Source organism: Populus nigra, chromosome 8 (genome assembly GCF_951802175.1).
Source record: "Populus nigra chromosome 8, ddPopNigr1.1, whole genome shotgun sequence".
Lineage (NCBI taxonomy): Eukaryota > Viridiplantae > Streptophyta > Magnoliopsida > Malpighiales > Salicaceae > Populus > Populus nigra.
The window spans coordinates 18,219,343-18,500,915 of record NC_084859.1 but is presented as its reverse complement, the minus strand read 5'-3'; the positions used below and the strand labels follow the sequence as shown (position 1 = coordinate 18,500,915).

General features: G+C 33.9%; 30 protein-coding genes, 4 long non-coding RNA genes, 2 other non-coding genes and 1 pseudogene across 57 annotated transcripts; 18 read left to right on the top strand and 19 right to left on the bottom strand.

The window, feature by feature from the left end:
- Positions 1 to 8,463: 8,463 nt before the first annotated feature.
- Positions 8,464 to 10,545, bottom strand: LOC133701811 (GATA transcription factor 1). Its single transcript, XM_062125916.1, has 2 exons — positions 10,176 to 10,545; positions 8,464 to 9,542 (listed from the first exon to the last, which is right to left on the bottom strand). The coding sequence occupies exons 1-2, from the start codon at positions 10,365 to 10,367 to the stop codon at positions 8,958 to 8,960; spliced, it is 777 nt and encodes a 258-aa protein (XP_061981900.1). The 5' UTR covers positions 10,368 to 10,545; the 3' UTR covers positions 8,464 to 8,957.
- A 5,021-nt stretch (positions 10,546 to 15,566) lies between these two features.
- Positions 15,567 to 22,408, top strand: LOC133702286 (protein PAM71-homolog, chloroplastic-like). Of its 2 annotated transcripts, none has more exons than XM_062126600.1 (10): positions 15,567 to 15,872; positions 17,360 to 17,516; positions 18,277 to 18,367; positions 19,911 to 19,958; positions 20,716 to 20,812; positions 20,918 to 21,075; positions 21,269 to 21,334; positions 21,717 to 21,767; positions 21,860 to 21,964; positions 22,056 to 22,408. In XM_062126600.1, exons 1-10 carry the CDS (start codon positions 15,749 to 15,751, stop codon positions 22,119 to 22,121), a joined length of 963 nt encoding a protein of 320 aa, XP_061982584.1. In that variant the 5' UTR covers positions 15,567 to 15,748; the 3' UTR covers positions 22,122 to 22,408. The 2 variants fall into 2 exon arrangements, with proteins under 2 accessions (XP_061982584.1, XP_061982583.1); XM_062126599.1 differs by having other exon boundaries at positions 18,184 to 18,367.
- A 4,116-nt stretch (positions 22,409 to 26,524) lies between these two features.
- On the top strand, positions 26,525 to 28,398 carry LOC133700828 (hydroxyethylthiazole kinase). 2 transcript variants are annotated; one of them, XM_062124519.1, is made up of 3 exons: positions 26,525 to 27,221; positions 27,419 to 27,835; positions 27,955 to 28,398. In XM_062124519.1, exons 1-2 carry the CDS (start codon positions 26,769 to 26,771, stop codon positions 27,806 to 27,808), a joined length of 843 nt encoding a protein of 280 aa, XP_061980503.1. In that variant the 5' UTR covers positions 26,525 to 26,768; the 3' UTR covers positions 27,809 to 27,835; positions 27,955 to 28,398. The 2 variants fall into 2 exon arrangements, with proteins under 2 accessions (XP_061980503.1, XP_061980502.1); XM_062124518.1 differs by having other exon boundaries at positions 27,419 to 28,398.
- Positions 28,399 to 28,497: 99 nt separating this feature from the next.
- LOC133700829 (dirigent protein 16) lies at positions 28,498 to 29,603 on the bottom strand. Its single transcript, XM_062124520.1, has one exon. It carries the CDS (start codon positions 29,413 to 29,415, stop codon positions 28,657 to 28,659), a length of 759 nt encoding a protein of 252 aa, XP_061980504.1. The 5' UTR covers positions 29,416 to 29,603; the 3' UTR covers positions 28,498 to 28,656.
- Positions 29,604 to 31,518: 1,915 nt separating this feature from the next.
- Positions 31,519 to 39,116, bottom strand: LOC133701417 (uncharacterized). Of its 2 annotated transcripts, XM_062125327.1 has the most exons (15): positions 38,838 to 39,116; positions 38,622 to 38,736; positions 38,248 to 38,524; positions 37,330 to 37,565; positions 36,542 to 36,618; positions 36,019 to 36,178; positions 35,726 to 35,750; positions 35,220 to 35,309; positions 34,662 to 34,833; positions 33,705 to 33,778; positions 33,395 to 33,461; positions 32,588 to 32,659; positions 32,173 to 32,306; positions 32,010 to 32,083; positions 31,519 to 31,811 (listed from the first exon to the last, which is right to left on the bottom strand). In XM_062125327.1, exons 4-15 carry the CDS (start codon positions 37,562 to 37,564, stop codon positions 31,717 to 31,719), a joined length of 1,275 nt encoding a protein of 424 aa, XP_061981311.1. In that variant the 5' UTR covers position 37,565; positions 38,248 to 38,524; positions 38,622 to 38,736; positions 38,838 to 39,116; the 3' UTR covers positions 31,519 to 31,716. The 2 variants fall into 2 exon arrangements, with proteins under 2 accessions (XP_061981311.1, XP_061981310.1); XM_062125326.1 differs by having other exon boundaries at positions 38,248 to 38,736.
- Positions 39,117 to 42,017: 2,901 nt separating this feature from the next.
- TRNAT-UGU (transfer RNA threonine (anticodon UGU)) lies at positions 42,018 to 42,089 on the bottom strand. The gene has a single exon. It is a non-coding gene; the product is annotated as a tRNA-Thr (tRNA).
- Positions 42,090 to 45,059: 2,970 nt separating this feature from the next.
- On the top strand, positions 45,060 to 49,187 carry LOC133700763 (PHD finger protein ING1). The gene is made up of 7 exons (XM_062124420.1): positions 45,060 to 45,215; positions 45,341 to 45,412; positions 46,088 to 46,275; positions 47,465 to 47,528; positions 47,682 to 47,784; positions 48,604 to 48,775; positions 48,858 to 49,187. Exons 1-7 carry the CDS (start codon positions 45,185 to 45,187, stop codon positions 48,966 to 48,968), a joined length of 741 nt encoding a protein of 246 aa, XP_061980404.1. The 5' UTR covers positions 45,060 to 45,184; the 3' UTR covers positions 48,969 to 49,187.
- Positions 49,188 to 51,565: 2,378 nt separating this feature from the next.
- On the bottom strand, positions 51,566 to 56,406 carry LOC133702360 (chaperonin CPN60-2, mitochondrial-like). Its single transcript, XM_062126697.1, has 16 exons — positions 56,080 to 56,406; positions 55,801 to 55,825; positions 55,542 to 55,673; positions 55,003 to 55,162; positions 54,516 to 54,787; positions 54,219 to 54,323; positions 53,989 to 54,075; positions 53,722 to 53,892; positions 53,570 to 53,638; positions 53,279 to 53,356; positions 53,100 to 53,195; positions 52,832 to 52,931; positions 52,646 to 52,749; positions 52,336 to 52,441; positions 52,154 to 52,232; positions 51,566 to 52,015 (listed from the first exon to the last, which is right to left on the bottom strand). The coding sequence occupies exons 1-16, from the start codon at positions 56,115 to 56,117 to the stop codon at positions 51,913 to 51,915; spliced, it is 1,725 nt and encodes a 574-aa protein (XP_061982681.1). The 5' UTR covers positions 56,118 to 56,406; the 3' UTR covers positions 51,566 to 51,912.
- Positions 56,407 to 57,439: 1,033 nt separating this feature from the next.
- Positions 57,440 to 60,676, top strand: LOC133700512 (NADH dehydrogenase [ubiquinone] 1 alpha subcomplex subunit 13-A-like). 2 transcript variants are annotated; one of them, XM_062124063.1, is made up of 3 exons: positions 57,440 to 57,758; positions 60,005 to 60,106; positions 60,207 to 60,676. In XM_062124063.1, the coding sequence occupies exons 1-3, from the start codon at positions 57,544 to 57,546 to the stop codon at positions 60,349 to 60,351; spliced, it is 462 nt and encodes a 153-aa protein (XP_061980047.1). In that variant the 5' UTR covers positions 57,440 to 57,543; the 3' UTR covers positions 60,352 to 60,676. The 2 variants fall into 2 exon arrangements, with proteins under 2 accessions (XP_061980047.1, XP_061980048.1); XM_062124064.1 differs by having other exon boundaries at positions 57,447 to 57,758; positions 60,035 to 60,106.
- A 1,737-nt stretch (positions 60,677 to 62,413) lies between these two features.
- LOC133702131 (uncharacterized) lies at positions 62,414 to 68,059 on the bottom strand. 3 transcript variants are annotated; one of them, XM_062126356.1, is made up of 8 exons: positions 67,736 to 68,059; positions 66,496 to 66,749; positions 65,534 to 65,652; positions 65,193 to 65,289; positions 64,870 to 65,069; positions 64,548 to 64,767; positions 63,506 to 63,843; positions 62,414 to 62,930 (listed from the first exon to the last, which is right to left on the bottom strand). In XM_062126356.1, exons 2-8 carry the CDS (start codon positions 66,650 to 66,652, stop codon positions 62,712 to 62,714), a joined length of 1,350 nt encoding a protein of 449 aa, XP_061982340.1. In that variant the 5' UTR covers positions 66,653 to 66,749; positions 67,736 to 68,059; the 3' UTR covers positions 62,414 to 62,711. The 3 variants fall into 3 exon arrangements, with proteins under 3 accessions (XP_061982340.1, XP_061982339.1, XP_061982342.1); XM_062126355.1 differs by having other exon boundaries at positions 64,548 to 65,069; XM_062126358.1 differs by lacking the exon at positions 67,736 to 68,059 and adding an exon at positions 66,035 to 66,286 and having other exon boundaries at positions 64,548 to 65,069; positions 66,496 to 66,634.
- Positions 68,060 to 74,205: 6,146 nt separating this feature from the next.
- LOC133701264 (cytochrome P450 78A4-like) lies at positions 74,206 to 77,068 on the bottom strand. The gene is made up of 2 exons (XM_062125123.1): positions 76,012 to 77,068; positions 74,206 to 75,060 (listed from the first exon to the last, which is right to left on the bottom strand). The coding sequence occupies exons 1-2, from the start codon at positions 76,957 to 76,959 to the stop codon at positions 74,449 to 74,451; spliced, it is 1,560 nt and encodes a 519-aa protein (XP_061981107.1). The 5' UTR covers positions 76,960 to 77,068; the 3' UTR covers positions 74,206 to 74,448.
- Positions 77,069 to 88,998: 11,930 nt separating this feature from the next.
- LOC133701230 (mitochondrial import receptor subunit TOM20-like) lies at positions 88,999 to 93,359 on the bottom strand. Its single transcript, XM_062125072.1, has 6 exons — positions 93,107 to 93,359; positions 92,705 to 92,783; positions 92,447 to 92,613; positions 92,285 to 92,332; positions 91,309 to 91,395; positions 88,999 to 89,327 (listed from the first exon to the last, which is right to left on the bottom strand). The coding sequence occupies exons 1-6, from the start codon at positions 93,203 to 93,205 to the stop codon at positions 89,205 to 89,207; spliced, it is 603 nt and encodes a 200-aa protein (XP_061981056.1). The 5' UTR covers positions 93,206 to 93,359; the 3' UTR covers positions 88,999 to 89,204.
- A 4,917-nt stretch (positions 93,360 to 98,276) lies between these two features.
- Positions 98,277 to 102,779, bottom strand: LOC133700651 (65-kDa microtubule-associated protein 8-like). Of its 2 annotated transcripts, none has more exons than XM_062124243.1 (11): positions 102,415 to 102,779; positions 101,815 to 102,018; positions 101,234 to 101,491; positions 100,927 to 101,139; positions 100,411 to 100,566; positions 100,178 to 100,337; positions 99,934 to 100,085; positions 99,757 to 99,844; positions 99,295 to 99,368; positions 99,029 to 99,103; positions 98,277 to 98,853 (listed from the first exon to the last, which is right to left on the bottom strand). In XM_062124243.1, exons 1-11 carry the CDS (start codon positions 102,490 to 102,492, stop codon positions 98,533 to 98,535), a joined length of 1,779 nt encoding a protein of 592 aa, XP_061980227.1. In that variant the 5' UTR covers positions 102,493 to 102,779; the 3' UTR covers positions 98,277 to 98,532. The 2 variants fall into 2 exon arrangements, with proteins under 2 accessions (XP_061980227.1, XP_061980228.1); XM_062124244.1 differs by having other exon boundaries at positions 101,815 to 102,044; positions 102,415 to 102,778.
- Positions 98,751 to 101,909, top strand: LOC133700652 (uncharacterized). Its single transcript, XR_009843455.1, has 2 exons — positions 98,751 to 98,886; positions 101,423 to 101,909. It is a non-coding gene; the product is annotated as an uncharacterized LOC133700652 (long non-coding RNA).
- A 1,064-nt stretch (positions 102,780 to 103,843) lies between the features above and the next one.
- Positions 103,844 to 103,946, top strand: LOC133702456 (U6 spliceosomal RNA). The gene has a single exon (XR_009843746.1). It is a non-coding gene; the product is annotated as a U6 spliceosomal RNA (small nuclear RNA).
- On the top strand, positions 103,859 to 104,759 carry LOC133700688 (uncharacterized). The gene is made up of 2 exons (XR_009843466.1): positions 103,859 to 104,019; positions 104,206 to 104,759. It is a non-coding gene; the product is annotated as an uncharacterized LOC133700688 (long non-coding RNA).
- Positions 104,760 to 109,874: 5,115 nt separating this feature from the next.
- Positions 109,875 to 115,967, top strand: LOC133701414 (meiosis-specific protein ASY1). The gene is made up of 22 exons (XM_062125322.1): positions 109,875 to 109,956; positions 110,098 to 110,154; positions 110,639 to 110,735; positions 110,839 to 110,907; positions 111,014 to 111,106; positions 111,274 to 111,400; positions 111,502 to 111,571; positions 111,721 to 111,762; positions 112,144 to 112,272; positions 112,369 to 112,482; positions 112,624 to 112,666; positions 112,776 to 112,817; positions 113,543 to 113,667; positions 113,803 to 113,815; positions 113,927 to 114,003; positions 114,091 to 114,174; positions 114,595 to 114,745; positions 114,837 to 114,913; positions 114,994 to 115,051; positions 115,154 to 115,320; positions 115,428 to 115,565; positions 115,682 to 115,967. The coding sequence occupies exons 1-22, from the start codon at positions 109,954 to 109,956 to the stop codon at positions 115,733 to 115,735; spliced, it is 1,830 nt and encodes a 609-aa protein (XP_061981306.1). The 5' UTR covers positions 109,875 to 109,953; the 3' UTR covers positions 115,736 to 115,967.
- A 4,392-nt stretch (positions 115,968 to 120,359) lies between these two features.
- On the top strand, positions 120,360 to 121,440 carry LOC133701537 (REF/SRPP-like protein At1g67360). The gene is made up of 2 exons (XM_062125473.1): positions 120,360 to 120,692; positions 120,775 to 121,440. The coding sequence occupies exons 1-2, from the start codon at positions 120,447 to 120,449 to the stop codon at positions 121,222 to 121,224; spliced, it is 696 nt and encodes a 231-aa protein (XP_061981457.1). The 5' UTR covers positions 120,360 to 120,446; the 3' UTR covers positions 121,225 to 121,440.
- Positions 121,441 to 122,131: 691 nt separating this feature from the next.
- LOC133701538 (uncharacterized) lies at positions 122,132 to 124,425 on the bottom strand. 3 transcript variants are annotated; one of them, XR_009843589.1, is made up of 4 exons: positions 124,278 to 124,425; positions 123,749 to 124,061; positions 123,106 to 123,167; positions 122,132 to 122,355 (listed from the first exon to the last, which is right to left on the bottom strand). XR_009843589.1 is itself a non-coding variant. In XM_062125474.1 (3 exons), exon 2 carries the CDS (start codon positions 124,037 to 124,039, stop codon positions 123,764 to 123,766), a length of 276 nt encoding a protein of 91 aa, XP_061981458.1. In that variant the 5' UTR covers positions 124,040 to 124,061; positions 124,278 to 124,425; the 3' UTR covers positions 122,132 to 122,355; positions 123,749 to 123,763. The 3 variants fall into 3 exon arrangements, 2 of the variants coding, with proteins under 2 accessions (XP_061981458.1, XP_061981459.1); XM_062125474.1 differs by lacking the exon at positions 123,106 to 123,167; XM_062125475.1 differs by lacking the exon at positions 123,106 to 123,167 and having other exon boundaries at positions 123,749 to 124,057; positions 124,278 to 124,424.
- A 6,661-nt stretch (positions 124,426 to 131,086) lies between these two features.
- Positions 131,087 to 131,938, bottom strand: LOC133701497 (two-component response regulator ARR22-like). Its single transcript, XM_062125429.1, has 2 exons — positions 131,782 to 131,938; positions 131,087 to 131,451 (listed from the first exon to the last, which is right to left on the bottom strand). The coding sequence occupies exons 1-2, from the start codon at positions 131,923 to 131,925 to the stop codon at positions 131,323 to 131,325; spliced, it is 273 nt and encodes a 90-aa protein (XP_061981413.1). The 5' UTR covers positions 131,926 to 131,938; the 3' UTR covers positions 131,087 to 131,322.
- Positions 131,939 to 137,823: 5,885 nt separating this feature from the next.
- LOC133701498 (uncharacterized) lies at positions 137,824 to 139,988 on the top strand. Of its 2 annotated transcripts, XR_009843587.1 has the most exons (3): positions 137,824 to 138,531; positions 138,731 to 139,484; positions 139,611 to 139,988. It is a non-coding gene; the product is annotated as an uncharacterized LOC133701498 (long non-coding RNA). The 2 variants fall into 2 exon arrangements; XR_009843586.1 differs by having other exon boundaries at positions 137,824 to 139,484.
- Positions 139,989 to 140,654: 666 nt separating this feature from the next.
- On the bottom strand, positions 140,655 to 142,504 carry LOC133701989 (uncharacterized). The gene is made up of 4 exons (XM_062126176.1): positions 141,993 to 142,504; positions 141,463 to 141,906; positions 141,166 to 141,376; positions 140,655 to 140,783 (listed from the first exon to the last, which is right to left on the bottom strand). Exons 1-4 carry the CDS (start codon positions 142,502 to 142,504, stop codon positions 140,655 to 140,657), a joined length of 1,296 nt encoding a protein of 431 aa, XP_061982160.1.
- A 5,167-nt stretch (positions 142,505 to 147,671) lies between these two features.
- Positions 147,672 to 150,864, top strand: LOC133700830 (4-coumarate--CoA ligase-like 1; annotated as a pseudogene).
- A 3,363-nt stretch (positions 150,865 to 154,227) lies between these two features.
- On the top strand, positions 154,228 to 161,159 carry LOC133701335 (squamosa promoter-binding-like protein 2). 4 transcript variants are annotated; one of them, XM_062125214.1, is made up of 7 exons: positions 154,228 to 154,376; positions 155,714 to 155,846; positions 156,024 to 156,780; positions 156,986 to 157,125; positions 157,860 to 158,114; positions 159,941 to 160,350; positions 160,771 to 161,159. In XM_062125214.1, the coding sequence occupies exons 3-6, from the start codon at positions 156,083 to 156,085 to the stop codon at positions 160,303 to 160,305; spliced, it is 1,458 nt and encodes a 485-aa protein (XP_061981198.1). In that variant the 5' UTR covers positions 154,228 to 154,376; positions 155,714 to 155,846; positions 156,024 to 156,082; the 3' UTR covers positions 160,306 to 160,350; positions 160,771 to 161,159. The 4 variants fall into 4 exon arrangements, with proteins under 4 accessions (XP_061981198.1, XP_061981199.1, XP_061981197.1 ...); XM_062125215.1 differs by lacking the exon at positions 155,714 to 155,846 and having other exon boundaries at positions 154,235 to 154,376; XM_062125213.1 differs by lacking the exon at positions 154,228 to 154,376 and having other exon boundaries at positions 155,043 to 155,846.
- Positions 161,160 to 161,844: 685 nt separating this feature from the next.
- Positions 161,845 to 166,700, bottom strand: LOC133700642 (ranBP2-type zinc finger protein At1g67325-like). Of its 2 annotated transcripts, none has more exons than XM_062124227.1 (10): positions 166,569 to 166,700; positions 166,265 to 166,310; positions 165,990 to 166,105; positions 165,406 to 165,676; positions 164,968 to 165,038; positions 164,512 to 164,560; positions 164,313 to 164,422; positions 164,001 to 164,025; positions 163,774 to 163,925; positions 161,845 to 162,584 (listed from the first exon to the last, which is right to left on the bottom strand). In XM_062124227.1, exons 1-10 carry the CDS (start codon positions 166,575 to 166,577, stop codon positions 162,531 to 162,533), a joined length of 903 nt encoding a protein of 300 aa, XP_061980211.1. In that variant the 5' UTR covers positions 166,578 to 166,700; the 3' UTR covers positions 161,845 to 162,530. The 2 variants fall into 2 exon arrangements, with proteins under 2 accessions (XP_061980211.1, XP_061980212.1); XM_062124228.1 differs by lacking the exon at positions 161,845 to 162,584 and adding an exon at positions 163,207 to 163,531 and having other exon boundaries at positions 166,569 to 166,699.
- A 5,413-nt stretch (positions 166,701 to 172,113) lies between these two features.
- On the bottom strand, positions 172,114 to 174,233 carry LOC133701211 (non-specific lipid transfer protein GPI-anchored 1-like). Its single transcript, XM_062125049.1, has 2 exons — positions 173,805 to 174,233; positions 172,114 to 172,551 (listed from the first exon to the last, which is right to left on the bottom strand). Exons 1-2 carry the CDS (start codon positions 174,151 to 174,153, stop codon positions 172,319 to 172,321), a joined length of 582 nt encoding a protein of 193 aa, XP_061981033.1. The 5' UTR covers positions 174,154 to 174,233; the 3' UTR covers positions 172,114 to 172,318.
- A 7,112-nt stretch (positions 174,234 to 181,345) lies between these two features.
- Positions 181,346 to 182,501, top strand: LOC133700758 (arabinogalactan O-methyltransferase 1-like). The gene has a single exon (XM_062124413.1). It carries the CDS (start codon positions 181,528 to 181,530, stop codon positions 182,380 to 182,382), a length of 855 nt encoding a protein of 284 aa, XP_061980397.1. The 5' UTR covers positions 181,346 to 181,527; the 3' UTR covers positions 182,383 to 182,501.
- A 12,953-nt stretch (positions 182,502 to 195,454) lies between these two features.
- LOC133700715 (uncharacterized) lies at positions 195,455 to 198,536 on the bottom strand. Of its 4 annotated transcripts, XM_062124351.1 has the most exons (5): positions 198,382 to 198,536; positions 198,227 to 198,267; positions 196,840 to 196,907; positions 196,630 to 196,722; positions 195,455 to 196,520 (listed from the first exon to the last, which is right to left on the bottom strand). In XM_062124351.1, the coding sequence occupies exons 3-5, from the start codon at positions 196,882 to 196,884 to the stop codon at positions 195,582 to 195,584; spliced, it is 1,077 nt and encodes a 358-aa protein (XP_061980335.1). In that variant the 5' UTR covers positions 196,885 to 196,907; positions 198,227 to 198,267; positions 198,382 to 198,536; the 3' UTR covers positions 195,455 to 195,581. The 4 variants fall into 4 exon arrangements, with proteins under 4 accessions (XP_061980335.1, XP_061980334.1, XP_061980332.1 ...); XM_062124350.1 differs by having other exon boundaries at positions 198,227 to 198,536; XM_062124348.1 differs by lacking the exon at positions 196,840 to 196,907.
- Positions 198,537 to 198,806: 270 nt separating this feature from the next.
- On the bottom strand, positions 198,807 to 202,478 carry LOC133700716 (uncharacterized). Of its 2 annotated transcripts, XM_062124354.1 has the most exons (5): positions 202,080 to 202,478; positions 201,717 to 201,820; positions 201,378 to 201,491; positions 199,224 to 199,307; positions 198,807 to 199,023 (listed from the first exon to the last, which is right to left on the bottom strand). In XM_062124354.1, exons 1-5 carry the CDS (start codon positions 202,357 to 202,359, stop codon positions 198,967 to 198,969), a joined length of 639 nt encoding a protein of 212 aa, XP_061980338.1. In that variant the 5' UTR covers positions 202,360 to 202,478; the 3' UTR covers positions 198,807 to 198,966. The 2 variants fall into 2 exon arrangements, with proteins under 2 accessions (XP_061980338.1, XP_061980337.1); XM_062124353.1 differs by lacking the exon at positions 198,807 to 199,023 and having other exon boundaries at positions 199,032 to 199,307.
- Positions 202,479 to 203,140: 662 nt separating this feature from the next.
- LOC133700890 (alpha-ketoglutarate-dependent dioxygenase alkB) lies at positions 203,141 to 206,608 on the top strand. The gene is made up of 7 exons (XM_062124618.1): positions 203,141 to 203,343; positions 203,435 to 203,586; positions 203,766 to 204,124; positions 204,937 to 205,075; positions 205,406 to 205,472; positions 205,567 to 205,688; positions 206,095 to 206,608. Exons 1-7 carry the CDS (start codon positions 203,243 to 203,245, stop codon positions 206,226 to 206,228), a joined length of 1,074 nt encoding a protein of 357 aa, XP_061980602.1. The 5' UTR covers positions 203,141 to 203,242; the 3' UTR covers positions 206,229 to 206,608.
- A 4,584-nt stretch (positions 206,609 to 211,192) lies between these two features.
- On the top strand, positions 211,193 to 211,919 carry LOC133701130 (uncharacterized). The gene has a single exon (XM_062124945.1). The coding sequence runs from the start codon at positions 211,344 to 211,346 to the stop codon at positions 211,632 to 211,634; it is 291 nt and encodes a 96-aa protein (XP_061980929.1). The 5' UTR covers positions 211,193 to 211,343; the 3' UTR covers positions 211,635 to 211,919.
- Positions 211,920 to 214,264: 2,345 nt separating this feature from the next.
- On the top strand, positions 214,265 to 215,509 carry LOC133702078 (uncharacterized). The gene is made up of 2 exons (XR_009843653.1): positions 214,265 to 214,521; positions 215,234 to 215,509. It is a non-coding gene; the product is annotated as an uncharacterized LOC133702078 (long non-coding RNA).
- Positions 215,510 to 218,792: 3,283 nt separating this feature from the next.
- LOC133702077 (chlorophyll a-b binding protein 7, chloroplastic-like) lies at positions 218,793 to 220,497 on the bottom strand. Of its 2 annotated transcripts, none has more exons than XM_062126268.1 (5): positions 220,334 to 220,497; positions 219,888 to 220,070; positions 219,739 to 219,776; positions 219,133 to 219,647; positions 218,793 to 219,027 (listed from the first exon to the last, which is right to left on the bottom strand). In XM_062126268.1, exons 1-5 carry the CDS (start codon positions 220,387 to 220,389, stop codon positions 219,010 to 219,012), a joined length of 810 nt encoding a protein of 269 aa, XP_061982252.1. In that variant the 5' UTR covers positions 220,390 to 220,497; the 3' UTR covers positions 218,793 to 219,009. The 2 variants fall into 2 exon arrangements, with proteins under 2 accessions (XP_061982252.1, XP_061982253.1); XM_062126269.1 differs by having other exon boundaries at positions 219,888 to 220,077; positions 220,341 to 220,496.
- A 27,099-nt stretch (positions 220,498 to 247,596) lies between these two features.
- On the top strand, positions 247,597 to 249,647 carry LOC133702418 (F-box protein At1g67340-like). Its single transcript, XM_062126770.1, has 3 exons — positions 247,597 to 248,021; positions 248,200 to 248,362; positions 248,466 to 249,647. Exons 1-3 carry the CDS (start codon positions 247,738 to 247,740, stop codon positions 249,228 to 249,230), a joined length of 1,212 nt encoding a protein of 403 aa, XP_061982754.1. The 5' UTR covers positions 247,597 to 247,737; the 3' UTR covers positions 249,231 to 249,647.
- Positions 249,648 to 259,912: 10,265 nt separating this feature from the next.
- LOC133701844 (F-box only protein 6-like) lies at positions 259,913 to 264,930 on the top strand. Its single transcript, XM_062125975.1, has 2 exons — positions 259,913 to 260,277; positions 263,444 to 264,930. Exons 1-2 carry the CDS (start codon positions 260,123 to 260,125, stop codon positions 264,687 to 264,689), a joined length of 1,401 nt encoding a protein of 466 aa, XP_061981959.1. The 5' UTR covers positions 259,913 to 260,122; the 3' UTR covers positions 264,690 to 264,930.
- Positions 264,931 to 265,755: 825 nt separating this feature from the next.
- LOC133701843 (J protein JJJ2-like) lies at positions 265,756 to 269,967 on the bottom strand. Of its 3 annotated transcripts, none has more exons than XM_062125974.1 (4): positions 269,796 to 269,967; positions 267,243 to 269,609; positions 266,602 to 266,758; positions 265,756 to 266,003 (listed from the first exon to the last, which is right to left on the bottom strand). In XM_062125974.1, exon 2 carries the CDS (start codon positions 269,571 to 269,573, stop codon positions 267,282 to 267,284), a length of 2,292 nt encoding a protein of 763 aa, XP_061981958.1. In that variant the 5' UTR covers positions 269,574 to 269,609; positions 269,796 to 269,967; the 3' UTR covers positions 265,756 to 266,003; positions 266,602 to 266,758; positions 267,243 to 267,281. The 3 variants fall into 3 exon arrangements, with proteins under 3 accessions (XP_061981958.1, XP_061981956.1, XP_061981957.1); XM_062125972.1 differs by having other exon boundaries at positions 267,243 to 269,673; positions 269,796 to 269,966; XM_062125973.1 differs by having other exon boundaries at positions 265,756 to 266,000; positions 267,243 to 269,673; positions 269,796 to 269,966.
- Positions 269,968 to 273,072: 3,105 nt separating this feature from the next.
- On the bottom strand, positions 273,073 to 274,293 carry LOC133700999 (uncharacterized). The gene is made up of 3 exons (XM_062124750.1): positions 274,113 to 274,293; positions 273,750 to 273,906; positions 273,073 to 273,304 (listed from the first exon to the last, which is right to left on the bottom strand). Exons 1-3 carry the CDS (start codon positions 274,113 to 274,115, stop codon positions 273,258 to 273,260), a joined length of 207 nt encoding a protein of 68 aa, XP_061980734.1. The 5' UTR covers positions 274,116 to 274,293; the 3' UTR covers positions 273,073 to 273,257.
- Between the last annotated feature and the right edge of the window lie 7,280 nt (positions 274,294 to 281,573).

Sequence of the window (281,573 nt, the reverse complement as noted above, 5' to 3'; positions counted from 1 at the left end):
AGTCTGCATGACGTCCACTACATGCACGTGATGGTTGTTGACACCGAGAACTCTTGGACGAGCAAGAAGAAGAGCCAGCTCATATAATTAAGATTTACTCTTTATTATTTTATTATTAATGATCATCTTAAAAATATCACAACTCGGTTAAAACTTAAAACTCGAAACTTAAATTTTAAACTAGATCAAATTTTAAAATTATGATATATCTACACGACAATCCCTTGAAAAAAAGGCCAAAGAAGAGAAACAGTAGGCAGAAGAAATCAAGGCTTGGGCTCAAGAGAAAAAAATGGTATTTCTCATATTTTTATTAATTTTTATAAAATTTATTTATCAATATAACACGCAAAAGACTCATGTCTAAGTTCCCTGTTAAAAATAATAATTCAAATCCCAAATAAAAACCACTTCTCTTAATAATAGAAAAGAAATTAATACCATATTTCCCTACACTTTTATTGGCCACAAGAAGATCGCGACTCCAAATGGGGTCCTTAACTTGTGGTCCGTGGGACCTTTGCAACACATGTGAATTAGAAGAGGCCATATGGATTAGGCCTAACTTATTGAGAAAAAAGCCCGTACTGCATTTAATAAATAAAGATATTTTTTCTTGTATTTTGACACATGACCGAAAACAAAATTAATAATAATTATATCTTTCCTTAGTGTTTTTTACTAATAAAATATTATTAATTACTCCATATATATATATATATATAAATCATAAAATTTCTTGTCTCGTAAAATTTAATGGGAGTCAGGAGTCAGGACTACTTTCATACAAAGTTAGGAAAAACATATTAGGAATGGACCGTGGTACTATTGTTAGGTATGGTGTGACAGCTCTCAATTAATTATTCTTAATTTGTTAGGTCTTTGTTGGGTTAATTATAGTTTTCTCAATTAATTCTTGGTCAGAAAATCCTGTAGATATATTTCTCCCAGTTCTTTCTTTCTCGACCATTATTTTACGTTGCAACTTTGTATTTCTGCCCCAACTGTGAAGGTTCACAAGCCATTCCTTATTGGTTGAAGTTTTGAGTTATTTTTTCTTGCCTTCTCAGTGGAATGAGATATCCCTGTAGTCAAGAATGTTTCTTTTCGGTGTTTGAATCAATCAAAGTAAAAAAAATATTTGGTTATATAAAAAACATAATTTATTTTTGGTGGGGACTACTATAATCCACGTTTGAAACATGATTTTTCCGAAGCAGTTCCAAGCTGCTTTTCTTCAAACAGTGTTTTGATGAATAGTACAATTTACTTACACTATTCACGTGAATAATTTTTTTTAGTATGTTAATTTTTTTAACAGTTTTATTTAAATAAAACTAGTTTAGAGTGAATTAAATTCACTCGTATTGTGATGTAAACAATATTTTTTTCCCAAAAAACTAGTGTAGAGTGAATTAAATACACTCGCACTGTAATATCAATTTTATTCCTGATAATATTTTATCTAATTTTATTACACGCTCAAAAAATTATGGAAACTGTAGTTCTTATCATATGAATTTTGTACGTAATTAAATTATAGATGGTTTAATAAAATAATAAAAAATATTTTATATAAAGTATTATTTATTTCATGATGTAATAGTAGTAATTAATTCTACAATATTTAAATTTAAAACCATCAATATATATATATATATATATATATATATAACCTCAATTCAAAAGGCATTATTAACCAAACATATATAAATACCATATTAATCTCAATTAAAAGCATTTTTTATAAAATAATTTTTTTTAAACTATAATTATAAAAACTACCACAATACCAAACACTATTAAAACGGTTTGACCAAAAAAGGGGTAGACTCTTGTTTGCCATATATGAACAGTCATTCTTAATAGTTAAACCATGAAAAAAAAAAAACTCTTAAACTCAGGTCCGCCAGCAATTATACAGTTGTTTATGTCTATAGATTGTAGTATATATGTATATAGTTATTCCTAGAAAATCACCTATGGCTCTAGCTCAAAACACGCTTAACTTCGAAGTTATAAAAAAGATTTTATAGATATACCTATAGTCAACTTTGATTTCTCATTTGAAGTTGTCACTTATTCTTATCACATCTAGATTTAAATTTAATATTTCTCAAATTATCCAACTATATATAGAAGTTGCTTGTAAATTAAAGACAGGGCTAGATTAGTGTGCAAACGTACGGTTAATTTAAGCCTTGTAGGTAGGGGTGAGAAAGAAACCAAGAAAATCAAAAAAACTAAATCATAAAAAAAAAACTGATTAAATTAATTAAAATTTTAAAAAAACCAACCGGTTCGGTTCGATTTCGGTTTTTAACTAGTAATAAAAATTTTGGTTTGGTTATTTTTTATATAAAAACCGAATCAAACTGAAAATGATCACCCCTACTTATAAGTAGATGCCTGTTTGAGTTTATTATTAGTTAAAAACATGTATTGAGTTGTTTGTCAATGTAATATATTTTAGCTAGAAAAAATATTTTGATTTTTTTAAAAAAAATCATACGGTTGTTGGAGAGAGATATATATATATTTAACTCTTTAACCCGTGTATTAAGGATATTTTATTAAATTTAAATGAAAAGTCGATTACAATAAACTTTTTCTCTTTAATTAGTTATGGAATTCTCATTATTAATTTTGTATCTCAAAATAATAAATTAATTTGTATATTTAAAATGATAGTTAAATAAAGTTTGGTCACTGTCTCAAAGACAGAAATAATAGAAATAAAAAGAATATTTTTCTATATTTTTTATTTGAAATAAAAAAAATTCCACAAAACTTTATAAAAATAAATTGATTTTATAACTAAACATAATGTTTTTTTTTCCGTGTATTAAAATGATGGCCAGCACTATCTTTCTGTTTTTCATTCGTTGGAGTGTGTGTGGCGTGGGCTTCTATCTACTATTTTATAACATCAACAAGAAATAAAATAGAACGAGATGACATGTTCGCGCGCTGCTGCGGGCTTATAAAATAAATATATTTGATAGTGTTATAATTGTGAACCAACGCTAGATAAGTAATAGAAATTAAAGGTATGATGGAGCAAATATTTCATGACGAAAAAAAAGTTGTGTTGGCGATCCAAAACTTAGAGACTGAACAAAATGATTTATTGCAATTTACAGTGTTTTGTGATGAAAGATAAAGTGCTTTCGCCACATGATTTAGCTTTTAAGTTCATAAAAAGAAAAAAAAATTATAAAGCTAAATTCTCTACCAACTTAATATTAAAAAAAACCAACAAAGATAATTTTAGAAGGAAAAAAACCCATGAGAAAAAACGGTGTAGCAATTGACAATGTTTTGTGAGGAAAACTATAACACTTTTCCTAATAAAATAAAATAAAAAACATTTAGAGAAATATTGTAACAATCTACAGTGTTTTGTGAGAAAAACTACAACGCTTTCCTCATATGATTTAGTTTTATTGTAATTATAATTCTTAACCAACTCAATATTAAAAAAAAACCGACAAAGATAATTTTGGAAAAAATCATAAAAAAATCACATGGGAAAACACTGCAACAATTCACAGTGTTTTAAAGAAGAAAAATTACAAAGTTAAATTCTTAATCAGCTTAATATTAAAAAAAAATCGATAGAGATAATTTTAAAAAAAAAATAACAAAACAAACACAAAAAAAAAATCATGTTGGAAACACTGTAGCAATTCACAGTGTTTTGTGATGAAAGCTACAGTGCTTCCCCACATGATTTAGCCTTATTTGTAATGACTTGTAATTGTAATTCACAAACAACTCAATATCAAAAAAAATAAAATTAAAAAGGATAATTTAAAAAAAATTATAAAAAAATCCGTATGGGAAAAAACACTATAGCAATGGACATTAATTTTAAAAAAAAGTTATAGTGTTTTCCTCACATATTGTAACTGTAATTTTTAACCAGCTCAATATTAAAAAATAAAATAAAATAAAGATAATTTTGAAGGAAAAAAAAACAATGCGGAGAAACACTGTAGCAATCAACAATGTTTTAAAGAAAAAATTACAAAACCAAATTCTCAATCAGCTCAATATTAAAAAAAATCGAAAAATATAATTTTGAAAAATAAAGAAATAAAATAGAAAAACTAAGTGAAAAAACATCGCAGCAATCCACAGTATTTTTTTTTTAAAATTACAAAGCAAAAATTTTAATTAGGTTAATATTTAAAAGGTAAAATCAACAAAAATAATTTTGAAAAAAAAATAAATGAAAAAAAGGAAAAATAAGAAAGTTGAAAAAAATAATTTTGCAAAAAAACAAAAAAAAAGAAAAAAAAAAGAAAAAAGGGAAAGTTAGCACGAAAAAAAAAGAAAAAAAAAGGGAGAAGAATCACTATGGATTACTGTTGTAATCCACAGTGTTTTGTGTGTGGAGGAACAGTAAATCCTCCACACAGTTTAGTTATATGTATAATAGAGAGCCCTGCCCAGCTCTTACGCCTTAAGAAATACCCAAAAAATGTTAGTAAATTAAAGGGTAGGAAAAAAGATGGCCATTCAATTTTGCCAAGTACTTGTACAGTTTAAGATACAGTGGTGTTTGTAAAGGTAGTTTGATTGTATTTTTAAAAAAAAAATTGATTTTTTTATCTTAAATTAATTATATTATTTTGATGTATTAATATTATAAATAAATTTTTAAAAATAAAAATATTTTTAAAAATAATCTCTATCATATTTTTCTAGTAAAATTATAAAATTATGGTTATGCACAGGAGAGTATACACTGCAAAAATGAAAGCATTAGCAAAAACTTTGAATAAATAGATTAACTATTTTTTTTATTGTATGATAAATAATAGATACTAATATAGATATCCACAACCCATTTGATAATTTAAAAATATCCAAAATTTTTATATAATAGATAATAAATAGAATATAAATATTAAAAAATCCTACCCGGTAATACCCATTTCAATCCCTGCCTCCGCACCTGCTTTTCTTTGCAACAAGAATTGTCGGGTGTGTTTGGTGTTGCGGTAGCTGTTGTGGTTGTGATTCGAAAAAAAATATTTTATAAAAAATATTTTTAGTTGATGTTGATTTGAAAAAATATATGTTTGGTTAAAACTGTAGTTGAAATTGAGGTTGAGCAAAAAATAGTTTAATGTGTTTGGTTTAAAAAATGCTTTTCAAATTAAGGTTATAAAATAATTAAAAAACGTGTGTGTGTGTGTGTATATATATATATATTGATAGCTTTTAATTTAAATATTATAGATTTAATTATTGCTATCATGTCATGAAATAAATAATACTTTATATAAAATATTTTATATTGTTTCATTGAACTATCTACAATTCCATCATTTATGAAATACATCCGACAAGAACTACAGTTTTCATAAATTTCTTAAGAGCGCAACAACATCAGGAAAAATATAATCAGGAACAAAATTGGAATTGCAATCAAATTCTGCAAATACTAAGTCATCAAGAGATCTCCGTCTAATTTATGTAGTATTATTGAATAATATTTAACACTAGTTTTTTTAAATAAAACATAATTAAAAATAAAAAATAATAATTTTTTATTTTACTACATCAGATCTGATTCAATACATTTTTTATTTTAAATTGATCTGATCCAGTCAAAACAGTAAAGGCCTGGTCCACTATTCATACGACTTATCCACGCAAAAACTACAGCTCATCCGTGGACCCTACCAGTAAAAAAAATGTGTTTTTAGCAATACCAAACGATAATATTTATGGTTGCGGGTTAATCACAACACCAACCGGTCACTAGACTCTCATTTCCTCTCCTTATTATGGTTCGTAGCTTAATAACCGTTCATCTCGATCATCAGTGCAAGCACAACCCATTTGCATTTTTCATCAAGTACTGGACTGAATCCAATGGTCATGGACTGTTCACTTTTCTGTTGAACCCATGTTCAAATCTTGTGGATTTGAACTCCTCTATCTCCATGAGAGAAATGGGGCGGTTATTGTTTTACACCTTCGATGTTATGCTGTTGCAGATGAAGTTTCAAATTTGAAAACTCAGAGAGCCAAGAGAAGAGAAGACGAGAGTAAAAGAAAAGAGAGAGAGAAAAGAGAGGAAAAGGAAAAAAAGTAGAAAGGTTTTTTTCTTTTACAATTGACTCCGTCTGGTCTGAATTGAATCTAATCATATCACTCAAAAATTTTAAAATCTAAACAGATTGAATAAGAACTCAAATTAAAATTTTCATCAGTTCAACCAGAAACTCGAGTCAATCTCTAAGTTTTGAATTTTCCGGATCTTGCCTTGCAGGGATAGATCGTGTCACGTTACAACTTGTGATGGGAATCGACACTAGAGATTGGACAGGAGCACAACACTATAGATGAATAGCGAACCCAACAAGAATTCCTTGCTAACTTTGTTGAAAATTCATGCCGAAAGCCCAGCATAAATAAATGGATGACAAACACAGCGAAGGACAGGCCAACAAGGCTCCCATTTGTGGCGAATCATCCAATATTTGCTTTGTGAATTGCGACAGTTGTCTCCAATCAAATCAAAACTACTCCCAACTTCCACAGGCAGCAGCATACTCCCACGTTGAGGAAAAAGGGGAACACTTTATACTGACGTTAGTGTGTGTCAAAGGCAAACCCCATCTGAAAAGGACCTGGCTTTTCCTAGTTGGAAGGAAAGGAGCCCGAGTCACCTCACAAGGCCTGCATTTCTGGCAGGAAGCTTTGTGAATGCAAAAGATTCCTTTGATCACTTCATGCAAAAGAGAAGGGGCTATGTCTACGAGGCATACGTGCCTGGTCTAAACTACAAGACCCGGAACTTCTTTCTTCCTTTTGATGTATATTACTCAACATAACAAAGGATTAACGAATAAATAACAAAACCTTGTAGTGCTTTTTTCCCCTTCTTACAGGTTACCAGAGACAGGTCCTCTTGATTTCCCTCTGACACCTTAGCTCTCACTGTGAATTTGTCAATGAAACTGATATCTGCAGAGCATGATGCAAACAAGATACCCTGTAATATACAGGGATGAACTGATTGTTAAACCAAATGCAATTATCTTCATCAGTCTGATGAGTGGAGTTTTGGGGACGAGTCCATCTCATTATCATACTCAATCCAACCTCTTCAGAATGGTTTGTTTGGAAATCCTCGGAGTCTTGGATTGGTTTTGGTTCCAAAATTTAAGAATTGTTATAGATAGATGGATTCTAATTTCCAAGTAACTGTGTCATCAAAATCCTGCTCTTATGTTTTGTATTTCAGATGGAGTTTTCGACAAAAGTTTCTTTACCTCTTCGGTTTTCTGCAGTGGCTAGCCAGTGTCCATCATCAATCATTGTGTTAACCTTTTAGCACCAATTATTTTAGTCCTTCCTCACAATCACTAGCCAAAACCAGCGCATTCATACAGTACCCCCCATGTGGCATCTTTCAATCCAACTACATGCCAAAGGTTCATTGTCCCCTCGTTAAATTATAGGTGCAGTCCCTCCCTTACCACACATGACGACATAAGTTAAGGAAGATTAGTGCTTAAGTCAAGTTCATTAATTGAACATTGACACTTAATTAGTCACCTTTGAGAGTAATCTGTTCGCTATTCTAAATCCAATATATTTTCAGCGACAAAATTGATGTACTCAATGCCATAACTACCGCAAACGTCTTAAACCAATCAAACCCATGTGAACATGCCGATTTGAATTATTGCCTTGCTAAAATCATTGAATCGGTGATTTTTATAACATTCCAAGTTGCCCTCACAAATTGTTAATCAAACAGGAATGGCAGATTTGATTGAACAATTGCCTTCATCAGTTGTCAAAGGTTGGCCCAGATCACCCTTGTTTCTGCTCTCAAAATAGACCCTTGCCCATCATCTGGCATTGCACATGCCATATCAAATATACTATTTATATAGATTTGAATCATCTTAATCAGGGAGGAAGAACAAGATTAGAGTTGTTTTCATTTTTATTTTGTTTTAACACTAAATCTAAATCTCATTCAATTATTCATCCTTGTCATGTTGGAAGTATCCCAACCCGTCAGCCTGCCAAGTTCTTGATTCCTGCAGTTAAGCCCTTGTATGATGCGTCCAAGTCTTAAATAGACTGACGCCTAGCATTTCCAGCCTTAAATGGCCATCAGAGCCATTTACTTGCAAACAAAAACTCCAAAGCAACGGCTTTTTAGCAGACCAGCAATGAGCTTACAACACATAGAATGCTTTCCATAACCTAGAAATCATAACATAAAACGAACTAAAGCAGGGATCTGTTAATGCTTCTCCTCAACTGATATCTGAAACCATGATAGATTCGGTGATCTCCGATCGCCTGAAAAGCACATTCTGTGGAGCTGCTACTTCTTATTTAACAGTTCTTTTAAACTGAACATTTGCATACATGTAGCGATCTAAGTTAAGGAAACAATTAAAAACATCATCTGAACAAGAATTTCACAAGGAAGAACAAGACAACAAAATTTGCCATGTGGACAAACAAAACTTACAATACACTTGTCTGTGTTTAGGAAATTCATGGAGGGTTTTCTCCAAGCAGCCAATTTGGATTGTGTAACAGCTCATAAAATTGCCCTCATCCATCAGAAATTAGTTAGTTCAAAGTGATAAAGCACAACCTCAACCAAAAATTATAACCAAAACCGACCCAGCACACCGAATTACCCCCAAGCCTCATCTTCTCCTATCCAAGCAATGGAACAAAGAATTAAGATACGAGAAAAACCAAATATAGCACTACCTTGCTTTCTATTTCTAAAACACAACCAAGCACACTAAAAGTCAAAATTCCCCTAGTAAATTTCCTTCAAAACAAAGCATCATCACTAATCACCTATCCCATTACATCAAATCCCCTACTCCCTAACTATGCTAGTAGTAAAATGACTCCAAAAAAGAAAAGAAAAAAAAGTACTAATAACCACCACCCTACCCTTTATCCATTGGCTTCACAACAAGTGACCCCATCATCTGCTTCTGCTTCCTCATCTCCACAACCTTCCGATGTGAATTCGAGTGCAATTTGCTGGAGAATGTCGGACTATTCGCAGGCCGATACTCAGGCACCAACCTACCAGACTTGTATCGCACCCCGCAAGCATTACACAACGTTTTAGGCCCATCTGGACCTGCCCGCCATTGCGGGGTCTTTTCAACACCACAATGCTGACATTTTCTCCCCATTTTTGCTACTGACACAGCTGGTTTTCTCCTTGTAGAATTTTCCCGACTCCACCAGCGCTCTTGCTCTCGGATTTCTCGAGGGCGCCTGTGGTTACGCTTGCTGCGAGCCTTGACAGGCACGCGAAGGCTACAGTAACTCATAATAATGCTACTATTGCTGCTATTCCCACTGATGCTAGTGCTGCTAGTGGTACTGTTTTCAAGAACGGAGACTGGGCTGTGGTGCTTGGGAATGCTCCCTGGCTCCTCGGAGAGAATGCCGAAGCAGGTTTCCACTTCTGGGAAAGCATCTTTATTTGATAACCATTCCAGTTCTTCCTCTGCAGATTCCTGAGATACCAAAAAAGGGAACAATTGATCAGCAACTCAAAAGTCAAAACCTTCAATTTTTTTCTCAATGAGTCTGAGTTAACTCGAGGGTCAACACTCGAGAACTCAGAATAATGTTTGGACATGGTAGGGTAATTTAAAGGATGTCGGGGGCAGTATTGTCTTTTTAACATGAGCATGAGATGAAATCCTGGAAGTGACAAGGACAATTTATTGGGTCCAACTACACCCTCGTGAAAGACAGCTCACGACGACAAAGACTATACGTTCTTTGAATTAAATGTCCAAAACACCCCCCTTGAAACTGCCGTCCTCTTCGGAGGGGTTGTGACCATGTGGTCAAAATTGTCCTTTGCAAAAATTAAAAATTCAATTTGTACCGTTATTCAAGGCCATCCAATTTGACTCAGCTGAGTCACCATCATGCCGAGTCAGTTAAACTCGGCCGCTAACCCCGGACAGAGTCGCCGAGTCGGCGAATAACAGACGCTAAACCAGGCCGGGTCAGGCACAAAAAGGCCAAAAAAACACAGAGCCAAACCGAGTCAGGCCTAAAAGAGGGCAAATACCACCAAAGGCAGCGACTTCCGGACTTAAAAACCCATAAAAGGAACACCCAGATAAGAAACTTACAGGTGGCAAAGCATGTTCCAAAACGTTGAAAGAAGCCGAGGCAAGGGCATTAGGGTTAAGGGAAGGAAGTCCCTTTCTGGGTTTTTTGTTGTTGTTCTGGTGTTCTTCGTCATCATCTTCCTCTCCTATATCAGAACCGAAGTCCAAAAGGTCATCAACCATGAAACCAGCAGCCGTGTCTAGAGACTCCATTTCTTTGAAGAAGAAGAAGAAACCCACAAGGGTTGTTTATTTGGTGGTTTATTTTCTAGAGAGAGAGAGAGGTTTTGGTGTTTTGAAGGTAAGAGAGAGCATTTCACCTTTTTCTTTCGGCTATATTATCTCACGATGGACTCGAGGGTTTTTCCTCTCTTTTTTTTTCCTTTCTTTCTTTTTTTAGTGGGAACGAGGGGGTGTGGATTTTTTTGGTATTTATTATTTCCATTATTAATATAAATTTAGTTGATTTTATACGTCTAGTGGGTAGGGCAAGTATCCCATGTAATACTGTTCATTCATGGGTGATAAATAAATTCTCCACGCCCGTTTTCTTCAACGGACCCTTTAAAAAAGAGCACTCCACTCCACTACTTGGCATAAAACGGCATGCTCCACTTTTTGTCTCGTGGATTAGTAGGTGTGATTGAGCCAATTTATACTTGATGGCACTAAATCAAACATCATGATTGGTGATTAGCATGATCTTTTGGATTTTCCTGGGTTTTCTTTTTATATGAATAGTAATTAAGAAAGATTTTAATCTTTAAACTCTCAATGTGTTCTTGGGAACGTATTCTTAGTGCAGTGGATTTATGTTTTGATTTACAGATTTTTTTTTTTGATTTACGTGGGGTGTTCGGGTCAGCTTGCGCGCACCACGACTATTCCCCACGGTCCACTTGACATCCTGCAAACCCAGGAGCAGGTAAGACACCTCGGGGGTGACAGGCGTGCACATAGAGGGTCGAACTCGAGACAGGAACGGAACAAGTCACACGATTGACCACTGCAGCTAGACCCTCAAGTGCAAATAAACTTTTATATATATATAAGATTTAATGTCCATTAATAAAATAAATAGATAAAATATGCAATTATTTTAATGTCCATTAATAGTCAAAATAAAGGACCAAGTACACAAGTGAACAATTCATAGATCATTTGTTGTCATCACGATGATAAAGTTGGAAAGTACTATAATCTCCCTGAGGCCAGCATGACAAAATTATTACCACCATCCTCCCTGTATTTTCCAGAATTTTAATGCTTTCCATATTCGATTTTCAACGCCGGCATAAACGCAAATAAGGCAGAGCGGGAGGGCGTTATGGTAATAAAAGATGCGTTACGAAGAGATAAGTAGATACGATTTGTATTCAGTGGTAGTAGAAGAAAAGGAAGGGGCGGGCCGCTTACGCAACGGGCAGCCCTAAAAACGGAACGGTCAACACAATGCGTGAAATGCATACCTCCCAATAAGGTCCACCACCCACGTCACCAGACCAATGGCATGCTGACACGTAGAGACGGGGGGGGGCAATCCCCCAAGCTTTTGACCTCCCTGACACCGCACGTGGCGGCGATGATCTTGTGAGAGCTGCACCAATCACCGGTATTTTAACGAGGTACCAGTAGTTGAATGGGGTGACTGATCTAATTATAAAATAGTGTAGGAATAAAAAAAAAAAGTATTTTCAGATTAAGTGTAATTGGTCCAATTTGGTGCCCTTTGATTGATTTATTTTCTGGGGACCCTTCTGCATGTGCATAGAGGGGGTCCACCAACTGCACGTTACCCCTCTGGGATGATGGCTGGTGGGTAAGAGAGTAGTAGGGGGTGCCGGGTGCGTTGTCTTCTTCTTTCATGAACGTGAGAGTCACGTGCTATTGATGAGAATTATTGTAAAGCGATACCAAAAAGATTCAATGAATTGCCTTCGCCTCTCTCCCTCTTTTTTTTGGTGTGTGTGTGTGTTTAGAATAAGAAAATTGAGATTATTAAAACCCCCTGTGGCTTTAGTCTAATGATCTTTGCATGGTTAGGTTAGATTAGATGTTCTACGAACGTAGGTAATCAGCTAGCATAGAATTATTAAAAAAAATAATATAAATTATGTTTCAGACTTATCTGATAATTTAAAATTTTTAACTTTAAATTTCTAGATTTTTTTTTAATTTTACATGGTATTATATTGTTTATTAAACAGTGCTGAATTTCAAATCTCATTGTTTTGATTTTATTTAATAAAATTAAATATAAAATAGTATGAGCTTATACTGGTTTCAATCTTAAATAATTTTTACTTGAAAAAACATATTAAAAAAATATTATTTTTAAATTTTACCTGACAACTTAAATTTTTAAGTTGAGTTAATTTGACAACTTTCATAAAAAATAAATTTTATAATTAAATATAATATATCTAGTTTGATATTAGTAATTATTACATGAATCTGATTTAATTGACAAGATGAATTAAAGTCTAACATTTCATTAAGGCCCCGTTTGTTTGCAGGAAAGTAGTTTCCTTTTGGAAAGTGAATTCCGGGGAAAGTGAATTCCGGGAAAGTGAATTCCGGGAAAGTATTTTCCGATGTTTGGTAGTGTAATGAAAAATAAGTTGGAAAACACTTTCCAGTGTTTGGTTATGTTATGGAAAATGAGCTGGAAAATAACTTATTAATGTTTTATTTTTTCAAGTTTATTAAAATAATAAGGAACAAATCTTACAAATTAAAAAGTTGAATGAGAATGAAATTGAAAAAAATATAATTTCATAAATTATCTCAAAAAAAATAAATAATAATCAAAATAATAGAGATCAAATCTAAAAAATTAAAAAAAATAAAAGGTGAAGAAATTAAAATAATAATAATTAACATTTCATAAATTATTTCAAATAAAATAAGTAAAAATCAAAAGAATGAGGACCAAATTTGATAGATAAAAAATTTCAATAAAAAAATGATAAGGAAAAAGCAAATAGCAATTATAAAAATAAGGACTAAAATTAATATAAAAATTAAATTTTAAGAGATGAAATTGAAAAATAAATATTCAAAACAAATTGTATATAGCAATCAAAAGTTTGAGGATCAAATTTGATATAATCAGCAAATAATGATGAATTTTTTTTTTTATAATATATATTCATACATAGCTTATTTTATAAAATATAACTATACATGTCATATCATATTATATAGAAATAAGCTTGCGAAATATTTTTCAAGTAAAACCTATTACTATATTTTTTTCAATTTTAAAAGCTTAAAATAAGTTTTTTTTTAATTTATCCATATGTAACAAATATAATTAAATACTAATCATGAATTAATCAAAACAAAATAAAACAAGTACATCTACAAATATAGCAAAATAAAATAATAATTGTGGCAAAAAAATGTGTACAATGAAAGAAAAGGAAAGTGTTTTCCGGTTCTTATCAAAAGGAAAACACTTTCCTTTGTTGAAGTTGTGTTTCCTTTGTTGACCGGAATTAAGTTTCCGTTGACTAGTTTTCCATGTTGTTGCCAAACATGGGAAAACAAGGAAAGTGAATTCCAGGAATTCACTTTCCTGCAATCAAACATGGCCTAAATTTGTTTACATCATTTCGATGATTAACATGCTATTAAATATTTTATTTTATAACCATGATTGTGCTATAAAACGTGTAAAGAATCATATTTTAATATACAATATATTAAATTGATGATCTAGATAAACTTGATTATTTGTAATAATTTTACCAGTTGGTCATAATCTTAGATGTCGAGCTAGAGTTGTGATTATGATTTCTTTAAGAGAGAGTTTTGCCACCAAATGACACGTGTTGGTTAACCATTGTTTTTTAATCTAAAGAAAAGAAATATCTCGATATTAAATCTCTATTCCAACATTTTTAATAATATATTCTCCACTCCAACACAACGCGTCGAGAAAAATAACAAATATCTTTGAATGTTAGGCGTAAAATCTAAATCTAAAAAATCAAGGAATTAGGCAAGCTTTACTAATCACTATCACCGAGACTAGTCTCGTTAACTTTCATGCCTCGAAACCAAGATCATCCTGCAAGAAGGCAATAGATTGATGCTGAAAAAACAACCAGAAATCAAGATGGTAGGTCCATTTCGGCCTATCTTCATAGCTACTAGCATGCAGCCAAATGGACCTGGACACCACACACAAGGCAAAAGATCTATAATTGTCGAGGCCCATGCACCACTTTCCTAAATTCCTCCTTCTCCTTCACATTATAACGACACCGAACTATGCTACAAGTTAAAATAAATAATACTTAAACTTGAACGGTATAATTTAACTGATCAAATTTTAAGTTTATTTTTTAAAAATTATCAACTCGAGTTCTATAAATCTCAAAATCACTGAAAGTTTACATGGTTATTAACTTGAAGTCTCATGAGATTAGTCGAGGTGTGCGCAAATTATTCAAGACTCTCGCATCATTTTAAAAAAAAATACATGTTTTCTATTTATAAAATATACAGATTCCAAAAACTATCCAAAAAAAAATATATTTATTTCACATCCATATCTCAATCTCTTAACCAAATAATTTTTATTCTCTCTATATCGATCTTTCATGTTCTAAAACAGTAAATGTTATCGAAAAGAATTGACCGAAACTCTCCTCCTGACTCTTGATGTCATCCTCTGGACCCTTCACCTGTCTTCCTCTTCCCCGCTCGGATCCTTGTGTTAAAATAATTGAAGAGAACATTATACAGTGCACGTGTTCCTCACGTGTTTCCTAGCGAGCTCTAATTTCTCCGAGCCTATCGTGATAAAATATGCTATAGATCCACAATAGTCGAAGCCCAGTCACATGGTCTTGATTTATGCTTTTTCGTGCTCAGAAATTAATTAGTAATATATTATTAATTACTTATTGGAACTCACTTAAAAAATATATAATTAAAAAAGATAAATTTTAAGTAAAAATATTTTAATCATCACAAAAACTTTCATATCTTCGTCATCCCGTATTCAAATTCAATTTTTTATTTATTGCAACTAAACTAATCAAGGAGGAATTTTTTTGATTATTATTTAAAAATATTTTGATCCTGATTCATATACGAACAGGAGGGAAAAGATCACATTATACTTGACCTAACCGTCCATGATTTAAATTCATTACAGTCAACATATTCTATACAAATTAAAATTAATCAAAATTAAATTAGAGAATGGGCCTCCCTCAAATGAGCTAGAACTAGAAAAGACTGGACAAGAAGGCCCATGACATTTAAACTCCTTAACAATTTTCCTTTCAAGAAAAAGAACAGAGAAGGGTCTAGGGAGAAAAGGCCCGGATGTCGAACGTCGTCGTTCCTGATGACAGTTGCGTTTTATCTTATTGTACACGTGGCAGCCAGCAGCAACTCCACAGAGAAAACGAAATAAGCAGACCACACTGAGAACACCGATAGAAGGAAAAGAAGTAGTTTCCCATTTGTAAATCAACCAGTCTTCATTCAAGAAGCAGTGAGTAGTTCATTCGTTCAAGACTATAGGGGCTGAAATGAATTTGTGAAATATTTTTTTGAAGAGAAAGGCGTAAAAGATGAAGGGGCTGACTCTTCCAAAAACACCACTAACTTCAAGTAGCTGCAGCAGCGCAAAGCCTCCATTACTGCCTCTGGTTCCATTTTTTGCTGGGATTTCTAGAAAAGCCATTACATATTCATGTAAGTTCTTTTGTTTTGTTCACTTTGATTTCCTTTTGTGTTAAAAAAAAATTTATTCTTTGTCCAGAGGAAATGATAAAGCTACTTACTTGACTGGTATTTCATTTCCTTTTCATCTGTATGTTGAATTTCGGCTGCTTGCTGTGCTAAATGGTTAAGTTAGTATAGGTGGGAGACCGACCTCAGAGTGAAATTTTAGTTGAGCTTATCTGGGTTAAGAAACAAAAATTAGCTTAGATCGAGTCAAGTTTTTGTTAGGATGAGGTGGAGAATTTGAGCTTATTTTGAGGATACTGGTTTATTCTGTTGTTATTATTGTTGTTTGTTTTTTTCTTCTTGCTGGGATTAAAAGGTGGAATTATATATGGTGGGGCATAAAGGGTGTGGAGTTGCAATTGCCATCGATCATGATTTGACGGTTTTGTTCAAGTGAATGGATGAAAAAAAATGTAATGAGTCCAAATATAGTGAGGGGCATTCTTGTGTTGTCAGAATATGGTACTCGTTCTAGCACAACACCAGCAGTAATCGCTTTTACAATCAATGTTTAAAAATCATTCCTAGGATTCTAGAAGGATTTCTTCTTGGTTAAAGTTCAGATATACACCATGAACTATAAACCTTCAATTTCCATGGCTGATTGATTGGATGGTGGATGTCTTTTCAGGGATCATAGATGTGATTTCTTTTACTATTGTATGCTGTTTAGTTAGTTTAGACGAGTGTTCATTGTATTCTAGCATTCCAGATAAAATAAATGGGTTTTGGGTGAATGGAAAACTAGTAAATTTTGGATGTTAAAATGATGAAATAGAAAAAACGAACAACACTTAAACTATTGCGTGGCATGTGGATGGTTTGTCTTTGGAGGGTAGTTACCATGCATGGTAGCTGTACTGACCAGTTTGGGTATTGTTTAGGGATGGATTTTTAAATATATTGAAGTAGGATATCTGCTGGAAATTCATTATGAGCCCAACAATTTAGTGGCTTAAATCTATATACTCCCCTTTTCTTTCCATCTTCATTATGGAGACTAGAGAGGGCCTGAGCACAGAGTTATACCTAGTAACTTGGCCTGATGTGATCCTTAATTCTTTATTAAACCCTATTATAACATGAATGTGCTGTAATGTTTCGTCTCCTGTGCATGGTGTGCTATCAAGTAAGACCCTCCAACTTCTGCAGTCGGGCAGAAATAAAATTCAGGTATAATTATGGGGGCTATTGAGTGTCATCCCTTTGGGTTCTAAAGTAGTTCATGGATAAACTTTCTTTGTTGATATTTGTACTACTAAAAAATGACATGCACCTAGCAAATAGATTTTTATATTTGTTGATGCTTAACGTAGACAAAAAGAAAAGGGGAGTACATAGATTTAATAATAAGATGCCTCTAGTAAATATATTTATGTTCTATGTATTTACATCATGTCTATTGTCAGTGGTCGTGGTGTTCATTTAGTGGGTAACATGTTCTTTAATAGTAAGATGCAGAGAGATCTCAAAATTGAACAGAGTCGACGCATTTAGAGCACAAGCATCCAATGTTACTATAGGATCTGGGGGCTATGAAGGTGAGGAGGAACAGGACAACAAGAAAAGTTTTGGCGGTGGTCCACCTGGTGACAACTTACCTGAAATGTAAGTGATATGAAATACTGATTCTTATAAAACTACAATGTGGTAAACATTTGTGTTGTTTAAGCTTTTATGATGCACTATGATTCCTCTCTTTGATGCATCAAGTTCTATGGCACTGCAAGCTTCAAATAGTCATGTATGGTGTGCGATTTCATATTTAGCAACATTTGTATGCATAATTGGAAGAAAAATCCTCGAGTGTTTTTATTACTTAGTTACTCTTTCAGAAAGTGGAGCTGGCAACCTTTTTCAGTTGAAGAAGTTATCTAAATCTTATTTAAGTAGCTTTTCTTTCTGTACTGTATGATTCCAACCCCACTTTCCCCCTCGTTGGAAGCTAGAAGCAGCCTTTCACTGTCAGAATTATGAAAAAAAGATTTCTGCACCTCCTCTATTATCCTTTATGAAAATTACATGATGTGGACATCAATGAGGAATTATATCTTTTTGGGGATAGACTACTTCGCTGTTTTGAGTATTCATTTGATTTCAAACCCGAACTTGTTTTTGGTCCAATAACCCTCAACATTGAAAAGACTGTTTCTAAATTTGTTTATCATTGATGATCTTAAACATCTAATCAGTACACCTGAACTCTAAATTGCCAGGGGCCTAGGATGGACAACGTTTAAGTCAGATGTCACTCATATTTGTTTCGTATTTGCAGTATAAAACCACCCAGCAAAATTCCTTATCCTCTATCTATAGCTATCGTGCTACTTGGATGTGCTTTGATATTTTCACTTATTGCTTTTGTGAGAGGTGGACCTTCATCAATTTTAGCAGCAATCGCAAAGTCAGGATTAGCTGCTGCATTCACATTAATATTTGTTTCTGAAATCGGGGACAAGGTAACCAGTTTACAGTTATAACTTTTTTCTTGAATTTCCAACTACTTCTATGTCCTTGAAACTTTGTATGATATTGTTCTTTGATTTACTCAGTTCAGTTCTTATCTCCTTTATTGAAGTTCTGCATGCAACGCCTAGACAGCTTGACATTTTTCAATGTATCCATCTAACCTTTTGCTCTTAGCAGAAGTTTGTCAAAGAAGGTTCTTTCTTATTCAAATCTTTCCCTAAAGGAAAAGGTAAGGAGAAGAAATACAAGAGAAAAAAATGTAGAGAACATGGAGGGTATAACAACTTCCCTGGGAAATGAAAACATGAAGTATGACCTAAAGCATACAATCCAATTGCTCAAATTTCTTGTCAACTGAAGAAAATTAATTACATTATTTTTTTAATATACTAAAGGCTTCAGTTGCTCACTTTTTCATGATTTTGCTGACCAAATAACAACCACTACTATCTCAAGACTTTTTCCTCTATTATCTGCTCTTCCAACATTTGAGGAAAACATCTTACTACTGTTTATAATTCATTTGAGAATAAGTCAGCTATTTTGTGATTTTCACCACAAAGTTAAAGTAACCAAACTTTTGGAGCCTCCCGAACTATATATAGAGGAAATAATTTTTTATCATATCAGTTTTCCAAAATTAAGGGCAAAGGAAAGCCAACCGCAATTTGGTTGCAACTGCAGGCAAACTTGAACAAATGATAAATAAAGCGTACATGCTGGATGCCTTTTGGCAGTCAGGGAGGCAGCCTGTGGCTGCTTTTAAAATTGTGTAACATATCTGTGCAACAATTACATTTGAATTCTCAAAAAAAAAAAAAAAAAGAGTGAAACTGATTGCCCAAAAATAAAAAAGGATACTTCACCCTTTGTTGAAATAATTGATGTTTAACCTTGCACGTGTTCATGTTTGTGGCACTCCAAGCTTTCATGCCCTTTTGCATTTTCTGCATCCCAGCAGCCAGGCTTGATAACTGTTATTCATGATGACCTCATTGGCTCCTGCTGGTGAGATAGATTTATTGGACTTGATCTTCTAGTCTCCTTGAGTAATGAGTACAACAGATATATCCAGAGACTGACAGGAAGTGTGAATATGTTTGCTTGTAACTTGTTCTTTCTTCGCTCTCAGTGTTTTTTTTTTTTATGGCTTCACACATAACAAATGAATGGTAGAAATCTTATTCTAAGGGAACCTTTTGTTTTTCTAATTTAATTGAGGGCATCATTCAAACATAAGCAGAATGGTGATCAGGAGGAGCACAAACTGATGAGAAAGATTCATGTAGCTAATGTATGAAAAATAAAGGCAGTACAGCTTAGGGCTGAGTCCGATTGGGATATGTTTTACGCATTTGAGGATTTTGTTTCTTACATGTGAACCCATTTGCTTGCTGCAGTCAACTATTAGTTGCAAACAGAATGAAATTCTTGAAAGATCAATAGTCATCACTTAGTATGGTTACCACATTCTATCTTACTTGTACCTCCAAATTTCTGGAGCCTGAAATTAACTTTCTCTTGTATTGACAGACATTTTTTATTGCTGCACTCTTGGCCATGCAATATGAGAAAGGACTGGTATGTTTCTCACAAGCATTCACCCCATTCTTACTTCAGCATTGCTTACTGTTGAGTTATTAAACTTATTGATTATGTCATGTTATTCAATGTTTGTTCTGATTCAATTTTCTTAAAGGAGGTCATAAATATGACAGTTTTATTCCCTAGGCGTGAATAAAAATCTGAAAATCCTGAGAAGTTGTCAACTTACTCCCAAAAGAAGAAGACAAATGAGATAGTAATAAGTGGCACTGATTGTCATTGCCATTCATTTCTAATCAGAAAATACTAGTGGTCACCCCTCCTTGAATTGCAGAAAGGTGACTCCAGAACTCATTTATTATAGATTTGACTTAGTATGTCACTGTTGTCACCAGAAAGCTTCTCATGGATGTGTTTTTGTGAGGCAGGGTGCAAAGGGACTGATTAAAAGCAATGAAATAGATCAATCCTAAACATATCTGAAACAATCACATTATAGTTTTTTTTATTCAATCTAGTTATCTTTCAGTATCTTTTGGATTGGAAATCAGAATCTTCTTGTTTATCTGTTGCCTTAGTTTTGCTATGAATAAACAGCATAAATTGAGTGTATTTGTATACAGTTTCAACATGAAACGATGAATCTGAAGCACTTAGCAACCATCATTAAGTTAAGATTGCTGGTTGTTTATTGCAGATGTGTATTATAGTATCTAGATATGATGATCTCAAATCAATTAATGCTTACTTTTTTTACTAAATTTTTCTTTCAATGCCTTGAATCATTTACCAGGTTCTTCTGGGGTCAATGGGTGCTCTTTCACTTATGACAATCTTGTCAGTTGTAATTGGACGAATCTTTCATTCAGTACCTGCTCAGTTCCAAACAAGTAAGCTGTAGTCTTGGTAACTGCCAACTAACTGACTTGCTTGTGTTCTTTATTAATGACTTTAGTGAAATAGAAACATCTCTTATCTTGTTAGCTTGTGAACAGCCCTGCCAATTGGAGAATATGCAGCAGTAACACTTCTCATGTTCTTCGGGCTAAAATCAATAAAAGATGCATGGGATCTTCCAACAAATGATGTTAAGACTGGCGACAAAAGCAGTCCAGAACTTGATGAATACTCGGAAGCTGAGAAGCTTGTGAAGGTAATCTTGTAACCTGGAAGCCTGAGCTTTTGAGGAACATATTCAGTTCATTCTTTCCGAGTGAGTTGCAAAAGGAAAATGAATGGCGTATACTTGTCTGATGATTTTAGGAGACTTTGTTTTGTGTTGGAATTTGTTTCATTGGGTGTTTCCCAAAAATTCATGGCAGCAGATACTTTCTTGACGTCTACAGGTCTCAAAACTGCTCACAAATCCATTTGAGATTGTGTGGAAGTCATTCAGCCTTGTATTCTTTGCGGTAAGCATCCATACTTCCATCTTTTTTTTTTAGTTTAATGGTAAGAAACTTTTTCCCCATATGGTCTCACTTAAAGGGCCCTTGATAGGGGGGATTTTGACATGGTCCTCTGTGTGGTTTTTGCTTGAATTCTTGGCTCCCAAAGCTCCAGTATGTTCTCTTGTAGTTTTAAGCTCAAGACTTCACCTCTGCACCAAGCAGTTGCACCTTGAAATTGTCATTAAAATTGTAGCATAAACAATTGGATACAGTTGCAGATTTTCATAGTTCGTGCACAGTTATTCCTTGTAATAGCTGGCAACTTCACTGTGAGACAGAATGTTAAAAGGTGTTGTTTTATGAACCAAAGTGTTCAATTTCACCATATCCTAATTGGTTCTAGGAATGGGGAGATCGCTCGATGCTTGCAACAATTGCTCTCGGAGCTGCGCAGGTGCAATTTCATGAACTGTTGATCATATGATGAGTCTCTTCACAATCGAGAATCAATCACAGTATTGCTTCTCCCCTTTGCCTTTTCTGCAGTCTCCATGGGGCGTGGCAACAGGAGCCATTGCTGGACACCTGGTTGCAACATCCATTGCGATTCTAGGAGGAGCCTTTCTTGCAAACTACATTTCAGAAAAGCTGGTAAGAGCCGCAACCATGCATTTATAGGTTATCATAAAATATTGCTACTGATATTCTGTATTCTACGCAATTCACTCTGCCTTCAAACCAGGTTGGCTACTTGGGTGGAGTGCTGTTTCTTGTTTTTGCTGTTGCCACTTTTTTTGGCTTCTTCTAATGAGTTCATTGGAATCAAGAGAAACAGTTTTCAGGCAGCCATACTGCCTGCGGATGTTGGACAGCATTAGTTTCTAGGGAAAAGATAGGTGACGAAAAGGAGCAAAATATGTGCCACGCAGCTCTATGACAGAGGTTCATACCAAGACCCCAACTTAGGTCAAGTGTACTTCATGTTGTAATACTTGAGAATTCAGTTGAAACTTGGAAGGGCGAATCTGTGTATTTTTCACTGGATGCAGAATTAAATCCTCTCTCATGAGTAAGAAACTGACACTTTCGCTAGTATGCTCTATTTTGCTGGTTGGTCATCACAAGCTAGTCCCACGATTCAAAAGTATCCGTACGTACCTCGTTACTGTTCCTCTTGACATCTTACAACAAATGAACAAACGCCTCAAGTCATAGCATGTAAAGGAGAAAAGGCCAGCAGATTATTGCAAAACTATGTTCAATGGATTCTGACTGTAGATGCGGCGTGGCTAGTTGTCATTTTTTCTGGGATAAAAGATGATATAGCTTCATTAAGATCTCTCATAGCCAGTAAGAAAATGGCTATACAGAGAGAAAGAAAGAAAAAGGTACTTTACAAACTAAATAGTAATAAACAAAACAATATCATAACAAAAACCAAACATTGAAATTAAAAAACAAACTAAAACCAAGCTTTTCTGAGTACTACTTTGTCAAAATGATCTGCGACATAATTCTTCATTCTAAGAATACGAGTAAAGTTCACAATAGAAAAGATATTACAAGAATTTCAAATATTATTGAATTCACCTTGTAAGCGTCATGATGTCATGGTATTGTGGTTCTTGATCCATGTAATGACATTAAATGAATTAGACTCCACAATCTAATTTCTATCAAGTGCATAGGAACAATCAATACTTACTTTTCTAATTGGTAAAATCTCAACCACATTTGATTTTTTTATACTTGTAGAATAAGAGAAGACACAAAGAAAATTTCCTTCATGATCTCTCTTAGAACCCTAACAATGGCGCCAAAGGGATCTAGTTTACCATTTGAAGAACCATCCAAATTCCATTTTAACATCCTTACCGGAGGTGGTATCTAAGTCAAATTACTTCAAATTCTGGTCGTGTTGATCCACATAAGAAGCTCATCAGGTACTGGTCTAAGCAAATCTATTCTAGTATAGAAAAAACTTTCACAACCACATTTTGCTTAAGTTACAACGTACTTTATAGAAAATGGAACGATAGATATCATCCTAATAAAAACTATCTCATTAAAAACCAAATTATTTCAAGCATTCTAGAGACCAGACAATACCATATAGAAGAACAACAACCACACTTTTCATTGCATATAACCCATTATCATTTCACGTCACTGTAGGAAGAGAGAGTGCATCTAAATTCTCTAGAAAAATCCGTTGTTGACCTAAACATGGTGACAAAAAAACATTTTTGCAGCAAAAAAATGATTTATTTTTTCGCAGCAAACCTCTTCTCTAAAGAAAAAATTTTGTGGGTAATTTATTTAAAATAGCCGGCCAAAGATTAAAATGTATCTTGGGAGAGCAAAAGAGGACCAGATATCTGATTAAAATGGTTTATCAATATCTGGCGAAAGAATTGTCTCTAGAATGGAAAAGCCTTTGGGATCTGACTTCCAAATCTTTCTATCCTTGACTTGTAGAAAATTAGAAATCTTAGATATAAAGCATCTGCAATAATTCCCTTTCTTTAATTCCCTTTCCTTGACCATTTTCCAATCCCAAAGTCTCCTTCGCCATGTTAACTTTCATTTTCATTTGATGCCATTAATTCCATGTTCTAGCTCAATATATATCTGATACAGTAATATATATCATTATGATTCTCCTGAACAACGTAAAAACTATGATAATTGTTCTTAATGACTATATCTCCTAATCGTTTTGAAGTCCCGGACGGATCTAGGGAGTTTTAGTATTTTTTCTAACAACCACTAAAATTGCATCTTACGAGGCAAATGAGCAAAATCTTAAAGAAACAAAGAAATCAGGAAACAATCAGATCTGATTTCTCCATATATTACAATTTATTAAAAAACAAGAAATCAGGAAACAATCAGATTGCACAATCGACAATATTCGTGTAAAGAAAAAATAAAGAATCAAAACCCTAATTTATAATTCGAACCCCTCGCACAAATCAAAAACCTAAATCTACAGTTTTCAAGAAGACATATATATTGCATGAAAAACACGTACAAAGAGGGATACACACACAAATACATTAAAACCTAACAGGCCATCTTTGGTGTATAGATGGTTGGTACTGTGCCATAACAAGCAACTGAACGATCAAAACAGCCACAAACCACGGTGACACTCTCTCGAAGGACAAGTAGGGTTTGGTCATCATTCGCTTCCCAAACAAGCCTTTGAATGAAGATAAACATTGTATGATAAACAGCATGGTTATAGGCGTGGCAGGAAGCACCCACTGGAACGTCATCCGATATTCTGGACCTTCAGCCTCAAAGGAATGCATAGATGTCACAAGAAGAAAGATTATGGCAAAGAGAAAGAGAAGAGCTTTGTATGGAAGAGGGTCTAGAGAAAGCATCTCTAGGGCACAAGAGAGCTTGCTTCTTCTATTTCTGTATTGCATCGCTAGCTAGCTATACGATCAATCAATGACTTTTGCTTGATCTTCTTCTTGTCTTGAAAGGATCAACCAAACTAAGCACTGGGCTGGTTATCTTTTTATGACGTTGAGAGAGATTAAAGATTTGCAAAATGTGTCGGCAATTTACAGGGAAGTGAAGATTTGAGATTTCTCGGTAAGTATATCGGACTAAATATTTGTATGAAACCCTAGAATATCTCAGATTCCCTGAAGAATAACGGGTTTTAAATATCCGTGTCGTCTTTACGCTGTTCTTGTTTCGAAAAATAACTGGGAGAAAGTGGGATTTTTTCCCTGTAAATCTGGATGAAATAACCAAAATAAAGCTGTTAGAGAGATCAACTGTTTTGATTGAGAAGAGGAAATCTTCTCTAATCTTCAGTTACACAATCACAATCAGAAGAGGAAATCTCTCTCTAACAAAAGCCAAGAGTTTAAATTAAATAATTTTCCCCTAAGAGAAGTGAAAAAAGAAACAAAGAAAAAATAGGCTCCATTAATATTTACAATTTAAATATTTCACGTAATTAATTTTAAACAAAACAATATTTTTCAAGTTTTTTGTTTTTTCCATGAATCTACAAGCCTCTATTTTCGGCCAAGATTTTTCAAGATTTTTTTGCTTGAGCGTGTGTATTTATTTATTTATTTATTTATTTATTTGAGTGTCTGTACGTACTTTCAAAAACTTATCAATTAAGTGTTTTTAATCTTAAAAGCTAAAAAGTATTCACGTAGCATAATTTAAAATAATTTATGTTTTGACACCCTTTGCTGTTATTTTAATTTAAATAAAATCTTAAAATACTTTGCTATTTCAACTTTTAATTTTAATTAATTTGGTCTGGTCTAAGATTGCACAGTTTATATATATTTGTTAAAAATCAATAGAGCTCAATAACAAAATTTTAAAAGTACAAACACTCAAAATAAAATAAAAATAAAATAAAGGACACACTCTCAAATATTTAGCATTCAGAAGTTGCTTCTTATATTATAGTTGTAATTTATGTCTACGTGTCTTCATGGTATTGGATCTTTTTCTTTGACAGGTCAATATATGTTCGTTATTTTAATATTTTTTGATGGTGATGAAGATAATTAGCCTTAGAAGACATGCTGGAAAAACAATCGATCTAAGAGCTTGAAAAAGAAAGACAATTTAGATTATATTAGTCAATGTGTAGTCAATTATATACGGGTCTTCCCCCTCTCTTCCTCATGCTCTTCCTTTCTTTTTTTTTCTTTTTTTTCTTTTTTTTGTTGTTTGAGATTTTTTTTTTATTATTATTTGCTTTTCAAAACCCTCTTTTTCTTCTCACAAGACATAGAATTAAAGTTTAAGTAATTGCTTATAACCAAACCACTATTAATTTTTTAACCTTTACAGATCCACATAGAGATAAGATCTCAAGTCTACTATAAAAAGTATTTGAATCTCATCCGAGTTTACCCGGATTATGGGTCAACTTGCTAGGTCAACCAGATTTGACCGGATCGTTGCACCAGTTAGTTTTTTAATAAACCTGGATTGATCTAGTCACCAGATTGATCGGATTCAGGATTGATTTAGTCATTAGATTGACCGGATTCTGGATCGATCCACCGGACCGATCCGAGTTTAATAATTATGGATAAAAATAATAATAGAAGGATTTGATTTGGGGGGGTTCAAATTTAGGATTACAAGAAGTTGAGGGATCCAATACCACATGACTTAAAATTCAAGGGGAGGTTGCACTTTTTTAGCCTGGGGCTGATTTGCAGAACATATTATTCTTCGAAGTTCGAACCACCCAATCTTTGGTACATCTGCAACAGCTGGCCACTGGTTACCTGAACCCGAACTCTTTCACCTGCAACTCCCTCCCTGTCTCCTCGGCCATCCAGGAAAAACCATAACCAGCAGAAGCAGCGACACCTCCAAAACAAATAACAATCCACCTAGAAATATACAGCCTTTTTTGACGCACAGAGAGAAAGAAGCATAATAGAAATCCATGGAACCCAGCAACCTCAACAAAGAACAAGACCAGAACTCGTGGGCCCTTAATGCTTGGACCCTTCTCTCCAAACTCCGTGACCAATCTCCACTCATACAGTGCATCACCAATTTTGTTTCAATGGACCTTATGGCCAACACTCTCTTATCTGCTGGTGCATCACCAGCCATGATACACTCTATAGAAGAAATTCAAGACTTCACTCCCCATATCCACGCGCTTTGTATTAACGTGGGTACACTCTCTCCTGCCTGGTTACCGGCCATGAGGGAAGCTTCTCTGGTAGCTAATAAAGCAGGGAAGCCTTGGATTCTTGACCCTGTTGCTGCCGGAGCTTCTCGTTTCCGGTTGAAGGCTTGTTTGGAGCTTGTGGGGTTGAAGCCCAGTGTTATTAGAGGAAATGGGTCCGAGATTATTGCTCTTTCTAAGGCTTCTTTAGGAGCCACTAAGGTATTGGATTTTTCCTTAAGGTGAATTTATAAAAGACCAATTCAATTCAGCACCATTGTGAAAATTGCAAAACTTGAATTGCCTTGCTTGAAATTGTTTTTTCTTGGATGAATACAACATGAGAGTCTTCAATTTTGTGTCAATTTCTTTTGCGTTTTATGTTAATTTCAACTTCATGATTGAGTTTCATTTTCAAGGGTGTAGATAGCTCTCATGAGTCGATGGATGCAATGGAAGCAGCAAAGTCCTTGGCTCAGTCAAGTGGGGCCATAGTTGCTGTCTCAGGCGCTGTTGATATCATTACAGATGGCCACCGAGTTGTTGGTGTTCATAATGGAGTCTCCATGATGCAAAAGATCACAGCAACAGGATGTGCTGTCACTGCCCTTATTGCTGCATTCGTTGCTGTCGATCCATTGCATGCTTTGGAAGCAACAGCTTCAGCATTGTCCATATTTGGCATTGCTGGGGAGATGGGAATGGACATGGCCAAAGGTCCCGCTTCATTGAGAATGCACTTGATCGATTCCCTGTATAATCTTGATCAAGCTGCTGTATCTTCTCGCTTAAAGGTTTCCAGTCTATGATGACACTGGAGGAGTTCTATAAAGATGGTATGTCAAACAATAAAACAATCTGTTTGAGATTTTGAGCTGTATTAGTGCTCATAGATTAGTGATACAATAACTGGCCGACCTTTACAACTTTAACCGCAATAAATGTTTTGTATCAGGCAATGATCTGGTAACTGATTCACAGTTTTTTAGAAAAATGGGCTGCTGTCATCTTGTGTAGATTCCGAATTGCTGCGTGGGATGGTTTGTCTTCCTTCCCTCCCTCGTGGGAGAGGAATGCTAATTTTCTGTTTAAAACTTATACAGTGACGATCCTTGTCTGCTACAATTGTTCATAAAGAACTTATTAAATTCATGGAGAACATAAGCTGATTTGGTGCCTCTTAGTGTGAAATCTGGCAAATTACCATTACTCTTTTCTAAGGCGTTCATTCAGTAAAGAAATTTCCCTTTTTATTTTTGTCATCTCAAACACGAGCTTGGTGTTTCAGAAAAGCATGAATTTTGTAAACTTTTTCTTTGGATTTGTACCTCTAGTTTCCGGGTCGGACTCAGATGTCTCTGTTGAACACAGACTAAAGGGCGTCATTACTGTTGGTTTATGTTCTTGTTTACTTTCTCTTTCCTTTTTTGCAATTTGTTTGGCTTTTCTGGTGATATACGGATTTGAAGTATGAAATCTTTTATATTCATAGGGAAAATCAACCAAGATCATTTAATATTTTCATATTCGACATTTCAGTTGCATTGTCTGATACATCTGACAGTATGAGAGTCTATTAACCAAGAGAAACCACAAACCATGACCACATAAATTTTCACGCCAACAAACAAACATTTAATCCAATTAACTTGTATTCTTAGTATTTCAAATGGACAGAGATCCTCAGTAATGTTTCTGCACCATCCGTGACTGCTTGACCTGATGGGACAAGTCCTCGTACTTCAGCAAACCCGATAGCATTCTTAAACTTGCCCGTTCCTCCAGTCACCGACAAACGTGACATTGCGCTGCCAATCCTGTATATGCCATAAAAGTTTAGGCTATCACCAAATTCTCCCCCTTCAAACATGGCTGTAAATGCCATCATCTGTGTGCTCCCATCTGCAGAACTAGCCACATAAACTCCTTGAGCTTTTCCCAGTTGTTGTGACCCTAACTCAGGGCTGTTGGTCAAAGTGTCATCGATGACAGTGATCGTTCCAAAGCCTAGTCCCAATCCGTCTGGTCCAAGTTGGGTTTGGATCTGACCATTTGTGTTCTGACCATTGGGATGTCCTGCAAAAGTCGTACCAGCCAAGCCAGTACCTAGTGGAATGCCATTGAGACCATTAACAGTTGGAAGGGCACCATTGGCATTGGGGATGGCTACTGCACCTTTTGGAGGAACGAATCCTACTGGCCTTGCAAAGGGTACTTGGCCACTATATATGTTCCCTAGCAAACCAGTGATTGGCCTTGCTGTAGGGTTACTGCCCCCTAGAATGTCATGCATGTACAGCTCAAGAACAGGCTCTCCTCCAGCTGGTACTGGTTCGATGGCAGCCACATATATTGCTGTGTGTAGGGAAGCAATTAGCACTGCAATTAAAAAATATGGAGATGATAGCTTGAACATCTTGTGATTTTTGTATATAAGATTTCTGGAAGTCTGTCAGATGTGGTAGATGGAGGACTCTTGAAGGAGTATGCAACTGGTTTGTAGTATGGAAGTCTGTCAGATGTGGTAGATGGAGGACTCTTGAAGGAGTATGCAACTGGTTTGTAGTTCTTGATGTTTAAATAGAAGGTTATGAAAAAACTGAGATGGCAGTTGTGAGGCTTCAGAGATGTTGAAGTAGTTGGAGTGTGTTAGTTGTGGCCTTATGGGAAGTGGAAGTCATTCTGTTCTAGGTATATCTTCATTTTCTTTAGAAATATAGCTAATACTCAGAAGTGGAGTCCGTACACAATAAGTTCTTCAACATTATGTATCACCAACAAAATCGACCGATCAAATTACGCCCATTTGAAATCGTTAGTCTTTCCCCCTCGACTGATTTAGTTATAGGTAGATAAAGGTGACAAGTAGTTGGTGTTTTGCGAGTTTGTCCCAACTCTGAACTCTCCCTTCAAGGCTCTCATTTCAGGGAAACCATACTGGTTGGCCTCCTATGCTAGTTTGGACCGTGTTTTTGCCAAAGATGAAAAATTTTGCTGCCCTGTTCCCAGATAACATCATGATATTTTAGTGTTTGTTTATATTGTTTGCAACTCTTGGCATTCATTTCAAGTGCAACTGTATAGTGCTCTGTGCATTCTTTTCTGCATTGATCAAAATATTTTGCAAATGATGTAATTACCGAATCCTGTCGCTAGGAAAGCTAAACTGTAAATTTGCTACCTGTCACTCTGAAAAATTCCATGCCCATGTTCGACTGTAAAATAGAATCTTCCCACACAATCTACGATCCGCATCCAAAACTCTATGAGCCATTATCAGGTATTGTCAAACATGTCTGCATAAGATACAATCTTTGGAATTATAAGGTACTGCCTTTTTAGAGTTTTCTGTCATGCTTCACTGTTTACATTGTGGAGTTGGTGCAAACAGGTGATAATTTTTCAGTTGATCCCTCCTAAGATTAGATCTGGAGTGGGTGGTTGTTGAGAAATTTGCTCGAAACACGAGAGAAAAATATTATTATCTTGCAAATGTTATAGCTAACATTCCATGTCAGTGCTGTAATCTGTTTGTTCTTTTAAAGGTCTTTTTCCTCCGGGGGCAATGTTGTAGAGTGATAAAAGGTTCAAGACCATCAACAAACAGAAAGACATCGCTCACCAGCATGTACAATTTTAACAGGAACATGAAAAAAGAGTTGATGAACCTTGGAATATTTGAATGGCTTATCTCCAATTTTAACTGGCACGTTGGAAGGGAAGTTGATGAACCTTAAAATTCTTGATCCAAATATAAAAATCTTATGGCATATGTTCTTTATTATTTGGATTGTGTTGTGAATATTTTTTTTAGCTTTTCTTTTCCTTCAAAATTCCTTTGGCATAAGTTCTTTATTAGTTGGATCTCACAAGAACATTTTTTTTTTTCAGCTTTCTTTTTTCTTTAAAATTCTTCCGGCACAGGTTCCTCGTTAGCTGGATGTTACATGAATATTCTTTAAATACAAATGGCATTCAGGGAGTAGTTGAAAAGCACTGTTATATGGGGATCCACCGGAGATCACATAATCAGAACCTTTCCAGATTGTGATGTTCTCCATTACCACTCCATCTCTATATGCTCTCCTGCTAACTGACTGCTCAATAATCTGTCATGTTACTTCGAGTATGTGGCACTAGCTGACAAAACCAAGACCCTTGAGGGCTTAGCTTGGATAGCGAGTGAGCATGCTCTTCCACATTCAAATATTATCATCCAGAATTCGAATCTTAGAAACGGCTACAAAGAATTTTTTTTGTTTTTGTGAAAGCATCAATTAGATGTCGGTCATGGGATAGGTTGCTTAAAACCCAATTTTTCAACGGAAGTGGAGCTTAATCTCAGTGTGCGAAATATGGCCAAGAATACCTTCACTGTTGGGGAAGAAAAAAAAGGTCATTTGTAAGTCTCCAGATTTGACTTTTGAGATTTCTTGCAGATTTCCATGCATCCAATATTCAATGCCCGATTTGACTTTTGAGACCTTGAGTTCCCAAAGACACGCACGAGATGAGGGAATGCTTATTGCAGGAAAGGAAATGAGGGTTAACTAGATGCAAAAAATGGTACATGATCCATTGATTTTGTGGTTTTTACGTGTTTTTTGGGTTTTGAGCTTAGGACGCCATGAATCTGCCTATAAATAAACGATGAGAGAATAACGAGATAAACCTAAGTGCAAGGGAGATATGCTACAATTTCAACTGCTGAACGAGATCACGGCAAGGCTACATTAACAACTGTCTGTCTAACTGAATCTTCATGATCTATGACTTTGGTCTGTCTTACAGTTGGGGAAATCAACTTCCATACTGCACAAGACAAAGAAAAAAGAACCAAGAAAAACAGAGATTATTTGGGGAAAAAATTATGATTCAAGACCTCTAAAGTTATGGTTCCATTCATGTGGGAACTTAGAAAATTTTTGAGTAGGACTCGACCTAGGGAAAGATAAATTTCCATCACATAATCAATCTGAAGGAAAAACACCGGTGGATAGATTCACTTACAGTATATTGTTGCTGCAAACCACTCATTCACGATTTTCACCCATGTACTTGCCCAGCCAACATCAATGCTCCACCTTGAACGGTTAAAGTGATTTAGGTAAGAAATTCAGTTCATAAAAAATAATGTGATGACTGGAGGAGTTCAGAAATCTAGTTCCCTTACTTTCTTGCTGAGTTGTTCAGGTTCCAACTGATGAATAACATTCCGAAGTACATGGCCCCGAAAGCAAATACAAGGTGGAAAAACCCATAGTCATAAGGGATATCATCATCCTCTTGAACATTATCATTGCGGAACTGAACATGTGAAGAGCAAACTATCTCTTATCAAAATGACAGACATCAGAAGTAATTGTCAACCCCTTGCAGTCATAGCGCAGCATTATTTCATGTTATATTTTTGCTCATGTACTGGTAAATTGCGAAGAAACTAACGAGGATAGGAATTGGTAAATGTGTTTTGATCCATCTCAACCAAATCAATTACTTTTACAGTGTGATTGGGGATTCACTGACTTGAAATGGAATTGAATGATCTAACTTTGCAGTGCTAACTCCAACAGAGGAAAGCAATTTACCTGAAATGATTGTGAATCAATTCCAGTGGAAAATGTGGCCATAACAATGGCACCAATTGCGAACAGGAAACTCTGGAAGAATACAAAATAACACAAACATAAGTGGATCGAAAAATGGAAACAAATAGCTAGGAGGACACAGGAGTTTGAGATGCTGATGCAACAAATCAAAGATATGTAGTACAACACCAACAAAGATAGTAGTGCGAGTTATACATGCATGGTGCGTTTATATCTCTTAAAGAATAGATAAAGAATCAGTTATGAGTTTTCAAAGAATGATAATTATCATGCTCCAATCTAATTTAATTCAGGCCGATGGTGCAATGTCTGCCCCATTGTATTTTATGCATGCAAATGCAAATTTAAATGGTCTTGTTTACAGTTTGCACGTGAGCTTAGTCTTCTGATAGAATTGACTGCAAGAGAACTTTGATTTTGAGGGAGGAGGCTGTATCACTATGATTATAGTGATGCTGAAAATGCCCAGTCCAACATGAATAGTTTTTACCACTGTGCTATTTAGCGAAGAGGCCAATACCCTCCTTTTACATATCTACCTTTTTAGTGATTCTAAATGACAATGAGGTTATATTTAGTTGCCATGCTTAACAAATGATGCCTCAGTGGTGTCCATGATTATCAAGTTAATAGTTGGAGTTGGAACTATTATTTGCAAGTCCACAAAAACAGAGCTGCAGAATCAAGCAACATCAAGTAAAAGCCAAAACATGATTCAGCACAACTGTTCTGGAAACACCAAACAGGAGATATTGAAGAGAAAGCAGAGATATTGTTTGGTCTTACAAGTATGGTGGTCCAGTCACTATTTCCATTTGCTTTTTGTTTGTTGCAATAGTCACTGGCGGGTTCACTGTAAAGCCATGAGGTAATTGCAGAAATTAGTGTCATGTTGCTGGAGAAAATCTTCAAGTTTTGAGTCAGTTAAAAGGGGCCATAACAATAGATGGGAAAATGTGACATCAATCCAAACGTCAGAATTTCGAGTGTGAAAAGAAAAGCAACTAATTAAGATTTTTGAAGGGAAGATGTTTTGAGATTTAAAGGTAAGAACTTCAATCCGTTCCTTTATGGAACATTGGTGCCAATATCCTACCTTCTTATGGCAGACCAACAGAGGAAGACAAGGTATGAAGCCATAATCCCAGAAGATAAAAGGCCTCTATTGACCTGTACAAAATGAAAAAACAACAATCAGCAGATTTTCACATGTAAAACCTGAGCAGAAGACAACTTCTTGACCAGATTCCTGGTACAACACCAAGTCAAATAAAAAAGGAAGCTTATGTATCACAAAAAAAATTTGCAGATTAGTAATTCTATAGCTATGATAGAAAACATTCCAAAGCACACATATTATCATTGACAACCACTGAACTGATCCTCTTTCCAAATCTGAAGTATGTACTCCTTGATGTGAGTTCATTTGTAAAACTGAGGCTTGTTAAACAGATTAAACTAGCTGCCCCTCAATTATGTTTAACAAAGAATAAGAGTCACAGCTTCTGGTGTCAGAAATGCTGCAGGAATGGAACATTTTATCCCGCAATACCTGGGGGAACTTGTTTATGCTTGGCAATGCAGATTTCTAATATGCTTGCACCCATTAAAATTATTAGCTTGGCCAATCCCAAGTGATGGGTAAAGGAAATATCAGATTTTTTTTCTTTTTTTTTCCTGATCGGACAAATTTGAACATCAATTAACTGTCCCTTTGACCATAACGAGGTTTTTGTACCTCAATCAATTTTATCTCATATAACAGTTTGGAAAGTTTAAATGTTGAGTAGTTTACACTGGCACTCTTAATCAATGGGTGAACCTCAGTCAAACTTTATCTCATACAACAGTTTGGAAAATTTAAGAAGTTGGGTACTTTACACTGGCACTCTTAATCAATGGATGGTTTCTCATATCATCCATCTCTTAGTGGCAGGCATGTTAGATTAATTCAAAGAACAGATAAGGTTTCTTGATCATGGAAACTCGTATCTTTAAAATGATTACCCTATGTCCAACTCTTACAAATGTGCAGTCAAATAAAAGGACATACCTTTGAGTGTAAGGACATAGCCATCATCACTATAAGAAGAATGGCAGTCCATGTAATGAAGAATATGTTTAGGGAACATTCAACTTTCCGTCCATAGAAAGCGTACATCACCACAATTCCACAAACAGAAGCAAGATAGAAAATTGTTGACATGAACAATCCAAGGGAGCAACTGCCAAAAAAATTTATCACGGAATTCTCATTTGCTTACATAATAATGGGAACAAAGTTTCACAGTACCATTAAACATGAGAAAAAAAATTCAAATTCTGCATTACACATGCTTTAGGTCATAAGAAACTGAGAATCAGAAAACTGGGATTCGTTGAACTTATCCAGCCTATTAGCCATTGTTCAACTATCAGGGTGTAAATCCAACACCCCACCTCCCTGTCTTTTAGATTCTTTTGCTCAGATACCATAAATCCCAATCGGGATTGGGGCATCCAGCAGCATTCCAATTCTAGATTCATGCTGTAGTCAAAATCCTTAAAAGGTTGATTGTAGATTTTTGTTTCCAAACCATAAAGGCATTTGTAGTGAATGAGAAACATATACCTTTGCTTCTTTTGTTCATCAGGCATCCAGTAATTATTCCACCAGGTGATGAACTCAATTACGCTTACAAGTTGAAGAACAAGAAAAATTCTGCAGCACAACAAAAAAACACCAATTATTACTTGTAATGCGCATTCCAGGTAGCAAATTAAAAGTAGTTTTAGCAATCCCAGTGGTAATTTAAATATAGAACCAGATGGCTCATCGGTTTGAAATAAAATATTCCCCTCACAGAAATCAAGACCTCGTATGTCCACAACAAGAAAATCAGCAAGTTCTTGTTAGCCAGCCACAAATTCAGATTTTTACTTTTGTTATTAGCAGGGAAAGGATGGATTGTTCTAGAGACAAGACAAACTAAAAGAAACGGTACTTGTCTGTCTTAAATGGTACCACATTGTTTATTGTTAGTGAATGATGTGTAAAACTGGAAATTGTCATAGGATGAAATTCTATTTCTATAGATTAGATTGAAATATAAGAACAAGAAAAGATCAGAAGATTACCCAGCACCAACTCTAGCAAATTCTCCTGTAAGAAATAGCAATGAGCTTGTTAAACAATATTACATTTCCTGATGCTAAGCAAGTTGACAATAAACAGAGGCAGTTCAAAATTTGTGAAGGAATAGACAAAAATTCAGCTGTAGCACTATCCCAGCTAATAGAGATTAAAGGGGAAACTTCTTATAAGCAAGTTAGCTTTATTATCAATCATCTGATAGAGTTTTAAACGTAAAATTTGCAAGAAGTGGGCCTAAAATTTGAAGACTCAGAGAACTTTCTCTAGTTAGACATACCATATATTTGAATGTATTTTGAATGGAGGAAGAATGGTACTGCCATTGATACAATCAATAGAACAAGCTTCACTGCCCACCATCCTGAATGCCAGCTACTGCGAGCTTCATATAATTTTCTTGTTTTTATAGTGGTGAAAAACATAACAGAGAAAAATATCTGAGTTCGATGTCAAGGATGCTACGTGAAAAATATAGAAACACCAGAATAGATATCAATAATAGAAGACAGACTGTTTCTGTCTTTGTAGCTACATGCATGTCCATTCCCATAAACATTGCATAAGAGATCCAAGAAGCAACATAAAGATTAAACTGTGCCAGGAAGGGTAAGGAAAGAAAGGCAAAATCTTCCTCCTAAATGAGGAGAAATAAAAAAAATCTAAGTTTAGCCAACATTTCTGCATTATAGAACCAAGTAGCAATATTCTGGCAATTAGGCAATGATATATAATGATGTAAGGCATCGAACATGTGAGAATTCAGAACAATTAAAGTCATTGTTCTGTTAAAACAAAGATACGAAGCATCCTAAACTCACACGAAGAACGCCCAATGTATGACAGCAATCTTGTCCGTCAATTCCACAAGCTTTTATATCTGCAAAAGATATTAACAAGTAAAACAAAGATTCGAGTAATATTTTTTTCGTTTCAGCACAGGTTCTGCAACAAATTCACATCTGTGGCAGAAGCTCAAAAACAAATTTATAGAAAAATACATGAAAAATACCTTTAACTTGGACTTAATGTTGAGTAATAATGAAGTTAAACTAAGATCAAAGAGCTAAAAGATGCAATAGGTAATAGAAAAATATGGAGCACGGTGAAAGCAGAGTGCAGTAACTTATAAATGGCAGTAATCACTTGATATAATTCAAGAAAGCATTACTTTCATATATGCTAATTTTCTCTTTACATTAACTGATCCAGGGATGCATACTACATTCGTAAAGCTAACATGTGATAATTTTTGTTATCACGTAATCTTCCAAATATTCAAGTATAAACTGAGGATGCAGCCTCAAAGTAACTAGTACCAAAAGAGAAACAGCAACCATAGGCCTTCACCAGAAATCTTAACTGGGGTAACTATACAATGCTACTAGTCATTTGAAAGACATTATCAAAAGATTCAAGCTAGTGCGGACACTGACATAATATTATAGATACCAATTGAAGTGATAATATCAATGAATAAATGATGTATCACAACTTTTGCATGATTTATGGCAATCTCAGGGACCAAAAATGATTCATTTAGAAGTAAAAGAATGCTACAAGTCATGGAAAGGGAAGATGATTGACTCACTATAGAAATGAGATAGAACCCTTTGCCCATAATCGCGAAAAAACCAAGCTTTAAGATTTATGATCAAGAAGATGATGCCGTATATATAACGAGCTTGCAGGGTCTTTTTCTTTTCACTTGAATAATCAATCCTCTTTTGCTCAAATCGACTATTCACTTCCCCCTGTGGAACCCCGGAATTGCTTGGTCTTATATCCACTGCCCCAGCTTCAGCTGGTCTAGCATACTGGTCCATTCTGCAATTTCAAGTAATACAGTGTACAAGTTGATTAATTAATTTATCACGGGTGACTTTCAACACTTTCGATGCTAACATTATTATGTTGCATCCAGGAGAAACTAAAAACAAAGAGGAAATCCCAAGTTTTATTTTTTAAAAAATTAAACAAAATCAAGATTTCTTTGCAAATTTGACACATTTCCTGCTTAAAAGACCTGGTATTCTACTAATATTGCACAAACAACCAAGAATGGCAGCTGAAGGCTTTAAGGATCCCTTGAAAAAAATTAAATTAAACTGGTACTAGAGAAATACTGAAATGTATTACTTTGGAGCACTCAAACTCAAAGCTAAGACCTTGCTCCACCAGTGAGCCATATCAAAGCGACGCTATATATTCTATAGTAATACAATTAAATTTTGAATTGTGGATGGGAAATGGCTGATAACTTGATGTATTGATTGTGTTTTCTAGCTGACAACTAACTTATGCACAGAAACATGGAAACCAAAATGCAGGTACATAACACTGGAAAGTAATGAACTCGAAGAAAATTGAGATTCGGAAAACTAAGCAGAGATACAGAAATTGGCTTGTGAGGAACCCAGTAAATGATTAAGCAATGCTGGCCAGTAATAATGTGAGGAAAGAGAGCACAAGCTAAGTGAGAATTCTGACATTCTGAAAAAAATCTAACCTTCCTTGGCACGGAGAATGCAGTTTGGGGTTTGTTGTTCCTCGGCAGAACAAAAGCCACTGAAGCAGTTCCTTCTTCACTTCTTATACAAACTTACAAAAGGGGAAAAGGAAAAAGGAAAAATCTCCATAAGTCACTGCTCTTCAGAAAAGTCTGTGTATTGGTTCACTTTTTATCTACAAGAAAACCCAAAATTAACAGGTTTCTTGGGCTCATAGCCGTTGGATATTTGAACAGTTTGCCTGTGTCCATTTTCACGATGATGTCATGAGAGCCCCTAATCAAACATTACAGAAAGAACATTTATTTAATCACATGCATAGCATTGCACATTTGTTACATGGATTTCTCTTCAATATTTAAGAATAATTTACTCTATCTGATCATCTTTGTCCTTCTTGTCCTTTTTTGACTTTTCGAGGTATGAAGAATCTTCAATGTCACTTTAACCTCTAGCAGTGTCCATACAGCTAAGAAGCGAGAAGAAACCTTGAAGAAACAATGGCATGCATGTTAGGATAATTGGAAAGAAGCAACTAAGAAGGAGGGGAGACCTTTTTTTAATGATTTGGATGAAACTGAAAACTTACTTTTCACAGGGATTAATTCCTTGATGAAAGGAGGTCAATGCTCGATATACGCTACGTATAAGAAAGTCTTATACTACCCAACCTAAGAGAGACTTTCACCGGTTAATTGCAATCTCACGTTAACGGGTGGCGTCCGGTTTCTTTTACCATTCCTACAAGTAAATCTCTCCTGTTATTATGATATTAGCCGATGTATTACGGAGGGTTAACTCAAGAAAATACCGGATTCTGTTCAAATTGGAAATAACAAGTAGCCAATACGAAAGCGAATACACAGGAACAAGACATTCGAGATTGTTTGCAAGAAACTTGAGGTCATTGACAAACAAGAGATGGCCAAGGAAATTATGGCCCATCCCTTTGACATAAAATTTAAACGTCCCTCTCGGTATCTAGCTAGCTCCAGCTGCGTGCTTTCTAGAGGGTCAGGGGAGGGGGCTTTTAATACGCGCTTGTACGACTTCCGCGGACCGTTAAGGCTAGGGACACGGTGCTCGAAGCTATAAATGTTTCTTTAGCAGCGTTTGGATTGTTTTTTGAAAGTATTTTTTATTTATAAATTGCATTGCAATGCACACGGTGGTCAAGTATTGTAATTCCTGCTTTATTTTTTTTTTTTTTTTCGTGTCTTGTTTTCACACTTCTATCTCGGTATTCCACTTCACATTTTTACTAAATTGTTCCTTCTATTTTGCCCTCTAAACTAGTTAGATGCGAAGTATCATGCTGGTAAATCAAGTAGTATCGGTGTCTCTTTTTATACCAGAGGTTTCGAAATCGAACCATTTATTTGAAATTTAAAAAAAAATTGTGAAATGTAACAAGTAATGGGTTTTTATCCTTAAATGAAAATTATTATTAGCATCATATTTTTATTTCAAATGACCCCTTGTCTTCATTATTTTATAAATTATAAAAAACATTATTATTCAACAAAAAAAAATAAATCACACCAAATAATCAAACTATTCCCGTGTATATTATATCCACGATCCCCGCAAACAACAAACACAAACTTATTTTCTCTCTCGTTGCTTATAATTTCTAAATAAAATCTTTTTAGAATTTGTACAAATCTCAACTGGATTGAACTTAAAATTATATACATAAAAAAAAATTTGGGTGTTTCTTAGTAAATTCTTTTTTTATCTTGGTGTTTGTTTGTATCTTCTAGTTATGAAATTACTCTCTTATATTGTTCTTGTTCTTAATAAAATAGAGTATACCTTCTCATTTATTTTCTCAAAATCGAGTATTCAACATTCAAGTTGGTGGGTTTAATGGTTGTTTAGTTATTGTTATTTCATTGTAATTTTGTTTGATTTACTTGATTAAACAAAAAAAAAAGAGTATAAAATTAGGGTTAATATGGAACCTGTAGATCCCTAGGTTATTTCTTGTTCATTCTTCAATGTTCAAAAACTCAAAGGAGTTTAGGAAAGTGGAAAAACAATCTAGATCATTTTCTTGAAAGCCTAAAAAAAAATCAGATTAAAAATTAAAGATATTATTCATGTAACCCTAATTTTATGTTCTTTTATTGTAATATTATTTAGTTAGTGTTTAAATATTCAAGAAACAAAATAACCAACATTATTCTACATCATGGAATTGCTTCATGCGTTTTAAGCAATTGTTTCTCTAAGTATATGTTTTACATCGACCTTTTGTCCACTTGCAAGCAAGTCAATGACATGGACTTGTATGTGTTAGTATAAGGAGTAACAAGGGTAACAAAATAGTTAATAGTGCCTTGATAATGCAAATATTGAATACACATGAAATAGAAGGAGAGGGAAAAATCCATATTTATATTGTTATTGATCCTAATATTGCTCCACTACAAATAAAAAATACTTAAGTGTTATACATGCAAACCAAATGTTGTTGTTAAGTATACATGAATAAAATATTTCATAAACAAAAATGGTGATAGATTTATATTGATGGTTAGGGGAAAAAATTTAGATTTTGATAAAAATAAAAATAATAATAATATTGGTTCAGGTGCTGATAAAGGTAAAGTTGCAATTGCAACTATGGATATTGATAAATATGACAAAAGTTGTGATGTTGATTTTCATGTTGGTGCTAGTAATTCTAGTGAAGGTGTGGATTCAATGTGAGAAAGATCTAAGATGATGATTTTAATGAAGATAATGAGGATTATATTTTTTAAATTAAAAAGGATTTGAATTCTTGAATATAAATAAAGATTAATGGATTGATAATTTTCAAAAAAAAAATATGTTTTGGTCAAACATTAGATAGTGCAACAAGTTTAGAAAATGTACGTAAGCTAAAAAGTGATGAAAATGATCTTGATGTTGAAGGTAGAGAAAAAAATAATGAGGATAAAAATAGCAGTGATGGAAAAAGATATAAAAAAATTATTAATTTTACTATTGACTTTAAGTGCAAGACACACAAGATAAATGTTGATTGATTAATTAAATTTGTTGAATATCAGTTTTTCATTAATGTTCCTCGCTTAATAGATATTCTTAGAGAATATAAAATGAAATATGTATATCATTTGAAAAGATATACTGATAAAAAAATAATTAAAGTTACATATATGAGTGATGATCGTGTTCGACATATATAAAAACACCTCCACTTCAACTCAAAAAAATTATTTGATTCTCTTTTTTTTTTTTGCCTACACAAGTTACTATTAGAATAACATGAAATTTCTCAGTGTGATCATGTTCTTAAGTTTCATTTTTCTCTGCATCTCAACTCCCCCCATGAATTATATATATATATATATATATATATATATATATATATATATATATATATATTGGTTTCGTACAAAGAAGGGTAGCCTATAATTGTTCATTGTCCTATTTTCCTTGCATTTTATGAACATGAACTGCCTTTGTCTTCACGTTATGGCTTGACTCCTTTTTCTCTGGGTTAGTCTTGCTCTCATAATTAAGATCATATGGGATTTAATTAGGTGTGGGAACAGGTAATTATAATTATAATTATAATTATAATTTAGTATGACTATTTGTAAAACTTGTAGAGGATGGAATGTTAGGATAAATGTGGGGAGATGTGGTTCGGTATAGGTTGGCAAGAAGAGAGGAGAATGCCCTAATTAGCTTCTATCGAGTGGGTAAGAACCTTCGCTCAAAACAAAAACAGAAACATGGACTCCTATTACGAAGATGCCCCCACGCAGGATCGAACTACGGACCTTCAGTTTACAAGACTGACGCTCTACCACTGAGCTATAGGGGCAATTTGAAATCCACCTGGAGACAAAAGTATAAATAATGTTTAAGAACGAAGTTTCCTCCTTGCTGTAATAGTAACATCTTCTTATAAAGGAATGCACGAACAGCGGATGGGAAAAGGCTTTTGATGTTTCTATTTTAAAACTCTTTTTTTTTGTAGGAAATGAAAGAGAAACTGCATATGGAGAACTTTTTTCTTTCTTTTTTTTTTTTCTGAGAAAACTTTATTTTTTAAAAAATATATTTTATGGGTTCAGATGAGCGAGTAAAACTTTGATTGTCTCATACTCTTATAAAAAATACACGTTCTAACTTGAATTCAAGACTTGTTGTACAGATTTTAAATTCGTTGTCATCACGCCACATTTCTTGAAGGCTGAATACGTAGAACACTGCTTGATATTTTCATTTCTATATGGAAAGATGATATTTGAAAAAATAATTAACGGATTCACGTTAATTAGAGGATCGAGGTCATTAGAGGATTCACTAATCTGACATCCTCGCGTTTAATACATGCATCTTCCTCCTCGCTATTTTTAAAGGTCTGGTGTTGCTTCAATGCTCAGCATCTACTCCCGTTTAATCTGTATTTCTCCCCTAATCATCATGATTTGGTTCTATAAGAAGTATCCTTGTAAAAATAAAAAAAACAAAATTGAAAGTATTGAAAATGCCCTGGAAGTTCCGAGAAGAAGAAGGAAGAAAAAAAAAACACTACTGGGAACAGTGAAGCCTACACCGTTTTAGTTGGATTCGAATAGAGTCCTCTTGTGTTCCTTAAAACATGGCCTGTTAAGCGTGTCGGATCTTAGACTTTGAATTGGAATCAATAGCAAGGATTGTCATGTAATTTTTTTCATTTTAAAATTGAACTTACGTCGTTTTAGTTATTTATTTATTAAAAGAATCTCAAACTGCATTGAAAAATATCTAGATACAGACTTATTGTCATTGCTTACAAGAATGGAACGATTTATTTGTCCTTCGCATTAAAAAATTTAACACTAGTTGGTAGAGGTATAGAGTCTTTTTATAAAGCCTGTTAGTCATTATTAATTTGATTATAAATAAATAACTCTTTTCTTTTCTTGATTGTGTTGTGAAATTACTAAAATATTATTGAAATAAAAAAAATAGAGTTAGAGGGCAATTAGGTGTTTTTTTATAATGGTTTTTATGTGATTATTAAATCAAATGTTTGACTAAGCATGGAAAATAATAAAAAGCCAAAACGCATAGTCAATGATCAATTTTTTTTTAATTTTATTCTTTAATTTTAATTTTTCATGTGTTGTTTTTTTATTAATTTTGATTCTCATCTTTTTATTTTTCATTTTCTTTCTTAATCTTTTTGTGTTGGTTTTTAATTTCATTCCTTAATTTAAATTTATGATATATTATATTTCTCAACAATTTAATCCTTGATTTTTTTTGTCTTTTTGTTAAAGTTATTTTTTTTTAGTGTCACCCTTCAATCTGAAATTTGTAGTTGCCTTTTAATTTAATTTTTATTTCAATTTTTACCATTATTATTCTAATTACTATTTTGTTGTTTTGAATCTTTTCGTGTAATATATATTTTTTTTTCAATTTCATCATATATTTTTTTTTTCGATTTCGTCATTTAATATTTGATTTGTTTAGAATCTAGTTTCATGATTTTTTTCATGTATGGTACTTTCATTCTAATAACTCGAGTCACGAGTTTGAAAAGTTAATGCAGGTCAATATCCGATTTCATTATTTTTTTTTCAATTTCTTTGTTTGACATTATTTTTTTTAATTAACTTTGTGGTTTTTTTTTATTTGTTTTCTATCAGGTTGTCATGTTCGAATGACATGGACTATAGGTTTTGTGGATTAACTCGGGTTGGATTGCCTTTTATTATCCAGGTCACATATCTATCATGATATCTGAAATTGATTCAAGTTGTTTTTTAATCTTTTTTTAATCTAATTTTTACCTCCAATGAGGCTTTTTTCGTGTTATTGTTTTTTTAAAAGAAAATGTTCCATTTAATATCATTGTGTTATTAAAATAAAATCAACTTATTAGACTCAATTGGGACTGTAACTCGAGTTGTTGGTTTTTTTTTCTTAAAAAAACCTATGCTTGCGACACCTAAACATTATTATTCATAAAAGAGAAAAAAATTCAGATTTGTGGCGTAACTTGCATCCATGTCAAGTACTGTACTATGTACCTTCCCCTCATATCCTGAAGATGTAAAATGAATGCCTTATGGAACTCATGCTCTAACTCATAGTTATTAAACTTAGCTTAGTCTAAAAGGGTTGACCTAATTGATCTACTGATTGAAAACTTGACTTGGACTGAGTTTTTTAAATCAAATAAAAAGCTAAACCAGTCAAACTCAAATGATTTAACATATTAACCTGTGATGCAACTAACTTAATCTACTCATGACTTGCCAATTCAAAACCTGACTTAAGCTGGTTTTTTTTTTAATCAGGTAAAGGGTTAACTTGGTCAAATTTAAATGACCTAATATATAAATTTAAGATGATGTTGATTTAGCCAAACCCAAGCAATACCTGATTATATAAATTCTAAGGATTTTGTTTTTTAAATTTTCATATAAAATAACATTGTTTTAGTGTTTTTTTTAATATCTAAAAAACATCATTTCATTAAAAAAAACAATTTAGTTTTAACCTTTTTTTATTTTTTTATTAAAATGACATTTAAAAAAAGATGTAAAAAGAATTGAAATACTATTTGACTAAGCGGCTGACCGTGTATTCGCCAAAAACTTGATTTTTTTACTTAATATTATATATTTTTTTATATTTTTAAATTATTTTGATGGGTTAATTTTTTAAAAAATTAAAAAAAATATTTTAATAAATTTTTTTTTTTAAAATAACAGAAACGCAGTAACAAGCAATACGTAAACAAGGTTGGGCCTGGTATCATAACCACGCGCCAACATACACGCGTCAACCGCAAATCCAGCCGCTTTGTAATTGGATGCTAAAAACCGAAATCTGTCTCAAAATTTCAGTTTGTATTTAAAATCCAGGGTTTAAAGGCGGGATCCTCGAAAAATCAAAATCCCAGATACAAACCCTAAAATGTCCTCCTTCGTCGATGAATTTCAAGCCAGTAATCCCTTTCTCTCTCTCTATCTCTCTGAATTTAAGGTTATTGTTTCAGTTTCATAATTGTTATGCTTGATTGTTTTTTTTTTGAAGTTATGCCAGTAAACCCTAAAATGATTTGTTGTGCAGATCTGGAAGCGCTTCCCAATATTCTGCAAAAGAAGTACTCATTGTTGCGTGATCTGGACAAAAGTTTGCAGGGTATGCTTCGCGCTAAAAACAACCGTGCTTTGTTGTTTATTAAATCGCTGTTTCTGTCATATCTTCCATCGCTTGTTTTAAGTGTCGATTTAAGATTTGATAAGATACCCTAGATTGATTGAATTGATGAGAACTGCAATAGCTATTTGGGGGTTTTGATTGCTTAGGGGGAGATTAGACTCCTAATTGAGGGAATTTTCTCTTATGCTCGTTCTTATCGTATGGCATTTTGAATCTGTAGGTTAGGGAAACCATAACTTGTAGAGAACTCTAATTATTTTGTTAATTTTACCTGCTAAAGGAAAAATATGTAGGGTTTCGTTTTGTACTTAATCATAATAGGGCTTGAGTGCCAGAAACTCCAAGATAATGGAAAATTCCCCAAAGATCAAAAGGTCACTAGCTTGGAAAAGCTGGCACTAGCTCAAACAAATATAACATGGGTGGCTGTATGGTTCCTTCTTGTTTAGCTGTGCTTTGTGATATTCTCTGTGCTTTCCCTTTTGCCATCTGTTCCCGCTGCCTCCCTTTCTTGGTTGCATGAGCAAACAGAAATCCCTTTCTTGGTTGCATGTTCAAACAGAAAAGTTAATAGATATTCTCTGTCTATAGTTAAACAATCATTGTCTCCTTTAAGCACATTTCTCAAGTGACAGTTTTAATGCATGTGAACAGAGATTCAACGCCAAAATGAACAACGATGCGAACAAGAAATAGAGGACATTAAGCGAGGAGTTAAGGCTGGAAACATTACACCAAATACTTCACTTATCAGATTCTCAGACGAGGCACTTGATGAGCAAAAGCATAGCATCAGGATTGCAGATGAAAAGATGGCATTGGCTGTCCAAGCATATGATTTGGTATGTTGAATCTCGTAACTCAGCTTTATATACATCAATCCTTTCAGGGCATGTGTCTCATCATACCTGATTTATGTGATCAATTCTTGCTCTTTTTATCATCTTATATTCGTAGCTGTTCATTCTCTTTACCATCTTTTGTTGGTGCAATGACCTTTTCTTGTTTCTGGGAATTACCTTACCACTCCATTTTTTTTCCAATTAGAAAAGAAGAAGATATGTACAGAGAACACAACATGCAGACAAATTGACTAGCCTTTAAATGTTCATGCAAAGCTTTCTGTAACTTTTGGTTGGAAAAACCTAGCATCCCACCATTGATAACCATCAGTTTTCCCTAGATTAGCTGCACTCAACAATGGTAATACAAGTTCTTATTAGCTGACTATTTGTACCAAATAGTGAGTAGATGTTATGAGATTTTTTTGAGTTTCAACTTAGTTTGCTGGAAGGGAAAATTGGAGATTAATGGTTCAGAGGTCAAAGCTCAATTGCAAGATTTGCTTGTAATAGAATTATTTTCATTTGTCAAGTGTGGACACATTTTCTGCTTTCTGCCATCAGTGGTCCTCCATTTAGGATGATGAGCTTTCAACTTCAAAAGTCACAGGTTTAAATTTATTAACTACATAAACAGATCCAGTACCTTACCCTCGAACTAAATATTAAGCCCTTTTAATTGGTTAAAGATTGAGTGAAGTGTTTTGTGTGAATGATTTTGTTGCTTGTGGCTATTGATACGTGATTACTGGACCAGTGACAATTTTTCTGCCTTGAATAGCTGTTCATGTCTTTTTGGAGAGGCATCCCTCTTAGATATATAGAAAAGCCAAGTAGTCCATTAATTTGGTCGTGGAAATTGATTCAACTTACTCTGTTTTAATGAAAAGATGTTATTTTGGATATAGTTGGTTTCCTTTTCGTGCCATCCCATTGCTATTGGAATGGGTATTTTAGCATTTATGCTGAAAAGTGGTCCTATTGGTGTAATCATTAATGATTTGGATTATCTTTATGACACTACCACCCTACTATGTGCTTGCACGTAGTGCTTTTAGATAAAGCGTCACTGCCATCTGCGCTATTATAATCATACACCGTGATGCTTCTTGTACCTTTCTGTTTGTATGCAGTACTTTTAGACATAAAATTACTTAATTGACTGCATATTTTATAATTGTTGCCTCAGGTAGATGCACACATTCAACAACTTGATCAATTTCTGAAGTTATGTGACGAAGACAATCGGCGTGGTAATTTGCACACATTTTCAGTCCCCAGGGTTTGTTTTATTCATACTTGATGATGAAAGGATCTACTGAAAGGTTTTGTTTTGCATTTCACAACCATTTTAGTATCTCCATCTTTACTAAATTTTTGTGATCATATGATATAATCTTTGATAGAAAGAGATACTGCTGCTGCTGCTCCGGCATTGCTTGCTTCAAGTCTTGATGGCGGTACAAAGTCTGGAAGGGGTAGTGAGAGTGGTAGAGGAGGGCGTAAAAAGTATCTCTCTTCTAATTATACTTGTTCATCATTTCCTTATTTATCACTTTAAGCACATTAGTTGGTTAAGCTTCTCAACTTCATTTTACTTTCTCTTTGGAAGCTCTGTGTTGAAAACTGAAATGTCTTTGTTTTCAAGGATAGTGAGAGAAATCTTTATACTGAAAATCACGAGTCACAGGATTAGGACTTCTTGCCTTGAAAATAGAAGACACTGATATATAAATAAATATGAGATCAATGATTAGGATATTTTGCCCCAAAAGTAGAAATCTTGCTTTGAAAATGAAATTGCTGACAAAGATGCAGGGATTCCTTCTGTTACGATGATGGGAAACATATTGGGAGCATCAACCCCATGTCAGCCAAGTGACAGGTTTTCTTGCAGGTTACAGGTCTCTGTCAAAGAGCATAAGAGAGTTCTGTCTGTGAGAAACTGCCTAAAGCTAGTATTACTAAACATGAATATAAAAAGGATAGGAATGAAGTAAATTTGTTTAAATTCATGGCTTAGACTGAAATTCCATGGTTTATAATGACAATTTGGCAAATCCAAAACAACAGTGATATACTTCATTTGTCATATAAATGCATTCCAAAGCCTAAACTGTTATCACTGGTGCTGCTTGGAATTTGTTTTCTTTGTACTCAAACAAATCACGAAACATTAAGAAACTTTTTTGGCTTAATCAGATTTCATAGTTTCTTAATTATCCCTTGTTAACTGCACATTTGTGAAATAGTCTGGCATTAGTGTCGCTTGTGTAGGAAACGTTATTTACAATTATTAAATCAAACTTGTTAACTGCACACATGCAGAACACGCCTTGTTGCTGCAGAAGAAGCAACAGAGACAGAGTTGGCAGTGGCGACAACATTTGCAAATACTACCGGTATGCAACTAGATTTGCCAGTGGATCCGAATGAACCGACTTACTGTTTCTGCAATCAAGTTAGCTACGGGGACATGATTGCATGTGACAACCCCGATGTATGTAACCAGATTATTATTTTTTTGCTTTTTTCGAGTCTTATCCCCCAAAACACCTAATCCTCCTTTTTTGAACATGCAGTGCAAGATAGAATGGTTCCATTTTGGTTGTGTTGGATTGAAAGAAAAAGTAAAAGGAAAATGGTATTGCTCTGATTGTGCCCCTTTGAAAAATCGTCGCAGAGGTAGATAATGTGTTGTTAGGTTCATGTATGTGTAAAATTATGGCATGAAATTTGAGATTTTATGGGCTGCCTATTACCTAAATTCTGCTCAGTGCTTGTTTTATGAATCGTTTTGCTTTATGCATATGTACAACCATAACATGCAATTTGAGATTCTATAGCAATCTGTATTGTAAATAAATCCATCTGTGTATTAATTTCAATTTAATAAGATTCTATTTTTCTTATTTTTTATCTTTAAATTTTTATTCTTTTTAATTTTGATTCTAGATGGAACTCGATTTTTTCTAGATTGTTTTGCTTACATTAAATCATCACTTTTTATTCTAAACATAAAATTTGATTATCTTTCGATTTTAGATTCTCTAGGTGGGTGATTAACGATATTGAATGGAGAACGGACAAAAGTATATGATTGAAAATGTTAGATAACATTAAGGTAAAATTAATGAATACCATTGGCTAAGTGCCACATTGATGATGAGCCTATAAACAAGTATAATGACACATTGATCAAAAGAAAAGGAAAATTCTGTACAACCGTGCTGTTAAAAAAATTTGAATTTTTTTTTTAAATTAATTTTTAGTATTTAATATATATATATATATATATATATATTAAAAATAAAAAATATTATAAAAAATTTAACAACTTACGCTTAGATGATACCTTTCTATCAAAAGCCCCGTTGGCTTCTTTCTTTCAAAATGCCATCTGAAAATTAGCTGGTAAGAAGGGTAAGATTCATGTCATGTTTCCTGAACAACGTGAACTCACTCAACCGAGAGCTCGCAGCTACAAAATTGTTACCGGCAACCTTTCGATTTGAACGAGAAGACACAAACATGACAAATTCAGCTTTTTTTTTTTTTTTTAGTTCTTGTTTTCTTATATTTCAGCTTTCTTATCCTCTCACCTCTCTTTCCCCAGATTAAATCCTTGCTCGCTTAAGTCTTTGCTCCTCTTCTCTTTCTTTTTGCCTTGTTTACTTTTTCTTATTTTTTCTTCATTTTCTTGCTTCATTCGAGACCTTGTTGTTCTTGTTTCTTTTCTTGCTTTAACTTCTCTTGAAAAACCACGCATCAACGCCTGACAAAGATCAAACTCAAGTTGATCTTGAAATTGGGAAATCACTTGCAAAAATGTGTCATTGTGGTGCAAACTTGGTTGATAAAGTTAATCTCTTAGAAATCGTGGCTACAAAAATTTACCAGGCAGTAATTGAACCGCTGAAGGGTTTAAAGATGGATCTTCAGCAGTATGCTCCCACATGAACCGATCTTTATCACGAAACGAAGACAAAGAATGACCGTGTGAACGACTGGCTGAGTATGAAGATAACTGATCTTGAAATACAGTCTCTATTTCCAGTACAGCTGAGTCAATGTATTGAAAACCGTGATGGAAAGAGGGGCTTCAATGAGTGAATTATGCAATTTTGAGAGAGAAAAACATACTGATCTTATTCAATTCAATCATATATAAATGCTGTACATAATGTTTACAATGACTGAAAGAGTAAAATAAGGGGTACGTACATGTAAATCAAGTAAAAGCAAATCAATATTCAAAATTACTGCTGTGGTGACCATATAGTTTATCTCCGTTCTTATGATGATCATATATTTTATCTCCGTTTTTATTATTTTTTTGATTATTGAATTTAAATCTCATGTCTTGATTATTGAATTCTCATAAAATTTTATGTTGATTTTCTGTACATATTAATTAATGTTAATTTTGATTTCTTGAGTAAACAACTATTATTTTTAATAACATTTACCATAGAATTAATATTCAAAATCACAGTTGTAATGTAAAATTACGGTGATATTCAAACTATATTATTTTTCAAATACTTTTATTATCTGTGTAACTTTTACTATACTATGTTAAATAGTAAAATACCCGTTTGATGCTGATCATTCAGCTAGTTGATCCTTCAAGAGGAAAGCTGAGGGAAATGAATTTTTTTCTCCCCAGCAGCGATAAATACTGCATAGCAGGGATAGGCGGCAGTTTGATCATAAATTATACCTTTCGTACGTCGGGCTCATCTTTTCGGATGTCATCAAACAAGTGGTAAGATGGACTGCAGGAGAACTCGGTTTCGGCTGTCAAAGAACCATCAATTGGATTTGGGTTTTTCATTAGATTGATTCTGGTCACGTACTTTTCTGTGGGTTTATTTTTTGCTCACTGTTCTTGAACTTGTTCTAGGATTTTGTTTCAAGGATACTAATCCATTTTGTCTAAAAAGATTGATCTGCTAAGGAATTTGATTTTTGCTTATTACAACCAAGCAGCAAAAACCATGCTGCATTCAGCCACCACTTGCTAGGCCAAGTTGTCAGTCAACTGAGGAGGAGTTCAAGGGCGTGGGCAACGCCCACATTGTGAATCTCCCCACGATCTTAACTCATAGAAAATCCTGGCAGTATCATGTATCTGTATTATAGCTGGACTGGCCGGAAGGTGGAGGACTCGATATTTGAATTGAAGGCACTGCTTGGGCTTTCGCCATATTGCCCTCTCATTTTTTCCACAACTGGACGGACAGTTTGCATTGCAAAGCGCAAACAAAACATTTTAACATAAATCAGATTCAAGTAGAAACCCTAATCAAATTGCAGATTATTCTTGGGTTCACGGAGATGGAACAAATGCCTAGAACATGTAGAACAAATACTTCCTACATGCCGAGAAGGCTATAATGACCAAGCTCTTGGTTGCCAAAGATAAGGATGTGCCAGGGGGGAAAAAGAGCCTTACATGCAAGTTTTCCCAAACAATAATCCATTATCCAATTATCAAAAACTACCTACATGCCGAGACTCACTCACTATGATTAGATGATGCCTTTTGATCTTAGGAACAATGAATCGATAAATTGGGTACAAAGGTTCAAATATCTATGTCAGGCAGGTTGGATCAGTCTCTAAAAATCAACCTCAGTAATCCATGCCCATGCCTGGACCCATTGCCGGAGCATCATTTTCATCCTTTGGAAGCTCAGTTATAACAGCCTCAGTTGTTGTCATTAACGAGGAGACACTGAAAGCGCAAAAAAAGAGAGTTAATAAGTGCTACTTGGTAAGAAGATGCAAAAGGTAATAATGAACCCAGCCCCAAAACCCTAAAAACAAGTTATGATTCGAAGAGGGGGCTATTCCCTGAAAAATGCCTTTTTACCTGGCGGCATCGACCAAAGCAGTTCTAATTACTTTCAGCGGGTCAATAATGCCAGCTTTCACCATATCAACATATTCATCTGGTAATACATGAACATACCGGAAAAAAATAGTTAAAAAATCAGTTCCTTCAGTGGATAAAGTAAGCAAGCTTCATAATAATAACAATGATAAATCACTGACCTTTGGCAGCGTCATACCCTAGATCAGGGTTGTCCTGCTCCAATAGCTTACCAACAACAACAGCTCCCTCGACTCCCGCATTAGTAGCAATTGTATGCACAGGGGTCTGACATTGATAGTTCAATTTTGGGATTCAGTGATAACATTATAAAAAGAACACCAAATTCACATGAATGTTGGAATATTTGAAGCTTGGCAATGCACAAAATTATAAAGTGCATGAATCTTCAAACTTGCACCCAGATTCAAGCTTAAAGATTGAATATTCAGGCATACTCATACACATGGACACACATGATGAAGGACAAACCTTCAGGGCATTCTGAATAATTTGAACACCGATCTTCTGGTCAAAGTTGGCAGTTTGCAGCTTATCCAACTCTTTTGATGCATAAAGAAGTGCAGCACCACCTCCTGCCAAAGGAAGTAGCTTGAAGAGGTTGGTGATTTTAATTCAACCATGTACAACATGAGGGAAGATGGATGGAAATGTTACCTGGCACAATACCCTCTTCCACAGCAGCCTTTGTGGCATTTAGGGCATCTGTAACTCTATCTTTCTTCTCACCAACTTCAGCTTCACTAGCTCCTCCAATCTGCAATGACGGCAAAATTTTCACTTAAGTGACCCCAATTTACAACTTTTAAGCAATAGATATTTCTCCAATTGGAAGATGGGGGACTCAGCTAGAATAAATACCCCATATATGTATTTACAAGTCAATAGAAGAAAATATGCAAAGTGTGCAAGACAGTTCACAGACCTTCAGCACAGCAACACCACCAGAAAGCTTTGCCAGTCTTTCATGCAACTTCTCTTTGTCATAGTCAGAAGTACTCGACTCTACTGCAGATCGGATCTGTAATTCCAGCAGTAGACAATAATCATGTTATTCATTCACATTGGAGAATAAACATAATCCAGCAATGAAGCAAAACTGACCTGTTCACATCTTTCTTCAATGGACTTCTTGTCACCAGCACCATCAAGAATAACAGTGTCATCCTTTGATACTGTAACCTATAAGACAAAACCCAACTAGTCAATCATCAAAATACACAACTTTTAACAGGCACCCACCCTTGACCCATTCTAATTCTTTGAAGTCATGCCTTCGCTACTGCCCCTAAGATCTAAATTACAATCCATCATACCCAATCTAGCCCACCCAGCACCCCTAATGCACTGCTTGTGCCCAGTAAACTAACACCAGAGTCAACAATTTGAGCTCACCTTTTTGCAACTGCCAAGCATATCCAAATCCACCTTTTCAAGATTGAGGCCAAGCTCTTCAGTTATAACCTGCAAAACAGAAGAAAAGAACTTGTTCAATGAGACCAGAGAATGTGACAGAGAATTAAATATATGTGCAGAGGCAAACTCACTTCGGCTCCTGTGAGGACAGCAAGATCCTGCAATGTAGCCTTCCTGTTCTCTCCAAAACCAGGGGCCTTAATGGCACAGACCTTGATTCCAGCACGAAGCTTATTTAAAATAAGTGTTGCCAGTGCCTCACTCTCCACATCTTCAGCAACAATCAGCAAGGGCCTTTGTCTCTGAACAAATACAGGAAAATCTAGTTAAGGAAGTGAACAGCATTGTAGTTGTGCTCCAGCTTCCAATAAAAAGTGATTGGTAAACAGAATGTACACCTTTAAAGCCAACTCTAGTACTTTCACCACAGCATGCAAATTTGAGACTTTCTTGTCATGGATCAGAATGAGAGGGTCATCCAATTCCTGTTTGTGCACAGGTATAGAAAATAAACAGGAAACTCAATGGCTGTGGAAGTTGTTATTTCATATTTTGTACTATGCAGTCATGTGGACACAACCTAGGTCTCAAGACATATGTCATGATTGGAATCAGAAGTGAGGCTTACACATTTTTGGGTTTTCTGGTCCGTGATGAAATAAGGGGATATATAGCCCCTGTCAAGCTTCAATCCCTCAACAACTTCCAACTCATTAGATAATGTTTTCCCATCCTGAAACCAGAATAAGACCAAAACAACATTTTGGGAAAAAAATTAAAACATGGGAGAATGATTAATTGAATTAGAAAAGAAAGAGAAAAGTAGCAATCAGTATCCAACTGCATGTGTCAAGAAAAACAGTACTCAATACACTTGACATCCTTTATAACAGGGGATGTATCACCAATCTAATGCACAACTTACTTGAATTGTTATAACTCCCTCTTTCCCAACCTTCTCCATGGCCTTTGCAATCAACTCACCAATTTCTCTCTCCCCATTTGCTGATATTGTACCAACTTGTGCAATTTCTTCGGATGTGCTGATCATTCTTGTTCTGCTTTTCAAATTAGTAACAACTGATTCCACAGCCATGCTGATACCACGTCTTAGGTCCATTGCATTCATTCCTGCTGCAACTGACTTGCACCCTTCAGCAAATATCGCTCGAGTGAGGACCGTAGCACAAGTGGTCCCTGCAAAGACATTGAAAAAGCTCTCATTGCCCAGTGAGACAGAAACATCAAAGAAGCAAAGCTGGGTGGTACCATGTCAAGAAAAAAAAACATAAACACTGGATTTAGAGCCTGTAACATAAAATCCTAACCTAATGATCAGATGCTACTGCAGCATCAAAATTCCAGTGGTTCAAAATACTTAGATAACAACTCTCGAGGGGATGAAACCTTACCATCGCCTGCAGCATCATTTGTGGCATTTGCAACCTGCTTCACGAGGCTAGCACCAACATTCTTGACTTTATCCTTGAACTCAATGCTCTTTGCAACAGTCACACCATCCTTAGTCACTTTGGGGGCACCAAAGCTTTGTTCAATAACCACATTGCGACCCTGCAAATAAAAAATCATCAAGGATAATATCAATAATTTACCGATTAACCCAACGATTCCTTCAGAGTAAAGGTTAAGCAAAAAAAACCAAGTTTCACCAAATGATGTCAAATGCATTAAGATCCATCATACTCAATCAGATGCTGCTACAGGGAAAAAAAACCCACACTTATCTAGGATATCATAGAGACAAGCCTTACTGTTGATGCAATATTCCAATTGCGAACTGAATATGGTTTCAATTGATAACAAGAATCTAATGACACCATATTCAGCTACAAGAAATATTCAAATTTGACTTCTTTTCTTTATTGGAGATTTCATCCACGGGCATCAAACATGAATATAACATGATCGAACAGACAATCAGTCACAATACCTTAGGGCCCATGGTGACTTTGACAGCATCAGCTAGCTCTTCAACACCCTTAAGCATCACAGCACGAGCCTCCACACCGAATCTTATGTCTTTGGCAGCATAGTTTCTGCTCCAACTCAACCTACTTCCAATCTGATATAAACACGGAAAATTCACTTCTTAGAAAGAGTCATTATAATTGCAGCAGCATACACAGGATCAGATCGAATATGATGATGTAAAAACTTGAAACCAAACCAATAGAACCACCAGCACTCACTTGTTTGGTGGTGCTCCTAGCAATCCTGTAAAACCCACAAAAGGCAAAACCCATCAATGTAAAGCCATAGAAATCACAAGGAAATCCAAATCCAGCTTCAAACAACGTTTTTGATGGATTAGTTTTAGTCAATAAACTGCTACTGTGATAAATAACCACCAAGTTCTATTTTTTTCTCCTTTTGGGTTTTGACATTTTCTCGCCAACGAAACGGAAAGCGAGGAAGATAATGAAAACCCAGATGAGAATAAAGGAAATGAAGGAGAGGGAGGAAAGTACCGAGCCTTGGAAGCGAGGCTAGAAGTGAAGCGGTGCATAGTATCGCCAAGAAGAATTACGAGAGAAGAAACAGAGATAATTTGTGGGATTGTAGAGAAAGTTTGACGAAGTGGTGGAGACAGAGAGATCACGAATGGAGGCCGAGGAAGTGGAGAGCGAGTGCTTTTTGTAGAGAAAGAGAAGGCTCTAGAAGCAGCTTCTGGTTATTGGCAGGGTTTAGGGTTTTGTGTTCATTTCACTGTTAAACGAGGTTTACCGTTGGGTTGGATCCGGCCTGCTTTTGGCAAAATGTTTGTCCCATTTTCACCCTCTAGTCCGTTGCCAAATTACAAATGCTACCTTATCTTGTTCATACGTCGAAAAGATTGGGTTTTCAGGGGGTGACCAAGCCCAAGTATTCCACCGGGATCCGCCCGATAGAGTTTCGAATATAAGTTCTCTTCCCGTAGGGGCCGAGTGGGGTTATGCGGAGGGTGAGGAACATGCAAGGGCAGAAGTGAAAACAAATGAAGGAAATTTGGCCACGAGTGTAATAAATAAACCTCTCATGAGGGCCTAATTGACAGTATCCTAGAAGTAAGAATGAAAATTGATTTTATAAATTTTGAGAAGGTAATGGCTCTTTTGATATTGTTTGTTTTTATGTTTCAAAAGTATTTTTAAAAAAATTAAATTTTTTTTATTTTTTTATTTTAAATTAATTTTTTTTGTGTTTTTAGATCATTTTGATGTGCTGATGTCAAAAATAATTCTTTAAAAATAAAAAAAATATTATTTTGATATATTTTCAAGTAAAAAACATTTTAAAAAACAACTACAACTATAATTTTAAATTTATTAAACTCTTAATTTCAAGCCTTCCCATGTGCACTTAGTTGTAAGATCCGAGCATGTTTATATATATATTTTTGTCATAAGAAAAATATATAAATATTGAATTTAAATCATATTCATGTTATTTAAATAAAAATCAAAATTAAAATCAAGATAACATTACAAAAAGCTATACCAAAAAGTCACCAGGGTATTTTAAAATAAACTCAAAAATTATTTTCATGATTCTATCTCTCTTTTTTTATTTTTCCTAATAGAATAATTATTAGTATTTGTTCCTTAATAAATATAAAATTTATTTCATCCCCGCGACAACTATATTTCATACCACAAATATTTTCGCAATTATAGAATATGTAAATTACTATTCCTTTATCATCGAAAGAATTATTACTCCATTTATTAGCAAAAGAATTGCCAAAAAGAGCACTTGATAACCTAACCCGAGAAAGTGAAATTAGTCACAACAATGGCCACGTGTCTATCCCTAACCGGATCCCCTAACATTCCCACACCACACCCGCGCACACATAACAGCATTTCCCCCCAGCCTCTTCACTATTCATCATGTCTTCCCTTTCCTAAAAATCACAAACAGAGAGAGAAGAAGAAGAGCAACAACAAGAGAAAATGACCGAGGCAGTGATAAGGAACAAGCCAGGAATGGCCAGCGTGAAGGATATGCCGATCCTTCAAGACGGCCCTCCTCCTGGTGGCTTCGCTCCTGTCCGATTCGCTCGTAGGATCCCTAACAAGGGTCCTAGTGCTATGGCCATCTTTCTCGCTGCTTTTGGCGCCTTTTCATATGGAATGTACCAAGTCGGCCAGGGCAACAAGGTCCGCAGGTGAAAAGGGTTCTTTTTTTCTTTAAAGATTTTCGATGTTTTTATGGTCTTGGCATCTGTGTTTTTTTTATTTGAGTTAGAAATTCGAAGGAAATGGATTTTTTTCATGTCAATTGGATTGGATTTTCAAATTGAAGATGTTTAGGAACACTTAATATAGCTCTTTAAAATTATCAAAATTTATGTTTATGTCTGTGATAATTTTTGGCAAGCAGGACTTGTTCGGATTGTGAAATTAACACTAAAATGTGGCTGGTTATTGTGGTTCGTCAGAGTATTAATATTATGAGATTAAAATTTTGCTAGAGTTTTCCTACTTTGATTGCGGTGTTGACTGGTCGCTACTGGGCTTTTGTTGTTTTTAAGGGTGAAAGGTAGAAATTGTGAAGTCTTGCGAGTGGACATAGTTTTTGTAGCTAAATTTTGTATATTTCTGAAATGGACATTAGAAATGTTGAGATTTTAGGAGGGTTTCAAATGCGTGCTTTTGACTGGTAGAGAAGAGAGGTCCATTATTATAAGCACCAAGAGGTACCAAGGAACTGCCAAATTCATTGACTGCACTTCATATTTATAGTTAATAACCTTCGCTAGCAAAATGCTCTCCAGTATGCTACAAATGTATAGCTTTTACTTTTAACAAAAAAATCCTTAGAAGAGTTGAGAGTAGATTCTCCCCCTTGAAATACTCTTTTACAAAGTCTGCACTAAAAGCATAGACATGTATGCATTTACAAGTACAAAAGCCGCAACCTTTCCAGTCAATTATATATAGTTCAATATAGTTAGTAGAGGAGACTTGAAGATCAATGAATGTGTTTTTTAATGAAAAAGTGGGTTTCTGTAGTGAAGTTGGATTTGGTTTATTCAAATACAGGGTGCAGGAGAGGGGTTATCTTTGATTTTCAAGAAAGTGAATTTGGTTAGTAATTTAAATTTATTGGTGATTTGCTGGTCTTTACTTGCTAATGTTTTTCATGGAATAAGCAATTTTGCATATCTGATATAACATGATGGAGATGTCTATTATTTTGAATTGGGAAAGAGCATGTTTGGGATTGGTTGAGTTGGCAGAAGGCAGGTTTTGTGTCATAAAAGCAGGTTTGTGGATGTTATGTTACCTTTTCAGAAACCATGGTTTTGAATTCTCAAGGCATTTACTCTTGGGGCTAACCATAATTTTGAAAAAACAATCTCAAACACACCCTTAAGCTACAAGTAAATTGAGGTTTGTGAGTGACTGTGTAAGAAAAATCTTTCAGTTTTGATGAGGAGATGCTGGTTTGTCATATTTTGAGGAAGTTGTTTGGTGTCATTGTCTTTTAGTATTAGTGAAAAGGTGAAGGATTGTTCCTGTGAAAGAGCTAGTGTGTTGCTTAGGCAGTCAAAGCTGTAAAAAGGTTACTGAAGATTCTTTGACATGGGCTTATAGTAAGTGTTTTCATTGTTATATTTACTATCCTTTTGAAGAATTGGTTGTTTGTATTCAGAATGGGGCTGCAGTGGAGACATTACCTGCAGATTATATTTTTTTCTTTGATGAGAATCAACCTAGGCAGACTATAAGTTTGGAGGAAAGCATTTTTTGAATGGAGTGATTTTAGATTTCAAATTTTATGCAGTTTATCTCCTCATGCTCTACTTCTTAAGGTGTAGAAAAGAGTCCCTTTTTTGGGAAACCACACCTGGTTGATTTGATTGCCCATGAAATTCCTTGGAAGTTGTCATTTTTGTTGGTGTATATCCGAGGTGTCAGTGTCAATGTTTATTTATTTGTTGAACTACATGTATGGATTACTAGGAAATAGTTTCACAAGAGAAGAAGGATTTTGAGGCGTCTTGAGTGCCAAATATAGAAAGTAAGCATCATTTTGAATTCAACATATAATCCCTGCTTCCAGTTCCTAAGTAAAAGTATAATCACAGTTCATGTTATGCATATTGCCAATATACGAGCATAAATCTTAATTTGAGCTGAGGACATGTGAGATATTGGCCATTGAGAAGCTGGATTACTTGTACACTTGACCTTGAAGGTGTTTATATGACAGTCCACCTCATATAAGAAACCTAGATTATTGTTTGCTGTATAAGAGAAGTTTTTAAAATATCGTAAGTTTATACCGATACTGTACTTTTTTAGTGGTTCACGCAGCTGTCTGCTTTATAGCCTTGTATGTAGTAATTGTTGATATAGCTATACTGCCAAAGCAAGTTTCCTTATCAGGGTATGTCATCAACTGTAGATTTGCTCTTAAATCATTTGCATTCTGCAGAGCACTTAAGGAAGAGAAGTATGCTGCACGCAGGGCAATCCTGCCTCTGCTTCAAGCTGAAGAAGATGAAAGGTAGCAAACAGCTCTTTTCCTCCATCACTAGCTAATGTGTTTCCATCTCTTATTGTAAAATATTCAAGTTTTTTTTCCCTCCCTGCTTGCTTTTATTTAGATTTGTCAAGGAGTGGAATAAGTATCTTGAATACGAGGCAGAAGTAATGAAGGATGTTCCTGGTTGGAAAGTTGGTCAAAGCGTCTATAATTCTGGAAAATGGATGCCCCCAGCAACTGGTGAGCTTCGTCCAGAGGTCTGGTGACACCGCTCTGTATCTTGTTATGGTGCATGTCTGGCTGTCAAGTGTCTTCTTGTTTTTTCTTCATCTAAGTGTCCTCTGTCACTTGGTGTTCATGGAATAAAAATTTAGCTTTCAATCTCCTGAGAGATGCACTGCAAATACTGCCTACAGTAATTTTGTTTTCTTTCCTTTTCATTGTATCCTAATTACCCGAAAATTGGGAACATAAAGATTGAAGACCTTTAGCGCTGTTTTCCCATTCAATTTTATGGTAAATTCCAATCTATTGATAATGGTGTGGAAGTAAGGCACCGGAATCAGGGATACTGGGGTGATGATTCGTCAATCCGTTGATTGGTTTCTGTTTGATTTTGTATACGAAAATTTCTTTTTTTGTTTTAGTGACTCTGAATTTGAATCCAATCCTCGCTATTGCGTCGGGGGCTGCTCTTCTTTGGTCTTTCTATATTGGAGCTTTAATTTGTTGCAGGTTTTTATTTCTGCTTGCCTAATCAGACCATATTGACAATGTTTGTAAGATATTCTTAACTTCAATACTTGATTCATCAAGATAATGGGGAGGTTCCCATCAAGAAGTCATCTTTCAGTGTTAGATGTGTGGCACGAAGCGCACAGATCATGGATGAATGGTAGGGAGGGAGACCTCGCCTGAAGCAATTTTATCTCCAAGTAAACATAGTAACATGCTAACACGGGAATTTAAAATCCCCACATGATTTGAAATGTCGAAGATGAAGTGTGATAAAAAAAAAAAAAAAAAAGAAGAAGAAGAAGAAGAAAAAAGGGTGATCGATTGGCCACTAATTTATGTGTCACAATAAATCTGTTAGTTGGAACATTTTATGTTTGCACCGCCATTTATTAGAGCGATGAAGTGCACGTGGTTTAGATATTTTTATTTTTTATAAAAAAATATATTTATTCAAGTTTTTTAATATATTTTTATAGTTTAAAAAATTTAACTTTAAATTTTTATAAATACATATAATTAAATAAATAAAAAACTATATGTATAAATAAATAAAAAAAAAGCTATTAACGATATAAAAAAAACTTGAAAAATTAAGAAACATGTATATATCAAGATATTTAATTTTGAAAGACAAGATATTCACCTAATTATACTTACTAAATTTTTTTATTAAAATAATTTTTTATTTAAGCAAATGATAATAAAAATAGAAAGAACAAAAAATAAAAGGGAAAAAAGCATCATGCAAGGCTACACATATTAGAAATATTATATGAAAATATTTTTTTTTCAAAAATAAAGTTCGTCCATACAAAAAATAAAAAAATATATAAATAAATCAATAAAACTCTTTAAATTTAAATGTATAACTAAAAAAATAATTATCATTTAAAAAAACTCTACAAATAAAATGAAAAAGAGAAAATTTTCTATTTTAAATATAAATTAACAAAATTTAGACAAAAAAATCATTAATTTTTTTTAAAAAAAATATTAGAAAAAAAAATAATCAAGCGTCTGCTAGGACAAGGAAGCCAAGCTAGCATGCTAGTCCACTTTGTTGGGGCTCACACGAGGGCATGCTCTAGCAAGCTTGCACGACTAGACCTGTAATTTTTTTCAACTTATTTTTCTCACAAATTTATAAAAAATAATTTTGAGATTATTACTTAAAATCAAAATTTAAACGCATCCTCTCAGTGGACGATTTAACATTTGATTGTACTCTCATTTGCTTCCAAAATCATAATTGAAAAATATTTACTTTAATATTAAATAAGTGTTTAAAAATATAATGTCAACTATAATTCAAAATATTTTTTATTTAAAAATACATCAAAATAATATTATTTTTTAATTTTAAAAATTATTTTTAACAATTTAAGAACATAAAAAATTAAATTTTAAATAAAAATAATTTTTTTTGAAAAACCCAGCGTTCGCAGACACCCTCTAATATTATATAAGCTTATAGGTTTTTCACACCCTTCTAGTTCCTCTAATCATCAATTGGGATAACCACAGGAGATTATAGCTCTCAACTTATAATAAACTTGAAGGAACAAATTCCATCGCCTTCAAACTGATAACTGGGTGGACAAACTGTTCATGAAGCTTCTTATTTCCAAGTATTGCCTATGGTGCACTGGTCATGCTACAGGTTCCTTCTATGAAAAAGTTTCTTACTCGTACACATGATTTACATCCATAAACACTTTCCTCCCGCTTTATGGTTAGGATCGCACTTCATTTTTAAATCTCACTGTCTTGCCAAGACATTCTCAACAAAAGAGAATGTGGTTTTCTTGACATTTTAATTCTGTAATAAATAAGACAAGGCGGAATTGTTTATGCGTCCCATCTCGAATGCTTCAAATTCACTTTGAAGCTACCTTTCAAAAGGATCTCCTCTATTTGAATTCAACGGAGGGTAAACAGCTGCAGCAATTTTCTGCCGAAGATTGTATTTCTTTGCAATTAGAGGCCTCACATCTTCAACCCCAACCAAGCTCTCCAAAAATGGAAGTAGTGAGAGCAATTCTTTATCTGAACGATCTTCAAACCAGCTCTCAATTGGTATACCATTGTCTACTTGGAAGCCAAATGCCTGAAATGAAAACCATCGGCCTTGTCAGTAATTTAAGCTCCAACAATTTAAAAAAACCTGACCCCTCCTACAAGCCCCAGGTCATTCCGCCCTTTTGCCTTGCCTCAACTCTCTTCCTTACCTTCTGTCCTTAATCCACGAAGCTAAACTATTGCTTTAATCTTGAAAGATATACATGGGTTCTAAAGACAGCGGACACCCACATTCAATGGTTACTTGTGTACAGTACTCAGAGAGAATTTCAAGGTTTCAGACTGTAACTCAAATAGCGTTATTGATCAAACTATTGCATGAATTTTAATTTCAATGGCATCCCCAAAAAAATGCAAGTGTTTAGGCAAATTAACTAAAGATTAGAAATGGTTTTCATACAAAGTAGATATCTTTAATCAATTTTGTGCCATGGATAGAATATAATGCCCGATGCCCCAAACAACCCCACCCCACAACCCCAAAATATTATTGAAAAAGGCAAAGACCAAGAAAACAGATGAAGTAACTGTATCACCAATTAAATTAGGACAAGTGCTAGGTAAATCAGAAAGCACCGAGAGATAAGAATTCTGCAACAGTACCTGGGGAGAGTTGTCAATTATAATAACACGGGCCAAATCACGACCAAGAACTGACAAATCCTTGAGGTAGTTACCCTCGACAAAAACACAGGATTCACGGAAAACACGATGTCGAAATATCCTCCTCTTTGGATCAAGCACATTTAGAAGCTGTTCTGCATAGATACTTTGACTAGCTGTAAATATTATGATCTCAAAAAGACTAGAAACTCTCTCCATGAAATCTCTGAGGTAAGGACGGCACCGGACAAAGACTGTGTGCTCCTGGAGGTTGAAGTTGACAGGAAATGTGAAGTCCGCATCATTACAAGGTTCAAGGGCAGAGTGTACCAGAGTCTCTGAAATTAAAAAAGCAATCAACACTTTCACAAACAGAAACAGATCGAATGCAGGTAGCTCAATGGCCAAATATGCATGTTGCAAAATATTAAATGCAAAACTGCCACTTCATGGAACTAGGCAGCATCAATTCCAATTTTTCTTCTGATTAAACAATCCTACCTTCCACCAATAAGTCAATATGAAAAAGACCAATGTTCACTTCATTATCACAATCAAAATTACATATAGCAGATGACCAGGTACATAGAAATCAAAAAATTACATTTCATGAGTCACTAGTAAGCTATAATAATAATAATAATTAAAAAAAAAACTCAATTTTTTTCACACCACAATTAATGCAACCAGCAAATTAGAATTGCAAATGAAATATTGCAAGGCATTCTTTTTTTAGAAACAAATAATAACATCAAGAAGCTGCAAAAAAGTTTCCAAGAAAAAATAAAAAAAATAAATGAAAGGTCTTTGCAAAATCCCCTCCATGGATGCAACTAAAAACAAAAGATTAAGAGAAAAATTGCCCTGACATGATAAAATGGGTAGAATAACAAGCTTTTTGTGAAACAAATCATTAATAAATACACATAAATCAAAAGAATAGAAAATCCAACACTAAAGTTGGAGACCACATATGATAAACATGTTTGATGGCAACATCATGTACAAAATTAGCATAAAAAAAGTGTCTAAAATTGTGTACCATCCAGGTCCAAAACAAGGGTTGTCGGAGGACAACTCCGAGTCTGTTTAGGTAGCAACATAGGCCGAAAAGTGGGGACTACTGATGACAGCTCTGGCAGGTTCTTTATAAATAGATAAGGGTCAAAGTCATCAAAATCCTCATAATCATCCTCCTCCAAGCAAACATCAGTTGACATAGAATCTTGACCGTGCTCATCAACACATTCCAGTTTGGAGTTCTTCAATGCAAGATATATAGTTGAAACATCAGAAGCAAGACCAACTCCATTTGAAGCTGCAATACTATAAGAATTCACAGTAGTTACATCAGTAGAGAGCACCTGATCACCACAGCGATCCCCATATGAGTTTTTGGCTGATATATTTTTCTCCAATTCCATGTCACTATGACATGTGTTGAGTGAAGTTAATGTGCTCTCATTGTGTTCTCCAAAAGAGGATTTAAAAGTTTCATGTGTAACATGACCATCCAGCATATCATCCCGAGAGTCTCCAGTCCGAAACAGTTTTATCAAGTCGACTAAACAGGAGATTACCAAAAAATAAAAGAGCATCACATGAGAGGGAAAAAATAATGGAACATCAATGAATATATGTACACATATAATACCTTTAAAACAAAAATATCAATTTTGTCACCCACCTCCACCAGAAATTTCTCCTCCAGCAATTTTAGATATGTGAAAAGAAGGAGAAAATATAGTTTGCAACACACATTGAGCAGATCCTTCATCACAACCCTGCAATCCAAAATAGCAAATCATATAACAGAACCTTAATACTTTATCTATTGATTCTTTTTTGTTATTTTTTCACTCTTTTGATATACGCTTCAGATAGCTATTATGTTAAACATGACTAATACAATTTGATGAGAAAATAATAGGAGCATGCCAAATTTTACACATTCATTGCCAGACCCAAAAAAGAATCTAAAGCAGATTGGTCAGAATGGAGCATAGCACACAAAGTTGGTGCGGTTACCTTAGGATCCACCGCATCACACTGGGTGGAAGCATTGGAAGCCTTTTGATGCACATTGTTGTATCTAGTATTCGAATTTGTTGCCGATATAGGCTCCTCATTTTTCTTTGGAAGGGAGCCTGATAAGAGTGTTGGGGATTGAATGCAAACAAAATTAACAAGCTTTAATGGTTCTTGCAATGGCAATAAACAAGAAATTCATTTCTTAATAACACAATGTGTGGTGCTGAGTTCTGTTATATTAGAATTCCCTCCTCGGAGCCTTACATTGAAGCAGCAACAGTGAGGATGAAACTTGATGCTATCAGGAACAGAATCAAGTACATTTAAAAAAAGGAAAGAAAAGAGCACTATAACATTTTCTTAAACAAATCACATCCTTTATCACTAAATTCAATATCCTTGAACCAGTAGAGGTCATTTGTTGAAGCAACAGGAAGTTGAAATGCTAAATTATGACGACAATGCAAGCAACTAAGGAATTAAGCTTAATTCAGGTACCTAAATTCATGCAGGAATCTGCTAATATTGTGGTAAATCACATTTTGCTTCAACAGATCGAATTGCTTGACACTGGTTAGTACTGCACAGGTTTGATGTCAGGCACCAAGAACAGTGTTTTGTGTTGATTTTGAGTGTTAAGTTCAAAACAGGATTCAACATTTCTCCTTCTTTTAGATGAATGGTTTGCATCGGAGGACATCCTTCAGCAGTATACTTGGGTTCCTAGCTCTTCTCGATTTTTCTTTTAAACTAGACGAAGAAAATAAACATTTATACTGAAGGTTTCAAAGGCAAAAACAAAATTGTACAATACTTGCTCCACTGAGCACTGACCCCCCCAGAAAAAAATAATTCAAATCCAACACTCAATTACAATCTACCCAAAAATAAGTTGACAGTGTATTCTGTGCAAGCATGCATGAACTGAAAATATATATATAAAAAAAGTAACAACATACCACATTTTTGCTTTCTGGCTGAAGAAGTAATTAACTCTGAAACTTTCTTTTCAGCAACTTGCAAATTTTCCATCAATTTCTTCTGAGCTCTCGAAATCCTGGGACTTGCAGGCTCTCTTGGAGCATTTCTTCCAGAAATTCTTTTCTTAGTTTGCATTTCCACAGGAAGATTATCGCAATCTTGACTCTATTTCACCCTATGCAGCTCCAGCAGAAAATCCAGAAATTGGAGATACAGTTCTGATTGGAGCACCCTATACTCAGATCAATTGAATACTGTTTAGTTTTTTACATTGAAGTCAACCAGCTCTAACTTGCACAGTATGGTGAAAAAAGAAACAGCAAAAAGAAAGATCAAAATGGATATCCTTAAACATGAAAGAGTTGGTTTTTAACACTATATAAATGTCCTCCAATACAAGTCACAGACCACATTATTGATGGTAAACTGGAAGACTCCCACTACACGAGAAAGAAAACAGTGCAGTCTTCTACACAAGGCATGGACTTCGCAAAAACACATTGGCAACATATTGAAGCAAACATTCGAAATTAGAAAGACTGGTTAAAAGCATAATAGAAAGCCAACATATCCAAACACAGGTCACAGATTAAAGCAAAAACCCATAAAAAATACATTTTTCTAAGCTTCAGACTGCTTAGCAGCAATCAATAGGTACTTGCTCGACTACAACACCTGAAACCAATTGGGTTGGCTACAAAAGATTTAAAAGGACACGTGAACAAATCTTAAATGATTAGCTAATCTAAGAACTCCAAACCTTAGTATGAAGTCAAAATTGGAACCTTAGAATCCCAGACTCTGAAAAAACAGCTAAAGATCACATTCATTATGCACTAAATCTTACACGGACAAGTTAACATTTTGAAATAACCCCTAGAAATTACTGGAAACCTTAGTTTTCAATCAAATTAAAACACATACAGAAATTTTTTTCCCCTAAAAGCCATTTCAAAAAGCGCCCCAAATTGAAATCAAATTCATGCAACTACATAAGCACAAAACCCTAGACGTGCCCCTTCACTTCAAAATCACTAAAACTGAATTCCAGCATGCAAAACTTCATAACCCCATCGCTAAACAAACTAAGCCCGTCAAAAAAAAACCCAGCCATTCACAACATAAAATTCATGAAAATCTTAACTAGCAATACACAGCTAGAACTAAAAAAGGAAGAAATCGAGAGCAGAAAATCAACATTAACAAGAAAAAGATTACCTGGTAAGTTAAAATCGAGTATGAGCAGATCACAAGTGTTGAACTGACACTGATTTTTTATGCTGGAAATCAAAGAATTGAAGGACCCACGGTGAAGTAAATTACCAGTAGGGTGTAAAACCCTAGAGATACACAGCAGAGAGTTAAAGGTGAGAGAAGGAGAGGAATTTGAGTTTGTTTTTAATTTAATTTTTGAAGAAGTTTTTGTTTCCCTCCGACTATGTCAAAAGAGAGGGAAACCATGAGACATTGAAATAACTTTTTTTTGTCTGAAATGAAACTAAGCTACGATAATTTCTCGCCGTTTGTGCGTATATTCATTAGGTATTTATTTAAAAAAAAAAAAAAAACAAATCGAGAGAGAGAGAGAGAGAGAGAAGGAATTTAAACATTGTAATTTGAAGTTTGTGAGAGATTCCTTACTCGCGAGTGCTGATGTAATGGCTGTGAAAAGGAGACACGGGCAAGGGCTTGAGACATGTGCAATTTGTGCAATTGGAACAGCGCGTGCATTTTGTTTTCTAATCTGAGATTAGGAAAGACTTTCTCTTTCTTTTCTGGTTAGACTTTGTTGGAGTTATGACTTATGACTGCGTCGCTGGGGGGATTGAATTTGTTGGAGAGGAATTTTTAATTTATTTATGAGTAAAGAAAGAGGAGGGCGAATCATTATTACTATTTAGTTTTATTGGATTCTGTTTCTGTGCCGTGATGCACTGTAAAGTTGTATAAAAATATGTGTACGTAAAAGAAAAATTATTTTTTATTTAAAAAAATTATTAAAATAATATTTTTTTATTTTTGAAATGTAAAAACAATCTAGATATATAAAAAAATTAATTTTAAATATATATAAAAAAATGTGAAACACGGCTGCCTTCCCGAACTACAACTAAATTTGTGAAGAAGGGTTTCTCTACTTCTTCGATTTGCAAATTTCTACTTAATTTATATGGTATTTACAACTTGTATCTAAAATGAAAACAGTCTTTCAAGGTGTGCCAGATTTTATGAAAAACCAGCATACTTCATTACTGATGTTATGTTTGATGTAGAGATTTTTGAAACCGAAGACGGATTATAGTGTTGAGATTCGTAAGAAAGATGCAAGAACTTTAAAGAATTGTAGTTTATACGGTGGTGGCCCCTAATTTAATTACAAGAAGATCGAGGGGCTGCCTTGCAAACACATTAACGTTCTGAAAGTTTTAGTGTAATCATTGCATTGCCTCGTGTGAAGAATCTTTTGTGAAATTTTGAAACTGAAGCTGATGCCTTTTTTGAGCTCCACCAAAAGAAGCTCCATCAGTCCACCTATCAGTTTGAACTTTGAATCGCGGACTCACACGTGTCGGATGGATCGCAATGCCTCGCATGATCCGGGTTCTTTGTCTACGCAATGGGCTCGTCGAGAAGACATTCACGCCTAGCCTGCTATTTGGTTTCAGCGCAGGCTCAAAGTTAACGACCTCCACTACAGTTTTCACCGAGTCCACAAGTTCGGGTTCGAGAACCAATGGCATAATGGCGTTGCGGGATGACAATTTAACTTGTAAGCTTGTTTGTTTATTTTTATATTTTAAAAAAGAATTAAAAAAATTTAATTTTTTTATTTTAAATTAATATTTTTTTAGTGTTTTCATATCATTTTGATGTGCTGATATAAAAAATAATTTTTAAAAAATAAAAAAAATATTATTTTGATGTATTTTCAAGTAAAAAACGCTTTGAAAAACAACCACTACTACACTTTTAATTACACATTTTATGTAATTCCATGAATTAGATTTTTATTGAATTTCACTGGTTAAAATTATGTTTGTTTTTTTATTTTAAAAATATTTTTTTAAGATTTACTTATCAATAAGCCAAATTCCTGTTTAGTTTTTTAACATCTCCTTTTGAATTGTAATTTTATTTTCAGTATAATGTGTGAGTTTTTTCCTATTATTTGTGAAGGTTTTATATAGTTTTATGTATTTAGACTTCATTTTATGCTGTTATGATTCAAGAATATGGTTCTATAGAGAAGAGTCCAATTCTCATCCCGGTGTTTGGAATAAACCTAGTCTTGTATATTCGACCATATGTAAAAACAACCACAAAATCATCACATGGACTAGGCCTCGACATCAGTATGATCCTTGTTTGTAAGGCAGAGCTTACAAGATAGTGATGGAATATGCTGAATGGTGTGAAGTCAAACACACCCGTATCGGAGCCTCCTGGTATTTTTTTCATGGTGAGAAGTATAAAAGCTGTCCGAGAAGTGTATTATTCCTCTTCAATTCAGGATATTCTAGAGATGATCTTGACTCTGAAGCATTAAATCTTACAAACAATATATCATCTCCGATATCTGTAACTCTACACCACTGTGAACAAGTAATGTCAAGCTTTAAAACATTAAATTACATTGTTTTGTGTACAAACTTCCCTTCGTGCTTAATACTTTTTGAAATGTTTACTTTTCGTTGAACCAACAAAAGCTGGTTAGAAGATTCTACTGTTCAGAGTATAGAATCCGAGGGCCGAGGTTCTCTGGCATTAGGATATGGCGAAGCTTTGCTTTCAGCCTGTGGATGCTGGTGAATGTCAGTAACCCTCATCGATCCATCATAAACCAAGGTTGATTTCTTCTAATCAATCATAAATTTATAAGAGTTTTAAGCAATTTATATCATCCATTTATAATTTAAAATTTTAGTTGAAACTCGTAGCATGGAACAAGTGTTTCTCAGCATACATACAAACTCAACTCGTCATTGTGTTTCTCAGCATGGTTCGGACTTGACAGTCTATGAATTTATCAAGGCACCCAACTTGCCCAACTTGCCAACTTGTCCAGGCACAAATTGCTGTTCATGCATTATAATTCACATGCATAGAAGAAAGGGGACCTTTTTTTTCCTTTTTATTCATAAAAACAATATAATTCGAAGTGCAAAAAGACTTTCAAACTGTGGATACTACGCTGACCAGAATCTTGCTTCAATCCAAAAACAGGAATAAACTGCTGTTCGTTTTATCACCATTGATATTGGAAAGGAAACAAAACTGAATTTAGAGCCCCAAGCAGCCCAGCAAGAAAACACCAACACCCCACTAATTGCTAAACCGGTTTTCTCTAATCTAAATCATCACTTTGTGATTGTGATGGTTACTAAAACTATGTTACATTAATTACGACTCAAAACTTACGTTGTTGCTTTAAAAAGATAAAACATGTACTGTAGTGTTTCTTTTGTGATGAAAAATGAAGTTTTGTTTATCAAAATTTAGCCAATCATGCACCATGGCTTCCTTATTTTATCAACGCAAAACACATATTCATTAATTTATCAGGGCTAGTTTGATAAATCACGTTTACTATAACTTGGGCCATTGAAGTTTGAAAATATAGTTGATGGGATTGCCGACAAAACTTACTAGAAAGGGCTATTCAAGGCTAATAGAGGCTAAGAAGATGGTAATGTCGAGCTATATATCAGCCATAAAACTTACAAAACAAGTTAGCTTGTGGGGGGGGGGGGGGCTTTTAATGCTTTGATTGGTTTTGGTAGAAAAAAAGGGGACGTCTCGTGAACTTGAGGATGTGAGTTTGGTCATGGAGAATATCAAGGCTGAAAGAGGTAGGAAGAAGAAAGAGATTTTTTTTACCCGGTAGAAGATGACTTATCTTGAGATTCAAGATTGTTGATTTAGCCTAGAAGGCTAGAACTCACATGGGTGTGTGTACGAGCATGATGATCACTGTACTTATTATTTATTATTTTGAACTACTTGTGATAAAGACCCACAACGACAATGAACCACTGCAAAGATGGTTATATATATATATATATATATATATATATATATATATATATATATATATATATATATATATATATAAACTAGTTTATACATATATCTTAATTAATCACACGAACAATCATGTAAATCTTTAATAATACTCAAAGAAAAATCGCTCTAGTATTTTATTGTGTGATTTTGTTGGTTCCATGGATTGTATCCTTTGTATATTATTGATGATGGTCACTATACCCATTATTGCATATAATTTGTTTTTGTGTTTTATAAATATTTTTTTTAAAATAAATTTTATTTATTTTTAATTTTTTTGTGTTCTCGTATTATTTTAATATACTAATATAAAAAATAATTTTAAAAAAATTAAAATATCACTACCACACTTTAAAATATATTTGATGATGATCACTGTATCAATCCTTGTAGTGTTCCATGATTTATTTTTGAGTTTTAAAAGTATCTTTAAAAATAATTAATTTTTTTATTTTAAATTATTTTTTTATATGTTTTTAGATTATTTTAATATATTAATAATTTTTTAAAAAATTAAAAAATAATTACTCCCTTCCTTTCAAATATATCTAGAGGTGTGTTTGTGTTTAATTGATGTATATCTTGCTCCCCTCGATTGGTGGGCCTTGTTTGACTAGAGGTTGTGCCATGGGGTGAGCATATATCGTCTGCGGAAGAGGAACTTCAACACTCAATAACCTGTTGGCCCTAAGACATCCCCGAGCCCAAACCGCGTGGTGGCACGCCGGGATTTGTTGGGCCAGTAAGCACACTCGAGCCCGTAGGCTGTGTTGAGGCTAGCTGGGCCAATTTGAGCTTGTGATGGCAGGGTCTCGAGCTGTTTGCTCTCACATGGGTATGTCTAGGGATTCACGGCTGCGCTAAGATCTACTTTAGACACACTGGAAGAACAGGAAAACAAAAGCTAGGCCCATGACCACGATGGAAAGGCACCGAATCCAAAGGTTTTCAGGATTTGAAATATTTCTAGTTTTTTTTTAAGTATTTTTTATTTAAAAATATATTAAAATAATATATTTTAATTTTTTTAAAAATTATTTATTATATCATCAAAATAATTTAAAAATATTTTTAAAAAATTAATTTTAAATAAAATAAATAAATTTAACCGATCTCTGCTTGGGTTGTAATCAAGGTTGTCAAAAATATTTTTTTAACACGACACGAAATATACAGTATAAACTTGGATCGTAAACTCGAATCGTAAAATCATAAGAAAAATATTTTAACTAATTATATATTGACAATTTCAGTTAAGTAGTAAATAATAATATAACACAATTAAAATAAAAGTGAAATAAACAATACAAATATCCAAACACCTTAAAATACATAATTCAAATAAAAATTCATACATGATTTAAATAACTTAAAAATTCGAAAAGAAAAAAAAAGATTGAACAATTATGTTTTACTGATAGAGTTTCAGAACATTTTCTAGAGGACAGGTCTTTAAACACATTGCAGACAACTAGTGAGATGATACAACATTCTAAGGTATATTACCAATTTTTTTAAAAAAAAATTAATAAAGATCAATACAGTGAACCCGTGATAATGAGAACAAAAATGTACAAAATGACATCAATTTAATCTCGTGCCACCTCACCTTCCACCTTTTTATGTTAGTAACAAGTTCTAGAAATAATGTCCAAATATCTCATCAAACAAGACATGTATTTCAAGTTCTCTTTGAGTCTTTGTTGTTTCTCTTTGTAGTTAACAAATGGTTAGTCTAAAACACAGTATTTCTCTCTATATAAGTATTCATATATCTTCTTTTACTCATTTGATTCCTCATCATTTACCTCTTTCTTTCTATGGTTTCGATCAACCGATCATGCTTTCCCGGCCTAAAATACAGTATAAGGTTTTTCTATACTTAAGATCCTCTAATGCTGGTGTTAGTTTGCTAAGATTAAAAATTTGAGATTTGGGCAATGGAGAAAGGGGAGACTAGGGAGTGAAGACTATATAGTGGAGTGTCAGGGGACCTGGACAGGGAAGCAGTAAATTTTTCAACTTTTGCTGGTTAAAACTCGAAATCGGTCAAACTCGTAAAATTGATCTGATTTTACCGATTTTGATCGAGTTTGATCGATTTCGAGTTTTAACCCGATTTGACACGTTATATATATGTTGACTCGTAAAATCGTAAGATTTTAAAAGTCAACTCGCGATTTTAACAACCTTTATTGCAATTACTCTAAATAAACACTTTACGTGAACGAGAAAACATACCGTTTTATAATTTTGAAATTCTATTTTAAGAGTTCTCTTGAGGAGTTGAATGAATCTTCCCTCTAGAAAACGAGTTGAACATTGCTGTGGTTGCATTTTCAGAGGCAGTCTGTGATTGCATTACACAGAAGATAGACCATAAGCACGAGAGAATTTAAAGGTGGGCAAGTTTGCCAGTATCGATTGAAAAATATACTACCAACTACACCTTCAGGAAGCAGCATCTTGAGAGAGCAAACATAATTTTCCATTAGCCTTCTGGTTTTATTAAAAATTATAATAAAACTATTTTTTGATATCTTATTTAATTAAGTTTTTTTAATTCAAATGTTTTTTTTTGGCTGGCAGACATGATCGAGGAGATCATGACTAAGTTTCAACCGTTCTAGAAAGTCGAAACCTGAGACCCGTTTATTAATGCGACGCATCGCTCAAACAAAAGCATTCTTAGTACACATTCTACGTGTGTTTAGTAGCGTGATGCTTCACGCACCAAACACACTGACATCAACAACCACTTTACACAATCTAGAAGAGAGATACATTCTTAATTTACAATTAAACACACCACACGGTTCGCCTGAAAAGGTCCTGCGAAGTTTAATTTCTGATCGAAACCAGTAGCTTCATTGCGTGACTTTGCTCCGTCGTTCAACCACATGACATTCCAGTGGCCTTTTCATTTCGAGAGAGAGCCTTAAACACTCAGAAAGATCCACGGGTTCTGCGGGTAACCATCTGTACTCGTGTAAAAGCCGTGCGAGCCATAGGTGCACCGTGGCTAGCCCAAGTGCCTTGCCTGGACACACCCTGCGCCCTGCTCCAAATGGTGCGAGCCTTAGATCGGAGCCCATAATCAGCACATCCTCTTCAATGAACCGGTCAGGATTGAAGGACCATGGATCCCTCCAAATGGAAGGGTCATGTGTTATGGCCCACATGTTAACCATCACTGTTGTGCCGGCAGGGATGAACGTTTTGTCCACGTGCACATCATGGATGGCTAGGCGGGCCCACGAGAGTAGTGGGCCAGGTGGGTGCAATCTCAGGACTTCTTTGACTATTGCTCGGAGGTAGGGGAGATTAGGGACATCAGAATCTTGCACCTCCCTGTGGCTGCCAATGCACGTGTCAAGCTCCTCCTGGGCCTTTGCTTGGATTTCTGGGTGCACCACCATCCGAGCCATTATCCACTCGAGAAGCAAAGCAACCGTGTCTGTTCCTCGGAATATCATCTCCTGTGTTACATTGTCCCACAACAAAATCATCCCAGTGAGATCCTCTTGGCACATAGAATTAAAAATCTTCTCCATTTGGTCCTTTGTACAGTTAGGATTACAGGTAGAAAGAACAATGAAAAACGTGGAAACCAGCAACCACATGTCAATTGGTAACAAGTGTGGAAAAACGTAGGTAAAATGAGATGATATTTGCCAGATATTTGGATACAGTATAATCTAACAAGTATCTAAATAACTTTTATGAAGCTTGGAGGTGAGCCCTAAGATGACGATGGTTCCTTTCCTTTGGAATCTAGAAAACGTAGCAAAAAGACAAGGAACCTTTTAAAATCCTTAGCTTTTTCAAATATCAACAGAAACTGATCGTTGTAGAACGAAACAAAACACCAACAAAATCTGTATCCAGCAACAATATCTACGTTAAGAATCTGTCAAAAGAGAAGACTGAAAAGGATCTCGTGCAACGAATGACCTTAGCTAGTGGTAATAATTGAGGAATAAAAGAGGTTGCTGCTTATAAAAGATTATGAAAATATATTTCAGATTGGAAAAACAAATTCACCAATAATTAATATATCACTATTGAGAGTAGTGTCTCAACATTTAATATTTACGAAATTTCCCTTGAGTTTTTTATAATTCATAAAATTAAATAAAATCGTCTTCGATAAGTATATTCAAAGAAAATTAAGAGCATAGTTTCTTTCAGATTTAATTACAAAATTAAGATAAATTGTTCTACTATAATCTTCCTCAGATTTTAGATGAGAAACCATCCAATTCTCCCCAGCTTTTAAAGCTTAAACAATAATTTATTTATTTTACATAACACAACTTTATAATTCCCTTTTGCAATATTTGCACTGTAAAATATATTTATTTATTTTGTCAAATATTAGTTTAATTTACTTTTTAAGATTTAGCCAAGAGAAAGGGAGAGTCTTTTACCCATAGAAGAGCCACCATATCTGATTCGTTCAACTGGTCTTCCTCAGGCAAGGATAGCAAAGCACTAAGAAAGTCACTTCCACTCCTTGAGTCTCCAGCTCTTTTTCTTTCCTTCACAATTTGACCCACAACACTATTAACCTTGCCAGCCAACTTACAACACCTTCTCTTCACTCCATGAAAGTCCAAAAACCTTAGTGGAAAATAGTCATCCAAATTAAATTCTGCAATCAAGTCAAATCCTTCTTTAACCATGAACCCTAACTCCTCCCTCTCTATAGAGACATCACTACCAAAAACACTCTCTAATACATTACTTAATGAACCTTTCTGCAATATGTCTCTTAACACAACAACCCGTCTCTCCTTCATCTCCTCTCTCACTTCTGCCACCATTTCATTAACTAAACGTTGCCTAAGTGGCTCTAGAGCAGAGATTTTCCTCGGGGAAAACATGTAATTTGCCGCAATTCTACGCAAGTGTCGCCAATAGTCTCCGGAAGGAGCAAAGCCAATGGCACGCTCAAACATTAACAAACGAGCTGATTCCTTAATAGGACGGTCAGCGAAAGAGCACCCGCATAGGATTTCCCTGGCTGTGTCTGGATGGCTACTAATTATCACACGAGTTGAGCCTAAACTGAATGCCATAAGCTTAGTTGCCCCTAATGAGGCAGCCATGCTAGCTAATTTTCGATGAGCAAGTGAACCCATTTGGGGTAAAGTGCCCAATATAGGCCACCCAATTGGACCACGAAATCTTGAAGGGTTTTGATTGTCGTGATGGTTTCTCCATGCAAAACCTCCAGGGACTAACCAATAGTTTAGAGAGAAAGCAAAGAAAGAGGATAACGAGAATAAAAGGAGAGCAACAGGCCATGGAGTTTGGTGGGTGATGACAGCTAAGCAAAATAGTATGGAAGAAAGGTTTGCTGGTATGGACTTCATATCAGAAACTGTTATCTGGGGAGTGATGATTGGCAAAAAGGGTCTTTCTTTGAAGAAAAGCAATCAGAATTGTCTACAGATGGACTTTTGTCATGGATTGGATCTCATGTGGGTCTATTTATAGCATGTGGAAGGTTTATTCTGGTAAAATTATGTGGCCACCTACTTTGCTGACCTTGTTTGGTGGCCAAGCAAAACTCATCGGTGTAATCTCATTTTCTTCAAAGATTTTATCGGGAAAAAAAAACAGTTAAAGAATCACTGGTAAGATTTTCCTAACCTTAATTTTTTATTCATATTTCATGAGAGTTTCCGTCAAAAATATTTTTTCTCTGACAAAATATCTTAAGAAATAAAAACTTTTCGTCAAGAAAAAACATATATTCAAAAATATTTTTTCATCTGAGATTCCATCATGAATTTATATATCATCTATCCTAAAATTTTATTTTATTGTTAATTTTTTTCTGCATTACATGCATTAATAGAATATTATAATATGTACCACACTGGTCCATATTCACAACCATTTTTAATGTGCCACTCACTTCAAATCAAAACAAATATACAAAATATTAATCATCTAATAGGTCGTTAGTAGTAAGAATTTGGAACTAAAAAATTTATTCTTTATGTGGTCTCAGATTCGAGCCATATGGTTACTAATATGATGGCCACTGGAGGTTTACATGATCGTTAACTTCAGGACCCATGAGATTTAGTCGAGGTGCACACAAACTGGTTCGGACACCCACGTTAATTAAAAAAAATATACAAAATATTCAATCAAAGAATTTAAAAATAAACTATATCCCAAACACATAAAAATATACTTAAAACATATATTTAACAAGGTAGTTACATCCTAATTAAATATTTGACAGGGCTGAAAAACATATTTGCTCCTTACAGTCCTAGAATTGCACCAAATTAATTAGATCTCATATATAATACAATTTGATCACATAAAACATGGAGGAGCTGTAGAGTATGAGGGATAATATGGAGAAAAGCTTACTGTAGCTTTAATGGTAGTTCTCATTTGTTCCACTCGTTGTCGCATAACAGAAAACTCATGAGTGGCCAATAATTCATCACTTTTCCTTTTTATCTGATCAACCAGTTCCCTTAAAATCCCATCCTAAAATATTCATAATAAATTAATTCCTAAACCTAAAATTACCATTCATCTTTCTATTCAAAATACAATTAAGCTTATAATCTCAAGTAATTATTGAAATAACACATGCTATACTCAATTCCCCCCCGGATCCAAACCAACCCCTGGCTTTTCAAATTGGAATCAACAAATCAAAATTCTAACGACATCCTAGCTTCTCTATAACAATAATAATATGCACACAAACACTTATAAGTGTTGGAATTTGTTTTAATAAAATATGATTAATATTCACAATTTAAAGTCAAATTTATAGTGAAGTCCACATTGTTAGGGTTAAAACTTTATTGAAAATAGTTATCCAATAAAAATTCATTAATATGAAATATTAATATGATTAAAAAAATTATGGATGAATAAAAAATTAATATAAAAAAATCTTTGATAGGCATGCTTTTATAAAACTCAAGATTCTCTATCTCGGGTATAAAAAAGTAAAATTTTCTTGTAGTTTATATAGTGAGAAGTTGATGAGTTATAAATAAACCTTAATAAAATAGTATGAGTTAATCTATACTTGCAAGCTTGGCTTGGGCTCGGGCATCAGACACCAGATCAGGTCTTGGGTTTTAGTTTATTTTTTGTTAATATATTTTGGATTTGAATTTGGGTAATTATAGAGTGATTTTTTGGCTCATAAAGAATCGTTTTTGTTAACACATGAATAAAGAGTTTGAACAATCAATCTTTTTTATTTTTCTAATCAGCTTTTCAAAGGAAAAACATATGATTTTAAATCTAAAAACAATTATTTTTTTATTATTTCTTCATTAATTTTGGTTTCAAAATCAACATAAATAAGGATTAAAGGGGAGATGTTCTAAACATTTTTACAATAGTTCTCTAGTCTTCTCTTCTACAACTTTCTAACTTATTTTGCCTACCTTTTACTTCCCTAAAATAGTGTTTAAGTTCCCATCTTGGTAGGTAGTTGTTGGGATTCAATTTCTCATCTTCTTTAACCTTATTTAATAGTGTATCTAAATAAAAAGTTGTTGAAATCCTAGAAAATTAATATCATAATTAATGAGAAGCAATAAAATTTAAAAGACAAATGATTAATCATTAACAACAACAAGTTATTATTATCTTAAACTTACATATGTTTATTTTTAATTATTTTTTTGGCTTTGCATGTAATAATATACTTTTTAGGATCTTCTATGCTTAAACTATAATCTTATGTTGTCTATATAAGTTTAGTATGCAGGCTACGTGACTTTGATCTATTTACTAACTTAACTTGATCACATAAAATTCCATACGATACACCAAAATTAGGGTGACATCTAGTCTAATTTATAGCATAGAAACAACAATAATTTACAAATTAAAATCATAAACACCTAATTATATAAGCCGAACATTGTTTGATCAATTAACCAACAAAAACAAAGGCAAAGCAGGGAGTTTTGCTGCTGCTGTTGTCGCTGCTGCATGACGCCGAGAAGATAAGGAGGAAGAGATGGACTCTTCGAATGGGGTGGGGTTAAGCTGCTGTCTCGGTTTGGTGAAGGAAGGGATAAGATAAATGAAGGCTAGCTATTGGATGCGTGGGGGTTTACTGATTTAACATAACCTCAGAAAATTTAAGTCACAGATTTCAAAAGTTAATTTTGTCAATAACTCCATTGGTGATGAACAATTTTCTGACAGTGAATGAATTAATTACGTAAATACTACCAATTTTGTAGGTAAATTAATGTTATTTTTTATTTTGACAAGCTCAAAAAACTCCCTTGACATGTTGAAAACCAGCTGGAAACACAAGTAATAACTGATATGGACATGCCACCTAGTTAAACTGCTCTTGCTAGCTCTTTCTGTTATAAATTAATTGTTTTAATTTAATTTCAAAGATTTTCGATCTCACCACGATCTCATTAAATTGCTAAATGAATCTGGTGGCAAACCCCTTCTTAAAGCTTTTCAGGCTGTTTATTTAGTACTTTTAATTATCAGATATCATCACATGTTTACAAGTTCAAGAGGATAGAGATGGAACAAGATAAAATAAAAGGACGAAGAAAGTTAATTGTAATATTGCACAGTTAGTGCCCCAAGTTTTGAGGTTTTCTCAATCAAGTCCCCTGAATTTTATTTTATGCAATGCATCACACTGAATCGAATCAATAAAGTGTTTGGGTACTTGTCGAATGATGCCCCATTTGCCAAGAAGTGGCAGCCAGAATGCCATGTGTTAAACTTGATCTTATCTCTACTTGGTTTTTGTTTCCAGGAAGATCCATTTCCAAGTTTTCAACTCATGATATAGGTCAAGGCCAGAATATTTTACGTGGAGAATATATATAAGTAATTAGAGGACGCATACCTAACTTATTTAACTTTGAGCTGTGGTCCTTACACGAGACTAATGAATCTATAGACTTTTCCTTGGACACGATAAAATTTTGGGTTACAGGGTTTAAGAGAAAATAGTTGATTGGTCAGCACTCCATATATACTAATCTCTCTTTTTTTTTTTTCTTTTTTTCTTTTTATGACAATGTCATTAAATTTTGCTAAATAGGTTATTTTTTAAATCTCTCGGTCCAACTCTTTATTTGGCTTAAACTTTAAATTAAATTGTATGAGAGTTGTTCTAATACGAAACAATTAACTTTATAGATACGAAGACAACGTACTTGTATGACCTATAAAAACATTGTTTAGCTTTCAACAAAATTTCAACGTGACAAGTTGTTTTAACTATTAAGACATTAGATCGATCCCGGTTAACTTGCGTCCCGAGGCATAAACTCTACTAGTTTTAATAACTTTGTTTTTTTAAAACAAAATTTATTTAATTATATGATAAAAATATATATGTTCGCAAAATCAAGCACTAACATAATGTCAAGATATTTGTTTAAGACCATAATAACACTACAATAAGCAAACCATAATAAATCATGAAGCCTATTTTTTAATAATTAAATATTGAAGAATGAAGTGAATTGGGCCATGGACTCCACTAAAATTAATAACTTAATAACACTACAGTAAGCTATTCTTTATTTATCCATACGGTAACAAAATTAAACATCAACCCATACCGGGATATTTGTCAAGAAACTGATAACCTCTTAGAAGAAAAATGAAACAAATTATGAAACTCAAAACCACTCTCAATGTCGAAGAATGATATATAAAACAAAAAATAATTTAAAAAAGTTATCATGTCAAACCCGCAAATTGAAACAACCTGAGTTACCTCGCCAAACCCGTAAAATGATTCATGGACTCCATGGAGGTTGATAACATGGTTTTAAAAATTATTTTTTTAACTGTATGATTAAAAAAAACGATCATAAAATTGAGTTCAATTAAACAAAAAACAAAAGATTACTCTGCTAAACCCGTAAACCAAGTTAAACCTAGTTACCTCGCCAAACCTGCAAATCAGGTCATGGTCTCCATGAAGTTTAATAGTATGATTTTTTATGAAATCATTTCTATTTAACTATATGTTAAAAAAATAGATACTCATAAAATTAATCATAAACCCAAAGTTAAGATGTTTATTTAAAATTGTAATAACTCTATAGAAAACAAAACAAAATAAAAAGAACTCTCGATGGTCAAAATTAAAAAATATATATATTTTTAAAATAAAAATCTAATTTATTAGAGAAAAAGCTGGAAAAAAATAAATATACAGGCCTGCCCCTGTCAGCCCCCCGATTAAATGTCCTGACTAAAAATGATGAGGGAATTGAACTTTCAGAGGCACTGATAAAGTTGACATAATTAAGAACTCTCGATGGTGTACGGAAACCTATATTTTATCTCATGTATTGAACTGGAACGACCGAGGGGAGTGCTAATTCGCAGACAAGATATTATTGCTTCCGAGGATGAAATAAGTCGGGTAGTGTTACTGTACGCGCTCGCTCGTGTTCCTAGAAATTCATGCCAGACACGTTCATCATTCTAAGAACCTAATAATTGCATGCAAAATCCAAGGTGCGAGAAAAAGGTATGCATGCACAATGTAAAAAATAAAAACTTATTTCATCCTAGGAAGCAGAATCCAATTATTAAATAAATTTCAAGATTCGTGATGTATAACTTGAAATATTGACAAAAATCATCGATAAAATCACCATTTATAAACCCATCAGTAAAAATTATGCTGATGAACTAAATATACAAATGTTGATGAAATATTTCATCTAAAAATTAAAAAATTATACATATATGAAAAAAAAAATATAATAATTCTTGCTTGATACGTAACTGTGTATATTTTTTACATGATTTTATCTATGAATCTCGTGTTTATCGACTTTGTTTATAGATAATATAATAAAGCATGTCTATCTAGGTTTATATACATATATATATATATATATATATAGACAAGATCTTTACTCCATCTAATTAATCCCTTTAAGTATTAGAAAAATATTAATCCTTGACATTTTTTGCATGCAACGGTAAAAGATGATCATTTTGCCATTATTGTCTTATTTCAATGAACAAAATGGTCTTTATTGCAAAATTTTCTAGCATGCATGCCAATAACACCTTCTCATGTTCTAATTTTACAAAAAAAGAAAAAAAATGTTTATCGAGATATATAGAACAATAAAATAAGATATAATTAATTGTTTCATGACGTAGAGTGGTGACTACTAGACTCACCTAAGAGTCTCTTCTTACCATATTTGTTCATTAATTATTCGATTTCCATATGCACGACCTTTCCTTTGAACAACGTCCCGTTAGTTGCCGACAGGAGCAGAGAAGATCATGTGAAGGCAGGAAAAGTCCTCTACACAAGATATTTTCTGAATCCATCTCGAAAAGAAAAATAAATAAATAATTAAAGAGAGAATCATTGAGGGGTAGGAATTCCAGTATAGTTTGTCATTTTTCAGTAATGGTGCCACCACTTGAAAGTAATCCTCTACACTGCGACCGACAACCTGTTTAACATTGGGGATTAATCGTATTTTTAAAATTTTATTTTTTTTAGTTTGAAATGATTTTTAAATATTTTTAACGTATTGATATAAAAATAAATTTTTAAAAATAAAAATATGTTATTTTAATATAATTTCAACATCTACATATTAATAAACGTTCCTGGCGGCAAGAAAATGACAACCATTCAGGCGTCCTACCTCCATTTATACATCTAGGATCCCCAACCCCGTCGTTCCGATTATTTTTTCATTCCTTGACAGGAGGCTAGCTATAGCTTCCAACACATTTGGGTTGTGTAGGAAATTTTCTTGTATATATATATATATATATATATATATATATATATATATATATATCTTATACGTAACATATCTCTGTCAAATTAAGAGCCATCCAATAAATAAAAAGATTTAAGGATTCGTAATTATTTGTTTTTTAAATCGTAAAAAGCCAATAATTCGATTGTCAAAATGTTTAAAAACTAAATATAGTAATTCTAAAAAACAAAGTAAAAATCCAACAATTTATTGTCAAAATTTTTAATGCCATCACAGTGGCTTTTGGTGGCTTTAAAATAAATAAATAAATAAGCAAAAATAAAAACCCCAAACGATGCTTAGCGAGTTTATTCGAAAATTTAACGTTTGTGAACTAAAATAAAAAACTGCTAGTTTCTTAAATGGACGCCACAACACAAATCTTCGAACAGGACAGATTCTGTGAAGAACTTCGAGGTGGCCGACGCAACCATTCTTTTCACCTAAAATATTTGACATCCACAGGGGACAGGCATAAAGGCAATGCTTCTGTTTTGGGTATCACCCACGTATGCCAAAATCATTACCTTCTTTCCAAATTATTCCTCACCTACTCCAAATTTCGAAATGGAGCTTTGGTCGTCCTTTCTGACCAACCACGGTTACTAAACTCATTTTAGCTTGGTTTATGAGTTAACTCGATATCTTATGATGAACCAAATATCCACATCCACATCCACATTCACATTATCTTATTAATTCAAAACCCGACTCAGATGGAATTTTATACTGAACTAGTTGAAAGTTGATTTTAACAACCCGGTAAATCAATCCATAACCTGAACAAAACTTGAATATGACTTGGTTTGATTTAAAAAAAAAATTCAAAACAATGTAATTTTAATTTTTAAAAAAGAAAATCTTGAATCAACAATAACAATATTTTAGATTTACCCGCAACCATGCCTTTTTTCCCTTCATGTGGCCATTCACTTCTCTGAAAGAGGATTGGGATTACTGGTAAAAAATGTCGGCCAAAATTACTACAAATATACACCGCTACAAATCATCTGCACAGCTCAGAGCTATGATTCACAGATCAAGCTAACCAGACCAACTAGTCATGTACACGAGTAACATACATAAAGGATCCCGAGAACCAACCAAGAGCCAACCCATACAGATGCTGTCTGAATTATTAACTGCATGTCCCTACTGCTTCTGCAATAAGACAACGATCCGCTGTAGTTGACCTATGAAGAAATTATCGAATTAAATAGTAACCTATGGATGCCCTACCACCAACAAAGATTGGATAAAATAGTCGGTGAGGAAAGGGCCAAAAGACGGGGCAGTCCAGAATAATCCAATGCCTCGCAGATTTGGCCAAACAACATTGAGAGAAAGCTCTGTATGGTTTGGTCCCAGCTAGTTTTAAAACTTAACGGGAGATGAATTGCAGGCACAATACAAGCAAGAACAACCAATGATCAAGTAAATTGATAAAAAAATAAATGCAAAAGTTGATCAGATTCAAAAATCTTCACACAGTCCTGCTTAATTAAGGTGCAAATATCATCTCCACCTAACTCCTCGCCACTCTTCTAGTCCACAAATCAGTAGTCTTCAGCATGCATACAACCACTCTCTCCCATTATTTTCTTGACAAACCACAATCATGGAGGGATAAACTTATGCCAACAGAAGCATTTCAGAGTGCAAACATCTACTAGTTTCTATGCTTCTCTTCACAAAAAGCATTCATATAACTGCATGTTCTATCCTTCAGAACAAAGCAATGGTATATAGAATATAGTTGGATAGTGAGTGCTCAGCTTTGTTAAAGGAGAGCAGAAGGTAGCAGAAGGTAATAAGAAACACCCCCACTAAGTCCTGTATTGCTTCTCCATCACCTACTGGATGGAAGAACCACAAAAAGGCCAGTTAGGTGTTGCAGAATATAAAATAAGACAAGCTACCATTACATATTTCACCAATAAACCTATAAAAGAGGGTGGAGTCAACAACTCCACAAAAGTAAGGTGTCTTTGCGGCAGAAAATGTCTCTCTCACACCTTCTGGGAGCATCCCTAAAAAGATATCCAAAAATGTTTCTCTCACACCTTCTGGGAGCATCCCTAAAAAGATATCCAATACAGCTAATCAAAGTGGAATGCTTAGTTAACTTCTGATTAATTTAGCATTATCATAGCACTCACTAGCTACCTCGTGAACATAAAAGGCACAAACCCTGATTCTTTCATAGTGAGATTTCTTTCCACTAATAGAAAGGTGTCCAACATGAATCTGCCAGCTTATCCCCACTACATTCCAGTAAGAGAGTGGTGGACCTCAAGCAGCAAGATAATCCTGATTCCACCAAGGAATCATAAAATTAGCATCAAATTCTTAACTATCCATTACAATAGCACCCTAAGGAGATAGAAAGAGGATCCTATTGCTAGCCAAGCCAATACTACAAGCAGTCAAAAGTGATCATCACTATGATACCTGCATAGAATACAAGTAATTGCAACAGCAGCATGCTAAGCTAAACAATAACTAACTGGACCTGCAAGACAAACCAAAACATGGGGTGACATCTTGAAATCCTATATCTCGGCATAAAATTCAAAATCAAGCCAGAATTGTGGTCAGAACTTAAATAACTCAGGTTTTTTATGGACTACAATAAAGAAACGAGGAGCCAAATTATAAGCACATGATGAAACACCAAGCAGCGGGTCAGCCAATAAAATCTGATAAATAATCAGTGAACATAATTTCAATGGTTATTTAAATACTCTAACTTGTAAATTAAATGAGTATTTTTTTACGAAAGAAGAAAGAAGCCATTGCCTACACAATTGGATCCCACTGAGAACAAGGGTGGAAGCCTGATAGGGAAAGATTGAAATAAAATAAGCTATAATTAAATGGCCACGGTTACAAGTTACAACTCTCTCTTCTTTTGGTGGATCATGGAGAACTTCTCAAACAAAAGATGTATTCATAATGAATATAGAGCTAGATACTTAGCCACGTAAAAATTAAAATGGTGGTAAGCAAAATGGTCCAGAGAAAGGGAGAAGTTAAAAGGAAACAAGATTAGACACGATTTTTTGTTACATAAAAATTGTTGATCACATCTACATCCGTACACCAATCATCAGGGCAATTGCATGATACTGCACAGGATATGCATGGTTCAAGCTTTTAATCGAGGGAATAAAAAGAGCAAAGATATAACATTGGGAATCAAAAAGGAATTCCCATGTGCATTATGAAATGTAACAACCAAAAGCACAGAATAATACATGACAAAACAAAACCATTGAAGAATTCTATAACTTATCAGAATCTATCAGATTCAGATTATGTCGCAATGACAACATTTCAAGAAATTGAACAGTATCTAGTAAACAGAGGCTGCTACAAGAATCAGAACAACTTCATCACATGTTATTTATTTTATTATGTGGATGTCCAACTGAAGGTCAAGATAAGCTTTGGTGTGAGGGGAGCAAGGAGCAAGGAGGGAGTACCTGTATTCATATATGTATGTTTCGGCACTATGATGGCCAATTTTTTTTCTTTGTATAAGAGAATATTTCCTCATAGCCATTTGGCTTCCTGATTTTGCACTGTCATTCTGTGTATGCATGCCTCTTACGACAGTCAAAAATCCATTTGTCAAGCCCCAATAGTGTTCACATAAGAATCAAAAGATAAAGAATTAAATCTCTCCTCTTAAACTCTCTGTGATGGGGGAGCGGTTTCCCCCCGACCTATAATATTGAATTTTATTCTCATCGAAGAAAAATGGAACCACTGAATTCTAAATCCGTAAGAGTTCAGGTCCAAGTAATACATGGTTGGAATACACGCATCATGACACCAAACTTAAGACCGACACAATGGAATGAATTTCAAAGACCTTTCTGACGTGGGAAATTTCTTCCTGACATAATAATAATAATAATAATAATAATGTTTATTGTATTATTTTATTAATGGTTAAAATTTTTAAGTTTTGAAGAGTTTAAAAAAAGTGCATGACACAATTTGATAAATCAAGCATAACTTTTAATCTAACCGTTAAATTAAGCTGAAATTTTTACAAAAAATTCTGAAGGCTCTACTTATTAGGTTAAAATTTCATGATGATTGTAGATTGATAAAGCTTTCAAATAAGGTTTGGAAGTTGTTGTGCGGATTATCTTTATTTACCTTATTGTATTTGGATTTTTTTTACTATTTAGCTTAAAACTTTTAATTTATTCAGTATTTTACTATTTATAAATTTTAATGCTAGATGAATTCTATTAATTAGGCAAGTTTAATTAGAAGTCCTTTTCTATAAAAGATTTTATTACTAATATAAATATAAAGAATGCCTAGTTTATTTTAAGAAAATGACTATTATTCAAGCTTTTAATAAAACACTTGAAAATTTTCTCTAAATTTCTCTACAGTTTAGGTTTATAACCTTAGAATTTAAGAATCCTAATTTTTAACTACGTTATACATCGTGTTAATTGATATCAAAGTAGGTTAGCCTCTTTAATAGACGGAGACAATAGCAACTCACTCTATGATGCAGGAGAGGAGGCTCTCTGGGGCACTATGCGAGCTCAAGAGCAGAAACTAGACCGTTTGGAGCAAACCATAGTAGATTTAGCTCGGCTAATGGGTATTGTGCAAAAAGATCATGAAGAGAAAAGGGACTTGCCTGAAATTTTGATGAAATTTTATTCTATGATGGGAGGTTTTCAAAGAAAAAATTTATAAAATGGTAATCAGAGTTAAAAGCTTACCATTATTTCAACAAGGTTTCTTATCATAAAAAAACAGAAGTTGTCGTACACAAACTTTGTTCTTATGGTGCTAGAGAAGAGCAGTTTGAATTTCTAGACTTTAGAACTCATATTAGTATTCCTTTAATTTTATCTTAGCAAAATTTAAGACAATCACTAATTTTGGAGTTTATACAAGATTATGAATAGATTTTACTTTGGGTAGATAAAGAAAATAGATTATTATTATTTTATTAATGGTAAAGATTTTTAGATTTTGAAGAATTTAAAAAGAGTTCAAAACACAATTTGATAAATCAAACATAACTTTTAATCCTACTGTTAGAATAAGCTAAAATTTCTATAAAAAATTCTAAAGGCTCTATTTTTTTATTGAATTAAAATTTCATGATGACAAAGATTGAAAAGGTTTTTAAATAAGACTTAGAAAGTTTCCATGCGAGATTGTTTTTATTTATCTTATTTTATTTGTATTCTTTTTCTTATTTAGCTTAGAACTTTTAATTTAATTAGTATTTCACTATTTAAAAATCTTAATGTTAGATAAATTCTATTAACTAGTTAAGTTTTAATTAGAAATTCTTTTTTATAAAGAATTTTAGTACCAATATAAATATAAATAGGAATGTCTAATTTATTTTAAGAGAAAACCTATTATTTAGACTTTTAATAAAACACTATGGAGTTTTCTCTAAATTTCTCTATAGCTTAGGTCTAGATATATAACCTTGAAGCCTGAGAACCCTAGCATTTAACAATGTTATAAGCCGCATCACTTTCTTACCAGGAGCAGGATGGCTTCATGACATCAAACAACCCGAGCAAATGGACGTAAGAGGGAAACAAGAAAAGCTTGAAAGACTGTCAACAGATGTATATAACTAAAATTTGCAAGAAATGATAATTCTAACCGAATAAGTAATAAAGAAAATGAAAGGTCAAGATCAACATGCGGATAGCATACCACATGTATAACTGGAATATACATGCCTTCCAGTAGGAATATTGTGATCACTAGTTGAACATTCTTGAAAAGATATTGGCATCTTCACTTAATGCTTATATTGGAGGAGGAGGAACATGGGATTTTGCAATCCCCATCCATGCAACGATTCCAACTGCAAGGATAATCCATCCAAATATATCATACTTCAGGTCACTGTTTGCCTTCTTCTTGGAGCCCTGAAACAGGATTGACAAAGAAATGTCTGATGATGCTTTAAAAAATATATAGTAATCGTGTGAGATGGTATAAAATGTGCGTGAATCCATATTAACTCATGGCCAACCATCACTTCCAGAACCAAACACTCACAAAAATATCTTACTTAAGCTGCATTACAAACTATGGATTTGATGTGCTTCTGTAAATTTTTAGGGAATTGGCATGTCAAGAACCTCATGTCACATCAAACTAGTGGCATCCATCACAACAAGAAATCACATGGAGCTTTAACTAGAATAAAGAGAATAGTTTAGGCTCAATTTTTTTACTATTTTGTGAAGTTAGGCAATAGGAAACGCTTACATCAGGTTTTACTTATCCAAAGGACTTAAATAAACTTGATTGACCAACCTAGCATTGGATAAGTGAAATCAGATACATTCCACCATAAGCGTAAGTTAAGCGTGCAAGGAAAGAACCCATGAGCTACAAATATATGCATGAATAGCATGTACATAACAGCATGCATGGTGTAGAGCCAATTTGGAGTCCGTGCATTAGAGTCGATTCATTAAAATTGTTTCAACAATCCATATGTACAATGGCAGCAGTTGTACATCAGGGCCACAATCTACATCGCACCATTCCATTGAGGGCAAGCAGGACATAATTGTTGTAAACCATAAAGTAGTGGATATGGTGTGCACATAAATATCTTGTGTTACATTCTATATCACGTGATTTGGAAGAATAAGAGAAAAGAAAGAGAATATGAAGGAAAACACTCCAGCTGAAACTAGAGGACTCTTTATCATCTACTTTAAATTAATTTGCAAGAAAAATGCTGACTGAACTCAGATTACAGCACATTGGAGACTTTAATTCAAATGTGGAAACTCGCAAATAACAAAACAGGGTTAAAAACTAACAATGCCTCATGCTAATTTGCTAAATACTTCTCTGGAATTCTTTTTCTAAAAAATAAGAAAACAAATGTGGAAAGCAGATAGTAAGGCACCTGAATTTAAAGCACAGAAACTCTTATTAAACAACAAAGTTGACTCTTGCCAATTTTTTGTTAGCTTGAGACTTTGGGGAGAGGGGAAAGGTACAACCAAGGCAGTGTAAGAACACACAGCAGATTCTTCAGATACACATCTAAGTTAACTTTTGCTGATTTTTTGTCATATTTAAGAGGGCTTGCACTCCAGACTTTTTTCTCTCTCTTTTTCTTCTTCTTTTTTTTTTTTTTTTTTGGGGGGGGGGGGAGTTGTTGTACAACCAACAAGGTGATCTAAGAACTAATTTAACTCTATATTCCAAGGATGATTTCTCTGTCATCACCGAGTCTAGGACATTGCTACTACAATTCACTTCACTTTACACCACTGCATGTGGACTAGAATGTAAACATCTCCCTTGGGCTTTCAATCACAAGAATTTCAGCCATTTAATTATATCAATGATTCAAATTGTCTCAGTTATTTGGTTACTTTCCTATTTCAGCCTGGTCACGAACCCCCATCAGAAATCATAAGGTGCTACACAACATTTTAAGACACCAAACTCTGGATGATCAAGCTCTGAACTGTTCTTATGGGTTTCTTTAGCTGATATGTAGAGATATTGGAAGGCTTTGCATTAATTTCAATCAGGATGCAGCACTTTTAGTGTTCTTTCTTCTGCTTCTAGATTTTTTTTCATCCTAAAGTGAGAAAACTCCTTGGTTTTCAATTTGAATTCCCAATATTTTCCAACAGTTCTCTTTTATTTGAAAAAGAAACTAACTCCAAGTCACAGTATAGTACGAGGAAAAGCCCATACATGATGAAATTTTAAGCTGCAATAAAAAAAAAATCCTTTAACTGTTTTCCTTTTTTTTTCAAAAAAGGAGAGAGAGGAAGGAGGAAAACACATTTTTTTTTCAAGAACAGGAAGAAGCAAGCAACCATTTACTTGGGTGAACTTCGAAAAAAATGAGCTGCCTAAATTCCTCACCTTTGCATTTGAAGAAGGAGAAGATTCACCACCCATGGTCTGTTGACTGCTTGAATGCTTATGGATCTCCATATGCAATTCTGGTGCCTGAGAAAATATCGTCAACAACATTTAAAAAATAGTACCGATACATGATCAAAAGTGGAGTTCATTTGATCAGGATAGACAGAAGTAGTTTCAAAAAAGCTAAAGCTTGATTTGCAATGTTCATTCAGAACATCAAGCACAGAATAACAAGGAAAATATTGAAGATTTGGAGAAGCTGTGATGATGATAATCAATATAATATCTTTGTGGTTTGATTATTTGATTATTCCATTGGAACAAACACCTCAAATTGAAAAATGTGTGAACATAAGATGTATGTTCTGCTTTTCAACAATAGAAAAATGAGTGATTTCTACCTTGTTAGTAGATAGAGGACTATATCAGCATAATTAGTAAAACTCATACCAGAAATCTAACACGGTGGGCTCAAAACCACCAAATACGCTTAAAGAAACAACAGTTTACACTCAACATTTTTTTATGACAAGGAAGGAAGGTGCAAAGTATACCTTAGCACAAACTTCCAAAGACTATCACTATTTTCATGTAAAAACCAAGTGATTTCTACCCTATTAGTAGATAGAGGGCTGTATCAGCATAATTAGTAAAACTCATAGCAGAAATCTAACAGGGTGGGCTCAAAACCACCAAATACGCTTAAAGAAACAACAGTTTACACTCAACATTTTTTTATGAGAAGGAAAGAAGGTGCAAATTATACCTTAGAACATACTTCCAAAGACTGACACTACTTTCATGTAAAAACCAAGTGATTTCTACCTTATTAGTAGATAGAGGGCTATATCAGCATAATTAGTAAAATTCATACCAGAAATCTAACAGGGTAGGCTCAAAACCACCAAATACGCTGAAAGAAACAACAGTTCACACTCAACTTTTTTTATGAGAAGGAAGGTGCAAAGTATACCTTAGCACAAACTTCCAAAGACTTGTGGTAAAGCTCGTTAGTCGAGTCCTGTATCGAAAATCAAAATTGAAAAGTTATAACTTACATCTTAGTGAAGACTACTAGAAACTAATATGCTTAAACATGTCCTGTGAATCAAAGCCCAAAAAACTCCAAAATTACCTCATCAACCGCTTGTTGGAAGTAATCAGCTGCCTTGTCAAAATAATTTTTTGCCTCAGAAAGATCGGGAGTCAGAAATGCATAAGAAGTGTTGGCATTTCCTAGTGACCACATTGCATTGGCTGTTGGATTTAACATCATTGCCTCTTCCAACTTCGAAATAGCCTCTGTAAAATTACGACACCGCCCCAATAACATAAAGCCCAGAAAATTTGCTAAATTATGAATTGGTGATTATAACAACAGAAACTACAGTACCATTTATCATCTTCTTTGCCTCTGCCACGGTTTGAAATTGTGATAGTTCGAGCAATGCCTCGCCCCACTTAGTCAAGTTCTGCAAAGCATACCCTCCTTTTTTAATGCTAACAAATCACTAGTCATAATGATAATACATCAATGGTGAGCAAAAAGAAAATTAAAGTGATAACCAGCATATAATTTGTTTACTTCAAAAACTAAGCAACATGTTTGTATATATGTATGTAGGACAAGGTGGGAGATTTGTATTTGATCTAACGCACATACACAAGTAATAATCAAGTGAAAGACAATTCTATTCCAAAAACAAAAAAAGCAGGATTGACGATGGGAAAAAAACAGGAACTAACAGGAGATTAAACGAAACAACACGTCGTGCAACGAATATATAGTACTCACGTCGGCATCAAGAGGGTCTTTAGCGTAGGTAGCTTCGGCGGATTTTCGAGTGTGCTCGAACCTTAATAGACGATCAAAGTCATCTTGAGAGAACTCCATTGTTGCTGACTTGCTGTCCGTTTCCTAGTTCTGTCGAGATCTAAGAGGGGTGTAGCTAGGGTTTAATGAGAAAATGAAGGAGAGGGTTTAAGAAGTAACGGTCTTCATAAGACCGTCTGTTACCGAGACTTTTTGTCCGGCACGTGGTAAATACATCGTCGTCGCATGTTGAGACACCGAATCCTACGGAAGTTACGTGCCGTTTGTATAATTTGTTAAAAATTATGAAGAGGAAACTTGGATTAAATTGAAACTGACTAAGAAGTTAAAAAATTAGATTGAATCCACCTTCTATGGTTGTGTCTTTGGCTGATAGAGTGATTTACACGAGTTTTCTTGCAAAAACTGTTGGAAATAACATTAGTATTTTGATGAATTTCTCAAAGCTGTATTCATTAATTCAGCATTCTTACACAAACTCTTACAGTTTTGAATACATTGTCCTGGAGATTACACTTTTAACTATCTAACCAGGAATTTAACTATCTTTATAATAAACAAATTTAGCAAATTTTTTTTATTTAACAAATTTTTCATTAAATTAATATTTTTAAACACTCGGCTTAACAACACCAATAATGCATTGTTTGAAAACATACTATAAAAATATATATATTAAAAGAAAAAAACAGGCAATATAATATTGGGCTTGGTAAGTCAGGCCCATTGCTCAGCCCAATAAAGCAACAACTCATGCATGAGCCTGCAAGGCTAGGCCTAGGCGTGAGCTTTTATTTAAAAAAAAAAATGAAGAGGACGAATGACATGTCATCCACCTCAGTTATTTAAAAAAAAATGTGTCGAGTGTCTGTGTCAGCAGACAACGCATCACATGAGAAACCTAGAATACAGCTAAATATAGTGGCCGAAAAAATATGGTTCTTTGTTTTTTCGATGAAAAATCTTATTTTTAACCCATTGTTGACCTAAAACATCTAAAAAAGACCATAGAGACCTTATTAAACCAATTCATAGCCATAAAAAAGCCAAAAAAACCATTTCAAAACCCGAAATCCATCATAAACAAAAATTCTTCTTGAGCTTATATATGTTGTTTTAGGTGTTTGAAGGGTGAAAAAAACACCTAAACATAACCCCCTTATTATATAAAATTTTTTTAGACAAAAATCAATCGTTTTGATTATCAAAATCTTTTCTAGTGACAACTTTTTTTCTCTGAATCAGAATTCGGTGACTCTTTCTCTCCTTCCAACATAAAAAGACAGCAAAAAAAAAAAAATTGAAGCTAGGCATCAAAATATATTGTCTTCAAATTTAAAAAATTAATCACCTAATATTTTAAAAACATGAGAATTAAAATAAATATTTTAATAAAATTTTCAACACACCTTCTATGTTATCTAAAATTTTCACTTTGATTATTTAACTTTCAATCCAACCGTCTCTCCAAAAACAAATATACAAATGGAGGCTAATTTGGATTCAAAATAATTAAAGTATGTAAAGTAAAAATTTAAGAATTAAAATAAAAAATACAAAAAAATACAATACTCTAATTCACAGAATTGTATATTAATTCCAGCACAGTAAAAAACTGATACGTGCCTTTCTCGGCTGGTACGATTTTGATATTTCTATTATTTATACACAATCAATTATTTAATTACATTGTTGTCGTTTTTCTATATTTGCATGTATTGTTCTTACTGTGTTTAAACGTTAATAGTAATAGACCTGTATCCATGAAAAATGCTTAAGCCAAAATTTTAAAATTTTTGTAGCATTTTATTTATTTTCCAAACAAGCACTAATGTTTTATTTTATATTGATTAAAACTGAATTTATAAATTTTATATCTTGAAAATAAAATCAAAGGGTAATAAAATTTTAAAAAATATAAAATATTTTGAAACTAAATTATTAATTACTCTCGATTTTTTAAAAAAGAAATAATAATATTATTGGTCATTATTAAAAAAATACTTTGAATTTTTATTACACGTCAGGGTATCATTGGCCATGCCTTAAATGCATCGACACATAAACAACTCACATACATAGTGTTATGGGTCATGCTTTAAATACCCTGACACGTAAACATGTCAGGGTATCTTAACCATGAAACGCATTTAGAACCGAATCATATAGATAGATTATTCGGCACCTAGAGATATCAAGACTCTAGAGAGAAATTCTTCAATTAACAGAAACTTAAAAAAGTATAAAGTAGCAGTGAATCTTTTGCCCATCTTTTTTTAATTTTCAATTTTTTTAATTATATTATCTTATAGTTTAATTCCTTGAAATTAAAATAAGAGAAAATATATGGCTCATCATAAATTTACGATAAATTTTATTGTAATCTAAAAAATTATTTTATTAATTTTCAGTATTTGAGTTAAAAAAGGTAAAGAAAAAATTGCATAAAAATAGCGAAAGAAAATAAAATAAATGATTGTTGCTATAACAAAAAAAAATAAAAATATTTAGTGTTAGCGAGTTCCATTCAACAAGAAGATTTAAATGATAGTTTTTTTTAAAACCCCAATACAACCATTCAGGCTTACGCGCTTAGCCTAGTTTTTTTTTTAAAAAAATCAACATTGGGTTTTTGATAAATTTTTATTTTTTTTTATTTTATCATTCAATGTTTGATAAATTTTGAATAGTCTTTATTTTTTATCATACAGTTAAAAAAAATATTGAACCCATTTGAATCTATAAATTAGATTATGAACTTCACAAATTAACTGAAATTTACTAGAATCAATCAAATATATCATAATCTCAATGTTTAAAAAAGATGTCAGCCTTATTTTTTTTAAAAATCAAACTAACTTTTAATAATTGTCTAGATTACCTTTAAACTTATACATATAACACCCCTGATTTTTTACATATAATGTAGACAATATATTACACACCATACATGAAAATGGGATCATTTTTTTTTAATAACATTATTTACATCAACAAGTATTAATCCGTGTATTACAATAAACTTTCAAATTTAATTCTAAGTCCATTGTTATTTCCTTTCCTTGTCACCATTTGCTATTTAACTTATTTTTAACACTTTTCTTTCAACAGTCTAAATTTATTTGGTATTAAAAGAAAAAACAAATCAATACAACATAGTTTTATCTCGCGAGTGCTTTACTTGATTGCATCCACAATGCTACTACATTTTTTATTATATAATTTATCACCATGCATAACATCCATGTCATGTTTCATATTATATTTAAATTAAACTAATGAATTTACTAAATTCTTAGCATAATTTCCTCCATACAAAACTCTATCCAAAATTTATCTTGCTATATCTTGTATAAAACACATTCTAAAAATCATCACACAGATGCATCGGACATACCTCAAGTTTCGTTTATTCAATTACCTGTATCCTTTCACTTCTTAATTCATAACCACTGTATAACACTTTCATGCACCGAATCCTCACAATACACACACAACGTATACACATGTAGTTAATAATTAATATATACCTCACAAAAGCTATGTAATGGTAACAATTTAATTATAATTTATTTACTATTTTGCCATTGATAAGCACGTATGTTATTTTATATATTTTTTCCTTGCCATATAACCTTTCAAAACTTCAAACAACTATGAATTAGTGACTTATTTATTTTATTTTTATTTATTTTCTATAATCAAAGTTTATTATTGCTTGATAAAACTCATGTGTGTGTCACTGAAGGATATGTTGTTATTTTTTCCTATTAATATTTATTTATATTCATTCAAAAGCTTTTCAATAATTTTTTAAGATTTTAGTTCGAGGATTCGATAAGAACTCGAGTCAAATTTAATGATAATATAAAAAAAAAGTACTATAACTTAAATAAATATTTGTTATTTTACATTCAAAACAATTTTAATCCAACCGCCTGTACTATCATGACATTTACGACATAAAGAAAATCTTGAAGAAGAGGGAATGAAATGTGAAAAGTTAGAGAAGATGAACTGGATTTGAAAAAAAATGAAATATGAGGAATCAGATCAAATATTTCCATGCCATTTGAAAATAAACACGTGGTTTTTTAAATTTTAATTTTAATCCCTAATCTCTTGAATTTTAGTTTTAAGAGTAATATTACATTGTTTTTTATAAAACTGGTCTTGTATTCAACACTGGAACATTCAATGAGAAATTGAACACAGAAAAAAAAACACAAACCAAAATAGATACAGATAAATAAAATCATGTCAACATGAATGTAATTAAAAATAAATAAAGCTCATTGATCAAAATAAAAAGAGATCAAAATTCAAGGATAAAGATAAAAAATTTGGTCCCGGAGTTCTCGCCCTCTTTTTATTTTTTTGCTTATATATCTATAGATATATATATATATATATATATATATATATATATATATGTATGTGTGTGTGTATATATATATATATATGTATATGTATGTATGAAGTATCTGTCTCTCTCACGTTCAAGCGCGTGCAGTGTTTCCCGCCAACGGGAATGGAGCTTTAGGAAAACCCCCAAATTCCCGTCAATCAAAACCCTATAAAATACACCCCCCCCCTCCCATTTCTTTCAATTCTCCGATCAAACGTTCAAACCCTACAATCCACACACTTCCAATTCCCATCTCCCAATAGAATTCACCTTCTCAGAACAACACAGAAGCAACAACAACAACCAGACCCGAATTTCCAGCAGGTCGGATCAAGAGAATCTCGACAAAGACATCAACAAGGTCAAGCCAGATGCTCTTTTCATCGTCTCCAGCTCCACCGAGTTGTTTCTCCGAGAAATCAGCTGAAACTGCAATCTAGAACAGCTGAAGCTAAAGACTGAAACTCGACCACGTTTGAATCGATGTTAAAAGGCACCACCCTCTTAGAATCTCTTCCTCCGCCAATTCAATCACCGGAGAAGTCTGCGAGTGACAAAACTAGTGCTCGTACCTTGGCAGATAAACCAGCCCCGGCTGGCACTCGCCGGATCGATCATTTCGTCACCAAGGCGGCAAATATTCAAGTTTTATAAAGTAAGTGATTTTGTTAATTTATTTTAGAACTTCACTAGAAATTATTACGTTTCAAACTTCCAGTAGAATAGGAGAATCAAAGCTTCTTGAATTCAAAACATAACTGTACATACTTTTAAATATCAATTTATTCGATACAGTAAACAATAACTTAAATGTGCAACGGAAGGACATAGATAGAGATACACAAGGGTATTTTCTGACGCAAATAGGTAAATTATTGTTCTGCAGAAGAAGAAAAATACTATTATGTTTAGTTTAATATCTTGTGATATGTGGGGTTTTTGTGGTTACGTGTGAAGATTTGAATATCTGAATGGGAATTTAGGGAGATAACGGCCCAGAAAAGGATGAGACGACGGAAGCTGCTTCATCTCGAAGATGAGAAGTGAGGTCAGGTCGAGGAAACATCCTCTGTCCTTGCATCTTCCTTCCTTCCTTTATGTAAGATATTCCTTGATTTGCAGAATTGACGCTGTTGGTTCCCAACTGTTGGAGACAAAGTGAAAGCCTTCTGTTTAAAGGGGTTGCATTGCTCAAGCTTCCATTTAAGCTCCTGTTTGAAAGACGTCGACTGCTGGTGTCTGGCCTTGACCCAACCACATTTTCTTGCCCAGCAACTACATAGCTTGGGACCTTCTTTTCCTGTGAGGCAATGGCCAGCTCACCACACATTAGGTAACGAAAATAAAGTCATTCTTGAACGTGGGATTTATTTTATGCTAACAAAAAGATTAACATTACGGAAAATAGAAGGGAAACATTATTAACGTATAGATAATATCAAAATCTACGCCTGTATAGTGTTGGATGAACTAACCCTTTGTCTTTGCTTCTCCTCTTCCCTCTCCTGCCTTGACATGTTATATTCTTCTAGCATTTCCATCAGAGGTACCTAGATAATAATGCGTGCAAATGTTTATTTGATTTGCAAGGAAACTCATAATTTATCGAGAAATGCTGCAATGCCCAACAAGAAATTCTTCTTTTACATTTGATGAATACACTATGTGTAGGTTCATACATGCTGATAAAATTAATATTTTACCAATATGTAGTCACAACTGAAGCAAATAAATTACTTACCCCATCATACAAGAATATTTTGTTTCTTTCCTCTTCCCAACTCTTAGTCTTTGCTACAAGCAATGCCACTAGAACTGCGCAACCAGTTTCACACTATACATAAATATCACTGGCATGTATTAAAGCAATAAGATTTTCAAAACGCAAGGTCAGCTGTCTACATGGCTGGAAGATGGAATCAGGCTTTTCATCCTGCAATCACTTTTTTATATAGGTCTCTTCACCAACCACCCCTTGACTCAATTACTAGTTAGTATCTCATTTTATTGACTAATGCGAACCTTCACTTCTTTACCTATTGAAAATGACTATTTTGGCTCCGGGATCTTAGTCTTAATGGTGATGACCAGGGTGCATTTTCTGGTTAGTTTGTGGTTGCAGAGGCTTCGATCTGGCATGTTAGCATGTCTATTGCTGTTTCAGGATTCTTTGCAAACCAACCAACCAACTTCCTAATCTTACCTGGGATTTTGTTGACTATTATTCGGGCACGTTCTGCACGTCTCAGATTCTTGTGAGCACCTCTGCGAACTGAATATCGATTTTCATCCTGACAACATGCATGAAAATATGAATCATCATGCAAAAACTAAAAGGCCAGGAGCCAACAAATCATGCAGATCAATGGGTCATACTAACCATGCTATATTCTTCTAACCAACGCTCTTCATCATGTGCTAGCATCCACCTTTCAACCTTTTCCATTATAGCCTTCCTGCTAGTGGCTTCTTCTCTTGCTGCTGATATCTGCTCATCCAAACTCATGAGGAGATCGGCATGGTCAATCTCCCCTTTTTTAGTTTTCAGTCAGTGTGGCTGATACTAGTTTAAACATGAATTAGATCAGGAAACTGATATGAAAGACAAATTCAGTCAATCTTACCTGAATTTATAAGATTGATTATATTTTCCATCCCTGGCTGTGAAGGAATCTCCATGTGTGATTTATTGCATATTTGATCTAACTCACTCTGTTTCTTGAAGAAAAGCTCTTTCATCTTGCTTGCTTTTAGCTGATCCAGTCTCTTGACTTCAGCTTCAGCCTTGAAACGATTCAAATAACTATTATGTCTGAGTTTTTTTCTGATAATTTCTCACCGTTAATCATATACTAACCTGCTGGATTATATTTAGAGTAAGGCTTCCATGATCTGATACTTCAGCTGATGTGAGAGATAATAAGGCTGTGACATTGGAGAATGAGTGACGATCTTTATACGGTGTGTCCATGAGATTCCACAAGTTTGTTAGTGCTTTTCCAAGCTGATGAAGCTGCCAAATTCAGAAACGTTATACAGTGCCAGTTCTTTATTGTTAGTACTGTTTCTTATATCAATGGAAATAAAATGGTGGAAGCAGGAACAACTTTGATGACCCGTATTGTTTTATTTATATGTGATTTAGAGCACTCGAACTGTTTAATATATGTAGGATTGAATCAAACTAATCGGTTAACTTTCATCATTCATTTCTCTGGTTACTGCCATCTGTTGTATCTCCAACTTATATCCGCATGACACTATGATGCCATTTCAAATGTGTATTTTTTCTGTAGACAAGATGCTAGATTCCGTTACCGAGGTTTGCATAGTAGGAGCCAGAAGTTACCACAACATTGATAGTAAAATTTACCTTCTCAAGCTGCGTTTGTTTTTCTGCTTTGAGAGATTCCACAGTGCTGTTGAGTTTAGCCAGAATACTATCACTTATATTTTTTGATATTCCACACAATTCATTCAAAGTTGGATGCACCTTTGTTATGATCATGGAGGATTCCATTCCTAATGTTGAGGACAAATCATGAATTGTGTCGATGTATGTGTCCACTAGCTGGAGCCTGTCATTCTTCAATTCAGTGAAAGAGGAAGATAAGTGAAGTCCCCTTTCCACATGAGAGAATAAATTTCCATGAGATGATTTGTGAAATTGGTACTTTTACCTTCTCATCGCACAGTCTTTGTAGCTCAATCTGATATTCCTCAAGTTTCTTTAATGAAAGATCATTCTCATTCACAATGACATTTGTTATTGAGTCATCGTATACTGATTGACCTGCAATTTCAGCAGAAATTTTTTGAATTTGGCCTTGCACGGATCTAAATTGATTCATTCTCTCTTCTTTTCTCAGACGCATCTCCCGGAGAGCTGGGGTGATTGCATCTAGCTGCTCCTTCAGCGTTCCTGACATTTTTTCTGGCTGTAGAGACAACAAGATAGTCAGCGCATAAAATTCAATGAGAACATTATGCGCATCCAACAATGCCATCATCAATATGGAATTTGCTCAATAAACAAACGTAGATATCCCTGGCCGGTTCATCGCCATGTAGAGTGGCAATGAGTCAAGTAATCAATCATTCTGAAGTAATTTATGCTAAATGTGTGTTGCTAATTACTGAATGGTTTAAAATTCTCAATTTGTATCCTTACCATGCACTGGTGTTCTATATTATACTGTACTTTTAGCTCATAAACATGCAATTTTAAATGCTCAAATAAGTGAATTGGATGAAAAAGTACCCGTCCTGGAAGTGATCGTTCACCAAGGGACAAAAGAAGATGGGTGAATTCAGCTTCGGATTCTGCCAGCTCTTGATGCAGGCGAGCTCTTGATATGTTTGCACTGTCAACTTTTCTCCGATAAACCTCTAAACATTCTTGTTCTAAATCATGCAGAACCTTCTCTCTTTCAAACTGATCTTTCCCAACTTCATCCCAGATCATCTGTTTCACATCATTGTTTATTTAAACTGGAAATGTGACATGTTTATTATAAAACAAGACATCAAGACGTTAGGAACATGATATAATGATATTTTTATTATTATTAACTTCCAAATTAAAGAAATGCGACATAAAAAAAATATACGATAAAAGATAGTAAATGAAAATGCTTTAGGAGTTAGATTAAGGTTTTTAAGAAAACGGGATAATGATAAAATGCCTTCAAATGTAAAAGAACATGGTGTTTAAAAAACAATCTCTTGCATGCTAGATAAACAAGGGTATTTTTCGAACAAAAAATGAATTCTGTACTCTTTTATGTAACTTCAAAGAAAAAAGCACCGCTGTTATTCGTGGATAAATTACTATTAATTTCCAAGAGGTAGTCAGTCTTGCCTGCAATTCCTGAAGCAGATACCCACATGACGTTTCTAGTAACGCAGAGCTTCGCATTCCAATTTGGAACGAACCCATCTGACGGCCTCTAAGATATCGATATTGCCTTGCCGCAACTCAGGAATATTTGGATTGCTAAAATGTGGAAGTGCTGTGAGAGGTTCTTGGACTGCTAAACTCTGGTAGCATTCTGTTTTGAGTTACTTGAAAATCAACCAAGTACTGAGAGGGAATGGAAAAGATAGAGAATGATGGCTGGGAACTGTGGTGCGTGTATTTGCTTAAAAGGTAAGACTGCAGAAGTAGGTGACGCTGAAGCTTTGGGTTATATCTCTCCTGCACTCTTATTTAAATTTAAGGTGGTAAAAATTTCTCATGATTAAGACATAAAGTTGGAGTTTCTTGTTCAGGGACACACATGACTTCTATTTAGCAGCAGTTAACCGAACCTTTCCCTTTTATCTCTCTGTTTTTGTTTTGTTGGTGAACTTGATTCATAAGCAACCTGTGCCAAATGAAAACAACAACAGCTTGTGTCCTTTGTTAAGTTCTGGAACAAGCAAGTCTTCCAGAGAAAACCACGATCAAGATCATTATCTGCTAACCTGTCAGCTCATTTTCAGCTTCTATCTTCTGGATGCTAAATATTATTTTAATATATTTATAAATAAAAAATATTTTAAAAAGTATTTTTATTGAGAAGTAATTCCTTTCTCGACGGCTCTGGATGCTAATGGATGGATTATCATTAAATTTCATTACGGTACAGATGATGCAATAATGCTTTTGAGTTGTAATAGCACTTGACATCTTAATCATCCCATCCATGACGGGTACTGAATCATTGTCAACACAACACTCCACCTAGTTCACCTTTTTTGACACATTTTTTTTTCTTTTGAAGTTGTATTCGAAAAAGAAAAACATGGTAAGCAGTCTTTTTCTAGTCACAAGCCCGATGAACAATTTTTTTTTATAAAAAAACTTGTGAGGTGGGAGTGAGAGAAGAGAGGGATATAGAAAGATAAGATAACATAATTTGGAGAGAAAAAACCACAAACAAGGAACAGGAACTTGGTTTTGATTATTATTCATTACAGTATAGTTTCAACGAGGCTGTGCATGTGAAAGAAAAAGAAAGGGCAAAGAAGAGAACGTGGGCGACAGAAGAGAGACTTGCAACTTAAGAATATTTATTAGACTTCACTACTGACTCCAAGTACTGAAATACCGACTTCAGTTGATTAAATTTGGGCTCCAGGAGTCAGGCTGTTATTATGACCCGCACTTACAAAGCCCATCTGTGTAGAAGACTGATGACGTGCAAAACTAGACGCGTGACGTTAATAGTTGGAATGGAACTAAACCCACATCGCATAGTTGCAAAGAAAAGTCATTGTATAAATAACACGCAAGCGAACCAGCTCTGGTCTCTTCGGAGACATCTGATAAAATTGGAACGATACAGAGAAGATTAGCATGGCCCCTGCGCAAGGATGACACGCACAAATCGAGAAATGGTCCAAATTTTTTTTCTTCCGGTGCTTCCTTCATCATCTTCTTGTTTCTCTTTTGACGTGGGGGATTCACCGCATTGAACAGCAGGTCAGTTTCAATCTCGCTGTGTTTTTCGTTAGGCAGACAGAGACATGGCATTGCCAGCTTCGTTAGTTTCTGAATTTCGCTTCTTAAAATACATGCATATAGTTTGAAATAAGCAGCCAAACTTGTGACATGCATGCATGTTCCTATTATTTTTGTGATTCCTTAAAACACAATCTAGTTTTTTAGGCTTGACTTAAAATGGTCAGTTCCAACCGATGCCAAAAAAATCTCTTAGAGTCAATTCGTCGAACACCTTGATTGTGTATTCAATGAGACCGGCCCTGACGTAGTCAGAGAGGTGTGATGGGTTGAATGGTAACTTCAAGGGTTAGTCAATGCAAGGATACAGATGGAAAGCTAGCTTGTTCAAAGCTGTACAGACAGATTGCCAAGTGAAGCTAAAAATAGAGCAGTAGTGGTGATGGAGATACGAGAAAGAGGGGAAGGAAACTATGCGAATTGATTAATGGCATTTTTAGCCATAACCTGGCTTTATCTCAGCAAACAACACAAGGACTCTCAGTTTAAACACACATGGCTTGCCATTGAGCAACCTATATAGTATCAGTAGATGGTTATGAAGGCGTTGATTGCAGAGATCCTTGCTCTAGCTTTTTGGAGAGAGTTTCCTGTATTTTTGAGATCATCATATTTACAGCTAGCCAAAGGATGTTATCAGAGCAGCTTCTTAATGCCGATATATATATTCAAAATGGAATATAGTTTCGCCATTGCGTTCACCGTGACTTCTGTTTATATCTTGAGTGGAATTACCTCGAGGACTTTTCTGGTCACGCTCGTGATTTGGCATTATTAATTATAGCTACTGGCTATCCACCGGCACCGCCGCTGCTGCTTGTCCCTTGCGGTGATTTATGTTTTGCATGGCTGGGGTTATGAAATTGATTTGGTGGCATTGCATCCTTTTGTCTGTTGTCTAGTTTATTGTTCGACTCTGCACTTGCATTTTGGGATGGGATGTCAGTCATATGCTCCAGTGTTATAGCAGTCCGACCATAAACTCACCGATGACATGCTGACAAAAGTTCTTACTGAAACAAAAACCATCAGATCTGAATATCGTTCTTCATAATATGGAATGAAAAATTTAAAAGGGAAAGAAAGATGTGCTAATGATTCTCTTGATTATATAGAAAAAAGAAGATAGATTTGGGTTACCCATGATGTGTACACCCAATCCATATTAATATTAATTATATTAATTAATAAGGAAAAAAATAAAAGTTTAATTGTCTCTTCAAAAAAAGAATGTAGAAAAGGAAAGAGAAGAGGAGACCATCAAACAAAATTCTTCGTCAATTCTTCGGACAGTGAATAAAAAATATGAACTTTTTATTATTTAATGTGATTATGCTTGGATGATATAATTATTCTGGGACATGTTTCTTTTGTTTCCTCTCTGCTGTTTTTTTTTTCCCAAGAGATTCGTAGCTAGTCTAGCTATATCCATGCAGTAGAAAAATATCCCAATGCTCTTGATCAACTGGCATATAAAGTTTTCATTTCCTTGAATATCATCATCTGCCAAACCTTTGGTTACTCCGCTTTTGATAGTTGGGAACATGGCAGCATTCTCAACGGAGGTATGGGCAAGCCCTAGAACATGTCCCAAGTTCATGCAATCCAACTCATGATCCCATGCATGTCATAGGCTCCCTTTACTGGACCATATCTGACCATTTTTCTTCAGAATCATAAAACATATTTCCTTTTGGTGGTGGATTTGCATAAGCCAGTGTACCTCCAGGCCCATCCAAATCTTTATTTCCCCGATCCTCACTTGCAAAACCAACTTTGATGTCCGCAACAGAAAGGTTTTCATCGACGAAATTATACGCAAAAGGTGCTACACCACTCCATGACAGGAAAGCAGATTCTACAAGAGGGTCGATTACATCTCTTCGGGTACCATGTTGAAGTCCTCAGTTAAGTACTTTCTTGGATAATGGCCATCTGGGTGTTCCATTAAAGAATGCGTACGTACTCAATAATATTGTTTCTACTTGCAGCATTCATTCTGGTTTTACCGTCTATGATATCCGGCACCCCGCATCGTGGCATCGTCATCCGCGCCACTGTTTCAGGGTCTAAGACTCCGGAAGGCTTTAAGTTGAAATTGAGCTGGTAGATTTTGATGGCAGTCTCAATGTGTTAAGGTATTTTTACTGTTAACAACATGCCGATGGTCTAAGTATCCAAAACGATGAAGGTATTTTTTGAGGTCATGGATACCTTTCATCCTCTCACCTTTTTTACATCCTTGAAGATGCTTGATAAAGTGAAATGGTGATTGTTTTTGGACACCTGCGTGGGCCAAAATTGAATGGAATAGGTAAGGGAGGAGGAGCAGCAGGAGAGAAACGAATGCAGTGAAAGAAAAGGTCTCGAATGCCATGACAAGAAGTGTGGAATATGTGGTGTGTGTGTTTGTATGAGAAGATCGTTTATAAATCTAAAAAAAAAATACTACCTTTAAAAAGAGAGGAAATAAATCTCCTTTGTAATAAAAATAGGACATGTTAATAATAAGAAAGGAAATAAATCTCCTTTGTAATAAAAATGTTCATGATAAAACCATATCTTGAAAAAGTTTATGGAAATCAAGTGGTAATTGGACCTCTGGAAAATAATTTTTTTGAAAAGTTATTTTCAAGAGAAGTAATTTCTTAAAAATTAAATTATTTTTTGATATTTTATAATGTCATGGAAAATGAGTTTGAGAATATTTTTCAGTGTTTAACTATGTCATGAAAATAATAAGTTAAAAAATAACTTATTAATGTTTTAGTTTATTAAAAGAATGAAAATCAAATCTAACAAATAAAAAAGTTAAAGAATGATAATTTTTTTTTAAATCTAATTTCATAAGTTATTTCAAATAAAACAAATAGTGATCAAAAGAATAAAGTCAAAATCTAATAGATAAAAAAAGTTAAAAGAAGATGAAATTGGAAAAAATTCAATTTTATATATAAATTATTTCAAATAAAATAAATAAAAAAAATGGAGCTAAATCTAATAGATAAATTTTTTTAATAAAAAATAATAAGAGAAAAATAAATAACAGTAAAAAGAATGAGGACCAAAGTTAATATAAAAATAAAATTAAATTAAATTCTAAATGATAAAATAAAAATAAAAATTAAAAAATTAAAAATATATATATATATATAAAAAAATGAAGATCAAAGTTGATATAATCAACAAATAATAAGATATTTTTGAATTCATTGTAACTTTTAAAAAGTATTTTCTATCCAAAATAAAAATAAAATACTTTCTTGAAAACCATACCAAAATTTTATTTGATTGAAAAGTGTTTTTCATTGATCAACTCTTCTAATAGTAAATAAATATATAAAAAAATTAAAAATAATTTTTAAAAAACCACTTTTATAAATAGGACAATAGTGTCGTCCTAGCTATAAGTTATAAATTGAACCATTAACTAATATATCATGTTACTGGCCATGTTAGCAAATCCAAAAAATCATCAATTATATCCAATTTTACAACTGCTAAAACAGGAAATTAAGTGAAATCAATTACTTTTCTAGAAGCCAGATTAATGTAATCATTTCTTTTTTGATAAATGATTAACATTGATTTTGGTTTAAAATGAATTTATCAATTAACCCTTTTTTTTTCAAAGAAAGTTTCAAACCTAGCTAAAATATAATTAATTCAATTTTTTTCATATTGAAATATTGCCCTCTCATGACAAGGTAAATCAAAATTGATTCACTTAGAAAAGTAAAAAATTAAAAATATAAGTAGGAGATGATATTTTTTTATCTTTTATTTCTCATTTCTATAATAATAATTGGGTGATCATTATGATTAGTTTACTTTTGAAAAATAATATTTATGTTTATATAATTTAGTTATAAGAAAATAAAATAAATTTAATACGAATAAATAATCACTTTAAAGTCATGGGAAACAAACCTTATAATTAAACTCAAAATTTCTTTTCGGTCTATTATTAATTTCCACACCTCAAAAAGTTTCTTTTAATCTTCTCATGTTGATAATGCATTAGGCATTAAATAAATAAGGCAGTGTGCCCAAATAAAGTTAATTAGAAATGACTTAAAAAAAACTAACAACCATTATATATCAAGCATTAAATAAACAAGGTAATGCTACAGATAAAGTTAGAAAGGACTTCAAAACAAAACTAACAATAATTATATTAATTTGGCTTTTTAGGAAATTAATTGCCTCAATTTAATTTCCTAACATAATTGATGATTTTTCGGATTAGCATATATTGATCACATGTCGTATTAATTAATAGTTTAAACTACAAGTTATAGAATAACATTAGTTATAACTTGAGTGGTATCCTATAAGTTACAATTTAAATCACACACACACACACACACACATATATATATATATTATGTCATGTTATCAGTTCATATCATCAAATTAAAAAAATCACCATCTAATTTTCCGTCTAAAAGAAAACAATCACTTTTCAAAAAATTCAAATTAATGTGATTATTTTTTTTTAAAAAGAATTAATACATATCGATATTTGATTCTAAATGAATTTGTTAATTAACTTTTTTTGTAATGTGAATAAATTATAAATACAAGCAAGATGCTATTTTTTTAAAAATCTTTTATGGATTAATAACATGCATATTAATTAATGACACAAGTTGATAGTAGCACCATGCATAAAATTTCTCATGAAACGATAAATAGTGGCATCTTACAAGTTATAACTTAATTTATTCATTAACTAATATGCTATGTCATCAGCCCATGCTAGTAAATCCAGAAAATAATTAATTATGTCTAACTTTCTATCTAATACAATATTATTACAGGAAATTAAATCAAATAATTACTTTTCTAAAAATCCAAATTAATATAATTAAATTGATTCATTTTAAAAAAGTAAGAAGTTAGCAATACAAGTAGGAGATGAATTTTTTTTCATTTCTATAGTAATAATTGGGTGATCGTGATGATTAATATACTTTTAAAAAATAATATTTATAGTTATACAATTAATGATAGATTTGATTGTATATTAATTCATTAAAGTACATGTATTGTTCATGCTAGTTGCAATGACAAGGATCGTATATAAAACAGATACACGTGCAACACAGCCTAATACATATCCTGTTAAACATACCAAGTGCATGGTGATTAAGAAATGCAACAAACTTATCTGACTACGTTTAAATTTATTAAATTTGATGGAGCAATCAAGTTAAACAAATTTCGTGGATTGTTAGATGAGTGAGCACTAAATGGATTTTACATGGGACTTTACTTATTCGATAACGAGTCAATTTTATATACATGACAGTTTATTGAAGTTTTTTAGATTTAGGCTGTGGTAGATATTATTTTTAATTGTAAATATATTTAAATAATATATATAAATTTATTTAACGAATAAAAAAAATTCAAAAATTTATAAAACGGCGGTTAGATTCATGGCACTGTACATATTTGCAATCCTTGTCAAATTGTACGTACCTCTAGGCACCGGCGTAAAGCGCAAGACGCGCTCGCGGTTACAAATGGGGTCCACTTTAGCTTTTCCGTTTGATTTCTTGTTACCACTCTTCTTGCATAGCCAGTCTTAAGCAGACCGTCTCCCCAGATTACCCCTACATTTTCAACAAATTAACAAAATATGTCCCTCCGTTCACGTCATTCGCATGCCTGATGCCACCAAGTTAACCACAGGTTGCATCTACCCCCAACCACGGTTAAATTTCATACCGTTCTTTTTTTTTTAAACGGCAAGGGGTACCCCTTTAAATAAAATCTCTCCCTGGCGCCACTATCTACCATTTTCTTCACTTAGTTTCAAATTTCAAAAACCAACCGCCTTAAGCCCCCTCTCTAGCTCTCTCAGTTTTCTCCAGAAACTCAACAACAATGGTGATCATTGAAGAAAAAAAATCTTAAAACCCTGCTTCAACTCTTTCATTTTCGAGATTTCTTGTTTCTCTAATTCACTTTATCGTTCGTTTTGTTCTTAAATGCGAGAATGATTAATATTTCCGTTTCGTGTTCGATCAGGTTGTTGCACAGAAAGTGAAAGAAGCGCAGATCACCGAGCAAGATTCTCTTCTTCTGGTACACATATATGATATATCAACGATTTCACAATGCGAGTTTCACTTTTTGAGCTGTTGTTTTCTTATCAAATTTTCAGTAGAGTGTACTTGTTTGTTGTTTATTCTTCTAAATTCATGATTATTTAGTGTGATTAGCCCGTCTAAAGAAAGTTTCGTGAAGCTTTTTTGTTCGTATTTGAAGGTGCTGTTTGGATAAAATTTGAAAAATCTCTTTCCCGATTTATTTCTCTGTTTGATCAAGTCGATCAGGTTAGAAAAACCTTTATGTTTCTCAAATATGAGTCATAGATGAAACTCTGAGCTCGATTTTGGCTTAACACAGCAAATCATCACGAGATCTCACAATTATTTGACGACGCGTTGAGTAATTGATGATCATTAGCCGCGAAATCACTCATGTACCATATGCTAATTGTTTTTGTTAACGAAAAGTTGATCTAATGTTATCTGATGGTTTCGTTTCTTTATTTGTTGTGGTATAGACAAGGAACCTGCTTCGTATTGCTATATTCAATATCAGTTACATTAGAGGCTTGTTTCCAGAGAAGTATTTCAATGATAAGTCTGTCCCTGCTTTAGGTAATCTCCTTCTCCTGCTCAGATCCTTTTCTTTTCTAATTTTGCTTTTAAATATGAAATATGATATGGTGAATTTCTCTGAAATTATGAAATCACTAAGCAGAGATGAAGATTAAGAAGTTGATGCCCATGGATGCTGAGTCTCGTAGACTGATTGATTGGATGGAGAAAGGCATGTTGTTTTTTTATCTTTAAATTATTCGCTGTTTTTTTATTGATTTGTTTCTTTATCTTGTAAATTTTTTTACTATAGTGCTCCTTTTCTTTTTATTTTTTAGGTGTCTATGATGCATTACAGAAAAAATACCTAAAGACACTTCTATTCTGTGTGTGCGAGACTATAGAGGGCCCGATGATCGAGGAGTACACATGTAAGTGAGGTTTTTTTATTCATGATACTGTACATGTGGAAAGTCTTGAATGGGAGGGAAGCACGCAATAACTGATTGTTGATGCTCTTCAATTGACTGTTTTTTCTTTTCTTTTTATACTTTGAACGTATTGTTGGGGGATTTCAATGGTGTCTCTTTTTCTGCAGTTTCCTTCAGTTATTCTGATTCTGAGAGTCAAGAGGTTTCAATGAATATCAATCGCACTGGAAACAAGAAACAAGGAGGAACATTCAAGTATAACTCCACAAATGAAATTACTCCCAATCAGATGAGGTGATTGAAGTGAAATCTCTTCTTAATTCTGAATCTCTTTCCGTCAATGTGTGAAAACTTATGAGTTCTTAAGAAAATGACGGGACATTTATAAAATGCAGAAGTTCTGCTTGTAAAATGGTCCGAACACTGGTTCAGTTGATGAGAACTCTGGATAAGATGCCTGAAGAGGTAAAATCCTTCAGCAACCATATATAAGTATTTGTTTTTTATGAGTTGTAGCAAGCTGGTCACCTTTTTCAATGTGCAAGTGCCTAGACGATGACTGGCTACAGTAGTAGTATATTAACTGCAAGATGATTATCTGTTTTCTGTTTCAGCGGGCTATATTGATGAAGCTCGTCTACTATGATGATGTGACGGTATGCCTTTACCTGCATTCTAAGATTTGGTTTTAATCAGTTAACACTTTTGAGCCAGGATTGTGCCTTCACGACGTGTTCATCTAATTTCTTAGTTTACTAAATGGGGAATTAGAGATGTATGAGATTGTGGTTTCTCTTCCACATATTGAAGTTCGTTTGTTTCAGACTGCTGCTTTGGTGATTAGATATGTTTGTGGAAACAGCTTTAGCATCTATAAGTTTTACAATGCATGTGAATTCGTTTGAATAAATTGTCAAATGGCATTTAATATTTGATGAAGGACTTATAGAGAGCTTTGCAGAATATTTTTCACCTCCCAAATTATGAATGTGAACACAAGGAAAGAGTGTTTTAATACAAATTGTATGACTTCGCAGCCAGCAGATTATGAGCCTCCATTCTTCAGGGGCTGCACAGAAGAAGAAGCCCATAATGCATGGACTAAGCATCCTTTGCAAATGGAGGTTGGCAATGTCAACAGCAAGCATTTTGTATTAGCACTCAAGGTAAGGGACCAAACTTACGTGTTTTCCTGTGACCAGAAATTCCAAGCCATGGTTCATATTTGATGCCGACTTTTGTTTGAATGGTAACATGTACAGGTGAAGAGTGTGCTTGATCCATGCGAGGATGAAAATGATGATATGGAGGATGATGAAGTGAGCTTAGGTGCTGATTCTGTAGAAAGGGATGGTTATTCTGAATCTGGCACTGAGGTAAATTTACAATACTCTTTAATTTTATGTTTTAATTGCCACTCTATGGTTCCAGTGAGCTTAGTTGACGGAAATGATAGCTAAGTGACCTTAAATGACTGGCTATCTACACAACTGTTACAAACTTGTTATAAATTCCAGGTTAACCAATCACAAGAAGACCAATACATAGTTGCACCAGTAGGTAATTACATGAACTCCTTTTGGCCATCGTTTCATTTCCATCCATTCTATTACCGGTAATTGTCTTTGGTTATTTTGATGCTATAAATAATCAGTGCTTATCTTGACAGACAAGCAACGTCCAGAGGAAGACTGTGGCCTGGTTGATGAAGGTAAAAGTTTCAATTTAAGTATAAGATGGCTGAACTTCTTAGGATATTTGGATCGACTGCCTTAATACAATTCACCACTGTCATCCGCTTGGCTCTTTACATTAGATTTAGCAATAACGATATCTCAAAATATACCATCTTATTCCCACTCAAAGCTGTGGTTTAATATAAGCAGGCCGTGCTAGTTTTTTCACAATATCATCATCAATGTCACAGTCCTTACCATTTGATACGTCGGATTTTACGATGATTAATATATGTAATGGATTAAGATTTCCAAGCATTACCGTACGTGTTTATGCTTTCATTAGATTAGATAAGCATATTGTCTCACTTGAGTGCGAGTTTGTCGATTAGCAACTCTACTCTGAGATGGAAAATGCTTCATTTGACTCAATGGAGTCCAAGGTGGGTATAGTCATATTGAAGCAACGTCCAGAGGAAGACAGTGGCCTGGTTGACGAAGGTAAAAGTTTCAATTTAAATATAAGACCTTAGAACCGTATTCACCTTGTAATGGGACTTGAGAAACAAATACGAAATTTTCAAGGTCAAAAAATGAAAAATTGGGCAAATGATATTTAAGTTAGCTTTTTAACATTTTTACTTCTTTTCCTTCTCTCCTTTTCAGAAGTAATTTATGGGTTTACAACTTTACATGGCCATTGGAGTCATCACTGGGTTAGGGCTGCCTTTTACTAATGTGCTGTTGTATGTTTGTGTAGATGATACACAGGACCAAGTGGAAGATGAACAACAATTGGCCAGGGTGAAAGACTGGATTATAAGCCACCATCTTGATACCATTGAACTTACTGACGTTCTCTCTAATTTTCCAGATATCTCAGTGGTAAGGGCTGCTTCTTCTTCTTTTTTTTTCCTTCAAATTTCTCAATTTGAACAAAGCAGGAAAAAGATTTAAGTGCAAATGGCAAACGAATTCAATTTTTAGAACCGACAGTTTATTTCTGTTTTGCTAATGCAGGTTTTGATTGAAGGTAACTCAACTTTCTAATTAAAGTTAAAAGAGGAAAGGGTATTACTGCGTCTTTTGGTTTTCTTCAATCAAGTTTTTAGTCTGTTTTGATTCTTCTTTAATTGGATTTCAGAAATTATGGGCAAACTCATTGAGGAAGGTGTTTTATCGAAAATTGGAACAGATACTTACAGCAAAATCAAGCAGAAGGTTCTATTTTTCTTGCTAGTTAAAATTCTGTTACTTGGCTACTTGTTAAGTTTGGCGCATGCTTCTTATCTTTTTGTGACATGTCAGGCCTTCGAGTATGAGTTCACTGCGGTGAAAGAGGAAATTGATGGAGACAAAGCTCCTCAGGCTGAAGATCGCATGTACATGAAGGTGAACTTTCTTCTGTATCAGATTCTTTGGATCTATTAAGACCCTGCATTGATTGGTATTTACCGTATCAAAGCAATTCCTGTATTGATTGACTTTAAATGTTGTCTAGAGCAATTCGTGTGCTGTTTGACTTAAATGTTGTCTTGAGCAATTCGTGTATTGATTGACTTTAAATGTTGTCTTGAGAATTGGAGCTATGCTAACAGACCAGCTATCAGTTGAAGCCCAGAAATTTGTGTGCATGAGAAAACTGAGATGATTTGGTTCAACTCTATTTTTATTGCTTGTGTATGAACAGCAAGATTGGCGAAGAGTATTTATAAAATGATTAGCCATCTTTGTATCTTAAGATTAATCAGCACGATCTTAGATTTAAACTTGTCCACATTACATGTCCTCATTTGACTTCTCCGATTTCAGGCTTTGTATCATGTGCTTCCAATGGAATACGTGACAATTTCAAAGCTACAGAACAAGCTAGCCGGAGAAGCCAATCAGAGTACTGCGCGCAAATTACTTGAAAAAATGATCCGAGACGGGTATGTTGAAGCCAAAGGAAACCGAGGGCTAGGTGCGCGTTTTCGAACAAAAGCTATTTCTGTTTATAGTTTGAGGACCAAATTATTGCTGATGTACTTGCCATTCATCCTGTGTTGTTATAGGCAAGCGTGTCATTCATTCCAGCCTAACTGAAACGAAGCTTATGGAAGTCAGGAGAGCCTTGGGCAATGATGCTATGGTGATTTTTGTGATCATTATTTAACCGCTGCCTCTGATTTAGATTTAAAGTTCTTTTCTTAACTCGTTTGTGTTGAGCAGGACATTGATACTAATCAACCATATAAAAAATCCAACCATCCAGAATCCCAGAAAATGGGTACCTATTCAAACTTCTCCGAGAATCTTAGTTTTGGTTCTTTTATTTATACTCCGTCTGAATACTAGGAACTGCTACCATAAATGTTTCTTTAACTATCAGGGAATGACTACAAGGATGGCTCAACATGTGGTGTTCTCCACTCCATCGGTTCAGATCTTACACGCATGGTGATCAGATCAGAAATGAATCAGAATGGATCAGCTAGGTGTGATCAGACTATCTCAAAGACAAGGGACCATGGAAACACTCCTACAAGCAGGGCTGAGGTTAGTTGAGATGTGGAGTTTCTCCTCTGTGCATATCAACAAATCGCAGCAGTACGTAGTTCCGTTCCATAGCTGACTAACGATGACTTATTTTTGTAATTGTGCAGCCTGTTGCTTCAAGAGAGAGTTTTTTTCCAGGAAAGGAGAATGTCAGAGCAAATGGAAACACAAATTACCTTGACGAGGCAGATACAGTTATCTGCAGCAGATCCTCTCAAGATAAGCGGTCCAGAAAGACGAGCACGGTATGCTTCAACTTCCTCACCACGATCTCGTTGTAGCTCTTACCTGCATGGAACAATCCTATTGAAACCACCGAACTTGTTTTACCGATACAATGGGACTTGTATATTTTTTGCAGGTCAAGGAGCCTATTGTTCAGTGCACGAAGCGCCAGAAATCTCAAGTTGTCTGAAAGGCTTCGAGAGTTTGGAGTCACCAAATTTACTCTCCACTCCTTCAGAATAGTAGTAACTTTTTCTCAAGGCCACAGCACAAATGATGAAAACAACAACTTACAGTTTACATATATCTCTATAATGTTTAATATGATAACGGTGGATGCTTTTGCCCGTTACATTTGTACTTTACGGGCTTATAAAATAATGAATGAACAATATACTTCCTGGTGGATGCTTTTGCCCACACACCTCGTGAGCTTTTGTGCTGCTTTTTTTTTATTCTTCGCAGCATAACCACAGCTGACAGCTCTGATCATCTTGTCAACTGCCCAAAGAGCTTCGGTAGTTCACGTGTAATGTAGGGGCGGTCAATTGTTGGCCAATGCATTTTGCTGCACTTTTCCTAGTGCTAGAGTGTGTTTCGTTGCTCATACAGGGTTCCCTGTAAGTATGGTAAACCGAGCTAATTAGGGAATTCAATTTACTCTACAATGCAAATTTTGTACAATTGGGTCTATGAACTAGAAAAGTTTCTCTTCAAAACAAATATAATAATATACGGTCACTTTTGTTATTTGTCTACTAATTAATGGAGCAGTGCTGCGGATAAAAAATGCAAGAGTTAAAAGGAGTTAAAATGTCAACGTCATGTCGGCCAAATTCATACCATTTGGCTTTTGCAACAAGAAAATATGTGGGATGGCTCACCTCCAACGACAACAATGATGATGACCATGGCGTTTGCAATATTTTGGCCTATTAGGAAGATTCTAGTCGTGGTATGACTTGGTAAGACTCGCAAATGGTTGCATAAACTTCAACGCTATTTTTGTCGGAAAGGGTGAGCAAGGAGGGAGGGTTTGGGTGTTGATAGGGTTGGATTTAGGTCCAAAGTCCCGTTAATGAGTCTGGGTCCTGGCTCAAGGACGTAACCACCAGCTCAAACTGAGTAACCTAACCCTTGACAGGTGGTATTTTCCCCCTTTGTGAAAGAAAACAGGCCTAAGGAAATGCCCGCTGGCACCCCGACTGGTCCTCAGTTAGCTGTCGGTAGTTCCAGTACACACATTAAATATAGATACAGTCCTCAAATACATGTCATCCTAAGAATTGATTCAATAGTGGCCCTCAATTATGTTTAACCTACGCCACCCGTAACAATAATACCTTTGAGAGTGGTTGGTTGTCGTTATTTAATACTGTATCCTCCTCGAGTAGTTTGAAATTGTGGGTGGCAAATATATCATTCATTTTGGCCTGGTATAAATACACTCATACGAGATCGATCAAAACTATACAAACATCATTAAATCGAAAAATACGATCATTTCTCTCTCTTTCAAACCCTAAATACTATTATATAACTAAACACACGTCCTCACAAGATATTTTTCTTTAATCTAAACTGAGGTAATTAAGCATTAATTAGTGGATCTCCGAACCAATAAAGAAACTTGTTTTAAAAGTATAGTAGCTACACTAACTCAACTTTACAACCCTTTCAACCCTCTACATCATTTGAAAGACCCTTTATGACAGAAACTTTCAATATTCTTATGAGTGAGTGACGTTGTGTGTGAGATATCTTTGAGCAAAAGAACTAGTTTATAGTGAATTTTATACATGATAATATTTTATCTAATTTTATTACACGCTAAAAGATTATGGAAAGTGTAGTTCTTGTTAGATAAATTTTATACTTAATGGAATTATAAATAGTTTAATAGAACAATAATTTTTTTATATATAAAGTATAATTTATTTCATGATATTACTGCAATAGTTAAATCCATAATATTTAAATTAAAAACCATCAATATTAATTTATATATTTTTAAATTATTTTATAACCTTAATTTCAAAAATATTTTTAACCAAACACATTAAATTATTTTTTCTTTAACCTCAATTTTAACCACAGTTTTAACCAAACACCTATTTTTTCAAACCAACAACTAAAAATACTTTTTATAAAATAATTTTTTTAACCACAATCACAACAGCTACCGCAATGCCAAACACACTCGTAAACATCTCTTGTTTTTTATAAGACTGATAACTAAGAAACTCTTGTGTAAAACAAGTGGTTTCTCTGTTTGCCTTACCTCCCCTGCCTTCTAACTATAAAGACAACTCCTTTTCAGAACAGGGAAGGGTAAAATAATGCATTCAAAGTAGGAGAGAGTGTCACCACTTTAGGGTGCTGCATATTGGGTAGAATAAGAGGTTTCTGAAACCCAAGTTGAATAGGGTCGAGCTTGGAATTAAAAGAATAAGGGATTTTTTTTAACGCGGTTTATTCTGTATTTCTAAAAATTTTAGATTTATTTTGTTTTAAATTAATATTTTTTTAGTATTTTTAAATTGTTTTGATATTTTAATATAAAAAAATATTTTTTAAAAAATTAATAAAAATATTATTTTAATATATTTTTAAATAAAAAATATTTTAAAAAATAACCAGAACCATATCTCCAAACATACCCTATCAATAAACTATCTTGTGACCTTTTTCTTCACGCGTTTAGGTTTGAAAAAACCCACTTCACCTATATAGCTAGACTCAGGTTAATTCCCACTTACATATCATTATAAAGAGTTAAAAGATAATAAATAAATAAATCCAAAAGGAGATAGAATTATAAAGATAATGACATTACCAACTAAACTTATTTCCAGGCTGCACTCCTCGATCGATGAGAAAGATGATCCTATAGATCTCAGTCATCCTTTCTGAAAAAAATTATTTTTTTAAAATTAATATTTTAATATACTGATTTTAAAAATAATTTTTAAAACAGAATTTTTTTTATTAATATAACTTTTTAAATAAAAATTACTTTAAAAAACAACTATATCCATACCCCTCATCATCATGCTTAACTTTTCAAAATTGTGTGATCTTTTCTTCAAGTAGTCCACAATTATGCTTATAGCAACCCATTGTCATTATTGAACTTTTTTTCCCCAGGTAATCCAAAACTATGAGAGGCGAGCATATATATATATATATATATATAAACAAACCTTGAATTCTCTAAGGTAAGATCTTCTTCTTATTATTAAAATCTTAAACACTACTTTATAACTAAACACACACACTCACAAGATCTGTTTTTTCCAATCTACACTGACTTGGATACTAGAGGGTCCCCCAACCTATATAGAAACTTGTTTTTGTAGATTTTGCAGTAGCTCTAATCCAACTTTACCACCCTTTTTAATCCTTTATAGCCTTGGAAGACCTTTCATGACCTAGGTTTTTAGTAATCTCATTAATTAATTAGGTGTATACTTAGTTTGATAATAAGGATATATATATATATATATATATATATATATATATAAAGACCTAATTAAAGAAACGAGGGATCCCTCCAACCCTTTCTCACTTATAATTTTGAATTCTTCTAGTTTAAAAAGATTGACCGCTACCATTTTTTTTTTATATAATCTTTGTAATTTTTAATTTAGATGATTTGTTCTTATACTTCCCATTTCTTTTAGCTAAACAAGTAGATGGATAGTAATTTTTCTTGAACTCTTACCCTATTTTCTTTAATTTTTTTTTTCAATTCATAAATATATAAGTAATTTGTCACTAAGATCGGAGCCAAAAAAAGATTCACTCGAATTTTTCAAAATATAATCCAAAGAATAAAAAAATAATTCGGGTTAGAAAATTTGAAAACAAAAATCGGAAAATTAAAAAAAAGTTATGAATTGATAATATTTTTTAATCTGAATTACGGGAATGCTCACCCCTACCTCCATGCGTGCTTGTTTAGCTAGCTTGGATTTCCAAGTATAGCCTGGTATTTTCTTCTTTCCTCAACGGGGGGAAAATGCCATGGATGGTGTATGAATCAAATCATGATCTTACGTGTAAATTTCTGCTATGCTCAGAACTTGTTTTAGTATTTTTTATTATTTATAAAACTCAAATTAATAATTTTTAAATAATAAATTTAAAATCTGATGAATTAAATTATATTTTTAAATAAATTTTTTTAAAAACTTTTCTCGCTGATCAATGATGAGGCATTATCTCCTGACTATTTATCCTCCGACCACCATATACTGACGATTCTTTATTAACTTAACGCTGTACGCAATTCTAATAGATTTTAGTTCATCAAATTTTTATATTGTGAGAAAGGAGAGGGTCGCCTCTTGGGAAGAGGGATCTATACATTTTATTTCCGTAGATATTCTATGGACCCCTTGAATGTCCAAGAAAAAAAAAAAGAAAATTAATTTGAAACATTTTTTATTTTTTATTTTTCTTAAAATACTTAGTAAATTTGTCGGTCATGGGAACTTGGGAAGTACAAAACAATGTTCCACAACAGCCAACCAAAAAAGGACAGCTAAAGGCGCATTTAGCCAAGCACGAAATTTTATTGCAGCTTCCCAGATATTTCCGCCCTACACCACTCCACCCATAACCACGTGTCCTTCACGAAGCCTCCTCCTAGACCCCACCACGTGACCCCACACATCCGCATCAAATCTGGATCCAAATAAGGGGGACACGTTCTTATACCATCCATCTAGATCTCATTTCAACCGTCAGATCACCCTCACGAATCAGATTCACTCACACACGAATCACACTCCCTTCCTTTCTATATAGATAAACGCAAAACCTGACTCTAAACTCCTACACACTCCAAAATCTGAAGAACCTCAAAGAATCAGAAACAAATAAGGAGACAAATCTTGATGCGGATGATGGAGGTAGAGAGCAGTAAGAAAGATTTAGAGCTGAAACACTTAGGGTTTGTGAGGATAGCTACGATTCAGATTTTGGTTTCCGTTTCCAATCTTTATGATTATGCGAAACGTAACTCCGGGCCTTTGAGATCACCCGTTGGAGCTGTTGAGGGTACTGTTAATGCTGTGGTGAGTCCTGTTTATGATAAACTCAAGGGCGTCCCTGATCATCTTCTTGTCTTTCTTGATCACAAGGTAATCTTTTCATCCCATTTTGATTCATGGTCATCTTTTTTTCTCATTTGATTCTTGAGGTTTTTTCTTTCTATGTCTGCAGGTAGATGGAGCAACAGCCAAGTTTGATAAGCATGCTCCTCCTGTTGCGAAGCAAGTTGTGAGCCAAGCACACTATTTGATTGAGAAAGCTTCAGAAAAGGCGAAAGTACTTGCGAACGAGTTTCAAGCAGGAGGACCACGCGCTGCTTTGCACTATGTAGCTACAGAGTCTAAGCATTTGTTCCTCACTGAATCTGTGAAAGTGTGGGTTAAACTCGACCACTTTCCCTTTTTCCACAAAGTTGCAGGGGTGGCTGTTCCAGCAGCTGCGCATTGGTCAGATAAGTACAACCATTTCGTCAAGGAGATGAACCAGAAGGGCTATACAGTGTTTGGTTACCTGCCAGTGGTTCCGATTGAAGAGATCTCCAAGGCATTCAAGCAAGAAGAGGCAGAGAAGAAAGAAGATGCAACTGCACTTAAAGATTCGAGTTCATCAGACTCTGATTAAAAAAAATGCATTTCGTGCAAGGGCATCCTGAGCCTAGTAGCATGGCTGGTGAAAATCTGATAGGGTTTGTGGGTGTTGGTTGAAACATGAACTGCGTGCTAATATGTAAATCTGATAGGGTTTGAGGGTGTTGGTTGAAATATGAACTGCGTGCTAATATGTAAATTAATTCAGCGGACCCTTTTTCTCATATCAATGGATGTGAGTGTTTTGTAATTCTACCCCGTATCTATTTCGTAGATTACAGCACTGTATTAGATTATGTCGTTAGGATATGCTCCCTTTTATCTAGAATCCTCTGGCCTGATGGGTTGGCTCGTTGGACCCTGTTTCGTTTTGCCATTGTCTTGTTTAAAGCAGTGGGTGCTTGCCTTCCGCCAGATATGGTTCTCGTGCGGGAATAAAGCCTTAAATTGGATGCTGCTTCATGGGTGGTATGCTTTTTCAGTACATCTTACTTTGCGTTATATAACAAGGATAAAGATCCTGTGTGCTTCAGGATTTCAAGTTTACTTCGCTTCTATTTTCATTAGAGAACGCGTAGGTTCCTACTGCTTCAGTTCTCAAAATATTCTGTTCTATCGTGAAGAGATGGCACAGAGCAGGTTTTACAGCATGATGAACAGGCTAATAAACATCTCAGAAATGGTCTTCATGGTTTGAAATCTGAACATTATTAAAAAGAATCACTAGGAGCAGTTGCATCTGTTATTCTTAATTATCTTGCAGTACAAATTCTAACTAGTTACTCTGTCGATGCCATCCCCCACGAAGGAAGAGTAGCAAGATGGCAGGAATATCCAGGAACAATGCCGAGGTATAAGAAGAACAAAAAAAACTTTCCCTGACCCAGTTAAAGAACACCGGTGGGAATTTATTTGTGAGGAAAGAGTAAGAAGAATAGGAGTAATCATGAACATTCAATTCCATAGACGAGTTATATGGGCAATTATTCAAACTCATGAACAAGTCTCGGACATCCAGGGTATTACGAAATCAGCTGACATCCGTACAGTCCACAGAATACATGACTGTGAGACAGGAAAAAGAAAAAGAGCTTAAACATCAATCTCCACACTCGTTTCTCCAAAAAAGCTTTTCTTGTCAGTCTGCTAATGGAAACTGAACTTTCTGCATCAAAGGGGAAAAATTTATGAGTACTGATCGCATGATCAAACAAGTCAGTTATGGTTCTCTATTAGACCTGGAAGGTTTAAAAGAAAAAAGAGTTCTCCACGAGACTCAAATAAAATACGCTTCCACATATATCTTGATATGATGATAAACTAGGTTTCACTTTACAAAGTCTATGCAATAACCCAGAAGATGAAGCTTTGGATGAAGTCGGCACCATACATAATTAGAAGTACAGAAAAAATAACTTTTATTTGCTATGGAAAATACCAAAAATTGGATAACTTCACACACTGTGCACCTTTCCAATCAACCACTAAATCAGTTTCAAGGTTCCAGCACATAATCTATGCTGCTTCATCCCAAATCTGGTGAGATGCAATAAATCTCATAGAAATATTCAAACTATACAAAAACCTAAGAATAAGAAATGTATTATAGACTGCTATTCCACACAAACAAACTCCACTACGAGCAAGCAGTATGGTTACTTTCAACTAAAATTATGACGCTAAACATCAGTTATATTTGAATTGTTGGTTACAATCCTCAAAAGGCAAAGAAGCAATTAAAAAAAAGAGAGAGTTAAACAACTCATTGCAATATTATAATAGACAGGAAGCTTATCCCTTCTAACAAACAGAGATAAAAAGTACATACATGCAAATAGTGAAATCAAATGAAAGAGAATATAGTCTTACGCCATCAAATCCATCACGAGATTAAAATACTACTGCATTTTCTTACATTTTCAATAGCTAAGCCATCATTGCCCCTCCAAGCAATCTTATATTCTCATTGTCAAAACACTGCAATATTAGAATAGACACGAAGCTTATCCCTTCTAACAAACAGAGATAAAAAGTGCATGCATGCAAATAGTGAAATCAAATGAAGGAAAATATAGTCTTACGCCATCAAATCCATCATGAGATTAAAATATTACTGCATTTTTTTACATTTTCAATAGCTAAGCCATCATTGCCCCTCCAAGCAATCTCATATTCTCATTGTCAAAGCAATTGATATATTTATCAAGAGTTACAAAAGTCATTCATTCTAGAGCAAAAAGCTTCTTTGATTGAGTTTAAGTGACAATTTATCTCAAATTGCAGATCTTCTAAGGTAGAGTAAACTAAAAATCACCTTAGTTTCCATGCCCCTGAAAATAAAAGCCTATCGTTGCACGATCATATACTTTGCAACAACCATGTCATTCAATAAAACACTTGACGCCACATGAATCCAAGAAAACATTGGAGCACAAAACCAACAAAACGAAAATACCACAACACCCTCAATCAATAATTCAGCATAACATACTCCTCACCCCACAAATATCAACATAAAACCAATCTAATTTAAACTCAGTAGAACTGGAAAAACAAACCTTGAGTGAATTCATTCACTTGGGGAAGCCATAACTATCTTGAAGGAGGTCATCATAGGGGTCCCTCCGACCAGGAACCTGGCTAATCTTAGCATCCCAAGCAAGCTGCGCATTGTGGCGCTCAAATGTCCAAAACCCATAAGGGCGAAGAGGATAGCTCCACATTTCCTTGGTCTTTTGGCATCGATCCTTAACTGCATATACACGCTCCCTGAACTTCCGGTCCCTCTCCTTTGGATCCTCCATTAACCTCAGAATCAAATTCTCAGCAAATTCCATGATAAACCCCATCTTCTCTTCCTAAAAAACCTAACTTTCAAATCAAAGACGCACAGAATTAAAAAACCCAGTTCATGAATTCCCTCAAAGCAGACCCAAATCAAGTATTCTGGCCAAATTTGGACCTGATAGGTATACAATTTAAGAACCTAGAACTACCAAAATTAACAATCAATTTATAATAATGAAAACGATCTAATAGAACCAAATTAATAATCAACTTATAAAAAGTATTGATGGCAGAGATTACCTGTTCTGCAGGCAGAGATTAGACTCGCGAAGTAACAAACAACGTTTTTGGATTGACTGTTGAGGAGATGAGAGCAGAGCTAAGGAGAAACCAGTTAATGATACCACTTGCTGGAAGATACATTTGGGCCAGGGCCCTTTGAGTCATACGTTGTTAAAGCCCACGACAAGATGATGACATGAGCCCAGGAGAAACAAGGCTGCAATGGTCATCACGCAAATTTTAGGCGAGTCCGTACAAACCCCTGAGCTATTACCCCTTTTTTGTTTTTATTTACACTTGCTGAGCTTTTTCTCCCTCTAATTTCAATGGTCGAATTATTGTTATTTTTTAAGATTTTAGTAGTTGAACTATTACTTATTCAAATTTACATCCTTTCTATTAGACTCGTTAAAAAACACATGAAAATCACTTGCACACAAAAAAATCAAAATAATTGATAAATAAAAAAACATAATTTTTTTTTTGTTAGTAATGCCTGGGATCTCTTCACCTATCATTTCTGTGTTGTTTAGTAGGCTAGACCTTTCCTAATGTATCATAAGGTTATGATCATCAGTATCATTTTCAACAAATGGATAGAAGAAACTCAGATGCCACATTCTCCCATGTTTCCTTCTTTAAATCCCATGGTGAAATTCAAAACAGGAACCGTGCCAATTAGGTGGAACATAGGAGAGCAGGAAGTAGAAGTCTTCTGGTAGCTAGATTCTGATACAGTATTCATCATTACCAGTAAAAGAAAGAAAGAAAAAAGATCATGCATGGCCTAATTTTCTCAGATGTAGATTCCACTCATTTCTGCAATTCTCAAATCTATGCGTGTAATGACTAAACCAACAGAACGACAGCTACCATAAGAGCTTCTAAGAAGTCCTGTCCTCGGCTTCTTTTTTTTTCCCTTCTTGGAGACAAAGCACATTTGCTAAAACAGCACAGACAATTTCCAGTCAAGGTAGCCACCTCTCCTAGATTTCTGATTAGCCAAATCTGTAATAGAAGCTTATCGATCTGTAGCTACTATTGTCTTTATTCTCCCCTGACTGTTTTATTTGGTTCAACAATTCATTTATCCTCCTCCATCTACACGAAAGTAGCATGGACTATTACACCCAAAACTCAAATCATAAAGCTCATGGATAGAGCAGTCCTTTGTCTTCCTGCTGTGGGTAAGTTATTGCCTTCCGGAATAGGAATGAGAGAGTCAATCTTTTCATCAGTCAGTGGCTTTTCAATACAGCCATTTAGGTGGCCTGCTCCAATGAACTCATTTATTTCCTCAGACTCTGACGTATAGGTGAGACCAACAATGTTACTCTCCACACCAAATAAGCTTCGCAGCTGTGTTGTTGCCTATCAGGAAATTATGATTGAAGAAGTAGATGCGAATAAGTAAAAAGAACATGCATGTTCATAGCATAGAAATGAGAAAAAAACTGACAACTTCTATGAAATAATTCTTAAGAGTTAGAATATTAGCAAGCAGGTCGATGTATACATCTTTGAATGTAACCTAAAGAAGCATGAAGAGCAACAGCATCTTCTTCGTTAAGCTCTCTAATCTGAATGAATGCAGATAAGTTTCTGCCCTTTTCATAAGCTGTATCGTATTGTTGTGGTTTGTTCTTTAAGAGATTGCCTTAAGCTACGAAAATATACTCTCTTACGTTGAAGGTCAAAAAACTACACCTCATATCCACTCGTTACATGAGCAGGCATATCCATATCCATAAGAATGAGGTCAAAAGAAGCCCCTTGACTATGAAGATAAATAGCTTTTTCTCCACTTTTGGCCACTTTAACTTCCATCCCAAGGTTATATTCCCTTCCAAACTCGATTATCTGCGTGTTGTTGAATAAGCGATCAGAAGATTCATATTCCACAAGAAGCACAGAGAACTTGTCGCTAGCGGTTGAACTTGAACCCTGTGAGCTGCTCTTGACCTCTTCATGCCCCGGTTTCTTCTCTTTTCGGCTTCTGTGAACATGAAAATGGATATCAATTCTTAGAATTAATTTTACACGATCTTGGAACTTTAAAGTAAGCCATATCTGAAGAGAGCCCACGATATGATCCAAGATTAAAAGCAATATTGGAATTTAATGCAGTTTTCTGGGATCAAAAGAGAACCAGGGTTAATTAAGATGCAAGTTCTACCTTCTACAGTCCAAAAGCGAAAGCATGATAAAAACTACAACACCTACCCCTCTGCGTCTCCTTCACTATCATTCCCCAAACCAAGCACATCTTGCTCCCTTCCAGGAGCAGTAGTTTGATCAAATCCAGTTGCACTATGTTCCTCTTTCATGGTTTCATCAATAACAACGGTCCTTTCTTTCAGCCATTGATTCACATAAGCAATCTTTTTGCGTGCTTCAAGAAGGCTTATTCCACGACCAATGCTCCTCATATTGATCACTAAATCACTGAATAACTTTAAGGATTCTTCTCGGTTTTTCTTCAGTTCTTCGATGCCTTCCGTGAACACAATGGCAGATGCAACCATCTTTCGACCAGTTTCAGTAATGTAATCATTCAGTTCTGCAACGGTACTCTCAAGGTTATAATAAACTTGAGAGGTTTCGTCAGCCATTAACATATGGGTTGAACTTTCTTGGGAGGTTTTTCTAGCTCCTTCCCTTATTATTTGGATTACTTCTCTGCGAGCCTTGGGAGATTCATTCATCCTTTGACTGAAGTTTCCAAGACAAAAACTCAGCTGTTCAAGAATGTGAGAGATTTCATGTTCAATGAGAGTGTGATATATGCCGTCCATTGATGTATGTTTCTTGATTTTCTTGCTTTTGGGAGAGGGGCCGAAATTGGTGAGTTTCCAGGGAGCGCCAAATGAAGAGCAGTTATTTCTGTTAAGGAGAAATGGTTCTTTCACATGCGGGAGAGGTGTTGATTGCTAACTTGCTATTATATAAACGAGGATATATATATATATATATATATATATATATATTACAATTAAATTAAATTAAAATTGAGATGGTAACATACAAAGCCGACCCGTGATTTGCAGCTTACTTGTAATGAATTTAACTATATTTAAAAACTTTATTTTTTAAAAAGATTTTTACTTATTAATATAATAAAAAAATAAACAGTCTTAAAATTAAGCAACAACTAATTAAGATGGGATGTTTGTTCAAAACTATAATAACTAAAAAAAAAACAAATGAAATTAATTAAAAAAACCATAAAAATTCAATTGAAAGAAAATAAAAAGAAATTTTGGCACGAGAAAGAAAAAGATTATAACAATTAATTAAAAAAATAAAATATTAAAATATAAAATTAAAAAAAAAGAATTTGAAAGGTGAAAGTAAAAAATAAAAGATAAAGAGAACAAAATTTTGAGAAATAAAAAAAAATTGAGGTGTTTTACTGTGATTAATTTAAAATTAATAAAAAATTAAAGAAAAAAATTAAAAGAAAAAAATCTGAAAGGTAGAAATTAGAAAAAAAAAATTTGAGAAATAAAAATAAATACTAAAAGATGAATTATGAAGTACCATAATGATTTGTAGTTTTGGTTTTAGGAGGAAGAGTAATTGTTTGTTGGGTTACAGAGAAAAGGAGCGATTATCTCAAAAGTTGTAGGATAATTTATTTTTTTGGTTAAAAATTAATTTTTTTTTTAATATGTTTTAAATTGTTTTAATGCTCTGATTTTAAAAAATAAAAAATATTATTTTAATATAAAAAATATTTTAAAAAACAATAATAAGAATACCGAACAGTCATAATAACGTGGAGACCTGCTTCAAGTCCCGTATCGTAATTTATTAATTAATTCAAGTAGGTCCCTCAGTTATGATAAAAAAAAAAACATGCATTTCTGAAAGAAACTCCACCGCGAAAGACTATCAATGGTTTCGTGTCTGTCCAATTTCATTCGAAGATTATTTAAATTCCCAAACATGTTCTACAAGTTTCGGAGGCAAGAATCATCACCCAGTTCGAGCTACATAAAAAAAAAAAAAAGAAAAAAAAAAGGAAAAATCTTGTGTGCGGGCAACCAGTTTTTTAGATAGACATATAACTAGTTGCGGAGATAGTTCGGAGCATAAAAGTCTTAAGTAAAAAGGTAGTGTGCTCAACCCAATACTACACAGAAACGGTTGAATTAATAAAAAGCATAAAACAATTCAAGATTTCAAGCATAAACATGGAATGGTATTACTGAATAAAAAATAAAATAAATAAAAAATATGCTCCCGAGGAGGCTTGCAATGTGTGATTTAATAATTTAATTTAATTTCATTTCAGGAGGCTTGCAATTTGTACTTTAATAATCCAAGAGGTTTTGGACGGACTAGCATAAATTATAACTCATCTTCCTAATTCCTAACTCCCCCTGCTTTCCTAGATAGAGACCTCTAGACTGAAAGACCTTAAATATATTTATCATTACTAGAAACTAAATAATATAATTATGTAATTTACAGATCTATGTGCTAAAGCCACATTCAGATCTATTAATCATTATGATATTTATAAAGGATAAATTAATCTTTTTAATTATTTCCTACATAGTTAAATAATAAAATATCCTTGAAATCATCATTCTGCCCCTTCAACTCATGCAATCAGTACTATTCCCTTATTGTCACCTATATTTATTATTTTTCTAGCATGAGAATGTTGGCGAATATATCTTACATATCTTACATTATTGATCAAATATAAAAATATAAATTAATATAAAAGAGGTTGAACAGACCACTTATCATAAAGTTTATGTTTTTAAATGAATCTATATTTAATTGTTAAATTATGTAGAAAAAAAATACCTTATTCCTTTTCAAGGATTGGAAATTAGAGTTTGTTTTCGCTCATTTTTTATAATTTATATTACTGGAACCTTATCTATTTAAAATTTTTTTTTTTCATTAGAAAGCATACAAGCTAATATTTATTTTTTAAAAAATTAATTTATATATAAAAAAATAGAGTTAATTATTCAAAATCATTAATTTTAAAAGCTCTAAAAATTAATTAAAATACATGTAAACAACTAATTTACATACTTACCATTAACAAAAAAGAAAAGAAAAATGAGAGAGGGAAGGGTTTAATGTTCCAATTGATGTTCAGTACTCTGCAGCAATCCCGACTATTCTCAAGAATCATGATGCTGTCATGCCGTCGTATACTGGGTCTGGAAAAACGCTTGCGTCTGTACTTCCCATACTGTCTGAAGTTGGAATGACAAAGAAACTGGGAAGAAAACAGAGATAGAGGCAGTCATTTTTGTCCCATTGCTATCTTCTTTATTGAATCCACTCATATCCATATCCTGTCTTTTTATTTTTATTTTTTGATTATTTAAAAACATTATCATCATTGAATACTTTTTTTATATTAGGAAAAAATTTGATAGACCCGCAGCATGTCTTGGCCCACGGATCTAGGACAAACTAAGAAGGATTCTTTGTTTCATTAGGAAGCGGACAAGCTAATGTTAAAGCTGCAAGGGGTTGTTTTGTAGCCCAAACAAAGCAGGCCGAATACGTATACAAGCTAAGAAGGAATCGAGGTTCTCACAAGACTTATGGCTAGGTTATGATCATCAGTATTATTTTCAACAAATGGATAGCAGAAATTTAAATGCTACAGAAGCCTCATTCTCCCATGTTTCCTTCTATGAATCCCATGGTGAATATCAAAACTGGAACCATGCCAATTACGAGGAACATAAGATAGCAAAAACTGTGTTGTTGCCTATCAGGAAATTATGATTGAAGAAGTAGATGTGAATAAGTAAAAAGAACATGCACGTTCATAGCATAGAAATGAGAAAAAAACGGACACCTTCCATGAAATAATTCTTAAGAGTTAGAATATTAGCAAGCAGGTCGATGTATACATCTTTGAATGTAACCTAAAGAAGCATGAAGAGCAACAGCATCTTCTTCGTTAAGCTCTCTAATCTGAATGAATACAGATAAGTTTCTGCAGCTTTCACAATGACACTCGCATACCTACATTTGCTGCCCTTTTAACAAGCTGTATCGTATTATTGTGGTTTATTCATTAAGAGATCGCCTTAAAGCTACACTATTGGAACTCATTAGTAAATTCATCTCACCACAATATTAATAGCAAACCAGATAAACCAGAACTGGGAGTCGTCCTTGTAAGGTGCTTGTGGACTGATCAACATGCCCATCATACATTACATTTGGCCATGTGCCCTGTGCAAGCAAAATGTTTGCAGTCGTCCAGAATCATGGTTAGGGCCATCTGCCTTGTATATTGCCATTAACTTGATATCACTCAATTGTTTCAAATTAAACTCAATACCGGAAAAGATTGATGAGTTTAGAGTTCTTTCAGCCTTTCCCTTATTTAATAAAAAATCATGTTTCCATTGTACTCGTCTAAGCTCTCCTTTCTGTTGTACTAGATGCTTTCGTTATTTGCTAGTTGATCATAGGAGCTTGTTCATGTGAACAGATGATTAATAAATTCTGTCATAGTAGGTGATGCTTTTGTTGACATGATTGTTTGAGATGCCTTGTATAATGTCCCCTCTGTGCATTTGAATTAATTCCAGTTTTTTCGTAACTCTAATTTTCAAAAAAATTAGAACATTACCTGTTTCTTTATAACTCATTAATCTTTGATATTTTGATGGTTTGCTGCCTCATTTTACTGAATGACCTCTCGTGGAGAATTGTGCTGGCCGATGCCTTGCTGACCTTTTCTCAAGGGGGCAAAGACATCTAAAATAACATTGGTAAAAAGAAAAATTCTGTATGTGTTATCAAGTATGCTAACGCTTCGCAAAACGAGGTGTGTAGAAACCTGAAGGCGAACGTGTTAGCAGCCTTTTTATGCTTAAGCTATTGCAAGCAACACTTCCTTATTCAACTTGAAGCGCAGGTATCATTCTTTTTTACAACTTTATCCGTAGAGTTCAACTCTACATCAAAGGACCATGAAAAAAAGACCTAACACAGACCAAGGAGACCCAGAAAGTCTCAAGCTTGTGATCTATCAGTCCTTCTTCGCTTGTTGGAATGCAGTGATCTATGCAAGACTCCGTGGCTTTCGAATGCAGGTGTTGAGGCCAGCGTCGATGAAAGCTTGTTGGTCAGACTCAGAAGTGACACCTACAATTTGACTCTTAACACCCATCTTACGTAACAGCTGTGTTGCCTGACATAATGTATATGATCAGGAGCAGATGTAAATATCATATAAAATGTATATCACGACATTAATTGGCAGTTGAAGTTTTTATGCAGGAAACGAAATTTACAATTTTATGCTTCAAGACTAAACCAAAATGGCTTCAGAATCATGATGGATCAACTTTCAATTTCATTGAGTTCCTTTGTATTTCATCAAGATTTTGCAGACTGACAGTTGTTTCCTTTTCACTATACCAAGTTGGTGGTTCCTAAAAACTATCATTATATTATGATCATAATGTGGATGGGGTTTTTAAAAACATTAATAAGTTGAAGCTGATCAAAAAATATCTACCTGAATTCCAGTCATGATGGGCATTTGATCGTACATAATAATGAGATCAAAAGAAGCCCCAGCAAGATGAAGATAAACAGCTTCTTTCCCATTCTTCGCCTCTTGAAATTCCATTGCACGATGCTTTTCTGTCCCTACTGGCATCGTGTATCTCTGAATGGTGCCTCGAGCATCACGATCATCATCAACAACAAGCACAAAGTAATTATTGTTAGTAAGTGGAGACAAACAATGTCCCACCATATGCAAATGGGAATACCTAATCTTCCACTTGGCACATGGTGGAGGACACAAACGGTGGGCATAAATCAAGGCATGATTTATGCCCCTTCACTCTTAACTTAGTATATACATGTGCTCATTGAAGAGTTGAGGTTGTGGTAGAGAAGAGTGAAAAACACAGAGAGAAAAACCGTGAGAGAGAAAGCTGTAGAGAGAGCTCGAGTGTGTAGAGTTGAGTTGAGAAGAGTTTTCTCCTCCTCTTTGTTTGTATTGTTTCCTTGATTGATTAATACAAACCAGTAGCTCCGTAGAGTAGGCAAGTTGTCGAACCACGTAAATTGATGTGTGTGTTTGAGTTCTGAAATTTCCCAACAACTGGTATCAGAGCTTGTTCTTGAAAAAGGAGGGTGTTTGATCCAAACTCAAAAATCAAAGTTCTCAAAATGTGTTTTTGACATTACCATCTTGTAGGGGAAGACAAGACGAATTCACTATTGAAAACCTGGCGAAGAACCGACGTCCTGCATGCCCGCACGCGCCAACACGCGCCGACGACAGCACTGCCTACGCGCGCCCACGCGCAACACGCTCTCTATGTGTCGTCATCACCCGATTGTCTGCAACTGAACCGGGTTGACCCGCCACGTCATCAGACCAGTCAGCAGACACGTCATCATCTGCCACGCCAGTCTAAAACGTGTGTGCATCTGCCACGTCAGCACTAGTGGGCCCGGTGAAGCTTACGTGTCTGACACGTCATCCTGCCACATCATCGATTTGGGGTTTGATTCAGTGCTTCGTAGAAACTATTTTGGCCTAACACGCGGCTTCATCTGCACCGCCTGTTGACCTAAAACTTTGACTGTTAAAATCTGAGCCATCCGAAGTCTGATTTGGGTGATCTTAGTGTCGTTTCCAATATTTTTGGCCGTTCCGGACACATCTGTAAGGTCAGATTTGACAGATTCAAATCCGAGATGTATTAAAAATGGCAGATGAAATAAAGGCCGCAGGAATTGAAAAATTTGATGGAACAGATTTTGGATATTGGAAAATGCAAATTGAAGACTATTTATATGGGAAGAAACTTCATCTTCCTTTATTGGGGAGCAAACCAGAGAATATGCCAGATGAAGATTGGCAAATTCTTGATAGACAGGTTTTGGGCATTATCCGGCTATCCTTGTCAAGAAGAGTTGCTCACAATGTTACAAAAGAAAAATCCACTGCAAAATTGATGGAAGCCTTGTCTGGGATGTATGAGAAGCCCTCAGCAAATAATAAAGTGCACCTGATGAAGAAGTTGTTTAACTTGAAGATGACAGAAAGCACCTCTGTTACACAGCATCTCAACAACTTCAATACCATCACAAATCAATTGTCATCTGTAGAGATTGAGTTTGATGATGAGATCCGTGCACTCATTTTGCTAGCTTCACTTCCAAGCAGTTGGGAAGGTATGAGGACAGCCGTGAACAACTCAGCTGGAAAATCCAAACTGAAATATGATGACATCCGAGACTTGATTTTAGCTGAAGAAGTGCAAAGGAAAGACTCAGGTGAAAGTTCAAGTTCAGGATCAGCTCTCAACATTAACACTCGAGGGAGGAGACATGATAGAGGTTTATCCAGAGGCAGATCCAAATCAAGATACAGAAGTAAAAGCAAGTTCAGACCCAGAAAGCAGGTTGAATGTTGGAATTGTGGCAAACCTGGTCATTTCATGAGGAATTGCACAAAACCAAAAAAACCTGAAGCTGACTCTGCAAACACTACCACAGATGAGGTGCAAGATGCTTTGATTCTTGCTGTACAAAGTCCAATTGATGATTGGATTCTTGATTCTGGTGCTTCATTCCACTGTACACCACACCATGAGATGATGCAAAACTATGTTGCTGGAGATCACGGTGTAGTCTATCTGGCCGATGGACAACCAATGGAGATTGTGGGTATAGGAGAAGTGCAGATCAATACAATGAATGGATCTACATGGAACTTGCAAAATGTAAGGCATGTTCCTGGACTAAAGAAGAAGTTGATATTAGTCGGACAACTTTATGAGAGTGGTCATTCAATCCTTTTTTCTGGAGGTATGTGGAAGGTATCAAATGGAGCAATGGTTTTGGCTCGTGGAAAGAAAACTGGCACCCTGTATATGACCACAAGATTTGCAGACATTATTGCCTCTACTGAAGCAGAAAATCAAGCACGGCTATGGCACTGTAGACTCGGCCATATGAGTCAAAAGGGGATGAAGATACTTCAGTCGAAGGGAAAACTGCCAGAGCTTAAAAATGTTGATCTAGACATTTGTGAAAGCTGTGTTCTTGGAAAACAAAAGAAGATCAGTTTCTTAAAGGTTGGCAGGACCTTAAGACCAAGAAAGCTAGAATTGGTGCACACAGATTTATGGGGATCGTCTCCAGTAGCATCTCTTGGAGGTTCTCGGTATTACGTGACTTTCATTGATGATTTCAGCAGAAAGGTATGGGTTTACTTTCTGAAAAATAAATCTGATGTGTTTGAAACATTCAAGAAGTGGAAGGCTATGGTTGAGAATGAATCAGGTTTGAAGTTGAAATGCTTAAGATCTGATAATGGAGGAGAATACATTGATGGAGGTTTCAAAGAGTATTGTGCTGTTAATGGTATCAGAATGGAAAAGATCGTTCCAGGCACACCGCAACAGGATGACATTGCTGAACGGATGAACAGGACCATCAATGAACGAGCTAGAAGCATGAGGTTGCATTCTGGGTTACCTCAAACATTTTGGGCCGATGCAGTTCATACTGCAGTTTACTTGATCAATCATGGACCATCAGTTCCTTTGGAGTTCAGATTGCCCGAGGAAGTATGGAGAGGAAAAGAGGTACAACTTTCTCATTTAAAGGTCTTTGGGTGTGTTTTCTATGTGCATATAGATTCTGATGCTCGCAACAAGCTAGATGCCAAATCCAAGAAATGTTTCTTCATTGGCTATGGAGATGAAGAATTTGGATTTCGGTTCTGGGATGATCAGAACAGAAAGATTATCAGAAGCAGGAACGTGATCTTCAATGAGAAAGTTTTGTACAAAGACAGATCAAGTGCAGAAACAAATATGACTGATTCAGATACAAGTCCACAAAAATCTGAATTCATCAAATTAGAAGGGCTTCCCGATGTTACCGAGCAGAACAAAACTCAAGAGTCTTTACAAGAAGATTCAAGAATATTTGTACCCACTACTACACAAGAAGATGCAGAGCCAAGTGAACCAATTGTTTATGTTCGCAGGTCTTCAAGGACTGTAAAGCCCCCACAACGGTTCACACTTCTACTGAATTATATTTTGCTGACAGATGGTGGTGAGCCGCTAAGTTATGAAGAATCCTTACAAGATGGAAACTCAAGCAAGTGGGAGTTAGCCATGAAGGATGAGATGAGTTCGTTGCTGAAGAACAAGACTTGGGAGCTAACCACACTGCCTGAAGGAAAGAAGGCTTTGCAAAACAAGTGGGTTTACAGAGTAAAGACTGAGCATGACGGAAGCAAACGGTTCAAGGCAAGACTTGTTGTAAAAGGGTTTCAACAAAAGAAAGGGATTGACTACTTTGAGATATTTTCTCCAGTTGTGAAGCTCACAACAATCAAAGTTGTTCTGGGGATAGTAGCAGCAGAGAATTTACATCTTGAACAATTAGATGTAAAAACAGCATTTCTTCATGGAGAATTGGAGGAAGACATTTACATGCAACAGCCAGAGGGGTTTGAAATATAAGGAAAGGAGAAACAAGTCTGCAAGCTAAAGAAATGCTTATACGGCTTGAAGCAAGCTCCAAGACAGTGGTACAAGAAGTTTGACAACTTCATGTGTAGTTCGGGATACACAAGATGCCAGGCTGATCATTGTTGCTATGTCAAACATTTTGACAACTCCTATATCATTCTACTATTATATGTGGATGATATGTTGATTGCAGGATCCAACATTGAGAAGATTGACAAGCTGAAACAACAATTATCAAAATAGTTTGAAATGAAGGATATGGGAGCTGCTAAACAAATACTTGGCATGAGAATCATCAGAGATCAAGACAAAGGCATACTAAAGCTTTCATAAACAGAGTATGTCAAGAAGGTTCTCAGCAGGTTTAGTATGGATAATACTAAACCAGTAAGTACACCTTTGGGGAATCATTTCAAGCTCAGCAAAGACCAGTCACCAAAAAACTGAGCTAGAATGTGGATACATGGATAAAATTCCATACGCCTCAGCTATCGGCTCTTTGATGTATGTTATGGTCTGTACCAGACCAGACATTGCCCATACAGTGGGAGTTGTAAGCCGATATATGAGCAATCCTAGAAAGCAGCATTGGGAGGCGGTGAAATGGATCATGAGGTACTTAAAAGGTTCATCAAAGACATGTCTTACCTTCACAGCTGGTGGTCTGAAACTTGAAGGTTTTGTAGACGCTGATCTAGCAGGAGATGTTGATAGCCGAAAGAGCACTACATGATATGTACATACTCTAGGAGGTACTGCTATTTCCTGGAGTTCTACCTTGCAAAAGATTGTCGCTCTTTCAACAACAGAAGCTGAATATGTTGCAGTCTCAGAATCTACAAAAGAGATCGTATGGTTGCAGAGTTTTCTGAAAGAATTGGGCAAGATGAATGGAAAAGGGTACTTTGTATAGCAACAGTCAGAGTGCAATCTTCCTTGCCAAGAATCCAGCACTTCACTCCAAGACTAAGCATATTCAGATCAAATATCACTTCATCCGACAATTGCTAGATGAGGAGCAACTACTGCTAGAAAAGGTCTGCGGAAGCAAGAATCCAGCTGACATGTTAACCAAAGGAGTTACACTTGATAAACTGAAGTTGTGTAAAACTTCAGTTGGCCTTCAAGGATAAAAGATGATTTCATTGTTTGTCTCCAAGTGGGAGATTGTTAGTAAGTGGAGACAAACAATGTCCCACCATATGCAAGTGGGAATACCTAATCTCCCACTTGGCACATGGTGGAGGACACAAACTTAGTATATACATGTGCTCATTGAAGAGCTGAGGTTGTGGCAGAGAAGAGTGAAAAACACAGAGAGAAAAACCGTGAGAGAGAAAGCTGTAGAGAGAGCTTGAGTGTGTAGAGTTGAGTTGAGAAGAGTTTTCTCTTCCTCTTTGTTTGTATTGTTTCCTTGATTGATTAATACAAACCAGTAGCTCCGTGGAGTAAGCAAGTTGCCGAACCACGTAAATTGATGTGTGTGTTTGAGTTCTGAAATTTCCCAACAATTATTGCTGGAAACATAGAAAAGACAGAAAATATTATGACTTTTAATATAATTCAAGGCACACAACCATTATTTAAGAGCAAATACACATGCCCCTGATCATGTTCTCCACTAGTGTCACTACTGATCGGTGCCTTCTGATTCAGCCATTGCTTCACATTAGCAAACTTCCGGCTTCCAGCTTGAATGTTGCTGCTCGTAGCACAGATTCGTGAACAAGAGTTAACCTTAGTTCCCTGGTTTCCCTTTGATCTTTCTTGAGTGCTTCGGTTTCTGACTCAATTGCTTTCTGTAAAACCTGCCTCTTTTGATCAAACTTTGCAATGCACACATCGAGTTTCTTAACAAGATTCTGAATTTCTTGGTCAATTTGAGTGTTATCTTCGTCAGCCATTGATGAAGGAATTAATGGCTTCGTGATTCTGAGAGATAGAGAGAGGGTGAAGAAGACATTTCCACTCCGTCAACAAAAGACAAACATTTCTGAAGTCCATATATAGAGTGCAAAATTTATAAGAAGAATATGTGGAACAAAGTGAACAAGTTAGTTCTTTTCTACTTTGGAAAAAGAAAAAAGAAAAAAGAAAAAAAAACTACCAACAAAAGAAGCTCAAATATGACCCGAAACTAAACAAAAGACGTAGTAAAAATTTTAACGCATACTCTTCTGCATCTCCACCATCTTGCTTCTTGCTAAACAAAGCTTGTTCCTTTCCTTGTTTCGCAGAGTGATCAAGTGCATTCCTATTCTCTTCTTCTGCATCTCCACCTTCTTTCTTCTTACTAGGCAAAGCGTGTTCATTTCCTTGCTCCCCAGGATGATCAGATGCCTTCCTATTGTCTTCTTCTGCTTCTCCGTCATCTTGCTTCTTACTAGGCAAAGCGTGTTCCTTTCGTTGTTCTCCTGGATGATCAGATGCGTTCCTATTGTCTTCTTCTGCATCTCCGCCATCTTGCTTCTTACTAGGCAAAGCTTGTTCCTTTCCTTGTTCCCCAGAATGATCAGATGCCTTCCTATTGTCTTCTTCTGCATCTCCGCCATCTTGCTTCTTACTAGGCAAAGCGTGTTCATTTCCTCGTTCCCCAGGATGATCAGATGCATTCCTATTGTCTTCTTCTGCATCTCCACCATCTTGCTTCTTACTAGGCAAAGCGTGTTCCTTTCCTTGTTCTCCAGAATGATCAGATGCATTCCTATTGTCGTCTTCTTTGTTGGATTCATCAATATCAGTTGTCTTTGATGGTAAAATATTTGGGGAAAACTCATCCAATTCGGATAAGGCCTCTTTAAAAACGAATGAACTTTCCCTGTTATTTTTTATGCAACTAAATTATTTCACTATTAGAAATGTACAATAATGTACAAGATTCAAGAAATCCAAAGAACTACCTGGCCTTTTCCAAGCCTGCACTTACACCAGCCTTGATTCTCTCAATTTCAGCAGACACGCCAAGAACAGTATTCATCAGTTGCTCAAAGCATCCTAGAAGACAAGACATATGGTGGTCTGCAGCCATTGCTTCAGGATCAGAAGGCAAGCACTGAAAGAAATTCAGCGCTTCTCCACTGGCTACTCGAGAGCTGCTTCTTGTTAGATTGGAATCGCTTGAAATCGGCATTGAAACAGGGAGCCCTTTTTTCTCTTGACTATCTTCTTCTGTCTTGAATTCATCCATCTTCTGACTCAGCCATTGCCTTGCTTTATCAATCTTGGCCCTTACTTGTTGATCAAGATTGTTTCTCGCAATAATTGATGCTTCAATTTCTATCTTGAAGGACTTGGCAGCGATGATTTCTTTGGAGCCGCCATCACTCTTTTCTAGTGATTTTGCAATGAAATGATCCAATTCTGAAAATAGCATCGTACTTTCAAGATCAATTTGAGTGTTATCTTTGTGAGCCATTGTTCTTGCTTTGGGAGTGAGAGAGAGGGCTGAATGAGTATTCTATGAGAGAGAAGCGCCAAATTTGTGGCTTACAAAAGCGGTTATTTCTGTTAAGAAGTTGTAGATTATGGACATATATTCTCCTTATGCTTGTATGTGGATAAACATTTTACATTTGATGCAGGAAAAATGCCTCAATCTTGTGGACAACAGATCATCAATGAAGCTGAAGAACATAAATAAGCATTTTATGTGAAGAGGCAACTCAATTGTGAAACCAACAAAGCTCTTTACAGAGAAACAGAGAAGGTAAGATTTCTAAAAGCCTCATTTCCCTATGTCCTCTCACCACACTCTTTCTTATACACACCACTTTCTGATTCTCCATATTCCTTTCAGTTTTATTATGAAAGTGGAATGGATGTGTTTCTGCAGCTATACTATGAAACCAAGAAAATTTCCATAAAGGAGCTGGCAATCATCACTGAGAGCCATTGCGGAAGCAATTCCTCGAGAGGTACAAAATATTGAAAGAAGACAGGGAAGGAAAATGCTGAAAAGGAACTGTATATTTGGGTCAGCGTCGAAATCCTCGGAAACCCGCTGATCTTTTGAGGATCGGAAGACTTCTCTTGAAGTTAAATCACAACATTCCACCTCGCATGCTGGTGATGCTCGGTAGAAAACGTTATATAAAAGAAGGTGGACTGTATAACTTAGTTACTGTTATGTTTTTACAGTTGAAATCGCGTTTTGTGATTTGTAAATTTTGTTTTTTTCTTGTCTAATGAAGAATGAACTCAAGTTAGTTCTCTTCTTTGGCTACATATAAACACCATGGACTCACAAGTCAATAATGTCATGTCAGTTGTAACTTAATAACATCACCATGGCTAGCAAAGTAAATTAGTCACCATGAATTAATAATTTTCAATTCTATATGTAAAACCTCAATATATATTAATAGCAAAACAGATAAACCACCTTTTAAGCCAGAACTATGATAATATACATGGAAAGAAGAAGCACACGACAGAATCATCCTTGGAACATAGAACCAAATATTGGAATAACCCATGGTTAAGTTTTGCAGAGCATAGATCAAATGTGGGACTAATTTAATTTAATTTCAGTAAAAGAATTTAAGCATGCAATGACCAATTAAGAAGCTGAATGATCAACATCAGAACAAAAACGTGAAAACAAGTTCTAACAATTTCTACCATTCCATTCCATTTACTATGCTTTTGCAAGCAACACTTCCATATTCATCTTGAAGCACAGCGATTATTAGTTTTTACAACTATTTTCTCTTTTAGAATCACAAGGTAGTCAGAAACTTTATCCATGGAGTTCATCTCTACACCAAAGGACAAAGGGGGAAAAAAAAAACGAACACAGACCAAGGAGACTCAGATACTCTCAAGCTTGTGATGCATCAGCCCTTCTTTGCTTGTTGGAATTAGGGAATGCAGTGATCTATTCGGTATCCAGTGGCATTTGAAGGCATTCGTCGGCGCCAGCGTCCATAAAAGCTTGTTGGACAGACTCAGAAGCGAAACCTATAATCTGACTCTTAACACCCATCTTACGTAACAGCTGTGTTGCCTGACATATATGTATATGATCAGGGACAGATGTAAATATCATATAAAACGTATATCATGACATTAATTGGCAGTTGAAGTGTTTATACAGGAAACGAAATTTACAATTTTATGCTTCAAGACTAGACCAAAATGGCCTCAGAATCATGATGGATCAACTTTCAATTTCATTGAGTTCCTTTGAATTTCATCAAGATCAAGATCAGATATTGAAGACTTACAGTTGTTTACTTTCCACTCTACCAAGTTAGTGGTTCTTAAAAACTATCACTATATCATGAGTTATCAAGAAAATTTCTTCATTCCAATTTTATCAAAAACCTACAACGGGGTTGAGGTTTTGAAAAACATTAATAAGTTGAAGCTGGTCAAAAGACATATACCTGTATTCCAGTCATGATGGGCATTTGATCGTCCATAATAATGAGATCAAAAGAAGCCCCAGCAAGATGAAGATAAACAGCTTCTTTCCCATTCTTCGCCTCTTGAAATTCCAATGTAAACTGCTTTTCTGTCCCAACTACCATCACGTATCTCCAAATGATGTCTCGAGCATTACGATCATCATGAACAATAAGCACAGAGTAATTATTGCTGGAAACATAGAAAAGACAGAAAATATTATGATCTTTAATATAATTCAAGGTAAACAATCATTGTTTAAGAGCAAATCCACATACCCCTGATCATGGTCTCCACTAGTGTCACCACTGATCAGTGCCTTCTGATTCAGCCATTGCTTCACATTAGCAATCTTCCGGCTTCCAGCTTCAATGTTGCTGCTCGTAGCACCAGATTCGTGAAGAAGATTCAACCTTAGTTCCCTGGTTTCATTTTGATCTTTCTTGAGTGCTTCGATTTCTGACTCAATTGCATTCTCTAAAACCTGCCTCTTTTGATCAATCTTTGCAATGCACTCATCTAGTTTCTTAACTAGATTATGGATTTCTGGATCAATTTGAGTGTAATCTTCGTCAGCCATAGCTTGTTCCCCAGAATGACCAAATGCATTCCCATTGTCTTCTTTCTTGGATTTATCAATATCAGTTGTCTTTGATGGTAAACTTTTTGACAAAAACTTATCCAAATCGGACAAGGCTTCTTTATAAACGAATGAACGTTCCCTGTTATTTTTTTTAATGCAAATTAATTATTGCTCTAGTAAAAATATACAAGATTTTTACAAGATTCAAGAAATACAAGGAACTACCTGGCCTTGTCCAAGCCTTCACGTACAGAAGCCTTGACCCGCTCAATTTCCTCAGGTAAGGGATTCCAAGAACCAGGCAATGTATCCTCCGAAATGCCAAGAGCAGTACTCATCAGTTGCTCAGTGTCTCCTTGAAGACTAGACTTACGGTGGTCTGCAGCCATTGCTTCCGGATCAGAAGGCAAGCACTGAAAGAAATTCAGCTTGGAGTTGCTCGAAATCGGCGATGCAGCAATCAGCCCTATATCCTCATGACTACCTTCTTTTGTCTTGAATTCATCCATCTTCTGATTCAGCCATTGCCTTGCTTTATCAATCTTGGCCCTTACTTGTTGATCAAGATTGTTTCTTGTGATAACTGATGCTTCAATTTCTATCTTGAAGGACTTCGCAGCAATGATTTCTTTGTAGCAGCGATCACTCTTTTCTTGTGATTTTGCAATGAAATGATCCAATTCTGAAAATAGCATCTTACTTTGAAGCTCAATTTGAGTGTTATCTCTGTCAGCCATTGATGTACTGTACTGTTCTTGCTTTTGGGGGGGGGGGGTATTCTATGAGAGAGAAGCGCCAAATTTGTGGTTTGCAAGAGCGGTTATTTCTGTTAAGAAGTTGTGATTTGTCACATACGGGTGATACTGGCAGACAGCCTTTATATAGAAGAGGGCGGACTGAATAACCGAGTAGAATTCTTGAGGCAATTCTAAAATGTATGTTGATAAACATTTTACATTTGATGCAGGAAAAATAGTGTCTTTTCTACATGAGTTCACTTTTTTACTTTTACACAAATATAATTAAATTACTTAAAATGATTATAAACTTGGTTTTTAATAATGTGGTTTTAGAAGATTATATCAACACCTCAAATATTAAATTGTATTTAAATATTATATTTATTTATTAGTCCAAATCAAAAAATACAATTATCACTTGATAAATTCACATCGAACTTTTCACATCACTTGAACATGTTTTCTCTTCAAGATTTGTTTTTGATAACAATACATCATCAATGCCAAGAATTTTTCCCAGACTCTCAAGAATATATAAACAGTATTGCTTTCTCAACAAAGTAAATTTTACAATTGAAAATCTAAGTAATTTTATATAATATTAGATAACAATATTATGAAGATTTGATTGCACAAATATGAGTATAAATAAGGATGGATAATTATAAAGTTGTTTTGCTCTTAAAATAGCTTGTATATGATATATGTTTGGATTTTCTTATAAGATTTACAATTTGACAAATTATATATATATATATATAAGTAGTTGTTTATAGTTGTTATAATTTTATTGGCGACTAAATGGTTAGCCAGTTCAAATTGATCAAACTAATTGTTCGACCGATTCCTGCATAATTTATAGATGTTCATAAAAAATAAATAAGCATTCAACCAATTAATTTGATATACCCAAACAGTCGACTAATTCATGTAAAATTTAGATTTATTAGTTTTAATCCTGAGTGAATTTTTAGAACTGTTTCATTAATCCTTTTAAAATGCATATAAAATGAAGTGTGTATATTCTTTTTAATTTATGATATAAAGTAGAATATAAATATTTACATTTAATATTAAAAAAATACTTAAATTAATTCTTCATCTTGTTTTCTTTTTTAACTTCTATTATGTCTGTGTTGATGTATTCTTTATATAAAAATTATTTAAAATTTATTCTCAAAAAAACATATTATTATTTAATTTTCATGTATTCTTCGTATAAATTTCATCAATGCTTCAAATGGATGGATATGTGGAAATGTTCAAGCGCAGCTATATGTCCTTACCATAAAAAGAGTTTGCATACAATATAGTGTCGAGAGGTTATTGGCCATTGCTTTTCACAGCTGGCTTAAATTAAGGCCAAGTTGGGTAATAATCTAAGGCTCTATTTAAGATTTTAAGAATAAATAAGATATATTTATTAATAATATTTTATAAAATAAAGATTGTTCTCAGTTACTAAATGAAAATTATCCAGGACTCCATTTATAAATACAAATAAAAAATATAAAAAATATTTCTTAAATATTTTAAAATACTTTATTTATAATTTTGTTTAAATTTTCAGTTTTAGTGCCAATTTATTGTCACAGTAAATTTTCCAACAATATTATTTAATCAAGTTAAACGTGGTAGATAGCATAGTGATTTGACAACTCGGCTTTTGCCGAATTTAAAGAAAAACTAGATGTGAGTTAAATAAGTTTGGCTCGGACACCTTTATTAACATCACGAATTAGCAGCGCCACCTTTTAAGTAGCCAAGGAAAAGAAAATATGCAAGAACCAGATATTGGTTAAGTTCATCTCTACATCAAAGGACAAAGGGAAAAAAACGAACACAGACCAAGGAGACCCAGATAATCTCAAGCTTGTGATGCATCAGCCCTTCTTTGCTTGTTGGAATTAGGAGGGAATGCAGTGATCTATGCAGTATCCAGTGGCATTTTAAGGCATTCGTCGGCGCCAGCGTCGATGAAAGCTTGTTGGTCAGACTCAGAAGTGACACCTATAATCGGACTCTTAACACCCATCTTACGTAGCAGCTGTGTTGCCTAACATATATGTATATGATCAGGAACAGATGTAAATATCATATAAAATGTATGTCACGACATTAATTGGCAGTTGAAGTGTTTATCCAGGAAACGAAATTTACAATTTTATGCTTCAAGACTGGACCAAAATGGCCTCAGAATCATGATGGGTCAACTTTCAATTTCAGATTTTGCAGACTGACAGTTATTTCACCAAGTTGGTGATTCTTAAAAACTATCACTATATCATGATTTATCGAGAAAATAAAGAAGAAGCTTTCTTTATTCCAATTTTATCCAAAAAACTACAATGAGATCAAAAGAAACCCCAGCATATGAATATTGTCCATGATAATAATAATTAGTTGAAGCTGATCAAAAAATATATACCTGAATTCCAGTCATGATGGGCATTTGATTGTCCATTATAATGAGATCAAAAGAAGCCCCGGCAAGATGAAGATAAACAGCTTCTTTCCCATTCTTCGCCTCTTGAAATTCCATTGCACGATGCTTTTCTGTCCCAACTGGCATCGTGTATCTCTGAATGGTGTCTCGAGCATTACGATCATCATCAACAATAAGCACAGAGTAACTATTGCTGGAAACATAGAAAAGACTGAAAACATTATGATTTTTAATATAATTCAATGTAAACAATTATTATTTAAGAGCAAATACACATGCCCCTGATCATGGTCTCCACTAGTGTCACCACTGATCAGTGCCTTCTGATTCAGCCATTGCTTCACATTAGCAATCTTCCGGCTTCCAGCTTCAATGTTGCTGCTCGTAGCACCAGATTCGTGAAGAAGATTCAACCGTAGTTCCCTGGTTTCATTTTGATCTTTCTTGAGTGCTTCGGTTTCTGACTCCATTGCGTTCTGTAAAACCTGCCTCTTTTGATCAAACTTTGCAATGCACTCATCTAGTTTCTTAACAAGATTCTGAATTTCTGGATCAATTTGAGCGTTATCTTCGTCAGCCATTGATGAACGAATTAATCTCTTCGTGACTCTGAGAGAGAGAGATTGGGTGAGAAAGACATTTCTACTCTAGCAAAAAAATAAGATAAACATTTCTAAAGTACGTGTATAGAGTGCAAAATTTACAAGAAGAATATGTGGAACATGGTTTCATCTGCTTCAAAGTAAAAAAGTTAGTGCATTTCTACTCTGGAAATAGAAAAAAGAAAAAAAAAATACTAACAAAAGAAGCTCAAATTTGACCCTGAACTAAACAAGAAAACATAGTAAAAATTCTGAGGTACACCGTACTTGTATGGAGCTACCTGGCCTCGTCCAAGCATTCACATACAGCAGCCTTGACTCGCTCAATTTCCTCAGGTAAGGGATTCCAAGGACCAGGCAATGTATCCTCTGAAATGCCAAGAGCAGCATTCATCAGTTGCTTATTGCCTCCTTGAAGACTAGACTTATGGTGGTCAGCGGCCATTGCTTCTGGATCAGAAGGCAAGCACTGGAAGAAATTCAGCTTGGAGTTGCTTGAAATCAGCATTGAAACAATGAACCCTTTATTCTCATGACTATCTTCTTCTATCTTGAATTCATCCATCTTCTGATTCAGCCACTGCCTTGCCTTATCAATCTTGACACTTGCTTCTTGACCAAGATTGTTTCTTGCAATAACTGATGCTTCAACTTCTATCTTGAAGAACTTGGCAGCAGTGATTTCTTTGGAGCTGTAATCACTCTTTTCTTGTGATTTTGCAATGAAATGATCCAATTCTAAAAATAGCATCTTAATTTTAAGTTCAATTTGAGTGTTATCTTTGCCAGCCATTGATGTACTGTACCGTTCTTGCTTTGGGAGCGAGAGAGAGAGAGAGAGCTGAATGAGTATTCTATGAGAGAGAAGCGCCAAAATTGTGGTTTGCAGGAGCGGTTATTTCTGTTAAGAAGTTGTGATTGGACAATTGCGGGTGATACTGGTAGGAAGCCTTTACATAAAAGAGGGTGGACTGAATAACCGAGTAGAATTCTTGAGGCAAATCTAAAATTTTATTTATTTATTTATTTCTACTTGGCCACGAGGAAAGGAAAAACTGGGCTTAAACTGATCTGTAAGGTGAAGTTGATCCAGAGATGTTTGCTTTGCATGCAAAAACATACATAATTATGCTCGAACACACTAATTTTTTTTGTTCTTTCCAGTGTAGTGTTGTAAATTTTAGAACCTAACTTATCCGCGTTATAGATTGCATCAAATTTGGGATTAGTCTTTCCCACAAGAGGTAAGCGCCAAAGGGTTTGTTTTCAAAGGGCTGTTAAGGGGGTCTGCGCAGTTCACACACAGTTGATAAATTAGCCTGATTTTTGTTTGTTATTATTCTTAATGACAATTAACACTGACCTTTTACTGTCAAGATAGTTAATGCTGGGCTTAGGACATCACTGAAGATCAGTTATAGATGTTTGGTAGATTTTTTTCTAGTCATTGCTATAACACTGACCCGTTTCGCTTGGCTTGAGGTCACAAAACTGACCCGTTTCGCTTGATAGATTCGTGAAAGAATTTTGATTTTATCCTTGCAATTTCCTTTCCTTTTCTTTTTTTCATTTCTTTTTTCTCTCAATCTTGTCTTTAATTTTAAGTTTATTTATATATTTTTTTTCAATCAAGTCTCTGTTAACTCTCATATAGTTTAGTTTTTCACTGAGTTAAACAATAGGTACATGAAAACATTTTTTATTCTATCAATTTCTTACTATTTATAAGAAGCAAAAATCAATGTAACTTTACTTGTCTAAATTGATAGAATACACACTTTTTGATTCAATCTCATGTTTTATTCTGTTAAATACAGGAATCAGGTTCTTGAAAATCTGTTTGAATAAGGACAAAGTTTTGAGTTCAAATAATACAGATTCCTACAATGTTCCTTCGTGAAAAATCGGTGCATCCTGAAAGGCTATTGATTGCATATACTGTGATCCCGTCATGACCCAACAAGCACTTGCCAACCTAAGCCCATGTCAGTCTCACACTCTCACCTGTCTCTTAATTACTCTCTGATTCCATGCTGACCACAAAAATTTTTGTACAATTTCACCTTCCTTTAAAGCACAACTTGATTTTTCCCTCCTCCTCTGTCTCCTATCCACCATGGAAACTCTCATTCCATGCTCAGCAGAAGAGGAACATATTTTCCGAAGCCAGCATCCAGCAGTCCCGGTGCCGGACATCACACTCAATGATTTTGTACTCCAAGATGCTGAATTGTATTCTGACAAGGTAGCATTTGTGGAGGCTGTGACAGGAAAGACATACATATGCAGAGGTTGTCAGAGACACTAGGAGGTTTGCTAGGGCCTTAAGGTCTCTTGGCCTGAGAAAAGGACATGTGGTGATTGTAGCTTCTCCCAAATGTTGCTGAATATGGCATTGTAGCACTAGGAATAATGGCTTCTGGTGGTGTGTTTTCCGGTGCTAATCCTGCTGCACATGAATCAGAACTTAAGAAGCAGGTGGAGGCTGCAGATGCTAAGCTTTTTGTCACAAATGACTTTAACTATTGAAAGGTAATTAGTTAGTCTTATGATAATTATTGTAACAATAATTGTTTTATAGTTATTAAACACCGTCCAGGATCAACCCAGCTAAAAAGCCAGGTTTCGAATCACACGAGTTAATTCAAGTTAACCCAGAAAAATTAAAAAAATATTTGAGATTTTAATATTTCACATAAAAAGGTTAAGAAACAATTTATGTATATATAGGCTATGTATATTGTAAATAATAAAGTTTAAGAAATTTTTTCAAAGAGTTTTTTATTTTACATTGAAAAATATATTATTATTTTATTTTTTAAAATTAAAATATTTAAACTAAAAACTTTTTTTATCCCACAATAAAAAAATATTATTTTTTTCTTGTGAACATAAAATATGTGTGGGGGGCAGTGGCGGAGGGAGGGAGGCTGGCAGGGGCCCCAGCCCCTGCCCCTGCAAGGAAATACCCCTCCCTTGTAAATATTTAATAAAAGTAACTGAAATTTTTTCTTGGCCATCCCTAATTTTTTTTTTGTTCCGCCCCTGGTAAGGGGGCTTTCAATTTCACGTTAAAAAAAATACAATTTTCTTGTAATGTTTATATAATAAATTTTGATATAAATTGATAACCAACAAAAAAAAAATGTGGTTGATCTATATATATAAAATTGAGCCAAGCAAAAAAAAAATTCATGTATAGTTTTTTTACTTATTTTGAGGGGCATACATGTTAAAATGTTGATATGTAAAAAAAGGAATTACTGTGTATGTATGTTGAGATGTGGACATGTAAAAAAGAAAAGGGTATCTGCCTTTAGGGGAGAAAAAATTAGTCAAGTTTTACCGGGTCATTCGATTTCTGAATTGACTTAATAGGTTAGATGATTTTTTCCATGCCAATTACAAATCTAGATTTTTCTTTATTCAGACTTGATCAAGGTCTCAAATCACTCACATATTAAATTAACCTGCGAGGCATATTGATAAGTATATTTATAATCAATAATGTCATGGATTTAGTTCAATTTTTAATGATATCTGTTTTATATATATAATAATAAATGTCCGGACAGATTATATGTATACTTTTTTTATTTATTTATGTGGGTGTCCGGATCAGCTTGCGCGTACCACGACTAATCCCACGGCCCACTGAACACTCTGCGAACCCAGTGAACATGTAAGGCACCGCGGGGATGACAGGCATGCATATGAGAGCTCGAACCCAGGAGCAGTGAAAGAAGACAAGTCCCTCTCATCGCTAGGCCAAGACCCTCAGTGCAGATTACATGTATACTTCAAAATACATGTGAAGGGTCTAGGGCTACCTATAATTGTACTGAGTGAGATGTGCATTAGCACTGCCATGAATTGGAATGAACTGCTTGATGCAGCTGACCGTTCTGGCGATATACTTGCTTGTGAGGAAGTCCACCAGAGTGATCTATGTGCACTTCCATTCTCATCAGGCACCACCGGGATGTCAAAGGGTGTGATGTTAACCCATCGGAATCTGGTGGCTAATTTGTGCTCCAGTCTCTTCAGTGTAGACCCAGAAATGGTAGGTCATGTTGCCACACTTTGGCCTCATTCCTTTCTTTCACATGTAGTATCGCTGGAATATGTTGTGCCACCGTAAGGAACAAGGGGAAAGTAGGGTTGATGGGGAGGTTTGAACTCAGGACATTTCTAAATACGTTGATCACACAGGAGGTCAATTTTGCACCAATGTGCCACCAATTGGCCTTAGTTAAGAATCCAATAGTGGAGGAATTTGATCTCAAACTGAAGGCCATTATGACTGCAGAAGCTCCACTTGCCCCAGAGCTGCTCGCTGCCTTTGGAAACAAGTTCCCTGGCGTCCAAGTCCAAGAGGCGAGTATAATTTTGCTCCATTGTTGTGAATTAGACATGATTGTTGAATGATTTATTTCCAAGAAATGCTCTGCCTGTGATTCATTGTTTTCATCTGATCGAATATTCTTTACGAAAACATCATGTTCAAATTAATGTGCTACCAGTCTTGTTTTTGGTCAGGCATATGGACTGACAGAGCACAGCTGCATCACACTCACCCATGGGGATCCTAGTAAAGGCCATGGCATTGCAAAGAAAAACTCAGTAGGATTCCTCCTTCCCCGTTTGGAAATCAAGCTCATCAATCCTGAAACTGGTCGGTCACTGGTGAAATTTGTGTAAGAAGTCAATGCGTTCCGCAAGGTACAAAGATACTAATTATTTATCGACAAAACTCGTAGGAAATTAGAGCTAATGTAACTTCACTGTTAGGGATGATTTAGCTTGACTTTTACTAACTTCAGTAAGGAGGAGACGGGCAGGAGCATTGACACTGATGGATGGCTGCGCACTGGTGACATTGGGTACTTAGACAATGATGGAGATATCTTTATAGTGGATCGTATCAAAGAACTAATCAAGTACAAGGGCTTTCAAGTAAGATCAAACAGCTTGACTTTTCTCTTTTGGACAAACTGTTACGCAAGAATCAATAAAGCAATGCCCACCATGGGGAAATAATGCGAGGGCTTCTTAAAGAAATAATGCGAGGGCTTCAGGGAAATAATGCGAGGGCTTCTAGAGAGAAGATGGGGGACGAACTCGAAAGCTAGCCAATGAAACATAGTCCAAGTGGCACGGCCTTGCTGTCTCCTTTCTTTGATTGACTATGTGGGGATTAATGACTGCGATAAATTATAAGAATATGCGAGCTTTGAATTTTGACTGGCATCTGTTTGGATTTTATTAGTATAATGAAGCCCGCCATCTGTGGGAATATGTTTGTGGGATTTGTGTCCATTGTTACACTTCAAATTATTATTATTATTATTATTATTATTATTATTTCTTTTAGGTAAACGACTTTAAAATTTAGTGCATTCTGTTCCCTCCGGTTGGGCAAAAAAATTGGGTTAATTATAACTTTAAAATGACTCTCAAACGAAGAAGTTTACTCGAGTAAATTTTATTAATTTAAATTAACTAGAGTTAAATTTTAAAATCAATCAAAACCCGAGTCAAGAGTTAAATTAACTCTCTTTTCCAGAAAATCTATTATTTATTATTTTGATGAATTATATGGAATAATTTATAAGCAACTCTATTTGTAGCTTTTTTTTAAGAGCACGTCAATAAAAAACAAGCATAGCTGCTCTCGAAGTCTTGGATTGAGAACTGAGGGTATTTGTTTTTCACTTTATCATGTTGGTTTGAGTTATAGGAGAGGTTAAAAAATAAATATTTTTTTTTGTGAATAATTGACTCAACAAGAAGCCAAAGCATCAATTATTATTCTGTGTACCAAAACCTGTGGGAGAAAAAACTTGAAAACGAAAGGAGTAGTGTCAATTGTGATTTCTAATCTAAAAGCTTTGGTTTCCTCAAATATTTAATTCAATAACCTTGGGAATTTAAGTGACACATGCTGCCGTTCACATGCATGTGTTCATGTGGGTGTGTGTGGCCAATCTGCCAAGAAAATTTGAAGTATGAAAATTATCTGTTGACAATTTTTTATTAAAATAAAATATACAGGGGAGGATTCTCGAGGGTGTTGGGGGCAACAGTAAGAGTGATTTTTTAAAATATTTTCTGTTTTAAAAATGCATAAAAGTAATATTTTTATTATTATTTTTAACAATAGCATATAAAAATATTAATAAAAAAATAATTTAAAATAAAATAAATCAAAATCCCGTGAAATTCCGGTTACACCTGACACAAACAGCCCTGAAATATCCTACCTCCGAACATCTTCATCGGCTGAGCATGGTCAAGTAGCCACGTTCTATTTTATTTTTTTTAAATGAAGAACCAGTAAAAGAGCAAGTAAAAACTAGAAGACATAACCTAGTGACCTCACGTGGATCTCCTGAACTAATCATATGGACGAGATCTTGCATCTTTTAAATACCACACTTTTTTAGATTTAAGTATAAATTAGTTCCTGTGGCCGGTTAAAAATATTTAAATAATCCCTTGACCAAAAAGGCCATCTTACTTATTCAAATTTACCGTCTTCCCTGCATATTTTCTATATTCTATTTCTCTTAAAAATAAATTGAAAAGGAATATGGAATTGATAGAGGGATTGATCTATAAATAGATTGAGAGATCAGGAGTTAAATCTTGATTTTTAAAAAACACAAGGATTAATTGGTTGGTTTGTTGAACTACGAGGACTATGTTATAATTAACTTTATTTTTAATTAACAGTTCTATGCTTTTATATTATTAATCTAGCAAGGTGCGTCCTTTTAATTTTTTTTAATCAGAAAATGAAAGGTGCCAAGTTGGTCGTAAAATTAATAAGTTTATCCTTTTTTTTTTATTTTAAAAAAAGCATTGCCAGCTCTTAATATCATATTGTCAACCAGTCCAACTTGTTTACAATAATGTCACCTCCTATTATTTATTTATTTGACCATCATTTCGGTTGTACTCGAGGAGGAGTAAATTAACAAGAAAAAGCTTAGGAAATAAAGATTTCATAAATTCTTTTTACATGGAGCTGATTTAATAAATAACAGGCAAAGCTTACTGGTGAAGGAACTACCAGGCAAATGGGAGAAATGTGAGCAATAGTGAATGTCTTAACTAACAGAACTTAAATTCGTGAAGAAAATAAATTTACACCCAGTTAAAACCCATCCTGATTTATTATTAAAAAAAAAAATATCCTTTCAAAGCCACTTCATTTTAATTTTAAAAAAATAAATCAAGTTAATCCAAATTAACATATACAGCTCATGTCTCGAGTTTTAAATCATATCACACAGCAAGTTGGATTTAATAACTTTACATTCATGACATGAAGAGCTGTTGATAACAAACAATTCAAATTAATTTATTTTTTTTGTTTTTTTAGTTGAATGCTCTTGTGATCCAATCAGGTGAAATTAGGTTTGAAAATCTTAAATTCTCAATAAATTTTTTTTTTGAATTTTTTAAAAAATTTTAGTTCCTTAATTTAAAAGAACAAAAGGAAATTCATCTGAAAAATAGCAAGGAGAGATAAAGTCACGAGTTTACTCACTTTTCAACAATAAAATTTGTTATTTTTAGTGTCAACAAGTTTTATTTAAAAATAAATGTTTGATAATGATTGTTTTTTTTTTATAAATATTTATGAAAAACAGAAGAATGGATTCTACCTAGATGTTTTTAATTTGATTGATTTTGATTTTTGTTTTAATGACTTTGAGATGATTTGTAAAGGATATAATGGTGTTTTTAGGTGAAAATTACTTGAAAAAATTGAATTTTAAGCTAAAAAATCATCATTTAATTTTTCACCTACCACAATGGTAGCTGAAATTAAAATAATGCTTTATTAATATAAAATTAAATTTTATATAACTCTGTTTATATGAAAAAAAGTTATTCACCCCCTTAAAATAAAAATAAAAAAAACATAAATGCTTTAGTCACATGGGTCTATCTTTTTTTTCAATTTCATTTATTACTGTTGGTTTTTATTGATTCTTTTATTGTTTTTTCATGATCAGTGTTACTAGGTTAGAAATTACCTTGTGTTATCTTGAGTTTTTTTTTGTTTTTTTTTAATTTATTAATTTAATAAAATCATATCAAAAATAAATTTTATATAATTTAATTTATTTATATCTAAAACTTTTAAGCTTGTTGTACTTAAATTTAATAACAATACGTCAAGATTTTATGTAATTATTTTTTTACTTAAAAAAATTAATCCAACGCACATGGCAAACGCAGTGCAGAAAATAACCTTGTTTTTTCTTTATTTTCCACAAAACAGGACTGAAAAAGCAAAAGAAAAGAGCCCCTAGAGAGGGCGTGCCTGTGCAAACTAGTACGTCCCATTTCCACGTGTCGATTATCAACTCCCCCACAAAAATAACAAAACAGGAATCCACCACCCAAAAAAATAAAAGAAAGGAAAAGCAACATTAACACAACTGGGAAGTTTTAGATTTATTTTTTTTAAATTATTAATTTGAATTTTATAGATTTTAAATTAATTGAAAGATTATATAATTATTAATTTTAGAATTTATGAAATTAAGTAATGTATGTATAAATTGACCAAACACCCATACTAATAAAAAAAAAGAAAAAGAAAGGGAAGACTCAGTAATTGCTGCATTTATTCCCTCACACAGTAACAAGAAGTCAAGTGGTGTAATGAAGGCAAGGAAGCAAACTCCTCATTTTCTGCTCCTCACCTCCTCATTTTCTCTCATTAATCACAAACAGCATTAAAAATAAAGTTCTCAGGCAGCTTTTTGACAGAGATCCCTTCTGTTTCTCCCTCCCCTGAAGGGTAAGTAGTAGTGCTAGTAGTTTTTCTTCCTTTCTTTTTTCTTTTTTCTTTTTTCCACTCTTTCAAGTTTCAAATTGAGAAAAAAAAAGGAATGAAAATCTGCAGTATTATTTCCTCTGTGATGCTTTGGGATATCACAATAATAGAAGAGAGACAAAAGGGTTTTTACGGTGATAGCTTCTTCGTAGCTTCATGTCACGTGTCTTCCCTTTATATATGTAAATGGAAATTTATAGTTTGTGGCTTCATGTAGACTAAAGAGCTGTGGGATTTCTAAAAATGAGGAATCCCATTTTCTCAATAGTTAAGAGTGGGGACTTTTCATTCAAAGAAAGTTTTTTTTTTTAAAATAAATTTTACAGAGTGCCTTTTCTTTTGTTTCTACCATTCTTTTATGTCGGCTGTAGCAGTAGTGGTATATTTTTTTTTGGTTCAGTTCTTAAGAGAGTAAGCTACGAGACGATGTGTCGTTTCTTGCCAAAAATAGGAATGATTGAGAGTGGGGGGACCTTTACTCTTTTTTTTTGTTTTGTTTTGCAAGGTACGAAGTTAGTTTGTTTTGTTCTGTGTTTATATTCTGAGTGAATTAGTGGATGTGTTGGGGTGGGGGGGTAAGATTCTTTTAAACACGTTAGGTGACGAGTCGGTATGGTTCTTATTCAGGGGCCTACTTACTGTGATTAGCCCAAACAACTTCAATGTGAATTATTGCTTGCTTTTTGTTGATGGCGAAAAGGTGAAACCAGGTCCATTCAATACAAGTTAGATATAAAGAGACAATTGGGATATATATATATAGAGAGAGAGAGAGAGAGATAGAGAGAGAGAGAGAGAGAGAGAGAGAGATAGAGGGGGGAGGGAGTGAAAGAGGGGGTTTTATGATGAGTGGTAAATTCCTAGAGGAATTTGACCACAAAGTGTTGCAGGATTTTAGGGAGCAATTATTAGGTGTGCTTGGATAAGATGTGATTTTGAGAGAGACAACTTTGTTAGTTAACACTCTGAGAGTTCATGGTTGGGTCTAGGAGAGGTAAATATGGATAAAAGTAGAGGGATTGGATTGTTTTTTGTGTTCAGTTTCTTGATTTGAAGGGAGGGGAGATTTTTGTGTCAGCATCTCGAGGTTAAGAGGTTTCAAGTTGCTGTGCTTGAGATCTGTGAACTGATTGGTGGATGTTTGTGTTTGTAGATTTGGAGATTGATTGATTTCTGCAAGAGAACATACTGGGTTAAAGAGTGACCTTTATTTTAGTGGATACTGCTTTTACTTGGTTTAGTTAAAGTCTATCTGGTGCTTTGTTCGAATTCTCTGAGCTTGAGATTCAGTGCATTTGTAGGCATCAAGAGGAACTATTTTGCAATATTGGGGAAGAAGCAGATCGGATATTGTTCTCGTAAAGGGAATAAAGATTGGCTTTCCTATTTACATAAACATAGATGGCTAGCACTTAGATACATCAAGATTTAAAGGTCAGCTGTGTTCTTCACCTTTTCGGGGTCATGTGCTTTTTATATTATCAATTTTTGCAGAACCTCTTTCCAATTCTGTTCTATATTAGTATCCTGTGAGTTTTGCATGTTTAAATTTGCAATTTGATTCTTTATTTTCCTTAAGTTAGAGAAACGTTGATATCATGATGATTGCAGGATCTGGTTTCTAATCGCTTGTGGATTACATGAAGAAGTACTCTTTTTGAAGTGATTCTATGAGTTCTGTCTCACTGATGGAGTGGAATGGCAAACCCCACTTGCAGTGGGACTGGGAAAACCTGATAATGTTCAATGCAATAACAAATGAAAATTCAAAGCAGTTAAGCCTAACAGATTTGGAAACTGATGGAGAAAAAGGAAATGATTCTGGGTTTTTCTATTCATCTGGGAGTGTAAGCAGAAGCCGTGGATCTATCTCTGACTTAGAACTTGCTTCTTTCTCAAAGAGCTCGAAGTCAGCTTCCACCAATTCTTCATCAGCTGGGGAAGTTAAAACATCCAAATTCACTTTGGAGGCCTCTAAAACAAATCCATCGGATTACAATAAGGAAGAACTTGTGAAGGCTAAGGCAACTGATACTTCTCCCACGCTTGAAGCTTCAGTTGGTTCAGGTGACCAGCTGCTTGGTTTGAAGCTTGGTAAAAGAACTTACTTTGAAGATGCTTGTGCTGGGAGCAATGCTCAGTCTTCATCAATTTCTACGATTCCTGTGCCTTCTTTTACTCCAGCAAAGAAATTGAAGTCCAGTAATCATAGTCAGCGTGCTCCACGCTGTCAAGTAGAAGGCTGTAACCTTGACCTCTCATCAGCTAAAGATTACCATCGTAAACATAGAGTTTGTGAAAGCCATTCAAAGTGCCCAAAGGTCATTGTAGCTGGTTTGGAACGCAGGTTTTGCCAGCAGTGTAGCAGGTAAAGCTTCTAATGAAATGAATGGTTGTTTTTTGGAAGATGACAGTGCATGAGAATGGGTCATCTTCTACTCGTTTTGGTGCCAATTGTTGTTATCTAGGGTGATATATTGATGATGCCTATTTTCCTCAATTAGTAATTATAGTAATGATAATTCCCAGCTCATATAATTGGTGTGACAATGTCTGCATTTTGAATGTCAAAGGTTCCATGGTCTGTCAGAGTTTGATGAAAAGAAGAAAAGCTGCCGCAGGCGACTTTCTGATCACAATGCAAGACGCCGCAAACAGCCAGGATCTGTCCATTTGAATCCTTCAAGACTTTCTTCATCATTATATGGTATTGGTATTGAACTGAGTCTTTGATTATTCTCTTGAAGCTGATTTATAGAATATGCTATTGTCATTCATCTTTGTTTTGGTTGTTTCTCAATCTTCCCATGTACTCTCAAATGAAGCTATATAGATTATGCTATAAATTTCCCTTTGCCTTAATAAGGCTAAACCAAATGGAGGAAAGAGACCCCTTTGGTGAGTTCTGTATGAACTTCACGTCTCAAATTAATTTAACGATCTTTTCCAAATAGAAATTTCCTCTAATCGAGCATTCAAAAGGAAAAGAAGAAGAAGATTTCTTTCTGATTGTAACCTGACACTAGCAAGTTAATGTCCTAATTTATTTGGTTTTGAAATCACTAACAAATAAGCATAGTGTGGTATTATAGTTTCAAAGATTTCTCCCAGCATGTCTAATCTGCTTTTATCATTGGAACTTTCAGTGTGAGTTATGGAGATTTCTATATCTTGTGACCCTGTGATATGCTGTATGTGACAGAATCCATTGTGTCCATTGATTGTTTAATTTTTCTTCATCAATCCCCCAAAAGGCTTTCCCTTAATGAATTCTTGGTTAGCTTTATTTAACAAAATAAACCTGTGGTAGCCCTACATCTTATATGTCCCCTTTACATGTGGGACTAAATATTGTTTAAACTTGGGATACTTAAGTTCATGCAAGTAAATTGGTATTGCATGATAACCATTCATGCAACTTAACATGATCTTTGTTTACCTATGCAGATGAGAGGCAACAGATGAGTCATGTTTGGGACAAGGCACCACTTGTTCATTCCAGGCCCAATGCAAATTTGACATGGGAAAGCACATCCACCTCCAAGTTCACAATAACAAAAGAGTATATAGGAAAGCCTGCAGAAATAGGTGGTAGTGATAGGAGGCTCCACTGGCCTGGCATTGATCTGACAAATAGCATTGCTATTCAGCACCATCATAAGTCTAATGGCTTCTTACCATCCAAGGCCAAGGGCACTGCAGGTGAGGTTCTCAACCAAGGTTTGTTTTGTCTTCATTTTGAGAAACAAGCCTCACAATTATTGCATTGAGTTTCTAAATGTTGATGATTTGGTTAGTGCCATATAAAATTTTTACTTGGATTTCTTAGCAAGGTTTCCTTGATATGTCTAACAAGTAACTATGTGCTCCGGTAGCCAATCATAAAACAAAAAATAATGTAACATTTAACCAAAGATCCAACAAGGGTTTGTTTCATATGAAAAAGACATGAAGAGGAATAAACATCACAGCATGTCTTTGTGAGATTCACCAGGTGAGTCCATTTATAGTGTTGTAAATGGTGGATAATTTGGAAACTTACTGTTTTCTTCATGAAAACATCCAGTTTCACCTGTCTGTAACCCTAAATCATCGCCTTAAAAATTTCTTAATTTTTCAATTTATTCAGTGAGAGTTCAATGTCATCAATACATCTTTGGCATTTGTCATGGGCCTGGAATGTGCTCTTAACCAATGCGATAAGCCATAAGTTGTTGGCTTGTGACTGCAGATTAGAACTAAAAGTAAGGTTGCTAATGCTTCAATCATTGGATATGAAACAAAAATGTGTCCCTCTATGAAATTTCTTCTGAATCAAGAATCAACCTATCAACATCAGCATTTAAAAAGTGATGGAAAATTCGTAGTAAAATTATGAAAATTTTTCTTGAAGGACTTCGGAATATATTAATTGATTCACTTTTGCTTCTTCTTTTTTTTTTGACACACAAGTGCAAGTAAGATATTTAACTGATGGATTCTAGGCACGATGGGCCTTAATTGTAACTGCTGTAAAATAAATAAGTGAATATTAGCCTTGCATAACAAAATTAACACGCAATTAACATGTAATAAACTTGATTAAACATTGTACAACATATGCTGTTATTCAGGTTGCACTATGCTATTTGATTTGAAATGAATATGATTTTTTGATTATATTAATTGATACAATTTGTTACTTTTAACCTCAATGCTGCTAAATTGTATATAATAGCACTGAAGTTTAGGATTTGTTCACTGTCTGTGTCCACTTGGTCATGAGGCTCATTTGCTCTTTGTTTTCCTGCTATATTTATTGTGTAATAGTACTCTTACATAGATCCAAAGCTACATACATCCATTTACATGCAACAAGGATGTACAGGATTGCAGCATAAGCAAAGACTATTGGTTGCTCTGGTGACTTAAAATAATGTGACACACGTGGTTGGAGCCTCATTCAAGAGTCAAAGTACAGTGATATTTCTGAAAATATCAGAAAGTTTTGAAGATAATGGATGATAGTTAGATACACATGATATATATAATTCAGCAGTGCAATCCATGGGGTGCCAAATCTGATATTTGACAGATATACCACTGATTTTGGCCATTATGAATGCAAGTAAATGTGACAAAGCCTGTGGGGTCTTGTAAAAAGGAAGAATTAAATTTTCCTGGTGGTTTACAAAATTGCAAGTTTATTTGAGCATGCCTCTGCTTAATTTTGGAAATTAGAGATGTACAATGCGGTGGTTGAGTGCAAAGTGAACATTTTTCTGTGTTTTTTGCTGATTGGTGCAAGTCAGAGGATCTTAATGACTATAGATGGATCTTAAGAATATGTAGATGGTTAACTATGACTGTTTCTAAAGTCATATGGATGAAATATGATTTTGGAAACATTGCACTTTATGAAGACAGTTAATAGTGCAAATCTTCATGGATAGAGATAAGAACTATTATGCTAGGCCTTTCGTTTTTGTCTGGAGTGATTCTCTTCTTAAAATCGATGCTTAAATTTAATAGGAATGTGAACTTTACAGGTTTGGACTACTCTCTCGTTCCTTCCAAAGTGGAAGCAACGCCAGAATTTCATCGTGCAACACCAGAATTTCATCGTGCTCTCTCTCTTCTGTCAACCGATTCATGGGGTTCATGTGAGCCACAATCTATTTCATTTGAACAGCCCATGCATGCAAATCACACCAGCATGCCTCAGTCGGTGCTACATACTGTACCCCAAAGCTCACCACTTGCTTCATCAGAGTACTGGAGGACTGAGCAACAGTCAAATGACCCTCAAGTGCATACCTTGAGTTCACGCACTGATGGTAGCAATTACCTTCAAGAGTTTCAGCTGTTAAGAACGTCAAACGGGAATGACTTCTATTCCAGTCACATGAACTGACTGCTGAAGTGATTTATCATTTTCATCTTAACAAATTAAGTGAAGGTCAGTATCTGGTTTGACATTTTGCGTAGGTAAATAATGCTTTCATGTGCTCAATTGTAAAACTTTACAGTAATTATGTGGTAGCCAGTCTTCCTTAAAACCCTTAGCACTTGAGGATATGGAAGTTATATTATAGTATCCTGCATTGGTGGAAATTATTTGAAATCATTCAATGTGGTAGTAAAGTCCAGGTGATGTCCTGCATGTTGCAAGCACAGGCTGTAATTACGGGAGAGCTCACGTTCTCTCAAATGAGAGTGTCCAAGTACTTGAAATTTGTCTGCCCTTAAAACTATTAGTGGATTCTGATCGTGGAGGACCGGAGGTCATATGACTCATAGTTATGGTGAAGCTTTCATATCGCTGCAAAAATTCTTCAGTGCCTGTAGTAATCTGACTAGTGTTTTCCATTTTCTTCAGGAACTTGACCATCCTGGCTCATGCTGTAAGGATTCAGATCATGGTGGTTGCGAAGTTCGACGACGTTTCTCCTTAAGTAAACATTTGGAGTGGTTAAGGATAGAACACTGATTTGAAGATCATCGTGATCCGAGTTAATAAAATTTCTAGGAACCTAAAACTTAAATTGCAACCCGCGATTGCCTTGAAGCATTGTTTAAAAATCCCTCGGGATCTAAACTACTGTTTTTTCTTCCATTAATGGACATGGCAAGGCGCCAGTGAGTTTATCTCTTGAGCTGTAAAATGCTGGAAATTGCAAGTACTTAACTGCAGGTATGAATGATCTTTCAGCCCTACATGGCTCTGATGTGAACTATGAACATGAGTGATTCGAAAATTTGTTGTCATCTCTATCTAGTTTATTTACTTCATGCATGTGCTGGCTGCAGACCGATAATTTTTTGGGGGCTCGTGGCAACCTCTCATGGCATTTGACCTTTGGGTTATTCTACCTTTTTGTTCGCATGAAACCTAGGGTGAGCATTTTCGGTTAATTGTTTTTTGAAAAAAAAAAAAGCAATTTTGAATCAAGGTTTAGTTTGGTTTGGTTTAATAAATTTTAGAAGTTTTAAATCAATACCGAACTAGACTGAATTTTTTTGGTCTTCTAATCAGTATTTTTTTTAGTTCAGTTTTTTCAGTTTTTTTTTACCCTAATTAAACCATACTTTCTATTTGCTATTGCAAGTTGCCAACTATTATTCGGTAGATTAAAAGCAACTGGAGTCGCACGTTATTCTAAATTTTGTGTAGAAAAATAATTTTAGAATAGAAATGAAAAATGAAGAATTGTTTTTTGAAATTAATTTTGAAAATTTGTTTTTTACTCTTATGATTTTTTTCATGATGATTTTTTCAAAAAAAAATATCACCATTTGTATTTTATTGTTTATTTTTCAAACAACTTAATAATTAAAAGATTACATCAAGATATTAACTAGTTTAATACAATATTAAATAAATCTCCAATTTAATCACAGAAATATAATGTAGAAAATCTTAAACATGATAACATGATTTTTTTAAAAAAAATACACAAAAATGATATATTTCATTATATTAATATTACAATAACAAAAGAAAAAACAAGAAATTCAACAAGCTAAATCATTAAAAAACAATAATATGAAGAGAGGAAAAAAAGGATCTTGGGCCTTGAGCCTCGACTTGCTTGGGCTCGAGTATAGGCCCCTTTAATTCCTTTTAAGATAAAACACGACGTCATTTGCATGGATGACATGTCATCCATGCATCATCTCTCCTTCGTTACCTGCTGGATTTTAGGCAATCACATCAAATTTTGACGCGCTACGAGGCAATAGAATTGAGCTTCGTCCTGTCCCCAACATCTCGCATTAACTGAGATTTCTCCTTTATTAGATTAGCTTTCTACTCTCACGCAAAATGCTTCATCAGGTGAACTCCATCGTTTTATAGGATTTTACCACCTCTTTCCATTTTAATGTTAAAAGTAATAGCTACCCGTTAGTGGAAACTCAATTTGTGCAAAGCAGGCAACTGCACCACGTAGAATGGAATGCAAAAACAGGTGGTTCTGAGCATCAACTGAGGGAGGGATAATGAAACAGTCAGGTCACTGAGTTTCGGACCGCTGGTGAGGGGTTTGGGAGCCAACTACCACTGGCTGGAGCGCCAATATCCCTCTCCTCAGAAGCAACGTTGAATAACCTTTCTTTTCGGGTCTGAGCTCGAATTCATCATGAACAGTGGACGTGGAAGATAAAGGAACCACGGGAGCTTAGGAAACAATCCTGCAGGTGAACCACATTCCAGAATTCCAACCATTCTAAAATGAGAGCAATCCACTGAACAATAATGACACCGAAAACAGGGTGGAATCATAATTCCACTAAAAAGATGGAATGTGCATCCATCCACACTAAAATGAGATTTACCCACTAAATAGTAATGGCATTAAAATATGGGAAAACAATCCCTCTAAGGTGGTTCAACCGCATGCCAAATCTAAAAACAATCTGTCTCCTCGGACAGAACAAAAGGAGATAAGAATGTCACCACGCACTTCTGAACGAAGAAATTGCAGGCTAATGGGGGGCAAACAAAGTTATGCACCTACTGCTACTGCAAACATATCTTCCATCCACGAACCACAACCAGCTCTAAATTTTTTGCCAGTCGAACAATGGGTGTTAAATAAATAATTAAAAAAAAAAAAGCAGCTACCCAAAACCTTCCCACAGGTTCAAACATGCCAGTCCTGACAGTCCCTACTCTAATTTTACAAATCAAGAGTCCAAACTCCAGACCGAATCACACACAACTAGTAGGGAAAAGAACCTAATTAAGTTGTCAACTAATTTCAATGGCATAGACACAATTTCATCAAATGAGAAAGAAATATGAAGACTGCAGTATTCTAAATTCATGGTATTATCCCACTGGAATAGATGAATGATTCCAAAAGTACAAATGCCTAACTGATAGAAACCATAACCAACCTGTAGAATATCAAACAGATTAATCTGGCAGACACATAATGCATCAAATGATCCATAAAGACCAGTAGACCACAATACCATCGCTGGTAATACAACTTGACAGACATCATGAGAAGGTATGGTTACTTGACAACCGCTGCAACATGAGGACGACAAGACTGACTTTCAGACACCCATATTGAGCAATGCTGGACGACAACTCTGGACCTTCTCAAACCCCAAACATGTCCTAGAACTCACTGGAACAGTAGACAATTGTAAATCAATGGTTGCCATGAGAGAGATAATTGACAATTAGTGAAGTGCATTTCAAGAAGGTAACAGATGAGAAGGAGAGCAGGGAGAAAGAAGGGAGACGGGTCAGCCAAACATCCTTCTCACTAATAGTCATTGAAATTGTGAAGAGTACATATGTGATTAATGAAAATAACAGTTCCATACAAGAAATGGAAATACAATCAAGATGAATCACATGACAAACCTGTTCAACCTCATCTGGTTCTGGAGAAGGGGATTTTGTTGACTCAGAAGGTTTCTCAGCCCCACAATTTTGTCTATTGCACTTAGTCCGGAATGGGTAGTTTATATTGTTGCATTTTTCACACTTCCAGCTTCCCTCCGGCATTTTTTGTTCTAAAAAAGCATGAAGCTCGTCAGTATTATTTCAGAATATGAAGCTCACCATGTGCAGGATTAAAGATGACTTACTGGAATTTTTGTCAGACTTAGCAGCCTGTAATGACAAGAAAATATTGAAAATTAGACAACTTACCAGTATTAAACAAAAGTGGAAACTACAAATTAGGCAGATTACCATTACTGTAAAAAGGTACAAGCTAAACCGATACAGATTCTTGTACAAAAGATATGACTTGAACTTCCAAATAATCATCTAAGCTTATCCAAGTTCGGAGTCCCAAATGGTAAATAGTAGCTCAAAAGAGCCGATTACATGACAGAAAAATGCCAACGAAAAAAATAGAGTGGTTCTTCTATCTTTAAGAAGAAAGTAGCACAAACCTGAGATCCTGGCTTTGGTGTATTGCACTTTCTCATGTTGCAAAAAGTTCTAAAAGAGAAGTTAACGTTCCCACATTTTGGGCATGTCCAGTCATTATCACGCGTCGCATCTAAAGTAGCATTATAAGAAGTAAAGATCAAGGTTAGAGGGTAAATAAGTTTCAAGCTGTTTCCCATACACATCGTATTGATGACAAACCTGAACCCTTCTGAGATTTATCGTCTAGGAAAAAACCTGGCCTCGGCCCCTGGAAGAAATAGAAAACATTTATGAAATCAATTTCATATCCACAAGGGAATATTTCTAGAATCTAAAAACCTAATGAACCATGTATTTATTTCCTTTACTAAAAACAGATAGCTCCATGCATAAACACAAAATGCTCACCGATTGGCAGATAAATAAAGTGACTGTTGTGTACTTAAACATGAACTATCAAGTTGTATAAAAACATAAAAGCAAACTACGAGAAGCCCTTAAAAATACAAAGAAGAGCACATATACATGAGCACTTTTCGCATTTGTGCAAACAGATAGGAGAATGAAGCAAGTACCAATTAAGCATAACGTGAAAGTCACTATTTTAAAGCCCTAGACCTGTCTCATAAATTCCACAACCTATCGGACTAACAGTGAGAATAATTACTAACATACCATAGCTGCAGGGCCCATTGGCATACCCAATCCATACCGGTCCATTAGGGGGGGCATTGCGTACATCCCACCTGCAGAAAATTTAAAGAAAAAAGGTCATTACCTCATAAATGCAACCTTAATCATCCAAAGGACAGACATACATACATAACCTACAATAGAGAGCATGTGGAGAGACCGTTGGTAATAAAGAAACAATAATTAGAAATAGAAGACACCACAACTTCAATATATCAAATATAACGACAGAAGACAATACAGTAGAATACATTAAAAACCAGGAAGGAAAGCAAGGGAACATGAACGAAAAATTGGTAACAAATGGTAAAAACAAAAAATACTAGTATTAAATAGGGAAAGCAGAAGAAACAAAACTACAATCCTAGAACATGATGAGGATTTTTAAGGAAACAAATAAGAGAAAAGACACGAGCATACCATTTCCCATCATAGATCCACCAGAGTAAGGAGGTGGTCCTGACATATGCAACGGTCTATATGGACTGCCACCAGAAAGGCGGCTGCCATAGTTGTAATGATAAGCTGAGCCCCCCGTGAACGGAACGTCATATGGAGGAATAGAGGATCCATTGAAGAGGGAGGGCCCATATGGTGGCATACCCATATACATTGAAGAAGGTGCACCAGAACCTAAATATGGAGCTGATGAGTAACCCTGTGGTGCTTGCAGGGGCTTGGCAGCAGATTTCTGGTGTCCGGGGGGAGCAAATATATTGATTAGAATCCAAAACAAACAGCAGGAAAACTCAAATACCATAACAAAATGAGAGTGTAAAGAGGAAAAGTGAATAACGTAATCCTAAATCAACCCACTTTCAACTAAGTGACTAATGGTCTTGACACTAGCTGCTAGATGCAGACAATCTTCTCTCAGTTTATAAGGTTTGGTTCTTGGAATTACAAGATCCACTTAAATCCAATATCAGAAGAACTGAACATACATTAAACACACCAACATCATTTTATAACAAGGAAAGCAGGTCAGTACAGTTACAACTAACCGAATTATGATCAGCTGGCCTGGGTTGGGTACAATTGCGCATATTACAAGTTGTCCTGAATGAAAAGTTGACATTGCCGCAGCTTGGACAAGTCCAGTCATCCTCCCTGCGACTACCTGCAAGAGAACGCACACAACTTATTTCCAACTTCATGACCAAAAGCAGAACCTATTGAAAATGCATGCAGTATGGCCAATTTAGTATGTATAAGTTCTAAAATCTTTAAAAGACAAAACGCTTATTAGAAAAATAAATATATAAAAAGAATTGCATACCGTCAGTTCTTGCACGCTTCGCTGCTGATGAATTTCTGCTATCCACCTGAAGAATAAATAAACCGATAATAACAGTAAGAAATCCACTTAAAATCTCAAATAAAAAAAATTCAATTCAGCAATTCGTAATATGAACGAAACCCAACTCTTAGCATCCAAAAACTGTTAATTCAATTTCGCAATAATAACAAAAAAACCCGATCCGTTAGGGTTCAGTCCAGAAAGAAAAAATAGGAAAAAAAAAAAAGAGGGCAAGGTTTACAGTTAATGCGTAAATAATTGAAATAATGAAAAGAAGAGGAACCTGAGACATGGCGTGGTTATCGGGTCTTTAGGTTTTTTTCGGATTGGGGAGGTTAAGAGAGACTGCTTTATTTTGCCCAACTATAGAAAGCAGCGGTTTGGGAATTCTTCTTTTTGTATTTTACATTATAATGAACACTTTGGTACCTCTACTTGCGCAAATCTTAACTCTGGTTCCACTCCTTTGATTTTTTCTATTTAAGTGTGTTTTATTTTTCTGACCTTTCCAATTACGGCTGCGTTTGTTTCTAGAAACTGGTTTTTAGAAAATCACTTTTTAAATTTTCCTGTGTTTATTTTTTATTAGAAAAATTGGTTAATGAAAAATAATTTCCGGTCAACAAAAAACACTTTCCAGTCAAAGAAAAATTTGGCTTAGTTTCTAGGAAAGTGTTTTCATTTTATTTTGGACGGAAAACACTTTCCAGAAATTATGAAAAATTTAGAAATATCATATTATTTACTGATTATATCAAATTTAGTTCTCAAACTTTTGATTGCTATATATATTTTGTTTTGAATATTTGTTTTTCAATTTCATCCCTTATAATTTATTTTTTATATTAATTTTGGTCCTTATTTTTATAATTGTTATTTACTTTTCCCTTGTCATTTTTTAATTGAAATTTTTTATCTATCAAATTTCATTCTTATTCTTTTGATTGTTACTTATTTTATTTGAAATAATTTATGAGATGTTAATTATTATTATTTTAATTTCTTCATCTTTCAATTTTTTTATTTTTTGGATTTAATCTTTATTATTTTGATTATTATTTATTTTATTTGAGATAGTTTATGAAGTTATATTTTTTTCAATTTCATTCTCATTCAACTTTTAATTTGTAAGATTTGTTCCTCATTATTTTAATAAACTTGAAAAAATAAAATATTAATAAGTTATTTTCCAGCTCATTTTCCATGACATAATCAAACACTAGAAAGTGTTTTCCAAGTTATTTTTCATTACACTACCAAAAATGAAAAAATAATTCACTTTTCTAAAATTCAATTTCCAAAAGAAAACTATTTTCTAGCAAACAAACGAGGTCTAAATGTGTTTACTTTTCTTTCTATTTAAATGCATACTTACATAGTTAATAAACTCGATCGAGTCCATAAACATTAAAGCTGTTATAATTAATCGCATACAAGCTAAATAATGAAAAGCTTCTTCTTGATGGAGAAAGGTTTGAGATGTTACATGTTGTGTGTTGGTTCCGTATTAGATAATTATAAGGGATATATTTATTTTTATTAACATAAATATATAGGTCAGTTTGCGTGTATCTCGACTAATCTCACGGACTCTGAAATTAACAATCATGTAAGCCTCTAGTGGCTTTAAGGTTTGTGAGACTCAAACTAGTGATTTCTAGAGAGCAAACCTAAAACTTGACCAGTTGAACTACACCTCTCAGGGCTGGAATATATTTATTTATTTAGAATAAGTCATGTGGTGTTTTCAAGTCTGAGAAAAAAGAAGTAACTCATGGACATTTATTTTATATTAATCCTCTAATTAGAATGCTTAATATAGATGAGGATTCTTATCAATTTGACAAAATAGAAGTCACGTGATCTTGCTAAAGCTGAGAAGAATATTAAAAAAAAACTTTGGATAATTCACTTATAAATCAAGAAATCAAGAAGAAAGTACTATCGAAATTTATTTCTAGTATAGACTCTATAGACTAGAAGGTAAAAAAAAATGTCAAAAAGTGGGATGTTTTTCTGGAAAGCAAAGATTTTGAAAGAATTGACATGGATTACCTACCAAATTTAACGATACAAATAAACTTGATGAAACAAGCTATCTTGCGTTTGCACCTTGTGTTGACTGCATGTTTTATAGAAGCAAAAGATCCCTTAGGTCCTCTGATTCTTCATGATGTCGCTGGTTCTCTAGCTAGCTAGCTATCTATTTCTTGGTCAACTCTACTCGTCCACCATTGAACTTGTTTAGTGAGAAGTGTAACATGGAGATTTACGATCCGATGTGTTACCAAGTATTGACGATCCAATACTTTTACGGCATATTTTTATATGATTTTATTAAAAAAATATCGGATGAAGGTATAATTTCTTTTTTAAATAGTAATGACATGGCGTTGTAGTGATAGCCAAACTAATCACGATTAATTAAAAATATGTTTGAGAGTATGTTTGTAGTTGTTTTTTAAAATATTTTTTATTTAAAAATATATTAAATATTTTTCAAAAAAAAAATTATTTTTGATATTAACACATCAAAAAAATCTAAAAATAAAAAAAAATTCAAACTTCTACAAAAATAATTTTAAAACACAAATTAAACCTCAACCCCAAATATATTAAGTATCGCACCAATAAAACCCCACGACCGTTAGGTCAAGCCAACACCAAATCCTATCTTTGAGGCTGGCATTGCGAGACCCATGTTGGGAATTGGCAGATGACGCCAGACCTGATGCTTGGACCTGATAGTATAACAGGCCTAGGCGCAACCTAGGTTCTGACAGGTGTTGTCAAGCCTAGTGGCCTGACCTGATGCACTTCCAGGCTAATATGGTGAGCCTGATACATGTTTCCTGAGAGTATCAATTAGTCAGAGGATTTATACGCATGCTTCGTTCGTATAAATATTTGCACGATAGCCTGTAGTTAATTCTGTAGACTGCAAATATTTAGGGCTTCCGGGGTCGTTTACTTTTATGATAGTAAGCCTGATACATGTTTACTGAATGGAATGGCGCTTTTAGGGCTTCCGTGCTCAGTATGCATGCGAATAGCTCATCTTGAAACTAGTGATCCACGCCATTGAAGGACATCTTTTTGCAATTAATGAATGACCCTTTCTGCATGAATATAGATATAATATTCTGGTGTCAAACACACTATAGGAAAGGTGAACACAGGCCAATTGTCTAACTTTCATTACCACCACCCTATTTTGTTTTGTTTCCTGAAAAATATTTCTCGTGAAATATGTTCTATGCTGGCCCAGATAATTGCAGGTGGAGCTGGAACAGGGAGTTGAAATATAGGCATATTTAAAAACCATGAAAGCCATTCTTCCATGCTAGATGATTTTCGTTTTTGTGAAGAGAGGCAGAAAGTAGTGCAGGTGAGCAGATCGGGGCCGCATGTAAGCGTGTTTCTACTCCAGTGGTTGGAATTAGTGAACAAGATCTTGTTCCATTGTCTAATGACTTGATAAAGAAAATGTCAAAGAGCTTTGCTGAAGCTGTTTTGCTAAAGGAGAACGAAAGAGCTTTGGGAAGTTTTCAACTTGACAGACAATACACCACCCTTCATTATCCTTTTATTTTATTAATTTTTTGTTCATATTCAAATGATTTGGATTGTTTCACAAGATTAATGATACGTCGCAGCAGCTCTATCAATATGACTCACATGGTGTTCTGAGCTGCTAGTTCTGATAGCTATATTTTCTTTGGCTTTGTGGCGGTATGATATTTATTTCATAGGCTTACAAGCTCACATGATCATCGGAAGCAATCGAGGGGTCTTGATTAAGACCATTCTAATTAAGAGAGCATGGAAATCGAGGGGCCTTAAAGTGTGTGTTTTATTTATGCATATAAAATTTTTTTAAATAACTTTTTTTAAAAAAAAATATTAAAATAATTTCTTTTTAATTTTTAACATTAATAAATTAAAATTATCATATAACACCAAAACAAAATTATAACAACCGGTAGAATACAGGTGATCCTAATTACCTCCCCCTTTATGATTTTTTGTTGCTGTCGCTGCCCTATTTTTTGTTTTTTAGTTTAATAAGAAAATTCGGGTCAATTTACGCGTATCTTAATTAATCTCACAAACTTTAAAGTTAACGATCATATAAGCGTTTAATGGTCATCATATAAACAACCACGTGATTCAAATCTGAAATCATAAAAAAAATAAATTTTTTATTCTCAATTTTTTATAACCGGATATCACCTAGATGGTTAGCTGCCTCTGATTTTAACTCTCATTAAAGGTGTTGGTCTTGCATTAATTGGATTTTAGACCAGCAAGCTGCACAGATGAGCGTGGGGATTCTGCGCTTTCTTTTTCCATTGATGTTTGATTTGAAGGGATATTTGAAGGGATCTTTTCTTATTGATACACGTGTCAGCGTATATTCTCAATAATTAATCGGTTGGATGTATATATCATTAATTTTATTTAAGTAAATATATTTAATTTATTAATATAAAATTATTTATTTTTAATATTTATTAAATATTTTATTAAAAAATATTAGCATAAATAATTATAAAATTTTTATAATTATGAGATTTTTATTTCATTAAAGTATTATTTTTAAATATTTCTAATTAATATTATATTAAAACTGACTATTAATTAATTAGAGTTGTTAAAACTTATATATATTATGTTATTTTCTTTATAAAATAAAACATTTTTTTATCATAAATTGAGGTACGATGAATATCTAGAACTAACATGTAAGTGTTTGTTGGATGACATGTACACTAAACTGACCCGTGTAAAAATCTCATGTAGAGATATCACTATGTTATTTTATATAAAGAGTGTTATGTTTTGATCATGCTACACATTATCATAATCAAGGATAACAAATTAACAGATATTAAATATGACATGAATTATATAAATGTATTTAAGTAGTTAAGTAATAATTTATTACTCTAGATGAACTAGAAAAAAATATTTTACATGTTCTCAAATAGTATTAATTGTAAATACTCAAGCAATGTAAAATAAGATTTGAAAAAAAATTAGAGTATAGTATATATTTAAGTAGAGTATAATATATGTAATATTATCTAAGGAGCAAATTGATATTTTTTGGTTTTCAAGTTTTTCTATAAATAAAAAATTATCTTTTATTTTTTTGTAAGAAGAGTACAGTAAAGAATACATTAAAAAAAACCTAGCATTCAATTATATATCATTTCCTCTCCCAACAAAAACTTATAATTTACGTCTAACTCAACTTTAAATTAATTATTCGAAGTCAAAAATCTTCGTATAATTTTTATATAATCCTTAAACAACTATTAATATATAAATCTTAAATTAATAATTATAAATCTATCTAATAAGATGTTTATATAAACGTTACACAACCATAAATCTATTCAATAAGATCCTTGGAACTACTTTACGGTTTCCGTATTGTATACATGCGAAATCCAACAGTTTGAATTGAAAGGATTTGGTGGGCATTCGCTTTTGACCTGACTAGATGAGTTCATTGTCCCTGTTCCTCGTAAGAGCTCGTTTCGTTCTATTCACAATTCCCATTCTGTTGCGCCATCTTTTGAACGAAAAAGTGTTTTAACGAGGAAGCAAGCTTCTAAATTCCAGTAAAGAGACTGTTTGTACTTGATTTTATCATTTTTTCCGGTGAACATGCTTGATTTTCCAAGTCCATATCTTGATGAATTGGATATCTGTTTAATTGAATGCCACGCAACGCGAGCCCATAAGCCAGCTCTGCGGCTTAACAAAGCCATAATCGAGGTCAAACACGCGAGGGACGCCAGCTCATGCACACATTTAGATAGCGAAGCAATATAGTCAGCATCTTGATATTAGAACATTCGAGCTCGGAGATAATAGCCTGATAAGCGAATGTTAGCTTAAGTGCAGGAGACAAGATTACACAACTTGCAAAGAGAGTTGGATTAAATCCTGAAAATTCAAAAGAACAAGTACAAAAGGAACCCAAGCTTCGTTTTCATTGCTTTCATTAGGTGCTGCTGCTGTTCACCCATAAAACTGGAACATGGAGGCCGACCCGGCAGGGGAAGCAAATACGAAGATGGCAGCAACAATCATGAAAAGACCTGCAAGGTGAGGTCTATGCTGGAATCCACTGGAGTCACCTGCTTTCTCTGACTGTGATGTTCCTGTTGATGTTGATGCAGCAGGAGTTGCTGTTGTTGAAGCATTTGTGAAGATGGCAGCGTCTGGAGAGCTAGGAGATATGCCTAGAAGCTCTGTTCATTGACAGGGACGATATGAAGTTAGCAACTCCCTAGAGACCTGTGCACTAGCTACTAGTGCTCCTCCACAATAGGCAAGGATCAACGGCCTTTTATTTTATATCAGATATATTGAAATTTTCAAGTCATATTTGTACAATTTTGCGTAGAAATAAATAAGGATCCTCTAATGCGATTCAAAATTGTATCTATTTATAGTTGAAGTATAGAGCTTAGCTGATGGACTGACCCATCATCATAACTTTTGGTGGACCACCAAGAATTAAACATAGGATATAATACTCTAGATATTACTTTTTAAAATAATTTTTATTTAAAAAAATTATTATTAATATTAATATATTAAAATGACATTAATAAAAAAATAAAACAAAAAAATATTTTTTTAATAAAAAATACTTTAAAAATATAAAAACAAACAATCAATCCAAAAACAAAATTAGGCTGATTGATGCACAACTCCCTCTTTGCATGTGATGCCCATTGGACCAAGAAATTAATAGCATCTTGAACGACCAACTGTGGATCACGAAACGAAACATTAAATTGCACGGGGAGTGTTTAAATAACAATTATTTTTCTTTAAAATATATTAAAATAATATTTTTTATTTTAAAAATTTATTCACATCAAAACAATAAAATATATATAAAAATAATTTTAAACAAAAATAAATATTATTTTCTCCTATAAATTTTTAGAAACAAAGTTTAAACCGCTTTTGTTCCCAAACGAGCCCTAATATAATATCTCTGTTGAGGACACATGTTAGCCGACCCTTAGCAAATTGAGCCAAAATTTAGTTATCGATCAATAATGGTCAAGTATGGATCGTGACCAAATTAGCAGTGAAAGGCATTTCTAATCTGTTTTTGCACACGTGTATGTCTCTGCTAATCGCTTAGTGGATCAAACAAAGACAGCTGGAGCCAAGTTGCATCATATTGGGTTTTCTTTTCTTGCAATATTTTTTTTCTTTTGTTTTCTAGAGCTAACTTTCATGCTCTATAAATTTTTTGATGAATTTTTGCTCGTTTATATATATATATATATATATATATATAAAGGCTATTTTATGGGGTGTTAATCTGTTTTTGCATGCATCTTGGCAGAAAGTAGAACGTTTCTCCAGCCACAAATGCAGCAGCACGATAATAATGGGAACTAAAGCTAAATTACCTCTAAAAAACAACAACAATAATAAAGAGCATGAAATCAATGGCTGGGAGAGAGAGAGAGGTACTCACTAGGGCAGAAACTAAGACTAGCATTCTGCAACTGGCAAGCAGTAGGGAGCTGGAGCAACTTAGCCTCCTGGATACCCAAGTTCTTGATCTGTGCACCACCATTACTTGTTTGTTGCATGATGAAACACAAGCATTTAGGGTCACTTTCTTTAATATTCTGCACTGAAAGGCAACAGTCTTTTGAGGGCGTGTTCGCTTTCCCAGTAGCATAGCTCAGGCAACCCATTACTTTTTGGAAGTCACTGCTACACTCCTCCGTCACACCATCCCCGTTAACAGCCCTAAAAAGAGAAGCACTGGAAGCAAAGAGCAACAAAACACCCAAGAAAAAAAGGGACTGGCTTCTCATCTTTGATAGCTTGGTAAAAACGTAAATTCTTTTGGGCTATGGAGTGATAAAAAACTAAGCCTTCCAAGGCTTTGGTATATAACAATAAGACCAAGAGAGGGGGGCATGGTGACATTTATCAATGGTACTTGTATTATTTAATGTGGCGACATGATTTGTTGGATCTGGGCCGCTGAAGTTCGAGTGGGTCCACAGTTGGTTTGAAATTGACGATGCAGATGGGACTTGCCCATTATGGTAGTTGAGGGGCAATTAAGTTCCTGGATCGGGGCTCGGGGTTGTTGTCAGTTTTGCAGGCGGAGACTACCTTTGCCTTTAGTGAGGTTGAGCTGTAGACACCGACACGTGTCATGAAACTACTATCGTGGCACAGTTGCAACTATTCCATTGCGGCTACTACCCCCACGAATCAGAGCAAAAATAAAATTTAAAGCGCAAAAAAAATAAAAATGATAACGTGTTTTTTAAAAATAAATAGATTTTAATTATAAATTGAATGATGTTTTAATTTAATATTATGATAAAAAAAATATTTGAGAGGTGTTTGAAAGTGTAGTAGCGGTTGCAGTTTAAAGTATTTTTCACTCGAAAATATATAAAAATAATGTTATTTTATTTTTAAAAAACTATTTTTGATATAATAACATCAAAAAAAAAAAATTAGGAAACACGATCTCAACCGCGATCCCAAACATTACCTTGATCTATTTGGGTTAACTTGGGCTGATTTGCGAAACTCGCGGAAATAACCTTGAGAAAAAATAAATTAAACATCTCAATCTCAAAAAATTCAATATTGAAGGCGAAATTAGTAAAAGAACGGCATTTGATTAATAAGACAAAGTGAACTCAAGCCAACAACGTAAACTCATGTCGCAAGTCATGCACGTCATCAAATTTAATAAAAAATTTATCCCAACAATTATTCTCCATTTAATTGTATGGCAATAAGACGCGTGATATTATTTTTAGTATAAAACGATATATTTTTTAAAAAATAAAAAACAATGATAGGCACGTAGATCTGAGATAGAAAAGGTAGATTATTAATAACAAATAGTGAAATTGGATTCTTTTAGATTTAAGTTAAACCCGTGGGCTAGAGCAAAAGGAATTTAAAGTATAAAAAAATATTAATGTATTGGTGATGACTGATGAGCCTTCTAAAAAAATAGATTTTAACCTTAAGTTGAATGATATTTTGATCTAATACTAGGATGGAAAAAATTTAACCCACATTGATTAATTCAGGCTAACATGTGAAACTCAAAAGGATAATCTTAAAAAAAAAAAATTAGAGATCTCGATTGCAAATTAACTCAAAGTTGAAGAGCAAAATCAGTAAAAAATACCAACATTAAATTAAAAAAATAAAGTGAACTCGAGTCGACCAAGCATACTCGCGACACAAGTTTTGCACATCATCAAATCCAATAACTTTTTTGTCCCAAATATTATTTTGCATTTAATTATATGACAATAAAGTGCATGGTAATTTTTTGTTTGAAACAATATATTTTTTAAAAGAAAAAAAATATAATGATAGGCACATGGAGTTAAGATAACAAAGATAGATTATTGACAACAAATGGTTAAGTTGCAATCTTTTAGGTTTGAGTAAAATTTTTAAAAGTAGATCATTGGTATTGACAACATAGTGTTAAATTGCATTTTTTTAAAGTTGAAGCTAAATAAAAAAAAATACATCGTCGATTAAAAAAACATGGTGAAATTGTTTTTTTTTTTAATTGAGGGGTAGAAAAAACACAAACCAATAAAAAATAAAAACAAATAATAGCATGGATGTTATAGATTGACCCATTAAACTTATTACATGAATAAAGGACTCAATTGGGTTCAATGACATGTTTTTTTCAAAAAATAATTTAAACTAAATGTAAAATAACAAAAAAAAAAAAAGCCTAGTCACGATCCTGTGCATTAAAACAAAACAACCCAAACGTGCAGGCCTTCTAGCTTAGCTCGCACATCTGAACATATTTGATTTTTTTAATATTTAAAAGGGTGAATGACCGCCTCATTCATTTATTTTTTTAAAAGATAACAGATTATATGTCATCTGTTTTCTGTATATTATTGGGAGTTCAATTTTCTTCATCTAAAAACTCATTGTTCAACCCATTTATAACCAAAAACATCATATACACCTCAATAAACCTATCCATTACCACAAACAAATCCCAAAAAATAGCTAAAAAAACTAAAATCAACCCCCAACCAAAATTATTGTCGCTGCCATATCTACCTCATTGGGCAAGAAGAAGGGGAAAAAACATGTAGGTCAAACTTCTCTCGTGAAATGGAATCTATCAACAAAAAAATCAATTATTTTTATAATTGAAATCATCAACAATGTCGAATTTCCTTTTCAATTTAAAAAAACTCAGTCGTGCACATAAAAAGTTTGAAGACCAAATGAAAGACTTAATTGATATACTTGTAAATGTGTTCTCTATCTTATTTTCTAATTTCTAAAATTGCATCAAATAAATAAATATTTTCATAAAAACGAATGGTTTAAAACCCAACCGAAGAGAAATTTATCATTTTTCTTAAACGTAATCTTCATAAGAAGAGTAAGGATTTCAAGTCACCTAATTTTCTTGGATTTGCATAGTTGCAATCGCTCTAGTCATTACGGAAGCTTGTCATAAAGATTTCGATTTCATGTTAGCTAATTTTGTTAGCCACAATCGACTCAATTTAAGAAATTAATTGGCTTCGCCGGCGCCTTGAAATGAAAATAAAATACGTTCACGCTCCTCTTAAACAGGGATTTTAAAAGTCAGGAGCAAGGGACGGATTTAACTCCTGTGAAAGAGGCTGGCGGAAGATTATTTGGATGAGGTGGTGGCGTGAAGATGCCACCAACTCAGCTATTTGGGCTTTAAAGAGATGACGAAATTTTGACACAGAATGCAACTCGTGGCATCGAAAGAGGCTCGCTACATGAAGGAGTTTTGAAGGATTTAGGACACGCTTTAGAAATATCGTTCTTTCTAAAAACGATAAGATTCTAATGTTACTGAAGGCCCGTCTTGGCCCAGTATGCTAATGCCCAAGTCACATTTCTTCATTATCTTCCAAGGCCCAAATGACCCAGAGAGAGAGAGAGAGAGAGAGAGAGAGAGAGAGATGTTTATGATTGATGTAGTAACTGATTTGGAAAGTGTTTGTTTACGTGGCTACTTTTATATTTAAAATAGACTATAGAAAAAAACTATTTAGTTAATTACTAAATATAATTTATTATTTATGAAACCTGGTATAATTTACATTCAAAACACAAGTTTATTGAAAGCAGCTTCAAGTTGCTTTTTCTTCTCCTGTCGTCTTCACAGTGGAGAGTGAATCAATTCACTCTCCACTATTTATTTTTGCTAAAGTGAATAGTGAAGAAAATATCTATTGTTCTTGGCTAGACTGGGTCTGATCCAATAAAAAAAATTCAATTATTTTTTTTTATTTTTAATTATGTTTCATTCAAAAAACTAGTATTTAACATTATTTAATAGCACTGCATAAATTAGGAGGAATTTGATTGCAATCCCAATTTTATTCCTAATGATATTTTACTTGATGTTGTTGCATACTCAGGAAACCATGGAAATTGTAGTCTTTGTCGGATGAATTCCATACGTGATGAAATTGCAAATAGTTTAATGGAACAATAAAAAATATTTTATATAAAGTATTATTTATTTCACGATGTAATAGCATTAGTTAAATCTACAATATTTAAATTAAAAACAATCAATATTAATATATATCTTTTTAGTTATTTTATAACCTCAATTTGAAAAACATTCTTAACCAACACACATTAAACTATGTTTTGTTCAACTTTAATTTCAACCACAGTTTTAACCAAACATATATAAATATCGAACCAACCTCAATGAAAATGCTTTTTATAAAATATTTTTTTTCAAACCACAACCACAAAAGCTACCACAATACCAAACATATGCTTATAACTTCTGAATAAAAAAGAAAAAGAAAAATGAAACAATTTTTTAAAAAAGAAGTACATGAGACAAGAAAACGAGACCTGTTGAATATAATTTATCTTGGGAAGAATTATGAGAAAAAAAACTTGGAGAAGCAGTTTGTAAATTATTCATAAAAATTGTACAAATTCCAGGAACATTAGCAAGTCTTTTGGTATTTTATATTGATTCAATATAAATTGTTTTGAGTATAATACAACTTAAAATATCATAGTGATAAAATTATATTTTAGACTTTTTTATTTTAAAAATAAAAGACTCGTGTATTATAAATACTCCATAAATTTTTCATTGAATGAAACGTGTTTACATCAAAATCTATTTTTTTTCATGGCTAAAATTAATGTCAACCAGAACTTTTTCTATCTCTTACAAGTATCAAAGCACTCACTATCTTTTCTTTTAAATCAAAGAATGAAAAATAGAGAGAATGAAGATTTGGATCAAAAATTAATTTTGGATATTTGGAAGGACCAAAAGTTGATCATTTGTAAAGTTAGGGGACCAAAGTGAATGTTTTTGTACATTGTTTGAAACAACCACCTATTTTCTCATTTTGGTCATCTTTCTTTTAATTATGTTATTGCTTAAAAAATCAAAATTAATTCAATTTAGCCATAAAAGAGTCAAATTATCCAAAACAAAAATATATTTACCAGGATAATTTTTTTTAACATAGCGAGTCTGTGAGGAAATAGCAGGCGAAGCACAATGTTTTGGTTTATAACATTTTTTCTACAAGATTTAGATTTTTTTATTAACTATGCAACTTATACTTTACACAGGTTGAATAATTGTTTTTTTTTTCAAAATAAATATGCAAGCTTTCTCAACTTGTTTTTTGATATAAAAAATCATAATCATAAATAGAAAAGCTTATTCATTAATTCTATTAAATAAATCAAGAATAATTTGTTCTAATAAATACAATTTTTTTATTAGTAATAACTAAAGATCAAGCTGAAAAAAATTAAAAATTAAATATAAATAAATATATTTGATCTTGACAAGCCAAGTGTATGTTATGTTGAATAATGTTTTTTATTAGAATCAATTTTTAATTTAAGAAATGAGTATGCTAAGATGGATATATCATAGCACAAGAATGAATAAAAAAACAGCAATTAAATATATTTGATCTTGAGAAGTGACATATTGGTGGTTGAGAGGGGCCTACACTAACATGGGAAAGATCGTGGAAAAAAAAAGAATTTTTGATGATGAAAATAATTGTGGTAGTAAATATATTTTTCTATTCACTGCTGCATTATAATTATCATTTTATCTAATTTATAAAAAATCAAATATTTTGATTTTTTTTAAAGCTCATTAATTATTAAAGAATTCACTCTCAAATTATATATAAGATTTTTTTCAATTTTTTAAGCAAGATAAAATGACCCTCCAATTCAAGGTTTTTAAAACTAGCACACACGAATATTAATGTCTTTTTATTTTTTTAAATGCATTAAAATAACAATTTTACTCTTTAAATAAAAAAAGAAAATCATGCATTCACAGGACTTTTAGTTTTTTCACTCCCTTTTTTATTCTTATTAGATTCAATGATTCATCACGGTGATTTGGTTTTTTAATGATAATTAATTAATATTTAAATAGAAAAACTTCCGTAAATTATACACGGGAGGTTGTTAAATGAATAATAATACCCCTGGAGTAAAATAATAATAATAATACCCCTAGAGTTGGTCTCTGAAAGGAACACTTGAGAAAGAAAATACAGTGGAAAGAATAATTATAACGACAATATATATATATATATATATATATATATATATATATATTATTTTTTGTGGTAGGCATTTGAAACATAGTAGTTGCCGTGCAAGTTCTTAAGCATTAGTGGATTTAATAAGAAATATTTAATAATTGATTAATCAACGCATTTATTCAGGTGCGTTCATAAAATTACAATCCTCAGATCAAAGGAAAAAAAAACAAATCTTAAAATAAAAAATAAACAATACATTTGTTAGAATTTAAGAAAATATGATAATTAAAAAACCAGTGAATTCATAAAATTAAGAAAAACATGTTTTTATTAAATAATAAATAGATACCAATTCTTTATTATAAAATTTAATACTCCTAGATTAGACATTTAAAGTCACAATTTGTAATTGTATTTAATACTCCTAAATAGATACCATAATAAATAGATGATTGACTGTATTTCAATAGACACTTATAGTGTCTTATAAGCTCTATACTCATAAATGACTGCAAATAACAACATGTAAGTTTGATGAACGTGTGTTTATAAAATCAATAGGTAATATCTTTCAATATTTAATAACTAAATTATGATCATAACATTATTTTTAACATGTATTATTTTTGTTTTTAAAATTTTTTAATGTTTTTTTATTGTTTTGATATGCTGATATAAAAAAAATATTTTGATATATTTCTAAATAGAAAATACTTTAAAAAACAATCTATAAGAAAATATTTTGTTTGAAGATATTCTTGAACCTCACAATCACCAAATACTTTATCATAATGATCAATTAAATTACTTTTTAATCAGAATGTAGGTTAATTTAACTGTAGTGGTTGCAATATGTTATCTTAGATTTAATGAAGCATACTTACATTCTAAAAAAGCACATAACTTTTGTGATTATAAATATTATTAAAGTCACAATGTAAATCAACAAATTGTTCTCTGTACCTTTATATTACTAGAATCTCTCTTTTTTTTAAAGCTACTAGCACCATTATCATAGTTACTAGACACTTTATTACACAGTATAGACATTTGAAGAGACATTATAAAGATATACTGATTAAAAATAATTCATAACCTAAATTCTTAATGTAGTACATTCATAGTTCCAGGGTAAACAAGTTTTTTATTTATTTTTAATATATATATATATGAAGTTGCTATAAAGAAAGTTAATTTAAGTTTCTTTAGGAAATGGAAAACTGCATGCTTACCAAGTCAATAGGTGTACATGGAAAATCTTATTGAATCCAATAATAATTCAGCAAAAATTGGAAAAAAAAAAACCAATCAGTAATTTGTTAGAAGCAACACCACAAGACATCCAAAGAGATGATACAATTTACAGACAACGTGTGCACAACTCCTAAGTCCTATACGGGTATTTATGTCCAAAAACAAAACCTTCACTCATTAGCTATTTATGCTCTCTTCCACTCTTCCCCTCATTTCCTATCCCTCTCTATATAACAAACAACAATCTTGCCAGACACAGCTCCTAAACCCAAGCCCAAGACCAAGCAAGATTCTCTCCTCCTTTCTTTCCCTTTTCCCAAGAAACCAATCAGAAATTCTATCAAGAGAGAAAAAGAAATGAAGAGACCCCAATTTACTCCGGAAAAATCCTGTCTACTCGCAGTGGCTTTATCCGGTCTGATCATCGGTGCGTTTCTCTTTTCAAACTTAATCCGGTCGGTTGATAACATCTCTTCCTTCGGCCTCTGCTCCTTGGCTTCGGCCAAAGCCCGCGCCGCCGCGGATTACGACGCTACACCAACTCAACTCCAATCTATCCTTCACTATGCAACGTCAAAGATCGTCCCACAACAATCTTTGGCCGAAATCTCAGTCACTTTCGATGTCCTCAAGACGCGCTCACCTTGTAACTTCCTTGTATTTGGTCTCGGTTTTGATTCTCTCATGTGGACATCATTAAATCCACATGGCACTACTTTATTTCTCGAAGAAGATCCCAAATGGGTTCAGACAATCGTCCGAAAAGCCCCAACGTTAAATGCGCATACGGTTCAGTACCGGACGCAACTACAAGAAGCCAACAACCTCCTGAAAACGTACCGGTCTGAACCGTTGTGTTCGCCAGGTAAAGCGTACTTGCGCGGCAATTACAAGTGCAAGCTAGCACTGACTGGATTGCCCGACGAAGTTTATGATAAGGAATGGGATTTGATAATGATTGATGCGCCAAGAGGGTACTTCCCGGAAGCACCAGGGAGGATGGCGGCGATATTTTCAGCGGTGGTGATGGCCAGGGGGAGGAAAGGATCAGGAGTGACACATGTGTTTTTGCATGATGTGGATCGGAGAGTGGAGAAAATGTTTGCGGAGGAGTTTTTGTGCAGGAAGAATTTGGTTAAGGCTGTTGGGAGGCTATGGCATTTTGAGATACCAGCTGCTAATGTGAGCCAGAGTGGTGGCTGGTTTTGCTAAAATACGCTCTCTTTTTTCGTACTTGTAATTTATGGAATTTTTAAATGATGTACTTCTGATAAGATATACGAGGCACTGAGACGTGACAGAATAAATTTTTATTTTATTTTTGTTTGAAATCTGCGTTTCATAAGAAAAAATATCTTCTTTTGAAATTTGGTTGATGGGACTATGGCATCTTACCCTTTGATGGGATTGAAGGGTGAAAAATTTGAAAATTCAAGTGGAAGCCGAGTTATTTGACTAAGATGGTTTTCTCATTTCTGCCTTTTTCTAGTTTTAAGTGGAGTAAAGCCTGTGGTAATGATTAATTTGAATGGCATATAATAATTGCTTAGTTTGTAAATATATTAAAATAATATTTATATTTAGTATTAGTATATTAAATAATCTAAACATAAAAAATATTGATTTAAATTAAAAGAATAATCTTTTTTAAAATTATTTTTGCACTGTAAAATAAATAAAAATAAACAGTGTCTTAATAGTTACTTGGGTGTGATTACCGCATTTTGCTAAGATGGCAACGTGCAAAATGGAAGGTGAATTATTATTTGCCTGCAGTATTTAGGTAACTTTAACCATCTTTTTGAAGACACCTGTGCAATCTGTGCTGCAGACTCTGCGCAGTGATAAATACACCCTTCGGGGCGTTTCATGCACTTTGGTTCATGTTCTGACTTGTATCACATTTGTTATTGTGAAGGTGATAACTGTTAGTTTTAATTTTTTAAAAAATATATTAAAATAATATTTTTTATTTTTGATATTAGTATATTTAAATAATTTAAATATATAAAAAATTAATTTAAAATAAAATAATTTTATTTTTAAAATGTTTTTAAAATATAAAAACAAACATGCTCCCAAACTCATAAAACTCCAATCCTCTTGTGAACACGGCTACAAGGCAAGGGTCCATGCGTTTTCGAACGGATGAATATATATATATATTTAATATGTGAATTTTTCAATTTTTCCTGTTCGAATATTTAATTTTTTAAGTATATAAATATTTAACCCTGCTATATATTAACGTGACAATTAAATTGACATCTAAATGACATATTAACGTCCCACGACATCCTAACATGTGTGAAGGTATGCGTTACCATTTTTAATTTTTTTTTATATGTTGGAGTGTTTTTATCACAATGTTTTTGAACTTAGTCTATCAAGGACTTACCTGAGATGAATTAAAAAAAAATCAGTTAAAAATTAACCTTGTCAAAATCTTATTTTAATTTTTAAAAATAATATTATTTTAATTTTTTAAATACAAAAAACATTATTTTATATATATTTGATTGTCTGTATTTTTATTTTTTCTATTTAAGTATTATAAAAAAAACCTAAAAAAGGTCAAAATTTCACTATAAACTATGAGGTAAAATACCATGGAATAACACAATGTATTTACGTTTTACTCTTCTTTACACATAACAATTGCCTTGCTAGCTGGGTTAAGCCATCTTTTTCGAGGAATCTAAAGGTCATTTTTAAATTGATTGGATATAATTTAGTAGATTTTTTTTTTCTACACAGTAAAACTACATTATTGTACTTGCAAGCAAGAAAAAAAACCTTTTGTTTGGGGCTATTTTATCTTTTTATTTATTTATTTATTTGCATCAATACCCTTAAAGAGGGGTTTTTCAGTCATTTTCATGTTTTATATACAATAAAATGATAAAATTAACTTTGGAATAAAAAAATCCAGGTCAGGTTTGCGAGGGCGTTTCATCTCTGCAATATGATTTTTTTTTGTAAGTATTAGGTTATATATATAAGTTAACATGGATGTGGGGAATGTATATATTGCGTTGTGGGAGGAGTTTATATATACATTTACATACATCCACGCGCACATCCACGCGCGCACGCGCACATATATAACACTCACACCTGTGTGTAAAAGCATTCATTCATCATCATATCATATCATATCATATCATTTTCTACATAATAAATACTATTTTTTCTTACACATGTAGATAAAAAGATAATAATGTTATTTTTTTTTAAAAAAAATAATATCAACTAATTGATATGATGGACCCTAATGGCGGATTTCTGGGCAGAACTTATTTAACTTTTTCGAGATAAATAGCATTATTCTAGTGCTATTTTAAGATTAAGCTATTATTCATGACGATTAAAAACAGTTAGTGGCAGGCCACTCCTCTCTTAAGGCTCAACAACCATTCCGTAACTGGATATTAGAATTCCCTTCTCAGTAAGTACTGATTAAAAACATCATGTTCTTAATGAGGTCAGCCTGAAGAAGCACAAGCCCGCAAACCATCTTTGAGTGCTCTTAAAGCAATATTTATAATCAATGCTGTAATATTTCTTATTATTCAATACAAAAAAAAATCAAATTTAAAAAGAAAAGTGGTTAGAAAAACCCGAGAATAAAATACTTTTTTAAAATGGACAAACAAAATATCTCAATTCACAAGTTATTAAATACGGAAGCCTGAAATGAGATAAAAAAAATATAAAAAACCAGTTTTGATCAACCCGAGATAGCATAATAAACTTATAATCCAGGTAATAAGGGCCGAGCCAATCCAGAATATCCCGCCAAACTTGTGGTCCAGATTATGAAATTAGAATAACTCAATAAAAAAACTAAAGAGAATTATAAAGACTTTTTTTCTAAAAAAACTTGTGTTAACTTTTTAAATTCATGACCCGGGTCATTAAACCCGGAGCAACCTATCCGAAAAAATCATGAAGTTCAATTTTCAATTAATCAAGTAATGAATGATGAAATTGAAAAAAAAATCAATTATACAAAATAATTAAAAAATAATTAAAGCAATGAGGATCAAAATAAATTTTATATTTGATTGAAAGATGAAATTGAAAATAAAAATCAATGTAGCAAAATAACCTAAAAAAATAAAAAAAATAAGGATTAAAAGTGACATAAAAATAATTTTTTTTTATTGTGTAGGGTGAATTCTTACAAAATAGCCAAAAAAATAATTAAAAATTAAAATAATAAGAACCAAATTAAAAAAATAATATAAAGCAAGTTGGGATGAGAGAATGAAATTGAAAACAAAATAAATTTTTTATAAAAGAGTTAAGAATAAAAATTAGAAATTAAAATAATAAGGACTGCAATTGAAATACCAACAATTAAAAGAATAAAGTTATAATTTTTAGAGGAGAATAAAAAAAATTTACACTCAGGTGAAATTGAAAAAAAAAATAAATTTAATAAAAAAATAAAAAATAAAAAATAACATATAAAATCAAAACAATTTTTTGATTGAACGCGAGAGTGGTACCATTGTTAAAAAGGTTGGTCGTAATTGGTTGCGGTAATTAATATGGCATTGTGGGCAGAAAACCATTGTGTATGCCTGGTAGTGCAACACAATGGTAGGAGGACCAGAAGAAGCAACACGTATGACAGTGAACCCATGAATTACAAAGAAAGATGGTCAAGCAAGGCAAGCAATCTCTAATATTTTTGTATTTGAGTTTAAAAATATTTTTGAAAATAATTAAATTTTTTTATTTTAAATTAATTTTTTCAGGTGTTTTTAGATTATTTTAATATTTGAATGTTAAAAATAAATTTTAAAAATAAAAAAAATATTATTTTAATATATTTTAAAAAACAACGAACAAAGATTGTAGTTGAATCACACCGTACAAAACAAAACGAATCATGATTTGATCACATGCACACCCTTACATCATAGGAATACAAATATACGGAAGAGTGTCTTAAAGGAGAGACATGAGAGAGAGGAAAAGGAAGAGAGAAAATGAGAGAGGGAGAGAGAAGGTGTGAAACACAATATGTAGAGAGAGAGAGAGAGAGAGAGAGAGAGGAGCAGGGAGAGAAAGGAGGTAGAGATAGAGGAGGGACCGAGGGGGAGAGAGAAGAAACAAAAAATTATCGGGGAAGGGGGATGTTGTGGCTATTGCCTGGCCCGAACGGCCAGGTTTTTTTTTTTACCATTTAGACCCAGGCCCAAATAGCTATTTTTTTTTTATCTTCTTACATTTTTTGTGCTCCATCAATTTATATCCGCATGTGAATGAACTATTTCTCCTAGACATAAATAGTTAGGGGTGATAAAGAAAAATGATTAAATAGAAAAAATTAAAAAGATAATTAAAAAAAATTGAAATAAAAAAAAAATTGATTAAACCAATTAGAATATTTAGAAAAAATTTCTGTTTAGTTTGGTTTCGGTTTTTTAAGGCAGAAACCGGTTAATCCAAACCGAACTGAACCAGTTCAAAAAAAATACTATAAACATAAAAAATATTTGCCCACTGCCCAGTAACCATAGCTACCAGCACCCGCCCCCTCTCGCCTCTCCGCCTCTCCCTCTTCCTTTCTCTCTTCTTAAACTTAGAAACACGGTGATCCAAAACAACCAGCCAATCAATTAAAATTTGAAACCAATCAAGCCTTTCAAAAACATATCAATGTTTTTCATAACCTATCCACTATCCAGTTAGCCTTTCCTCTTCATCTACGCAAGATAACATGATACTCCACTACTCCTCTATAGCATTTTAGCATATGCATCTTGTCAACATTCTCTTCTTGTTATTTTTTTCGGCCCCTTCTACAGCAAGACCATAATGATTAATGACCTTTCTTAGTTTCTTCTGGCTTTTTTTTTTAAGGTTGCAGACAAAATACTTGATTTAAAACGAACTGTAGATTTGAGAAGTTATGTTGAATCAGTTCTATAGCAGATTGTTGTTGGTGATGGTGGCACATGTATGTGCTTCTATTTTGGTTAAATCTATGGTGAGTTTTTATGATTTTTAATATTTAAATTTTTTTTTTTATCTAAGTTATGTGTTTCCTGATGATTTTTAATGTTGCTTGGGTTTGGGTTTTGATATTTTTTATATAAAAAAACATGGGTTTTGTTTTTCAGCTTCTAGGTATTCTTTTAAATGTAGAAAATATAAGATTTATCTGTATAAGAAGATTTGGGGTTTTGATTTTAAAAAATCAAGTTTGGATTTTTAGCATTTGGGTATTTGAAAAATATAGGAAAAACCATATTTATTTTGCAATAATTTTAGGGTTTTGATTTATAATATAGTTCTGAATTTGGAATGTTGATTTATTTTTATTTTTTAATTGAAATCAATGTTGTTGATTTTTGGGTTCTAGTTGTCTACACAATACAGGAAAAACAACATTTGTGAAAAGGCATCTTACTAACAAGTTTGAGAAGAAATACAAGCGTATAGATTTTCTTGGTTTTTTAAAATCAAGAACCGAACCAAATTGAAACCGGTCGATTTGATCCGGTTTTAATTTTTTTTAAAATAAAAAAACTGTTTTAATTGTTTTTTATAAGTAAAAATCCAACCGAACCGACTACTAACTAACGAATTCACTTCTCCCCCTCTCAAAAGCAAGAAAATCAAGAAACATACATCAATGAATGACATAGATCAGTCTCAAATTGATCTTAAAATCAATGGCCTACCTGAACAACTGAGTCTTTGTCTTGAAAATATCAGTCGAAGTATCCATGAATCTCCCGGGGCACGCGCGCAGTGAAGTAATTAATGACGGAAGCAGCCAGCAAAACCTCCCAAGAAAGATCAACCCACATGTCAATGGCTGACGAAACCACTCAAGTTTGTCATAACCTTCACCATACCGTTGCAGAACTAAATGATTACATTTCTGAAACTGATCAAAAGATTATTGCATCTGCCAAGGTGTTCACGGAAAGAATCGAAGAACTAAAGAAAAAGCGAGAAGAATCCAAAACGCTATTCAATGAGTTAATGATCAATACGAGGGATGTTTGTTAAGAAAGAAACCTTCTTGAAGTCCTCAGAAAGATTGATTATGTGAATCAATGGCTGAAAGAAAGGACCGTTGTTATTGATGAAACCATGAAAGAAGAGCATAATGCAATTAACTGGATTTGATCAATCTGCTGCTCATGGAAAGGGGCAAGATCTGCCTGGTTTGGGAATGGTAGTGAAGAAGACAGGATTCCTTATTTATGGAGGCTGATTTGTCTCTGATCTGTATCCAGCTATAGTTTCCATGTACGGTGGGTTACCATCATGAAGTGTAGTAGCCGTTGGACTCTCTGAAGTAGCCATTGGCGTGTTTTTTCTACAATATTGGATGTTGGCGATGCGTGATATGATAGAATTAATCTTGTTGTTTTATTTCAGTTTGTTTTGTTTATGTTTTGTTTTAATTCCAGCAGAGTTTAAGAGTAGATGTAACCTTTCATATAGAAGTTATGATTTAGAGGTCATTTAGTGGACGTAACTTTTCATATAGCAGTTATGATTTAGAGGTTAATTAGAGGACGTAACCTTTCGTATTTGCTTCTATATATAATAAGAAAATCAGAAAATGATGCAGTGAGTTAAGCATCACAAAAGGCCTCTGTTCTTTCATTATTTTTTGTCTCTGTGATTGTGTGAGTTTCTCAAATTGTATGACTGGCCGTAAGAAAGAATAACCATCATTTGGTATCAGAGCCAAGGTTGTCAAAGCAATGGCCGGTGTTGAAGGAGATCAATCTACGACGCTTGCAGTCGTCAAACCGACAGCAAGAGGAGCCTCAATCCCGATCCATTATCCAATGTTAAGCGAAATGAACTACGGCATATGGGCTGTCAAGATGAAGATAATCTTGCGTTCGCTAGGAGTATGGTCAGTGATCGAAGGTGCAGACACAGACGACGACAAAGATCAAGGCGCCATGGTAGCCATCTCTCAAGCCGTGCCAGATGACGTGATGATGGCAATCGCGGAGAAGCAGACGGCAAAGGAGGCTTGGGACGCACTCAGGGAGATGCGAATTGGCGAAGATCGTGTCAAGAAGGCACGTGTACAAGTACTGAAACGACAATTGTACAAGGTGCATATGCAAGATTCAGAAACCGTAAATGAGTATTCGATGAAGTTGACTGCCTTGGTTGGTGAGATCCGATCACTTGGCGCGAAACTTGAAGAAAGCGAAGTTGTTGAAAAGCTGTTCAGTTCGATTCCAGATCGATTTCTTCAAATCATTGGGACAATTGAGCAGTTTGAAGATGTAGACACGATGTCGGTTTCAGAAGCAATTGGGCGTTTGAGAACATTTGAAGAGGGATTGAAGGGGCGATCTCATACAGAGAGTACAGGAGAGCAGTTGCTATTCACCCAAGCCGAAAGGGAAGCAAGAACCCCAAAGGCAAAGAAATATGAAAGTTTCAGCAACAACAAAAGAGGAGGACGTCACTAGAGAGGACATGGTAGTGGGCGTGGATATGGTGGAGGTCGAGGAAATGGTGAACGCACTAACGAAGATCGAAAGCCACGAAACTTCGACAAATCCAAGGTTAAGTGTTTCAATTGTAATGAATTTGGACACTTCGCAAAAGATTGTTCCAAGCCAAACCGAAGAGAGAGGGCTAATTTTGTTGCAACATAAACCGATGATGAACCGGCACTACTGATGGCCGAAACTTGTGTCATCAGCCACTCAATACAGAACGAGCATGTGTTACTGCACGAAGACAAGGTGGTGCCAAAGATTAAAGGCACCCGAGAGAAGGCTTGGTATTTAGATACCGGCGCAAGTAACCACATGACCGGATGTATTGAAAAATTTGCTGAAATTGACACGACTATTACAGGGTCAGTCAAATTTGGGGATGGCTCAACTGTAAAAATCCAAGGAAGAGGTTCGGTTTTGCTTGAAGACTTCACAGGTGAACATCGAATACTTACTAATGTCTACTACATCCCAATGTTGAAGAGCAACATAATAAGCCTTGGCCAGTTGGATGAAAACGGATGCAAGGTTGTGATTGTGTGAGTTTCCAAATTGTGTGACTGGCCGTAAGAAAGAATAACCATCATGATAGGTGCTGATTAAGATTGATCAAGATTGCTGACGGGGATGAAGAGGGTGTGATGTTGCTGCTGAGGTTTTGTTTGGTGCTATGGAGCTGCACGGGGATGAAGAAGATGTGATGTTGCTGCTTGCTGCTGCTGTCTCCTGCTGTATTGCTGCTGCTGCTGCTGTATAGTTGCCAATAATAACAAGGTACGTCAACCACTGGCAACAGGTTCTCTGTGCTTCTCGTGCAACATGACACTTTTGATCGCGCACCCAACAAGATGCTGATAATCGAGTTCGGAAGGGTATGTAATTTCAAGAGGCCAAAGATGGAAAACAAGCTATTCTTCTTCATCGTCAAGGGGCTTCTTTTGACCTCATTCTTATGGAGATGGATACAGCTTATAAATCCTGGACAAAACCGATTAACCAATTTAAAAGGATGTTCGAAAAACTTATAAAACCATCATACGATGAATGATACAGCTTGAGGCAATCTCTTAAAGAATAAACCACGATAATACGATACAGCTTATTAAAAGGGCAGCAACTGTAGGTATGTGAGTGTCATTGTGAAAGCTAAGCTGCAGAAGAAACTTATCTGTATACACTCAGATTAGAGAGCTTAACGAAGATGCTGTTTCTCATATGATGGGATTGATCCCCATGAGGAGCATGCATAAACAAGTAGATACAAGACTCCAATACTATATTTGTAAATAAACGAGGAAGAATCAGTGTGTGAACCTCTGTAAATCCAAGACTAAGTAAAAAAAAAAGTCAGCCTTTGAAATCATGCCCTGGAAGCATGCTTCGAGCCATAAATAGAAATTGCCTGTGCTCCTTGTCTGGTTTTGTATTTTCATGCGTTTTTTTTCCTTCTCTCTAGATATGTGTTCGAGCCCTAAATAAGGAAATTATTCAGTTTTTTTATTTTCCTGTAACCGCAGCCCACAGCCACGGGCCTGGAATGACTCTTCAGCCAGTAATCCAAGTTTCATACATGTACTTCCTCTCTTATATAACAGCAAGTTAGCAAACCAATAATACCCGCATGTGAAAGAACCATTTCTCCTTAACAGAAATAACCGCTCTTCATTCTTCGCTCTCAAAAACAAGAAAATCAAGAAGCATATATACATCAATGGATGACATAGATCACACTCTAATTGATCTTGAAATCACTGACCTACTTGAACAACTGAGTCTTTGTCTTGAAAAGATCGGTCGAAGGATCGATGAATCTCCCGAGGCACGCAGTGAAGTGATCCGGGTAATGAGGGAAGCAGCCAGCACAACCTACCAACAAACTTCAACCCATATGTCAATGGCCGAGGAAAACGCTCGAGTTTATCATAAGCTTGAGAAGACCGTTGCAGAACTGAATGGTTACATTTCTGAAAATGATCGAAAGATGATTGCATCTGCCAATGTGTTCGTAGAAGGAATCGAAGAACTGAAGAAAAACCGAGAAGCATCCACAATTCTATTCAATGAGTTGATGATCAATATGAGGGACATTGGTCAAGAAAGAAACCTTCTTGAAGCAAGCGAAAAGATTGCTGATGTAAATCGATGGCTGAAAGAAAGGGCCGTTGTTATTGATGAAACCATGAAAGAGGAACATAGTGGAACTGGATTTGATCAATATGCTGCTCCTGGAAGGGAGCAAGATGTGCTTGGTTTGGGGAATGGTAGTGAAGAAGACACAGAGGGGTAGGTGTTGTAATCTTATCATGCTTTTGCTTAGTTTGGACTGTAGAAGGTAGAACTTGCATCTTATTTGACTCTGTTCTCTTTTGATCCAAGAAACCTGCATTAAATCCCAATATTGCTACTATAGTTTTAGTCTTGGATCATATCGTGGGCTCTCTTCAGATATGGCTTATTTTAAAGTTCCAAGATCGTGTAAAATTAATTCTAAGAATTGATATCCATTTTCATGTTCACAGAAGCCGAAAAGGGAACAAACCGGGGCATGAAGAAGTCAAGAGCAGCCCGCAGGGTTCAAGTTCAACCGCTAGCGACAAGTTCTCTGTGCTTCTTGTGGAATATGACACTTGTGATCGCCTATTCAACAAGACGCAGATAATCGAGTTTGGAAAGGAATATAATATTGGGATGGAAGTTAAAGTGGCCAAAAGTGGAGAAAAAGCTATTCATCTTCATAGTCAAGGGGCTTCTTTTGACCTCATTCTTATGGATATGGATATGCCTGCTCATGTAACGAGTGGATATGAGGTGTAGTTTTTTGACCTTCAACTTAAGAGAGTATATTTTCGTAGCTTAAGGCAATCTCTTAAAGAACAAACCACAACAATACGATACAGCTTATGAAAAGGGCAGAAACTTATCTGCATTCATTCAGATTAGAGAGCTTAACGAAGAAGATGCTGTTGCTCTTCATGCTTTACATTCAAAGATGTATACATCGACCTGCTTGCTAATATTCTAACTCTTTAAGAATTATTTCATGGAAGTTGTCAGTTTTTTCTCATTTCTACGCTATGAACATGCATGTTCTTTTTACTTATTCACATCTACTTCTTCAATCATAATTTCCTGATAGGCAACAACACAGCTGCGAAGCTTATCTGGCGTGCAGAGTAACATTGTTGGCCTCACCTATACGCCAGAGTCTGAGCCAATAAATGAGTTCATTCGAGCAGGCCACCTAAATGGCTGTATTGGAAAGCCACTGACTGATGAAAAGATTGACTCTCTCATTCCTATTCCAAAAGGCAGTAACTGACCCACAGCAGGGAGAGAAAGGACTGCTCGATCCATGAGCTTTATGATTTGAGTTTTGGGTGTAATAGTCCATGCTACTTTCTTCTACAGCCTCTTCCGTGTAGATATAGGAGGATAAATGAATTGTTGAACCAAATAAAACAGTCAGGGGAGAATAAAGATTTGGCTAATCAGAAATCTAGCAGAGTTGGGCTACCTGACTCGAATCAATCACATGTGTAGACACTTAAAGACAGTGGAGCGATTAACATGCTAACTCACGTACAACAGCACATGTCAATTATTTTTTAAAATACTTTTTATTTATTAAAATACTAAAATGACACAAACCCAACTCATTAATTACAAAAGACCAGCTACACAATGACAAAAATACCCTCTGGCTGAAGGGTTAAAAATTTTATCTTCAAGGCCAACTCTGTCTTTTTGCTATGCTTTTCAAAGAGTAATTTTTTTATTCAAAGAGTCATCATGTCCCTAATTTTAAAATGCCAAAATGATTTCATTTCAAAAATAATTCTATCCTCAACCATTCATCAATGACAAATCAAATATTATTCTCTAGTGCGTTGTGTTTAGATGAATAATATTTTCATTTTCTTTTAATAGTGGAAAGGAATTTGTTTTTCAAAGTAACATGGTTTAGCAAAAATATGGTAAATGCAATTTTTTTTAATATCTTAGATTTAAAAAGTAAATAAATATTAATCTTAATATCAATTTATGATAAACAATATTTATTTAAATTTAAAAGAGATGTTAATGATTGATACGTGTTGGACTATGGATCTATTAAGCATAAAAAATGGACATTTCCTGTATAATAAAAACCCGATATACATTTTTAGGTATTAAGCTTGAATAGAATCAAGAGTATGAATTTTATCTCTTCATTGATTTTATTTATTTTAAAATTATGACAACAAGTTTTGTTTTTGAAAAAAAACTTTAATTGGTCATTGGGTCTGGTTATGAAATCCTTCAACACATTTTTCTTTTTGATTTTTTTTTATGTAATAGCCATATTTGTAAATATTTAATTCAATTAAAATATATTTTATTATTATTAACTTGTTCTTGCTAAAGGATTATTTGTTATTACATAATCTGTTTTTTTTAATTTACTATTAGTTAAGTTTGATGATTTTTTTAATTATGTAAAATACAGTTTTAATATTAATAAATATCTAATAAAGATGAATAATAATTAATATTAATTACTCAGAAATGAAAAAAAGAGGATGTCGCTATTACCGCTTCAAAATTTACCTTTTTTCTATATTTCTATTCAACAGGAGAATTGCCCTCAACTAGGCAACTAGACTCCATGTATTATTATAAGATAATTGAGACTATTATTGCTGAAATTAATATACAATGTGCAAAGCCATTAATTAAGAGGGTGTGGCTTGTAGGAGAGAACTTAAAAAACTGCAAACCAGCTTTATCATGAACCATCACCATCTTTTTTAAACTCAAATAAATATTATCTTCATTACAATTTGAGATTAAGATTAATATTTATTTATTTTTAAAATTTAAAATTTTAAATAATTTTTTAAAAAATTAATAAAATTACATTTTTTTTATAGAAGTCATTTGTGACAAGTTAACTATGCTATTTTCTTAATTAAGCTTTGAACTGTGTTATTATTATTATTTTTTAATGTGTTATGTTTGAAACAAAAAACTAGTGAAAAGATTAAGAATGTGTTTGACCGTGTTCTTAAAAAAATTAATTTTTTTTTATTAAAATTTAATATGATTTGTATGTTTTGTTAATTTTTTTTTATTAAAATTTAATATGATTTGTATGTTTTGGATCGTTTTAATGTGCTGATATTAAAAATAATTTTTTAAAAATAAAAAAGAACATTAACATGTATTTTGATATAAAAATTTATTTAAAAAATAACTACTACCGCACTGACAAACACATTTATTAAGAGTCACAGACGAATTTAAGCAAAAAAAATAAATAAATTAGGTTTAACCTATATGCTTGGCTCGAGAATAGATAGAGGCATAGGGCCCTAGCCCCAAGTGTCAGGTTTAACCGCTTACTGGGATCTAAGACATTCATTAATAGACAGGTGGCAGTTACAGTAACTTGCTAAATGATTCACAACAATTTTCCTTGCCTGCATTCATGAATGATGAGCATTCTCTCCTGTCAACTGTCTGACTGCTAAAACTTTGGCATTGTTTTGTTTTGTTTTTTCAGAGAATTTCCCAATTTCTCAGTCAGAGAGCATATAATTTAACCCAGCGAGTAAGTGGAGAAATCAAAAGGTTAGGCTACAGATAAGGGCGTGGACTGCAAATCGACAAAAGCTTACTTCACTTGGGGTAATTTAGTTAGATGACTTGATGTGTGCTTTTGCATCTTATCTTAGCTTGTTTCACCTGCCTTCTTGGACTGGCTACTAGTTACTAGAATGAAGATACATGGAGAAATATTGACTAAGCAAATGCATGTTTTAATTTCTTTTGAGAAAGAGAAAATACAGGAGTGAGGATCATATACCACAAAAATGGCCCCCCTTATTTACATCATCATATTACTTGTTGACAATCCTGAAGAACCTAGTCCAAGGATGTAGAAGTATCAAATGATAATTTTCTAACCAAGAGGCAGGTGATTTTTGATGGCTGGGCATGTGTATTATCAAGTGTACATAACACGAAGTCGGGCCGGTGGAGTGCAAGGGCCAATCTCTCCTCACCGGAAACCAAGCCTGTGGCGTCGAGGAGAACATGCCATGAATTTCTGTGGGCCTCGGATATCCAATGCATAGAATATCTGGTCTCATTGACAATAGCAGGATAAGAGAAAAGGCCCTTTGGGATGTGCTTGCATTTCCTCCTAAAGTATTGGCTAAGTTGTGATCCTTTAATCCTTAGGTCCAACCAAGTTTCTGGCATTGGAATAACCTTTGATTCTTTACTAGTAGCAAATTCACGTATCATGTCATTTTCTTCCTCGATTATTGTCATGTAGTAATTACCTCTGAAGAAAGGGTAGCTCTCTCCAATTATCACCATAGCATCCCTGTAGTTGGGCATGAAAATGACCAAGTAATCAGCTTCGCTTAGGCCACAATGTTTCAGGGCTCTATTTTGCACTTGAATTTCTGGGATTGAGATGAAGTTGCCTTGAAAAGAAGTTTTCTTGTTAAGAATATCTACTAGTCTTGAAGGCTCCAGTTGTGTTTTGTCAAGATCAGATAGGCTGCGAGTGAATTTAGGAGTGGACTCTCTAGCGCCAAAACTCTTGGGGAGACCGCGCTTGCTGTCTGGTGTGGTTTTAGACGATTCCTCATCGATGCAGAGATTGGTAAGATTAAATGTGCTATCTCCATCTGCCACAATACCATTGCAATATTGAGGATACTTTGCAAGAACATACTGCCTCACATATTGCATTTCACTGAGTGTTATTGGTCCGGACCATCTCAGGTCAAGGCCACGGATCGTTGATATGGCTTCGGCTACCAAATGAGCTGGAATTATGGTGTGTGCCTTCTGTTTATGTTAAAAATTACATCAGATCATACACATTTAGCTAGAAACTAATATCAATCACGCTATTTATTTAAGAGAAAAATATAAACAATAGATCACTAGGACTTGCCTTTACAACCATGCTGCTTGGTCTGCTATTCTGTGTTGGTGAATTGGAAACAGAAGCTGAGGGTGAATCTTCAAGTTTTCTTTCTAGCACATCCTGGACAGTCACAAATAATCAGAAACCTCACAACAGGATTGCAAGCAAAGATTTAAATGGGCTAAGAGAAAAAAATATAAATCTTGAACATGAACAGGAAAATATAGCAGTCAGTACCTTGGAATCTACATTTAGCACCAGCTGTTCTACATTAGTCAACATGATTCCTACTGCCTTCCTACAAACTAAGATGGCTGAAGAAAATTGGTGGGCTCTAAATTCAGCAAAGAAGAAAGGAGAAAGAACAAAGTTACAAATCTAGATGTGAAGACCAGACACTACCATATAAACATATTTTGCAGCAGAAATGGGTCAAATTGGTCGAATAAAAAAATTAGAAAGCATTAGGACAAAGGGAGAAAGGTCCACAAGTTACGACAGCAGTTTCACACAAGATGGAGCTATGAAACAGTGACTCGGTAGGTGCAGTTACGAAATATCCACCCAATAATTGAGGGGCTGAGACTTGTTTAATTTCCCCCACTTTTGCCTATCCTACTAGTGGCAGAAAAAGATGAGGAACAATGTGACACCATCTACGTCCATATCATTATCAAATTGCTGATGCTAAATTGCTAATCACCAACATTAATATTTAATCATAAAGGGATGGCGACTGCTTGATCATTTAAAGACGTTAAATATAAATAATCAAGTGTATTTGTGTATTATGGATACGCAATAGAGGTAGAAAAGTGTGGGAATCTTTTTGGAGTGAGAGGGACTGGTCATAGAGTCAATCTAAGACTAATTTGAAAAATGGTATATTGGGTGGGAGATGCTTCTTTGATTACATCCTGTAGGTACCACAACGTTGCATCTTTGAGAATTAAATCATTAAAATATTGATTAGTTCAAATTGTACAACGGACTAATTGGACCAGGAGATTCTTGTCATGGAACCATTACAATTTTGAAATTGGATTACAGCAGCGCAAGCCCTTAACCCTCTTTTCCCTACTTGCACATGTACGTATGTGCAGATGTAATTGTCTCCATTGTTGCATCTATCATTGTTCAAACTAGTATCTAAATGAGAGTGGGTGGGCTATTCCAAACCAATACACATCATTTACTAATGATTAAGAGTAGATAGATTGCATTTTAATTTTTGAACAGCATGGGAGAGAATACTTGCCATCTACATGAAATGAGATAAGATCATATACAAGTCTAGAGGAACTTTATTTAATTAGGTTTAGCCTCTTCTCTGAAGTGCTAGACTGCCTAAAATTGCAAACAACCAGCCGCATGGCAGCACTTAGGTGACTGTAACTGCTCCGTAAGACCAGTCAATACTAAGTTAATGGAAGCTACAGACAACCAGCAATGCTGGCTCCCCAAGGTTATGTATTTGGAGTTTTATTAAAACAGCATCTCCGAGAGTGTTTTGCAAGGACTCGTCTCTAGTCAACATCAAATTATGAGCCCTTAAAAACAAAATCACATCTCTTACTAGTATATGATATCAAACTATGATTGAATCTGATGTCATACTGCATACCTTGACTTGACCACTGTAGTGGAAGCAGTCCCCTGTAAGGCCTGATAAATGGTAGAAGCTTGACTGTAAGAACACTTCTTACTAACAGAGTTGTTCCACTACCACTGGAGATTATGAGACCATACAAACCAACAAGGTCTAAACTGTATAAGCACCTGATATCAGATTGGGACCCATCCACGGAAGTTACAAGCAGGTGCAAAATGGAATATGCCAGTCCTACATTTAGAAGTGGGAATGATCAATATTGCTGCTTTTGTAATGGCAGATCCTTTGGAATGCGAGACAAAAGCATGGATAAAATTACCTAGCACTAGGAGGCAGAAGTAATATAAGGCCACATTCTCTAGACTTCAAAAAACTTAATGAAACATACAGACCCCAATTTCAACATACTCAAAACAGCATGTCCTTCCCTTTAACTAATTTGAAACCACAAAAAGTAAATGAAGAAAGAAATTCATAACATGCTCAATTAATTATTATCCATAGCCAATCTATCTATCGTAGATCAAGCATGAAATTACAAAAGGTGTTTTGCTGCCTATTTTATGAATATCAAATCATTATAATGTACATCTCAGAGAAATAATGAGGAGATCATATTGAATCATGATTTCTTAACTAATAACAGCTGCATTTTTGAGTGAACATAACTGGGAGATGAAGACTGGAAATCTAAAGAGAGTCAAACGTTTGGCCTCACATATCAGCATTCTACAAAAAATAAGAGTTTCATACTACAAAAAGTACTTCATGCGATCATCTCTTCTCATGGCGTTGTATACAGCTTGAACCTGGCAGAAAAGAAGTTTCAAGTCGACAAATAATAACCAGGTGTTATTGACATCATGTGCAAAATAATCAACATATCATTTAATAAGTGTAAATAAATTTAGATATATCAGCCTTTTTTTCCCTTTCCTTTTGCTTTCCAGTAAAAAGCAACAGATGATATTTCATCACTATCTTTTATGTGCTTGAGAGGAAGAAAGACCTGCTCGCTAGATACAACTTGAACAGGACCAATGTTGACTGACACATATTTGCCCCTCGAAGATACTTTCTGCCTCACTTGACCCTGGGAAAATAAGTAGGTTAATGCAATTAGATACTTGTTCGTAGAACAAGCCCTAGGTGGATGGTTTCAATTTGTTATGCAGATTCAGCAGCAAAGAAAAGATTGCCCAAAAATATTCATCATAACGGCAGTTATATTTATTTCTAAAAGGCAACAAGTCTTTCTGGAACAGGAAAGCATTTTGAAACAATCAGCATCAGTTTGATAGGTCAAGTCTCTTAATTTCTTCACACCGCAATCACTGGGAGTACGACACCGTTTGGGAGTGCAATTGGATCGCACTTTTCTAAATTTTTTAAATTTTTTTTTGAAAAAGCTTCAAATTAATATTTTTTTAGGTTTTTTTTATAGTGTTGATGTGCTGATGTCAAAAATTAAAAAAAAAAAAAGCAATTGTGAAAAATTATTATTTTGATGCATTTTCAAGTGAAAAGCACTTTGAAAAGTAACCTTAACCATACTCTCAAATAGGCTCTCAAATAATTTCACCATGTAACAATAAATTTACAGCAATTTCATTCTTTTTTCCTGGACAAAACAGGTTAGACAAATGTGACCTTGAATATAACATCTTGCCATGGAAGAGACCAAGAACCAAAGCATGACAAAAAGATTGACAGATCCATAATAGTAATCTTATTGAGAGATTAAGCTCTTTTCAACCAAGGCTCCTATTGTTCTCTAAAAGTTTAAAGGTGAAGTTAACCATCAGGGTTGCAAGATCAAAGAAGACAAAAATTGTTTTATAGCCATATTTCAAGGCATAATAATGATGACAAATAAAACATGTGGCATTTATTTCACATAGCAATGTCAGAAAAAGTGACAAACTCTTATATTTGCCAGAAGCTTCCAACACCAGCCCTTACAAAATCTTTGACCACTATTCTCTAGCCCCAAATGTGCACGACAACCAGCGCCAATTTGTGTCCAATGGACTGTTTCTCAATCAGGCCTTCCTCATTGCCACTTGTTACAATTAACCAACATGTTAATATGGTCTGCATATTCTAGTCCCCACCATCCTAGGCTTTTATCAATGTGCTTCAAATCCTAGACCCACTCATGCTATATGACAAGAAATGGCCTGATAATGCACCGCCTGCGGAAAAACACAGCTGATGCCAAAAATCTCTTCCATAATCTCAAACTATTTGATGGGCCAATTCACTACTTGCATGCTATCATGAAGGTTGCCATTACAGCAGGATTAGCAGTCATTCCCTCAAAACTGGACTTGGAAAAATAAAGGCAATGACATCATTTACTTACCCATTCTGAAACCTAAACCCATGTTTTCCCTAATCTATTATATCAATTCTTGAAAAACTAAACAAGATAACTTAAGTTGGTATAGATCAAGCATTTTCAGCTTTCAGGTTTCTGCAGAAATTTCCTGTAGAAAACCACAATTAAGTTAACCAATCACTTTCTTTAAATACCTTCCCCTTCTGTCTTACATCAACAAACAATATAAATTAGCAATGCAGTCTACAAAAATTTATACTATCTCTAATTTCTGGACAAAGATGTCATGGCCAGAGATTCTCCACCTAAAATTTTCTTCATCAATCACTAGACCTTGAACTAATTGTGCTAGCTGCAGATGTCAACCATTAATTTCAATCACACAGGAGAAGTTCACAAAATACAGAATGCTGGACCATCTACTCTGGCATGCACAACATGCAGCTCAAAAAAGTTCTACTCATTATTGGCAGATAATAAGCACCTCTGTTCAGTAGCTGTTTTCTAAGAGCATCCATTACATTTCAAATGTTTACAAAATTCTGATGCAGGTTAGATATTGGATGAGATCATTCAAAGTATCTTATGGAAGAAAACTTATTGTGAGGAAGGTTAAATGAATAGCCTGGAAAACCTTAAACAGTAACACTTCAAAAAAGGCTGCAATAAAAAACCCTGTAGGTGATTCTAAAAACAAAGGCATTCAACATCAACATGAAAGGAAATAACACGTCTCCTCACAGTTGAATTCTTTTAATGCACCACTATCTTAAACATCTTTTCTATTACTGAATTGCAGCAGCGCTAAGAAAGGACATATACCTCAGGGATTGGTTGTTGAATTGCAGATTCAACAGCAATAACCATAGCTCGCACAAAATCATCACCTCCTGTACCAATTGCAGTAAATCCTCTAACTGTTGGATACGAGTTTACCTGACAGGTAAGCGATACTATTTCTCAGATGCAAGATTTATAAGGGTTTGATGAACACATAACGATAGTGATTGCAAGATTACAACTTCATAGATTATGCGTAAAATAATAATCCGCATTTAGAATATGAAGACAATAAGGAGTCTATTGCGTCACTAAAAAAAATCAATAAGCTAAATAATAATAAAAGGGGAGTAGAAATGGAGAGAGGCAAAGTAATTGTACCTTCTTATCCAAAGCAAGCCATTCATCAGTGGAATCATCTGCTACCGTACCGCCAATAACAACATTTGTGGTTTGTCCAACCCTCGCTTGTGTCTTTGACACCTCTGCATTCAACATCATCGGCTAAAGCATCTATCATCAATGTATGACGACTGACTACGCTTCTAACAAATCATAACAAAGGAACAAATGGAAGATAGAGAGATACAACAAGAACCAGCCCACGATAAACTTCAATTCAAAAACATAACCAACTCAATTAGATTCGAACTCATTAACTAATTGTCAGACTAATTCCAATTACCACTTGAATTGGTTAACTAAATTAAACCAAGCAAATGGTAAAGAAAAAGTAGTACAAACCAGAAATAGCTTTAAGCACAGCTTCTTGAGGGGGTTCTTGATCCTCGTCGCCTTCATTGTTATAAGAGCTGAAACAATTAACAAGAGCTGGTTTTGTTCTTCCAAAGTAATGAGACTCTGGAGCCCTAATGCTTGTTGTTTTACTGCTTGAAAATCCAACGGTTCTTGCTGGTGAGAAAGAATAGATGATGGCTCGGTTTGGATGGAGAGGTGGTATCATCATCATCATCATCCATGCTTCTGTTGTCAAAACGGAACGCAACACACTCCTGCACACCATTTTTTTTCCTTTTTTAAAGATTACAGAGAACTATTTTGTGTTAGGGAGTATTTATATACCTGTGTTGGTTGAGTTGGGTTGGGTTTTAAGGCTTTTTAACTGTCCATTCAATGAATCAGATTTCTCTCTCTCCACGTGGCTGCTTCTCTCCACGTGGCTGCTTGGATGGAAAAGAGCTGCGATCCGCGGTGCAATCACGTTCTTAAAAAGTTTTAAATTGCTTTTTTATTAAAATTTAATTTGATTTTACGTTTAGAATTATTTTAACATATTAATATTAAAAATAATTTTTAAAAAATAAAAAAATTATTAATATATAATTTAGTATAAAAATTTATTTAAAAAATAACAATTACCACATTATCAAGCACCTTCTAAAATATATAAGTAACTGTTTGGGGAATGATATTTTTAAAATTTTTGATATTTTTTATTTTAAATTAATATTATTTTAATTATTTTAAATTATTTTAATATACTAATATAATATTAGTTTAATATATTTTTAAATAAAAAATAATTTAAAAATAACTATTATTAAAATAATATATTATTAATTATACTTTCACACACCCTTGTAATTATTTATAAATAGTGTATTATCAAATTTTACTTTTTATATATTTTTAAATTTTTAAATATTTTAATATTAAAAATAATTTTAAATAAAAAATATTTTAAAAATAATTATTATTATATTTTAAATATATAATTCAATCATATTTTTTAAAAATTTTAAGTTCTTTAATTTCTTTTAAAATAACTTTTAAAAAAATATATGCTATTGAAAGAAAAGGACTGTAGACAGCAACTCAAAACCTCTGCGCCCAATTCAAAAACCCTAAAAATCATTGAATAATCAATCACTCCTCTCCTCGTCGAAATGTACGGCTCCGATAAAGCCGTTACCGACGACACAGATCGAACGGAATTCAGAAAAACAGAGAAGAAGTACAAACTTTACTACGATCAAAATTCTAAAAGGTATGACCTTATCTTTCCTTTTCTCAAGTAAACGTGCCGTCGTTTGTGTTTTTATCGGTTTAATTAATTAAACATTCTGATTTTTCAACAGGAAAAAGCAACCAAAACAAGTCGACTTATCAGAGGTTTTAGATTTCAAGTCATTTTTGGATTCTTATCATCAAAACGGTGAACTTCCTCCTGAAATTGAGGTTGTTGATTGCCGTTTTGATCGGCCCGTCTTCGGCTTGGAAAGTCGGCCTGGTATCATTTTTGTGTTTTAATTACTTTATGCTCTTTTGTTTAAAGAAAACCTAAATGGCGTGATTATCACTTGATGGAAGTAGTTGCCTGTTTTATTTTTTATTTAGTTTTCTGTATAATTCAAATAAAGATTTATTGAGTTTTAGAGAAGTTTTTATGGAGAAAGATGAATTTTGCAGGTTTTTATTTCATTCCGGGAGCATTGAGTGTTGATGAACAATGCCGATGGATAAGGGAGAGCTTAATGAGCTTCCCTCAGCCTCCTAATAGAACGAATCACAATGCAATCTATGGGCCCATAAGTGACCTGTTTATTGCTGCGAAAGAGAGGAAAGTGTTGGTTGAGGATGAAAATATGCCTGCTAGATCGGACTCTGCGTCAAATGGTTGTGTTGGCAATGGAGATACTCGTAGATGGAGTTTTTGCGAGGAAGATAGTGTTCTGTTAAGAGGGAAGTCTTGTAAGCCTGTTTCAGCTTTCGTCTTATTGCGGAAGTTGCGGTGGAGTACCCTTGGACTGCAATTTGATTGGTCTAAGGTGATTGCAGCTTCAGTGTTTTTCACTTTTGCAATTCCTGTCTACTAGTTCTGTGTTCTTCCATATTGACCTTTCAATGTCATGATACAGTAGGGAAGTACACCTGCTCAAATTTAAGTTTCACTCATTAGTTGTTAGAGCTTGCCCCTTAGGGCCATGCTGATTGACAGCAAGTATAGATCCTTTAACAATTATAAAGCATAGAGTTTTCTTTCTTATGTAGCCTTCTTTCAGATATGTAAGGTTGGCATTGTGACCCTTGGGTTTAGTTATTGTATACCACACCCTATCTATCTGCGTTATGAATGCCATGGGATTTGATCACAGAATATACAATCTGGTATGATACAATCTTTCAATGTACTAACATTGTTATGCCTTGGTTTTCTACATAATGTATAGACACAAGTATGATTGTCTGCAGTAACGATTTAATTTGTTTTTACTCTGAATTTTAAGAGGTTGTGCTTGAAGTTAGCAGTTCAGTTTAAATAGTTTGTCTTGAAACAATTGTCTACTCTTTTTGTGCAAAAAAAAGGTTTTATCAACTTGCTGCTGTTTCAGAACACGGTGCATGGAAGAATATACATCTTCAACCACTTAAATCTTGCTCTGCTCAAATCTGTATCAAGCTGTTTTATGTGACTGGAGAATCAAGATGCCAGCTAGTCCTTCTCTTAGTTTATTTGTCTTCATCAATATTTTGGGCGTGTTGATTATTATACATGCAAACTCTCAACTCAACACTTCTTTTAGAAGTTTCCCTTCTTTATGAATTGGAATGAATTTAAGTCTTTTTGTTTGTGGTGTAGCGTAACTACAATGTATCTCTTCCACATAACAAGATCCCTGATGGACTCTGTCAGTTGGCTAAAAAATTGGCTGCTCCTGCAATGCCTGTGGGAGAAGAATTCCACCCAGAAGCTGCAATAGTAAACTATTTTGCATCAGGTAATTATTAATGGAAAGCTTGTTTATATCTTCCTTTGGTCTATTTCTTGTTTAATATTTATTGGCTTATGAGACCTAGTGCAATTGTAAGGTCGTGCGTTTGATACTAGAAGTTAGCATGTTGAAACTGCAAGACAGCCTCCCTACAGAAATAGGTGCAAAGCTGTGACACCTGACCTTCCCTAGACCCTAGCCATATGAAGAACCTCATGCATCGGGACACTCTTTTTCTTGGAAGTGTAATTAATGCGCACAATATTAGGTTGTTAACATCAGTTCAATTTCTTGGAAGTGTAATTAATGTGCGATATAATTTATGTCACTGATCAGGAGATACACTTGGGGGCCACTTGGATGACATGGAAGCTGACTGGAGTAAACCTATTGTAAGCATGAGGTATCTTGGGAATTCTTTTTTCTATCATATCTCCATGGTTTTCAATCCAAAGAAGAGGTTTTGATTGCTGACTATATCCTTCTTTCCCCCTCAGTTTGGGTTGCAAGGCTATTTTCCTTTTGGGAGGAAAATCTAGAGAAGATCCACCTTTAGCAATGTTTCTCCGAAGTGGTGATGTGGTTCTCATGGCTGGAGAAGCACGAGAATGCTTTCATGGTAATTGAACTATAAGCCTCTGGAATATCTTGAAATAAAGATCTGGATTATCTAAAGAATAAAGTATTCATATTCGTGTTTTGCCTCGAAAGTTTTAACTTAACTGATGATGGGGAAAATTCATTGCAAAGGAAACATTATTTTTTATTTTCATTACGTAGCTGAAAGTGTAGCTCAATCAATAGAACTTCGATGCAAGAAATTCATTTTTCTTGTGAACTGATAAGTAGCTATTCATAACAGATGTAGAATTTTGTTACTTTAGTGTTTGCAGCCAAAATTGGCACATTTGAACTTCCAAATTCCTGTGCTTAGCCTTTTCCTTTGGTGACTTGTGAATTCCTGCAAATTTGTATTTTTTGCATCTTAATACATTTCTTTGACTTCTGATTTCTGGTTATTGCAGGTGTGCCTCGGATCTTCACTGACAAAGAAAATGCTGAAATCACAGCCCTTGAATTGCATTTCTGTGATGAGAATGATATCTTAGAATACATCAGAACCTCGAGAATCAACATTAACATCAGACAAGTGTTTTGAGAGTAATAAATTTTCTCCCATAGATGTGAAACTTAATTTAAAGATTCAATTGGGAATGCTTTCATAGGAGAGATTAAAGGTGACAAGAGGACAGCATGATAGAAGACGTTGAAGATTTTTGTAGAATCATTTCTTTTGGTTCATTTGATGACAGGGGTGGGTATTGAACAGCTCCTCACTCTCTCTCATTCAAAGAAGTATTTGTGGAATCATAATAACGATTTGTAAGGAATCAGTTGAATGTCCAGATGGGATAAGAGAAAATGTTATTGAGAGAAGATACAAAAGAATAGGCTCTGACTACACAAGTGAAATGCTATTGAGTTGAGAGGAATGTAGCATTCAATTTATACTATTAGCAGATTGCTTCAAGAACACAACGATTGTGCTGCATCTTTGTAGTTCCTAGTTTTTTTTGGTGCTTGCTAAATTACCCAAAATTGCCCTGAACTTTGGGTCAAGTTAAATATAATCCCTGAACTTTTCTACCAAAATGTAAGGTTGCAGGTCTGGTCCATCCTGTCAGCATGGGGAGTCCAATGGTTGAGCACCGCAGATTTGACAATGGCCCCGAAACTCCTCATGTGGTGGCAATCAGGTCCTTGATTGTATGGTGGTGCTAGATAAGTTTGATCATTCCATTTTCTGTTTTACTAACTGCTAACCACTGCTCTCTTGAATGTGCCCCTAGTACTGTTAGTAGGGGCTGCAAGATCTATCTCGATCACTGTTATTAAACCCGGTCTGGTTCGGCGAGTCGACTCGGTGGCTGGACCAGTCCGGGTTTAGTAAAAGACTGGCTGTGGCAACAGCCCGGCCAAACCCAGGTGACCCGGGCGAACCCGGAGGAGACCTGGTTTTTTTTTTTTCAAATGTGGAATTTGAAACCCATTGGTATATATACTCTATGTTCCCAAGAAAAAAGTCATGTTTTTTCAATGTGGGATAAAAAACATTTTGGTTTAAATACTTCAACTTAAAAGGATAACATAGTATCTTTTCAATGTGAGATTTGAAACCCTTTCATATATATATTTCATGTTTCTATGAAAAAAGTTATGTTTTTTCGATGTGGGATTTGAAACACATTAGTATATATACTTTATGTTCCCAAGAAAAAAATCATGTTTTTTCAATGTGTGATAAAAAACTTTTTGGTTTAAATACTTCAACTTAAAAGGATAACATAATATCTTTTCAATGGATAACATAATATCTTTTCAATGTGAGATTTGAAGCCTTTTTATATATATACTTTATGTTCCAATGAAAAAAGTTATGTTTTTTCGATGTGGAATTTGAAACCCATTAGTATATATACTCTATGTTTCTAAGAAAAAAATCATGTTTTTTCGATGTGGGATTTGAAATCCTTTTATATATATACTCTATGTTCCCATGAAAAAAATTATGTTTTTTTAATGAGGGATAAAAAACTTTTTAAAATATTCTTTTAAATTTCACAATATATATAATCTATATTTACATGGATTTTTTCATATGAAATATTAAAATTTTAATTTTTTTTAATTTTTCCGTGTTAATATGGGTTAACCCGAGTTGATTCGGATTGACCCATAAAACCCGAGACCCGGCTCCTTGACCGGGTCAACCTCCGAACTGGGTTAATAATTATGATCTCGACAAAAAGTAAAAAAAGAGAGGATGACACGCCTTAATATTAACAAAACGCTAAGAGACATCACCATAACTACCCCTGCAAAACATAAAAACATAATTTATTACAATAGTATTTTATTTTTTCTTTTTATGTATTTTTTTAGGTTTTTTATTTTTTAATTTTACCCTTTATCAATCAATTTTTTAAAAAATTTATCTTTTAATATTAAAATATTTTATAAATTATACTTTGTAATATTTTTTTTATTTTTGTTGGGTTTATATCAGTCTCATTAATTTAGTTTTCTCTCATTAATTTAGTTTTTTCTTTATCAAAACATTAAAGGGTATAGTTTTTTTTCTTAAGCAAAACACTAAAAAGTATGGTTAAATTTCCGGAGTAACACCCATGAAACACTATTTATTAGAATAGTGATGCATTTTTAAAAAAATTTTAATTCTATTCTTCAACAATCTAATTTTTTTAATTTATTTTTAATTTTATTGTTATCCTTCAATATTAGGTTGTTTTAGGAATTTAGCTTTGTATTTTTTTAATTTTTTCTTATGTTGAGTTATATATCGGTGTTTTTTTCTTGATTTCAACCTCTAATATTATACATGTTGGAATTAGAGCTTTATATTTTATTTTTTTTGTAATTTTTCTATAAATTTATCATCATTTCATGTCTAGGTCACAACCTTTTCAAGTTGACTTGATTTTTTTTATCGTTTTTTCTAATTGATTTTTTTTTTATTTCATTATTCAATATTAGGTTGGTTGAGAATGACTATGTTATTTAAAAAAAAAATTTATAGAGTTATCTTGATCTCTTGATTCATGTTGCGGGTTTGACAAGTTAACACAGGTTGACTCTATTTATTTTTTATCCTTTTTCAATTGAATAATTGTTTTTCAATTTCACCCTCCATCAACTTTATCTTCTTCTTTTTTATTTATGGTTTTTTTAATTTTATCATTTAATATTATATTGTTTGAAAATTTTAACATTTAATATTGGATATGTTAAAAATAAAGTTTCATAATTTTTTTTTCAACTTGTTTTATGTAGAATTACCTTAGTTTCATGAATTTAAGTTAATATAAATCGATTTAATATGTTATCATCTCAATATTTAAAAAATAAATATCGGTATCATTCTATGCATTACATTTTAAGCTCATAATTATTATTTTTATATTAAAAAACACATTAGATGTCGGTGTTTGGGTCTTATTATTCAGTTAGTTGTCATTTTTTACATTAAAAAAGGATGGATACCTGCAGGACAACACAGTTCAATGATAAGGTTATATACCAAACTAGGAATGTTTAAAAAAACTAAAAAATCGATTAAACTGAGAAAATTAAAAAAATAATAATTAAAAAAATCAAACCATGAAAAAAAAACCGATTAAACCGATTAAAATTTTAAAAAAACCGACCAGTTCGGTTCGGTTTCGGTTTTTTAAGCTTGGAACCGAAAAAACCAAACCGAAGCGGAAAAAACCGAATAAAAAACCAAAAAACAGAGCCAAACCGGAAAAAAACGGAGCCAAAACCGAAAAACCTGAGCCAAACCGGAAAAAACCGAGTCAAAGCGGTTTGAACCGGTTTTTGCTCTAAAAAACCGAACCGAACCAAAACCGGTCGGTTTGAATCGGTTTCATTTTTTTTAAAAAAAAAAATTCATTTTGGTAACTTGTTTTTGATAAATACTGAACCAAACTGAGAATGAATATCATTATACCAAACCATGCGAGGATGCTCATTCCCATGTACCAAATCAGCTAACATACGCTCCCATATTATGTGAGAATGCACATTGTCACGCAACACTGGGATAATATCTACAATCTATTGGTAGATCGGCCAGTTCGTTCATTCTTCAATTTTGATCTATGAACTGCTCGAACCTCAAAATAAGCTGATAACTGGTAAGATAAAGTAGATTACCTTTATCCGAGGATTCTTATATTTATCCGAGGATTCTTATATTCTCCGTGTTGCTCATCGCGGATCAAATATACTGTTTTTGCCTGGAAGGTTCATGCATAATAAAGCAAGGATTGGACTCGTTCCAAGTCAACAGGAAAAGCGTTCAGTCAGAAGGAAAACATTCAGCAGAGGTATAAAAGTTATTGACTCGCATGTTGCTCTATTCTAACCTTTGAAATGGAGTCAACAGTTGGTATTTAACGGCCACTTATTTGCTAATAAACTATAGACTTCTTTATACACAAGCGTTTTTTCGCAGGGGGCCGATCTTTGCCTTCAATTAACCGATAATAAGAAAGTTTGGCAGTCGATAAGTTTGGAAGTGCATTCAGTGCAAAGAACTTTTATCAGCCTCCCAGTCTATCTCTGTCTAAATGGTTGGTTTGTTTTTGACTGGACAAAAAAAGTTAACCCAATCACTGTTCAAGATATATAGCTGGTGTGAGAGTAAGCAGCAGGATTTTTTTTCTTTTTTATGATGAAAAAAAACCCTATCCACTCCATATGGTGTTTCAGGATTTCAGCAATCTAGATACAAGAAATAGAAAATCCTGAGTTTTAATTTCTTTTGTCTGTTTGGGTGAAGGACAGGACAGTTTTATCATTTATGACAGGACCATCAACACATGGAACATGGATATTTGGATAAAATTAAGGAATGGCATAAGCATAGTTGTTATTGAAAAAGTAATAAAAATGAGAGGTGTTAATCTTTTTATCATCTTGGCATCGAGTTATTTTTCCACAGGACCTTCCCTGCAGTATCTTCACTGTAATAGAGTTTAATTATCAAGTTCAAACCATGGACGAAGAAAGGCATGAAAAAAAAATATTAGCTAGTAATTTGTGAGGCGTAAAGCTTGAGTTATAAATTTATTTGGGTTTATTTAAGGCAATTAAAATCAGTTTTTTTTAAAATAAATTCTATAAAAAAAATGAGTTTTGATAGGGTTGATGATATAACTCCATATTATTATTATTTTTTTACACCCAACTGGCAAGAGGCAAGTCGGCCATGTGACAAATTGAGGTTAATGGTGTGAATTCACACACACTCCCGCCCTCCCTCCTCCCCAAACAAAGGAAGAACTGGACCATCCGGAGAAGTCAGCCGACTGGAACAAGCAAAAAATGTAAACGTGAGCTCACACAAAGATAAAAAAAAAAATACAAACCCCAACCGCAACAACAATATCTACCGACGCCCCCCCAAAAAAAATAAAATAAACATCTTCATTACCCTCCAAAATAAATAACTCAAAGCCACGACCAAACACTCACGCGTCTACGTGTACGTTTCTACTACCACTCTATTTCCTTGTCTTAAAATCACAATAAAACACACCAAAATTTACCCCCCAGAAAACACATATCACAGGAAATCAGCCTCACTTTCTCTCCTCTCTTACTTACAGTCTTGCACGACTCATCTCTCTCTCTCTCTCTCTCTCTCTCTCTCTCTCTCTGCCTTATCGTTTTTGTTCTCTGAAGAATAATGGGACCGATCGTTCTGACCCAGTTGGCCACGGGTCTTAGTGTGCTAGCCGGGGCTGTTCTGGTCAAATCGGTTATGGACCAGAAGCCCATGGCCGGCCCGTTGTGCCCATCTTGCAACGGGACGGGTCGGGTCGCATGTCTTTGTTCTCGTTGGTCCGATGGAGATGCTGGTTGCCGGGCTTGTTCCGGTTCGGGTCGCATGGCTTGTAGTAGCTGCGGAGGGACTGGTACCGGTCGGCCTATTCCGGTTCAAATCTCTATGCGGTCACCGAACCGTCCTCCATCTTGACCTGCTCGAGTATTTATTCCGGGTCTGTTATTGTAGCTAGTATTAATTAATTGTCTCTCTTCTTATATTTTTATGTAAACTTCTTTTCCTTTTTGAATCCTATCCAGTTTGGAAAATTTTTAATTTGTAATATAATATAAGTTGAAGGGACACTTGAATGGAGGAAGGGAGATCAGATGGAACTTGGAAGGTGAGTAGTTTGTAACTTGTAATCACAATATTTAAAATATTGAGTACTGAGATTCTTATAAAAAAATGATAATGGATAAGTTTATACTCGTTGAATTCTTCTTTGCTTACGATGTTAATTTTCAATCAGTAATATTGATTCTATAGCTAGTTTGAGAGATTTTTTTGCATGTGTTCTCTTTAAACGAGTTTAAGAAAATCTTACTTGTGTGTGGATTTTGATTTATTTCGAGAATTTAATGTATTTCAAGCGGATAGGCATGTTCTAATTTATCATATTAACTGACTGATTATGTATGTCTTGGAGTGCATTTTGCTTTCTTTCAGATTGGAAGAAGGTATTTGCTTTCCATGGGATACGGCGGTAAGATTCGAAAAACAGCTTGCCAAATTATTATAAAGTTAATATAACACCATTTTTGGAGCTTTATTAGATAGTTTAATCGTTTTTTCATGAACTGGATGGGCTGTTTCGGCTAATTTGGAGCTGCTTAATGAAAACTAATTTTCAATTTCCTTAATGTTTTCCTTATACTCTTATTAGTTAGAGTTTTTTTTATTATTATTACAAAAAAAAGGCCTCGAACACTCTACTGCTAGTTGAGCTATATCCTCAGTGGCATTGGTTGAAGTTAATGCTTGCATATATATTAGGAAATTATACATGTACCGATCTTCGAATGAAGTTTAATGTGCTTGAACCAAAAGCCTTTGGTGATATAAATATAGTTTTGAAACCTGCTTGATTTGTGTGGTCGACCTGGGACTTGACCAACCGGGGCTGGAGCCGGGCCAAATTAAAGAAAAAATAAGGGAAGGAAAAACCTGGCGATCTAGCAAGATCCATTTAAAATCTGGTTGTGACCCATTAATTTTTTTTTTATTAAAATGATATTATTTGATTTTTAAAAAAATTAACCCGGATAACCTGGTGACCCGATCAAAACTTAAAATCCAAGCCTCAACCAGCAGGCTAGATTTGAAAACTATGGCCATAACAAATAATTAAAACTGATGGGAGAATAGTTGTGTGACATCTATGGCCCTGATAAAAAATAAAAAAAAATTATGTGTGAGGGTAATTCAAATTAGTTTAAGAACATTTTTAAAACATATAAAAATAAATGAGCATAAAAATGCTTGGCATGAATTTAGGTTGTGTACTCGAATCATGCCGGCAGCAATTTTTTTTTCAATCATTAGTTTTTACAAAAAATAAAGAAGGGCCTGGCACTATATTCTTTTTTCAATTTTTTTTTTTTGTTGGCACTTAAAATGTCAGATTCCCACCGGAGCTTCTGAACAAAAAAGATGGTGTTCTAGTCTTATCCAGGATAGGGTAGAAGCTACCGGGCTAGAATCATCATTCTAGTCCATGATCCTTTGCAGAACATGGAAGGTATTTTATGGGCGCTTTTCCTTTAACACTATTTACATTGCGGATATTCTTGGGTTCTCAATAAGCTGATAAATTCATGATTTTGATTAAAAAAAAATTAACGGTAAAAGATATTTTAAAATCAATGGTGAAAATTCAAATTATATGTAATATCTTTTTTCTATTGGCCAAGGAAATTTATTCATGAAAGCAGAGGTTAAAAAGTGGCATATTCTTTATATTAAAAAATTACATATAATGAGAGCAGTTGTTGTTTTGTAGAGTTTTTATTTTTATTTTTATTGTTATTACTACAACTACTATTACTATATACATATTTAAAAAAAAAATGTTACATTACTTGATCTTGGAAATTAAATTTATCATAAAATTTTTAGATAATATTTATAAAAAAATTCCTTAAGATCTTAATATTAATTATTATTTGGACTTAGAGAAGCAGTGTTGAATTTGTTGAGATATTTCTTACCATGTAATAAAAAGAAATGAAATAATCTCAATCTACTCATTTCAAGTACAAAAGGTATTTACATTGTTTTGTTAGGTCATAGATCTAGTCCGATCTAGTAGGTTAACTCGAGACTCAGATAATTTAGGACCTTGGCCGAGTCTGTTTGATTTAAAACCCGAGCCTATAATTACCCCGGAAAAAACCAGTTATTTCGAAATTAGGGTGACCCAGCAAAACTCGATAGAGACCCGTTTTTTATTTTTCAAATATGTTTTTTCTCCTATCTAGAATTTTTTTATTTTTATTTTTCAGTTGGTTACTAACTCATTTTAAAGTTCACTATATAAACACTAGAATAATATTTTATTTTTAGCATTTCAGTATACATACTCTATGTTCATAAGAGAAAAATCATATCTTTCTAATGTGAGATAAATTTTTTTTTTTTTTAAATACTTCAATTTTAAAAATAAAATATTATATCTTAAATGTGGGATGAAATAATTTTTTAAAATTTATTATTTATAGCATGTATAACTTATATCCACATAAATTATTTTTTAGTTTGTTTATATAAAATATAAAATATTTTAATTTTAATTTTTTGAATTAATCCAGAATCAGCTGCGTAACCGGGACCAGTCTTCAAGGCAGGGTTAACCTCCAGGTTCGATAATTATAGCTTTAATTTATATGAAATTACCAAAAACTTCAAAGAAACATACTGAAACCCTACCCAGCAATCTTTTGTCCCTATAAAATGATATGATTAGCGAAGCAAGCAGCCGGCCGTGACCTCCAGAGTTCTCAAACCCTCTTCCATCTACCCCTACAACGATCACTTCCGGGTACGGTGCTATCTACTTTATATTCAACTAGTAGATCTGAGGGGGAAAATGTTTTTGTTTTGGTTTATTCCTCAATCTAATTACATATAATTTGTGAGAATGAAACATTACGAATATTTGGTTTCTTTGTGCAATCAAATGGAATATAGTGTTGGGTAAGAGTCTTAAAAGATTTTAATTCTTTGATGTATGAATATGGTTTGTAAATAAATGGATATTCAAAGAAATTACAGAAAAGAAATTTTGTACTGGAACATGAACAATTAAGCTTTATGATTAAGCTAATAATCATTCTTTGCAAAATCATTAATTATTTTAGCTATAATTACTATAATTAATGGCTTTGCAAAGATAAATTTACTAGCTAAATCTTAAAAGCTTCTGGAGCAATGATATATAAAAGCTTCTGGAGCAATGATATATAGGATGAATACTGAGATTTCTCCAGAAAAATCCACAGATCTAAACAAAACCAGGGGAGCTTTTTTTTTTTTTACTGTGGTTTTTGTATTGGATTTGTATTGTTTTATGTATTTGACAAATTTTAATTCAAAATATTTTTTATATTGATGTTGTAATACTAATATATATGCTACCAGTTAGGTTGTATGGTGGAGAAACACTTAGATTAGTTCTTATCATAAGTTTAAGCCTCTTTATTGTAATATTGGACTCTCAACCTTTGTTCCTTTTAATTTAATCTTCCATTCAGTTTGGTGCTTCAAGCTTGTTGCGGTGAAATTGCACAACTCTCCTAATAGAATAAATACTGAACATCCTGCATTTGTCTACCCTTTTTCTTCTTGAATCAACTTGTAATTAGAAGATCCCAATCATCTTCTCCGAAAGAGAGAGAATAGCGTGAATGCCTTGTGTGATTCTGTATAGGCTAGAGTTAATGCTGCAGCAGCAGCAGCAGCAGTTATGTTTAATCCTTTGGGATGAACTGGATGGGTTGTTTAATGGAACTAATTCTCAATTTCCTTGATGTTTTCCTTATGGTCTCGTTAGTGGAAGTCAATGCTTGCGTGGTAGGAAATTATGTGTGTACGGATATTCGAACGAAGTTTAATGTGCTTGTGTCCTTTGTGGTGTCTGAAGACTCTGAACTGGATGCTTGTCAAGTGGTGCGCTTTGTCGTAAGTCGAGAAGTTCCGAGGGTATAACATGCCTGTTGGCATAGTTTTTAAACCCAACCCGGTGATTGACCCGGTATCATGAACGGGTTATGGGTCAGATGGGTTGACCCGGGTCAGCCCGGGTCAACCCAAAATAAAAAAAAAACTCTGCTTTTTGACAGGTTTCTCTCTTTCCATATTTTCCACTCTCCGTTTGCTATGTATGTGCTGTTCATTGGCGTCAATCTACACATCTGGGCAAAGTAACATAAAAAAAGACTTGTATTTTCCCCTTCGATCCCTCTCTTTCTTCTCCAAATTCTCACTTTATCGCTATCTTATTTTGGGACGACAGAACATGGAGAGAAGAGATCTGGGGAAAGAAAGGTGTTGTTTTTCTGATCTGAAAAAAGATTTCAATTTGAGCAGATCGAGGAATTCCTCCACTCTGTAAGCTTTTTCTTATCTCTTTCTTCCTTTTTTTTTTTCTTTATCAATTTGACTGATTGTTTCCAGTCACTGTCACTTCTTGCTGTTGCTTAACAATGGCTTCACCTGGTAATCCAAATCAACAAGAAGGATGTGGTATATCTCCGCTTCCATCTCTCTTTCTTGCATTGAATCTCCACATCACTAAATCACACTATGTCCATTTGTTTTTGTTTTTAGGTGAGAAGTGCTCTAGAGAGCCTGGTAATCTCACCGAGTGCATGTCTACTAATATTCTTCCATTTATGTTTTTTGTGCTTGCTTATCACTGAATGAGATCTTAATTTGATGTTATTGTGTCTGTGCTTATTTTGCAGCTTGCAAGGCAAGGAGCTCTGACTGTAGAGTTCACTTTAAGGCATTGTGTTTCTGATTTAGATGGGTTTTGTTTTCTATGGCCTTTACTTCTTGTAAAGCAACAAGATTACTCTCTTAAACAAAAATTAAGTTGTTCTTTTTCTATGAGAAAGAGGATTACTCTCTCAAAACCTTAGCACCTCTCTCTAAAGCTTCAGGATCAAACTCAGTAGTGTTGTTTGTGGGTGAACATTCCTAGGAGCTCTAGATTACCCGCCGCCGTTGATTGAGGCAAAGTGGATGGCTGAGATTGTACAAAAGAAGAAGACGAAGAAGATTGAGGGGAAGGAGAAGGGTTTGAAGAAGAGAAAGGAGAGAAACTAAAAGATCCATCAGCAAAAAAAACAAAATTTGATTGAGAAAAGAAAAAGTAGGCTGCTATTGCTGATATTAACCCTCCAATTTCACTTGTTTTTCCCACTTTTTTCTTTTACTGTGTAGAGAAATAAAATGATACAGTGTATAGAGAAACCTTGGGCAAGACAGTTGCCATGGAAGGAGAGACGAAGAGCAAGATAGTTGCCAAAGAAAATAAGGCCGGGTCTCAGCCGGGTTTACCCGGGTCGCCCGGGTTTCACCGGGCCAACTTCTAAGCGGGTTTTTGCCTCCACTCGGACCGGTCCCAGGCCCGGGTCGGCCGGGTCCCGGGTCGACCCGCCGGGCCGGTCCGGGTTTTAAAACACTGCCTGTAGGTAAGAGATACCAGTGGTGATAATTGAATTGCATGCTACAGCATTTACCAAGCAAATGCCTGTAGGTATGTGTTTTAATCCAACCTAAGATTACCATTTCAAATTTAAAGAAAAACCATTGAGAATTAAAGCTCCCTGCTTGAAGCACTATAACTTCCGCCTGTGTAATTGACAAGGACGGTATAATATGATACTCGATCAAGAAGAAGAAATTTATCAATTAAAATAATTTTTAGATAGTTGATTGACAAACGAGAAGATAATAGCTAAAATGACCGTTATTTGGGTTCGGCTTTCCTTTGGGCGAGGCTGGCTACTTTGCCTCTTATACTGATGGAGACACATTGCCCGCTTGCTAAACAACATGTAAAATTTAAGAAATTAAACAAGAAGAAAGGAAGAGGAAATAAAGAAGAACATGAAAAACAAGTTATATACATGAAAGATGAATATGATAACCTGCCAATAGCTGTCATAGATTCAGGAATTCTCCGAGTCATAGAGAAATGAACTTTAGCTGCGATTTCAGAGTCTACGCTCTTAAAATAACAAAAAAATTGGTCTTCATTTAACAAAGATGTTCTATGCTAAGTGATCAACTATCAATTGATTCCCCCAAAATGTGCAAGAATCTCATTCTTTTTACTTTTTTTTATTAACGTGGGTGTCCATGTCAGTTTATGTGTACCTTGACTAATTTTACAGGCTCTAAAGTTAACAATTATATAAGTTTCTAGTAACCCTGAAGTTTGTGAAACTTTAACTAATTACTTTTAAAAAATAAATTTAGGTTTACCAGTTAAACTATATCCGTTAAGAATTTCTTTTCTTTATTTCTAAGGGTCCCGTTTCAACTGGCAATCCCATCTAAAGCGTTAGGTGTCCGTTCGAAATTTATCTGATCTACAACCGAAGGGTTTATACTACGTGATACACTCGAAAGAAAAGAGATCAGACTCGGATTTGAATGTAGACATGGCTTTTTCAAAATGGTTTTTAGAAACAAATGATTTAAATCTACCTCAAGTACATAGCCCTCCATTTATTTTCTCAGTTTAATGTTGTGTTCTGCTTTGACAGCCAAGTGTCGCCTTACTTTTCTGCAGTATTGGCATCTGTTCTGTATTCAATAATTGATTTGAGCTATTGTTAATTTGCATATTCTTAAAATGGATCCTTTACGCTAATTGTTGTTATACTGTACTCGTATTAATTGGTTCGGTGGCGTATGGAGTAAAATGTCATGACACCGCTCGCTGTTTCAAAAATAATTTTAAGTTATAGCTAAATTGATCAGAGTTTACTTTTTAAAGATGATTAGTTTGAGTGTTATAAGCCTTAGAGTTATGAGGGCTTACTTCATTGTTAATTTTAGAATCTTGAGAATCTGTTAAGGTGCACGTAAAGTTCATATACCTATGTTAACCAAAATAAAAATAAAAAATTGATGTATGGGCAGTGAGATACTTGGAGACGAGTTCTGAAGTTTCATGTGGTTCGTAACGGTTGCTTTTCTGGGCAACTTTTGTTACTAGCTCAAATATATCGGTGACATCTAAGTTCAAGGGGTGGTCATGTGGTTATCGGTGACATCTAAGTTCAAGGGGTGGTCATGTGGTTCGTAACGGTTGCTTTTCTGGGCAACTTTTGTTACTAGCTCAAATATATCGGTGACATCTAAGTTCAAGGGGTGGTTTTTGTACATTGCAACAGCACTCTATGAGAAATCGTAGTTATCAGACATTACAAGTTCTAATAATGATACAAAGGCTCTATCGACAAATACATTTCTTTAAGCTCCTTCCTTAGGGAAGCATGCTCGCCAGCGTTTCTCACTTGGGGGTAAAAGCCTGAAACACACCATTTAAAATAGTTAGCTTAATTTAAAACAACTTGTTCTCGCTGCATTATTTACAAATTACTGTTATTGTTTGAAGTTTCAGGGGTGCACTCACAGCAAAAACGGTGGCATGACCAGGATCTGCTAGGTGAGCAAAGAGGTTGTCAATAGGACCGGTGCCAGTGTAAATGTGTTGGAACCAAGCACCCATCACAGCCAACATAGCCAATCTTCCATTCTTGATCTCCTTTGTCCTCAATTCCTTGATCTTCTCAGGAGAGCCACTGCCCCATCCAAGTGGGTCAAACCATAGCCCACCTGGGTAACCAACATCTGTACCAGTGAGTTTGTTGTTAGGGAAGATAGGATCAGTGTTAACGCACCCTGGCTTGAGAATATCAGCCCATCTTCTTCCCTCGGCCCAGCCAATAAAGAATAACTCAACAATGAAGAGTGTGGTGGTGTCAGTGAAGTATTCAACTTCTCCAGCACTGTACCATGACGGGGTGTTTAGGATGCCAATCTTTGTTAGGAATTCTGGGATGAAAATACCAGCAGCACCTAACATTGCCCATCTACAGTGAACAAGTTCTGCTTGCACATTCCATCTTAGAGTTTCAGGATCAGATCCTGTTTCATACAAATTACAACTTGCATAAGTACTTCATGATTGGTTATATTTCGCAAGTGACTAACACCTAACGATTTAACTCTCACTCACCAAGACCTAGAGGATCAAAGCCAAAGTCTCCGGGGAGGCTGCAGTAGAGACATTCAAGCAGAGCTTTAGAACGCTTAGCACAGTAATTGAGTCTTTACATCAATGAAAAGAAAGAGGCTTTGGTGCTAAAGAACAAGTCTTCAACTGACCTGCCATCAAGCCATGGAGGAGGGGTGCTGCCTGGGAACCAGAGGGGTCTATCAGGGTCAGCTGCAACACAAACTGTAACTGATCGAGCTGCGTTTGGTGATGTGTACGTCTTCAGTCTCAATTTCTTCCCCCTAACAAAAGAAGCCTTTGTTGACCCGACAAGGGATCCAGTCTTCTGGGAACTGCAATGTTTTATTTACATAACTCACTTCACTTAAAAAAAAAAAAACCTCATGTTATTTTTCCAAGTCTTTGTTGTTTCATTATAAGCCTTGATTATACAAGTAAGCATCATGTAATTAAGAATTAATCTAGAATGAAGCAGCATGATCAACTTAACTAATATTGAATCACGTCTAATACAAAGTTCAAGTATATGACACACAGCTAACAGTTGTTAATAGCATCATAATAGGTAGTCGTTATAGGATTTGAGAGAACTTGCCTGGAAGAAGAGATGGAAACGGCTGCAATGGCAGAAGAAGCACAAACAGCAGCCATTTTTTTTTGGCCAAAAGACTATCTTCCAATCAGTTTGTGCTGTGTTTGAAAGGCTTATGGAGGTGGGTTGCAAATCTGTTAATGCATGCCGGGGCTTATCTTAAAGGATAGGAGAAATAATGTCTAATTGGCTACTTGATTGCCAGGTGGCATGCAGAATCTGATATGAAGCGCCCCTACCTTCACATCTTTTGCTTACTTTGATGAATCATAAATTGGTGGCTAACATTCTATATATCTGAAAAATCAGTTGCAATTCGGGCCCATGGAATGGGACTGGCAAATAATTTAGAATGAGCTATAGCTCTCATGATAGGCCATAGCGGCATCAATGGTCCGACGAGGAACATTGATTTAGAGGCCTAAGGCCTCAGCCTCCCGTAAATAATCCCATTTGTGATCCCCAAATCTGTCTCTTTGGGCCTTGAGATTGCTTATAGCAGAACTCAATAATTCCAACATAGATTGAAGGAGATCACAAGGTGAATAGGCTGTTTTGTAAAGCTAGAAGTGCCCCCATAATCGAGAATCAACCATCAAGAGCTCCAAAGTTAAAGAAGAATTATTGCCACAGGCGTTGGATGGAACTTGTTTGGAAAAAACTGACGTAGTAATTGTTATTTTTCAAAGTATTTTTTGTTTGAAAATACATTAAAATAATATATTTTTTATTTTTTAAAAATTATTTTTGATGTCAGCATATCAAAATGATTTGAAAACATAAAAAAATATTAATTTAAAAAAATAAAAAAATTCAATTTTTTCAAAAGTATTTTAAAAAACATTTTAAGCCATACAATTAGTTGTTAAATGGTTATAAACCAGGAGAGGAATTGCCCCCTCGAGAGCCCAGACTTTCTCACATTAGCCTGGATGGTTTTGAGCCCAAGCAGCTCATTTTAAGGATGGAAAAGCTTATCTTATTCTTATCAGAAAATAAAATAAAAGAAGAGAGAGAGGCACGCAAAAAATCGAAGTACGAATCTCCTTGATCTTAACCTCACAAAAAAACTACATTTGGTGGTTGGTGGAGAAAGTTACATGATGCCACACAACTTGGTTCCTAGAAAATCATAGCTCATTTGGTATCATAACAATGAAGAAAATAAAGGTCAGGTCCACAACCACACTCGTAGACGCAGTCTTATCCTTTTCTTCCAACTTGTCCTTCCAAGTCTAAAGTGGAAAAATCAAACAATCTGTACTTGTAGCCGTAGAAAAATCAACCAATTTGAAGAAAAACTATAAAGTGAAAATTTCATGAGTAAATCCAGATTCCTGTGTAAATCAGATCAATATTCAAATAAAAAAAAAAACTATATAATACCTGTGATCCAAAATGAATTTACCTGCAAAAGCAAGCCATATCTGTTAACCTTTACCTAATCTTAATTAGGGCTTGAATGATTTTTAATGAATCTACCTGCAAGGGTTCGTGTAACTTTTATAAGGGTGATAATTAGGTTTTCCTGTGATGTTAAAGATGAGGAATATTGGCATAATTACGGAGCTAATCTTCTGTGAATTGCTCTGAAAAATAAAGCACCGACCGGGGGATCCGTTTGGTAGCCTTGTCATGCTTTCATTCAACTTTAAAACCAGGTTTACACATGCTTGACCACCACCACCCACCACCCACCACCCACCACAAAGTGAAATCTGGGCCTTTTAAGGAAGCAAATGGTGGTGGTTAAGAGTATAGATACGCTATCTAATTACAAATAAATGCTTGAGGTCGACCGGCATTATCAAAGCTTATTTGATAGGTGTTTAGCAAAATCACTTGGAAACACACCTTGGATCCCTTACTGTACTTTTCCATGCAGGCATGTGCTAGCTATTAGTACTGTAATTATGTCTTACAAGAATTATAGCAAGAAAACAATCTGCTAATTATGTCTCTTGAGAATTATTATAGCATTTAGCAGCCTTCAAAATTATAACACACAAAATCTCTCCATCCCTTTCTGTTTTTTTTCTTTTTTCTTTTCTTTTTCTTTTTCTTACAGGACACATGAAAGTAGGCTCCATTAGCTTTCTATGATCATTTCATCTTTCAGGTCCCTTTCATGGTACCTTAGTAGCGGAGTCAACAAGCGAAGATGCAGCAGTCCTTGGCATGATTGACTTGTGAGGGAGAGAGAGAACAATGATCCCTGTAGTGAGTTATGTTCTGAAAGGTACTAAATAATGGAACATTTGGTTGTTATAATGACTATAACAACTTTGCCAAACCTCTAAAAAGTACGATTATTGTGTCGGAGTTTTTCCTTCTGTTTTGGCCCCAAAGAAATTATGATGAAATTTATCAGTTTATGCTCACTAGCGAGCTCATCATCACATCTTCACATGCTGGAGTTTCTTAGTGCTCACCAGATTAGAACTTCAAGGAGTAATTGTGGGTTCAATCAACTTCTATTACTGACCAAGTCTACCAATCTCTTTGCTGATCTGAAGAAATGCTAAAATGGGATTGCTGAAATTCTAATCTTCTGTTTTTCTTGAGGGGGAATGGCACTGATTGGCCTGACGAGAGAGCATATGCCATCACCTAATTGCTGAAATGCTTAGCCCAGCTTTTGTAGGGCAGGCTATAATTTTGATAAGTTATTATAGCATCAGCATCACATTTATACACGGTATTGCTTGCTCCTATTTTGCTTTTGGACCTGGATTTTCCTAGCTAATAGAGAGTTTGCTCGCAAGATTAGCAGATTAAGTGAACGGGGTTTCAAAATGGCGACCTACTTGAATCTTCTTTTGTGATCAATGATGCGAACTTTCAATGATAGCCATGGAACAAATCAAGCATCCTGAAAAGCCTATTGCCATAATCACCAAACGATCATCAATGAGGAAATAAGCATGTCAAAAGCTAAGCACATAATCACTGATAAGGAAAACAACATCAACGGGGTCCATGCCCTTGGCGTCTCCTGATCTTTCTACTACCGTTGGATAGCCATTCCGAAGGACTTTAAATTTCGTTTAAACACTAATGGACCTAACATTTTCTCTCCCTTAGGGCCTCATATTTCTTGCAATCAATAAATATATAAACTTGTTCTTACCAAAGTAAAGATGTATACATAGCCAGATATATGATCCGTCATGATGATGAGAATGGTGTCAAGGCCCTTAATGATGAACAAGAATGTGTTTGCCATTATAATTATGTGATCACTGTCGTCAAAAGAAATGTTATTTCCGGCCCGGAGAAAGAAAGACGACCATATTATTACTCGCAATCAAAATCTTAATAATGTTGCACGGTATGGACATTACGGAGACTTGCAAAAAAGCAAACCAAACAATATCTTTTCTTGTAGTTTAAGCAGCCAGCCGCTCCAGATCTAGTTGAAACTTGAAAATCTTAGTCCTATAAATTTTATATGGTTGACATTGATTATCTGGACAAACCCTATCTGAAAGATGTGGCGTAGACTTGAAATATAAAATATAATCATTTTTCCGTTTGTAATCGTTTAATTGTTCATTTATTTTATTTTATTTTGTAAATCAATCCATAAGTAACTTAGCCCTCCTGCATTTTGCCTGAAATCATCACTTCTAAAGCCGGCTTCAGTAGCGTTCTCCTGTGCTCAATTATTATCATCCAGCCTTGATATTTACTTCACCCAACCCAACCCTTTAAATTGTATTCAAGTAGCCCCGCAGACGTCCTCGATTGCAATCCTTGGAAGGCTGTAACGCGAACATATTAATTAGAGTGACTGGCACAGTGACGGATTATCATCGATAATTATTTTACAATCCCCCAGAAGAGTAGCATTTTAATAAGAAGTTGGAACTCAAATCCTTTATCCACAACATATAATCAACAAAGGCTAAAACACGAGAGATTTCTACAGAAGCATGTGACTGGAAACACCGTTTACTGGAATAGTGTTTTCAAGGTTTCGCTTTTCCACTACCCAAAAAAAATATATAAAACTAGCAGTTAGAAGTATTAAAGTATTTTTATAAGGCTAAATAGTTATTAGTAAATTGATTAGGAACAAATAAAATTTTTCACACTTCACTGTCACGGTTAAAACATTAAAATATCCTTGGAAACAAAGAAATAAAAAGTGGTTTTTTACATACTTTCATGGTGGTTTTTTCATAATTATCAGGGTAAATAAGAGACAATTTGATATTTGACTAGATGAAAAATAAACACACACCAAAACAACCACATTCTTTTGGAAACCAAAAATTAAAATCGGCCTCTACGTGCTTTTTATTATTTTTCACATTAGTTTATTTTTATTATTATCAAGTTAGCTAAGGAGTAGTTTAGCATTTGAAAAATTATATATATAAAAAAATGGATGTCGCGTGCATAACGCGCACCCACGTCCTTCGAACAGCACATGCAACACCTCCGTTCAGCCAAAATCTCTCATTCATAATGTCATTGAAAGCACCGATATGTCCTCCTTCTATGGAGGGGACGTATATGGGTTGTGGTTACGTGGTTTATCTTCAATAGAGCTTTTGTTTTTTCTCTTTCTGCTCCTCGAAAATACCAAGTTGGTCCTCTTTAATGTTGGTATTTAAACTTCATTATTTATTATTTTGATTTTTAATTTTTGTTTTTGGCCCTTATGTAAAATTTTTATTTATTTTCAATCTCAATTTATATTATATTATTTTTTCCAATATGATATTTATTCTTTTGATTTCTAATTTTTTTCTTAGCTCTTTGGTAAAAGTTTTATTTGTTTTCATTTTCATCATTCAATCAAAATTTATAGTATATTATTTTTACCAATTTGATCCTTATTCTTTTGAAAAAAAATTTGTTGAAGTTATTTTTCTTCCCAATTTCCACCTTCAAACAAAAATTTATTTTTATTTTTATGTCAATTTTGATCCTCATTCTTTTGATTGTTTTTTTGTCCTTTTTCTAAATTTATTTTTCTTTGCAATTTCACACTTCATTCAAATATAAAATTTATTTTGTATTTCAATTTTGATTCTCATTTTTTTAATTGTTATTTTTTAATCCTTTTGTGCAGTTGTATTTTTTTAAAATTTTTAAATTTTATCTTTTAATATTTGATTGATTGAAAATTGAATTTAATGATTTTTTTCAGATAAGGTGTTTTTAAACATCTGATCACGAGTTTAAAAAATTAATGTGGATTGGCATTTAAAAAAAAATTGTTTTGTAATTTTTTTTCCTATCAGGTTATTTTGATCTTATGATTTGAACTGCAGGTTTTGTGGTCTAAATCGGGTTGACTTAACCCTAATTACTAGGGTTAAATGTTTGTCATGCTAACTCATTTTAAACAAGGTTCTTTTTTAGGTTCTTTTTACCCCCCCAGCCCATTTCCTTCTTATGTATTTAATGGGTTGAGAATTGAGCTACACTTTTTATCCCTTCTTGAGAAATTTTTTCTCAGATTATCATAATCATATTTTTAAAAAAAATTGTTTATGTGTTATTATTGTCTATTTTTTATCATCTAATTAAAATAAAACCAACTTATATAACCTCATTATAAATCAGTTTGCATCGCAAATTTTTTGTCTGTTTTTTAAAAAACATTTGTGGTACCTAAATATCATTTTTTATGCAAAAATCCAGCCCCATTATATAGCGTGACTGCGTGAGTCCACACCAAGTGACTATAAAAAAAAAAACAAAGACAAATTGAAATTAAAGTTACGTAATGATCTGGCTGCTAATATATAATGGGTGTGTATGTTAATTTTATGTTTAAAAAGTGTTTTTGAATTTTTTATTTACTTTTTGTTTCAAATTAATTTTTTTGTTAAGATTTTGAATCGTTTTGATCTGCCGATATCAGAAATAAATTTTAAAAAATATATTATTTTATTTTTTAAAAATAAAAAATACTTTGAAAAACAACTATTATCACAATTTCAAAAACTTTGTAGAACGTATCCTATTGTTTTCAATAACAATATTAATCATGGCAATCTCCATATTAGATACAGCATGATATCACACATGAGTGGAATTATGTACTTACCGTATATAAAGAGTCCTATTTAGCAGATTTAATATAATGACTTTGAGATATAAGTTGCACCTAACGCTAAGTTTATTACGTTTCAACAAATACATCCCTTGTTAGAGTTCGCATCGACATATAATTAATGGGATTTTATCACATAGTGATCACTTTAGTATCTTCTCGTGGTTGAGCTCGCAAAAGTCGAGACATCCTAATTATTTTAGTAATAGTTAATTAGCATATATATTAATTAGACCTTCGGTTTATTAATAATAATCCATTTGATAAGAAAGCAATCGAGCCTAGTTAGACGTCTTTGAGACCTTGAACTTCCATCTAGGGCATGGAAATTCATCAATCAACGTGGGGCTTGCTTCTGAAACATCTTCGGTAAAATATTTCTTTCATCAAGTCGAAATGCCCAATCAATATTAACTAGTAACTTTTGTACCCATTTGCATACAACTCTATACCGACAACATCCTCTCAAGAAATTCAATTAAATCTTGAACCTAACAATGGAGTTAAATTATAGAAAGTGCTGAAAGGTCTGCCATGTCTCAAAGCATCGGATTCTCGATCTCCAAGCTCACAAGATGTGACATTTTATTTGGAAATTATAGAGCATAGAATATGTTGGATGTACCGAGCTAGAAGAAAATATTCCCAAAAAGATTGGGAGTTGTAGATTAGATACCGACCAAACATCATGGTTTTGGTTTTTAATACGAGCAATAATACAACAATTGCTTGCTAAACCACCTAATCCAGACCCTTTCAAATTCCGAGCAGGAGTATAAGCATGCCGGTGTTTTGGACGAACATATTTTGTCATCATGTTTATGCATGTCCGGTCGCAGTCGACCTTAATATTAATATCCTTATTTTAAGTATTATTAGATGATTCAATCACAGTTAGAATTACTATTTTTTAAGTTTCTCATTTCAATGTCAACTAAGAAAACGAAGCGATATTGAGTTAGATTAAACGGAGCTCTCAACGGTGACGTTTAAGTAGTTATTGTCGAGACGCATGCACATACAAGGAACAACACAAGCCGTAAAGGCAGTCTTCTTAAACTTCACCTTCTTTCATAGATAAAGAAGATCTGCCAACATTGTTTATGCAATTTGACGAATGTCAAGGTAACTTATTTTATTTATTTATTTATTTTTCATTGGAGCTTTTATGCTCAGAGTATCTGTCCTTGTTGTGATTGACATTGATTTATGGAGCAAAAGCACCATTTATATAAGAAAAAATTACATCGAAGGCTTTTCTTTTTTAAAAAATAAATAATAAAGAAGAAGATGAGGTTGGCTATATTTAAGAGGCAAATATTCACTTCAACAGCCAGTTCCATCAAGATGAAAATTAAAAAAATTATTTAGATGATGTACTAGTAGTAAGAGTTTGAAACTAAAAGGTTTGTTCTTTCTGTGATCTTAGGTTCGAGTTTTGTGATTGCTCATATGATGGTCATTGAAGGCTTATATGATCGTTAATTTTAGAGCCCATGGAATTAGTCGAGCTATACTTAAACCGGTTCAAACACCTAATTAAACTAAAAAAAATAAAATTAAAAAAAACAAAATTAAGATGTCGTGATTTAGCATGCGATGCACGCATTCTATGGGTGATTAGACATAATACAGTTAAAATATTGATGTAACAATATCAATTTCATATGTTTATGATATGACTCTGTTAAATATAATATGACTCAGTTAAAGCCCCGTTTTTGGACACATCACACAGCCCCGGAAAAAAAAGTACAAAGCTACAAGAAATCTTAGAGATAAGGGTGTGAGAGAATTCAGATAGCTACTAGATGCAAGTCACGCGCTACGTCGTTGTCTGATCTAAATTTCTCTTATTAATAATAAAAAAATGTCGAGGCGATGGCACTGTTTTCAAAGCAGTTAAAAAAATACAAGAAGCAATGGTACTCTTCTTATCCAGATGGTTTTAACAACGCAATGAATCACCGCATGACAACATTTTGATGTTTATATTTAATTTAATAACTTATTTTAATTTAATTTAAAGTAATATTTAAAAAACTAAAAATAAAAATAAAAAAACTCGGGTTAACCCAGGTTATTTTTAAAATTAGTCACAAATCCTATAAAAAAAGCAAGTAAGAAATATAATGGATCTCAATCTCCAAAAATATAAATGTTGAAAGATAAAATTTAAAAATTATGTACTTAAAAAAAACAAAAAAAAAAATCAAACAAATTTTAGATTAATCTTTCAAAACCATAAAATCCTAAATTTAGACTCAATTAAAAAGTTCAATTCTCTTATAGTTTAATGTTAAAGATTAAATCAAAAAAAAAATATATCAATTTAAAATATTTGTCTGGCAAACTCTAGCGAATCTTCTAAACTTGCTAAACTCACAACTCATAAAATTCTAGTTTATGGCTTATTCAAGTAATTTAATTTTTAATCAATTTAAAGTTAAAGGATGAAATTGAAAAAAATATCAATTTAAAAAATTTATTAAAATAAAAATAATAAAATAATGATTAAATCTGATAATAAAAAAACTTTAAAAAATAAAAAAAATAATTACAAAAACTATCTCAAACAAATCAAACAGCTATCATAATATATATATATATATATATATATATATATATATATATATATATATATATATATATATATATATATATATATAATGACACACACACACACACGCTCAAGCTAGTTATCAGGCTTTCTTTTCTTCTTTCCTTTGGCGTATTTATCGCGGTGTTTTCTTTTTATCAGTAATGGGGAAAAAATGTGTTTTTATCAATACCTAGTTTTCGCGGGTTTTTTTTTTCTCATCTCTTTTAGTTAAAAAATTAATTTAATCTAAAACAAGGGAAACTCAATGAATAATTTTATATTATTTTTAATATGTTTTTTAAAATAAAAATTATTTGAATTTAAAACCCTTCTTCATGCTTAATTTGATCAACATAATGGTAGTTAAATTTAAACTGGTGGTGAATGTTTAGTTATTATAATTTTAGAAATAACTCAATTAAAAAACATAAATATTTTTAGATTATTCTATTTTTATATAAAACAATTGACAAAGCACAAATTATTCGTTGAGATTAGGAAATCCAAAAGAGCGAATTGTTTGGCTTAACTAGTAACCAATTTATTTTAGTCCGACACTAGTGGACCGTGACACCTTCCATTAGCAAATAACATTTGATATATGAAAAGGTAAGTGTGTGTGTTCGAGAGAGAGGGAGAGAGAGCCAAAAGCTCAAATATATTCATTTTTGCACCAATCACCCAAGTGCACAACTTACATAAAAATTGTAGAAAAATGTATTTTTATCATAAAAAGAAGAGCTCATTATTAGTTACTCCCTTTACTTTATCACTATTTATCAATTGTTCCTTCTTGTAGAATGAAAAAGCAATCATATACATACTTGTATTTGTGTTTGGAGTACGGTTGTTGTTATTTTTTAAAATATTTTTTATTTAAAAATATATTAAAATAATATTTTTTTATTTTTAAAAAATTATTTTTAATATTATCGCATGAAAATGATCTAAAAACATAAAAAAAATATTAATTTCAAGTAAAAAAAATCAAATTTTTTCAAAATATTTTTAAAACGTAAAAACAAACAGGGAAATTTCTTCTTCAAAAATGCGTTTTTTCTTCATCAAACCATCCCGTCTAATATAATCTTCTTTCTGTTTTCTTTCTATTTTTAAAAATATAAAATGATTAACTGGAAACGAACAAGCAATCATCCAGACTACTAAGATATAAAACATTTAAGAACATATATTGTTTTTAAAACTGCAAGGAGTAATGAATTATTTTCATTAAACTACACGGACTCACCATTAATCAATCCTCTAAACAAACCTAGCAAGGACAACTATTTCGTCCATTCTCAGGACTAAATTGTAAAGAAATTCACGAAAAAAACAATTTTTGATTTCGATCATAGCTGTACCCTCTCCTGGTTGAATATTCTCGAAACTTTCTTCACTTACCACGCAAGTAAAGGGCATTTTATGAATCATGAGCTGTGTCAGACAAGAGGCAAATTCACCTTCCTTTTTGGTTTTGTGTAATTTGAAACACTCGAATGCCCCTCAAGTCACGTCTTCCGTGCATAGCTGTGATTAATTTCCAGGGTGTTTCTTCAAAAATCATCACATGCAACACTCCATCTCAGTGACTACGTACGCTCACACATTTAAATTATCAAGAAATTGCCCTTTTTTATATCTTCCTTTCCCCTTTTCGGGTCCAAAAGGCAAATTATTTAACTAGTTCACCTTGAAGTAGAGTACATTAATTAATTAATTGGCATATAAATATAATTAATTCAAAAATAAACGGGCTATTCATCGCGACCTGTAAGCACATCAGACCACATTAGTAATTAGTGATTCTCAAAAAACAACACATACTTATTATAATTTTTTTGAAAATGTAATTTATGTAATAATCTACAAGACCAGGACCTAATTGTATTTACATCGTTAGAAGGATAAGCATGAGTCGATAATGTACATAAAACCTGTCTTTGACTGAGATATGGCTCCTGTACTTTACTATATTCTAAATACACCCCTCCTTCTAGTTACATATTAATGGAGGTAGTGAAAAGATTTGTTTGAAAAAATTACATGACAGAGAATGTTACATGTCTTGTAAATCACTCAAGCAATTGGGCCAGCACGAGTGCACGCTCACTAGGATTTACACGACACCCGAGGATGGAAAGGCCCTCTCTGAATTAGTTAATTAAATAAATAAAAAACAGAGTTAATTAGAGTGCCAAATGCGTTAAGCAACAGCCTTAGTTCCCTCTCCTTGATCCCATTTATGGTTCGTTACGCTAAATCCTCACAAATCCCCAGCCATTTAATACAGGAGGGGACGAGAACTGCAGAATTTTACGCTACCTAGAGCTGCCATGTTAACTTCTAAACTGAATATTTTCCTTTTATCACGAGCAATTTTAAAAGTACATTTGAAAAAAATAAGATGAGAGGACCAAAGAAAATTGACTTTTTTTTCTTTTATGTAATTTACGCAAGAGAGATTTTCAAATTTATTTATACGCTATTTTTTATAATCAGAGATTTAACTGATCAATTACCCATCATCCGCTGAATACAGATGAAACGACGAGTCATTACACGAGCCTGTCTCCCTACCGCAACCTTAAAATGAATGGACCGGACCGGGTTGCATTTACATGCTCTTCACATGATTGCAGAACTCTCGTGGTTTAAATTTCTTGGCGACCCCTTGATTAGTTTATTCTTGTAATAGAATCTCTTACTATACCGATTAAACATTAGCATATTTACACCGTACACTGCACACAAAAAAAAACATTTTTTTCAACGGAACTTTCCAGTAGAATTAATGACAAAAATCATACTTATCTCGCGAATTAGTAATAAATTTAATTATTTTAGAAAACTAGCGATGGAAATAACTTCGTTGCTAATTTCCGTCAATACTTCAATTTTTCTGATTTTGACACGAGGAAAACTTTAATTTTTTTAGTTTAATATTTTAATTATGACTTTTCCCCTTTACATAAAGGGATTTGGAGCCTGAATAAAGCCGGCCATAGGCTAGGTTTTAAAAATATGCCCATCACAGTTCAAATATGCCTATAAAACCTTCTTGGGTAAGGATTAAGGTTACATGTTGACTTTTTATCTGTGATTTTTCTTCCATTCGTCGCCCAGTCTCTACAATAGTCGCATCACCATTCTCGTGGGTGTGTAGGCCACCGTACCTTATTTTTTCAATCAAATAAGAAACATTCTCGAGCAATGATGCGCTCAACTTTTATGCAAACATGCTGATATTTATGTTCGTTTTTGGATTACCATCCACCTTGCCGCAGTTCGTGAGAACTGATTTAAATTAAATGTTATAAGATTTATTTTAATGGGACGTGATTGATTTAATAGATTTAAAAATAATATGAATAATTGAAAACAATAATATAGTTTGACTTTTAATATAGTATATTGTTCTTATTTTTTTGATTTTTTTTATTATATATATATTTTTTAATTTTAATTTCATAATTCAATACCAGATTTATAAGGAATTAAGCTTTTTTTAAAAAAATATTTTTATTTGAGATCATAATCTAATGATTCAGATGGCAAGTTTGAAGCGTTAATTATCTTGATTTTAGTTTTTTTTTATCTAAATGACTTTTTCTTGGTTCAATTTCATTCGTCAATATTAGGTTGACTGAAAATTAGATTTCGTGATTTGTTTTGATTTGTTTTCTATAAAGTTCTCTTCGTCTCATAACCAGGGTCACAGATTTGGCGGATTAACCCCGGTTAAACCAAGTTATTTTTTCATGTCTTTTTTTATCTTTTTTTTTTCAATCTCATCTTTCATCATTGGGTTAATTAAAAATTGTACTTCATATCTTATTTAAATTTACTTTTTATTGGGCTACCTCGATCTCAAGACCCAGGTTGCTAGTTTTTCATGTTAACTAGGGCTAACTCGGGTTATTTTTTTCTTTTTTTACTTTCATCCTTCAACATTGAGTCAATTGAGAATTAGAACTCGCGACGTGTTTCAGTTTACTTTCTATGAAGTTATCCGAGTCCATGGCTAGAATCATAGGTTTGGTGGATTAACTTAGGTTGTCTCAAAAAAAATTATTCTTTTTTTAATTATTTTTTTTTAATTTCATCTATCAATATTGAATTTACTGGAAACTAAATTTCATAATTTATTTCAATTGGGTTTTTCCCGATCACATGACCCCGATTACAGGTTTGTCAAGTTATCTAGGTTGACTTGTTTATTGGAAATCATGTCCGTGATTTATTTTTATTTTCTTTTAAAAAAGTTATCATAGTCTCATGATCCAACATGTAGATTAGAAGGTTAATATGAGTTAACTAAAATCGATCTAATATGTTGTTTTCTCAATATTTATAAAATAAAATATCATTTTAAATATTTATTTGGAGTAGAAGTGTAGAACTACATTCTTACAGGTTTTTCGGGTTATCTATAGACCCGTCAAATCAACAAGATCATATTGGATCAATCATCTAACAATTTGAAATTCTTTTATATTAAAAAGATATTAGCAACACCAAAATATTCTTATATTTAACTTTTTTTATCCAATACAATGATCTAGTTATAACTAAGTTGTTCTTCGTCCTTATCTTTGTTATGTAAATCATAAGAGTCAATCACGGTGATATACTTGGGCACTTTTTCTTGGGTTACAAGGTACTATCATGGTAACATAAAACTTGATACTATTTTGGCCATATCCTGAATAAATCAATACAATTAATTTAGGATGTGCTGTTGGTATATATTTTGAACTTGCCAAGAAAATCGAAAGATATCTTAATCCACTTAATTACATCCACTTGACTAAATTAAACGTATCCTCTACCGCACGAATCCTATCACGGGTGAGGTGAGAGATGAAAAGGTTTGTAATCCACCCACTCCCCATCTTAAACCTTATCCCCTGACAACCAATATTTTTCCATTCTTTTCTAGAGGAGATTTTTCAATATTTTCTCTTCACCCAATCCTCACCCAAATTTATCAAATCCAAAGGTTTTACAAATCTTTTTTTTTTATATATATATATATATAAAAGAATCCACCATGCGACTGGCGTTACCCGATTGGAACAAGCAGCCGTACTAGAAAAAATCCACCATGGAAGGAAAAAAATCAAAAAACACGACACTCCAAGAGAAAGTGGTTATTGGTGATAGCAATTCATCTCTGTACATCGACGGGGGGTTTTATTTTGAAAAATAATATAGTTTGGTAAAAGTTTAGGTGAAGTGACACAAATTATAAAATTATTTGAAAAATAATTTATTTTCAACATAATCATGATTTTAAATATTGTTTCTGTAATAACTGAGAATATCGTTTGTTTACTTGGAAATCATGTCTTGTGCAAATTAATGAACATGCACGGAAAAAAACATTAAAATGTATGAAGATTCCATCATCAATATATGATATTTAGATCCAGTTATCAGAGAAAAATAAATAAAAAAAAAGAAGATAAAAAAAATAGATCACCAGAGACACATTAAAGCTCTATTTCTTACATATTTGGTATCGTTAAAAATATCTTAACGTGATATTTATAATCGTACCATGAAAAACAACCAAACAAGATCGTAGCTTATTTACGGATTTGTTTTGGATTAATTTTGGGTTAAAGAACTTTAAGATTTGGTTAGCCCCAACAAAACTACTAACCAAATACAATCTTGTTGAAAGTATTTCATGGTGCGGTTAAATATATCTGATCGAGATTTTTTTAATGGTATTGAAAGTCTAAACAACATACTATATTTCTGGTAATCTATTCTTTCTTTTTCTTTTTTTATTTCTCTTTGATACCATATAAGTTGATCTCTATTTTTATTTCTTGACAATTAAATCTTTAAATTTTATATCTTGATTATTGGATCTTAATAAAATTTTATGCAAAATTCTGTACCTATTGATTAATTTTACTTTTAATTTCTTGAGTAAACAATCACTATTCTTAATAATATTTATTATAAAAGTTCTACCACTTTTGTTGAAACTTTATTATTTTTCAAATAATTTTTTAACATTTTCCCAATAGTTTTACCAAAACTCGTTAAAATAGAAAAATACCCATGGAAGGGACATCCATGATGAATGAATTGTAGCTAGCCTCAGCTATTTTTTGTCGTAAAAGCTTCGAAAGTTCACTTACCATGCACGTAAAGGCAAAATGGCAGTACTAGTTTGCTCCTGGAATAGGAGGCAAAAAGCTACTCTTCTTGCTTGCACGGCCAATTAAGCAGTCGAGACCGACGGGATTCGAAAGCTAAAACGCCAAGAAAACCTAAAATCATTTCAAGAAAGCAATCTTTTCAGAAGATGTTTCTGTCTATTTGAAGAATATACATGAACTTCTCCTTGAAATCTTTCACACACAGACAGGCACAGATCAGAGGAAGATATAATTTTACTGTCAATGAACAGTCACGTAAGTGGCAGAGAGATAATATGAACCAAAGCAGAGCGACAAGTTTCGATATCCAATTACAGTGACAGAAAGATACAGCAACGGTGCTTTGAGGTGGCGTGCAGATCAACTCGTACGGAAGTTCCAAAACTGTGAAAGTAAAGTAAGATTCACTTGATTGTAGAGACCGGTCAAACCCCTCTGTCAAAAAAGATTTTTTAGCAGCCAGTATAAGTCACGTGCAATCGAGTAGACCATGTGCATGCCGTGACGTGAACGGCTCAGATTATCCAATGATCTTGGATTTATGACTCTCAACTTGGCTGGGCCAACCCAACACGATCAATCAGAAGACCATAAAACAACTGTTGTCAAAAAATGATCACCCATTTTTAATACTATGTTGGAAGGTTTTTTTCAGTAACACTGTTTAGATAAAAATTTGACAAATTCATATATATTAAAAAATTATTCAAAGACATGATTCCCATTCGCAAAAACACGATTTTAATTAACAATACTTACATAACACAATTGATAATGAGAATTGTGTATTTGATTAGTATAAAAACCTAGTTTTTTTCCTTCTTTCTCGTATAGACAGTGCTCATCTCCCATAAAACCTTAAAAAACCAAGCCTTTTCCACCCCTAAATTGTCAAAAACAACCATCTATCCTCCACCAAAACATAAAAATCTTCTTTCCCTAGTCTCTTCACATCTTTTTAGTGCTTTTTCAATAAAGACCATAAGCACAATCTCCTCCTCCATTCTCCCCATCACGACCACAAGTCGTCAACAAAGCAAGATATATATAAACACTACATTTCTGTTAATTTTATGGATGCCATTGTTAAATTATGAGATTTTTAGTTTTGATTTATTGTTGTTTGTGTGATGTTTGATAATTGAATATTTTATTTTTATTAAGATAATTTAGCGTCTGAGTCAAGCAATTAGTTATGTTTTCAAGCAATTAATGTTTTTCATTGAATCATTAATGTTCAAATTAGATAAATTAAGGTTTGCAAATTTAAAAAATTAGGGTTTGCGAAGTTCGAGATAAATTATCATAATTAAGTATTTTGTTTGATAGGATTTAATTGATGTAATTAAATATATTTTTATGCGATCAATTTTATGGATGTTAAAATAATAGCAAATAAGGTTTGCGTTCAGTTTTGAGATGAATTGTCATAATTGGGTATTTTGTTCGAATTGAGATAGTTGAGCTAATTTAGATTTTAATTTATGCAATTAAGTATGTTTCCATGTATTTGGTGTTATGAATTTCAAAATAATAGCAATTATACATTTGTATTTGTGTATTTGTTATATTTTTATAATTGTCTTAGACTTGTCATATTGAGATTCTAATATCAGAATCATGAACATTCAAATTTATTTTGCACAAACAAGTAGAATTTGAAATCATAAATTTATAAGTGAACATGCAATCAACAACATCATGTTGTTTATAATTACAAAGCAGACATTTATAGGTTAACAGATATAGTGACATTTACAAATGAGCGAAGGTGGTGTATGGTTATGTAGTGTTTAGGGATTGTAGGTTTGTATTTTAAATTTGGGGATTGGATCCAAGAGCCTGGGGTTTAAGGTTAGTAATTACGAGTTTATTTAAGAGATTATGATTTATGGTTAGGCTTATGGGTTTGGGGTTTGGATTGACGAGTTTAGAGTTTATAGTTATTAATAGTTTGGATTTAAAAATATAGGGTTTTAGGTTGGGAATTGGGGTTTTGGATTTAAGACTCTGGAGTTTATGGTTATAAATTATGGGCTTGAAGTTTGGATTTAAGAGTTTGTGGTTTGTTATTAGGGTTAGGGTTTATGGTTAGGGATTAGAGATTAGGATTTTAGAATTTTTATTTCAGGTTAATTTAGGATTAGGGAAGTTTAGGGTTTAAATTTGAGGTTAATTTAGAGTTTTGATTAAGGATGTAAATCTCATTCATGTGTTTTATATAAAGACGTTAAAGAAATTCACGTGTCTATGTAAAAGACATAAATAGATTTCAAGTCTTGAATGAATTTTTGCTAATTTTCTAAAAAATTTCTCCCTCTTGTATTGTTTCGCAAAAACTTTTAGTCAAACATATTAGAAAGGAAAAATACCTATTATTTTTAAAGGTATGGTCAAAAAAAGTGTTTGAGATTTCTAATAGTCATTGCTACATGTAAATTAAATATTCATTAACTTGGAACTTGACCAGACTCTGGTTAAATTGAGATGAATTATCCAAACCTAATTTACTTTTTTAAAAAATTCAAAATAATAATAATTTTAGTTTTTTTTTAATCCTGAAATTACATGGTTCTGGATTAATCCAGTGAACTTGCAACCAAAACTTGGGTTTTAAGCTGCATTTAATAACTTCTCTCATGTTAACTCACAAAAGATTTTCACAATGCAAGCAAAACAAAAGCAAAGCAAGAATCGGCTTGGATCGTGCTCAACCTCACCATCACGTGAGCAAGCATGCAACCCATTTCTCCCATCAACAACAAGAGGGGATGGGAATGTGACGAATCAACGGCAAATGCGTTAAGCAACATCCTCTGCATCGTCTACTGAGATTCTCTGTTTAATCCAGTTAGGTTATAGATCCTTTTAGGAGTTTTTAATGTCGACTCCTTGAAATCCCAACAAAATGGGAATAAGGAATGAGTGATCGACAAAATCTTGCGTTAATTAGGGGATGAGTTTGATGCCACTCTACGTAACCTCTCCCACCTCATCTCCCTGGCTTGTAAAAAACTTTAACCAGGGAAGTTATTCCCATCTCCCTCAAGTTTTAAAATCGACTCAATTCAATCTTACGTGCTTTCGAGATGTACTCCTTGCCTTAAAAAATCAACTGTTTCGTGCACACATGCACCGCTCTAACTCTTCAAACAAGTTTCGCAAATACAACTTACCTCAACCAATTAACATGATTAATTTTAAGCAGGGTAGCTTAACTTATTATATTTTAAATTTGTTTCTTGAAGGTTATCAATTTGAGTGTTATAAACTTTATGATTATTGGAGATTTATATGATCATTAAGTTTAGGGTTTGGATGAATTGATCGAGGTGCGCGTAAACTGTCCAGACAGCGAACACTCATTGTTATATATATAAAAAAAAGCTTGTTCAATGTACTAATTATAATTCAATTGTTACGCGTACATTTCTAATTACTTTTTCTACATCTCCTCAAATAAACAAATTTTACCACCGAACGTATTTTCCGAGACTTGTCCTCAACCATGATTCATAAATGGAGGACTAGAGTGCATGAGTAAGAATCGGAGAAAAATCACACCCGCCAAGGAGGCGGAACCATGGGGAGTGGAGGAAAAGCAACAGAAGTTACAAAACAAGCGGTGAGGGGTGCATGCTGCCTGGCTCCCCTTGTCACCGCACTGTCAAGTTAGTTGACCTTTGCTGTACTCGCTCCACCTCACTCTCATTCTGCCAAGCGTTCGGGTGCCTCATTTGTCTTACGTGGCAGATGGAGGTGTGTGACAAGACAAAAGCCAAAGGGAGCCCATTATCCAGACACGTTTCGAATGAAGAAAAGAGCCACGCCCCGCTCACAGGAAGCAACCAATCACCTGTCCCTGAACATGGTAACAAAAAATGGGACCCTTTTTTTCGTAACAGAAGAAGAAGGGCTTTTAACAGATTCTGTCTTAATTAGAGGCAGTGGTTAGGCTCTTGTGGTTTGAACTTTGAAGTTTAGTGTGGAGCCAAACTTATCTTCCGCCTCTCTCAACAGGCATCTCAACCGTCGGATTTGGATTCCTTTTATGTGTTTTGTCCTTGTCTTGAGTTCTTGATTTTATAGCAAATACTCTCATATGATAAAAGACAATACACGAATAAAATAAACTAGCGAGGATGGTAATTCATTACATTACTGCTGTAAAAAAATTGGGGTCGGACGCCATCTCCACCATGAACAGCAGGTGTGGTTTTTTTCCCCTTATTTTTCCCCTAGTATTCTTTTCGTTTATATTTTTTAAATTTTATTTTTTAATATATATATATATAAATTCAATTTTATTCTTCAATATATATTTAATTTGAATTTTTCTTTCCATATTAATTTGTTTTCAATAAAGTTATTAAAATTTAGGTAAACATTCTAATATTTTATTTATACTTAATTTTACTACCGTTTATTTTTTTAATATTTTTTATAGTATAATTATAAGTAAAAATAGTTTTTGAAAAATAAAATTCTTAAACATGGTAAAGTTTACCATAATAATATTTTAAAGAATCGTATCGTAATTGAGTTTGAACTTTAAATCTAATAATAATAATAAAAAAAAAATCAAGTTTTGTCAAAATCATGTTCTTTTTTTATTTTCCCCTTTCACAGAGAGAGAGAGAGAGAGAGAGAGAGAGAGAGAGAGAGAGAGAGATACGTGTGTGTGTGTGTGTGTGTGTGTGTGTTGATTTAATTTCAGATCGATGCTGTCCGTCTGCACAAGGACGCTTGTCCATTCATATAGATCAGCACTGTTCGGTGAAATTAGAGGTTGCGAATGCTAAGCACCTGTAAAGTGGTTGATACATGTAATGTGCCACGTGGGTGAACAATTGAAATGTACTCCAACAACCATGCAAGAGTGAAAATGAATTAACCACCAAAAACGCCATCAAGGGACTGACAAGAGGGAAAAGGCGAGTAAGGGTTTTGTGTGACACGTGTAGCGTGCATTGAGAGTTTGTTTAGTTGTCTGGTTCTCCTTGTTTTTACATTCAGAAAATTTTGAAAATTTTAGATTTGCTTTATATTATTTTTTAATATCTTTAAATTGTTTTGACGAGTAGATATTTAAAATAAATTTAAAAAATAAAAAATATTTTAATATATTTCAAAATAAAAAAAACACCTTTAAAATTTACCGTTATTATAATCACAGAGACTTCCTCTGTCCTCTTTCCCATGTCCTGGTCATTTTATTTATAAGAGACAGCTATCACATGTACCTGGTGTGGAGGCCTCTTATTTCCTTCGCCTTTTGCATGCAACCTTGTACCTCCTTAACGTGTGAATTGTGATGCATCTAACTATTAAAAAGTATTGAAAATTATGTTAGTAGAAGTTTTTTAAATTTAGAAATATATTAAATAATATTTTTATATTTTTTAAAAATTATTTTTATATCAGCATATAAAAACGATTTAAAAAAAATAAAAAAATAAAAAATAAAAATATTTATTTTAAAAATATTTTTAAAATGTAAAAACAAAACAAAATAACTTTCTCTCTCTTCCGAGTTTGTTTGTCAAACCTTCACAGCCCAGAAAAGGAAACTCTTGGCATAATGTTAGGCAATGTTAACGTTGTCCTTAATTCTTGGAATTCAAATTTAAGAATGACTTTGTAAGAGTTAATCTTGATCGGTGAATAATATAAAATTATTAATTGAGTTACAACTAACAAATTACACTTTCAAGATGAGCAATGCCAGAAAAATATTAAAAAAAAATATAAGTCTCGAGTGATCATTACCTGCAAAAATTAATATTCAGAGAATAACAACTAGCTATTTAAAAAAGAAAAATTAATATTCAGAAAAGTGTGTGGTGAAGGTAAATCAAAATTTAAAAAGAGAAGTAGCCTTTTGTAAGGTGTGCAAAAAGAGATGCACATTCAATCTTCAATATTATCCTGGCCGGGCACCACCAGACGTCCATAGCTCCCTACCTATTCACATGTATATGTTTACGGCAGTGCACCACGTGTCGTCTGATGAAAAAACTAATCCAAAATAAAAAACTTCAAAATATCTCGAGCTAGCTAGAAACCCTACTGAGTAATGCTGGGTACCGTGGTAAAAATTTATTTATTTATTTATTGAAAGTGTTTTAAAATAATATTTTAATGTTTTTAATATTAGTATATTAAAATCAATAAAAATACTTTAATTTTATATTTTTCAAGCCAAAAATTGTTTCAGATAGAAAGACAAACCACTGATTAAGATAGAATAATAAACTTAAAGTTGTGCCATTAAATTATTTATCTATATATTTAGATCACACAATATAAATATTAAATATAGTCACAAATAAATTTATTTTAATTAGACAATATTAACCTAAATCGCTAACAACATCAAATAAATATCCACGAGCTCAAAAGATGTTTTTATTTTCAACATCATTTTTGACAAAATAAATTTAAAAAGAAGTTTAAAAATTATCAAAAAATAGAACCAAATTTTATATCACTGGAATTGCCTTCCCTCCTCTTCTCATAATTTAAAGAGAGGCTCTCAATTCCCATCCTTCCAAGTTAAGGAACCAACAACCCTCTCTTGCTGCGCGAAAATCTACACAAAAAAAAAAACTGTCACCGTCAACCTCGTAAAAATCATCAGCACAAATCAATGTATGCTTGAAATGTATAAAAGATGTCAAATCATTTTTTTATTGCCGGCCGAAATTGACTATGGGCATCTTATAATAATAATAAAAAAAAAAGACTCATCGTTTGCTTTTTTCTTGAATATTTGAAACTAGGGTTCCTTCAATTCTTAGGTATTCTGAATTATTTTTACTAATCATATGCATTTCGACTGAGCAAATTTCGTTGAAGGGGAGATGAACCACCAACAGATCACGCCTGTTTGCTAGTCGACGAGCTTCTACCCTTTTTCTATTTTGCTATTGCAGACATCTTATGATTAAACGGGCAATCAAATTCGCATCAAGGCCAGGGTGGCTGTGACGTGTAGCGTATAATAAAACTATTTATAGATTATACAGACAAGATCAAAATATTTATGGAATATATAGATAAGATCAAGCTTGAAAAGATATCAGTAAAGAAGCTAGTCCCATTATATATATATGAAGCCCGATGAAAACTATGATAAAAAAAAAAATTCAATTATTAGATTAGGTTAAAATTCGATTAGGTGGTTTTATAGTGCTGAGTTGAGACCCACTTGATTAGTCTTCGGACTTTTGAGCTTCTTGAAATTAGGCATAAAAAATACTATTTTTTATGTTTTAGGTATTTTTCTTATTAATTTCGAATTTTAATAACTTTGAATACTATAGTTAAATCGGTTTTAAGACTTCTATATGAAACTGGTTTGAGTATTTTTTATTATTATTTACACTAATATTCAGATATTTTATAAAAGACGTGAAATTTTCTAAATTTCTTCTTTACAGCGTCAAGATTACAATCCTAGAACTCCTTGCTACACGCTGTGATTATTTAAATACAGATTCGTGGATATTTATCTTGACAACCGCTAAAAAAACAGTAAAAAGAGCGTGCCATTCGAGGATCAAGGATTTTTCTAACACGAAACACAGAAAATGAAAACGATCTTTTCACTCTGGTCATCAAGGAAAGCACATTCAGGCTTGCCACCTTCACAAGTAATCCTGGCATCAAGAAAGACTCTTACATCCCAAAAATCGGCTACGTTGATTGCGGGGGCCTGCCAATGCCCTCCGTGGCTTTTGGCAGATTGGCAACAAGAGCACGGTCCCGCGGCCCAGTCTCTGCTTTCGTAGGGGGAAAAAGAAAAAAAGTGTCCCATCTGCCTTCACTTCCCATTAAACTAAGCCGAAGGATCTAAGATTTTGTTGAGAAGGGGCTGTTTGGAGGGAGGGACTGGTAGAGAGACTGGTAGGTCCCTACTTTCTTGATTGAGTGGTTGACATCACTCCTTGAGATCCACGTCATTCTCAATTTATCCACTCCTCTCGCTAGCTTTAGCTTTGCCCACCCTCGCTCCCAATCTATGAATACCTTCACCCCTCATCAAAGTCACCTCCAATTCTCTCAAATCAATCCTCGTGTCTCGTTGAAGAGTCGCCACATAGAAAAGCACTCATGCGCCACTCACGATCTTGTGGAAGAGTGAGAGACAACTATTGGACTGGAGCTAGCCTTTAACTTATTCAATAGTAAATAAATAAAGACATAAAAAAATAAAAATAATAAATTTTAAAAAACACTCTTAAAATACAAAAAAACCAAACATAACTTCACCAAGTGTGAAAAAAAAAGCTCTTGAGGAGTAACTTGAAAAAATAAATCTCTTAAGGTGTAGACACCTTGGTTGAGACGTTGAGCCAGACAGCCAGTTATTTCCACAGTAGTATGTATCCCAATACGAAACTCCTTGATTCCGTGTTTTTAACACTGGACGACATTGACATTCAAGAAAAAGAAAGGAGTTAATTTCAAAACAATTGGATGCCCACTCCGGAAGAAATCCACCGTACTGTAGTGGTTAATTTTTAACTAGTATTAATTAGGATATATACGAAACTCTTTGATATCGTCTTTTTTTTCTAATTATTTTTATTTTATTGATTTGAAAATAAAAAAAAATCGAAGAAAAAATAAATATTTTTTTCTAGAATTGTAAGTACAAACGGAGGGAGAAGAAGCAACGAAATGGAAGAAAAATCTAACAAAATCCATTTGAAAATCTGAGTGAGGATGTTTTTTGGAGTGTTGGTGACAGATTTCAAGTTCACAGGTGCGTGACTCGAGTGACATTTCTATGCAAACATCGTCGAATTTCTTCGCTTCCCCGGAGCAGGAAGAAGGGAAGAGACCGGAAAAGCTGGGATTATAGTACTGCTTATATCACCCGCGTCAATGTTTTTGATGTGACTGAAATTGTTAGTTTTACGGCGACGTGATACGAAGCCGCCGTTCTTGCATTCCTTACGCGACAACTGGTCCACACAGCTGGAAGCACAGCCTCTCTCTGATCTCTGGTTAGATTTTTATAAGATTATATTTCTTATCAAACAATATGTGATAATATATATATAATTTCACTGAACACGTCTACAGAAGATGTGGTCATCAAATTGTCAAGTTACATATGTATTGATTTTACGTTATAAAAATAATTCTTAAAATAACTCATAGGGTATAACTGAACTAGTTTGATTTGAGATTTATTGGTATTATCAGTTTGAATTTTAAAAATTTTAAAATTTATAAAATTTATATGATTATTAATTTTAAAACTCGTGAAATTAATTGGGGTACGCATAAGCTGACCCGAATATCCATATTAATAATATATATATATATATTAAAAATTAATTTTTTATAGTTTTTGTTTTAAATTGTATTTTTTATAGTTTTAAATTATTTTGATACAATGATATTAAAAATAAAAAAATATTTTAAGAAATGAAACTATCATTACATTACCAAAACAGCTAGTGAAATGCAGCTCATGGAATGCAAGATATAAAAAGTGCTAGCTTGAGTTCTGAGTTGCCGAGTGACCACTCCTGAATTGGATCCGTGCAGCTCTGGTTCATCTCGTGGTGGAATATTATTAGTAAATCACTAACGTGTAACAATTTTAAATTCATTTGTCGAGTGAATTTTCTTCATCGTTCAAGGAATTCTAAGATTATATAATAGGGTTAAACATTTCATGATCTTAGCATGTCATTTAAAGGTATGTTTGAAAAAGTTTATAATTTTTTTTTGCTTTAAAAAATATTTTAATTTTAAAAATATTAAATTGATGTTTTTTAAAATATTTTATAAAAGTTTGGATGTGCTGTATAAAAATAAAAAATAAAATTTAATTTAATTTTATGCAAAAAAAAAACCTATTTTAAAAACAATTATGCACCTCGATCCTTAAAAAAAAAAAGGCTAGGTCATTTTATGATGTAGAGTTACATCTTCATTCACAAGAATTTTATTTTATTTTAAGTTTCATTTCCATGAAGTTTTACACTCATACTTCTCAATAATCAATATCATCTTGTTGCCACCATAAAGTTGAAATTTTATTTTTTATTATATAGATGGAGTCTTCAAATGATTTTTATTATTAAATTCACCAGCCATCTTCCAAACAAAAAAAAAATCAACAAATTATCATCAAGTTTTCGGCGTGATGCATTCATGGTAAATTATTTTACATTGAAATGATCTAAATTCATAAAAAAAAAAAAAAACAATTCAAAACAGTGAATAAAATAAATTTTATTCAAAAACAATAAAAATTATACGTCCCCAAGAAGTGTAGCGTGGTGGCAAAGGACTTGAGATCTGCACAGCAGGTCTCGAGTTCGAGTTAGGGCGTGCATCTCTTGTAAGAGCCTGGGACAGCCGGGGTTTTACTCACTCACCTGGACCCACAAAGTACACTTTTTAAAGAGTGAGATTTCCTCGAATAAAAAAAAAATAATAAAAATAAAAATAAAAATAAAAATTATACATACGACTTGAAAGAAACAGTATAAACATGTATTAACCATCGAAAACCTAATCAAATGATTATAAGATGGTAAAGGTGTTAACATCCGGGCCCTGCTGTCCACCAGAAGATTTTGCGAACAATTTGTGTTTTACAACCACATTTGGATCCCAAGTTGATTACAATATGGTAAAACTGACGTCTCCGGGACCCCGTCGTCATTTATCGTTTTTTCTTTTAATGTAAAGATACCATGCATTTTGGATTATGTTGTAATTAAGAGTGGTTTTTTCTAGTTGTTGTATAATCGAGGAAATTTCGGATTATTAAAACTTAATCTTGATTTTTTTATGTATGTACTCTGGAGGTGTTTGAAAATACAGTAATAATTATTTTTGAAAGTGTTTTTTACTAATAAATATATTAAAATAATATTTTTTTATTTTTTAAAAAATATTTTTGACATCAGCACATTAAAATAACATGAAAATACTAAAAAATTATTACTTTGAAGTAAAGAAAAAATAAAAATAAATAAAATGTTTCAATAATATTTTAAAAACCCAAAAATAAACAATTTTTCAAACTTGACATTTAAAACTAGTCTAAAAATAGCGTACACGGCTACACGCACATAAATATAAAATCTCATGTGTGCGGATTTGCTTCGTGTATTTATTCTCTTCTGTTTTTTAATGGAGTTTTGAAATTTTATTTTTAAATAAAGAATAATATATCAATTTTATTTTATTTTCCTTGATAAACCTTGTTTTTTTTATCTGGGTGAATCAAAATAAACTAAAAAAAAAACCCTAGCAAATATACCATCAATTGTTATGGTATGAAATCTGAGAATTTGATTTGAACACATTAACTATCAGTATCCGATCGAAACAAAACTTACATTTTTTAGCGTGCATGTTGCGTTTTGTTTTATTTCTTAACTGGTGAAATACTTCACCGGAAATATTAAAGCTCAAATATAAATTAAATTTTTTTCTTCTTATATTTGAAAACAATACAAAATTGGTATACACTGTTTTTTTTCCCTCGTCATTTTGTCTTACCTTTTTTTACCATTGCATGAGGTTTTATTTCTAAATTGTCAGTATTTTTTATTTTAGGGTTTAAGGCGTTTTGTGGAATTTCAATTACAATGACCAAACTCACTCGACTTGGAGGAAAAAAAAAAAAACAAGTAACAAAGCAAAATTCGAATTATGTTTTCCTTCCTTTATGTTTGAAATTCTTTTAAAATACTAGTGTTTGGTCGCAATGGTCACAACACGAGATAGAAAAAAAGTTTAAAAACTCTAATTTAATATATTTTTAAGTAAAAAATAATTTAAAAAAACATATAAAAATAATCACTAGCAGACCCATTCCTTGATCGCAATAATTCTTTAAATTCTAAGCAGGTTTAATTGATATTTTATTGATCACAATATTAGGAGGAAATGCTCTTTATTTTCAATGTCTCAGTTTCTTTTTTTATCGAGAAAATAGCAGTCAAGTGCATCTCCAAACTTAAAAAAAAGAAATGTCAATATAATCAAAACTACCCCGTCGTATATGGTACATTCCAGCGAAGAAAGACACAGGGAGTGTCTTGCGGTGCCAAAATCTTGCTATGTCTAATTATTAGATAACACGAAGTCAAGTAAAACACAATTACCATCTTGTACGGCCATCCAACCACACTCACAGTCAATACGGTGGTAAATTTTGGAAACAGCACGAGTTTACTGTGGAGCTCTGTTTTTACTTTCTTCCCACGCATTTTACCATCCTTCCAGATGCATGGACCGTGGTCAACGATGTTTGACCAAGAAAACGACAACACTAGGGATAATACTGTAATTAACTCACAACCCTGCACAAACTCTCTGTTTAATTAAGTAAAATAATTAATCATTTTTTATTCAAACCAAATCGGTTTCTGTCGTTATTGTTGTTGTTGCTGCTGCTCCCTCCTTTGCTTCTGGTTCGCTTCCTTCCCTCTTTTTATATATATACTCTCATTTGTCCTCTCATCCCTCTCTTTATCTCTCAAAACCACAGAGACAAGAAAACTGAAGGGAAATGAGAACACGGAGAGGGCTTTCTTATCCTAGAGGAGCAGCAGTAAACGCTTGTGATACAGCAGCAGGGAAGAGGGCGGCAACAACAAGTTATAAGAGAGGAAGACCTGATTTCGCCGCCGGAGATTACCTGGTTTGCCGGAAAAAGAATCGATTAATCTCAATTCAAAAAACCGGAGAGACCGACTTGTTTGATTCTTTACCCGATGATCTTGTCATTTCTATTCTCTGCAAGCTTAGCTCTTCTGCTTCTTGCCCCTCCGATTTCATCAACGTTTTACTTACGTGCGTCTCTTGTCTTCTCTCTTCTCTATCTGGTTTCTTTTCCTATTTTTGGATATTTGTATTTGCTGGCTGTTACACTTGAGATTTGACCGGAAACAATTACGGTATTGTTATTGATTTTCGTGGGAGCGAAGAAAGGCGTTATTGCTAAATCATGTCGGTTAATTTTAAACTGCAGGTGCAAGAGACTAAATGGGTTGGGCCTTCATTCTCTAGTACTATCCAAAGCTTCGCCGAAAACATTTGCAGTCAAAGCCAAAAATTGGTCTGATTCTGCTCACCGTTTCCTCAAACTCTTCGCCGACGCTGGAAATGTTGAGGCTTGTTACACTCTTGGCATGGTAACTAATTACAGATAAATTGCTGACAATACGAGTCTCAAAACGCAGATGCATCCATTATTTATTATTTTAAAAGACATTAAATGAAGTTTTTGCTTGACAGATTCGGTTTTACTGTTTACAAAACCGAGGGAGTGGAGCTTCTCTGATGGCAAAGGCAGCGATTAGCTCATACGCGCCTGCACTTTATTCCCTTGCTGTTATACAATTCAATGGAAGCGGTGGCTCTAAAAGCGACAAGGACCTTCGAGCCGGCGTTGCGCTGTGTGCACGCGCTGCCTTTCTTGGCCACATCGACGCCCTACGCGAGCTAGGACACTGCCTGCAAGACGGTTATGGTGTCCGTCAAAACGTAACAGAAGGACGGCGTTTCCTCGTCCAAGCAAACGCGCGTGAACTCGCGGCTGTTTTATCGAAACATAATTCTGGGCTCCCAACACGCACTTGGTTCTCGTGGAACCCACACGCGCATCCTAACCATCGTCACCCTACTGGGAATGGACCTAGCGGGTGCCCTTTATTGAGTGACTTTGGGTGTAATGTTCCAGCTCCTGAGAGTCATCCAGCCAGTCGTTTTATGACGGAATGGTTTGCTATTCGGGGCCGGTCTTCGGGTTCTGGTCTCCGTTTGTGCTCTCATACCGGTTGTGGGCGTTCCGAGACGAGAAAGCATGAGTTTAGACGGTGTTCTGTTTGTGGAGCTGTTAATTATTGTTCACGCGCCTGTCAAGCACTTGACTGGAAGCTCAGGCATAAAGAGGGGTGCGCCCCTGTTGAGCGGTGGGTCGATGAGGATGGTGAGGGTGGTGCAGACGGGGATGACGGTGGCGTGGATGGTGACGACGCCGATGTCATGATTGAGAGCTAAAAATAAATCTAAAAATGGTTAACAGTGGAAAGGTTAGAGACTGACGGAAACGGCGGAAACTGTGCGTTTCAGCGGCCACAAAGAAAAGGAAGATAATGATTAATGAGGGTGCTTTAATCCTTACTCTGTTATAATTTTTAAGGTAAACCTAACTTTGGTTAATGTGGTCGCGTTGGATAGCGCACAAGAATTTTGTTTCCTCTTTGGTTTCTTGTGTATAGAGAGGGTATATCGGAGAAATCGAGGGCTACTTTTTCTTTTTTCTTTTTTCTTTTTTCTTTTTTGTACCAAGGAGGTCTTTTTTCCTTTATTTCTCTGCTACCCCCGCGCCCCGCCCCTCTTTTTTGTACTCTACTATAAATTTGGGGTCAGTAATTTAAAAATTCAAAATCCCGAAAGTTTTACCAGTCTTTATAATTGTTGTCTAAACTTCAGCAATTGTTCAGAAGAATATCTGATTATCTGTACAAATTTCACCCCATAGTTAGATATATTTGTTTTTAAAAATAAAAGAAAAATCTGAAAAAATATTTTAATATATTTCAATGGAAAATAGCTTTAAAAAGCATTATGTGAAAATAAAGAAAGATGACGTGTTACTCAGGTACATGTGTTTAGATGTTGCGCTTTGTCCACAATATTATCCTCTGCTAAAATAGGCAACTCAGAAATAATTCCCGCAACCTGAAAAGGCTGGCCAGTGTCAAGAACCGTACGCGAAACATGTAGGGGTGTGAGGTAGACATCTTTTTCCTTCTTGAAAGATAGATGAGAACAAAATTAGGTTACAGGGATGGGATGAGTAACCACTCTGCCACATGTTTGTATTAAATCTTTGTGCCTCAGAGTTGGGTATTCTCAAATAGCTTAAAATGGTAGAGAGAGTGAAATTTAAACTTCAGATTAACCATAGACGGGGGATCGAGTATTTTGTTATAACTGAGAGCATCAGCAGCAAGTTGTGTTTGAGGTGGATCGGATAATGGGCAAGCCAACAGCATAGAGAAGGATTGGAGGTGATTGATTATGCATTTTCTTTTTCTACTAATACTTTTTTTTTTTCTAGTTTTTTTTGGTGGTCGAAAAGGTTAAGCAACATCGAGACATTGACCAAGAAAGAATTATTATTTTTTTTTAAAAAAAAAAGGATAGAAAAGGAGAGGATTTGGAGTGGTGGGGAGGGTGTACGCATTTTGCAAGTGGAGGAAGTGGTTTGTATCCAAAGCGTTATATGCTCTAGTCACATACTAGAAAGAGAAATATAACAAATATTTTCAAAGAGAGAGGGCATCTCGTCGTGGGGGAGCACTCTTTCTTTTGCTTTTTAATCACCCATTAACTGGATACTTGTTCAAGTGTGGTCCAGGTCCAGGCCCAGCCCATTTAATGCCATTAGGTGGGATCTCCAGCTGTGGCCGAAAGCTATTTCCTATTCATAAGCAGGTGCTGCGGTGCGATGAGACAGATCCTGAGCGCAAGCAGTGAACATTTCATAGTGCGTTGACTCTATATATATATATTGTGCAGTGTATATTCTACTAGTTAATGAACTGCACAAGGTGGTAGAGTGGGGCTGGTGGCTGATCCAAACTCCGTACTGACCAGTAATGGGAGATGGAGGATTTAATTTTGGGATGCTTTTAATACTGTGATCTCACAAATATAAATTTCAAGTCACCTAACCTCGTTTGCATTAGGTGAGGCTAAGCGGTCAAAACCAAATGCCTCCTCTGTGTGAATTAGCCTTTCTGCAGTTGTGATGCGATGGGATTTTCCCCAGCCTAAGTGCTTTCTTGAATCCTCTGGCATCTCACCATCACAGCTCCCAAGCCCTTTCTTGAATCCTCTGGCATTTCACCATCACAGCTCCCAAGCCCACCTGCAATTGCCTTGCGCACCAGTAAATGGATGCCATTTTCTTTATATATATATATATATAAATACTTTATTTTTCTACTTCTAATCATAGCAGATGTATCGCTTGCATATGCACCACCTAATGTCCTTGAGTTTTTGAGTCTTTTCGTTGTGAGATAAGAGTGGGGTATCAGAACCTCTCTCTTCACCTGTATTTGACTAAATTCTGATTATGAGGGGAATTCAATAATGTTTTGACTTTTGAAATTATAATACATGCTAATATCTTCTCTCTTTTTTTGTTATAAACTTTAATTACGAGAGTTTCCTCGTCTGAGGATTCGAATCATTGCAGAAAATATGAAGTATATGTTCTTATCATTCTCAAAAAAAGTCGTTTTCGTCAGGTCGAGAGGAACATACAAGTTTTTATGTCTTTTTAACATTTCTGCTCATATGAAAGTTTATTGGTTTGATGTATGAAATAAAACGAACCATCCCTTTACCACACAATGAAATTAATTAATTTGTGATGTCCAAATTAAATTTTTAACTTATTTGATACAACTAAAGGAACTGTTCAATGTCAAAGTTTAGGTCTGACAGTGTGGCAAAGGTGGAAATTTAATCTGAAATGGATGAATTCCAACCCAATCTAAATAATTATGAATTTTTTGGATTCGGTGAATAATAGGTATGGTATAAATATTGTCAAATTCAACTCGAAACCGACCAAACCTAACTTGAAATATATATTAATATGATATGAATATATTTGTATAATATTTAGTTTTTTTAATACAATATAATATATAAACACCTTATTATTGACATAAAACACACATATATAAATAATATTTATCATTTAATACACGCATATGTGTGTGTAGCAACTATTTTACTTTTTTATTAATTAATAAATAATTTTATATAATGAATATTCATTAAATACTGAAAACTCAATGCAATAATTTATGAATATTTAAATTTTTTACTCTAAAAATAATAAATAAAGCATGAATATAAAAAATTTGACCGACAAGTATCCATAGTCATCCTAAGTGTGTTATTAATAAATAATAGGTCATCATTATCACCTTTTGTTTCTGAATTTGGTTAATTTATGGTCGCTGATTTTTTTTCATGGAACAATTTTATTGACGAGGGTTTGTAACTCAAGTCAGGATTTTTCTTCTTCTTCAAAACATGTAGTGATGCTTGAACCCTTTTTTTTTTTTTAATGTAATATAAAAGTCAGCTTGGGCCACGGTAAGAAAATGGGTCACCTATCTAATTTAACTATTATCCGTTTTCAATTATGTGAAATTTTCATTTATCAAGTCCAGGCCTAGGTGAGAAGTTAAATCGTGCTTAGAAGCCCAAAGGCAAATCCATTTTAAACTATAGAAACCTAAAACGTTGGGCTTTTCAGGATTTCAACTCACGATGAGTCAAGTTGGGCTCGAGATAGTTCTACTTGGTCTCATGAAGATATGAGACTGCATCTTCCAGCGGGTGGGGGCATCATTCAACATGAAGCTCCGCTCAGCTATGCAATACACAGGTCTTCTTGATCTAACCCTTATGGCGTCTGGGACTCCATCCCAGGCCTTGGTGTGTAATTTAATCACTGGTGTAATGCAATGGAATTGAATTATTTATTAATTTATTTTGTTTGGGTTCTTAAAATTAAACCTGCTAAATTCAAATTCAAATTTGTTACTCGTATTACTAAGCTTTTTTAAATGACTACTATATATATACTCGGAATTGCTTTAGGAACTGGGTTTGATCTCAACGTTATATTTTCAGGCCCGTTAAAGAAGAATCATTAATGTTTCCCGGAGCAGTTCTGGGAGCCGAAAGGCACTGCGCAATTCGTTTCATGGGCGTCGTGGTGATCCCTTTCTTTAATCAAACTCTCGGTTACAATGGCAGTAATGAAGCTTGCAAAGAAGCATGAATACCTAACAACAATGCCAAGCAATCAGAACATCATGGCCTATCCCACGCGGAAAACCCCTTTTAACAATCAGGCAAATGCCCCATTTCATATATAAGAGAAAAATCAAAGCAATTATAATGGTTATTTTGGTTACTCTCAAGGATCGCAAATACGAAGCCTCTCTGAAGTCTGAGACTTTAAAAAAAGAAAAGAAGAAAGGATCAGACACGGCAAAAAGCGGATTGCACACGTAAAAGGCGGGAATCCATGATGATGATCATGATGAGCCATGATGCATACACCCACCAAAAATCAAAGAGCTTCTCTTCCCTCGTCGTTGAGATGAGTACTACCCCCGCATCCCTTCCTCTTGGTTTAAAATTACCAGGGTCACGAGGATATTTTAGTACTTTTCATATTGATTTTTTTTTATTCAAGAAAATTATTGTTACATGCTTATTACGTGCCGATCAGGTGACGTCCACGATATTTGAATGCATGACTTTTTATCATGTCTTTTGAAGCTTCACCGTGTTTTATTTCTCATGGTATAACACGTGGTGATAGTATATGGTGGTTTGATTGTTGCTGGTGATTGTTTTTTTTTGGTCATATAAAGTGCACCATTATCTTTCAAGAATGATGTTATATATATATATATATATATATATATATATATATGACAAAGGATCTTCACTGGAGCATTAAACACAGTTTACCATTGATTGCTGTAATAAAATTGTATTTTTATCCCCTGGTGGGGGGAAAAAAGCGTTGAAGATGAGGTGCTTTAATCTTTTTTACTGACTCATGAAATCGTTACAAGATTGTCAAGGATATGTTTGTTTTTTTCAAATTTTTGGTAAAATAAAATCACACCTTCACCTTCAAGGTCAACAAAACTTAGAGTTGTTGATGAAGGGTATTTTTTTTTCCACTTTTCATAGGCTTTTAAACAATAATAATGATAAAAAAAAAATGATTTGTTGGCCAAGGATTTTTTTTGTTTTTCCTTTTTTTGTATAAAATTAAAATATATTATTGACCTTAGAAAAGAATAAAAAAAAATAAGGTTTTCTTTTAGAGGTACTTTTATACTTCCTCACGGGTTTTATTTTTTGTAATTATAAGGGTCATGGAGGGTGTTTTAGTATTTTTTATATTGACTTTTTTTATTTTTTTATTCAAGCAAGTTGTTGTTGCGTGCTTATTATGTGTTGATAAGTGGGTGCCGTCCACACTATTTGGATGGCTCGTGTGACGTAATTCAGTACCCAAACATGAATTTTTATCATATCTTTTAAAGCTCCACCACGTTTTCTTTCTCATGGTATGACGCATGCCAGTGTATGGTGGTTGAATTGTCGTTGGTGATTATTTTTTCTTTCATTCTTTTCTCTCTCCTGTCATATAAAGTGCACCATTGCCTTCTTTGTTTTTGTTTTTTCAATTTTAATCTGTATTATTTTGATCTCTTATTTTATTCTTATTTCTTTTATAAAAGTTTTGTTTATTTTTAATTTTGTCATTTAATTACAATTTCTCGTATGTTTTATGTTTATTTTAGTCCTTATTTTTTATTTATTTCCTTGGCATTTTTTTTAAAAGTTTTATTTGCTTTCAATTTTATCATTCAATCAAAGTTTTTTTGTTTTTGCCTTTTCAATACCAATCCTTGTTAGTTAGTTTTTTTTTTATTTTGTTCTTATTCATTTTTATAAAAGTTTTGTTTGTTTTCAATTTAGTACTTCAATTAAAATTTATCATATGTTTTTTTATTTATTTTGATCTTTATTCTTTTGACTTTTAATTTATTTTCTTGGCCCTTTTGTTAAAATTTAATTAACTTTCAATTTTATCATTCAATTAAAGTTTATATTGTTTTATTTTTTCCAATTTGACTCTCATTCTTTTGATTTATTTATTTTTTAGTCAAGGCTATTTTTCAATTCAATTTAACCCTCCAATTGGAAATTTTTGTTTGCCCTCTAATTTCCTTTTATTTCCACCCTAGTTCTTTTAATTATAATCTTTTCTTAGATCATTTCGTGTAATTGATTTTTTCATGGTTTTGTCTTTCGATATTTGATTTGTTAGGAATTCAACTTTATTTTTTTTTCTATTTGTAGCACTTCCAATCTAATGGCACGGTTCACGAGTTTGAAAAGTTAATGTCGCCCAACATCTTTTTTTTCTCCCATTTTCTTTTACGATCTTATTGTTCTGCATTAGTTTTTTTTTAAATATTGTTTTTGTGATTATGTTTGATTTCTTTTCTATGAGTTTATCTTAATTTCACAACCTTTTCTTTTTTGTTAAGAGTTTTGCATGCTTTTTTTAGATATAAGTTTTTTTTTAAAAAAATATTTTGTTTATGTTTGAGCTTCGAAGATATTATTTTAATTCATCTATATTTTTTTGTTTTATACAAGTGAACTTTATTTTTTAAAATAAAAATATTCATTTTTAAATAGTATTTCTTATATGTTCGGCTATGCATAATATTTTTTTAAAGTGTGGGTTTATTCAATCAGTTTCATTTGTGTTTTTATTTCTACTGTCTTTTATTGATTTAAATAAACAAGTTCAATAAATACAAACGAATAAATGTTTTATTTTGTGTGATTGAATATTTTGATACACATTCACCTCTTAATCTCTGTTTTTTTTTCTTCTAGTTATTGTTAACTATTTTTTTCATTTATTTAAATAAATGGTTATTAATTTATTTAACTAAATACTTGAATAGATTTTTGATTTATATTTTGAATTTTTTGGGTGTAAAAAAATAGATATATATATTTTTAAAAAATTACAACCCGTGATTGAACGAGGGTTAAATCGTTATTGTGTGTCTGTGTGTGTATGTTCGCGCGCGCGTGAGAGGAGAGAGAGAGAGAGAGAGAATTTACAAACACAGTGACCAGATACTATTTATCCTCACTTTTCATTTGGATAAGAATAACAAATGTCTAAAAGACTAAAACAAAGTTAAAAGTCCATATCGCTGCCAAAAGGCAGCAGTATCCGAGTGTTGAGATTGAGACTAGTGATTCACCAACCGACCGGTCTTGCAAAAATTTCTTTTGTTCAACGGTAATCGGGCCTTTTTTTTTACCAAAACTCAGAAAAATCCATGCTTTTGATACATTTACGAAATTCTTTTCCCCCCCATAAAATTGCAATATCTGACGGTCCACTTTACGAATAATTAATAATTCTGACTATGTATCTTGATCATGGAAAACTTGCATCGACAGGATTTTCATGTGGTTATGTCTACATCAAAGCAAGAATTCATTTTAATCTTTAAAAATCAACTATGAATCCTTGAATTGCTAAGGTACCCCACCCAAATTTTCATCCATGATGAGGTCGCATGAATTCAAAATGCTTGAGTGCTAAGTTTTTTCTGAATAATTGGTTAATTTTTTTAATTTTATTTATATAAACTGTTTTTTCTAGTCAAAGTTACTCATGAATAATATTTGAAACCTGCAAAATATTTTATTTTATAAATTTAAAAAATCTTAAATTCTTAAATGAATATTATTTAAGAGATATCTTTGTTCTTTTTTTATAACCTATCAGGCTTTTAAATAACAGCTTGCCAGATCTATATATATTCGAGTTCAAAGTTTGACTGAATCTGAGGGTATTGAGTTATTACCTTATCATATGATTATTTTTTCAGAAGAAGAGGATTCAAGTAAAAAAGCAATATCTTTGCCTCACCGGAGAGTAAAATATTCATGACTTATCATAGTAAAATATCTCTAACTTATTAAAATGATTATGAAACTAAAGATTTTTCAAAATTAAAAAGATTAGAGGCTTGATGTTTGACAAAACTCAAAGATGATGGGTCTGATAATTTGTTAAACTTTAAGTTCAATGCTTGACTGAATTAAAAAATACTAAATTATTACTTTATCGCATGATGGTTTTTTTAGAGGAAGAGGATCCGGGTAAAAAAGCAAAAATAGTTATCCATCAATCCACAATGCCATGAGTTGAAGTATCAATATGGTTAAAAGAAAATGCAGATTGAGACAGAACAATTTAATTCTCCTGATTCTTTTAATCTAATCTCTTTCAAATGCATGTCCTGGGCACATTCTGATTCTGACCAGTCTGTTTTTTCTCAATAACTTGAACCCGATTTCATCTATAATTCTTTCTTGCATCTTACTGAATTCTCAATTCATAATCATGAGAGGAAAATTAGAGATGAAGAGATTAACCTAACAGAAGAAAAGGGATTACATTGTTGGAGTCTCATACGTTGAAGCAACAATATTTTATGCTGTCTGGGCTGTGACCGTACGTTAGGCTGTCGATGCAGCGTTCGCCACTTACATGACTTCGAAGTTGAGATTTATTTCCGAGATCTGTGATGCCAATGACACTTTACCTGTGAACTGCCACCATTAGGTAACAGGCTAGAACTTGGTCGGAAGTTTAAAACTTTCAGCCGAGGAATGATATATTTAGGTTTTTGTTTAGTTAAAGAGTCATACAAAAAGCTTTTGTAAAAATACAAAATAAATATGTTACTAGAACATTTTTTAAAGTAATTCCCATGCTTTTAAAATAACCAATATTAGTTTTTTTATTTTTATTTTCATTGTTTCTCTCTGTTTTATTTTAAAATAATAACCAAATAACATGACTCAAATATAATAAAAGAGTAATTAAATTTAAAATCTTTGTTAAATCAATTTAAATATTATAAAAAAATTATTGAAATATTCTAAATACCATGAAAATGCTTTCCCAGTACATGTGTTGGTTAAAATCATACATTAGGAGTGTTTGTTATTGTGATCTAGACTGTTTTTTGAAAGTATTTTTTTTCAAAATATATATATTTTTATTTTGATATTAATATATTAAAATCATAAAAAAAATATTAATTTAATATTAAAAAACAAAAATTACCAAATAATTTTACAGCTGTGGCAATCATTAAATAATAAAGTGTTTAATGATGTGATAACGATTGCTTTTTAAAATACTTTTCTCTCGAAAAAGTATTAAAATAATATATATTTTTTACATTTGTCATTAATATATTAAAATAATTTAAAAATATTAAAAAAATAAAAATAAAAATTTAATAAAAATCATGTTAAAATTCACCCAAATATCCCATAAAAAATGGTGGGTTTTGATAAGAAATAAAAAAAAATAGAGAGAAAATAATGAGTGGGAGAGAGTGATGATAATTACTCACTGGATACATCATTATCTTGTGTGTGTACATAGTTTTTTTTATTATCGAAGCAGGTACTTTCGTAATTCTAACAAAGTCATCATGAAACGGGGAAAAAGTGGTGGGACAATCATGCTGTGTGCGTGGGCAGAAGAAAGGTAAGGAGAATTAAAGAAAATGCCTGGACTCTGGAGGAGATATGTGACCTCAGCCGTTGATTTTCTCTTTGCCAAGAAAATAATAATAAAAAAAGCTTCAAAAAGGTTTTTGGGTTTTTGTCTTCTTGTCGAATCACCATGATAGTCCCCGTGTTCACACTTGCCGCACGTGGAATACTGGCCCAGGTAAGTATTCCATTTTGATACTACTTGGAGCTAAATTTGTATAGGAGCTAATTGTTTTTTTGTTTAATATCATTTTTTTTAAATTTAATATATTGGTATTAAAAATAATTTTTTAAAAATCTTCAAATTAAGTACACGTGTTCCTTTCTTAGCCGGATCATATTCCACTGAATAAAATCTTCATCGATTTCAAAATGTCGAAGTAAATGACTTGTTCTTGACTTAAGTCTTCAAGTAAACTATTATTTAGTTCAGGTCCTTCTAGTTTGAGAACCTATCACTTATTCCTCTATTTTATTTATTTTTTATGACTCGATCCCCCTATAAGTTTCTCATGATAATCTAACCTTTGATTCTAAAAAATTGGACTAACATGCAAAATGTTAAAAAAACATGGCAACTGAATTATATGTTATCTCTCGAGCTCATCACGTTTCACTTCTACCCTTTTAGTTTATAATCTACCAATGTTATCCTCTTCTCTTTCACAAATGTCCAATCTTACCCCTATAACCCCATCAATACTCCACTTCTATCCATATAGTTTGAGTCTACTAATTTTATCCTTCTAGTTCTCAAAAAGTACCAATTTTACCCCTAAACGTTAAGTGATTTACTCTTGAATATGGTGTTTTGGACCGTTTTACGTTTTCAACATTTTTTCTGAGAATTTGTTGCATTAATGAGATTCAAGAGGAAGATGAGAGAGAAGTAAAATAAACTATGAACAAAATGAGCTTTTTGTTCGTTATTTTCTCGTAAAGGGGTGGAATTGAAAACTTTTAAAAAATATAGCACGAAGTTAGGAAATTTTAAAATAATAGAATAGTATTAGAACATCAATCAATCTATAAAGATAAGAATATAGTCTACACAAATTATTATAACAAAGAAATCAATAATTTCAACATAAAAAAACAAAATCCGGAATCCGGAATCACAAGCAACCAAACCCAGGTGCCAATTACCAAACAACCAAAAGATAAAGATACAAGGGCTAAAAAGGAAAGTACGAAAAAAGAAGGTTAAAGATAATCCGTGCAAAATTAGACACAGAAAATTAGAGTTTGAAATTGCGGTAGAAATATATTAAAATAATATATATTTTTATTTTATAAAATTTATTTTTAATATTATCATATTAAAATGTTAAAAATATATAATTTAAAATAAAAAAAATATTTTTTTAAAAAATCACGGTCGAATAAAAAAAAAACACTGCCAAAGAGAGTTGTGTTTACTGCAAGCGACCGTTTTTGTTTTGATAATTGCGTGCGGGTCAGAAATAATTACTTTACAGTAACCACAAGAGAGAGGAAAAAAAAATCAATCGATTATAAAACGGGCCAGTTCTGTTTCTGACGACCACTGGCCAACCCATAGGAAGGAAAGAGTATCGTAAACACTACAGAGAAGAGAGTGGGGAAGAGAGAGGAAGACAAAAGGGGGTGGTGCGTGTGCGGTGGTATTGGTGTGGGTAGGGGCGGTGTTGGTGGTGGTGGCCGTCGTGAGTGGCGGAATACGCCGTAGCATGGAAGAAGAGCTGGCCATGCTTAGGCAATTCATTGGTCAGCTTGTAGACCTTTTCAATCTCTACGGCTCTCCTCTCCCTCCTTTTGATTCTCTTCAATTCCTCCACTTCCACAACCAACAACAAAACAACAACAACAACAACAACAACAACAGGTCTCTCTGTAGATCCCTTTCATTTCTTGATTTTTATTTCTTCCTCTCTGTCTGCTCCGTTTCCGCTATGACCTATCATTTCTTCCTTTTTCTTAAATTTCACTTCATTTGCTACTTAGGTATTCTGCTTTTTTTTCCCCTTGGTTTTAAGGTTACTTTAATAATAATAATAATAATAATAATAATTTGACTCTTAACATTGTTTCGTCTTGGCTTTTAGAACTTGTTGTTATGTTTTCGTCAAATATCTCTCCTCTTGGTCTGTCCAATTGTTTAGTTTTGGTACGGACAGTCTCAAGCTCTTAGCAGTTATGTTTCTTTTTTGGTTCATTTTCACTGTTCACTGTCCTCCCCTGTTTCAGGAAAGCTTTTAAATCTGTTGTTTGAGAAAACAAAAATGATTTATTCTTATGTGATTTTTATAGTACTTGTTAAGTTGTGGTAAATTACAAACATAGGATCTCAGCTATTGAATCCTTCACTAGATTCTTAATGGGTCTGGAAATCATGCATAAATTCTGTTTTTTTTTTTTTCCTTTTTTTGTGGGGGGCATCGGTTTAAGAATTTAAATTTAGCCTGATCACCCCTCATGTTCTCATGTTCATGGTTCTCCCAAGAGAATGATAAGATTGAAAGAATAAATCACGGGGAATCGAATGAATTATAGAGAGTTACATACTGTCTAATTTGCTCTTCGAGAATCAAATTATCGTGTATGAAAAATCACCACGGGCGTTGTTGATTTTGTTTCCTGTGTTTTTTCTTTTCAAATATGCGTGCGGATATGCTTGCAATCGAGGTCCTCTTATAGCTAAAAGTCACAAAAAACTGTGACACCTTTTGCTGCTATGATTTTTCTTTCTTCCTCTGAGTTTGCATGTGAAGAGATGCTTGGATTTTCCATATTTACTCTTGGGATTGGATTAAAAATGTCATTAAAACTTATGTGTTCGCATTTGAGGTATTGGCGCTTGCCCCAGGAGACTTGCATCCCCTGCATCAATTGATTTAAGAGTGCTTTTGTCATTCTGTTGCATCTTAAGATTTGCACTGAACATGCCCATATAGGTCACGTGGAAGTGATTCTTGGGAGTTGAGACTCATTACTTGCGATGAGCTCTGTTATTATTTATAAGTTAGGATTGGGGTTAGCAACTTTCCTGGTGCTATGGAAACAGTGTTGGACTTGCAACCACCTTGGGGAATCAGAGTCTAAAGAGCAGCCAATTCATACTAAAATTGTGATATAGTTGATTGTCGCTAAATTTACCTTACAAGATCCTAATCTGGCAGGAGTTAGAAACACAGTTGAGTGACCTCCTTTTCTTTTCCAGCCTGTTGTGAATGGCATGGAATTTTTGGACAGTAATGCTTTCCCCTAGGAATTCCTGATTAATTTGCATTCTTCTGTGCAAAAAATTATAAAACTAACAATATTGCTTTATACTATCATCTTAATAAATGTTAGCCATATCTCTGTCATAGTCTGACTGCCCGGGTTGATATTGTTATCGACAAGGGAAGCCTCTATGATGTTGTTTATATTCTTGCTGGGATATGCCACGGCCATGGTTGAAGGCCTGGAGAGGAGTTGAATGTAAAATATGGCTGAAAGTAGGGGAAATGATTTAAGATAAGCTGAGGATCTTGCAGATGATAGCTGGCATGGGTTACTAGTCTAAACTCATTTGAAGCCTCTTTGTACACCTCAGGCTTGGAACTTTTGGGATGTCAGAGTAGGTACTGAAGAAATCTTCAAACGGGTTGCTTGGAAGATTTAGTTTCTAGTTTCCAGCACCCATTTGTTCTTGAATGCTTGAACCTGGTTTATTTTGGGACATTTTGTTGAGTAGGTAACCAGAACTACATAGAAGTCCATTTTGATATTTGTGATTTTTTTTGTCTTATTTTTTGGAAATTTTGTGATCACTCCATTTTTTTCCCTTTAGCCAGTCAAGAATTGATCAAAATGAACTCACATTAGGATCTTACTTGTAAGAATCATGGGATATGCTAGATTTTCATGCAAGAATCACGTATCTATTGGCTCCGCTAGTTGATCCTCACTCCATCTTTGTGATATTTCTTGTCTTTTATTGCTTGTTATTTCTAATCATTGGTTCTCTAAAATTTCCTTTTTCTGTGTTTTCTCCCTTGTATGTTTCCTGCATAACTTTCAATTTGATTAGCATACTGCTCCTAAGAATTCCTCCTCAAAAAATAACAGTTGCATGAATGTCCCTACCTTGCATTGTCACATGGAATGAGCTTCCTGTCTCTAACAATAGCTTACTTATGTATATTTTTGGTGCCATCACCACCAAAGCTTATACTCTTGAATCTCGCTATCTTATGTTGCTTGTGGATATGCGTACAAAGAGAGAAATATCTACAGCATGCATGCATGTAAATCTATAGGAGAGCCCACTTCTCATGTGAAATGACGAAGCACTGTCAAAAGATGGCGAGCTCAACCACAGACCAGAAAATGCCATACATTGTCTAGATGGGATATATTCATGCAATGCCTTTCCTTGCCATTAAAAATAAAAAATTAAGTGTGGCAAAGAAGTTCTTGAAAAAAATGAGAATATGTATATATACAACAGGAAAAACTGAGTTCAAAGAATGTATATGTGTGCTTTGGATTCACTTTTACCTGTTAACAAGATCTTTAAAGGTTTCCCCCCCTTTTTGACAGTTTTGATACTCTTCAAGTATACTCCTCTGTTTTAACACGTGGTTAACATGGATAGTAGATTTCTTGGCAAAATGATAAAAAGAAAAAACATGCTTGCTGTTTAGTTTAGAATTTCTCGAGTACAGGCATCAAGATCTCAATGCTGTATTATGTCTGCATCTGTTACCTCTATTATGTTTTTGGTTTTCCAAGCATAAACAGTGAACTAAACTCACAGGCATTAGATTAAATATGATTATGTGTAGGTTATTTGAAATTTACTTGACCGGATGTTCTGGCTGTGGCATATTTCAGCTTGTTGAAGCCCAATTTGTGATTTTGAGCGTCTCTGTGTTCATATTTTTTTCACAACCTGATATCTGCTTATTTTTTAGTAATGATTTTTATGCTGAATTATTTTGGGTTTGTTTGTTAGTACCACCATGCTCTCTGTTCACAGTATGAATTTCTTAGCTCTTTTACAGATGGTGCGTCCTCAATCTTGATGATGGCTCTGCAGATGATTACTGTAGCCTTGTGATGGCGGCTGGAAAATCTAGAAGGTTCAAGATGTTGGAACCTGGCAAGCCTCCAGCCTCCAAGAAACCTCGAAAGGAGCGGAATCGAGGAAAATCACTTGGAACTACCAGTTCAAATGAGGTTATGCAACAAGAGATTTGGAAAGAATTCCCAGAAGACCTGTTTGAAGCCGTTATTGCTAGACTTCCAATTGCTACATTTTTCCGCTTCCGCTCGGTTTGTCAAAAATGGAACTCCTTGCTTGACTCTCAAAGTTTCTCTCAGCATTGTGCCCAAGTTCCACAAGCCAACCCCTGGTTTTACACCATCACTCATGAAAATGTGAATTCTGGAGCCATGTATGACCCTTCTTTGAAGAAATGGCATCACCCAACTATAAGTTACCTGCCAACAAAGATGATTGTCTTACCAGTTGCTTCTGCAGGGGGTCTCGTGTGCTTTCTTGACATTGGTCACAGAAACTTCTATGTCTGCAACCCTCTGACTCAATCTTTTAAAGAGCTGCCACCAAGGTCAGTGAATGTCTGGTCCCGTGTTGCTGTGGGGATGACTTTGAATGGCAGTGCAGCCAGTGGGGGCTACAAGATCTTGTGGGTGTGCTGTGATGGAGAGTATGAAGTTTACGACTCACTGAAAAATTCTTGGACCCGACCAGGAAGCATGCCCGCTTTTATAAAGCTACCCCTATCACTGAACTTCCGGTCACAAGCAGTTTCCCTTGGAGGTGCACTTTATTTCATGCGGTCAGATCCTGAAGGGATCGTGTCCTACGATATGGTTACTGGGGTTTGGAAGCAATTTGTTATGCCAGCCCCGCTCCATCTGAGTGATCCCACACTTGCAGAGTGTGGGGGGCGGATCATGCTCGTTGGCTTGCTAACAAAGAATGCAGCCACATGCGTGTGCATATGGGAGCTGCAGAAGATGACACTCTTGTGGAAGGAGGTTGACAGAATGCCAAACATATGGTGCTTAGATTTCTATGGAAAGCACGTTAGGATGACTTGCTTGGGCAACACAGGTTTGCTCATGCTGTCACTAAGATCAAGACAAATGAACCGACTAGTTAGTTACAATGTGGTGAGCAGGGAATGGCTCAAGGTTCCTGGTTGTTTGGTGCCACGTGGGAAAAAGCGGCAGTGGATTGCATGTGGCACTGCCTTCAATCCATGCTTGACTGCTACAACTTAGCCTCTACTTGTTGTGGCAATATTTGCACGTTGGTGAAAGGGGATTTTACATATTTAGTGGTTGGCTGCAAGGTTTTGCTGCTGATAAGTCCCGGTACCAGCTTCCTTGGATGTTTTAATGAAGTAGACGATACCAGAGGTTTAATATAATGGTATCTATTCATGTACAAACATGTTGTCTAATAACTTCTGAATTGAAAATTCTCGTTTGAAATGGAATTCCACTGGTTCAGATCTGTTCATTTTAAAGTGAAAGGAGCTCTTAAAATTTTTCCAAGTCACAGGCTAATGATGGTTTCCGCTCAGAATTGCCACCTGATTAATTTCGATGGAGTAACATTTGCCTTAGCTAAATTTTGTCTGCAGTCCGCAGCAGAGTTAAGAGCAGGAATCGAAGTTTCACTACTAAGAAATGCCATTGAAATCCTCTTTTAGCTTGCATGATGAGAGCTAATTTCCTGCATTTGGCATAGCATGTAATGTGATGTGCATGGTCGATTATTTTAAAGCTAGAAGAAGGGTTAGTTAATTTGAATGAACTCTGCCGTTTTATCAGTTCACTCAACAAGAACTATATCAAAGGTGCTATAACGTTTGAGGATCCCTCAGGGGGTAAGAGAAAAGCTTACAGCACAAAGCAATTGCCCGAGGAAAGGGGTTTTTAAGTGAACCTGGTAGAAAGCAGCAACTCCATGGTCTTGCTTAGCAGTTAATCGAGTGTGCACAGAAGATTCATACTCCACGGATAAAAAAATTCAGATTTTCATGGGATTCGCAATATGAGACCCGCTAAGCAAACTGCAGTTTGCTTCTCTAACAAAAACTCGATAATTATCGAGTCATCTCGTAACATAGTAACAACAGTACCGGAGAACTTGTCCAAAATGCAATTGCTGGATGCTGACATAATAATTGTCATCGGTAATGTTATTTCAAGTAAGTTCACAGAAAAATCAAGGCCGGGGCCTAGCCTGATTGTAGTGGCTCGACTGCTAGAGGGACCCAAGCTAAGGGATGTCAAACCAAAGCCAGTTCTCCGAAGCAGCTTCAATTTAAATAAGGAAATATGCAAAACTAAAATGAACAGTTTTAATTATCCAGTCACGGTGAAGAGCAAGTTTTTTAATCGAACGTTGGAGTTCTTTCAGTTCAAGGGCAAACATTGATCTAGTACATGTATTCTTCATCTATCCTACATGCTATTAGGAAAGGGAACCGAAACAACCAACCATCCACTGCTGCCATCTCCCAAAATCAGTGACAGTTTAAGCCATGCCTCCTCCTGTGGCTGTCCTGATTACCTTGAATAGAGCTGCTACAAAAAAAAAAAACATGATCAACGACTAGGAAATTTTCGGTTCCTCACAATAGAAATATGCAACCACACAACATCACTGTACTTGTTTATAGAAGTCACGAGATCCTCGTCCAACCAACGTGATAATACAAGCGATGAGAATGAAAATAATATGAATGGAAGGAGATTGCATCATAGTTATCAAGTTTTTGTTCCGCCACAAACAAATGCAAGAATCCACACTGGGAAGGACATGAACCCTATTTTCAGGACTCATTAAATTGTAAAATGACAATTTCAATCCAAAAGTGGCAAATTCCCATGTTTAAGATTTTCAAGGGCAATCTTCAGACTCCAAATTCAATTCTAGCACAATGCTGCTATGTTTGAAGACTACATTTAAATAATTAAAAAATATATATATGAAATTAATAGCCAATTCACCAAAGCAACAATCTTCAGGAAATCATAAATTTAGCAAGTTTAATTACATTACTTAAAAAATTAAAAATCAGGACATCAAGATTTGTTGAGAGAAAATTATAAACATGCCTAAGACAAATAAAAGAAAGCTTAGAGACACAATTAAAAGAGGGTTAAATGAAATTTGGCTCACATGATCCAGTGACAACAAACATGAAGAATCCAAGGAGAACAGGACCAACAGGATAGTCCTTTCCCTTTTTTCTTGGTTGTTTCAGGCACGCTCATCTCTTGGTAATGTTCTTTTCAAATCTGTCAACTTTCATATCCGCAAGATGCCTTGATGTAGTCTGAGCGAACAACAATAATCACAATAACACAAATCAATCCTCGACATATATCATAATCTCGTAAAGCTAAAGTGCAATGTGCATAACATTATTACAGATGTAAGGGAAAACAATCAAATTCTAATTTACAAGGACATTATTTGCCACACAAAATTTTAGTTCATAATCTGCGAAAAAAAATATTGAATTCTAACCTTCTTAAAATAAAAATAAAAATGCATTATGCAGCTATCACTAATGCAGATATTATTAATAGCAAAATAATTGGCCAGTTATTCTATCATATGCACAACACACACAAAAATTAGAGCAAAATATAACATAGAAAATAAATTTTGCGGATCAGATCAGTTTGATCACTCATCATTTTCCTGTTCTAAATCCGACTGAACAAGGTAACAGAACAAAATACAAACAGATAAAATACTCAGAACTCTTAAAATATAAAGGAATAAGAAGCAATTATTATAGAACTGCAAATTACCATGGTTAACAGTGAGGGACATCCCGTAGCTGGAAATGGTCATGAAGTTACAGGTGACTGGCTCTTTCCTTCATTACTTTCTTTGCTCTCCGTTTTATTTCCCCCATTCTCCACAATCTCTTCTTCCTCGACATCTACCACAACCTGAAGAAGTTCTGATGGAGTAGCTGCTGGGTCCAGCTCTCTGCAACCTTTCGGAGCATTGGGACCTTCTTGACCCATAAGCAAGTATGAGGGAACATGGTGTGAAAATCGAAACATCTCTTCCCTTGGGATCCTCCTGACTTCCTTGGGGTCCAAATGCTGGTGAAACACAGTCTTGAAACCAGCAACTTTTACCAAGGGAGTAACAGTTACACCTAGTTCTTCACTATAGTCTTCAAGTACTTCCACCATGTCATACTTGTGTATCACCTCATCTGCTGTCAGCTCGTTCCATTCAGGGGACCAATTCCTATAGAGAGCCCAAACATCCCCTTTCCTCGGATATACACGAATCACCCCACCTGTTCCTTTTATCCACCTAACCTTGTGTGAAAAGGAATTGAGTGAGTTATATATCTCATATCTGCCCACTCTGAAATCGCCACAAGTTTTTGAGAAGCCAGAACCAACCCAATTTAGGAGGCCCAGTTCACTATTAGTTTTAGAATTAAGCCAACTGATCCGCATTTTGAACGGATTCAAAGAAATTACACTTTGGATCATAGCATAATACCGGGGCATCCCATCATCATCATCATATGCAGCCCATACCTGGTTTTCCCCAAAACATCTTTCAGTTCGATCTTTGTCAAAATCGTGAAAATCAGGATCTGGGACATTTATTGACATCGTTTCCAAAGTTTCAGCATCTGTCTTCATGCCAGAAGTGATGGGAGAAATTTTGATGTCATTGACTACATTTTCCATATCCACAGACTTGTTCTGGTCAGTTATGTCATCAGGGTTTGACAAAGAATTTTTCCCCTGATCAATTGCTTTCTCATTCTCCACCCCCTTTCCGGGGGCAGATTTAACTACTGTAGCGGACTTCCATTCATTTATATTCTTGCGAATGTCTGTCTTTGCCTTCTCCATTAGTACGGTTTGAGTTTCAAACTTGGAGACATCCCTCATGCCGTAGGGCTTAGTGATTCCATTCACCCTATTTTCAGAACTTCCCTGCCTAAATCCAGATATATTAGCTGTGCCAGCTCCTCCAAATCCCGTTGTAAATGGACTTCCGTTGTTTCCATGGCCAACATCTTCCATGCCTCTTCTTCTCTTAGCAGCATTAGAATGTACATTAGAAGATGCACTAGACATCTTTTTTGAAGCAGCACGATTCTTTCTCTTCATGGCCTCCTCTCTTTTTGTAGCTGCCTGTGCTTCCTCGCGCTCTCTCTTCACTTTTTCATATGCCCGCTGGACCACACTTACAGCTTGAGCGGAAGTTGTAGCACCACCAGCTCTAGAGAAAGCGCCCCACTGAAAGTTTCCCTGGTTATTTGAATCAGGACCACTGGATCCCCCTGCTCCCAAATTTGAAGAGGCAACATTACTCCTTCCAGAATGAGATGTGTTTCTGCTAGTAGCAGCTTGATGGTTTGAGTTCTGCTGCTGCTTAAAAGAACTCGATGGTGCAGCAGACCTAGAAGCATGCAAAGGAGGGGGTGGCATTTCAACGGCTAGAAATGGCTCATGGCAATTAGGACATAGTAGCTTATGATTATGATAGACTCTGAGATACTCGTATTGCATCTTGCATCCATGACAGACAGTCCAAAAGGTATTGGGTTTCGTCTTATAAGATGAAGCAGGAGTTGAAGAATGGCCAGTTCGAGAAGTGCTTTTGTTCGTCTTCACACTCGATTTGGTGAAATTGAAAAACCCATTGGACCCTGGTTTTGCTGATGAACGCCCAAAAGAAGATGAACTCTTTTGAAATACTTTCCCATTTCTTCTCTGGTCATATGCCATCCTCTTGGTTTTATCAGACAATAAACTCCATGCCTCGGAAATAAACTTAAATGCACCGTCCGCTCCAACAGACTTGTTTTTATCAGGATGAAGCATAAGAGCCAGCTTCCTATAATGTTTCCGCACCGCCTCATCATCTGCTTGTGGATCTGCACCAAGTATCCCATACCAATCTGCTTCCCCATTTATTTTGTTCCCAGCAGCAACATACACATCAAGTGTAGCCATCATCTGAGGAATCCCTTCAAGTCCAGGATACAAGTTCTGGGCCTTCAGAGCAAATTTCTTTGCCCCCGCAATGTCTTTCGCCGAGAACTTCTTCTCAGCAATCTCTTTGGCCCTGGTGGCCTCATCTTTGTTGCATTCCATTTTATGCTCTCTCACTCTCCTTTTTTAAGCAAAACACTAAAACACCAAGGCAGATTTCAGATTCAACAAAGCTCAGCTACCCTGTTCCTTTGTGCAAATTCTGAATAAATGAAATATTAATATCAACTATCTGTCGGGCTTCTGGTTCAAAATCCGATCGCATAGATTTTTTAAACAGACTAAAATACACACAAGTCTCAAAGAATGAAAATTTCTAATTACCATGGTTACAGCAGCGACGGAGGGAGATGCGGTGGCCGGAAACGGCCACGAAGTTACAGCGATTCCTACACTTTCCCTCTCCGGCGAGATGGTCTCTTGTCTCTGCCCTTTAGTTTCCTCCTCCTCCCTCGATCGTTTGGTTATTATTATTTATTTATTTATTTATTGGGGTTATAAGAAAAAAGATTGGACGAGACTACTCTGTGACACGACCATTCAAAAGGATCTAACGGTTTATAACTGATGCGTAACAATGTAAAACATCAACATAAACCTTATGTCCGATAACATCTTACCCGTTCAAAAATATATCGAAATGTGATCTCAGCTATCCACGAAATTTATTTATTCTTGTATTTTTAAATGACAAGAATTTAAGAAAATATAAGAAAAATCTTTGCAAGAAATAAAGGTTATTTTCTGTTGCTACTTGAAGGGATTGCAATTACCGTGCTTAATTCCTTCGTATTACGAACTATTAAATATATTTATTTATTATATTTTAAGAGTTAGTTCTTAGTCAGATAAAAAACAAATTTACATAAAAGATAATGTTTGGTTACTAGAAGTGTGTTTTGAGATGTTGTTTGGAAGTGTGGTTAGACTATTTTTAAAAAATATATTTTTTTTTAATAAAGTTTTAAATTAATATTTTTGTATGTTTTTTTATAATTTTGATGTTAAAATAGATAAAAATTTGAAAACAAAATTTTTTTAATGCATTTTCAAGCGAAAAATATTTTAAAAAATACACTACACCACAATCCCAAATATATATATATAAAAAAATACACTATTCCAATCATAGACCCGACTAGGTTGAATAAGATGGTTTTGATTCAAATTGAAAAAAAATAGAAAACAACAAGGAACAATAATAGATGGATCAAGTTTTTAAAAAAAAATGATTAGGATAACCCTAGAAAAAAATATTTGTTTTCAAAACGGGACAAACGATATATCTCAATCTACAAGTCGTTAAACATGTAAGAACAAAATAAGGTAGAAAAATGATATAAAAAACTAGTATTGCTTGATACGATTTAACATGACAAACTTGTAACATAAAAAATAGGGTCGAGCTAACGTGAAATATTTTGTTAAACTTGTGACTCGAATAATGAAATTGGAATAACCTAATAATAAAAAAATAATAAGAATTATAAAAAAAATTTAAAACAAAATGTGTTAGCTTTTCAAATCCATGACCTGGATCATTATACTCGAAGCATCTTATTTGAAAAAATTATGATGTTTAATTCTCAATCAATTAAAAATTTAATGATGAAATTAAAAAAAAATTTCAATTATAGAAAATGATTAAAAAAATAACAATCAAATGAATTACGATCAAAATTCAAATACCAAATAAATTTTTTATTTGATTGAAAAGTGAAATTGAAAAGAAAATTAATTCAGTAAAAGGATGAAAAAATTAAAAAAAATGATGATCAAAATTGATATAAAAAATAAAACAAAATTATGATTGAAAAGTTAGATTTAAAAGAATAATAACATTTGCAAAAGGGCCTAGAAAAAAATAAAATCAAAACAATAGGGGTCAAATTATAAAATATAATACCATCAATTTAGATTGAAATATGAAATTAAAAACAAGTAAAACTTTTACAAAAAAACTAAGAATAAAAATTAGAAATAAAAGGAATGAGGACCAGATTAGAAAATATAATACGTGTAAATTGGGATGAAATCATGAAAAGATAAAATTGAAAATAAATAAAACTTTTACAAAAGGGTTAAGAACAAAAATTTAAAATAAAAGGAATAAAAACTGAAGTTGAAATATCAATAACAAATAGATCAAATTATAATTTTCAGAAAGAAGAGAGAAAATAAAATAAATAAAAGAAAGTCTTCTGATGATAAACCATATCGCCAACGCCAACATGTTCTGCTTCAAATGGAAGATGACACGACAATACTTCCAACTACACAATGAAAGGATGTTTTTAGATACAGAGAAGCACCGTACATGTCGTTCGAAGTGCATGAGCCCCTCTCAATATCGTACACTCACACCTTTTTGTTTGCTTTTTTAGTCAGATATAAAATTGCTCTTAAGTTGACTTGATAATAATGAAAAAACTATTGTGAAAAAATAAAAAATACCCCTTGATTCCAGATTTAATATTTTTGCTTCTAAATGTATTTTGGTCATTTCATTATGTAATTAATATGAAAATAAAATTTATTTATCCCCATTTAATATGGTAATGACAAACGAATTATGTGAAAAAACTTAAATACTCTTGATATCTAGTGTTAAGTTTTTGGGATGAATAAACAAAATTATTATTATATTGTTTCAAATGGACAATTTTTTTAAAGTGTTGAGCTAAGTTTTAGCTTTTTATGATATACTAATCCATATATCTTAAAATGGTATATTAAATACTGTAAAAACTTTCATAGACAATTTAGAATGGTTAATTCACTTTTATAAATAACTTTGTATATAATTAAAAAAAAAGTTGTGTTGTATTTACTAAATACTAGAAAAAGGTTATAAGATGAACTATTAATGAAAAATTCATATAGTATTTAAAGATTTGTCATCAAAATTTCACAAATGATAACATAGTATTTTTCATAACTTAAAAAGTTATGTTTATTAAAAAATTTTATGTTTTTAAATAGTTTTGATATGTTAATATCAAAAATATTTTTTTTTTAAATTAAAAAATATTATTTTAATATATTTTTAATAAAAAACTATTATCAATTCTTAAACAACAAATATAAGAATCGTTGAGCTCATAGTGGATTTACTTACGAAGGGGCCTAATAATTGTTATGTTTGAAAGCAGGTTTATCATATCAGGTTTTAAGACTAGGCTTCTGACCACGAGCACTGCCCTGCACGCACTTAACAATCAATCAATGAAAAAGATAGGGCCGGCCTTGCGGTATCCGAGTATTCCATATCTGCGAAAGGGCTATCGTCCGAGGAACACCCTTTATATTCATCGGATCAAAATTCAGCCCTTCATGAGATTTCCCGGTACGAGACCAGTTAAACGATGGCAGACTTTTAGACATTCTGTCAAAGTCATCCAAATTCCAACTTAGCATGACTTGTTCGGACTACAATTGCAGATGATGACAATAGTTATCAGTAAATGTATGTTCTAAAAAATTAACAGAAACATGGCATTGGGTTGGACGAAGACCACCCTTCAGCCACAGAGGCTAAGCCTCCAGAGATGTCAAGCCAAAGCCAGTTATCTAAAGCAGCTTCAATGGAAATATGGAAACATGCAAAACTAAAACGAACAATTTAATTAAGCAGCACGGGAAAGGCAGCAGTTACACATCAAACATTCGAGTTCTTGAGTACAAGGTTAACAATAGATCTAGTAAAAGAGTTTTTGCCTCTCCTACATGCATGCTAATAAGAAATGTGATGAAAACAACCACATGCGGCTGCCATCCCAAAACAATTTAGGCCATGCCTCCGTCTGTAGCTGTCCTGATTATCTGGAATAGAGCTGTTGCAAACAACAAAGAAAATCCGATTAATGACTAAAATTTTAGGTTACTCAGCAGCATGACGGAATAGAACCGAATTACATAATTCTACTTTTTTGAAGGACTCGCAAAATCTTGATCCAACCACAACAGATGAGCAATGAAATCGTTTGAATGGATAATTTTCTAGTCAAGAACAATGTTCCCTGTTTTCAGCTAGATTGAATGGTAAAATGACCATTATTTCATTCTAAAAAGTGGCAGATGTGAGACCATCTTAAAGATCCCAGATTCAATCCTAGCACATGGCTGCTGCTATATTTGACAGCTATATCTATTTAGATAACAAGAAACACGCAAACATAGAATAATCATGTATGCAACGAGCTTCAGCAAACTACAACTTCACGCAAATCAGATTAATTCCCATATAATCAAAAGGTTAATAAAGGAAACGAGGCTTACATGATCCAATGACAACAAAGATGAAGAATCCAAGGAGAAGAGGACCAACGGGATAGTCCTTTCCCTTTTTCGTGGTTGTTTCGGGCACAGCTCCTCTCCTAGAAATGTTCTTGTCAAATCTATTGACTTTCCTATCAGCAAGACGCCTTGATGTAGTCTAAACACACATAAAATTAATGATCACAAGTCAATCATCAATTTTCAAATTGAAATGCAACATCATCTTAATTATGCCCAAAAAAAAAACTTTTGCAGATCAGATAGGTTCAATACGATCGCATTAGATAATTAAACAGATCAAAAACAGACACTTCTCAAAATATTGATCAATAAAGGAGAAGTAATTATAAAATTACTAATTACCATAGTTACAGCAGGGAGATCCGGTGGCCGGAAACGGTTTGAGCGAAAAAGCGTAGCACGAGGTTGCGGGCGTGTCCGAGTCTTCACCTCTCCGGCGAAATCTTTCCCTGGGGTCTCACTTTTAGGCTTTTATTTATCTCCTGTCTCTCGATCTGTTTTCGATATTTCTTTTCGCTTATATATATATATATATATATATATATATATATATATATATATATATATATATATAGCGAAACAAAACAACTTGATGATAGGTTCCCCGGCCGATACGTCACCGACTTTGCTGTGATTGGCTATATCCACGCGAAGAGAACACTTGTCCAGTTTTTATTGCATATTAATAGGTGTACGTGGACAAGAGATCGACGTGGAATTTGCACGAGAAGCGGTCTCGAAATGGTATTACCTGTATTTTGACTCCCTCCCTCTCTCCCTGCTAAATTATAAATTAGTCAATGTAATTTTATACAATGAATTAAATAGTTTTTTATTTTGAAATTATTAATTAGTGTATGTTTAAAATCCATTTATAATTCAATTTTTCCGCTCATTTTATGTTTTTATTTATTTTAGTTTTTTATTTTAAAAAATAGAAAAAGGAAAAAAATTGAAATGAAAAAAATTGATATGGAAAGATTGATGAAAAAACAAAATATTTTTTCGAAATAAAAATATTAAATTAAACATGATCAACATTGGTAAAATGATTGATGAATTATTTTCAAAATTAAAGATATTTTTAATTTATTTTACAAAATTAAAGGAATTAATTTACAATTTACTTTTTTAAAGTAATTCAAGGTGTGGACCAATTAAGAAAAGTCCTTTGAACTGGTTTTATGACGGTAAAAGTAGTTTTATGACTCGTCAATTAAAAACCAATAAGAAAAAGAAAAAGAAAAAGTCAATATTGTTTGTTGTTATTGGATGATTCTACAATAAATAATGAAATTCTTTATGAATTTCTTATAACAACGCGATTTAATCCATATTTTGCAAGTAACAAGACGATTAAAACAGAATGAAAAATTCTTATAGCCCCACTTATATTTTTTTATTTGTTGTTATAGTATAATGATCTTTTTGCCATTTCTAAAAAAATATTTACCCTAAAATTAAGGATATTTTTATCTTTTCACACGATAAATTAATCATTATAGGTTTGTTTAGGAGTATTGTCAGCTTTTCCATGTATTAAGAAATAGTTAAATAACCAAAAAGCTCCATAAATTAAAAAAAATTTAATATTACTAGGGTATTTTTTTGTCTTTTTTGTTTTTTTACAATAAAATTAGGCAATACCCTTAGATCTAAAAATTAACATATGGAAAATTAACATATGGAACCAGGGGTGATAAGATATTTTTTCCTTGGGTATTTTATAATTATTGGTCTAATCACGAGTAATAACATCATTTAACATTTGTTTAATATTTTTTAAACTAAAAAAGTTATTGGTGCGTGAGAGACTCTGTATATTTTAGGTGACACATGTGGCATCTCTCGGTTGTTGGAAATGTGCTTCCACCATCTCATTTTATTTGTCTTGATCTCCTCTTCCTTATTTGGTGGAGCATTTCAATTTATGATGGTTGGTTTATCATCGAGTTACCTTTCTTTTCTTTTCTTTTTTCCTTTCATTTCTCTCTCAGAAAAAATAAGTTATGGACCTCGTTGTTATTGGTCTTTTAGATTCAGTCCTTTTGATTTTGATTTTTTTTTCATCCTTTTTTCTTTTGTTAATTTTTTTTCATTTTCAATTTAATCCTTCAATTATAATTATAACAATAATGTTTTTTATAATAGTAAATATAATGATGATACTAGTAGTGATAATAATTGTGATAATTGTGGTGATAATAATAATATATTATAATAGTAATAATTATGATAATAATTGTGGTGGTAGTGATGCCAACAATAATAATAACAATAGTAGTAATATTATTAGTAGTGATGGTAATGGTTATAGTAATCATAGTAATAGTAATGACAACAACAATAATAATAGTTTATGGTTTTTAATTTTATCCTTTAAGTTATGTTTATGTTTTTTTTCTCAATAATAATAATAGAAATACTATTAATATTACTAGTAGTGACAATAATAACAATAATAGTGGTAATAATAATAGTAATGATAGGCTGATGGCAGCAGCATCAAAAACAACAACAACATTAGTACTAGTCCTAACACTACCAATGATAATAGTAATAGTAATAATAGTAGTAGTAATAGTATCAATGATAATGATGATAACAAGTGCTAGCAATAATAATAGTAGTAGTAGTAACATTAATTTGGTAATAATAGTAATATTAATCATACTAACGGTAATAATGGTTTATTATAATAGTGATGGTAATAATTGTGATGATAACATAAATAATAGTAACAATTGTGATAATAACAGCAACAACAATAATATTAACAATAATGACAATCATAATAATAAATAATGATAATGATAATGATAATAATAATGATACTAATAATAATAATAATAATAATAATGGTAGTAGTGGCAGTAGTGATAGTGGTAACAATAATAATGACAATGACAATAACGATACTACTTTTAGTAATAGTAATAATAATAATAATAATTCATGGTTTTTAATTTTATCATTCAAATTATGTTTATGTTTTTTTTTTCATTTAAAGGTGATAATAATAACAATAAAATAAAATTAATACTAGTAATGATAATAATAATAACAATAGTAATAACAATAATAATAATTATGATATTAGTAATAGTATTAACAATACTAATAGTGAGAATAATGGTAACAATAGTGGTAATAATAATCATGGTGATAACAACAACAACAACAATTATGTTAATAATAGTAACAATAAAAAAATAATGACAACAACAACAACAACATCAAAAGAATGTCTAGACATTGGTGACTTGTCGTCTACAAAAAGAAATATATTTTAACAATGAATTGAACGATATCTTTATTTGATATTGAGATGGAAAAACATTTGGTCTACTTAAATTAACAAGGATTAATATGTGAAATTCACGAGAATAATCTTGAAAAAAATAAATTGAAAAGATCATTCTTGGATTAACTCAATGTTGAAGGACAAAATCAATAAAAAATAGTTTGCAAAAAAACCAAGTGAACTTGAATTACTAAGAAAACTAGCAATGCAAGTCATGCACATCATCAGATTTAATAAAGTTTTTATTCTAGATATTATTTATCATTTAACTATATGACAATAAAGTACATGCTAATCTTTTTTGTATGAAACATTTTTTAAAAGTAAAAAAAAACCGTGATAGGCATGTGGTGGCAAGATAGTAAAAATAAATCATTAATAACAAAGGGTGACATTGCATTCTTTTAGGTTTGAGTTAAATAAAAAATAGATCATCGATAGCAAAAGATAAAATTATTTTTTAAAAAAAGGGGCAAAAAAAAATATAAATAAAAAAATAATAGCCTAAATGTTACAAATTAACTCATTAAACTTGTGACCCGATTTATTGACTCAATTAGGTCCAGTGATTTTCTTTTTATCAATTTTTTCAACCTAAATATAAAATAGCAATAAAAAAAACTTAAAGGAGCTCAACATGTGGGCTTGGTGGCCCAATGTGCCCGAGCATAAAAAATAGCCCGCGCACCTAAGCCTGTTTGTATTTTCCTTAATTTCTTAAAGGGACGACGTGTGCGCCTCATTTTTTTAAAAGATAATAGATGATGTGCCGTATGTTTTTTGCAGAATCTAGTGACTTGTAGTTGCTAGAAAAATAGGGCTTCAGTTTTTTCAATTTAAAAATTCATTTTGACTTAAAACATCTAGAAAACACCACAAACACCTTGATAAATCTATTCATAGCCTCAAAAAAAGAGTTTGAAAAACCAACACCAAAAAACACTTTCATGATCAGATTTACTTTCTTAGGAAAGAAGAAGAAAACAAAACACATAGCTAGGTGAAACTCCCTCATGAAATGGAACCTATTAACATGTATTTCAACCTTTTTGATGTTGGAATCGTCTTCAATGATCATTTTCTTTCTCTACACTGTAATTCGACATCCTCTCTCTATCATCTCGCAAAAAAAACTTTAATATAAAAATTAATTTTTTTACAATTAATAACCAATTTACTCCCGCTTCAAACTCCACGTATGAATGCCCAATTTTAATACGTGCAGATTATGCATGTTACCTCTTTTCTTTTTAAAACTATGTTTAAATAAAGATCATTGCCAGTACAATGAAATACTTCGCAACGTTTTGACTATAAATCTCTCCAAGCAAAATGATTTTATCGATGACCATTGGTATCTCCTTGGACATTGAATTTCTTGATGGCGATGGGCTTTCAACGATTTGCAAGACATTACAGCTCCTTTGATGAGAATACAACATGTGCCATTTTAGGGAAGAAATTGTATTGTTGCAGACATATACATCCCACCCATTATAATTTCCACATTAATGAATTAATCTGCCTTTGATTAAAGGATGGAAGTGAATGATAAAGTTCCATAAAATTGGACAACTTACTAAGCAATTAAGATGTTATTCGTTAAAATCTTAATGCAATGATGTATATTAAATAGATCAAATCTAATATAGATTATTATCTTATTATGTACAATTACGTAATTTCAAGATTTTGTATATTTGTGAAAGCCTTTATTATGAATTATTTTAACATTTTTTCTTCTAATAACAATGATAATAACACATTTGACCATGAAATTAGGAGGCAAATTACCAGATATTTAGTGCCAAGAACTTTTCGTAGAAGACAAGGGAAAAAAAGAAGAAGAAATGTATTAGAAAAGGTTACAACAATAGCATTAAGCCAGCACATCAATGGTGTCTTGTAAATTTTAACAACCATCAGCCAAATCATGTTAAAAGAGAAGGTAGTTGTCATGCTGGCTGCACCATCTCTTCTTTCATTATCTATTGATGCAGGTGGTGGGGGTTGGTGCACATGGTCACAACGGATTAGTCAAAGTATGCTGCCAATTTCCTTTGTCTAGAAAATAGCTTCAAATCCTAAAATCATGAAGAAAAATAATAAATAAGAAAAAACAAGAAATTTATGTTTCAATGCTATCTTTACTTAAAAGAACAATTTAGAAAGAAAACCCACTCACTTTATGGGATTTTGAGAAAGAAATAGAAGGTTGCTCTAATTAGAAGTTATTGATTGAATTATGACGATGGTGATGACCATCTATTGTGGTTGTAGGATGCTCTTCAAGAGAAGGTTGAAGGATAACGAGGCCAACTTAGCATGAAGTCCATATGCTTTGTGGTTCAAAGAATCATACCCCGCAAATCAATACAACCCAAAACCAGGTGCCAGGCCGAATATGGTCAGGCAAAATCATGTTTTAAACTCTTCAACCATGAGAAATTTGATACACTAAGAGCACTGGATTTAAATAAGAAATTGCGGCCTTAGCAACTTAGAAAGCTTGTTGTAAGGGTGTTTGACATTGATTGTAATCTGCATTGGAGAGTATTGCTAGTTCAAAACTGTATTGAAGATGCGAGAGATTCAAAATCAATCCCTGATGAATTGATAAGAAGTATTTTGACATTACCTGGAGAATATGTCAATTCAAGATTACATCGAAGAATGGAGGTTATCTGAGTGATAGGTATGGAAAGGGTTATTAAGATAAATATATGTTGGAGGTGGCACCAAAGTGTTTGCTTTGACTGCCCTAATAATCCTGAATGAGTGATTCTATTTTAATTTCACGAGAGTTATAAATTTTTAGGATACTCCAAATGCTCATGAGTTGATCCCTCACGGTTCTTCCTCGATCTTTCATTTCCACCATGAGAATGACTTTGCTTGGAATGTCCTTCATGCTAGTTGTCCTTGTAAAAACAAGAAGGCATATGTTGTAGCAAATTAGCATTTTTTATCCGTATGTGATTTTATATGACTTGCTTCACCATAAACAAACTTTTTTCTAGCAAGGCATAAAGTTCTTTAGAGAGCATACTTTCTTACCCCTCCTATTAAGGTTTCTAAAGCTATTGGCTTAAAAAATTCTATACTTTGAAAATATCGAGGGCCCGCGTGGGGTCTTGAAAATTTTTTTAGAAAAATATTGAACTTGGATAAGGTTTTTAAGCCTATTAATGATGAAAAATAGGTCCAGACATGTTGCATGTATCCAAGCACGTTGAGTTCGGGTAAGATAGCCCAAGTCCATGTAGGTGATGGGGTAAATGGCCAACACCCACCATGACAACACACCCAGGAAGCTAGGCATGTCACACACATGCTGAGCATATGCTATACTTTGAAAATATCGAGGGCCCGTGTGGGGTCCTGAAAAAATTTTCAGGGAAATGTTGAACTCGGATAAGGTTTTTAAGCCTATGAATGATGAAAAATAAATCCAGACATGTTGTCTGTATCCAAATACATTGAGTTCAGGTAAAATAACCCCAGTCCATGTAGATGATGGGGTAAATGGCCAACACCCACCATGACAGCACACCCAGGAAGCTAGGCATGTCACGACCATGCTGAGCATATGCCCAAATAGAGTGTACACTCATGGGCTACATCTTAATAGTAGTTGGGTCTAAGCCCGAGTCCATGAAATTTATTTTTTTGGACCTTTAAAAAGTTTTCTATGGTCCTTAAATTTGGGTTATCTTTTTGTCACATGTAGGTTGTCTTAAATGAGCTTGGTGTTCGTACTCTGCAAGTGCCCAAATGAGTATTCTCTTGAATCACTGTTTCAGATGAAACTGAAACTCGGTCATTATTCAGTTGACCGGGAAAGGTCAATAGTGGTCGGCAAAACTAATGTGTGAAGCAACTGAATTGCCGTGCCAGGACAAAGCTTCAAACTCAACTATCTTTTGGATATATGTTGGGTTAATTAATTCGAAAGTACACTTAATTAATTCGATAAAACTATGAAATGAAACGAGATCCACTAAATCAATTAGCGTGCCATGAGAATAAGAACAGAAGAATGAGAATGGTTATTCTGTACCTTTTTTCATTTGTACACAAAACTCTTTATTAAAAAGAAAAAAGAGGCGAGGAGAAAGTTCATGACTCTCTAATTTTCAACCTAGCATCTGGATCCGGCTTGTAGCATATATATTCCCTCAATAATTTTCAATAGTCAAGTTCACTTTTCATTTTTCATGAAGCAAACATCTACATTTTTCAAAGGCATGTTGGCCCTTTCAGTTGCTGAGGACTTTCACTAGAGATATGATAGCAAGGTCAATTGATAAGACTGTTTTCTGTTGATCGATGGGAGTTTCCCTTGTTGTTTTGCCAAGATGCAGTGAGAACTGTCTAGCGACACCAATCAAGCAGGCACACCTCCACTTACGGATTATCCCTGTAAATGAACTTGACCACTTGGTTCACGCATTAACGTTGGTTTGTTAACATTTTGGTTTGGTAGGTCCTGGTCCGAA

Excerpts from the sequence above, each read along its gene's own strand:
- LOC133701335 (XM_062125214.1), top strand. The coding sequence starts at position 156,083 with ATGAGTTCTGTCTCACTGATGGAGTGGAATGGCAAACCCCACTTGCAG. Across the intron at positions 157,126-157,859 it reads TTCATCATTATATGGTATTG|ATGAGAGGCAACAGATGAGT; the intron begins GTATTGAACTGA and ends TTACCTATGCAG. Across the intron at positions 158,115-159,940 it reads CAAGGCCAAGGGCACTGCAG|GTTTGGACTACTCTCTCGTT; the intron begins GTGAGGTTCTCA and ends TGAACTTTACAG.
- LOC133700715 (XM_062124348.1), bottom strand. The coding sequence starts at position 198,403 with ATGGGTCCCAATCTGATATCAG. Across the intron at positions 198,268-198,381 it reads GGGTCCCAATCTGATATCAG|GCCTTACAGGGGACTGCTTC; the intron begins GTGCTTATACAG and ends ACCATTTATCAG. Across the intron at positions 196,723-198,226 it reads ACTACAGTGGTCAAGTCAAG|GATGTGCTAGAAAGAAAACT; the intron begins GTATGCAGTATG and ends GTGACTGTCCAG.
- LOC133701417 (XM_062125326.1), bottom strand. The coding sequence starts at position 37,564 with ATGGACCAGTATGCTAGACCAGCTGAAGCTGGGGCAGTGGATATAAGA. Across the intron at positions 33,462-33,704 it reads TGTTGGTCTGCCATAAGAAG|TGAACCCGCCAGTGACTATT; the intron begins GTAGGATATTGG and ends ATGGCTTTACAG. Across the intron at positions 32,084-32,172 it reads CTGAACAACTCAGCAAGAAA|GTGGAGCATTGATGTTGGCT; the intron begins GTAAGGGAACTA and ends TAACCGTTCAAG.
- LOC133701264 (XM_062125123.1), bottom strand. The coding sequence starts at position 76,959 with ATGAAGTCCATACCAGCAAACCTTTCTTCCATACTATTTTGCTTAGCT. Across the intron at positions 75,061-76,011 it reads ATATGGTGGCTCTTCTATGG|GAGATGATATTCCGAGGAAC; the intron begins GTAAAAGACTCT and ends AATGTAACACAG.
- LOC133701414 (XM_062125322.1), top strand. Across the intron at positions 114,746-114,836 it reads CAAAGGAAACCGAGGGCTAG|GCAAGCGTGTCATTCATTCC; the intron begins GTGCGCGTTTTC and ends GTGTTGTTATAG. Across the intron at positions 115,052-115,153 it reads TCCAGAATCCCAGAAAATGG|GGAATGACTACAAGGATGGC; the intron begins GTACCTATTCAA and ends TTTAACTATCAG.
- LOC133700651 (XM_062124243.1), bottom strand. The coding sequence starts at position 102,492 with ATGGGTTCGTTCCAAATTGGAATGCGAAGCTCTGCGTTACTAGAAACG. Across the intron at positions 101,140-101,233 it reads AAAGACTGTGCGATGAGAAG|AATGACAGGCTCCAGCTAGT; the intron begins GTAAAAGTACCA and ends ACTGAATTGAAG. Across the intron at positions 100,567-100,926 it reads AACAAACGCAGCTTGAGAAG|CTTCATCAGCTTGGAAAAGC; the intron begins GTAAATTTTACT and ends TGAATTTGGCAG.
- LOC133701211 (XM_062125049.1), bottom strand. The coding sequence starts at position 174,153 with ATGAGAAGCCAGTCCCTTTTTTTCTTGGGTGTTTTGTTGCTCTTTGCT. Across the intron at positions 172,552-173,804 it reads TAGTCTTAGTTTCTGCCCTA|AGCTTCTAGGCATATCTCCT; the intron begins GTGAGTACCTCT and ends GTCAATGAACAG.
- LOC133702418 (XM_062126770.1), top strand. The coding sequence starts at position 247,738 with ATGAGAACACGGAGAGGGCTTTCTTATCCTAGAGGAGCAGCAGTAAAC. Across the intron at positions 248,022-248,199 it reads TTCATCAACGTTTTACTTAC|GTGCAAGAGACTAAATGGGT; the intron begins GTGCGTCTCTTG and ends TTTAAACTGCAG. Across the intron at positions 248,363-248,465 it reads CTTGTTACACTCTTGGCATG|ATTCGGTTTTACTGTTTACA; the intron begins GTAACTAATTAC and ends TTTGCTTGACAG.
- LOC133700758 (XM_062124413.1), top strand. The coding sequence starts at position 181,528 with ATGAAGAGACCCCAATTTACTCCGGAAAAATCCTGTCTACTCGCAGTG.
- LOC133700512 (XM_062124063.1), top strand. The coding sequence starts at position 57,544 with ATGACCGAGGCAGTGATAAGGAACAAGCCAGGAATGGCCAGCGTGAAG. Across the intron at positions 57,759-60,004 it reads CAGGGCAACAAGGTCCGCAG|ATTTGCTCTTAAATCATTTG; the intron begins GTGAAAAGGGTT and ends CATCAACTGTAG. Across the intron at positions 60,107-60,206 it reads CAAGCTGAAGAAGATGAAAG|ATTTGTCAAGGAGTGGAATA; the intron begins GTAGCAAACAGC and ends GCTTTTATTTAG.
- LOC133700999 (XM_062124750.1), bottom strand. Across the intron at positions 273,305-273,749 it reads CTTTGTTGTCATTGGATCAT|CTCTATTCCAGATAATCAGG; the intron begins GTAAGCCTCGTT and ends TGTTTGCAACAG.
- LOC133701844 (XM_062125975.1), top strand. The coding sequence starts at position 260,123 with ATGGAAGAAGAGCTGGCCATGCTTAGGCAATTCATTGGTCAGCTTGTA. Across the intron at positions 260,278-263,443 it reads AACAACAACAACAACAACAG|ATGGTGCGTCCTCAATCTTG; the intron begins GTCTCTCTGTAG and ends GCTCTTTTACAG.
- LOC133701811 (XM_062125916.1), bottom strand. The coding sequence starts at position 10,367 with ATGGAGTCTCTAGACACGGCTGCTGGTTTCATGGTTGATGACCTTTTG. Across the intron at positions 9,543-10,175 it reads TGGAACATGCTTTGCCACCT|GAATCTGCAGAGGAAGAACT; the intron begins GTAAGTTTCTTA and ends TTGGTATCTCAG.
- LOC133701230 (XM_062125072.1), bottom strand. The coding sequence starts at position 93,205 with ATGGAGTTCTCTCAAGATGACTTTGATCGTCTATTAAGGTTCGAGCAC. Across the intron at positions 92,614-92,704 it reads GGCAAAGAAGATGATAAATG|AGGCTATTTCGAAGTTGGAA; the intron begins GTACTGTAGTTT and ends GTAATTTTACAG. Across the intron at positions 91,396-92,284 it reads CTTTGGAAGTTTGTGCTAAG|GCACCAGAATTGCATATGGA; the intron begins GTATACTTTGCA and ends ATATTTTCTCAG.
- LOC133701989 (XM_062126176.1), bottom strand. The coding sequence starts at position 142,504 with ATGGCTGACAGAGATAACACTCAAATTGAGCTTCAAAGTAAGATGCTA. Across the intron at positions 141,907-141,992 it reads GAAGGCTTGGACAAGGCCAG|GGAACGTTCATTCGTTTATA; the intron begins GTAGTTCCTTGT and ends AAAAAATAACAG. Across the intron at positions 141,377-141,462 it reads AGTGGAGACCATGATCAGGG|CAATAATTACTCTGTGCTTA; the intron begins GTATGTGGATTT and ends CTATGTTTCCAG.
- LOC133701538 (XM_062125474.1), bottom strand. The coding sequence starts at position 124,039 with ATGGGGTTTATCATGGAATTTGCTGAGAATTTGATTCTGAGGTTAATG.
- LOC133700890 (XM_062124618.1), top strand. The coding sequence starts at position 203,243 with ATGTACGGCTCCGATAAAGCCGTTACCGACGACACAGATCGAACGGAA. Across the intron at positions 203,587-203,765 it reads CGGCTTGGAAAGTCGGCCTG|GTTTTTATTTCATTCCGGGA; the intron begins GTATCATTTTTG and ends TGAATTTTGCAG. Across the intron at positions 205,076-205,405 it reads AGTAAACTATTTTGCATCAG|GAGATACACTTGGGGGCCAC; the intron begins GTAATTATTAAT and ends GTCACTGATCAG.
- LOC133701537 (XM_062125473.1), top strand. The coding sequence starts at position 120,447 with ATGCGGATGATGGAGGTAGAGAGCAGTAAGAAAGATTTAGAGCTGAAA. Across the intron at positions 120,693-120,774 it reads TTGTCTTTCTTGATCACAAG|GTAGATGGAGCAACAGCCAA; the intron begins GTAATCTTTTCA and ends CTATGTCTGCAG.
- LOC133702286 (XM_062126599.1), top strand. The coding sequence starts at position 15,749 with ATGAAGGGGCTGACTCTTCCAAAAACACCACTAACTTCAAGTAGCTGC. Across the intron at positions 20,813-20,917 it reads ACCTGCTCAGTTCCAAACAA|CCCTGCCAATTGGAGAATAT; the intron begins GTAAGCTGTAGT and ends GCTTGTGAACAG. Across the intron at positions 21,076-21,268 it reads AAGCTGAGAAGCTTGTGAAG|GTCTCAAAACTGCTCACAAA; the intron begins GTAATCTTGTAA and ends TGACGTCTACAG.
- LOC133702360 (XM_062126697.1), bottom strand. The coding sequence starts at position 56,117 with ATGCACCGCTTCACTTCTAGCCTCGCTTCCAAGGCTCG. Across the intron at positions 54,076-54,218 it reads ACCAGAAAACCCAAAAATGT|GAATTGGATGACCCTCTCAT; the intron begins GTAAGCCTCACT and ends GTGCACAAACAG. Across the intron at positions 53,639-53,721 it reads CTGTCCTCACAGGAGCCGAA|GTTATAACTGAAGAGCTTGG; the intron begins GTGAGTTTGCCT and ends TCTGTTTTGCAG.
- LOC133701497 (XM_062125429.1), bottom strand. The coding sequence starts at position 131,925 with ATGCCAGTAGGGACAGAAAAGCATCGTGCAATGGAATTTCAAGAGGCG. Across the intron at positions 131,452-131,781 it reads CCATCATGACTGGAATTCAG|GCAACACAGCTGTTACGTAA; the intron begins GTAGATATTTTT and ends ACATTATGTCAG.
- LOC133701130 (XM_062124945.1), top strand. The coding sequence starts at position 211,344 with ATGGGACCGATCGTTCTGACCCAGTTGGCCACGGGTCTTAGTGTGCTA.
- LOC133700642 (XM_062124227.1), bottom strand. Across the intron at positions 164,561-164,967 it reads CAATGGGCCCTGCAGCTATG|GGGCCGAGGCCAGGTTTTTT; the intron begins GTATGTTAGTAA and ends TATTTCTTCCAG. Across the intron at positions 164,026-164,312 it reads CACCAAAGCCAGGATCTCAG|GCTGCTAAGTCTGACAAAAA; the intron begins GTTTGTGCTACT and ends TTGTCATTACAG.
- LOC133702077 (XM_062126268.1), bottom strand. The coding sequence starts at position 220,389 with ATGGCTGCTGTTTGTGCTTCTTCTGCCATTGCAGCCGTTTCCATCTCT. Across the intron at positions 220,071-220,333 it reads GTTTCCATCTCTTCTTCCAG|TTCCCAGAAGACTGGATCCC; the intron begins GCAAGTTCTCTC and ends AAAACATTGCAG. Across the intron at positions 219,648-219,738 it reads CTTTGATCCTCTAGGTCTTG|GATCTGATCCTGAAACTCTA; the intron begins GTGAGTGAGAGT and ends TGTATGAAACAG.
- LOC133700716 (XM_062124353.1), bottom strand. The coding sequence starts at position 202,359 with ATGGTGTGCAGGAGTGTGTTGCGTTCCGTTTTGACAACAGAAGCATGG. Across the intron at positions 201,821-202,079 it reads TGTGCTTAAAGCTATTTCTG|AGGTGTCAAAGACACAAGCG; the intron begins GTTTGTACTACT and ends TGTTGAATGCAG. Across the intron at positions 199,308-201,377 it reads TTCAACAACCAATCCCTGAG|GGTCAAGTGAGGCAGAAAGT; the intron begins GTATATGTCCTT and ends TTATTTTCCCAG.
- LOC133702131 (XM_062126355.1), bottom strand. The coding sequence starts at position 66,652 with ATGCAAACTAAGAAAAGAATTTCTGGAAGAAATGCTCCAAGAGAGCCT. Across the intron at positions 65,290-65,533 it reads GTGATGCGGTGGATCCTAAG|GGTTGTGATGAAGGATCTGC; the intron begins GTAACCGCACCA and ends TTTGGATTGCAG. Across the intron at positions 65,070-65,192 it reads AGGAGAAATTTCTGGTGGAG|TCGACTTGATAAAACTGTTT; the intron begins GTGGGTGACAAA and ends TCTCCTGTTTAG.
- LOC133701843 (XM_062125974.1), bottom strand. The coding sequence starts at position 269,573 with ATGGAATGCAACAAAGATGAGGCCACCAGGGCCAAAGAGATTGCTGAG.
- LOC133700763 (XM_062124420.1), top strand. The coding sequence starts at position 45,185 with ATGTCCTCCTTCGTCGATGAATTTCAAGCCA. Across the intron at positions 45,413-46,087 it reads TCTGGACAAAAGTTTGCAGG|AGATTCAACGCCAAAATGAA; the intron begins GTATGCTTCGCG and ends GCATGTGAACAG. Across the intron at positions 47,785-48,603 it reads GGTAGAGGAGGGCGTAAAAA|AACACGCCTTGTTGCTGCAG; the intron begins GTATCTCTCTTC and ends GCACACATGCAG.
- LOC133700828 (XM_062124519.1), top strand. The coding sequence starts at position 26,769 with ATGGAACCCAGCAACCTCAACAAAGAACAAGACCAGAACTCGTGGGCC. Across the intron at positions 27,222-27,418 it reads CTTCTTTAGGAGCCACTAAG|GGTGTAGATAGCTCTCATGA; the intron begins GTATTGGATTTT and ends TTCATTTTCAAG.
- LOC133700829 (XM_062124520.1), bottom strand. The coding sequence starts at position 29,415 with ATGTTCAAGCTATCATCTCCATATTTTTTAATTGCAGTGCTAATTGCT.